Here is a 280840-nt window from a genome sequence, read left to right as displayed (position 1 = left end):
TCAGATGGTGTATGCTGCTTGTCTCGAGGAAGCGCAGCTGTCGTCACGTTACCTTAGTTTGTACTACTGTTCAAAAGTTTGGGCTCACTTTGAATTTTCCTTGTTTTTTCATGAAAACATAAACGTTTTCGGCTGTGCTAACAGAAGTTAGCCTTTTAAATGGCTGAATAGCAAACACAACAGGCCACTGGAACACAGGACAGATGTTTGCCAATAGTTGTCCATAAAACAGCATTTTTCTTATCTATTATCTACAGCAGTAACAACATTAGTGCCTACATTGTACTTCTGATCAGTTTGATATTATAAAATTAGCTAACTTTTGAACAGTAAGTGAGTTATGGATAAAAGCTTTTGGAAAATGAACAAAACTAAAAAAAAAAAAAAACTGCTATCTCCAAGATCAGGAAAAAACTCGCACACACAACCAGCTTCATTATTTTACATGGGAATTTGCATATTGTGATACACTATATTTCAATATAGGTAAAGTATTCTTGTTCATACCATTGCGTAGATTGCAGCCTTATTGCCCGGCCCCACTTCTCAATTCACAGGTTTAAAACTGAGCTCATTTAGTGACATGATGTTACAACCCATTCATGAGAATCAATGTGAAGCAGGGGGTTGACCTGGAGCTCATTGATATGTGATATGTGATGATGGTTGGGCCATTATGTGGTCATCTTTACAGTGTTGTGATAAGTTAAATATCCCAATTTAGTGCAGTAGTATGGAGGAGGCTCTTCAGTGGATCAACAAAAGCAAATGATGTGTATGTCATGTTACACATGTTACATATCCCTGATTGACTGATTAGATCTACAGTTTACGTGTTGTCAGCAGCAGCAGTGATTTTCTTACACTTCACTAAGTATTTAAATGCTTGAGCTTGGTCATGATTTCTTGGTAACTATCATGTTTGGTTTTTGAGTGGATTTTCAAAGCCAAGGTGCGTGTGGTAAGTTGCTGCAGAGAAAAGCTTCGTAAGAGGGAAAAAAAAAAAAAAGAAAGAAAGAAAGAGTCCGCACATATGTGAGCCCAAATGCAGGCACATCCTTTTAAACACACACAGACATGCGCGCACAGTATCTCGAGTCCAGATGGGAGCGGAGTGGATCAATACAAAGACAGTGGGTCTGGTTGATATCTCTGCTGAATTAGTATCTCTGCCTCGCTCTGTTCTCTGCCTTTTTTTCTCTTTTGGTCCGTCTTCCTGCGTTTTTCCCAGTTTGTTTTCTGCTGCTTCACTTTTTCTCTCTCCTTTCCCCCTTTTTTATCTTTCTCTCATTTTCTTCCTCTCTGTCTCGTCTGGATGCAAACGCATGCGCATGCACACACGCAGACACAGACAGACACACAGACGCACACACGCAGACACACACACACACACACACACACACACACGGGCAGACAGTAATGAACACTTCAAAATCCAAAGCATGATCTTCCTATGGCCTAGTTTTAAGAGCCTCCAATGTCATCCGAGCAAAAAATAGACTGACGGAAAACAATATTGAGATCTGTGGTAACAGAACTAGCCCAGAATCGGCAGAGGCGGGGATCACTTTGGCTCTTCTCAGTGTGGCAGTTTTGGCATGGATTTAGTCTGAAACCTCTAAATGAGTTAGATTTTTCTGGAGTAAAGCACAGTCCTTAGTGATGACCCAGGGGTCAGGGCACTCAAGTATAAGCGCTAACCAGATGCAGAGTCATACTACGGGCTGTCTGATCATTATTCAGAAGTTATCGTGTACGTAAGTATTCTGAGTTGTCCATGGATTTTGTTGTGTGTCTGCTCTTTGAGCTTTCTCAGTAACACTGTTAATTTGTGACAAAGTGATTATTTCTGAAAAGTATAAACAAGTTTGGTCCTGAAAAGATATTTTCAGTCATAAAGCACTGAGTTTGACCATTGGGATTTGGTTTTGGTTTATTCATGTTATATTACACATCAAACATGGAGTTTAAGAAGTGTTTGAATCAATTATATATATTTTTCTTTTCCACTGACATGTATATGTACAGCTTTGTATTAAACCTGTGTACGATATGTGAAGTGTGTGTCTGTAGCTTTGAGGATCTAAATCTAGCAAACACTGAAAGCTGGCATTAACTGCCTGGTGAGTCTTGTACCTATTTTCTCGTCAGCATGTGATGTGAAATCACAACTTTACCCATTTTAGACTGCAGCTTGTTCAGGCAAAGTTCTTGTAGGGTTTGCAGAAAGATGTGCTTATCCTAATCGATAAAGATGATTTTAAAATGCTCCATAGTCCTATATTTTGTTTTGTTTTGTTTTGTTTTGTTTTTTTCCTCTCTTTAATTTCTGAACCTGGTGAAAACATGGCAACATTTTACAATAAGTGTGCTCAAGAAACGCTGTGCATGGAGTTTTGTTTGGTTTGGATTGAACTAATTTCCTCCAGGTCAAACAGCACCGATTATGTGAAATCTAAAGCAGTAGACTGCACTCATGTTCCAGCCATACACAGCAAAGAGCAGGTTTAATAATTATCATATGTCATTTGCTTATGTGAGAGGCTAAATACAGTTGTTATTGATCCATCGGGTGGCCATCAGCCTATTGATCACTCTCTGACCTGATTGATGTGAGGTTTGGCTGCTTGGCTGATTGATTAAATGATAATTGCATGTATGTGTGTGTGTTCTCTGCAGGCGCGGCTGTGGAAGGAAAAGGAAAGGGACACCTGTGAAAGTCTTTGTTACACACACTGAGGAAGAGGCTGTGCCAGAAAACGGCTTCGGTCCAGGTGTGTATTTGTGTACATTATATCTGCCTGCCATATTCTTATAGCCATCAACTGTGTGTGTATGTGTGAATGGACGTGTGTGGTATGTGCATGTGCATCTGTCTGTGTGATTGGTATGGGGGTGGAGCGTGTGCAAGTGAGTGTGACCTACATTAGTGTGTGTATGAGTGTGTGCGTGCATGCTCTTCGCTACATATGTGCTGTGATGTGCACCTGTGTATGTGTGCAGGAGATGGGGTGATGACCTTTGTGTGGGGGGGTGTGTCCATACATACTTATATGTATGTATATATTTTATACTGACTGTTGCTGTGTTCTCAGGTGATCGTAAAGACGCAGCAGAGAATAAAGGACCCACACTGGACGGGCCTTTCTACAACACAGAGCCTGCTCCTCATCATAATTGGTGAGTGGTTCTGTTGCTTTATTGTTGTTTATTTACTGTGTTACATTTTGTGCATATATCAGTGTTGATGTAGGCTAATGCATTGTTAAACAGTTCCTGGAGGTGTGTCTAAGGCTGCGTCTTTCATTCAGCTATTGGATTTAGAAAATAATGAATGGTTACTGATCTTAACTCAACACTTGCGGACAGCTTTGTCTGAGAGCAGCACAGACTCTAAGCTCTCAAGACTCACTAACCCTTTGGGTTTTCATTTTAGCTATACAATCAAGCTGATTTATGTCACAACAATGCATTTGACTAGCTAAAATGATAGAAATTCAGCAGCAGTCTGTTAACCAGGATTAAGAATCGTTGTTTTAAAGCACTGGCACAAGCTCTGAATGGATTCTCAGTGTTTGCTTTACACTTGTTCTGCTGCAGTGGATCCTTACAGCAGAGTGAACCTCATAATTATGACAATTAGAAATTCAGTTCTGTCACTTCTGTATCTTGATTGAAAACAATCTGTGACATACACACAGCCAGTCAAAGAATTAGCATCTGTGTCAACCTTTAACCCTAAATTTGCTCTGTCCTCTTTACTCCCAGTGGTCAAATGGAGCAGGCTCATGACAAAGTTTCCATTGGATCAAAGACCAGCTCCTGCTCAGCCTCTACACCAGCTTCAGCTCCAGCTGTTTCTTCAGCTCCAACCCCAGTACCAGTCCCTGCTCCTGCTCCAGCCATGGCAGCTTCAGCCCAGGCTCCGTCTCTGACCCCTGCATCCACAGCTCCAGCTGCCCCGACACCCTCTGCTCCGGCCCCAACTGCAAGTTCCTTCCCTCCCTCCCCCAACTGCCGTATCCGAGAGGTCCACTGTGGCAGCCAGGTGCGGTTGGTCGTTATCGCCATCCGAGATATTACCAAGGGGGAGGAGATCACTGTGGACTACAGCCTGACTGAATGGGGAGAAAACCTGGTCAGTAACTTCAAAGACTTTTGCAATTTGGCTAAACCCATATTTTTACACTGTTAAACCAATTATTTGATGTGTACTGTGTTTTTTCCTTGCTTACACACTGAGAAATATAGACAACAGACAATGCTGCTCGAATGTAGTTTAGTTGGAGAAAATATTGTCAGCGGTTCAACAAATTAACAAGAAACATAAAAACTGACTCAACGGTCACTCGGGAAAATTTGAGTTGTGAAAGAGGAAAACATCTGTCTCTTCATCAACAGCAGCCTCAATAGATCAGAACTAAATGTATCCACAGGACATGATGTTTTAAGTGAGAAGAGCTTCTGACACTGGCTTTAGTTTTATGGTCTAATAAAGTTTAATTTGTGGAACCTCCCACAATCCCAGCCACAAATCCATTCGAATATGACAACATTTGAATCATATTTGGATCTTCATCAAGTCAAAATGTTTCCAAAAATTTCAAAATTGGATGTCACACCCATACATATCCATATCCAACAATATGCTGACGGGCTCTTTGATTGTAACAACTGTTCAGCGTTCTCACTAGCCCAGGGTGACAGACATCTCATAGCAATTAACATTTTAGTTGTTGTTTATGTTGCTGTCATTGCACTTTTTTTTTGTCTTTCAACCTGAACCACAACCTAATTTTAACCTTAAACCTTGTTGTTTTTCATGCCTGTTTTAGGCTACTTGGTCCTCATAAGTGTAGAACAGACTCAAACCCTGTGCATATCTCTGATGACTTCCGATAGGCAACCATATGTGTATTCACACACTGTTGATCAGCTTCACACGCTCACTGTCTGTCACGCACACACAGACATATTCACACTACCCACTGTGCATGCTACACACACACACACACAGCTAAGCAAGGCATGGGGTTACCATGGTGATGGCTGTGCTCCAGCTCTCTCTCTACCTACAGTATAGTGCTTTAGCAACAGTAACCATGGTTATCATAAGACATCTGTTGCTTAAATGGATCTCATTAGATCAGATCAATTTACTCAACAAAACTATTTAAGGAAATTAAATCCACAGCACTGAGAAACAGAGTTTTAAGTGCTAAAACTCCCCTATTTGAATAAGTTACATTTCATTACGACAAAGTATAAAAAACAACAAGTGCTGATTGATTTGCTTTGTTCTTAGTATTGATTTACAGCAGACGTCCATCTTTTCTTACTGATGAGACGTACAGTAGACAGTGTTTGGAACTATATCTTTTGTTTGGTTTGTTAGTGGGAAATTTGGCGTCCTTATCAGCCTCTGTGCTCACGATGAACTGTGGAGTCCTCCTGCTCTCTTGAGTGACGGCTTACACTGATTGTGATAGAAAACATTAATGATGAGTGTGCTGACTGTTTTAATGTGACTGCTCTGTGTCCCACAGGGTTTCCGTAGTACTGTGTCTCCAGCACAACACGAGTGCAACTCTGACACAGAGAACAACAACAATATCAAAAAGGTAAGACAAAAACACAACTTATTTCCTAAAAACATACAGTAAAACAATAGTTATATTTTACAATAAGATAAGACAATGTACTTTGACTACTACGTTTAATGTAACCTGCCACACAGCCAGTAAGGTGTGAATATTAGTTCAGATCTGGACTAGTTACTTTACTAAGATAGGTTTCATAATATTTTCTTGAATGCCAGCTGCAGTATAAATATCACCTTTTATTTTCTTTATAGCTTAAAGGTCAAAAAATGTGTAATTTAATGATATTCCACTCAGGTTTTGATACTATATATAATATTTATGTAGAATAAGATATGCAAATGTGAGTTTGCCACTGTGCTACTCTACGCCCAACAGGAGACAGATATTATACGAAGATCTACTAGTGAACATGGAGTTTTCTGCTGCCAGAGGAGGATATTCCCCACAGATGTTGGTCCAAAAAAACAAAAAACAAAAACCTAAATAAATTAAATAGAATATTCAGCAGGTGTCCAGAAACACAACTCCATGTCAAGAATGATGCTCCATTACTGTTAGACTTTAAAACCTAAAAGAAACAGAAATGTTATCTGTCGCCCTCAAGTGGCCAAAAAATATGTTATTGATGCTTTAAGATGCAATATCTCTAAATTTGATAGTTTTTGACAGCTATGAAGATGTATTCCTGTGTGAGCCTATTATGATAGTTAATTCTGCTCTGTGGTGTGCTGTTCATAACATTTATGCAGTAAAAAAGAACAACTGTAACAACTGTGTTGTTGATGTGGTTGTGATGCACCGCTGTGCCTGCAGGATGACACCTGTCTGAATGTGGGTGACTTCATTAATGTTAGAATCAACATAATCATTATCATCAAGTCTTTGTCCCCCTCGTCTGTATAAATCTTATAAATCTTATGTGTGTTTTATGATTTTCTGTATCATTCTCATTTGAAGTAAAACAGCATAAGTGACTGTAACCTTCATATGCTATGAGTCCATGTGCAGTGTGTCTGTCACACGCTAAATGGTCTAATTGTGAAATCATTGTAGTTATCAGACAATTCGCTGCAGATTTCCTTGCCAAAATTTTCTTATTGCTTTAAAATTGAATCTCTCTCCTCACTGTGAATGTAATTAGACTGACAAAAGTTAAACACACTTGCACAGTAAAGTCTACATGAAAATTTTACTGGTATAAATTGTGATGCTGCCACTAAGTGACACTGGTGACAGCTTTGAAGAACTAAAGTGAACTAAAAGCACCTCTAGGCAGCTGACAAAGAGACAGATAGATATAGAGCTTTAAGGTTTTACAATTATTACTTCCTTAAAAATTCAACTTAATAATTTCCTATAGCCATTTTATAATGAAGAAACTGTTATGACAATGAAAGTAATGAAATGTCAGTTCCAGAGAATAATTAAAGTATATACATTTGGCCACTGGTGATCAATAGGGGGTGCCAGGGGAATAAAGACTGCTCTGATTCTGGCAAGATCGTAAAGATCCAGGCAGGGAAATGATGCATAAATGACATCACTTACGACAGTGAGGCAAACAACAGATGATTGTCTTGGTGCATAACTTTCACTTTAATAAGATAAGAAAACCTTTATTTGTCTCACAATGGGGAAATTGCATTGTTGCAACAGCAAAGTGTAATTAATTGGGTATGTAAAGTATATGAAAATTGGCAATAAATAAATATAGTAGTGACTGCGGTGTATTGCACTGGTGGTTACAATACAATAGTAGTGCACATAATTACCACAGATAGATGCCAAATGTACAGTGTTAATGCACAATATTAAGTCAAAGTAGATAAAGTAAAGCAACCAAAAACTAACATATTCCCAACATCATGATATGCCTCCAACTGTTAATGGTTGATTAAAAAATTTACACTGAAATGATGAATAAGATGACAGCATGACACACAGTTTGAGTCATTGCATTTAGTTATTTGCTGCCACTTAAAACTATTTGGAAAGAACCTAACCTTCAGCACAAGAGAAAACCATTGTGTTAATACTAAAATGAAGTGATGGACGTGTTCTTTATTTTATGTCACTGTCCCTCACTTTCAGGAGGATGAGCCCCTCTCTCTGACAGCGCAGCAGCGCCAGCAACAGCAGCAGCAACAGCAGGAGTATGTCACCCCCTCTTGGTCCCTCTCCCCCTCTTCCTCCCCCATTTCCCACTCTGACGCCAGTGACTCGGATGCTGGAGATGAGGACAATGCCAGCCCTCGTGGGCGCGCACTACGTCGGCGCAAGAAACGTCGTGGAACTCCTTCAAAGAAAAAGGCCCCCCACCGGACCCCACCCAGACGCCCACCTGCAATCTCTCCTAATAGTGTTTCTCAACACAACAGCCCGCTTTCTTCATCTCACCCTCCAGCACAGTCCTCCCCTCCTTGCTCATCCTCCTCTTCTTCAGCTAAGCCTGTGTTCAAAGCTCCAGCTCCGCTAAGCTCCAACAGCACAAGCAATGTCAACACAAATGTCCCCAAAGGATCGGTGTCCATAGACTCCATGCGCCAAACCTGTGAGTACTGTGGGCGTCATTTCCGCTCACTGGGCCGCCACTTAGACAAACACCACGCCCACCAACCAGAAGTGTGTTCTGCCCTCGTCGAGCGCTACACCCAGATGCCCCGCCTGCATGCACAGAACACAAACCCCTCTCACACACACAATCAGCAGCACTTAAAGTCTTCACAGACCCGCGGTTCAGATCATCCACAGAGTGGTGCTCAGGACTTGTCGATGTCTCCACCCACTCTCACTGCAGCCAACCAGTCCCCCGCCTCCTCTGGAAGGCACGCTACCCCACCTGTGCTGACTCCTCCGAGAGGACAGAATGCTGTGCCCGTGTCTGTCTTAAAGAGAAGTCCACCCCCTGTGACTGTGACACAGTCCAAGAAGGGAACAGTGAGGAGGCCCAAGAAAGAAAGGCAGGAGGAGGAAGAGGATGAGGAGGAAGATGATGAAGAAGATGTGGAGGTTGTGGAGGTAAAGAGGTCCAAAGAGGAGCATGTGGAGATGGTTTGTCCTCAGTCTTTTAACAGCAAGCCGGCCAAAGAGATTGAACCATCAAAAGAAGAGGAAGTTGGAGAGGATGAGGAAGAAGAGGATGAGGAAGAGGAGAATGGAGTGATGGAGGTGGAAGATGAAAGTGGGACAGAGGAGAAGGACAAGGACTTGCTGAGGTAATTTGAGGACATAATTTGCTTTGGTGGCAGATTTGTTATTGGAATTAGTGTATAATATAATAAGTATAATAATAATAAGATTAGACATTTTTAAAATAATGATCACTCACTAAATAAAAAACTGACTTGCTCACACAGTGGTATCTTTTATCTAAAACGTTTGTGTGATACTGTAATAAATGAACTGACCTCTCACTGCCTCTCTCTTTTCAGTGGTTCAGGGCGTCACCACATGCTGCCCCTACTGTCGTCCTTGTCCTCTCTAGTGCTGTACCTGCGTCGCCTCCAGCACTCAGCCTTCTTGTCCCTGTCCCGGCAGCTGCAGTCAGCGGAGGCCTGGCGGCTTCTCTGCCACTCCAGTCTGGCTCTTCTAATCCTCTACAACCGACGACGTGAGTGTGAAGTCTCCAAGTTGTCCATTGCTGAATATCGTGCCCGCCTCACTCCACAGTGCCCCGTTCCTGTCCCACCTGGCGCCCCACCAGCTCTTACCCCGCTGGAGGCCTCCTTGTCACCTTTTGAGCGGCTGGTGCTTCCACATCTCCCACGAGTCGGGGTCCAGGGTAAACGTGGACGTGTGCAGCCCCTTATCCTTCCTCCTCACTGTGAGCCCTGCCTGGAGCTCCTCTTGCAGACAAGGCAGGATGTAGGAGTTGACCCTGCTAACCCGTATGTTTTTGCCAGGCCGTACCACTCCCCTGCCACACCACTGCGAGGCACTGACCTTCTCCGCAGCCTGGCCCGCTCTAGTGGTACCCGCAATCCGCGTGCCCTGACCCAGACCAGGGTCCGCCGCCAGGTAGCAATCCTAACACAGCTACTGCTTCTGGGAGAAGGAGAGGAGCCCGGGCAGCCGGGAGGCAGCGCTGTGGAGAGATTGGAGCATTTCCTCGAGAGGGAGTACCACGTGACTCAGAACTGTGCTGGAATTGGACAAGACCCAGGCCTGATGGGCAGAGTGGGCCGAGTTGTGCTGTGTGGCGAGAGGGATGGAGTGTTGTTCAGAGGAATGAGCCTGAACCACATCTGCCTGGAACTGGACGGTGAGATGGATGGTTGTACAAATGAGTGGGATTTATGTCTTATTCTGTTGTCCAAGACAGCCTGTGTCATTCCTTCTTCTATGGTGTCGAACAAATCGTTTGCGTGAATGGAGTTTTATGGGAAACCTAGAGATTCATGACAGAAGTTCTGGTTTTCTTTTCCTTTCCTATCATTTCCTTTCCTTTCCCACCTCCCTCTCCAGTTATGTCAGGAAACTCTGCGGATTCGTACTCAGAGGGAGAGTCTGAAGGTGAGCAGGTGAAGGAGAAGCCCGAGGTGCCCACCCCTGCCCCTACTCCGACACCTACACCTACCCTGCTGTACGTCAGGAAGGGCAAGAACAACGGACGTGTGGGACGACCCAAGAAGCTCAAGAACACCCATCCACCTGCTCCACCTCCTCCTCCACCTCCTCCACCTCCACCTGCTAACCGCAGGAGAGGCTCAGGTCAGGCAAAATCAGGTTTGTTTGGATATCAAATGTAAGAAACAAAAGGAAGGACAATAATGATCATTAGGTTGAAAGTGTGCGGTTAAAGAACGTTGCAGTCACGCTTTTGATTTTCCTAGAAAGAAAGATCAATAATATAATGAAGGAAAATAAAAAAGCACTACTAAGAGACTACAGAGGATAAAAACAAGAAAAAGTATGTAGAGTAAGCTTAGTTGTCTTGTCTCTCTGTGTGTCTGTGGATACAAGTTGGTATAATGAGCACAAAGAGAGAAGGGGAAAAAAAATCCTGTTGTTTGGTTTGTAAGATAGGCTGTATGAAGGTGAAGCACGAGGTGTACCAGTACATGTTTATCCCAGCAGGGAAGGTTTACTGGTTAAACACACTCTGCTGAGATCCCATTTAAAGAGGAAAAGAAGTTCTATCTGCTGCACCCAGTGCTCTCACCACCGATACTAGTTGTTGGGTGATGTACACAGATTTGTTATTGTAATGTGAGGATCATCTGCTTCTTAGAAGGTGCATTATTCTTCAGTAAGAGTTACTAGACCTGGCTTCTCTGAATAACCTGGTTACACAACTGCATGTAAATACAGTCTTACATGAGTTTTTATGTGAGCAGCATTGAGGGAATAGGCCTTTTAAAAGTTTCAGTACCCTGATGCTCAATGCGACAAGCTGTTAACACCCGACTCTGTAACTTCATTCATCTCTGGTCCCTTGCAGGGAAGCGGGGAGTCCTGAAACGCCCGTGGTCCGAGGCGGAGCGTGCAGCAGTTGAGGAGCACCTGACCCGAAACATCACAGAGCTCCGAGTGCCCGCCAAGGCTGACTGTGAGCGCTGCTTGCAGCAATGCCCCCTGCTGGTCAACAACCATCGTGACTGGCGAGCCATCAAGTTCTACTGTCACAACCGCATTCAGCTGCTGAAGAAAAACCAGCGGCGTGAAAGCCAGCCCCAACCCCTCACTGTGTGTTGAGAGGGGAGAGTGTGTGTAGAGGAATGTGGAGGTGGCACAGTTGATCAGAGCAGACTCTCAAATGGTACCCTGCTGTCCAGGAAATGCACTAGTTTTGAGAGGACGTCGTCTGGTCACATGGCGTGTGTCTGAAATGGGCTCTAATTGGACATCTTATGGCATTTTATATTTACATTGGTCATGCAAGAACAGAAGTTTCAAAAAGTATTTGTGCTGCTTTACTTTAAGGTCTTAAAATTACACTAGCGTCTTTATGGTGCTCCTGGTTTTTAGATTAACAGTCCAGTCTTTTCAAAAACAGTGCACTTGGTCGGGTGCCGTTTGAGTCATGCCATCAGAAACTATAGCACTGGCCACAGCCTGTGTTATTGTATATGGACATTTTTTCCTCTTTCCTAAAGGAATGAACTAAGCTAAAATGTAAAAAAGAGAGGCAGTTGAGCCCTACAGTGTTGTTATATGAACGTCGTGAAGTAGCAGTATTTTATGCACTTGAAGACGTTAATAGGACAAATGGCCTTCACGCGGGCTACACATTTCTTAATAGTGGCTTTATAATTAGAGTAGACCTAACTACTGCTAACCTAGAAGAATAGCCAGACCTTTCATCAAACAAGCTAGGTCTTCTTTACATATAGCTGGCTGTGCAATTCTGACTATGTTTCATTATATTTGCACCTTAATTTACATGTAGGGTACTAGTTCATAAATGAGTTACGCTTTTGAAGTTACTATGACGCTTGTTTCTTTTAACTGAAATGAAACACATTACAATGTTTTTCTAGTTGTGGGTTTCATGAGCGAGACAATTAAATGGCCTCAGAATGTTGTAAATTTACCTTTTGGATACCTAAGATGTTTAGCTGAACCATAAAGACCAGAAACAGACTATTTAGAACTGAACCTGTTACGTTAGACTCTGATTCTCTTTCCCTTAAACAGTTATACTCGGATGTCAACAGCGACCAGTTTCCCCTAAGCTGTATGTTCATGTTTCCTAAGTTTTTTTTTTTTTTTTTTCTCTGCCTGCTGCACATCGATTATTCAGAGCAGTAAAAGGTGCTACAGGCCAATAAGCTGGATATCACTTTATATGTGGAGCGAAGATTTCCCAAGGTTGTTAAAAGTTTTTAAAAAGTGGGCATTTATCAGAGAAGTGATTGTTCTGTGTTGCCACGTTTGATGCATTGTCTGTGTTGTCTTTTCCAACGGCTAGAGCTCCTCCTGTCCTGTCCTTTCCCAGCCACACTACACAGTTTGCAGCTCCACCACATACTTGGTTTCTCTCCAGTGTTGCTGGAAATCTGTGTCCGTTGGACTAAAACCTCCATGAAACCTCAAGACAGATACTTGAAGTTATTTAAACCTTTTACAAAATCTTTATGTTCTTTCTTGCTCTAGCCTTGCCAGTTACATTGTACATAACAAATATATTATCATTATGCTAACTGGTTGTTTGTGCTAGACTATATGTAGCTTTTTCCCATTTCTGAGTTATTGCTATCTGTACATAATCCTATTTGTAAATACTCCTCAGAGAAACAAAGGAAAAACAAAATGTATGACATGCCTTGGTTATTGTGTTATGTTTTTTCTTTTTTTATAAATCTTATAAAATTTTAAAGCTCCATGTTTTGTGCTGTGGTTATTCAGTTTATTCAGTTTTGCAAACACATTTCCAAAAGGGAAATGTTCTGGTGAAAAGAGTGTAGTGATTTCTAATTTTACTTACATTTTTTAAATTGATGTTCTTCAGAGTTCGTTTCAAATAATGTTCCAAGGTTTTACTTGAACAGAACTGGTTTGTAAGAAGTGTTGTCTGACCAGCTGTTAAGAGTGAAAAAATAGATTAGGTTCAATTTCAATACATTTGTTGGGACAAAGACAACTTAAAGGATTATTCTCATATCATTATTTGCCTGTAGAAGATCAGATAACACTTGTTTATCTTCCGAAGAGGAAGTTTACATGTCAGTCAGACTCACATTTAAACTTAATATCAGCACAACTCATCTAGAATAACTCTAAAATATAGAGGAAAGGAGAAAAATGTGTCTTCTGACAAGGTCTCAAAAAAGTCCTCTTACTAATGTGAGAGAACAGAAAGATCCCAGTAAATTCACCCGAGAAAAGCAAACGACACGAGTTGGGCGAAGACAATAAAAATGCAATAACGCTAACAAAAACAGTGTAGTGTAGTGTAACTGGCTGCTGGCGGCAGGCGTCATTCATTCAGACATAAGACCATAAGAGACTTCTAGTGTGTCTTGCAGGACTGTCTGGCTTTTTTTTTTTCCAAATTAAATATAAATTGCTGACACAGTTGATGACAGAATTTACACTGAAATATAGGGAAACGGAAGCGGGTGCAGCAAAGTCATACTGACAGGAAATAATATATAATGTTAATTAATAATCACAAATGTTAAACTGAATAATACAAAGAATTGATGAAAAATTAAAAATGACATCTTCAGATACAGTATAGCATATATAAATGTTGTAAAGTGCATCTTTTCCTCATGTTTTAATACCACACTTCACCCTGTCTGTGTCTTTGAGTGAGCTGCACAGTTCTGAATTCTTTGTGGTCAGAGAGGGCACTATAAAACTGGTTCTTCTCAGTCCTTCACATGCGATTTGCTGTCTAAGACACTAGATGGAGGTGTTGGTTCATAAACAGCTCGGTGAAATCAGCGGAAAGACTAGAGCTTAGAAAACCAGCTTTTCTTACAAAGTCCTCTAGATGTGCTGACAGTTCGATTCATCTTTAAACACCTGAGAAAGCAGCACGAAGTTAAGTTTCATCAGCCTCTGTCCATCATCCTGGTGGTCAGCTGGCTGCTGCATCTCCTGCTCTATAGTCACAATTAATTGTCCAACATCCCTGTCTGGATTCTTCAGGGTGAGGGCAGGTCCAAATGAAAAACAGTGTGGAACAGTGCCGTTTGTGTTCTGGTTGATAGGTTAAAGCCATATAACATTTGAACTTGAATGTTAGTTGCATATTGTGCAAACACGTGTCCTGTCTGTATCTAAACTGTTAATTAAATTAATTAATCAGGAGAAAATGCCTAAACCTCGAACCTTTAAACAACAGGGAACCAGCAGAAACTGGTTCCCCTCAGCACTTAAAGTTACTGAGGGGAATAATAGGTCAGATGACAGCTGGGAAAAGGTCAATGAACATCAAAACCTTTCTTTGAATAGCGACTTGAGTTATGGTCTCCACATCATATACAAGCTCTTGTTATTATTGGGGACGAGCAGAGACTTTGTTGGGGCACTGGGCTCAAATAGTAATAGCAGGGAGCTGTTTACCACATATTTAAACAGTTTACTTGTGATGATGAGTTGAATTGTTTCATGTGGCTCTGAAACTTGAATTCTTAGGAAATAACCTCATCAAGTTTTATTGATGCTCTGCCTTATAGACCGGGTGTTTGGACTGTGAACGACATGAGCATTTACCTTCCTGGTAAATTGGTAGGTGAATTATTAAACATTATTAAGCTGCATTGGGGCTGTGAGTAGTACCCAGCCCACTCAACAGGTTTCGTAAGAGTTAAACAGCACAAACAGGTAGATTCAGTCCTGTTAGTTTTTTTTTGTTGGGAAAAATTGTCATGTTTTTGGGTTGTACATCAACATGTAGCCAAGGAGGAACCAGGAATCAAGCGCCCCAAATATTTGCCCAGAAATGTCTTGTGAAAGATGTTTTAAGGTCATATTTTATCCTATTGCCTCTGTTAATAAAACACATCACAACAACAACCTTTTCAATCAGGATCCAGCGACAGCAGCATTATATGGTGACTGACATTTTCCACTGTGCACGCAAACTTCCCTTCTCTATGATTTATGTGCATTGCATGTTTTTATCCAAAGCTGTCAACAAAGCACTGAATGTGTTCACAATCAAACTCTCATTACTGTCAGAGCTCCAACTGGATATTTGGATCCATTTTATGTAAAAGCTTTATAAGGTGGCAACTAAATCAGTTCTCAAGGGCTTTGGCATTCCTGTGTTTTTCTTCATTAAATGTAAGACTACGAGATCGAGTTGTTTTATAATCTGAATTTCCGAGGTAATATTGGAAGTGTGTGAATAATTTAGAAAACACAAGACAAGCTGCTATTTTCCCCTTAGTTCAGAAAACATTAGCCAAGGGACTAAAGGAACAATTATATCATCAAATTGGAGTTGTTATAGTTTTATATAGGTATAATCTTTATACTGCAGTTCTGTACGTTTCCCATAACACGTTCATGCAGTGAAGAGATTCACTGCTCTCTGTCCAATAGAAAAGGAAATTGCCACAATCAGAAAAACAACCGTAACGAGACAATAACCACAATAGACACAATAAACGGAACGCAATGATCAGTGATGACACAAATAATGGCATAAATACTGGTTAAGATGCCGTCAGGGAATAAGTCAGTGATTTAAGAAAACACAAGAGTGTCTGCATGTATTTTAAATTTTTCCGCAGGCTGGTGCCAAATGCACCTGAGAAATCAAAAAGCACAATTCCCACTATACCCTCAGGCGTGTCCAGGTTGGTGTAGGTGTGATGGAGCAGGTGGATGATGGCATCATCCACTCCAGGTTGAGGCTGGTAGGCAAACTGGAGGGAAATCACAAAGGATTTCAGCCTCACAGACTTTCTGTAAAGAGAAGGAAACACGTGAGACCTTCATTAAAAATCATATAATGGCAGAGAAACACTAAATCGCGGTCATTCAATGGCTAGATGAAAAGCAGAGTGGAGAGTAGATAAAAGAGGCGGCAGGTGTGATTAACGTTCCTGTAAGGTCAAAGAAATATGAATATGAAAATATGAATTATATATTTTCACAATGTTCACATGATAACTGTGATAGATGTTGGTCTCACAGTAATTATTGTTGTGAAATGCTGCTTGAGCTTTAGACTTTTCTCTTCTTTGTGCTTTTTGGAAGTCATGTGAAAGTTATGCTCCAGAAACCTCTTCTCTCTAAAGTCTAAGTCAGGAGTTCACCTATCTATCTATCTATCTATCTATCTATCTATCTATCTATCTATCTATCTATCTATCTATCTATCTATCTATCTATCTATCTATCTATCTATCTATCTGTCTATATATGCTGTTAAATAATGTGAAACATCAGGCATCAGTTTGCACTTGGTGCATTTTCACTGCTGTTGAGCAAGCTGGTCAGAGTTTTGACAGCGAGAGGCTACTTGTGACTTATGTGTGTGTCAAATTTAACCGGTTAAGTCTACAAAACAAACCCATTCCTTTATTTAAATGTCATCTCAAACTAACACACACTGTCTCTACAGATCGCTTTTCTACTGCTGAATGAAGTCTCGCTACTGAGCGTCATCTCACAGAAGGTCCAGCTCAGAATAAGTCTTCGTGGGCTTTGGATATTCTCCCCTTGTGGATGTCAGATCTAAGCTGTCTATAGGTTAAATTATTTTGTATGCTTTGGATTTGGTCTCTCCACCTCTGAGCTGATGTATGATAGGACTACTAAAATCTTCTCTACACACTTTTAAGTAAAGAAAATTAAGGTTATTTTTATAGCACTGACATCAACGAGCTGATTAATCCTGGTCCACACATGATAAACTATACTTAAACTATTGATTTTCTTTCATGTTAGAAAATAAATCCAGTATGGATTATGAATATGTACAAAATCTACATCACACAACATGTCTTTCCTAATTACATTTCTGATTGCACAGCTACAGCTGTGACCACAAACTGAGCTGCAAAAAATTGTGAAGACTTGTAGTACTACATGGCACGCTGTGCACGCTTCAGTGACGAGGACAACATTTCCGTCTAACGTGGACTTTTTTTATTAACTGAACCACCAGGGCTGCCCCTAAGCAAAGCTTTTCATGTTTGGTCTCTCGTATCAGGAGCTTTAGAGCAGCTATGCTTCGCTGGCTGTCAATCCCGCAGGCTCTGAATATATTCTCATCACCCCCCCCCCCCACCCACTGCTTTCTATTCACGTTGAACACCAGCAGTGGATGTACAGTAAATAACATTGACATCACAGTCTTCAATCAGGCGTTTCCTCTTTTCCCCTTTTCCCCAAGTTATTTAAGATATATCATGATATTGTTTCGTTTCTCGCTCTTCTTGGAACAGGAGCAGAGACACAATTAAACCTCAGCGATTTTCTCCTGATAAGAAACTGGCGAGAAAGCCTGTTGACAAAGCCTTACATATCCTCAGACACGCATGTGAATGCACAAATATAGCGTCACACGCTGCTGAATCGTAGCTTGGTTAATTAGCTGTTCGTGTGATTTTTTTCAGTATTGCCAACAAACTTCCCTTGAGACATGCTGAGGTCAAAGGACACATTATATAATTGCTGATAACATCATTTGCTTATTGTATATATAGCTATGATTGCAATTAAAAGAAGTTGTGAAAATTACATTTTATAAAACCGGGTCTCTCTGAGGTTACATTTAAGAGGTTGTTTCCCTGTAGTCATAATTATTTGGTTCCTCTAAATAAAGCGAGAGATGAGATAAAAATTCTAATACACAAGGTTTCCTAAGTGACAGTAAAGTGTAAACTACACTTAGAGTGCACTTAATATTTAGTGACCTTTCATCACTATAAATTATCAATATCCAAACAATTTCTTTGCATGCTGACGAAAAAGTTTGTGACTGACTCCCAACTTGCTCCTCGATTTCTGAAGCTGTTTGCAATTTTCACTTGAGCTGAATGAGTCACAGCTCAGTGACTCACAGTCTGGAGGAGAGAGTTGTCTATATAAACAGAGTCTTAAAACAGAGTCAGGGCAGCATTGTGTCTAATACTTTTTCTTTCTTTACACACATCTAATGAACTCTTCACAGGCCCGAGGAAATGAATTTCTCAAATAAGAACGAGCAGGCAGCATTTCATAAAAATTAAATCAGTCTTTTCTATAATCCCGTGTCAGAAGTAGGCATATAAATAAACATAACTCTGATTTACTGTGCTTGTGGAAACATCAGTATTTATTACGTTAATAGATCGCCATGACTCACATCACATCTTACTTAGTTACTGTAGCATTTATTTTTGAATGATTTTATCTCCATAGCTGCAAGAGTGAATGAACTAATATATTACGTGGAACCTCCACCATCCAGATCAGATTTAGATATTGGACCATACTCTACTGCAGGCGCATTACCAGAGTTTGTTTAAACACAGTTCTTCTGCAGCTTTTCCTGGCACTAAGCAACCTTGATTGCACCAGTGTGGGAGTAGTTGAATGTCTCCATGTCTCCAACATTTTGCTGACTTAGTCAGTTTTTTACTTGCCTGTTTATTGTGCTTTAGACTCATGCAAGTGGCTGCTTTCACAAATGCAGAGAAGAAGACAATGGAAATTCATTTTCCTGTTTCCTAGCTGATGGCACAGTAAAAACAGCCTTCTGATATTTCAGCAGCTGCTGCACCAGAGACCTATAAAACCACATCTCACTCTCTGCTTTTAAAGGTTATGAATGGAAATGCTGCGATTGGCCATATCTGATTCCCTCCACAACTCCACTTGCTCATAAAACACTCCTCTCAGTAACTATATAGTCCGTCTGTCTTACTGTGCAGAGAGTTTAGACTTTAACATTTTGGTTGCTCCTGGTTTCAAAAAGTTTTATTAAAATTTGATTATCTCTGTTCAGTGATAAACTCCAGTCATTTTGATCCAGTAAGCTGTATTTATTTGCGGCTAAATATTGACCAAACCTATGAGTTAAACAACCTCAACAATTTGATGCAGCTGTTTTCCAATGCAAGAGCTCAGTTGTCATGGAGATGATAGAGCCCATGTCAGGCAGCTGGAAGAAAAAGCGGGTAAGTGGCCTTTAAGTGAACTACTATTTCTATATTTCTTATAGATATATACTGAACCCTAAGCTGTTCCCTAAACACATTTAGCGTTTTGCCCGCTGAGGCACAAAAGTGCTATATAGAACAGATTTAAATCATTTAGGTTAAGAACGTTATCGTGTAACATCTTGTTCTCTACCACTGTATGTGCCACCTACTGAATGACTGCAGAAAAGACACACAAACATCTGACCAATTAAAAAACAAAAAAACCTAATTACTTCCCTTTCTACCGACATGTCACCTGCTTTCCTGTGAGGCAAACGAACCCACACTGTGGCCACATCAATGCTGAGCCAGTGTCCCCTTGAGACCAGTATAAGTCCTCCTACTGTGACAACAGATCTGAATTTGAATACACAACACATCCCCTCTCTTGCTTAATCAACCGCCAGCCAGTTACATCACCTGCGATATTTATGTAATTGCTAAATTAAACATGTTCCTAACTGTGATGTTGTGAAGTCTAACCAGAGCTATTTAGCTGAAAAATCATTAACCCAGCTCTGGCACACTCGTGTAGCTGTAAATTTTATCCTGTCTCTGTTGAGCTTACACGTTCGTCTCTCTTACACCTGTGCCAGTTTGGTGAAATCTCCAGTGCCCCAGTTCATATGCTCATTAGAAAAAAACTGCCTCAGAGCTACCATTGAAATAATTTGATGCTTGCCCTTTCATTCTACAAACATCATCTAAATGCTAGATTAACGTCACCAAATTACTGCTGAAGTAATTTGTTGCTTTCTCATTATCAAAGCAAAAACAACTTTATTTTGCTTGGTGCTCATTCTTATGCTGTGTAGTGACATTGTATGATTACATTTTCACTTCAATTCAATTCAAAATTGCTTTGAAATTAGTTTTTCAAGGATTTTAAAGATAAAAGGCAGATTGATATTGGTCTATAATTGGCTAAAACCCAGAGTCCAGAGTCGGCTTTTTGAGTAGAGGTTTGACTACAGCAACTTTTAAAGCCTGTGGTACGTATACTGTTAATAAAGATAGATTAACTTGGCCAAATTCAAATTCTTTAAGGAAACTGATGTATGAGACTGCGTCTCTGCATCCTGGGTTCCACTCTGAGATGTCAGGGTTTAGTTCATCCAATAAACTCGCCATATTTCTAGACAGTGAGATGCACCACCTAAAGTGAGATGGATGCTGCTCTTCTAATCAGCCCGGTTACACTAATAAAATTAATAATAAATTAATACATTAAATAGCTAATCCATTAGTTCAAAATCACATTTCAAACAAAAGATTTGTGGAACAGTCTGTGAACATTACTGTGCATTACTATGTTTTGAAACTCAATGTATCTTCAGCTATCATGAGGGCAGCCGTGTAATTTGGAGAAAAACAAAAACAAAAACCATATAGAGCTGGAAAACCTTCAATAAAGTTGTTTAGTAAGAAACTAGCACAAAGTCCAAATCCAGGCACTGTCAAAACACAAATAAATACATAAAAAAGAAAGAAAGAAAAAGTGTGAAGTCCCTCATGTCATGCAGTTTAACATGAACAAGGACTTATAAATGATAAATAAAATAATGATGTGAGGCACCACTCTAATGATGTTGAGCAGCACTTTAACGTGACCCGCAGTGAGCCGCTGGAGTTTACACACTACAAACTAGCTCAAAGATTGAATACCAAATATAAATCAGTTTAAATTTGTCCTTCGTATGTGACAGTGTTTCTATGTGAGAAAATAGGACACTAACTCTAAACAATGACACCCCCGCACACATCGATAACAGCCGACAGTACTCTGTGAATTATTTGTCAATAGAATGAAATTCTAATATTTAATCATCTATTGGTACCTTACTTTCTTACCTTTATTGCCTGTTTTCAGATGAAACACATGTAGCCCAGGGTCAATGCGGGCTACAGTACAATGCAGACGCTTTGTTTACATAAACTCTAATGACACCTACATCCAAATCCTAACTCTATCAATCGATAATACAGCCATTGCTATTTCGATTCCTCTCACATTGGGTACAAACAACAAAGACTGCCCTGAATAATGAGAACATTCATGGCGTCACTGTTCTGCTGTTGTTGACCTAACCAAAATTGCATGCCAGGAAGAAAACCGCCTTCGAAAGAAAACCCTTTGTCTTAAATCACATAATCACATTTGCAGATGAACCGAGTGACATGGAATAAGCAGAAGAGTGATGAAAATGGTTTAGATTAGTATGTGTGGGAGTGATGAGTAAAATAATGACCTTGATTCACCACCTTCACTCAGCTTTTAATGCAAATACTTTACATGAAGTTCTCCTGCAAGTCTGGGTTCTCAAAGTTCCTCAACCTGCACGCTTCAAACCTGTTGATGGCATCACATTGGAACTAGATAGGTGGATGTTGGAAGAGTGTCTTGGCACATAATAACCTGCTGCGTCACTGATTAAATGTTAAATCATTCATCAAAGTAAATAATTACATAATTTACCTCAGCTTTGCCTCATCAAACACACACTTCACATGTGCTGCTACGTTAAGAGTGGGTACAAGTATTAATTGCGCCTTTAGAAATGATCAGAGGCTTCGAAATAGATCACCCAGTGATGTCAGGAGCTGAGTGCTTAACTGGTGTTGTAGCACTCTTAAAAACCTGCTTTTATATTTACTTATTGTTTTGAATATGCTTTTATGTTGTTGTGTTTTTACTGTGTGCACTTTTAATTTGTGTTTTTTTAGTTAGTTTTCGTTTGAGTGATGCTGAATGTGCTTTTATCGCTGCTTTAACTGTTTGCACTTTGTGTAGCACTTAACCTGCACTAATCATAATTCTGACGATAATGATGTCTTCCAGTTATTTAGCACTGCAGCTAAACCAGGACAGAGAATTCTTACCAGCTCCTTTACTGCTTTGCTCATTGTTCTGGTTTTAAGACCTACAACCTTACTGGTCTGGTTGACTCTTATTGTTGTTGCACTTTTGTACTCATAAGGACCCTCACTGACATAATGTGTATTAGGATTTATATAAACAGCCTTTATATTGCAGCCTTAATCCAAACCATTTTCTTAATCTTAACATAAACCAGCAGTAATTCCACCTCTACAACATCCAGACCTCTTAATGTTTGAGAAAGCTGCTGAAGATTCAAACTATATATGTGTTTTTGAGCTTGAACTACCGGTACTTATTCTTTAAGTAACTGTCGTCTTTTCAAAGGTCGAAAATAAAAATAAAATCAGTTTTGTGTGATCCAATCATCCATTTGCAGACTTTGTCTGCAAACCCAAAGACACTAATCAAACTAAACTAATTTTTGGAGTTCGTCTACATTGACAACAAAGTCAGAAGAAGTCTAAAAACATGATAAGATCTTCTACTAATGCTGCTATCATGCTGACTGAGTTCCTGAACCGGTTTTAGAGACAATTTTAAGTCTTCATCATTTCCTAGAATGTAATTTGGACTAATTATAGGTATTTGTCTTGTACACTTTGAGGTTGAGATACTGTCACTGTCTGTCACTCCATACTGACTACTACCAGTTAATGGAAAATATCTGAAAGTGAAGAACGCTGCTCCCTAAAGTAGCTTAGCAGAAACAAATTACCTCGTTCATTTCCAGGAAACTCTCAGAAAATGTTTACTTTTCCTGTGATATTTCAAATGATTTCCTATGAACCCGAAAGAATAACAACAACAGAAAAAGACCATGTTAGTTTGCATGAATATAATATAATATAATATAATATAATATAATATAATATAATATAATATAATATAATATAATATAATATAATATAATATAATATAATATAATATAATATAATATAATATAATATAATATAATATAATATAATATAATATAATATAATATAATATAATATAATCTGGCTTGTATTTCTGATGGAACTCAGTAATATCTGCACCTTATACCGTCACAGCAAAGTTCTGTTTTTGTGCTAACGTCTATAACATAATACAACAAAATAAAAAATAAAAGAAGCATGCAGCTGCACAGCAGGTGTTTTTCTGATAATTTGTCTTTGGCATTAACTTTGACAGAGAAGAGAGGGTGCAAGTAACTCCCCGCAGGGCCGGGACTCCCTGCAGGCAGTCTTTATTGTGCTGGATCTTTGAACCTGACCTTTGTTCCCCCCCCCCTTTTTTTTTTGTAAAAGCTTTTTATTTTCTGAAGTTATTAGTGCATAACTTTACTGACTATTAGTTGCTGGCTGATATTACTTTGGATTTAGTTGACTGAACAGGAGTCACAATAAACAAATGCTCAGAATTACCATACCTGACTTTCCCCAAAGGGATTAAAGTATCAATTATTAATATTATTATTATTATACCAGAATGACTAGTGCAAAAACATTCAGCTCCAATTACATATGTGATACTAAATGACACAAAGATAATGCTGTCAGTCAGCTGCATTCTCAATTCAGCTACAGAATTATAATTTAATGTTATAGAATTGAGTTAATTAAAGAAAAAATTAACCAGTTCTCTTTTTATCATCTTCTTTCATTCACCTGCTACTCACTAAAGAACTCATTAAATAAATAAATAAAATGCATGTATGCATACTGATGCATGTTTCAGTAAAAGCAAAGTGGGAAATGGCGTGCACAGGAAACAGTTTTTCCAACCGGTAAGTCAGGGAGAAGTCATTAAGTTTTTCTGTTAATGTTTGTTTTAAGTGCATAGGAAGCTGCAGAAGAAATTTGAGCAGATTTTCAATATTGGGAGTGAAATGCAATGCTACGGTCCGGTCACCATAATAACAGTAATTCTACAAAGCTACATTTTCCCTTTACACAGTACAATGCTGAGCTGGTGTCCTCAGATTCACACACTCTCCATTTCAGGGGGAGAAACACTTTCATTCTTGTTTAAAAGCATGAAAGGAGAAAGAAACTATCTTGTCATACTATATTAGTATATTTATGAGACCAACTAGGATAGCTGGTTGTGAATGATTTGAGCAGCTGAGAAATTAAAATATAAAATACGTATGGTATTAAGTATGGTAATATTATACACCCAATTTTCTCCACATCGAGTGCTGAGAGGTACTGCTTTCTTATGTTATTGGTCAGTGTTTGACTTCCCTTGACAAAGACAGACTGTGGTCATGTTCGTCACATCAGTGAATTATATTTTTATTTTCTGTCACATCATCTGTTTCATACTGTTGCATTATGCCAGCATCTAGATTTCATTCAGGCATTTTAGCCTTTGATAGTTTTCACTATTGAAAGACAAACAGGAAACATGGTTGGAGAAAGAGGGGGTGACATGTAACGTTTGAGTTAAGGTGGTATGTACAATAACAACTTGACTTCCAACATACTCAAACATACTCTCTGGAAGTCTGTAGAACGTGTACTTGAGACCTGTTGATGTAAAATGAATGAATGAATGAAGGAAATCAGCTTAATGTTATGATGTTTACAGGTACTGCTACAGAGCATCTGTGTTGCTATGAATTCACTAATTATCAGCATACTTCTATGTGTCTGCGGTGACCTGAAATGTAACCCCCTCTCTGGCAGAATACTGTAGGTGCTTTCCAATTACTGGGAAAGACACGATGTTCTGAAGCAGACATCACCACTTCTCTGTTGACATAAGGTTTTGTGAGTGGTGTATGAACAGGAGAAAAATATCACAATAGCCCGTTATATGGGCTTTGTATTGGAAAAGAGTAAAATCCACATGCTGCTTTTAAAGCAGAAAATTATTAATTCATTAATGTGAAACTGTTTTGTCAATTAATAGTTTAGTCATTTTTAACGGAACAATGCCAAAATTGATGATTCTAGCTTCACAATCTGCATGAGATTGAGATTTGCTGTATGTATTTACACAAATCCTACTTATGTTTGATCTTAACCATACAGCAAAGTATAGCACAGGTGCAAGTGTTACCACTTTTATCAGTTAAAACACACACACACACACACACACACACACACTGCACAAGTGACCAGGACACATTGTCGACACACTTTCTGTGAATTGGAAAACTTGTTCAATCTCAAGGACTTCTGGCACAAAAATAATATTTCGTGAGCTATAAAAAATGAGATATTCTTGAACTAGAAAAGAAACTAAAAACATTGCCATTGAACTGAGGACACTGAGCTTTTACTTTGCACATATTCTTTTTTTGTAACTCTAACATCGTCAGCAGTCTGGGGTTTTCAACTGGGTCATTAAAAAACACTGAGGTCAGTGAATCCTTTAAAACATCAGAAGGTTGCTTGAGGTTTTAGCTACATACAGTATGTTGTTCAACTAGCTGACAACATACTGTATGAATTTATTTATTCATTTATTTATCTATTTAATAAATAAATGCAAGTTCCATTCATGAATGACATCTAACACATTTCAGTATTCTGATAGTACTTATACTCTCTTTTCAAAAATGCTTGTTTTCTTTTTATTTGATAGTGCTAGTAAGGAAGTAGACAGAAAACACGGACGCGGTTATGACATACAGTAAGTCTGCGTTTTGGTTCATGACATTGGTATCACATTGACACAGTCTTCCACCATCTCAAACAGGAAGTGGTACCGGCCACTCCGTCGAGCCACTTCACTAGCCGTCTCCCCGCTGCAGCTGCGGAGCCCCGGCTTCAGGTGTCGCTGAGAGAGGAGGAGCTCTAAGGTGTGGGCAGAGTCTGCTTTTGAGGGGCTGGTGTGGGAAGCAGCCAGGTGCAGTGGTGTGAGCCCACCGTTGGTCTGAGCATTCAGTTCGGCTCCATGCTGCAGGAGAAAACTGGCCACGGCGACGTGGCTCCAGCGGCAGGCGCTGTGAAGGGGTGTCCAGCCGTCCACAGTGCGAGGATTAACTTTGGAGCCGGCGTTGAGTAAAGCAGAAATTACGTCAACATGGCCGCTGTAAGCTGCACGGTGCAGTGGAGTGTAACCGTCTGCATCACAACAGTGCACGAGTAAAGGATCAGCAGTTATCAACCTGTGTACTGTGGACAGCTGGAAGAGATACACAGACATATACACAGACAGGGTCAGGAAACAGTCACTATTTGATGTCGACATTATAGTACTGAGAAATCCACACACCACAGGCCACAATGACTAGCTGCACATTAACTTTTAAAGATACCTTAAATGAACCTCCAAAAATAAAAAGCTACCTAAAGTTCATAACTTAATAAATATATTGATGCTGTGTGTATAATTTTGACAGGAAAACAAAACTAAAATGTACCAATTTATGCACAGTTACATCCCTTTTCAAGTATTCCTGTACTTTTTCACTACTGCGTTGTCAATTTCATTTAAATTTATAAACGGACAAAATAATAATAATAAAACATAAAACATTTTGCAAATCTATTCGTTATTTATATCTCACTGTGTATAAAATGTATTGTGATTAAATTAGGTTGACTTTTACTTTGAAGTGAATCTTTGTTTAATTATCCTCAGAGTGTGTTAACAGCCTTTAAAGGTTTTCTGGTGCATTAAATTTGTTCTACTTCTGTTAGTTATTGCCTTGTGTTATGCAGCATCACACAGCTTTTCCAGTCCTCAGCCTAATTTCTGCATTAATTTACAACTAAAGTGACATCTGTGTCAGTAAATAGGCACATCACGACACACTTTGGCAAGATTCTGCTTTTTGCACTTACTTTGGTAGTTTTGGTCATCAGTCTGATTTAGTATATTACACTCATTTATTTACTGTCTTTAACACTTGTGTCCATTCTGACTTTACATTTACATTTACCAAACAGCCAAATGATACATTTTATTTGAAAAATGTTTTGAAACTAATAAAACATAAAAACTATACAACAAAAGCAACTTGTGGAGAAACTAATAAATGAATTGCGCGGACACTAACTGGCCGGACAATTTAATCAGGAAGCCTGACTCTGACTCAAACAGCAGTAATTCTAGGGCATTTTCCAGGGAGCTACTGTCCTTGATTGTGTTTCCATGCACTTAAGTAACAAGGTTACTCAGAGAAAGCAGTTTACATGCACTTTAAAAACCTGGTTATTGTAAACCTGTGTATACATGCACTCAGATCTCCTCCACCTTTTGACTATTTTGAAAGCACAGCTCACAGACTTTATCTGTATAGTGACAGAAAACGCTGCTTTCTGACTCTCTTCATCTTTTTTTTTTGCTGTGTTGGAGCAAAGTGCGTTGGTTGGAAGCAACTTATTTAGATTTCTACGAGGCACATTTGTGTTATTAGTCAGGCTTTAGGTGAACTTTGATATTACTGAAGTTGCTCCTTTTTCAGGTACTAAATTATCAATGGAAGCCGACACGCTGCTCCTGCTTTCAGACTAGAGGTTGTGATCGTTGTGCGCACTAGTGAACGTCAATGTGTCATATGCCATTGCAGTGCATCACTATATCCTTAATATCACTATTTTTAATCACATAATAATGTACAGTATATTGCTGTTATTGACAATGTTGAAATTACTCTTCATACTGGACAACACATCCCACCTGCTCCACAGTGTGTGGGAAGTTTATGCCATATTTCTGACAGCGTCTTTCAAGCTCTGTCAGAATGGATGTGAAGTACCTTCCATCTTCAGGTCTCTCCACAGATTTTCTATGGGGTAAGTCTGAGCTTTGGCTGGGCCACTCAAGAGCATAGACTTGTCCAGAAGCCACTCCAGCACCGTCTTGGATGTGTGTTTCAAGTCGCTGTCATGCTAAAATGGCAACTGTCACCTCACTGAAGTAGAGCAGGCTTTCTTTGAGAAACTCTCTGTACTCCCTGGTTGATCTGACTTATTTGACAAATGCTGCCATGATCAGAAAAGATAAAAACATAACTGACATCAAGATTTAAGTGATGACTAAATGCATTACTTTAATCATAACCTCCCAACATGGCAAACAAACATTCAGTAGAACAGGTAAAATCAGCTTAATCCACTGGTGAATGTGTTTCTGTAACATATTTTCCTAATTAGATCTTTTCTTTTTTTGCATTGCGACTTCAGTGTTTAGTTCTGTTAACAGCTGCTGTGCAGTATTGACAATGGGCTACAGACAAAAAGAAATGTATTGAGTAACTTAGTGTTTTAAAAAGAAGAATAAAAAAGAAAGGGGAAACAACACAGACACCAAAATATGCCATATATGCTAAGGAAGATGATGAAAAAAGTGCCATTATCATTTAGTGTTTGTTGCACTAAATACTTTTCAGATTCAAATACCGAAACTCAAAATCATGGGTGGTCAGCTTTTGTCAGCTGAGTTTGTTTGTAACCTTTCTTTAGGGCTACAGTAAATCATTACACAGGACATTACTAACTAAATGGAAAAGGAGATGGGTGAAAGAAATGGAGGGCAGATAAATCTTTGTGCTCTCTCTCTCTGCAGTTTCAGCTCCGATATGGAACAGCACAGAGTCTGCTAAACTACTTTTAAACTAGAAAGTGCTGTCAACCTGAAAGTCGAATATTTTGCCAATAGCTATAGCACCAAGCTCTACTTTGATATGAGCACTACTTTGAAGTCATTTTAAATGATGCCTTGCACACTGCATGATCAGTCTAGCTAAATAATAATAAAAAAAAAAACTCTATCCTTGCTATTGAGGGTTTGTACTGTACATAAATTAATGAACTTCGCTTTTCTTAGGTCCTTCCCAATGCGAGGGAAGTTACAGTAAATGCCACGAGAGCTCTTTTCCCACGAGGTGGTTGTTAGATGACAACACAAAAAATTTCCTTATTACATATTGTAAATTCAATACGTATATTACACATACATAATATATTATATATAATATGTATCTCTAACTAAATACATCTATATACTGTATCTGTAGACTAGATGGCCTGCTTGCCTTACGGTTAGTTACTAGATGGTCAAGAAAATAAGCTACTTGCTGCATGGTTTGTCTCTGCAGCAGTTTATTCTGGTGCTAGATCATCACTTACACGATTGTTTTCTGCTGCCCACAGAATTAGCTCCTTAGGTTTGTCTTTGAGGGTTTCTTCCTTTTCCAGATACCACTCTTCACTGTGCTCCACCTCCTCCTCCTCCTCCTCCACCTCCTCATCACCATCATCATCATCCTCCTTGCTTCCGCTCCACAGGCTGCTGGCTCCACGGGGTATCAGGTGTCCATGAGTATTCAGAAGTTCAAGCTGGTTGAAATCCTCAGGAAACTCCATTACAAAGTGTTTTTGTCATGAGAAGCCGAGACCTAACAAGACAGAAACACCAGATTTAGAAAGACGTGTTGTCTTTACTTACTGTCTGTTAATTGAATTTTATAAGTAGTTTTCTGTTAAATGCATCATCATTATGTACAGTGCTTATGTACAATTTTGAGCTACTCATTTCGAAGTATCTTCACTTTGATATGTTAAACATTTCAGAGATATATTTTCAAAATCCCATTTCCGGAAGTTGGAAGTTTTTCTAAAGTGCAAAAAAAAAGCTAAAATCTGTCATTTGTTAATTTGCTTGAACAACAACAAAAAAAAAAAGAGACCAACTTAACTGTATTTTTAAAGATGTAAGCAAAAAGCAAATTCAGTTTAATGTCTCAAAAACTGGGAAAGAGGCATGTTTACCACTGTGTTACATCACATTACACAATATAACACTTTTACTTAAGCAGAACTATTTTTATTTGCGGCATCATTACTTTTATTAAGTGAACTATCTGATTGCAAGGAGGTTGGAGCTGAGGTGATACACTGGTTTTTAGCTAGGTTAGTTAACAAGCTGTTTAACTTAGCTGTGTACGGAACAGTGAACTCTGAGCTGTGTGTAAAGTGCTGTAAACAAGCAAAACATCACTAGAAAAACATTTACTAGAGTTATAATAACTAACATATAATAAACTAATAGCTAATGTAGCTGCTCTTCACGTTACCGTTAAACAAAGCCGGTAACAACCTTAATGCCGGTAGCTACGACGAACTATGTCACACTTTACATATTAACATTGACATTACAACAGCTGAAACTAACATCGTAGCATTTGTTTTGCACATTTAAACACCAGATTTTACAAAATAGAGGAATGATTAAAAACTAATACACTTGTCTCACCTTCCACTTTCACTGAGTCAAAACAAACTACGATCAACTGCAGCGAGTTCACCTGGTATATGTAGTTATTTACAAGGATATCTTCATGCAGGCGCACTACTGAGAGAAACAGTTAAACATCACTACCCATAAGCACTCGCGGCTGCTTACCTCTTCTTCATCTATCAAATTAATGATAGTTCAGACGACGACGCTTCCTGTATCCACCATCTAGCGGTGATTTCGCCGCATCGCATGAATCTTGAGCGATGTCTGATAGAAAATCGCATCACAAGCGAAAATAGAGAAAGATAAATAACGAGCATGGTGATGTATTTGAGCCATAGACTTCCAAATTTAAATTTTTATACACATATCACACATATACACACACATTTATATACACATATAATTTAAAACACTCTAAAAGGCATTTAATAATAGGACACCAAATATTGCACAACCGGTAGATCTCCCTGACCCTTAATGAAATTCAAGACACTTCTGAGCATTGAGCGTTATTGTGAAGTAAAACATTTCTTTCTTTTCTCCTCTAAATTAGTCCCTAGTGATTTGTATGGAGATTAAATTCATCAAAAGGCACCACAGTAAGAAAAAAAGGCTCTAAACAGACTATATTAGCAACAAGTGCACTTAGTTGGGTTGGATGGAATTAGCCTGGCATATTTTAATTTAGAAAATTACATAATACACAGAAAAGGACAAAATTCACAAATTTACCAAATGTGAGCTTTGAAATACTGTGCAGGTGTTTTGCCTTAATAACATCTGTGTTTTCATTTAGGTATGCAGATGAAAGATATGTCCTCCAGCATGTATTTTACTTATTATTTACTTATTATTTCTTTAAGATTGTGAAGTATCTGGCCTTGTTAATTTGTGTACAGTGCTCACAGACACCATCTTCGTCTATCTCTATGAACACATACTTTATGATTATAGCCCACATTTACGTTTTTTATGTCCCTCATACCAAATACGATGCAAAAGTCTTTCAAACATCTACTTTTCAAACTTTTTATTTATTTATTTACTTTTGCGGCAGCCTCTGTAACCTTTGGGATGAATGACTTGTCCCTGTACGATCATTCGAGCTGGGTATTGGTTATTCACTTGCTGAGCATTCATGACCCTGATTCTGTAGTTCAACAGAAGCACAAAAAAAAAATCACCAAGAGAAACTAAAAGAGCTGTTTGCAGTCTGTACGCATTCCCGCCTACAGTGATGCATCACAAATTAGTTACTGCACAAACCACATGTTCGGCCCCTGGTGAATTGGAGCATTGTAATAAAGTAAACACAGTGTCTCCACGTCTATTTATCATTGTTATGAGTTAGACAAGGTGCCTGCACTGCTTGGTAATCGGGTGTTAGTTTGTACTTGAGCTGATTAAATCATAAATGAAACAGCATCTATGGAGCCAAACAATACGGACATTGTGTTGGTGCAGCTATAATGATACTCCCAATCTTTGTTAAAGTAATGTCTTATTATTTTTCTCCACACAAAGGATGGCCAGAGAAAAACCAGCATGTTATCATGTAACAAGTAGAGACTCAGAGACACTATGGAATAAGGTGTTTACAATGTTAAGCTATTAATACTCAGTCAACTAAAGGATCTATGTGAACACAATACCCATAGATCTCATCTAGTTACAAAACAACAATGCAATAGCATCCAATTTGAGAATGGAATAAATTATATTTGAGTGTTATGATTAATTGTATATTGAACTTTGTAGCCAAATGTAGAGAAATTAAGAAATTAATATGTGAAATGTGAAACTATTGGTTGAACAGCAACGAAAGACAGTAACAGGACCATTATTCAATTCTAATATGGTAAAAATAAAAACACTTGAGAACACAATTCAAATAAAAAAGACAGCATATTCTTCAAACATGGATTGATGGGATCTGTGTGTTGCTTAAGTGTTATGATATTGCATCCTCCAACCTTATTGCCTTGGGGAGGTCTTAAGGTCCAGTGTCATAGGTCTCTGGAGAGAGCTGCAAAACTTCAAAGGCTCTGGTATCTCTGGTTTGAAGATCAGATGCTTCAGGCAAAATATGTAGATGAAAATTACATCATTCATCCATGTGAGGTTATCTAAAAATTGATTCATTGCAACTGGACTCTTTTCTTCTAAGTTCAAAATGTTTCACTATTTATCCAAAAACCATCTTCAGTCTGAGGAAAGTTGATTAGGGACCTAAATGTACCCTCCTGGTTCTCACAGGATCCAAATAAGCATGTGAGGAGGACGTCAGAAAGGATGTGGGTAGGGGGGAGTTGTTAGAACATAACAATCATGCCCTTGTACCCCCTCAAATGGGTCATTAGGTGTGCCCTGGCTGGTGGATGTGTAAAGTGGTCTTAATGCTCCTGAGAATGGAAGAAAAGGCAGCATGAAAAATGGGAGACAGATTGCGCCTGAGACCTGCAGATTCTGATCCTGAGGTGTTGCTCCTTCTGTGTAGAGGATGTCTGTTCTCCCCAGTATAGAGTTTTGGACACTCTTTACTTTAATGGTCCAGAAACGCTGACCAGAATAGAATGTCTTTATTGTCCTTGTGCATGTACAAGGGCATTGAATACAGTCTTTCTCAGTGCAGTGCAAGACTAAAGAGCTTAAGAGGAACAGAAAAAAGAACTCAAAACATTTAAAAACTGAATAGAAACCTGAAAAATTACAGGTCTTGTGAGTATTATGTGTAGTTCTCTCATCAATCTCTGGTTATCTTGCATGCAGACTATCTGCCAACATGTTATTATGTTATTAAGTGTGAATTACTACAGATTTGGTATTGCATAAACAATTCTGAATTACCGATACGATTAAGGAACAAGTGGTCCCCATGTTCTTGCACTTTCCACGCTTCCTTTGTATCACCACTTATCACACTCATGACGTGATTCAGTTAACGGATATTAGCGCCAATGAATGAATGTGCGAATAAATCTCACAACATTATGTTAATTGCTTTTGTGTGAATATTTGACACAAATCCTCGTTTGTTCACGTCGGATGGTTTAAAGTTGTGACTCACGGCGAGTAGAAGTGATCATCAGCGAACAAGTCTGTCCTCTTATGTAACTGGATTGAAAACATTTGATTATCCACATCATGTCCGGGGCGCCCAGGTAAAGCACAGCACGTTTGCAGAATAATTTTCCCCAGTAATTAACAAACAGCCAGGTCTTCGACACATAATAATTCCAGTGAAAGATGTTTGAAAATAATAAAGGGGTTTGTGGTCCCTTCTCAAATGATTCTAAGATACCCTGTGGAAAAGTAAATCATTGTGGTCCTCTCCAGATGTTAATGACATTTCCATAACAGCATCACTCTACCCACCAGATTATTCATAGACAAATGTTGCAGTCACATCACCTAACAACATAAATCATTTCATGGTTCCCTCAGTGCAAAGGGAGCTCATACATTATAAGTGATAAGGAATCTGACACACGTAGATTTGACCTCAAGAGAGAAATAGCAATCAGCAATTTTCCATCTCTCCTACTTTTGGTTTTCATTTGTTATTATAAAAGCAGAACCACTGAGCTACAAGCTGCTGCTTTGAAGCTTGTTTTCATCTCCTCAAATGAGGCGACTACCATCTGTTACTAATCCACATGAAAATCAATGATACTGCACATCAAAAATAAACACTTATAGGTCAGCTACAAAACATTTTTCTAGCCCTTATCAGAACTCCCAGTGCCACTTGATGTAAGATGCCAATAGCCATGGGTCCTTTTCTTAGGGTTTCTATAAACCTGAAGTGTCTATGATGCTCTTCCTAGAGCTCTGTCTGATCATGCTGCTGGTTTTGATGCCCTCTGCTGCCTGCTGGCTGTGTTGTCACCTGTACATCTGCTGTTTTGTTGTTGTCTGCTACAAGGATTTGAGTTCAGACTCCTTGGAGTTGAGCTACTAAAGTGGCTTTTTGTAAGTCGTTGATGAACCAATCAATCAAAAATACACCATGCACGTGGGTCCACATGTCCACACAAACACACACACACACACACACACACACACACACACACACACACACACACACACACTCCTTCTTTCAGCCTATGAAGTCAACCTCTGAACATATGCAGCATCTATCGATGCAAGCTGCAGGCGAGCATCGCACCGCTGAGCTCTGGACCTGCTCCACGAATTGAGCCAAAAGTTTTAGGTGTGAAGTCGATAGGAGTGGGTTCATTTGAGCTCATATTCTGCAGGACCGAAAAAAAAATTGTAATAAAAAGAATAAAGAGAGAGAGAATTTCTTTATTGCATTTTTTGAACTCCAGTTTTCAATATTTCATATTGGATCATTAGATCCAATATGAACTGATACTAATTCTCTCTCTCTCTCTCTCTCTCTCTCTCTCTCTCTCTCTCTATCTCCATCTCTCTCTCTCACACACACGCACCTCTGTAGTTGAAAAACAGCAGCCGCGCCGCAGAAAACTCGCATCACGCAACTTGTTGCTTCGGCTTCAGCGTCTCCGCATCAGCTCAGTGACAGATGAGCAGGTGAGCAGCCGACAGGCTTAACACGGAGCAGGTGTGTTAGTCTGCACAGAGAGAGAAGGGAGGAAGAAGACAGGCACAAAGAGTGACAGCATGAGGGCTGTGCGTGTTTGCTTATTGTTGGTCATCCTCTGGATGTGCAGCTGTGACAGGGCAGCATCAGCATCAGCAGCAGCAGCAGCGGGACACGGATTTAACGACACCTCACTTTTAGTGGAGAGGATGTTTTCTTACAGGGAGCATTTACTTAACATTTCGGGACAGCTGGATAACCGCACTTCGGGCTTTTTCCTCCTGGACTTTGACGAGGGGATGCTGGAGGACTGGCGCTCTCTGGCCAGTAAGAAGCGCCGCGGCGGGGAGTGGCAGGACGGGAGCGTGAAGGCGCTGCTGGTGGCCGCCTACTCCCTCATCATCGTGATCTCCCTGTTCGGAAACACGCTGGTCTGCCATGTAGTGGTGAAAAACAAACGCACCCAGTCCGCCACCAGCTTGTTCATCATGAACCTGGCCGTGGCAGATATCTTCATCACTGTCCTCAACACCCCCTTCACCCTGGTGAGACCCCCCCCCCCAGTCTTAGTGCTTGTTTGTTTGTGCTGTTTCAAACTTTCTTTACTTTCATCATGATCTCTATAATAAAGAAACCGACTCCTTAATACCTGAATCACTCCATTCAATTACTTATTAATTTCAATCTTAATTGGCTGTTTATTAACCCAAACACGCATCACTGCTGTGAAGTCATTGATTTTCTAATTAAATATTTAATTACATGTGAGTTTCTAATCACTTGAAGCAGTGGTAGAAAGAGGTTGATGATATCAACATGTACAGGATACCTTATGCATGGCGTGAACTCTGTGTAAATGCGTTTATTCCCCTCAGGTCCGCTTTGTGCACAGCACCTGGGTGTTTGGAAAGACCATGTGTCACATCAGCCGCTTCGTCCAGTACTGCTCCCTGCACGTCTCCACTCTCACACTGACTGCCATAGCACTGGACCGACGACAGGTTTGTCTCTCAGGAGGTGAAGCAGTGATGCTCCTCACTCGTCAGAGAGGATCGCCTTTTACACTGTGTGATGGTATTTTCTTATGTGAAGTGTTAGTTTAAAGTGTTTTATGTGAATAAGGTTTAGTCCCAGTTGTTTATATAGGGAGGTAATAACAGTGTGTGGACACTCTGATCCGATTGGCGCTGATTGTGGCCAGTCATCGTGGTCATCCAGTGTGGATTCTGCTCACATTTAACCTGAACCGCTACAGCAGTTGTTTTCCCATATGAACTCCAGTCAAGGTCCAGGGACTCAAGTGCCCTTTCACATAAGCAGCACACAATAGGAGATTGGCCCTGTCAGATACTTTCTCACCTGTCACCTGGAACCACTAGTTGGTTCAGTCGAGGTGTCGTGCCTGCAGTGCAGGAAACAGGATAACAGACAATAAGTCTGGTGTGCATTGTTCTAGTCACATGAAACAAATGTCATCAACATGCCCTGTTGGTCACTATGAATTCTTTAGACAGTGACCCATACATTCAATCAAGCATTAAACAAACTTTGCACTAGAGGGAGCTGGCAATGTAAAGTCAATTTAATCTGGTTCAGCTCCTCCAGTTAAGGTCACACGCAAACGTACGACAGTTTGAAACCTTTACCTTTATTAAAATGGTACAAATAATAGAGCATCAGATAAAGGGGAGCGAATAAAAGGGTCCAAACAACAGGCTAAAAGTAACAGACAGGTATAGAAGGAAGTTCTGGGGTTGTAATGCTCAACAGACAATGTGACAAGGAGTGAGTGGACGGGATCAGGTGACTACCAAGGAGTAAATAAGGAGATAGGTTGCAGGTGAACAGGGGAGTGGGATGTGTCAGGTGGCTTTAGCAGCCGTCGTGGGATATTACTGCAGAACAGGTCTGAACCAATGAGACAGTGAGTGCATGTGCACAGGCAGACAGAGACATGAAAAACAAATTATATGACATATCATTTGTATCCACATGGACATTGCTTCAATAGACCACTTGAAAAAACAAAATAATCAAATTAGAATTGATGCGAACATATGTTTGGTGTTTCTAAACCCAGGTCACTGCTGCACTCCACGTGCTTTGTATGGATCTCAAAGGGCTAATAAATAGTTGAACATAGTAAATAGTGTGATAGGATGCTGTATATGAAGGCAAAAAATAATAATCTGCTTTTGATCTGTAGTAGACGTTTGTCCACAACTACCCCGCTGCCAAAATAATGCATCTGTTGAATAGTAACGAAAGACGTTGCACACACGGATTCCCAATTCCATGTAAATGTCAGGTTACTGGGGGTTTCACATCTTGTCTTGTGAAAGCACTAAGATGCTCGATAACGCATAACAGACATGGATGCTTTGCCAACATCTTATCGTGCATGTGAAGAAAATCAAATAAACCACATTGGCTGATCTGAGCGAGATACTTTCACCTACTGTGTTGGGGAAAGTCAGTTTTGAAGAGCGAATGGGACCGTCTGTCAGGCCAGATCTTTTCTAGTGGACCAGAAAGATCTTCAGGGACTCCCAGAAATAATAGCCACCCCTTAATCCAGATTGACAAATCCTTTTTAACTTCAGTGGGGGTTGTGGTTAAAAATCAGCAGTCTCCAACTTTTTGCCCCTAAGTGAGCTTGTTTGATTCAAATGACACGTGCACGCACACATGCACACATGCACACACGTCCCAGCCATTTGTAGCAAACACCTTGATTCTTACAGGTACTGTAATTTAAGTTGGAAGTTTGCTTTAAGTTCAGTCAAAGTTGAAAACACAATATTAGAACTGATGTAATTGTTGCAAGAACAGACTGTTCAGACAAAAGAGAAACTACCTTCAGAAGTAGAGTCCAACTGAGCACACCGACTGTGGATCTGTGGGACCAATTCATCCAAAGAATCTAAAACCATTCATTCAACACCTTTCAACTTCAGATTCAAGGATTTCAAAACGTCATCAAAATACACAGTTTCATCAGGACTTTTTTTATTTGGACCCAACTCTGGAACTTAAAATCAAGATTTCCCTTGAAACACTACTAACCCTCTCCTAAAACCTTCAGTGAGGGTTTAACATTTGTTAGTGAATTCAGAAATGACCATGACTCAGCTGGCGACATTTCATCTGTTTTAGGTATTTCACACCATCTTTAAAATAGACTCAGCTGTTTATTTATTCGTTCGCCATGACCTCATATTTATACTTTTTTTGTTAGTGTTTAATACGTGTCACTGGAGTATTAGTAAAAAATGTTCATGCACTGAAAGTGGACTTGTTAATGCTATCTTATGCTCAGTCAGCCCTTTAACCAGAGAAGATCTGTAGGTTGCAAACAATTATTAGAAGAAAAGCAATAATATGTGTTTCCATTAAATTAATTAATTAATTAAAAATAACATTTATAACAAGAAGGTCTCTTATTATCATACATACTCTAATATGGATTTATGGTGTTGGATGGATAATGTATGGGGTGTGTTAGTAAAATCTATCTTTCATAATTCCCTCTTTGAATCATGCTGTTCTAAGATGTAGTTCTGTCACATACCGTGTGATTCAGCAGTCACGGAGTCACTGAAGGTTTTAGATTAAGTGGCATCCTACAGGCAGCGTGGGGATGAAATTGAAAGAAAAATAATGTTTTTTGGATTTAAATTCTTGCCTGAATAAGAATTCTCTCACATTTCTCTCACATAAGTGTGAGAGAATAAGAGAGAAGGAGGGGAGGCTAAGAAGAGAACATTCGACTAATCTGAAACACTATTCCATAAAGTTCTCTAATGACGTCCTTGATCTGATGTCTGTACATTTATTACAGGTTAAAGTCTTTATTGTCCCTCTAAATGAAATAGTGTTAGCAACAAACAGCAGCGTACTGTAAGAGAAATGAAAAAAGACTTGACATAGACGTACAAAGTGGAAATTATACACATAAAGTAAAATGTGAAGGTAACAATGACCTTTTGACACAGACCTTACTCCTCTAATCCTGTCACCTTTGCCGTAAACATGAATCTAAAGCGCTGTTGTCGCTGTAATAAAGAGGGGACACTTCAGGGCTGTGTGCAGGTTAAAAGCTGTGATTGGCTTTTACAGCTGTGTCTGTAAATGATGCCTTTCATTGACTTTTTCCTGAAACATAACAATGTAGAATTCACACAGTGAAAGTCTTCAACGTCCAAAACCTGTTATCACTGCCAAACACCTCCCACCTGGTGACTCCTCTTAGGGCACTCTACAGCCATTTCAGACTGTCATGAATCACCAATTTGTCTCGCTGCTGCAGATGTAGTCTTGCATGCCTATTATTTATGTTACCTTGGGAGCTGAAGCAAAGTAGTGGCCTACACATACAGCACCCTGTTTTTTTATGTTTCAAAGTTTACACTTGACTTTTAGCAGATTGATTCTGTTCTTTATTCGGTATTGTAAGGACTTCACGGGCAAGTTGGTTTAGAAGTTGATGACATTTTTAGGTCCAGTGTGACTTCTGCAGACAGTTGTGAACTAGGATGGGCTTGATGGGATACAAAAACGGGCTCATTACTACTAATCACATAACTACCAATCAGAAAAGGTCAAAACACCAAAAACACCAAATGTTTAAAGCACTCTGGTTCACACAGGCTGTCGGGTAAAAGTATGAGACATGAGGTTTGTAAGTGGCACATAGGAGTGTTTGAAGGGAGCTAAAGCTTTGGCTACCATCGTGTCCAGAACCACAGAATAGATAATAATAGCAATAAAATGACATGGGTGGCCTTGAATAGATGAAGCAGATGAAAGGATGGAAAGTGCAGCACTTACAGCAACTGAGATGTTTTTCTCCAAGACTTTCAAGACATTTCATATTAGATTAGATTAGATAGATACCTTAATAATCCCAGAATTGAAATTCTGGTGTTGCAGTAGCCATTACACAGAGAAACATACACACACACACACACACACACACACACACAGAAGAGAATAGGAATAACAAAGGAAAAATACATATCTAAACACATCTAACAGCACAAGACGGAAAACAAATTGCACCTTAAGTTGCACACAGTTAAATCTACGAAACAAAACGGGCAACTAGCAAGCATTCTGTGCAGTTGTATGTTGAGATGATTGTGAAATATGGCACCAACATGCAATCTTGCATAAGTGATATCAGTAACTTCCACTGCCTCTATGTTCCTGTAGGTCCAGCAGATGCCCATCCTCTTTTTGAACGCTGGAATATATCAGGATACACTGATACATGTGCTGCATAACGCCAAATGATTTATGTCCATAATGGATACACATTATACACATCGCATGCAAATCTAATTGTGCGAGGTGATGATAATTTATAGGTTGAGAGGATTCATCTGAAAACAAAGCCAGCAAATGCAGGTTTTCATTTAGGCAGCTAATGTACCAAAGTTAAAAAGCTTCTATTTTCAGAAGTAACAAATTCACATGTCCCTCATAATGGAGACATTTGACTGTTGTGCAGGTAGCTGAGAAAAGATGCACTCTGAATTACCTGTGTAACAGTGAGGCAGAATGAATGCAAATCACATGCAGTCGTCTTTAAGTTAATGTCGTAACATGTTCGGGGGCTTGTCAGCTGCTCTCGTAACACCATTATTTGCTTTTGTACATTTGATGTAATCAGGATTTCCAGTCCATAATGTAGCAGTATATGAAAATGATTTCCACTCAAACAGCGAATGTACTTCAACTGTGGGTCAGGTTTTGATGAGAACTCTTATGACTAATATGACCTCTGCTTCTGATGGAAATCACTTTGAACCAGGGGCTTACAACCATGCTGAAATTCAACTTAATTAAAGAAGCCCCACTCCTTTCTGAATAAAAGTCAAAATTTTATTTGAATGCATCTGCATAAATATCCAACATACAACTCTCAGGAGCAGTGATTGCATTGTTTGCTTTGTTATTAAGCCATTAATCATCAACAACTCCTTCCTGAATACAAGATTTTGCTTCTATTTTTCCCCATCTGCTACAGTACATTGTACTATGTAACCAAAAAACAAGATCAAACACTGCATCATGCCCATCTAAACAAAAAGGATCATGTTGGTGACCAGAGGGTTCATTCTCGTAGAACTCAAGAGAGATCTTCTTATTCGTTTTGAGAGAATATGGGTTCACATCTATTTTCTATATCCCAACAGTATATGAAGCAATTAACATTTGCTCCACATGAACCAAGTATAATATAGTTTAATGGCTTAACAAGTACAGAGTTAATGCATCAATATTACTGATCCAGTAATTTAACACTGCTGCACAATGGGCTGTTATATAATGTGAAAATGCTACTTAAAGAAACGTATTGAACTGTACCACCGTTCTTGTCATATTGTACATGTCTACAGACTCTCCTTTCTACAGGATAGATATGAAAGCAGCTCGGAAAGAGATAAAGAAAAAACCCAACAACAGGAATAATAAGCATAACAAATGTACCTCACAGCAACTAGTCTGGATTTTGTTACCACGCGTTAAGACAAATTAATTATTATTTCTCTCTGATAGGATGAGTGTTGGTTGCTGTGTGGGTAAAATTATTCTTTGAGTGTTGGTGTTTTTGTAATTGAATACAAATCATTTTAGCATGTGTAGTGTTAGTGGAGCTGATATTAAACCCCCAAGTGAATCAGTGTATTGTATGTCTTCTTGTGCGTGTTTGCACTGACTCTGCTCACATGTGATTTGTTTTCTCAGGTGATTTTACATCCTTTGAGACCACGAATGTCCCCAGCTCAGGGTGGTGTTTGGGTTGCTGTTATCTGGATAATGGCCAGCTGCTTCTCCCTCCCACATGCAATCTACCAAAAACTCCTGACTTTTTCATACAGGTAAAATACCACACACTCACATATGTTAATGAAGTAAGCTTGTTTGTGAAGTGAATAGTGATATTTATTGAGGACAGCAACAGAGAAGGGCTTTTAGATTAGACACCTCACTTGTCTTGATGTACAGAGGCGTGTTGTAGATAAAACAGTCAAGTTGTTTATGAAATTTTTCATTAGCTGCAGAGTGATGCTGACCTGTGACCTGTGTGTTTTCTCCCCCTTGCACTACAATCCACTTCACCAGTAAGGAGAAGGAGCGAAGCCTGTGTGTCCCAGACTTCCCCGAGCCATCAGATGTATACTGGCAATATATTGATCTCCTGACCTTCATATTGCTTTACATGCTGCCCCTCCTCATCATCACTGTCTCCTACACCACAGTTGCCCGCCGACTGTGGCGCCACAATGCCATCGGGGACACCACAACAGCTCAGCATGCTACCCAGAGAAGAAAGCGTCGGCGGACCTTGGCCATGTTGCTCCTGGTGGTCGGAGTGTTCGCTGTTTGTTGGTTCCCCCTCAACTGCTACGTGGTGCTGCTGTCCAGCCAGGCCATCCACTCCTCCAACGCCCTTTACTTCTGCTTTCACTGGCTGGCTATGAGCTCCACCTGCTACAACCCTTTCATCTACTGCTGCCTGAACCCCACTTTCCGCCAGGAGCTCCGGCTTCTCTTCGACATGTGCAGAAGGAGACGAAGGGCGGCGGTCGGATTGGAACCTGAGCTCCGTCCTGCTGCCGCCGGCGCTCCTTGCCACAGGACTGCCTGGCCCGATGATAATGATTCCTCGCGTCCAAGTCACGCTTTGTCACACCCCGACCAAGCCTCATCGCAGCAGATTCGCGCCTCTTCCAATCAATCCCACGATCTGAAAGATACACACGTGCTTTTTACTGCCAAGCATGTCCTCACCGGGAGAACTGACATCCTCTCAGTGGAGCCCATTGTGGCTGTGAGCTGACTGGAAAGACTATAGGCGACACTGTCATGGGATTGACATGAGCTCCTCAAATTCTTAATCCTGCTTTATGATTTCCCCAAGCCATCCAGAGAGGACAGGAAATCTTCAAATCTCAGAGATGTATGGCCGGGCCTACACAGGAGATGATTCCAGTGATGACTTCAAGCTGGAAGATTTTCTAGCTGCAGGATTTTCAGAATCATAAAATTACTTTTTTAGCAGGTTTATCTTTCTCACGCCGCTTTTCACACTATTTCTAGCATCTTTTTTGGTGCATTGTTTGTCCAAACCTCAGTCCTCGCTCCTTTGAAGAACTGAGGACACAATCGAACAACAGGGTCCATTTAGCAGCTGTTCAGGCATCATGCGATCTTCCTTCAGTAGGAATAGTAAAAGTTACAATTTTTGTGTCTCTATGACTTCATGTTAATCTTGGAAACAGGAAACACAGTCTCACCATCAGGTCTGTTTAGCAGATGTTCTCGAGCTGGAACAATGTGCTTATGTAATGGTCACGTTGGCAAACTGGGTTGATAATTGTAAAACTTCTTCAGCTAAAGTTTATTAATATATTTGTAGAAAGAAAAAGAGTAGAAAAGTGCAGCAGACACAACAGAATCTGATGTAACTTCTACATCCAAAGGATCTTGTGAAATAACAGGCACTGCTATCGATTTTTTGATGGAACATCTGAGTCTTTTCTTTCGACAGCCTTCACAGGCCTGCATGACTGGCAGGGTGGCAATAAAGTTTATTCATCCCCCAGAATCTCTGTGAAATAGAAAAAAAAAAACACCATCTCTCAGCTGTGACAGGATCTACTCACTGAGGATTTGCCCTCACATCTTTGGTTTACTATTCTACCCATGGGGACAGAATCCCTGTGGGTATTTGAACATGTTCTGAATGAAATCACGTTCACATTAATCCAAATGCCACTTCAAACTGTTTTCTTTTGATTACACTTTGATAGGCTGCCACAGAGTTAAAGCTGGCATAAAACAAAACTGACAAAACACTTGACTGCAGATACAGCTGACCTGTTGTTATTGTATAGCTCTGTACCGCGCGCTGTATAGCATCTACTGTATGGACCTTTTGTGTTGCAGACCTTTACTGCGCTGTGAGGCACATCAACCCAGTCTAAATGTGGAGCTTTGACGAGCAAAATTTAGGACCAGCCCTGGAACACAAATAAGAGTAGGCGGCAGCAGAGCCAATTGATGTTTAATGGTGCTCTCCTATGATAGGTTTGATTAGACACCATATAAGCGATCTATGTTGTTCATGGCAGCGTTTTATTCTGTAATACAAAATATCACACAATCGCTTTTCATAGAAATTTACTTGGGATGATGAAATGTAAGTAAGCCAGCTGCAGCAGTTTGACAAAATGGCCTTGAGCCAATGTCCAACTACTAGCTTCTAACTCACTCACAGTTCTTTCCAAAGGTTTGGGGTCATACAGAAATGTTTTTATTTTTCTTTCTTTTGAAGGAAAATGCTGTTTTTGTATCATCAAATTGATCAAAAACACAATGTAGACATGTTGTAAATTGTCATTTAGTTTTGAATGGACTATCCACAGACAGACACAAGCCTGTTCTCACCAGACATTAGACCTCCGTTCACCTATTGTAGTCCAACACAGGTCACAGAGGTAATATTATCACTTTCACTGCCGATTTAATGTGTTTATGCAAACAGCATTTGATGCACCAAACTAACAATTTCAACAGGGAATGCAGAGCAGATATGATCACTGTAATTTTGGTTTACTACTGTTAAAAGCTTACAGGTGTTTTTCTGATCTGAGACTGAACAGCAGAACACGCTCGCAGAGCATTTAACATGACCTGAGTAGTTTGGAGTTTCACTTTGTGTATATTAAAAATAATAATTTGGGAAATGCTATCTCAAGATCAACAATCTAAGTTGTTCATAAAAAAAGACAGATTAGAACAAAGCAAAAAATGAATGACCTGTAAAAATAATTCAGCTCTGTTTGTTTTTTTTTTTTGACTAGATTTTCAACCACTGCATTTTATACTTTTTTTTGCCTTTTCTACATGCTGTGTGCATGCTGTCACTTTACTTGCTAACTGTGTGTGCACGCAATCAGTGCACATGTGCAGGTTCGGTGTTCATACCGTTTGGTCATCTTTGCACTTTGTAACATTCCCTTTCCTACTTTGAAAAACATAAACAAGCTGAAATGGAAATTCACATTTTACCTTTGCAAGAATTTTCAAGGCCAATTTCTTATTTAACACACTGCCCTGGGATCGTATTGCAGGTCTGAGAAACATAAAGCAGAGTGAAAAGCTGATTTGGTGTTCAACCTGTAGGCTGCAGTGCTAGAAAAAGAGAACATCTGGAGTAAAACTGGGCAGAGGAAGGCTGTTTGGTGTAATATCATCCAATAGCATATGTGTTTTATCATTTGATAATTATAAACTCGTGTTAATATTTTTTATGCACATATGGTGAGTATTTCACATAACCTAATTGATCAAAAGCGTTTCATTAATTAAACAACACAGATTCTATTCCACGTCCACATGAAAATCACAGTTGAAAACAAAAAATTGTTTTGGTTGAAATACATTTGTTGCATCTTTTCAGCCTTGCAGGGGAGGATTGAGTTTGAGGACTGCTTCATGAAATCAAAAGAGGACACTTTAGTCTTTCCTTCAGGCTGCTCTTCAACATTTACCCATTCATGTGCCTGGTACCTCTTGTGAACAAAAAGGTTTTATGTCTAAAAAAGTGAAAATAGTAAAATGTGTCTAAATGTGCAATGTAAAAAAAACTTTGTGAACATTTCTAAACATTGTTTCACTGCAACTGATGAAGCAGTTGCTTTGTTTTATTGTTTGTTTGTTTGTTGCATCCAGGGAAACAGAGGAAACCGTGTCAAAATAAAATCTTTATGTATCTCTACGTCTTTTCTTACTGTAGTTGCAGCTAATTAGACAGCTAATCAGAAATGTAAGCAACGTTTGTTTTTGTGTCCATCTGTCTTCATTGCACTTGATTCTAAACATTAGCCTTCAACATTCATTTTCTTCTCCTGCAGTAATAAAAGGCACCGATACAGTAGAAACAGCTTTGATTCTCAACATATGGTGCTGGAAAAGAAAATAGATCTGTGTCTGTGGTACAACATTTCAAACAGGATTTACCTTGAAAAACAAATATAATGAATACTTAACAATGGGCGTACTGCTGCTCTATAAGGCCTGAGATGTCTGAAGAAGAGACTACATATAATTATAACAAAACTACTGTTCTTAAAGGTATTCAGACTGAGTGACAGAGAAAGAAAAGAAAGAACAGACACTAAGAAAGGTGATGTGCAGGATCAAAAGACAATAGTCAATGATCTACATTAATAAGTGCATAAGATGTTTTTTAAGTGTATAGAAAACCACTGTAGTGCAGACAGTAGTTTACCAGAGTCAAGAAAGCCCAATGTGGACAGGAGTGCATGCAACACATTTTAAAATTTCAATGTCCCAAAAAGGCAGATATGAAATATTTGTTTCTCCGTAAACACAACTTCATGCCCTAGAGCAATGCGGGTTAGTGAGCTGATGCTGAGGAGAAATACTCTTTGCTCACCTGAATATACAAGGCCAAATTGTCTTTCAGAAAATCAGAGATGGAAAACTAAACAAAAACTAAAACTAAAATAAAAATCAACCAGCCTCCATAAAAATCAACAGGTGGACCACTCTCAGATTCAGGAGATTTGGATTTTGACATTGGAGGTAATGTTCAGTTTGTGAGGGGCGCAGAATCGAGCAAAAAGAAAAATCGGAGGCGTCTAAGACACAGGTACTCTGAAGAGTAACAGCTTGAATGCTATTATGTGACCACAAGAGGTGCACTGACTGGTAAGTCACTGAAACTGTAAATAGAGTGAAGTGTTTTGGAGGTGGTTGTGTGTGGTGTGATTTAAAATGTAGACATTCTAGTATCATTAGTCATTGGAGAGGTACTTTTATTACATTATTATTTTATTACATGTCTCCATACAATCTCAAAGTTTCTGAAAGACATTTCAGCCCTCTGTACTCTGTACAGCATTTATCTAACACTCAGAAGTCAAAGTGACTAATATGTACTGTATGCGTTGATTTAATGCTATTTTTCAGTTTTTTTCTTTAATAATCAAAAATGGGCACTATGTGTCTTCATCAAATAGTTCAAAGCAAAAGAGATTTGCACATTAGGGATACAGTGTTAAGTGGGATTGCCCAGTTTGGGTTTCTACTATTTTCTCCTAATTATTACCAGTGTAGCAAACATCAAGTTGAAGAAAAGCTCAATCTTCTTCTCCTCCTACCACATAGCTAGCAAACCCATTTGCACTGCATATCTAATCACTATTTTTAATACTTTTTCCTTTATTAATTCAAAGGAGTTTATATGTAAAAGTATGTGATTGGTACATTTACATGGTAGTGACATTAGTGTAGCTTTAAGTGTGGCAGCAGTCAGGGTTAATGTATAATGTTGGCCTGGTGTAGTCAAATAACCACCTATGGTATGACAATTTTGTTCACCTATCCATTCTTGTCCTCACTTAATTTAGCAATATTCAAATTTACCGTATCACATGTTTTAAGAATTTAAACAAACATGTTTTTTTAATTCTTAAAACATGTCAAAATGAAGCAATCACGTTTTTAAAACTGAAGCAGGAAGAAAAAGAGAGAGCAGGACAGACAAGGTGTAAGATGACTTTTTGAAAGGTTGGAAATGGAGGGAACAGTAGTAAAAAAAACAAAAACAGGATCATTTTGTCACTTTCTCTCTGAGGGCAGATGGCATGCTCTCACAACCCACCTCACATCGAACACTCCCTGCAACAGGTACATGTTCTCATTTCCACAAAACAATTAAAACCTGCTCTCACAAAAAAGAGCTGCAGGTGAATTACTGGGACTCGAGCAACATGATAACGTGCTTCACATTTTTTGCACCATTCTGTCACTGATGGAAGACCTTCACTCGAAGTGGAAATGAGGACGAGGAAGAGTTTGTGAGCCACTAAAGGTCATCCTGACCAGTAGTGATAACACGACGCGCACAGCAACATTATTACACGTGATGCATAGGAAAAGAGTCGTGTATGGACAGAAACACACTGCACTCTCAGCATCAGCCTTCGTTTGATTGTGCAAGCGCTGACCTGCAGTACATTAGGCCATTATGAAAATGCCACAGCTAAGCTTTATATCTTTGTAATGACAGGAAAAAGTGCACGAAAATGACTGTGGATGACTTGCAGTAGAATGCTAATTTAACACATTTTCTGCATTTTACCTCTTTCTTCCACTTGATAATGGCATTTCCTCTGCACGACAGTAAAGGATGCTTTGTGCTTCATGAAAGCATGGCTCATCAAATAATATAGAGCTGTTCAAGCAATAGGTCTACTACTGTATCTATCCAGGTCTACCGCTAATTTTCATGTAAACTTGGAAAAAATGGGCAAGTTTGAATTGTTAGAAACACGAAATGTTACCACAAATGACGAAGAAGTAGCACAGGGTCCGTTTTACTAACTTGAGGTGTGCCATATTTGTAACAAGCAAACAACGGCTGCAAGTGGATTTACTTGACTAAGCCCCTGATGAGCAGATTAAATCCATTTAAGTGTTAGCTCGACATGTGCCATGCTGGAAGCGATAAAACTCTTATTCTTTTGTGTCAGAAAGCCCGACAGAAATAATGGAAGTGTTGTCCTATGTTTCCTATGCTGGAAAACCTCAAAATGAAAGCTTTGCACAGTAATAATAGCGTGCTGAGAAAAGAGGGTTGAAATAAATGTATGATGAATGTATACAGTTTGTTAAAGGTGTTATAAACACTGGTAGTTGTAAAGATGGATATGTTTACTATTATTAGAACATAGGTACTAGCAGCCAAAGCCATCACTGTATGACACTGCTTTAACATTCTGTGTTTCACAAAAACAACATCACGATTTCATTTGTGTTTTGTTCTCTCCTTTTGTGAGCTTCAGGTAGACACACGTCCTTGGTCATGGCCTCTTTTAAACATGTGTCTTTGTTAGTTTTGCCTTACAATCGCATTTTCATTCTAAAGTCTCCCTACATGCTGGTTATGTGATCACACCTGTTTCTGCCTGTTCGAAACCGAAGTTACATAAAACAAGCACAACGTAGGCGACGGGCAATCTTTTCTCCTGATCCTGCTTGACCACAGCCATTGTTAAATGGCAAACTGTTTGTTTTTCTTGCTTTACCTCTTCTGCATCTGCTCGCTAAGAACTGTAAGGAGTGAAAAAGGTCTATGAAAAAACTGGTTAAAACATTAAGTGGAGGAGGACTTTGTATATTTCAACCTTACTTAGTCCCTTAGGCATGAATATTTTTCAGCAACATACAGTATATTCACTTTGGAGGATTAAGGGAGTTTAGTAACAACCAAATCAAATGTTTCAAGTCAAGCTGAATTCTGGAACTTAGCCGTCATTTCATTTCATTTTTTATGCCACTGCTGCCAAATTCATGCGTTTCCTAAAAGTGTGTGTGTCTCCTCTGGCTTCTGTTCTACCTCCTGTGCGGGCATTTGAGTTCACATGCTTCTGCTTCATCAGCACAACGGCAGCATCAAGGGCAACAGGCAAGAAGAAGACGTGCCAACATTATAATTGCACTGAGTAAATAGAGCTGAAGCAAGGAGTCAGAAAAACAAGTTGCTCAGTGAGGATAATGTGTTTTCTGTGAATGCGCCTGTTGTGCACAAATACTACATAAACTTAGTGAGGAAAGGGAGAGGCACAGAGGACACTGCTCTCTGCTTTGGCTTTTGTTTTGTTTTGAATTCATTTCTCAGGTCTTGTGTGTCTTTGCTAAACAATAAGGAGGGATCATTCTGGTTTTCTATACCTGTGTGCTAACAGTTGACCTGACAGCTCATTGTACTGAAATACATAAAACTGCACGTTTTCCATTCATCTTTCCTTTTTCACGATACTAAATTCCAGGTCTGAAAGGGTTTCTGACATTGCATTTGGTTCGATGAAACTCAGAGACGGACGACAAATCACATACACGCAAACCCACTGGACAGCCTATGATTCTTAGGCCTCTCTCACTCGGCTACCATGCTGAGGCAACATATGCAGCTAATAATGAAACAGAAAAAAGAAAGAGCAGAAGAGTGTTTTTTTCCCAATGTCAATATAAAAGCATTCAGAAAGAGCAGGCAAAAAAAGAGGCAGGTAACAGCAGGTATTGAGCATATATATTACAGAGCTGGGCTGCAGGGAGAAGTTTGTCCTGTTCTCACCTCCACAGAATCTGTTTTCCTTTCTGTTTTCATGTTTATGCCTATTGTATACAGAAACTCCATCTCTCCTGCGAGCGCTCTTTACAAATGTATCAAATGCAAACAGTAAGCTGGTAGGTGAACTGTGATGTGAACACTGTGTGCATTTTTATTGCTAGTTACCTCTGGTCAGCACAGTTAACCAGAGGTAACCAGGGTGCAGTTGAGGAAAGTAGGAGACATAAAAAAAAAACAACAACTATCTATTCAACAAAAATGTATTTAGAGTATCCAGATGAAGGTACTCGTTTGTTGTAGGATGACTCACAACTATTTCTAAGAATTATGATCCTTGCCTGACAAAAGACTACATTTCTCTGTGTCCCCCACACTGTAAGAAATGTTTGTAGAAATTACGGTAAAAAACGTAATAGCACAGAGATACGTTAAATGCAAACTTTTATAGATACCTTTTTATGTTAATCAGAAACAGTAGTAACTTTACTTACTGTGAAAGTATGTAGAAACACACACGTTTACTGTTAAACAAAATTAGCTAAATTAATGGGAAATACCGTAGTCCCAGCAGTAAATATCGTAAATAATGGTTATTTGGTTAAATACAGATTTTGACTATACATGAAATTACGGTAAACCTTTTATACTCAACAAAAACATTTTCTTTTTCTACAGAAACATGTTAAAATTGGTATTTATGTTGATTTTGAAATAAAATATATTTTTGCATATACTGTTATTATCTGTCATTTTATGTTCTACACTTGTAATGCTTTAATGTGTGATTGAAAACTAAAACATGAATAATACATTTCTTGAAGAAATTAAAGTCATTGGTGTGGAAAAATACCAAATATCTCATGTATCAAGTTTCTGGAAAAGTTTGTCTTAATTATGTTGTTATTGGTTTTGCTGTTGACCTCTGACCTCTAATGTACCTACAGCACAAACTGGAAATATAATAGATAAGATTTGAAATGCGGCCCACACTGGGATCAGCCTCCATACTGGTAATGACCAGTTCCATTTATATCACCGTAATACTTAATACTGAAAACATGGTGAGTTACCGTAACATATGGTTTACTGGTTGTAAATGTATTTTATCTTATTTTATTTTCTCAAACTAACTGTGAACCACCGTCATTTAAAGACTAACAGACGGAGCACTGACGTATTCAGAGAGCGGGAAACTGTGGTTCAAATGTTAACGGACACTGAACAGTTGGCGCCGCTTCTGTCTGAGCAGCACCGCGGAATACAGCGTCTCCTGAATGTTACCCTGGAGGAGCAACGTGTGGAGGTAAGTTTGAACTTTAAAATAACGTTTCGGTCATTTTTCTTTTTAAAAGTTACGGTTATTGTAATTGACATTAAAGTTGAGGTTAACGACGTGTTCCCAAAACGTTATTTAGTTAACGTTTTTAACGGTAGCCGCTAGCTAACCTTAATGCTAATCTTACAAGTTAACTTGCTAGCTAACATTTGTCTTACATCTAACTGTCTTAGATGTATTTGTGTTAAACATTAATGTGTTTAGCTAGCTAGCTAAGTGTACAACAAAATGTGTAGATGTAATTTCTTTGATTTCTGCTTACAACATTGAAGTACTAAGTCCTTCACGGCAGACTTCATCGTAATGAACCACATTGTTTATTCAAGTGTTGAGCTGGTAGCAACGAGACATTTTGTAGATATAGAGCTTTTAAAGCTCACATTTAGTGGAGGCACAAGGTATCTGCTCTTGTTAATGTTAGTGTTACTGTTAGGAGGCAATAGCGCAGTACCAGTGTGAAAATGAGCAGTGAACTCTCCAGTAACAGGATCTACTAATGTTTTCAAGGTCAGATCTTCCTCTACTGGCCACATGTCACGAGAACATAGAGATTTCTCTAGCAATCTCTTTTAAGTTAAGTAAACTGCATTTATATTTAATATTTTTTATTTAAAAAATAACTAATATAAAAAATTATATTATTTGTTTAGTTGAGTCTTAGTTATCTGTCTTCAGTAACTTGTCTAACAAGTTGTTTTCTGGCTGCAGAGAGGATCGTGACAGTCCAGAACGTAAACATGATGGGCAACTTAAGTCTTAAAGCCAAACTGGTGCCAACATCTGCTTACTGTTCCAGTTTCAGAACACCCTTCCATGTCTCTTTTCCATCATGTCAACCCCAGTGATGTCAAGGCAAATTAGAGGTAAGCTGTGGCATAGTTTAGCAAACAATATGTAGATGCAAGCACAATTTCAATTTCATAGAGTTTATGTTCCTCAAGAAAACAGCCTCATCTTACACAGAAGAAACGAGCAGTCTGAAATGTGACTGCGGATTTTGTGACTGCTTCAGTGAATGTATCATTGTATTGTTGTTGTTGCATTGTACTGTTGATGTCTTAGTGACAAATATGTTAGTGTCTGTGTTTCACACTGATACTGTTGATAAACATATGACCTGTAAAACTATATATCAGATATCTGTGTTTAGGCATTATGCTTAAATGCTGCATCAATGTAACATTTGCTTCTGTTTTCTGGCTGCAGAGAGGATCATGCCAGTCCACGTCATACTTGACGAACGCGAATGATGACAAGACCTGTTCAAAGTTCCAGTTCCTGAACATCATTCCACATCTGTAGAGGACTTCAGACTTCATTCAAGTGTGAACCTTATGAGTTAAACACCGCTGATGTTTAGACAAATTAGAGGTAAGCTGTATTATTGCCCCCCTCATTCATGTTAGTGTAATAAAAAATAGAAAGATGCAATCAAAATTTAAACTTGACTCAAATTGATCTTTCTCAAAGCAACAGCTTCATTATACAGAAGAAACCAGAACTCTAAAGTATAGTTGTGAATTGTCTGAGTGCCTAAGTGGAAACATCTGAGTATTTATGCTGGTAATGCTGTTGATTGCTTGGTGATTAATATGTCAGATTCTATATTTTGCCCATATACTCATAACATGCTCTGCAAAACTATACTTCAACTTTCTATCACGTAAAATTCATTGGAACTGTGTATGTAAGGCTGTATATATGTGTGTGGGTATAATGCTTTTAATTTTGCTTTGTTTCTGTTTTCTGGCTGCAGAGAATAAACTGCCAGTCCACAGTGTGCACCTTATGGACATCTTGGGAATCTTCTAGAAGAAATGATGACAACATACATCATGGGTTCTAGTTTATGGAATATCACGTTCATGAGAGATTCTAAACCATGTTGAGCACCATCTTCAGTCATGTCTGACCTATTATTCATCCTGGGCAAGTGGCCACATTTTCTTATGATGTTTATATTGTTAATTTCACTGTACATTGACCTAAAAATACATGCTGTTTTTCAAGCTCTTAAAACTACTTTGTGAGTTAAATGGGCAGTTTACTGGATCAGATCAACACAGAATGCTTAAAGGCACAACCTTTACTTTTAATGATTATAGTTTGTTGTTTTACAATGTATTTATATGTTTATTTTGGAATTTATTATAAGTAATTGTTGACTGTAAAATCTATGCCAATCAGCTGTAATGCCTTATTTGATTTACCATACTTTTTACAGTAAAATTCTGACAACCACAGCTGCCGGTATTTTACCGCAACTTTTAATCTTTGTAATAATGTGTCATACATTGTCACCCTATTTTTTACGGTGAAATTCTGGCAACCACAGCTGCCGGTATTTTACCGCAACTTTTAATCTTTGTAATAATGTGTCATACATTGTCACCCTATTTTTTACCGTGAAATTCTGGCAACCACAGCTGCCGGTATTTTACCGTAACTGTGAATCTTTGCAATAAAATGCAGTGATGTTGTATACTGTTGTACTGTGTTTATAACTAAAAAAGAACTGTATCTAGGTTTACAGTATACCTGTTATTTTACATAGTTTACCTGTCAATAGATTTAACTATTGCAGTTATTTTTATAGTAAATTACCGTAAACAGGTAACTTAATTTGTTTTTATAGTAATTTCATGTAAACCAAAAAAGTTTCCAAGTATAAAATGTACGGTTTCTTATTAAATATACCGTAATGTGTCATACATTTTCACCCTATTTTATTGCGGTGAAATTCTGGCAACCACAGCTGCCGGTATTTCACCGTTAATTACACAGATTTTTTTTTACAGTGCAGAGAGAATAAAGCTTTTAGATGTAATATATAAATGTTTTACCTGTTGTGGGCAGTGCTGGTTGGTTATTGATTACTGTACTGTAGGTGCTATGAAAAAGAAACATCTGTATACAAACTACAGATTTATTAAAATGTGACAATGGTTCATCCCCACTTGGGTATTTGTCCATATAACACAAACATTTACTGCACCTCTGGCTTAGAGTTTGTGTGCAGGCATTACTTTTTCATTGACATTATTTAAAAAACAAGTTGTCAACATGCGCAGAACATCACCTTTAAACCTGACCGGCAGCTTGTCTGAATATCCAGCAGTTTGACAGGAGGGCGGTCATGTTTGTGTTCACCTGATGAATGTAAATCGATTATTCTCTTTGTTTTAGTCCTGTTTCTGTCTTTCTGCTGTTTTTCAATGAGCTGCTATAGTCGACAGCGAGGTTTTGGTTATTAAGTGGAAACAGCTGTCTGCTTTGACCACAACAGTGAAGTTACGAGCTGCACAGTAGATTAAAGTAATTTCTGTGTTGGTTATTTCACATTATCACATTTTTTTCACATTAATAAAACATTTTGAAACAGTTCACATCTCATTTCACTGTTGTACCTGAACCTGTGGCTTTTACATAGATTTATAGGACTCGAATGCACACGTGTGTCTCACGTGATCTTCTACGTTTGTACAGATAGGACAACAATTTGAAAAGAGCTATTAAAAGCCGACACTCATACAGTACACCATGTCCCTGACTATATTTCTTCTTTATTTCTGGTCTTTCCGTTCTTGTATGAACTGCAGAAGAGTTTTCTAACTCTTTCTCATGTGGGTATCCACTTTTTAACTTTTTGTGTGATAGTTTCTGTCTCTACACTTTTTTCTGAGTAGCCTCAATGTACTTTTTATTCCTCCTGGATAATATAATGTGGCTCTTCATCTTTTGATGGGGTATTCTTTTGTGTTCATCAACTGAGACAGAATGCTACTCTGCTTTATGTTTTATGAAATAGGAATCGACCTTGGTGAAATTTCTATTCTTACTGTAAAAAATTACACTTCTGTGAAGTATTTCGACTACAATAAAAGCATGTTTCCAATTTTGCTAGGGATCAGAAAATGATCATGCTCACTTTATTCTCTCATGATTTAATGATCAAGCAAGACTTTAGTTAACAGCTTCCCAGAAGTTGCAGTCCTTCCAAGTAAAAATAGTACAGGATTTGTGTTTTCTGATTATATGTAACCATAAAAAGAGGTAACATGCTTAGAATTGTCTACTATGTCATCCTACAGTGGAAGAAGTAAATGGAAGCACTATAACAAATCCATTGCTCAAGGTGACTCGCTGGAAAAATGGATGTAGTTTACATTAAATGCAACGTACAGATATTCCAGTAAATGTGAATCATGCATCACTTGAAAAGCAAACTACTTCTGTTATTTTTGAAAAAGATGCAGATTGTTTATGAGTGTATGATGAAATAATGAAAAATTGATCATAGACATGGTCAGATCAAAGTCATTGTATTATGACTTTAGGTTAATTATTTTATTATCACCAGAAAATGGGTGATCGTGCTCATAGTTTGATTTAAGGATATGCTGTGTAGCATGATTTCTTTTAAGGACAAATGACTAACTGAAGCTATAACATTTACATTTTTATGAAACGTGACACGTTTTCTGTGCAAGGCAAGGTCAAAGACGCTGTACAGAGCTTTTGCTAATAGCATTAACAAGTGGATCTTTTAATCTGCAAAAACATACCGTGAGTGAAATATTCAAGGTATGTGTTTGCACAGCATTCACAAATAGATGCTCTCGACAAAAACCCTGCATTTGTAACCCACAGTGGCAAAAATCTGGTCAGAGTAATAATTCAAGCTGAAACATCACCTCAAGAGAGTGTGTGTAAAGTGCAAACACTTTAAATCTCATAGCATGGGACTTGAAGAGGCAGGAAAATGGTTGTCAATCTACTTGGCACTTTGGCACCCTCTGTTTTGAAGAACAAAACAACTCCTGTTGAGAATTTGAATGCACAAAGATATCCAGGATGTTACAACACAACAATTGTATGTAGACAGAGAGCAGAAAATAATCCACTGGTTGCATATGTTGCACTGAAAAATATGAATACTTGTTGTAGTCTACTTTCTAAAGCATATACATATGCATAATATACATGATGGCCATGCAATCCCTACAAATCGTAAGGTTGTTGTTAAAACACAGAGTCTCATTTTATTTTTCTAGATATACAACTGTTTAATTGTGGACAATTTAGAGCTTAGGGTTTAAAGGCATCTTAGGTGGAGATGTGTTAAATAACATAAGCACTGTAATGAAGTTATACGTAATCTGCAAAATTTCTTATTTCTTGGAAAATTGCTAATAAAGAGACACTTTCAAAATGTATAATGGCTGTTTAGATTAGATTTTATCTTGTACTTAAAGGTAAGCATATTTTTTAGAAAACCATACAGTGAGACAGTGGCAAATAAACAAGTGAGAGGAACAAACTGACCTGAGCGCATTACTCTACACTAATCACGCCTTTGCAAGCAACAAAGTGACTGTTAACCTATGAGTCACACTACCCAGCTAATTGTTTTTACTAAAACACAACAGCTCATTGTAGTTGCAGAGTTAACAGGACAATCTGGAGGTCACATCCTCTTATTTCCATGAACACACGTCAGTTGAGGAAAAACAACACACATTTTCCTGTGTTTAAACTTTAATGCAGTTGAAGTCAATTCCTGCAAAAACGTTCTTACTCCTCATATTAATTTCATAAACATACATCTTTCCATAACTGCTGTACTAAAATCAGAAATGGCTGTATGAATAACATGCATATTTAATCAAACTAACAACATTCACTGTATTTATATTAAATGAGAAATTTGTTTTTTGGCCAGATGTGGTTCTGCTCACAGAAGAAATTCAGTGTCAATCAATAACCTGCCGTGATACATTTAGAGCTGCAGTGTGGTGACAGATCGCCTCAGTGAATCGAAAAAGACTCACATTAACCTCCACTGTGAAGTCCTATTTAAATGTTTCTTTTTTTTTTATTATTGAACAGGAACATATCTGCTGACCACGTTTTCAGCAGGAGACTTTGTTAAAGCACAAAGAAGTGTGACACGAGGGCATGTTTTTAAAGAAATATTTCTAAAGGCAACTTAGAGAGTTTCATAAAGAAAGCTCTGGACTCAGCACGTAACTGTGTAATTATACACACACAACACAAACCATTATTAATCGCCTGTCATTAGCTTCCTATACATTTATCTACAATGTTTGCCTGAGTAATCAAAGCCATTATTAACCAAACCATATGCACTTCTATAATTATAATAAATTACTGTATATTGTTTATACACCACAAATTACCTACTATATAGCTGCAATATCTTGTTTCTGTTTAAACACTGTTCAACTTTCTCACATCAACAAGCAAGACCTGTGTCAAATGGTGTCTAATCCACAAATCACTGACTTCATTCACCCCCATGTTACAAAACAGTGCAATAGTGAAAAAGCTCCTTTCAGATTTTACAGCTTTGTTTCATGTCTTTTCAAAAGTTGCAATTTATGGCGTCATCTCTAAACAAAGGTAATGTTCTATTCAATTCATACAATGGTTTAGGAACTTTCCGTCTTTGATTGTTGAATGCCGTGCATCAATTATCTCAATTGAAAGTGCTGCAGAAAAGTGTCTTAAGCAAAACAAAGACACAACAAGAAACCCTTTGAAAGATAATTTAATTTGATTTTGCTTCAGTGTTCTGGTGTTGTTCATATTCACACCTCGTACAAATTGCCTGAGTTTACTAGACAAAAAGACACTGTTCTTTTTACTGTGCTTTTCAATGAAAAGTCTGATGTCTGTTGTGAAAAAGGCCTATTGCCTTAATAGCTTCTACAGTAAAGGAGAGGAGCAAATTACATAACAAACACAAATCAAGTCAAATTATATCATATTCGTATCCTCATATCCAACATAACAACAGTAGCAGAGATGCATTTTTTTCCACAAGACACTAAAATGTTCATCCCCACTCCAGAAATTACATGTGATGAAATCACTTAACTAAAAATGTGGTCGTTTTATATAAACAACAACTCAGTGAACGGACGCAGAGGGGCACAGTCTACAGGTCAACTTTTACACATTCTGAATATTTTTCTGTGAAATTAAAGTGAGTATGTAGCCTTTGCTACAATGAAGAATTAAGTGAGAGCAGTATGAATAAAGTTTGATTGATTGACAAGCTGATGGTCAGGCCACCTTACAGTTTCTCAGGTAGCTACGGTTTTGAGACTCTTGTACTTTACTTGACTATTTCCATTTTATACTACATTGCACCTTGACTGAAATCCATTTCAAAGGGAATAATTGTATTTTTTCTAATCAGTTTGTCTTCATTCATCGTCACTCAGTTCATTTCCCCCCCATCATCCAGGATGATTAAATCTACAAAGACTTTAATAACTACAGGTGGACAACAAATGGAGGCTGCTTGAGAAAACACATTGTCATTGTATTTCTAGTCACCTTCCCATTTCAGCTACTAAATAAAGGCCCCAGTCGTGGCAGAAGATACTAAACAGGGCTGATAACACGGGGGAGATCATTTTCTCAAAAACACCGTGACAAGGCACTTCCTGTTTTGACTTGAATCCTTCATCCAGGTGCATATTTACCCAGCGACTCTCACCATGTCTAAGTGAAACAAGCTTTCCCCGCGGTATCATACACTTTCTCATCAAACTTCTTCTGTTTCCTTTACTATTGATTGTCACTGATTCTAAAAATAACCAGGTGTGTTGTTCCCATTATCCTCTTAAGTACTCTGATATTATGAATAATCTGTTCTTTTCCACAATACAGCAGTACATGCAGGGAGATGTGAGTGTGTTAAAGCTGTTCCCTTGTGGATTACTGGAGTACTTTATGTTTTGCTTTCTTATCAGTTTCACAGAGAATTTCTTCCTTCTATTCAGTAACTTTCTTCAAGTGTTTTTTAGTCTTTTCTTGGTCTGCTGTTATTCAGCAAACCACCTGTTAACATAATACAAAATAACAAAACATCAGTATCAGTGAGGAGTTCTGGGACAACACATTTCATTTGTTTTCTGCCAAATCATTCAACTGCTGCAATACCTAAACATGTTTTATGGTTATGTTTAGGCGGTGACAGCACTTGGTTGAGGGTAGGGAAAGATAGTATATAGTATATTTATGCTGGTACACAAATGTGAAGAAATCAAAGTTGCCTCTGAACATAATTCATACTGCACTTCTCTTTCATGGGCTCCCACCAGATTTTCCAGTTCTCAGGGAGGAGATGTTTTTTTACTCTCATGGGGTCTTCTTGCTCTTACTTATGGAGGATCTACTCTGTAGCCTCCTGAAAGCCTTGTTTTTCAGTTTTGTTGCATTGGAACATACCTGTGTACACCAAGAACACACAGTGCCTCTATCCATCTCGCACACCTCCACAGCGCCTTTCTAGATTTTGCTTTTTCAGGAATCATTATGTTTGGTCCAGGCTCCTGCAGGGACAAATGTGTCGGACGTTTGCCCTGCTATAAGTACTGTCACTCTGTTTGGCTGGTCAGAACAGAACTCAAAAAGCCAATTTGGGAGTGCTGGAGAAAAAGTCAGAGATTGTTTTTCTTTTTTTATGTTCACTTTTTTTCCTCTTGCTGTCCGTGTGTGAAGCAAAGCTTTGCAGTTGTCCGTTACTGTGAGGGTATATGTGTGTGTGCTTTGTGCTTTTTCTGATCATCCACCGGATCTAACCGAATACAGAGAAACTCCTCCTTAAAGAGACAGAGATGAGTGATAACACAGAAGCTGATTCCTCCGAAACAGTAAGCTACCATTGCAATCTTTATCCCCCGAGACAGTGTTGCCTACAAAGAGTTTATTGAACATATGATGACCTAACTGAACAGATGAACCACGACATGTTTGCAGTATATTACTCACATTTGTGCAGTATTGTTTGACTTAAAGACACTGGATGTTTTACACCCACTGAAGCAGGTGAATGCTTTAATTAATTATACAGTATTTGATAGTATAGAACATCCACCACTACATGTATCACTCATAATGCTATGGTTCATATAATTCCACATAGAGTATATGCTATTATTGTATGGGGCCTTAATTAAAGCACCAGCTAGTACAACAGTACTGGACAAATACTGTTTACCAGGTAGAACTGTAACTATTTTCCTAGGAAACAAAGCATTTGTTCTGGCTTGTTCTTTGTTATTGTTGGTCTAGAAAATTGCAACTCTCTTTTATTAAGGCTTAGAATTATTTCTCCACTCTATACAATTGATTTAAATCAGTCAAAAATCATTCCTTACAAACTTTGGGAAACAAATGTGCAGTACTAATAATGTATTGTGTAGATGTCTGTGAGGTCCCTGCCTTGTTTTTATGTTCATGTAATATTAATGATTACGAAATTTCAAGTTATTTTTACTTTGCTGTCATTGTGACGCTTTAAAATAAGCACTCTGAAAAGTGAAATATTTTCAGAGTTATGAAGTAATTCTAACTTTTAACAGGGACACAGCTTTGAAGGCTTTTAAGCTGCTGCTCAAGGGTTGAGCCAAATATCTGCCTGTAATTTATGGAAATTGAGGCAAATGTCTGCTTAAGTATCTTTGAGCACCATGCTGAAGTAAACCATTTGCCATTTGCTCACTGCTTTGAGCTGCTTCTGTTGAAATTTCTTGAAAATGCGAGTAAAATAAAACATATTAATCATCACGCCAAAAAATATGAGGTGTGTCCTGAAGTTGCCTACAAATAAAAATCTTTCAAACAAAGAGATAATGTGAGAGAACTTGTTGTCAGTCTGACTGGTACAGGGCAAAGGATTGGATGATACACTGCCTGGCATTTTTGTAAGAAAGTGAAGGTCGCTTATTTACTGTTCAGTACTGGGGATACTGGCAAGGAACATTCTGCTCTCTCTTGCCTATTTGTGTGTGCATGTTCTTTCAGTCAAGAAATCAAATTACAAAAAAATTAAATAAAAATCTTGGTGTATATGATATTCACCCCATGGACATTAAAATCACAGCTACACTGTAAAAAATTATATATCATTTTTTTGTTTTTCTTTACCATATCAAATATGTACATTTTCAAAACAGGGACATCTTTAACATACGGTACATCTGGATTTATTCTGTAAAATTAAAGTTAAAATAAAATAATAAACAACATTACATTACAGACTCAACTGTTGTTTTACATCGTTGTTCTGTTATTATGTGGTTTTGAATGTAAAATTATTGAGCAGCCATGTAAAAAAAAAACCCTGTGTTCTACCACCAGGCTATATACTTATATATATCCTATATAAAAATACAGTATATCATGGTTTTAGAAACATGCATTTGCTGTGAATTAAAGTAATCACATAAAACCTCAAAAATACTAGTTTGTGTTAGTTAAAAATGTTCAATAAATATCCACTTAATACAGTGTTATAAAATGCAGATAAAATTGACATTGTGGTTGATTTGAACATACTTATCATGGACCTTTAAATAACAGCTTTGTGTAATTTTACATTTGTTTTCTGTGTTTTCACTAAAAGTAAACTGTTTTACAACAAGGCAGCCCTGTAGATAATCAGTGCAGTAACACTGTGTTTTAAATAATACTTGACAGTAATCTGCTGTAAATATTGTAGCATCTTGGTACTCTGGGTTCTGTAGTGGACATTAAGCGACTTCCTGATTTTTATGTCACATTCTTTAACATAGTTTCACTCCTTAATCTGTCATGTTCATGTGTTTAATTTCACATTTCATCTTGGTTATTTAACCTACTTGGTACATTTCATTCAATCAATTCAATTCTTCTTTTTCAGTCCATATAATCATTTTATTGGATTCCAACTTATGTCTGTGTGTGTTGAACTGACATAATATTGTAAATAGTTTCTATTATCTGTTCAGTCTTTTCCAGAGTTAAATTAAAAATATATTAAGATACACATAATCTTGAACATGAAATGTATTTATGTATGTATATTTTCAGTGGTTGTTACGTTAGTGACTCCTGGTGACGACAATTTAAAGAAACGTCACACGTTACTTCATCAGCCAATCACATCGATCCAAAAAAAAAAAAAAAAAGCAGACGCACGTCACTCATAGATGTACTACGCTTCGCTTCTGCGCAGACGCACACAGAGAGGAAGAGTTCTGAGTCGCGTTTAGCGGAGGATTTTGAGTCTCCTTACAAAGGTAAAATAATACTACTGTTTTTAATCGTTTGTAGTCTTCTCAATGATCACAAGTGTAGATAAGCTTTCTATCTTTCACTGTCTAGTTGTAGAATCTCAACTCTCCATTAGGACGGTTGTTCTGCCTTCTGTTTTTGTTGTTATGCTAACCGGCGAAAGCTAGCTAATCTAGCTAACGTTACCAAGTAGTGGTTAGCTTGGCACCTGGCTCTGAAGCTAACGTCAGCTTTTGTTTCATTCAGGACCTTTGGCTCCGTATGATCATGATCACATTCAGACATCGAGGCTCCGAAAAACTTTTGTATTTCCGAACATAGTTAATGTCTGGTGTAGCTAAGAGACGTGACATTTCATGGGTATGAATGAAAATTGGACACACTCTTAATGGAAATTAGTAAATTTAGTATTTTGTATACATAGTGATGGAACAACTACCCGTGTCAAAATATTCCATTACACGCAGAATTCAAACTACCGACCTAATAATTGCACATACGTATTAGTAAAAATAATCAAAAGTAGTTAAACTAGCTATTTTGTCCCCTTTGTCTTGTGTGTGTCCCATCTGATAAAACTAGGTTGTTAATAGTGACGCATCGATATGTACCCAGCCATGTGATGTTGTAGCTGGCCATAATAGGTACATAAAGCACTCCAGTGACTTCCAACCCAGGGAGTGCGTACTTCAGTGGGTCACAACCTTTAGCTGAAGGGTCATGAGGTGACTGATGGGATTACAAGCACGTTAAGCGACTTCCTGCTTTTAATGTCACATTCTTTAACATAGCTCCACTCTCTGTTCTGTCATGTTCATGTTTTTAATTTCCTTTCATTTTTGGTAATTTAGCCTAATCGGTACATTTCATTCAATCAATTCCATTCTTCTTTTTCAGAAGAGTCCATATAATCATTTTATAGGATTCCAACTTATGTCTGTGTGTGTTGAACTGACATAATATTGTAAATAGTTTCTTTCAGTAGCCACTGGCCAAACTATCTTATCCAGTGTTTACTTTGTCTCTCTTTCCAGCCTTGAGTTGAATTAAACATATAATAAGATACACATAATTTTGAACATGAAATGTATTTATGTATGTATATTTTTAGTGGTTGTTACGTTAGTGACTTCTGGTGACCACAATTTAGAGAAACGTCACATGTTACTTCATCAGCCAATCATATCGAGCCACAAGAAAAAAAAAAAGCACGTCACATATAGACTGATAGGATTAGAAGAAAGGTTTAGAGGGGAAACGTGACACTACTTTTTTAACATCCTTGAATATTGTAATCTATTCTCTTCTTCTGACCTGGAAACTAACTTGTAACTAACTTGCGTGGAAGATACTCAAAAAGACGGGCTTTTGTCTCCAAACAGATTTTCTTAGCCTATGCTAACACCTTACTCTTACCTTTTTTGAGGTAATTATTCAAAGGGTTCACATACTTTTCTCACTCACAATGTGGTCAGAATTAGTTTTTTTGTGTAATTACTTTGGACACATTATATTTCTTAATACTCTTGACTTAGATGAAGAACGGATCACATGTTATGACAAATTATTGCAGAAAACTATAAAAATTCCAAGAGGTTCACATTTTTTTTTCTTGCCACTGTATTTGATACTGTGTTATTTTTAATTGAGCATACTTCTTATGTTCTTTACATCAGCTCCTAGGAGCTCATCACCACCTGTAAAGCTGTATAAACACTGGGTTGACGGGACTGAAGGAAGTGGCGCGTCGTACAGGGAGCTGACTGCTGACATAGCCATGAGTTACAAACCCATTGCTCCTGCGCCATCTGGCTCCAACCACACTCCTCCAGGTATTCTGACACAACACAGCTCATGATTGCTCTTGCATACATTTGCCAGTTTCCTTTTTTCTATGTAATGGATCTAAAAAAATTTACACTATGGCCATGAAAAATAATTTCTATTAACAGTCTGATAACTATTACTGTTCAATGGTAGTAAACATGACCATAGCTAAACCTAAAATATTCACTATATTAACTGTGAGAACTTTAAAGAAATGGGTGGGTGCCCATGGTGTAGAAGTGATAAAGAGCTCTGAGTCATCTGAAATGTAAAAAAAGTAACTCTAGCTTATGAATGTCAAGTATCCTTAAATGAATGATTGCTTATACCTTTTTTTAAGATGAGTGTTTCAAGTGGCATCTTTCATCTCATTGTTTATCAGCTATTGAGTGTTACAGTTTATCTGTTATCTTCTGCTGTCCAGGCTCTTCTGTGCCCTCTCCATCTCTCCCCTCATCGTCCAACTTCAGGCCAGCTTTCAGTGACTTTGGTCCACCCTCCATGGGCTTCGTTCAGGTATGTCTGCATTAGTAACGTTTGACAGTTTAAGAGTATGTGTTAACAACCTTTTCTTTATTGAATAGCTGACAATGTTCATGTAAAAAAAAGTATTTCTCTGTTGAGAATGTCTTTATTGATCTCTTGGTCAGTAAAGACGGGATGAAATTAGTCAGGCAGGCACAACGTTAATGTATATGAAAATGATTTTGCTCTGATCATCTGTCCATACATCTAGTTGCCATCAGTCAGTAGCATTCTTTGCTTATGGAATGATAATTAGACAACTTAAAGTTGAGATATAAGGAAAAAAAAAAAACATTTTTTTTTTCCACTTTTTCCTTTTATTTTATAAAATACTTTATTTCACCCACTACCAGCCCAACTTGAGTCAATTTCTACCCTGTACCTGCAGGGTAGAAAGTTAATAAAACCTATACAAGTTAATTCTCCACATTAATAAGGAAATTAATATTGACTAAAACGTGAGTTCTACTGATTAAATCTTGACCAACACTAAGAATAAAATAAATGACTACAATGTGACTGCCACGAACTAGTTTTTAGGAAATTACTAACTGACCAGTAATCCTTACTAGAGCTGAAAGTGAGGCCCATGGAAAGCAAGTGATTGGAAAGACGATTGATTACTTATATTTTCAGATATATACAGATCCTGTTTTTTATTTCTGAACTCTGTGGCAGTATCAAGCCTTCTTAAATTTTGCTCATGCACCCAAAAGATCAAAATGTAGGCGTAAGTGGGTTCACTGTGTTTGTTCTGGAACATGCAACAATGAAGTTGAACTTCTGTTACTAAATTTAGACAGAACAGACAGTGCTGCCTCATTTAGTTTGTCTGAAAAATGATGAAGAAAAGTACCTGCAGTAGAAACATGTTTTTCTCTTGTAATTGCTGCTCTACATCTGCACTCAGTACAGATGTGTATTGACAGTGCTGTTATTGTGAAAGCAGATGCAGCATGAGAGCATTAAGGTAGTCAAGGGGGTTGGCTGACTCGTTGGAATGCTTATAATGTGAGGAAAACATATTTTTCTCATCTTTTTTTGGAATAATTTGAATAAAAAAGTTAGGAACAGTTAGGTAGATTAATGAATCACTTGTCATTGTTTTCCCTTTATTCCATTTTTTAGGTGGCATGGTGGTGTAGTGGTTAGCACTGTCACTTTCTGTGTGAAGTTTGCATGTTCTCCCCATGTCTGTGTGGGTTCTCTCTGTGTACTCTGCCTTCCTCTCACCATCCAAACATGTGTGTTAAGTTAGATTAATGGGTGACTCTAAATTGCCCAAGTGTAAATGGTCTGCCCCTACATGTCAGCATATATGTACCCTGCCTCTTGACCAATGACAGCTAGGTTTCAGCACCCCTGCAATCTTTAAGAAGATAATGGATGGACTTTGTTTTTGCTTCGCTTGTGATGTGAATTTTCAATTCTGACAAGTGGTCATGATTTTTTTTTTTCCTCCTCCCCAATCATTTCTTGCAGCCTGTCAAAGTGTCTCAAGGGTCCACCTACAGTGAGCTTCTCTCTGTCATTGAAGAGATGAGCCGTGAGATCAGGCCTACATACGCCGGGAGCAAGAGTGCCATGGAGCGGCTAAAGAGAGGTACATGAAGACTTGTCAAAAATAAAACCTTTTATCAGTTACCTGTTTTTCCACTTAAGATTAGAATTAATGTGAAGCTGTTATTTTTTTAACACATTTGCACCCTGCATTTGTCTTGCCTAGGTATAATCCATGCCCGTGCACTGGTCAGGGAGTGTCTTGCAGAGACGGAAAGAAGCGCCCGCACATAACCTTTTGGAAAGGTCCCTTCACCCCCCCCACCCTGTTGTCATTGTCAGTTTTACAACCATTTTTTAAATCCTCTCACCTTTTGCGGTTTGCCTGGTGGGTTTTTATAGGGGAATTATGTCCCTCACCTCCTACACCTGTTTTGTTTATGACAAACTTTCTGTGACCCGTTTGGTGGCTGCACCTTGCAGTTTTGTATCTATTTTGAAATAGGGGTGTGGCCAAACTTAACCACAACTTTTTTTAAGTACAGCTGTGGGTAAAAACCTTAGTAAAATGGACAGGAACTGTTTGTAATATTACCTGTTCAATAATGGCAACTGACCAAAATTGGCTTTTAAAAGAAATACTATGTGTTCAAACTGAACTTCACAGTACAACCACTCAATATTTTCAGATCTTGAATGCACCCCATTTCCATTAACCCTTGCTTTGTTTTCATTGTACGTAGTAGTGTAAACTGTTAGATTCTCAGTCCCCAAGAACTCTGTACATTGTCAATTTGTTAGTATGGAAATTTTGTAAACCAGATTTTTGCAGTTCGGTATGTATATCTTAATTAAATAACACAAAAAGCATTTGTTTTTTTTCCATTTGTATAACAGTCAATTTGTTTGAATGGAATTAGCAGGCAAGATTTCCTCATTTTCAAACTGTCATTTTTCAGCGATTACACATATTCTGAGCGTAAACAATTTTTATTATTGATCTTTAAAGCTGCAATTTTATAAAGTACTTGCCACAAGTTGTTTAGTACATTGAACTTGCCCTTTTATATGGTTTTCCATAGAATTGATGCAGCATTATCTATATTAAAACAATACAAGAGGGGACAGTATTTAAAACAGAGGTAAAGCCAAAGATAAACACATTTATTCAGTTACATAATCGCAACCTCAAACATCTCACTTCAGACAGCCTGGACTAATGACCCACAGCTTCATATAAGTAATGAATAGCTCTTTTTGAACAAGTGAAGGACATACTGAGGGTTTGAGTACATTTTGACTGAAACATTAGTATTACAATAGATGAAATAAGGTCATATGAGAAAGCAAAGATAAACATAGGTCCTTATGTGTTATATAATGATTGACACGGGTCGCTCAATTTCCATGTCACATTTACCAGGAGATAATGGTCTCATACTTATTCCACTGTCACCAAAATGGAAAAGATTTTCTGGTGGTTCAATGCAGAGGTGTGATGTGAGTACATGGCATCACTTATGCTGGATATCTGTCCTTGTTGGGTTTGCAATCATGAGCAATTTTAAAGATGAGTCAATGACACTGCACATATTTCAAATAAATCAAGGCCGAGCTACTTGTTTCTAATACTGGCGGTTGCTATAAAATGACTTTCCACAAACACATAAAATCATCATTAAATAAAAACAAATCTCTGCAGCAAATTATTTGAAAGCCATTGCTAAAGTTAACATATCTAGGCAGCTCATTACTGTGAACTGGTTATTTACCAAGAATGTTTCTGAAACCTTAAGCAGCTCAGCCAGAAATGGAATTGAAAGTGCCCTTAGACTGAAGACCACGATGCACTCAATTAATGATTCTGCTGGCCAGTATACCTAAGGTTTCTGCAGGATTGTGGACTTTTAATTAAAGTCAAACTGATCACGTCAGCATGTGCTCATCAAAAGCTGAATTACAATTACAGAAGGACTTTACAGGAATAAGGCAGAATACAAAATCGCACCATGCTATAGATATTTGAGATGTGTGTGTGTGGGTATGTATGACCTGACAGTGTCTAAGAATGTATCTGTGTGCACTGATATGGGCAGGACGGCATAGAGTTTGGCTTGAGAGCATCATAGATAAAACTACAACACCAGCAGTGTCTATAGTTTCTCCTCCATCTTGGAATTTATCCACATCGTCTTGATTCAGCCCTGTCGAGATGAAGAGGACACAATATACTTAAAAAATTTTACACTGCATCTTAGCAAACAAGTTTTTCATTTCAATTTAATTTGATGCCAATTAAGAGAGGAATTGAAGCAATTAACAAAATTCAAACTGGACTGACCGTAGTGGCAGTGGCTGGCGGTGTGCTGAAGAGGCCTTTGTAGCGATTTTTTTCCTCCTTCTCTTTGGCGCGGATCCTCTCCTCCATGGCCTTCAGCTCCTTGGCCACAGACGGCCCCAGAGAGGGGTCCAGCTGCAACACCTTAGCAAAGTCTGCTCGCGCCTCCGCCTCATTCCACACTGCAGCGTGAGCCTTAGCCCGCTTGTAGTAGGCTTTCACATTGTCTGTGAGGGAGAGTAAGTAAATGAGTAAATCTTAACTGGTTAATTCTTATGCTTTCTGAAATCTGAACTTTTAAAAAGAAACATCTAATTTAACTCAGCAGTGAGCGGATAAGCAGCAACAAATAGGAACCCAACACCAGCCACAGTTAAATGTTATTTGGCCACATCAGCTGCTGTGAGACTATTACTTTATTGTACTTTGACCATAACATGAATATACACTACAAAAAAAAAAAAAAAAACTGTTACCAACAATATTTTGTTGGATCACCATAAAGTCTTCTCTAGCACATCCCAAAGATTTTCAATTGGGTTAAGGTCTGGACTCTGTGGTGGCCAATCCACATGTGAAAACGATTTGTTAAAATGATGCTCCCTGAATCACTCTTTAACAATTTGAGCCAGATGAATCCTGTCTAATATCCCTTTGACATCAGAGAAGAAAAAAAAAAAAAACATTGATAATAACCTGGTCATTCAGTATATCCAGGTAGTCAGCTGACCTCCTTCTTTGGACTCACAACGTTGCTGGACTTAGACCTGACCAACTGCAGCAACCCCAGATCATAAGCACTGCCCCCACAGGCTTGTACAGTAGGCACTAGTTATGATGGGTGCATCATTTCACCTGGCTGCCCTGCCACCTCTTCTTACCCTAATTCACTCATCACTCTGGAAAAGGGTAAATCTGAACTTATCACACCACATGACGTTCTTCCACTGGACAGTTCTTAACCCAGTTTTAGTAGTTTCATCAATCTCCTCAGATGTTTTCTTTGCTTGATTCATGCCAATAATTTGACCCTTTCTGAAACAGATTAACATCTTTTCCATGACCACAGGATGTGTCTTTCAACATAGTTGTTGAAATGAGAATCTACTCTCTGCATCAGTTAGGGTTAAATAACTTGTTGGCAGTGGAAAAATAATCATCCATGCAGTAATTATGCAGTGAGAGGCTCTTACCTATTTGGTTAGTTAAATTTAGGTCGTGACTTTTTTGCAGGGGGGGCGGGCAGTGCATATTCTCTTCTCTTCCCACCTTCTCTTATGTGAAGCACTTTGTAATATATGTTAAGAAGAGTGCTTTATAAATAAAATTATTATTGTTATTTATTATATTGTCTAATAAAACTGTGAAATGAAATGTCTGAATCTAGACTCAGACATTAGCTGCTAGCAAATACAAAAAAAATCAAAAATGAATAAGAGCAGACCATCTCTCTCTTATCCACCATTAGTGCATCAATAAGCTTGAAATGGCAATGACTCCTATATCCTATAAAAAATTAAGTACTTGACAATGTCCACAAATGTTACAATCAATGTTTTACATTTAGATACAGAATATACTATTTCTCCTTCTTTGAGCATTGGCGTCACCCAAGACCCTCAAGAAATAAAACTGTGTTTAAGATGTTTTCTTCTCTAAAAAGGTTGTGGCTGTGAAATGAAATGAATTTTTTTTTAATCTTCAGTAACTAATGTTGGCATTAACAATCGCTTGGTTGACAACATTAATATTAAGAAAAAAGGTTAAGAAATCAGTTTTGACTGGACTCCTGTAAATAGGATTTTTTTTTTATCATTAAATTAAACCTCTGTGTAGCATAATGGGGACATTAAATTCTTTGCATGATGCCACTATTAGCAAAGTGGCATCATGTGCTTAAAAGCAGGGTTAAGAAGTAGTTTGTCAGACAGCCAATCTAAAGTTCAGAGTGATTTTTGTGTTCAATACTTTTACTGTCTGGATAAATCAAAACCTGCCAAAACTGTTCATTTCCAGCCACTTACATAAATGTGCTCTGGTTATGCAACAAAAATAAGTCTTCTGGCTCTAAATGTTTTCATTAATTTGAACCTGCATTGGGAAACCAGTGCACCCATGCCCCCTGCTGTCCAATGCTTTATTCTGTCTCACCACTTGTATTTTTGTCTTTGTCACCCTTCTTGCTTGACACCCGATGCCGTTAAAATGGAAGATATTTTTTCACCTTTCTTTACACAGAGAATTCACTGTTGAATAAAAAACAGCAAAACACTAGAATATTTTCCTGGTTCATAGCATTTTCCGTTAGGGTGTCATTGATCTTTTGTAAATATATTTCAACATCATACTAATACTGGCTTTCGATGGTTTAAATCTAAATAAGATTTCCTTTTTGAAATCACAAATTACTGTGGTCCTCATGTAAGAAAAACACGTTTGTTTTAACCATCACATACAAGCAGATTAAGAGAATTTGTGGAATTCTTTTTTCACTTATTAACTAAATTTGCAAGTGGTGGTGTTTTTATGCTATTTTTATTTTACTTTTTAGAGTCTAACTTTAGGTGCCATGACTAATCCATCTAATTTCTGTGACACATCATGGGCCAATTTATGCTACTTTTGTCATTTTCTAGCTGTTGTGAGTCTTCTAATATGACTAGTTGACTCTGTTGTGTTTTCATTTGCTGATTTTTCACAAGACTAGAACCTCTACAGTCTGAAATTCTTTTTTGAAATCTCACTTTACCACAGCAGCTTTATGTAGCAGGTTTAGCAGTGTTGACTGGACACAACTCCTAATGAACAAGTGGCACTGATCAGTCTGAAGTGAATGACGACAGGTTTGTGCTGTTAGTGGGGAACATTTGTGCAAACAAGACTCGCAGAGGAAAGTAGGAGAGATTTCAGACATCAACAATGCCTTACCCTCGTATTTGAAGACCAAGGATGAGCAGTGCTCAATGACTTCGTAGTATTGGCCTTGGACTAACTTGCACTGACAGTAGTTAAGGAGGAGAGGTGTGATCATAAGGTCCAACTTTACCCATGCTTGGTCTCCAGGATGCTCCTAATACAAGACACAAAGTTACACAGTAGAGTTACAGACTCTTAAATACACTATATGGCAAATGGACTAGTTACAAATTTGATATTCATGGCCCTTTAAAACTACAAATTATTACAATAAATTAAAAAGGAGTAATTTTCCCCTAACCTTCATCTGTAGATTTTTGAGGCAGGCGATGCCATTGTAGTATTTCTCTGACGCCTCTGCAATTTTTCCTTGTTTGAAGAGCATGTTGCCCTCTTCGTGAATCTGAGGTACAAGCTCAAGTTTCTCTTCATCTGTCATAGCCCACACATCCAGCTGGAACGATCCTGGAGGAAGAACCTGAGCAGATAAAGAGACTGGAGATCAGTGGCAGCTGCAGCATTCTCTGTAGGAGAGAAAAAACTGTAGGAGCGCATAGTAAAGTTTATAATTATTTTTTCATATAACACATATTGCTATTGTACTTTACTGCATTATATAACATTTATCACCCCCATGTATGTAAATACCACAAACAGCAGCAATTGTAACGTAACACAAATAGGGCTGGGTATCACACTTCCCTATTGATCTAAAATTGATTGTAGTGGTGGGGGGAAGGTCCACAATGTATGGTTTTGCAATCAAAAGGTAGTAGTTTAGTTTGGTACATTTTTAGTAAAGCAGGACACTGTTAATTTCAACATCCTTTTATTTATGTGGCAAAAAGAAACACTTTAATTAAAAGAATAGGTTCTGTTCATTCAATTTTTTGCTTTTCTGCAAGAAGATGGGTCATATTCCATATTCTTTGAGAATTGGCCATTCATAAAGATCAAGAATTGAAGCCATCAATTTTAAAATTACCTTATTGTTTTTTTTTTTTTAATGGTACATTTTCCCTAATGTAAACAAATGCTATCTATGTTCTATTGTGAATAAAATACGAGTTTAAGAGATTTAAAAAAATCACTGCATTCTGTTTTATGTAGATTTTACACAGTGTGCCAACCTTATTGGAACTTGGGTTGTAAATGCTTCAGGTGGAGCCGCTGTTTCCTATCCAACGTTTTTCTATTTGCAATGTCTATGGACACACTAGGGGGATGTTTTCTTAAAAAAAATCGTAGTAGTGCTTTGACACAGCTGCCATTTTATCCATCACTTGTTTCACCTAAATGAGAAAGTGTTCTCACACGTGTGTCTGGCTAGGGGGTCATTCTACTAAACTGGTAGTAATGGTAAATGCTGGTTCTTAGGTACAGTGTGTACATAAAAACCTTTCAGTTACCGAGAACTGATACCCAGTTTATGGTTTGATTTGTAATTTTGTGAGTGTGTTAAGTTTCTATGTAACTTAAATAGATTTATATCCAATATCAACTCACATTGTATTCAGCCAGTTCTTATACAGCTACATTTTCTTCATTAGAACCAAATGAAATGTATAAAAAGGCTCAGAGAAATAAGAACATATTTCCTCAAGGTATGCTGTCAAAACTCCCCTGCTTCCTCACCTCTAGCAGCTCAATAGCGAAGACAAGTGGCTGTGGATTGGCCTGAAGATGATCCAGGTCCTTGTGCCCCAAAGAGTGGTGAGAGTGGATCTGGGCAATGCCACAGCAGTGCCTCTGACCTTCAAGGGGGTCTTTACCAGCACTGATGTTTCTTAGGGACTGGGAAACAAGTGGGTATAGTGCTGTGTGCTAAGGAGTGAAAAGAAAGAAGAAATAATCAACACTAAGGAGAATCAGGATAGCCATTGTGTCATATCCATCATGACCAGTTCACAAACCTTAGTGTCACATGTAAATTCTGCAAGTTCGCCTTGTCTCATGGTGATGATGATCCTCTCCCACACAGCTAGTTTAAATTTCTTGCCCAGTATGAGCTCCATGGGTTTGCTGCGGCCTCCCATGGTCCTGGAGTCGTCCAGAACTGTGCCATCACACAGGCTGGTGCGGTAGTGGAAGATCACCTAGTAGATACAGAAGAGGCAAGAAGGAAATAAAAACAATAATATAAAAACAATAAATACTAGTTAAATCCTGTACCAAAAACGAAAAGGCAGTCGCCACTTAACAGACAGGCGTCTGAAGAGCGTCTACACCGTGGACTAACAGTCCGTCATAGTCTGTCCATCTACATCCGTAAACATTTGACTGACACTGTTTTTTTAACCAATCAGCGACCACATACACGTCATCCTGTCCCGCCCCTTGTTTTCCATCTAATGAAAAAGGTAAAAAATAGCCCGGATAAAAATACATAACGTTGTTAATCAAAGTAAAGCAAAGGAAAGAAAAAAACCCGGTGTCTGTTAGCGGTGTATGTTAACAGAAGCAGTACGTTTACTGTAACATTATCTGACAGTTTACGAGAGCCTATGCGTTAGCCAAGATGTAACTGGTGATAGCATTAGCTAACGTGCTTCGTCGCTTTTCTCAAACATACTCACAGGACTTAACAAAATTCACTGAATTGTGGACACAGGAGTTTTACCTTTGTGCCATTGTGAAAGGACTGCAGCTCTCCTTTACCAGGACTGACCAGTTTCTTTCTTATTCCTTCTTCGAGAAGGTTGCGTGCCTCTTCCTCCATCCTTGGCCGAGTCTCGATTTACGACAGCTGACGATGTTTGCCGAAGCCCGTCGAGTTGCCACCTCGGGCCTCAGTGCGCCCCCTATATGTTGTCTGTGCAAGTGTTCATACGGTAGAGGTCAGTCTTAGCAAGACTCATTAAATTACCATGATGATAGAAACATATATGAAACTTTCAACCACCTTGCGTAATAATGCATGACTATTGAAGTCTTAATTCATGGCACACACAAAAATATGTTAATCTTACTTAGGTACATTTCGGAGAGAAATATTGCACGTTTATGTGATTCCACTTATAGTGATTTATGTCATGCTACTGCAAAAGTGAGTGCAGGAAGTTCAAAGGTCTATTTAATTTACCCTAGTAGATAGACTAGATTAATGAGTGTGAAACTGCAATTGAAGAACAGTTATCCTGAGAAAAAGTATTTGCATTTTATGAGATTTATTAAAGTTGTGCCCTTTAAGGTGTAACAGAGTGGGATGTCACTCAGCGGCAGCCTTTACACACCTACACAGTCCAGAGAGTAGGCAAAATATCTGAAAGTGCTGCGTAGGTGGACCGGATGTGAAAGAGCTGTATGCCGTGTTCTATCTAGACTGGCAGAGTTTATTGTCACATTAAAATTGGTATTTCAGAACATGATCAGGATGTCTATAAATGGCATGTCATGAGTGGATGACATTTCTTTTCTGCTGATGCAAGAAGCTAAATGTTTGCATTCAAGCAACACCTAAAATTAATGACTCCTTTCACCAAGCCAGCCATGTTTAAAGAATTTTTGCTCATATACAAAGCTGAAACATTTAACATACCAAATTGAGCTTTCTACTTTAGAATCAAAATGCAAAAATGTTAACCTTTGCCAATTGACTGTATTCAATCAAAGTACAAGCTGAATTTCAAGTCAGTGATTTTACCTGTTTAACGATATTACAAATACAAGTAGTACACAGTGCTTTAAATCAATTATTTTGTCAAATATATTTTAGCCATTCTTGTGCCCAAGCATGGTTTCTTTTACTTTTAGATTCATAAATTCAAATCCAAATTTGATTTGTACAATCAGCAACAAAAAATAAGTAAATCTACTCCACTTTAATTAAGTAATTTTAGTGCAATCAAAACAATTACCTTCTATAGATTTTCCCTTACAGCTCAACATGCAAATTAAGAAACACGCTCACAAAAACTAATTTAACTGATAAAGATTAAAATATACAAAAGGTTTATTGTAATTTCACAGTCATTATTCACACAACATAGAAAACACAGGCACAGACCAATGTCCTTCTTTTTTGAGTACAGCAACGTCAGTTCATGTAGTGGAAACAGTCCAGGCACTGAGTGATTCAATTAGTAGTGGTCATGACAATGACAAGAAAAAAAACGTGACAATACATTTTTGTTACAAGTGACAACATAGATTTCATTTTAAAATAACAAACTGTATTGGAAATGTAGTGTCTCATAAAATTTCATTTTTCAAAATAAGGTAAGTAGAACAGTTTGAAGCCTCTTCTTCCACGAACAGCACAGCTGATGTATATCACATGGTACACTGCAGAACATATAAAGAGTGACACATAATGTAAAAAAACAAAAAAGTATTGTGTTTAGTGGTAAAGCCAAAAAAAAAAAAAAAGATTACCTCCAGGGATGAAGAGAAGAAATCCAGGAATAAAGAAAATAGCACTTGAAACACCTGTAATTACAGTTTCATTAGTTACAAGCCAGGGTACAAACACAATACTAATCAGTATAACCATACATTAAAAGAATAGTTGGATATTTTAGAACAAATGCGTATTTGCTTTCTTGTCAGGAACTAAATTAGAAGACCAATACAATTGTCAAGTTTGTACAGTCAGGCAAGGCTCTGGGAGTGATTGCTGTGCCCCTCACATAAATCTCCAACAATAATTACTACAACTTTATTTGGTTTTAGTCAAAGCTGAAGAAAGATAAAACCCATTCACTGGAATGACAGAAATTATTAACTGAACTATAAAGAAAAAAGTGTAAGAACCAAAACGTCACTAGACCCTTCAATAACAATAGCCATTATTTTATTTTTAAAATTCAAGCCAGGGGACATACTTGGTTTTCACTATTTCTCCTTTTAAAGCTCATTTTGCAGTGAGTGGGGAAAATATTAAATTATGTTGTACACTTTGTTCTTTATTATCAATGTTATTTGTCAATAACACTAAAAAAAAATCTGATCTTTCATGTTTTTATTGAGAACAACCACAAAAACCTCATAGTAATAGTGGAAAAAGTATTCTTTGTGCCCCAGTAATTCTTTGGACGTCTCGTGTGTGGCTTTCTTCAAGTCTTTCCATAGCATCTCTCTTTAGCATCTCATGTGGGTTGAGGTCTGGGCTCTGACTTGGCCACTCCAAAGGTCAGATTTTGTTTTTCTGAAGCCATTCTGTTGTGTGTTTTGAGTCATTGTCCTGATATATCTACAGAGTTTTAGCTGACGTACAGACATTCTCACATTATCCTGAAGAAATAATTTTGCCAATACTGCTGTGGAGTGTCAGTGTGCTTTGTGGCAAACTTCAGGCATGCAGCAATGTTCTTTTTAATAAGCAGCGGCTTCCTTAGTAATGTCCTGCCATAGACACGCCGCATGTTCAATGTTTTACGTACTGTAGACTCATGAACACAGATGTTAGCCAGTTCCAATGATGCCTTTAAATCTTTGGCTGTCTCTCAGGGTTGATTCTTTACCTTTTTGATGAGTGTTTGTTGTGCTCCGTAGGTCATTTTGACTGACCCCCACTTCTTGGTAGAGTAGCCACAGTCAAAGTGTCTCCATTTGTAGATTGTTTGCCTTTAACTGTCAACTGGTGAATTTCTAAAGTCTTTGACATCACTTTGTAACCCTTTCCAGCTTTATGTAAATCAACAATCTTTGATTATAGATCCTCTGAAAGTTGACCAGGTGACCAGGCATGGCTCACATAAGCACATTCTTCTTGTGCAGAGCAAACTGTGGCTTTTATGGTTGTTCTCAATAAAGACATGAAAGATCAGAATTTGCTTTGCGTTATTATTTTAGCCACATTATGTTTGCCAATACTCTTGAAGATCAGATGACATTTTATGACAAATTAATGCAGAAAACCATTAAATTCACCTACTTTTTCTTGCTACTGTATGTCCTGCACATATTTATATCAGCTGTAACCTTTTTTGCCTGTTGTAAAATAAGAGCTAGAAGACACCAGGGACAGATGGGCTTTGAGTTCCAGGTTGGCAAACACTCATCAAAAGGACTTTGACCTTGAAAGACTGGTGCTTCTTCACCAGCACTTCAGCAGAGTGTGTGCAATTGTAACACAGGAACAAGATAAAACAGCAGCTAAGTTATGTTTGTGGGTGGATTTACATTCATAGTCTCCAATAAAATGTTCAGTTCTGAATTACACCATTTAAATGCACAAAAAAAAAAAAACATTTAAAAATATCCAATGCATACACATTATATACAGGTTAATAAAGACTAAATTAGTTCTTGTTTTGACTTACAGACCTACTGTGTCACACAGGAATCAAAAACTAGTCGACATTAATGGTTTATTCTCCTTACCTGCATTTGGATTCAGCTGTATGACAACACCTGTGAAAATAAGAGCTAAAAAAACAAAGAGAAAAGTATATTAGTGATTTTATTTAAACACTTTCCCCCCCCCCCATTTACTCAGATTTTCTGGGAAATAGCTATTACAAATAGTGGCTCAACAAAGGGACAAGGTTCACTCTGTAAAGTTGCCATGTCAGTGACTGACACAACACTGATCAAAGCTGATGCGGTGAACTCGCAATTTTATCTGGAGTAGCTTGTTCATGTAAAACGCCCATGCTTAAGACTCACCGACTCCAGTAATGAGGAGAAGGAATGATGCAAAAACAACTCTTCTGTTTTTCTTCACCAGCGGATGAGACACCCACCTGAGTGACACATTTTTAAATGGAACTGTGTTTGTGGCTGTTTTTCTGTTTGTGAGTGCATGTATGTGTGTTTGAGTTGTTTGAACTTACCCGCAGCAGTGTGCAGAAAGCTGTGTGACAGAACTCAAGGTGCTGAAGGACCACTGAGAGCTGCAGTAAGATAGAGTCGCAGGGTCACTGTGAACAGAGCAGAGATAGCATAGATATTTCATCTTACATTCAAAGAACACGCTGGCAAAAACAAAAACAAAATCACATCAACAGTCCTGAATATGGCACCCACCTGATTTTGAAGATGTTATTGAAAGAGGAATTGCCATTGTTGCCCAGAGCGTCTTCATTTTCCAGATTCTAAAGAAACAGCGGAGGATAAATTGGTTTCAGTTTCGAGTAAACAACTCAGTCCTAGCTGTATTTGTGCACAGCAGGTGTATGTGTACCTGGTACTTCAGGTTACTGTGTTCAGGTGTGCCGGCAGCAGCTGGCGATGGATGAGTCTGAGGTTTAGAGAAAGTCAGAGGACCAAATGTCATCTCTCCGCCTTCCCTGTCCTTCCACCCCTCTGTCTCTCCATCTGACACAGCTCCGTCCTCATCTCCCTCCAATACAAAGGCATCATCAATACTAAACAGTGTTGCCATGGTGATCGCCTCTTACACCCTGAGGTCCTGTGGCCTGAAGTTCACTGTGAGTGAAGAGTAAAAATCAAGGTACTCACATTAACTATGTTGAGAAAAAAAAAAAAAAAAAAAACATGTCAGGATATTATTTAGGGTTGATATTTACTGTATACATTAACATTTTATCAACTCTAAACCCGGCTACAACATCCTCCCATGCAATGCAACAGGAGTGGACTTTAGGAGTAACTAAATGAAAAGCTGACTTCTTGGGATTATAAAATGACATTTTCTCTTACAATTGTTTTAAGTAACGTTACACGTAACGTACGGAGCTCATTATCTGCTACCTATAATACAGTCAACCACTCCAAAGAAAGCTAAAAGTAAGGCACAGTGTCTTATTTTGGTCGACATTAGCGAGCAGACCGAAGCTAAGTGAAGTAAAACTAGCGGCTAGCTGCCTCTGTTGTTGCTCTCTGCCATTGTTTGTGCTCTTTCCGTTAAAGACCAGATGACCACACGAAAACTTACTGTCTTAAGTAAATCTCCAGCGAGGCGAAAGGCGACTTCACATGTCACATGTTTGTATAATCTGCGGCAGATTTCTACAATTACTTCCTATAAATCTTTGTTTTGATCTCGAGTAAGTAAAAAAAAAAACCCAAAACAAATCGGTTAAGTAAAAGTTTTGAGCCTCTACTCTTCTCAACACCCGGCTCTCGATTGGACACGCCTGATTACGCCCTAAGGTCTCGTCAGGCGCCAGCCCGCTCAATCGAGGATCGGTTTATCGATCGAACCACAAACTTACATAAAGTTAAAGATTCAGTATATAGCAGGGAAATTAATGTCTGTTTGCAGTTTCCTGGGCTTTCTGCATAAATTGGTCATGAACTGTGATCTCTCTCTGATGTCCAAGATCACAAATATCAACCAGCTAATAAAACACAGTCATGATCTTTTATGTCTTTATTGAACACACCCATTAAACATACAGCATGAGGCTGGACAGAGTAGGCCTAATGGCAACACTGTTTTAATAACTGGTTGGACCACTTCTGGCAGTGAGAACCTCAAACCAGGTTTGATTAGTCCTGTACAACGTCCAACAGGAATCACAGAACTACTTCAGCTGAGCCTTTTTCTTGGGATGTCCCGTGTAAACATCTCTCTTTATGCCATTCTATAACATCTCTGTTGGGCTGAGGTGTGGGCTCTGACTGGGACACTTCAGAAGGTCATTCTGTAGTCAATGTACTATATTTACAAGACAAATGCTCCGTAAAAAGACTAATATAAATTAAATGTCATTGTTTTTATACAACTCACTTAATGGAAACATTCATATATTTGAAATAGGTGTTTATTAGTGGGTTAATCAACTAAAGTTGTTACACCTTAAATTGTAAGAATTCAATAATGATGTTAGTGTTCTTTAATCAATTTTAATTTGTTTTTTTAATCCATTAAATTCGTGATGTATTATTATACAATTTTCTACAATTATAAATTATTGAATCTCTCTTGGCATCTTTTAACATTTAACAGGAGTTTAGTTGTATAACCTTCACCCACCATTAGCCTACTTTATTAGCAAGTTACAAGATGTTGTGATTGTATTACCCACAAATGTTGCAATACAGTTTTCAGAGGGTTGTCACAGACTTGTATTTTCCTTGTACTTTGCCCATGTCTGGATATAGTAGACTATGCAACATTAAGCACATTTAAATTATGTAAAACATGCCTGGCAAAAACATTTTATTATGCCAACTGAACCTCAGCCAAAGGGAAACTGTTAACCCACCCCAACCCAGAATCTGTAAAATGAAGACGCTCTGGGCTACAACTGCTACAAGTCAAGATTAACAATACAAAAGTAAAATATATTTAGGCAAAATGCACACATCATCCCACTTAGTACCTGGTGCCAACATGTGAAATCATGTGATTTCCAGAAAGTCAGAAGACCAGTGTAGTGCAAACAAACATCTCTAAACCAACAATCATAGATTAGTCCTTGTTGGTTGCAGTTTGACGAGCAGTTAGAAGAGGTACATGAAGTAAACAGTGGTTGGATGTGGCAGAACGATTACCGATAGAAAGTGTTGCTATTAATGAATTTGGATACATCTGGATATTCGAGAGGTGTAAGTTATAAATATGTTGTTTGTTTTTTTTATTATTTTTAATCACTCAACCAAAGCAATATCACTTACAGTTTATTATGCATTAATGTTACTAAACTGTTATTAAACCTAACCTTGATTTCTTTAACTTTTTTTTTGTGGTATTAATCTCTGATTGCAGATTAAATAAATAAAACAAACAGTTTTTAAACGGTTTCATTGTAGGAGATATCAGTATATTTTACAGATTGCTTCACATATTGATTTTGTTTCCGGCTCTGTGCCATATTTATTTTGAAATCCTCCCTTGCAAAACAACAACTCCATTAACTTGATAATCTCATTTTACTCTTTGATCTGTGTGTAGATGAGTCTACTGGCCATTCTCTGCCTCTTGCTGCAGCTCATTTTTGAGGTAAACCTACCTGAAGATTTAACTATTTGAAGCCCAGAATTATTATCAGTATTTTTTTCAAAGCCAAAGAGGCCTTGAATGTCAGTTTTCTTTATTGTCCGCTCTGTATTTTTGAAATGTTGTCTCTGCTTAGCTGTCTTCATGCACACATCTTCGAGTGATACCTGGTTCCACCTTGGAGCTACCATGTCTCATGTTCCAACAGGAGGTTTCTGGAGATGCCATTACCTGGAAATTTAATGGTCTGTTATATTTAAGTCACCATCACTACTTGTCTCACTGTGTGGCAAAAGTACAATGTTATATATTTTTTTACAGTTTCATCTTTGTCTTAAATTAGGTAAAGACATAAAAGAGCCAGTTAGAGTTTCAAAGGATGGATTTCATCTCAAGATTTCCCCTGTAACTCCTGCCAACCAGGGCGAGTATATGTGTTTGGTGAAGGATGAAAATACAGAGCTGATAAATATGTACAACATCACAGTTGTTGGTAAGATACAATCCTCTCTTTATCATACATACATGCATTTTTATTTACACAAAAGCACATTGAAACATTTTGATTTTGGGTACATTTAAAACACACATTTATAATATAGGTACATTTTACATGATCTTTAAAAGTCTTTGTGTCTCTTCTTATAGCATCAGTTGGCTATACCATTAAGGCAATTCAAGGCAAAAATGTTCATCTCCCGTGCCATTTCCCAAGCACAAGTCAAGTCAATAGCAACGCACTCTGGATTAAAGAAGCAAATGAGGCACTGAATACCGAAGATGAAAATAATAAGAAAATAGAGCTTCTCTATCCATTGGACCATGATCAGACCATCCTACTTAGAGAAGTTGCTTTGGAAGATGCTGGAGTTTACCATTGCGAATCTGCTGAGAAAGAGAAGCTGAGCACCATATACCTTATTGTTGAAGGTAGGTTTGGTAATCCTTTCTACATATTATTACTATATTACTGCTATATCATTGCTGTCGCTTTTTTAACATCTGCTCAACTTTCTTTCAGTTGCTCCTACACCGGAACCTCACTCATGCAGTAACTTCACCACACCATGGGAGCCCTGCCTGGATGAGAACAGTCGCACAGCGGAACCCATACTGCAGGAATCCACGACAGAGTTTTCCATGAAGTTATTTTCTTACCTCAGAGAATCGTATCCCTTTAACAACCTGCTCTTCTCTCCCATCAGCATCAGTGCGACTCTCTCCCATTTATTATTAGGTATGCAATTTTCTCATGTCGTACAAATTTGTTATTTTTTATCTATGTTTTTGGTCTATTGAGTTTTTTTGTTATCAGTCACGTGAAAAGAACAAAAGCAAAAGTGAACTTGTGCCAAAAACCAAATGTATCTCCGATACATTATAATTTCACCTTGGCCTTTAAGATTCTAACAGAAAATATTATTCAGTTTTTCTGTTATGTACTATATGTCTGTAGAGAAGAAAACTGTAGTTATATAACTCTAGTTTCTCACTTTGAAATGTCATAGCAATTTTTCTTCCATGCCAATTTAATGTCAGAAATATCTTACATCTTTCTGTACCACTAAGTGGTCCTCTTTCTATGTAATGTCTTCTCTTTGTTGTGTTACCTTCAGGTGCAAGGGATAACACCCGCAAAAGCATTGAAAGGGCAATGTGTGTGCCTCACAACTTCCACTGTGTTCACTTCCAGATGAAGAAGCTGAGAGAGAAATTGTCCAGCTCCTTGCAGATGGCTTCTCAGATCTACTTTAACCCACGTATAAAAATCACTGTGTGGTACACACTAAATAGCCTCTACATACAGAGGAACGCATTCAAACAGAAACACTGCATGCATAGCAAACTATTGAAATCTTTGTAACTCATTGTGTTTGTCTTTTTTTCTCTTTCCTTCAGTAATGAACCTGAGTGAGTCCTTTATTGACCAGTCCATTCAGTTTTATGACGCAGAGCCTACAAGGCTGCTGGAAAACAGTGAGGAAAACACAGCAATGATCAACAGCTGGGTGGCAAATAAAACCAAAAATAAGATCACACACTTGGTTGACTCCATATCATCCAATACACAGCTGATGCTGCTCAACGCTGTCTCCTTTAGTGGTCAGTAGAGTCTATGTGTGTGCCTAAGTGTGTCTGTGAACATGTGGAAATAGTGAAAGCTAATAAATGTTATATGTGTGTATGTCAGGTCAGTGGAAAGTCAAGCTTGACCTGAAACAAAAAAAAGGACAATTCGTAAAACTGAATGGTGACATAGTAAGGGTGTCAGTCCTCTATCACTCAAAATACCTGGCGACCATGGAGCATGTTGTTGAGCTGAAGGCACAGGTAACAAAAGCACCAACACCCAGCTTAAAGCACCCATTCACATACAGCAGTGGTTTGCAGAGTGTAAAGTGCACTGCCCTTTAGAACCAAAACTCGGAGCATGTTTATACCTTAAGACAATTAATATTAATTAGTTAATAATTGTATAAACAGAATGCATTTCTATTAAATTGTGTTTTACTATTTATATTTTGTACATTATAAAATAAATAGGAATCTTGGCGAATGAAGTATCAGCCTTAGATCCAATGTCTCCAATCCAATGACTTTGATAACACCTGGATTTTTTATTTTGCAGGTGGCGAGGTTTGCTCTCTCGGGCGACAGCAGTCTTTACATCATACTGCCTCGCCACAACAAGTTAGAGGACCTCCGGTATGTGGAGCAGAGGATGACGGACACGGCTGTGCGTCAAATGATACAACTAATGAAAACAGCAAGTCCTCAGCATGTTGAGGTCACTCTGCCCCAAATCAAACTGGACGTCCAGCCAGACATGAATGTACTCATGAAAAAATTAGGTTTGCTTCATCTTTTCTTTCTGTGAAATTCTAATTCTCACCACGTTATATTTTATCAGCCGTGCTTTCAGCTTATGTAATAAGACAGCAGATTTATGAAATAACCACAAATATAATCATGATCATCGTTTTGGATTTCTCTCTCTTTTCCCCAAACAGGGCTGTCGTCACTCTATGAGGGTGCCAACCTGTGTGGCCTCTACTCCGAAGACAAGGTGTTTCTGGACGATGCCAGACACAGAGCCTTGCTTGAGCTCACAGAAAAGGGAGTGGAGGCCGGTTCTGTCACCAGTTTGACGTTCTCTCGCTCCTTCCCTTCCTTCTCTGCCCTGCGGCCTTTCATCTTGCTGCTGTGGAGTGACCAGGGCAACGTGCCGCTCTTCATCGGCAGAGTGATTGACCCATTAGAGAGAAAGTAGGGGCAGACACAAATCAAGTGTGGAAATGTAACAGAAGCGCATGATTAGGAAAGAAAATATATGCTGCCTGATACAACTGAAACTCAAATCAATTCTTTGTGTTACTCTGCTTGCTCTGAAAATACAGTTGCTACAAACTGTGACCAGTATAAGCTGAACATCAGTATTGCTTCAAGTGGTCACAAATGTGAGCACTGACACTTATACAATGACATATCCTGGCTTGGATGCGAATTGCTTTCAAAAGATGATGATAAATAAACACAAATATACACAATACATATGCGTCCTGTCTTATATGTTTGGACAAACAAGCACACAAACACGTGGAGCACACGTCATTCAAAAAAACAGACAGACGACCACTGAAACAACTTCAATTTATTTTGCGAAGTAGTCACATAAACCCACCACAGGATGGCAGCCATACTGTGTGATTGACATTGACAGCGAATACACAGGGACTGCAGTAGTGAATTCCCATCTCGTTCCCATCTCAGCCCTCCTGCATCATTACCACTGATATCAATTTAAGGAAGACAAGTGTCAAAATCTGTGACAATAAAGGTTTTTTTGTTTTTAAAGCAATGGCTTGCTTGGCAAAGCAAAGCAGCTGAGAAAAAAATTACCCTGAATCATCATATTCACAAAAAAAAAAACAAAAAAACAAACAAAAACAAAAACAAACCAAATACACACCAGTGGTAACAGACTGAACTGATGGCGTAGACGTTGAACAGCATTCAGAATGATCAGCAAAGGTTGCACTCGATTACACAAGCTGATGGTGACATGCTAAACATGCAGATGTATTGCAGTTAAAATGATTACATAAGCAAAGCAGGGTCAATAGACAAGAGTCAGAAAATTTGGTGACTGTAAACAAAACCAGCAGATCCAGAGACAGGAATAAGCAACCATCCAGCCAGAAATCGGAACTCTATTAGATCACTGTCACCCATCCTAACCCCGAAACAAACAGAGATTTCCCAGAAATGCATATTCGATGCTTGGATAACATGATAATGTTGTTTTGGTTTGATTATCTCTCTGCTGACGTGCTGGGAATTTTGATGTGCATAGAGAAAGTACAGATTAAACCCAGTCTCCTGTAAAAGTTGGTTGAACTGAAAACGTATTTAAGCTTAAATTACAACACATAGTTTAGTTCCAAGCTTTTATAATGCCCAAGCCCTTTTGGTCAAAACCTAATTCACCACTGAAGGATGTATTTTTTTGCAGTCAGCGATGAGACATTCACAAGGTTGTCAAAGGACACCAAGAATATGAGCAGCCGGATCGATTCAACAGTTAGAAAACTCCCAGAGGCCACTGACCGACTGCGCGTGTGCTATTGTCAATCGGTGTATGGCCAGAGCAGTAGTGTTACGGAAACCGAGGGAAGTACATTTAGACAATTCAGCAACAACTGAGCCCACATACACCATCAATATGCAGAGATATTCACTGAAACACATAATACACATGCAGGTAAGTTTGCAATCAAGCACAGTTTCTCAACATCGTGTTATTTTTTTATCTGCTGTCTGAATATCTGCTGTCGCCCGATGCAAAATGTGTTTGCATGCAGGGTTTAATCTCATTTTACCTCCTGAGGTTAAATCATAGGCGCACTCCCTTCTTTATGTCAGCATTTCTACTAACTGCACACAGTTTATCTGTGATTGACAGAGACGAGAACAGCAGTCTCAGTCGTCCTGTCTCCTGTCCAGGGTCAGATATGACACTACTCCTAATGTGAAAAAGTTCAGAAACGCTGGAGTAAAAGTTCTCTTGGATCCTCACCAGAGTGTCTGAGGCTGAGTTAAGGGAGAAACTGGACAATAGGACTAACTCCACAATAACATATTACTGGCATGATTTTGCCCTGCAGGAAGAAAATGTTAAATCATATAAGACTCTGTTGGACCAGAATTGGAGATAGTGAGGTAAACTCGCTGGTATCCTAAAATCTGGTTCATAGCGCTGCAATGAAAGGAAGGTCCGGGCAGTATCTCCAAAAGCAATACGCAACTTTAACCTTTCATCCAGGAAGTCTAAAGGATCAGTGAAAATATATTTTGTTCTAAAAGTTTCCAGACAGTCTATGGTGATCTAAGCCTATCTGGCAACGGGAGAGAGAGATGGTAAAGGTCTGGCACTCGTGACTGACAGCTTGCCAAATGTCCTCCTGCCAGGAACACTCACCACTGAGGTATGTGGTAGAGGAGGAGGAGGACGTCTCTTTCTCTCTCTCTCTCTCTCTCTCGTATGTTTCATTTTTTCCCCTTTGTTATTATTTCTTCACACTTCTGTGCTTTGAAGACAGTTTGGGACATTTTGAATGCGGCAGGATGTGAGTGCAGATTGAAACACACGCTGCACACACAGAAAATGTAGGCACTCATTTTCTCATAGCCCTCATGCACGCACACACACACACACGCACACACACACACACGCACACACACATGCTGACACCATTAATGTCTGATATGAAGGTGTATAGAAAGCCACTGTCACTGAAAGACAACGAAAAGACGCTAGAACAAGAACACTGAAATGGTAAAGGTACAAGTCCACCAAACGGATCGATTTGTGCTTTATAATGCGCTGTGTTGTGTTGCATCAGATCAACAACCACTAAAATAGAAACTTCTTTTCTAGTTACCCTTTTATAATATTTGTTATAATATCCGCTCTTGTAACTATCTACCACATTATGAGTCACTAGGGTGCACATTGTTCTGACCCCCTTTTCACTGAATGAATTTTGAGTATAGTATTGTCAAATTAGGTACAAATACAGAATATGAGTGACTTTCACAATACAGCTAGGTAAGTAAGCACAATTTTGTTGAGTATTGTTTGGTTACGTCAACACTTTAATGAGGACATAGTCACAATTTGGTTCAACCTTTAAAAATAACGTGTTCAGATTACACTTTATTACCATCACTAATATTAGTATGAATATCATATAATAATACTCGGTGCTGTAATTATTGGCATTATACTGTAGAACAGGTTTCATTTCCAACATTTCAACATTATTATTGCATGTTTTATCCTTTCGTCTTATTACTGCAGAACTCTCTGTTTTTGACCATTGCTCAGTGAAGAAGTGTGTGTATGTGTGTCTGTATTTGTGTGCGGGGGTTAGTGTGTTTTCATGTGTATATATGCATGAATGTCTTGGGTAATCTAGTCCGGCTTGTCACTGCTCGGGGCTCCTTGCTGTGTGAGCGTATGCCAGTACTCCACTTTCTTCCCTTTGTTTTTGAGACACTCGAACCAGTGTCTGAGTCTCTGACCACTTGCATTAATGCCCAGCTCCACTCCACCTAAAACAAGAGAGAGAGAGAGATGTGATCACCAGTTGTGCTTAAGGAGGAAAACGGCAGTGGCAGGAAGGTCGGGCCTGCTGGTACTAGGTGTGTTGTCTGAACTTTAGCTCTTTTGAACATTTATTCGAGCCTTAGTGGGAGCTATCGCTGGGGTGAATGCTGTTTATTTGTGTCTCTACGCAATCACTTTGCACTTTGTTTGAGTCAATCTCAGCCAGATTTGCAGCTAGTTGCTTCCTTGTTGAAAATATTCAGCTCCAGATTATACTAATTGTTTGCCTTCAGCATGTTGTGGAGCACATGTCCAAATAATCTAATGACATATGTGAATGCAAAAAGGCAGGACGAAGCTGCTCTTAAATGTGCATAGACAACATATTATTATGGAAGACATTAAATTAAATTAATGCTGTTGCAGCAATGTGCAATTGAACAATGTAATTGAACTTGTAATTGTAATTGAGAATAAACATTAACATTAATGCAAATAAGCACGATTATTATGTGACATGCTGTAACAGGCATGGAAGCAAACAAGCATGTAAACAAATTATTATTATTATTATTTATTAATTTCTCAAACAAAAAAGAAATAAACACACAGGTGTGGCCACTAAACATGGTGCAAATATGAGTGAGTCAGATGAAAGTGAGTAGAGATGATGGAGGTGTTGGTGGAGAGGTGAGGCAGACAGGCAGGCAGCCGTCATAACGAGGTTATTACGAAGCCATTCCGATGGCTGTGATTTCACAGTTAATGGCGCATGAAGTTTTAAACATGGTACTGTGGCAATGCTGCTTGAATAGCGCCTTGGAAAATGACAGCCGTGGGCAAACAAGGCTCGATTGTTAATCTGCGACTGATCTGAGCTCAACGCCGAACGCTGCCTGAGATGCTGCTGTTGGGAGGAGAGAAGCAGCCTTTAAGTCTTTCATAGCCTCTATTCTCCTTTTCTTTCATCTCTCACACAGACAGACAACTGAGAGAGCAGGTCTAAACCTGTTGGGTCTCAATAGGATAATCACGCACAACACTTTGTCACCTCCACCCAGTGCCCACAACACTCCCACCGCCTCTGAGCGGAGATCGATGGCGTGTTCCCTGAGCCTGCGGATTGCTCGTGACAAACGAACAGTCAGCCACCCTGACATGCATTGGGGAACAGAAGAAGAATGAGGAACCGATGTGGCAAGACATCGTATAGACGAGGCTGAGGCTGACACTCGGGCATGGCAACGCTCACACAGGTTTTGATCCTGTTGTGTGTCTGCATACAACACAAAATCCTCCTCTGCTGGATATCTGCCTCAAATCATTGAGCAGATATACCATCCCAAAGTACCCATGTTGAACCAAGTATCTAGGAGAAATGTAGCCCTGGAGGCATCAATGTGCTTCAAACAACGTTCCTGTGGGATCATCAAACAGCATCTGAAGAATACTCTCCCCCCTCCTTTCGTCGTCTCCGTCTGACATTTTTTATAACTAATAAGAAATAGCATATAACTACATCTTTGCTACCAGCAACACAAAATCGATATAACAAACCAGTAACAGAATACATAATTCATTGAAGAACTACGCATGTGCAGCTTAAACAATGAATGAACACGAATGGAACATAAAATGATATTTCTGGTAAACGCAAATGATAGCAGTCGCACTGGAAACACGATGATTACCTCAATGATAGTGTTAGGTAAGAATAAAAATGGATTTACGATATCTGAGATGAAGAAATCCAAAGCAATGAGAGATCTGGAGAACTATATGTGATCTTCAAGCCCTCAGGTAGTATTGCATGAGAAACAATGGTGCTAGAATATGCTACGGTGTAAATATAGTCACACAGGCTCAGGAGTACTGTTTACTTAGCACAGTCTACCCCTGCATTCAGAAATATAACCTGAAACTCTGCTACGCAAGGAAATGTGAGGCCCAAGCTCCTGTCAGATGGACTAAAAGACAGTGGAAACATGTTCTGTGGTCATACGATGCCACGTTTTGGCTTGTTTATGGAAAAAAACAGACCCATCATCATCATGATCAGTCCCATCATGGCTAAAACTGCATCTGTTTATTAAAGTCAATATTGGTGCTCATGTAGATCTCTGTATCAGAGTTTCCCATCTCTGCTTGTGACTTGAATTTTGCCAAAAAACATGGTGTGTGCAGGGTTTTATAGTTCTTCCTGTTTTGTATTTCACAACACAAACAATTCCAACTCCAAATCAGGTTTAGATCTGGCTGGTGTTGAAGTTGAAATCTCTCCCTTTGTATATCGATTCCTCCCTCAAATCATCCGCTTGTGTCCTTTTGTCCTCACATTTTCTTTCTCATCATTGTTCAGTTTTCTGCTCCATGTATTGCCGAGAATCTCACCTTTTACCATTTGACATCCTCTATGTCTTCTGCTAAGCCTATTAGCCCGCATGTTATTGCTCTCTCTCTCTCTCTCTCTCTCTCTCTCCATATATATATATATATATACTAGTGCAGTGGGACTGTGTTCTCTCAGCCTCTTTATCAACTTGTTCTCTCCATTCTTCTCTGTCTCTGTGTCATTTTTCTCCCAGCCCCAATTAACATAACTGGCAGGGTGCTATAGCTAAACCTGTAATGATAATGGTCAAGGGAATGGCTGTTATCTGGAGCTGTACGTTAGACAGATGGCCTTTTCTCCCAGCAGAGGTAATAACTCACTGGCCTTATCTAAACACAGAGTGTCTCATGCCAAATTAACCACCCACCGCCTCACACACACACACACACACACACACACACACACACACACACACACACACACACACACACACACACACACACACACAACAGAGTAAAATGCTTTGATCTGAAGGCCTTCAAGCTCCTAGGGAGGTAATCCATTCTCACTGTGTCTCCCCACAACTCCCATGTGCTCCATTGCCATGATATACACATCAGGCCAAGCTAAAGCTGTTTAGCAGTTTGACGAATCAGCAGCAATCTGATGTGCCAAGTCAACGAGGAACGGGGAAAATATCTCCCTCTTCGATTTCTAATGCCTCTCCATTTCCTTTTTACACAATCTTTCCTTTGCTCTCTCAACCGTTCTCCTCAAGCCTCATAGTTACTCCTCATCTCTTTGGATTTTTTTTTATTACTCCTCTCCCCACCCACGCTCGGCCTGGTTTTAATGTTTTCTGCAATTGCGTCACTTTCATTCAAAGACTCTTGTATAGTCATCTACTTTCTGCTGCTGCTGCTGCTGCTGCTACTGCGTTCCTCCCCTGCACATCACAGTTTTTCTTAGCCTACCTATGAAGTCGTTGCTCATTCCCAAGTCATAGTCCCACACGGAGATCTCCAGGGTTTTCTTTGCCAGCTGGTCCAGGGACACTTCATATGAAAACTCCTGTGCAGGTGGCACACACAAGAACATATTTAAATTAATGATTCATGAATGCTCGAGATGAAAGGAAGTGAATCTGCAATTTAGCACATTGTTAGTGGAAACATTCAGATAGATGCTGAGAGCACATTCAAGGAGATTTTGAATTTGAGATCATTTTAAAAAGGTTACGGCTAATTGCTATGCTGCACACAAGCTGAAGTCATTTGGAGTTTAAAAAGCCGTCAGGTGTATTGCAGTTATTTCTAGAACAAGCTTTACCTCATTGAATTCAGGGTTGAGAGTCTTTTTCTTCACTGAAGTCTTGCACTTTGACTTTTTCCCCATATCTGGCTGCAAGATGCTGAGAAATTAAGATTAAAATTAAGATTAAAAGTATAGAATCATCAGAATCTTTGACAATTTGGCTTGAACTTAAAGAAATGGGTTGGCAAATACACCATTTGCTTTCCTGTAAAGATTGATTCCAGCCAGGTAGCTTATTTTCTCATAAATAATTGAAACAGAAGAAAACTATTTTCTAAGGCTTCATCAGATGGGACATGTGCTAATGGGTAAACTTTAGGAGTGCTGGTAGGCTGAGGGAAAACAACATGTGCAGAGATCCTCAAATGCATGCGTTTGAAGGATCAGAATAGTATTATTACAGGACTAATAATCATTTTGCTCCGTTGTGACATTGCTGAATGGCAGAAGCAAAGGGAAAGAGAAAGTTAGCGAAATCTTCTGTTGAGATAATTGTGACACAGAAGGGTTGGGAACAAAGGCAGGGACAGTGAGATATGAAACAGAAAATGAGAGAGAGAGAGGGAGGGAGAGACAGTAGACCACAGCAAGATCATAATCAGTCTGATGTTGGAGGAGTATTTGCTTCAGCAAAGAGGCAACAGAAGGATCGCTAGAGGGCAATGGGAGTCATCATCAGCATAAATTCCAAGTCAAGATGTTCGGGTGGTGAGATATCTCACTCTTCCAGCCTCCCCACTGCCAGTGACGAATCCTGGCCTGACAGCTGATGCATGAGATGGGCTCGGGGCTGTCGCTGCAGATTCGGAATCAGAGCAAGTGAAGGATGTAGAGACGAAGGTGGAGGAGGAACCGGAGAAGGAGAAGGAAGAGGAATTGATAGAAAACAAGGTGGTGGCACAAAGACGATTTTGCTTCATCTGCTAAAGTTGAGATTATCAGGGTTGGGAACAAAGGCAGGGACAGCGAGATATGACTTTTGTTTTCCTCTTGTTATAGACAAATAATAAGAGGGAATCTAATCTGACCAATGGCAGGAAAAGAAAAATGTTTCTTTCCTAATTATGTTAAAATATTATAAGTAGTATAAGTATGACTGATGATTTTAGTTTTTGGGCTGCTTGTGGTCACACAAGTCCAAAAAGAAGCACTGCTCCTTATACATTGTATTGTCATTCTCCTCCTGTTAGTTAAACCCACAAAGTGATTTATGTTGTCACCAATCTTTAAACACTACATTGATGCATTACACACTTGTTATGTTGAACATGTTAGCAATACAGTGTTGCCTATTTACACATCTAGCAGACGTGAAACAACATTATCATTCACCTAGAGTTGTGTTTCTGGACACCTGACAAATGGAAGGCCAGCACTCAGTCTCTATGTTTTGCTCTCCATCATACCCTAAGGGAAATATCTGGTTCTTCAGCTACTAGTGCTGCATTTTTGTTTAGTTGTGTATAGTTTGTTGTTTCTGTTTTCTTTCTTTCTGAAAGAAATGGCTGCCTGCTGTGTCTGAAAATGGAGATGAGAGCAGCAACGCAGAACCAACGTTTTGCATGTCTTAAAACCAAAACAATGAGGTGAAGGACATTAAAATATTCTGCAGAGTGCAGATAATGTGCAGAGCTTGGTAAAATGCTGAGTGGAAATTGGCTGATTGGCACCACATTTATTTGGAGGAAGCTTCAAACTTTTGGTGCACTTTTGCAAATCAGATGTGGGTAGTGTGCCAACTGTCTCTAACATCCTCATGCTTGGCTTGATAAATGCTGCTGGACAAAAAGCTCTATAAAAAGTTGAGAATAAACAATCTAACTTTGCACCAACTAAAACTCAGATGACATGTTTCAGTTTAACTGTTTCCAAACCAAATGACGTTTACTGCATTTCAAAAGGTAATTTTCTCCATAACCATTTATCTGCATTTATCCCTCAAAATAGCTGGGGATTATGCGGTCATCCGCCTGCCTTCACACGAAAAGAAAAGGTAAACTGGAAGAAAAGAAGAAACCAACAGAGAGAAGCGGCCAAACAAAGCCTCTATTTGACCAGCAGCGTGTGAGAGGACAAAGTGAGAGCCTGTGGGACATCTCATTCTGAGCTGTGCCAAATCCCATTTTACATACGGCTCTGAGGCAGCTCTGACGGGGGAATTCCAATTTCCAATATAACAAAACGCTGTTTGACAGCCACATTCTTAATATTGATAGCATAAATAAAAATATATTTTGTACGGCAGCAACCAAACTATGCTCAAATTACCATAGAAAATTCTATGTGAAGAATAATTCATAATGTGGGAGGCTGGTCCGCGGAGATAGGATGGATTATCCTGCTGTTCCCTTTAAAAGTAGGTTGTTCAGTGCAGAATACAGTAAACTAACTAACCATACAGTACATTTCTGTGCTGCACCCTTTTACTATTTCAGCTCTGTGTCACCAGCCTCCACTGACTGATAAGGTTCACAAGAACTGACAGCAGTTTTTCTCTAATAACTGCAATAGTGTTTTTTTTTTTTCATGTGGGCCAATATGAGCAAGCGAGGACAACTCATGTCAAGGATGACATGTAGTGGTCAGCTTTAATTATGTAAATGACCTTGTTGTTGTCCCTTGCAGCTCTGTGCTGTCTTTACATTACCATACCTTGTTACAGTAGCTGTATATCACTGTCACTCTCTTCCTAGCTTGAGTACACTTTAAATAATGGGGATAACACATTTTGGTATAATGTTAGTTCTTTGTGCTACAATCCCTGAAACTTTAAAAAGCACAGTAAAGGGATTGTGGAAACATTACATGCCCACTGAAATGAGTTCACTTACACTGTCACTGCGGACACTGGGAATGATTATAGCAACTCTTCCATGTATACGAGTGTCAGAAATGTGTTAGATTTGAAAGCATGACAATATCTTTAAGTGGATTTCTGTTGGTGAGGCTTTAGTTTTACGATTGGACAGCTCTGTATTTGAGGAAATGTGCTTGTTCACCTTCTTGCTGAGAGGTATATGAGAAAATCAATACAGGAAGATAGATTTTGCTACCTTTAGAAAGAGCCAGGGAAACAGTTTTCCACATATTGTCAGTTTTTACGCTACAGTAACCACACTTGCTACTGTAGCTTCATATTTACCATACATACAGTCAAGATAGCGGCATTGAGCTGCATGTTTAACTCTCAGCAAAAAAAAGGGCAAATAAGTGAAATGTCAAGCCATTAGTTTTTTGTTCAGTACATGTGTAAATTATATCAAATGAAGTGTGAAGTAAGGACATGCTTAAACATGAACCTGAAACTGCTGTAACACTCAGACCATTACATCCTATGCGCTCAGCAGCACATGATGTCTTCTGTTTGTTTCCCCAAACACCCCAACAGTAAGTGAAAAGAGCCACATCGCGTTGTCACACGACGAACTGACAAACTCTCTAATGGGTCAGGTTGTGATCATTTGGTTTGTCTGAGAGCAGCACAGGTCAGAAGGAGACAAGCCGAAGAATGAGAGCACAGTGTGAATGAGAAAAAAAAAAAAAAAAAACACTGAGAAGTGACAGCTGGTGTTAAAAACAGGAGCCGAGCCAAAGAAGTTACAACACAGAGATGAAAAAAAAAGTGATAGAGAAAATAAGTGACAATTGGAAAAGAGGAGCTAAATATATGCTTGCTGCAGCGAGGAGTCATTTCACTTCACACGAATGTTCAGAGGGAAATCGAGAGAGAGAGAGAGCAAAATGTAAAGCATGGCAGTGTGCTTGGTCAGCAAGAAATATCTGACATGTTTCGCACTTTTTTTCTGCCTTCACACGTCTTTTTCCTGACAGAACAATTTCTTTTTTTTTTTTTTTTTACATAATTTAGGTAAAGTGCAAAGAGAAGAGAGAGAGAAATATAGGCACTTCTGAAGGCATGTAAACTAATTTAGTCTTAATGTGTCCTCGCAAATGAAAGACAAATTGGTTTCTGAGATAATTCTGACCTCTTGTCACTTGAACGGCTCGGAAAAGCTTATTGAGAGTCACAGAGAGAAAAGACCTAGCAGAAAAAAAGCCTTCTGGACAAATGCACATACACACACACACACACACAGCATGAATAAAGAGTGACTGGCATCAAGATCATCTTTAGTTACAGACAAAAGCGCTGCTGGTGTTCTTACAGAGAAGTAAGCCAGAAAGCTGTCCGTGCAAATGAATTCCCATGGTGCCTTAATTCATCAGTGTGCTCCAGAAATATAATTCACCTATACTAGCAATACATATTGTTTTAATAACCCATTTTATGGTTTAACGTTAACTTTACTAAAACTTCAGAGCATTCATTATGTTAGCTCTTTGCAGGAAACCACAACAGGAAGAATACTCTGCAGACCATCTTCTGTACTGAAATAAACAAACAAGCCTCTTTGTGCCGGATACGAAAGCGCTGAAGAGAACAAAAGGTAACTTTGGCAGACAGACAAAAAGTTGAAGTGCCAAAAAGTAAGAATCAGAGAAGCAGCTTAAATAAATCTGTGTGTAAACCTAAAGAGCGTCTGCACAAATAAAAACAGCTGGTGTGAGGATGACAAGGGGAGAGAGACGCAACAAAAGCGAATACAATTCAACAGTGTGGAAGTGTAGAAAGAAAAAGAGGACAGAGAGAAGAAGGAGCACATTTTTCTTGTGTTGTCTGGTTTAACAATGAATCAATAACTCGAAAGAAAGAGCAAAAATATAGTTGTGTGTTTGAGGGGCAGAAAGGTTTATGTGGTTTCTGCTTTTTGTTTCTCTTATCTCTCGCTGCAGTGGTTTTAGAAGACCTTCAAAAAATCCCAATAATATGGAGAGAGCAGTGAAAGTTCTGTTTAATATTTCTGATAATGAAATGATGTTTCAGTCTGGTGATTCTAGCTGCTTCATTCACTCAGTCCAAACTCCTCATCAACAAAACACTGTGGGAATCCGCTCTCCCTGCCAGTTTGATTTCATTTTATAAAAATACTACATCCAGATGTATATGAGGCTTACAGCTCTGCAGAAATACGTGTGAACCTCCATAGAAATGCACACGGAGGAGGGTTTTATGGGTATCTGTAGGGAGCTGAGGCTCACGGAGAAGCCACCACCTGTGTGTCCAGTTAAGAGGACGCTTTAACTTCTGTCCATACATACAGTACAAGAAAGAGTGTAACTAGGTTTGTGCAATAAAAGAAACCAGCAAAGCAAAAGTCTCTGAATGATGCCAGTGCCGGTCCAGGAACATATTCTAGCACAGCCTGGAGGATATGCAGGATAATCCCTCTCTGTTTCGGCATCCTCGGGGGAAACATCATCTTGGTCGAACAGTTAATAGGAACCAAAATTAAATTTGGAAATGTGTAATTGTTGGATTTCAGTCAGTTTTGCATCACAGTGTAAAAACAGAACAAACTAAGCTGTTTTAGAGCTTTTAACATTTCATTTTGAGGCTATTTCATTCTGCTGTTTGTGCCTCGACACCGGTCTTGGTTACAGGATTGGTTTTCCTGTGTGGGAGCCCTCACTCCTTGTACCATTGATATTTCAGTGCAGCCGGCACATCAGAGATTGAGCTGAGTGGGTTTTAGCTGTCACCACCCATGTTTTACAGACAGGCTGGCTCGGGTCTACAGTGTCAAACACCTTTCCTTTCCGTGTTTTAAGACTATGGAGACACCTGCATTAGCTGAGAAATGTATCAAACAGACCAAGTGTATCAGCAAAAGGAGTTGGTATTGACTTGTGGTGTCACTACCACTGTGGATTGAATCTCTTGGATGGCAATGACTGGCCATACATGCATCTGGCCAATCAAACACTTTCCTTGTGTCTCAGCATCCTATTCTCACTCAGAAAGGTGATTCAAATTTTGTCTATGTTGTTTTGATAATATGCTTGTCCCTAATGCAGTTAGGCTCCATGTATGTGAGTTTCCCAAGCCATTAGAAGAGGGAATGCGGTTATGCTCCCTCAAGCCTGTCTAGCTAAAAGGCCAAAAGGCAAAGCATGTGTGAACTAGAACAAGTATTACACACTGGCATCCCAGAGCCCTCTAACTTCCAAACCTCACCTGACAAAACGGATCACGCTCAAAAGAGTCTGTATGTAGATAGATAGTAACAAGTGTGAGCTTGATGCGTTACAATGCAGGAAATGAACGAGCTTCTCAAATATCATTAAGAATAAAATAATAATCATTTTGTTTTGGGGTGAGAATGATTCAAAAACATTGTTGTAATATCCAGTGGAACTGTGCATGAATTATATCTTGGCAAAAACATTTTGCTGACTCTTTGCCAAATTGAATTGCCACTGACCTTCTGAAGTTATCCTTTGATTCCACACTCGCCAGAAAACCACAAGCAACTTTTAGCATACTGTTGAACAAGGGTGAGTGGACATGTCTATAAAGATTATTAGAAGAGCTGTGGGTGTGGGATTATTGGTCAACGTGCATAAATCTAAGAAGACAGTCAGCTCAACTATATTTCAGTTAAATCCTTTATGCCTCAAGGATACTTTGTGCTTAACTCCTTTGGAGCTGGAAAGCACAATGCATGCAAAATGGGACTAGTGCAATCTAAACTAAACAAAATTAAAGTTAATGTGGTAACATGATATCACCTTGTGATTCACCCTGAAGTTAATGTTACAATATAGATTCTGGCAGCATGTCTGAAGATACAGTAAACAATCCTTTTGTTTTTGCTGAAATTAGAGCCATGAAACAAAACACAAACAAAAAATAATAATAACAGTGGTGAATTTCATGTGTTGCATTCATTGCCACAGAATGTGAATTGCTAATGTAGAAAAGCTCCATATGACCATAATTTGTAGAATAACCCATTTATTCATGAATATCTGATGCGACTTACATTTTGACAAAAGGGTCAGAATAGCCATTAGAGTCCATGGCAGCCAGATGGGCGCAGCGTATGATACCGACCAGCAGGCAGCCCTTCTCCGTGTTATAGCAGAGTGACACCAGGATGCGGCCACGCTAGGGACACGGAAAACAACAGTGTCAGACAGCGCGCCTGTTTTCAACTTCAGGGAGCGCACTCAGTGGGGGTCAACATACTTCATACATTCAAATCTCTTTTCACTCAGAGAAACAAAAATATAAAGCTCACTAGATGGTGGTCTTTACATTATATAGCTATGATATGTTAACATTCAACATTTTCACATGCTACTGTGCTTGTATGGACAAGACCGGTATTCAAATTACAGCTTGTAATTGAAAGTCCTTATTTGAGTCTGGCAAAATGACTCTGCTCTTTTCTTCTCTTAATATCATAAACCGAGTCCAATCAGAGACCAAAATCAATTACCCTCTGTCTGTAAAATCATCAGGAGAAATGTGATGGAGATCACCGGAGGATAAAACCACTGAACTAGCAGCAGCGGTGTGATTTACAATTTGTTGCCACACCGTGTCCACATGAAATATTTTTCCTTCACACTGGTCTATTAAAGTTCATGCCTCAAAGACGCATACCGATTACAAGCCGCTAACTAAACTGTTTTCTCTCTTTTGCAGTGATGGAAATAGAGGGTAGATCAGAATTAAGATAAAAAAACATCTATTAGATATAGAAGAGGAAAAGGAAATTGCAGTGAGACGTATTTTGAATGAAAATGGTAATAAAAAGATTCACGATGATAAAGCTGATCCTGGTATTACCTCTTCCTCTGCCACGAGTGCTCCCTGCTCCACCAACTGATTGTTAGTTTCTTTATTCTGAAATGAGACAGAGAGAAAGACATCATGGTTATAGCCTACAGAGCCTCCTGGTGATCATCTAATACACAATATGATGCAGCATTTGAAATTGACGCCTGATAGACCCCAGGCCAACCTGCGCATTGGAAATGGGACACAGCTTGATATATATGTCCACAGAAACCCATTTGGCATTCATGTGAACAGTCCACACACACACACACACACACACACACACACACAGACACACACACTCACCTGTGCAATTCTCTCCAGGCCCATATTGTAACGTTTGCTCTCGCCCTCTTTTAGTTTTTTCAGAGCCACTCTCACCTCTCCGATGAATTCATTTCGCCCGAGTCTGTCCATGTCACATACACACAGCCTTCACACACATAACAAAGAAACACACACACACACACACATGCACGGGGAAACAGAGGAGAAGCAGGTGAGTCAGTGAAAAGTTACAGTACAACCCTGCTCTGATCATTATCGTGAAGAAAGTGAAGACTGCGCCAAATATATCCAAAGTGCATCTGAATAATCAATCAGCTCCTCCACCTGCAACACAAGATGAGCGTCTGTGCTTTCTCATGAGCAGACTCATGAATGTTGAGAAGCTGCATGATTGAAGATGAAGTGAAAGACGTTTTTCAGAGGATTTTCAGTGACTTCTTCTTGTGCGGCCCGGCTCCTACTCCATCAGACACTAATTTGTTGTAATTGAAACATTGATGAGAAAACAGTTCGGGACAGGTATTCGCTTTTCCGTCCGCATTTCCCTGAGCTGAAAGGACATGCTGAGCTCATGCTGTGCACAGGCAGACAAAATTAGGAAACTTCTATCAAGTCATTTGTAGAAATTGAATGAAAAAAGATTGGGTTTGAATACATACTGTGATAATCAGCATTATGTCACAGTGTTATTTACAGTATGCAAATCCATCTGTTACCGCAGAAACACAGTTACAATTAATTAATTTCCAGTGATATTTGTATTAACGAAGGTTGGCAGTCGACTATCTGACAGACAGTCTATGTAGCCTGCATTAATGTGGAAGTTAATTAATCTGAAAACACTGAAACTAACTATAACTCAGGCTTTGTGAAGCAAGAATAAACATGACTTGTGTTGATTTACCAGTCTTGGACTTGGTCAGTCCAATTAGTGCAGTCAAACAAATCCTTTTAATGCTGGCACTGGCAAATTAAAACATTTTGAAACTGTTGGCACCACTGTAAAAAAAATCCAATACTTTTGGAAGCAGAGTGAATTGATCCCTGTGCACTGGATTCTTTGACTTTCTTCTAGTGAAAATGTAAATCGTACAGTCATTCTGGCTCAGAATAGATTATTGCCATGACATCCCCATCCATGATTAGTTCATGTAAACTGCTGATTGCTGTTGAGTCTGATTGTAAAGTCGGGTTTCAGTGCAGTAACGGCACACACACACACACACACACACACACACACCTTCCCCCTCTCTTCCTGTTCGCTTCCTGTCCTCCTGACGTTTGGACATTTGACATGCTGGTTCCAGCCTTTAGTCATAACTGATGAATATCTCTAGCAGAAGCTTCAAAATAACTCTGACTCACGACTACCGCTGACAGATGATTTATGAGCCTTTGCTCTGTCATACGTGCAGGGTGTCTGCGACGGTACAAAGGTTGTGCTGAAATGTGACGCCAGCTCTGCCAAGACTTTTGGCTTTTATTTGCACAAATGTTCCGTCCCTGTCCCTGCGCCCTTTCCCACAGTTCTCCTGCTTTCGGGTTCCTGTAAAAACCAAACAGGTGCTTGTGGAACCTGTTCAACCTGTGGTGCCCAATTCAGGATGTATGTGTTTGTATGCGTGTCACACATCGATAGTGCACGCACTTATTAACTAATTCAACCCGCCGTGGATTTATTTGCTTTTAATCCTATGTTACAGGGATTTGTGTGATTCCAAATTTAAATTACAGCTTTTCCACTTCATGTTCCCAAAATTGAAACTGTTCAAGTCAACAAGAATGATACAATCTATGGTATACACCAGATAAAATATTGAAAATAAGATTTTAATGCTGATAAGATTAATTACATAGCTTCTTAAAATCAAGCTGTACATACATTTAGCAAAAACATTCCAACAGCGTGTGTTTATAACGGGATCAGAAATGCAGCTCTAACCTCAATACGATTTTTTGAGAAAATTAAAGAAGCTTTCTGCTTAACATTAATTAACAAATTATTTATATTACAAGATTTTGATGCTGTGATGCTGTGCTTAGGCTCAAATGTACTTTGAGGTAAATGTCGCAGTCTGAGTGCAAACATTTGCTAATTAACGCAAAATACAAAAAACACAAAATATAGCTGATGTTGAGGAAAATGTCAGGAGGAAAACATTTAAAATATGAACCTAGTCGTGGTGTTAGGGGAAAAATCTAAGGCTCACTGAAGTCAGTACAATCCATCAGGATCATGAAAGTGTGCACAGAAGTTCAAGGCTGTCTGCCACAGAGAGCTTTTCATCTGGACCAAAGAGGTGATCTGACCAACTGATACTGCAGATTGACATACTAGCACCTGCACATAGTATGATTTCAACCTCAACATTGATTCAATACTAAATCAAGTCAGAGATTTGTTCCAGTATTTCCACAGCTGAGGACGATGTGAGTCTATTACAAACCCACACACACACACACACACACACACACACACACACACTCACTCCACCTCTACATGCTCCATCTCTTCTCCAACATCCTCATAATCAATTTAGAAGCCATGATGAGTTTTAAAGACGAGATTCTCCCGAAGGTATGCATTAATGTACAGTTCGCACATAAAGTGGCTGTCATTAAGAGAGGGCAAGCACGGAGAGGCACTACATGATCACTGACACATTGTAAATGATTTGAAATGTGCCCAAAGGTAGAAGCAGACTGCAGACGCTGAAATGTGTTCCTAATCTCCAAATCACGTTGGCTTTGCAGCAAGTAATCAATCTTCAGGGGAATTCAATCTGTCTCATATTCACACTTCAAAAGAGACAAATCTACTTGTTCCCAGTGCTGTTTTTGAGTGTGTGTGTGTGTGTGTGTTTCTGGTGTTTTCTAAAAATTAGCAACAGTTCAGAAGTTTAAGTCTGCGTATTCCACCTGAAGTAAGCAGACTTTAATATGTAATCCATGAGAAGTTTCTTTTAAATGTGCAACAGCAATTTTAAAGCTCAATAAATAAGTAAATAACTTGTGAAAATGGAGACTTTAGCAGTGGCTTCCACTTCAGTTGACTTTAACTCAAGACATGAGCACCTCCGGCAGTCTTGCACCAATTAAAGGATTAGCCGGTGTGAGGCCAACCGTGAAGTCTGGATTGAGGACATGAGTTATTAGTTTACTCAGCTGGTTCATTCTTAATAACAGACTGGACCTCTAGTGGCCCACAAAGATGAAGTCTGCATATTGAGGAGATTGTTGAATGCAGAATATTAAAAAATGAACGCTGTTGAAAACTTGGAAAAGCCCAGCTTCTATTTAGCCGTCCCCTTTCCTGTGTAAGTGCATTTTTCCTCAGCATAATGGCTTTATGTAATCACCGAACTGCAAATGAGCGAATGAATGGCCAAATAAATAAATAAATGCACAAAGCCTGTGTTCTCTCTTCACTTTGAGCCCCCCATTACTCTTTTTTACATTCGTCTTCGAGTACAAAGAGCAGTGCAGTAGAATGGGCTTGACACCAAAGAAATTTTTAATGACTCAAAGGTTTGGTGGCTGCACTCTTGCTTTTAGCGTCTTGGTCTCTAAAGCGCCACACAGTAAAAACCCTCCTTTAACTTTAGCATATTGGAATTAAAACGCTGCTCAGAAATACTCCTTCTTCTCACTTGACAACACTTTTTCACGGTTTGGCTGTATGTGGCTGAGTTTGGGCACAGTCCTCCCGTTTCAAACAGAGTGCAGGGATCAGAGAGTACAGTGCCCCCAACTCTGAACCCTGCTGGGACCAGTGGAGTGGGGATGCAGCAGAGCGCAACCCAGTGAGTAAACATTTCCCTGGGGGATCCCTCCCTGTGTTTAAATGCTCTGACTGCTCAGTTTTTTTTTTTTTTACTGTGGAGCAATGACAACAAAGTCTGTTCGTAGGCTGAGGTATCGCGCCAGCGCCTGAACACATCCACAGAGAGTTTGAGCAGATTTTCTTGCTCTCTAATTTTGCGTCTGTTGCTCGCTCACCCCCCCCCCCCGTCTCCTCCCTGCTATCAGACAGCATTTCGTTCACTCCCGCTCGTATGCTGCCTCACATATTTCTCACTGTCCTCATTCTTTCGTTTTTTTTGGCTCCCCGTCGAGTAAACTCCTCCCCATCGCTCGCCCCTTTTTCTTAGCTAAGTGAATTTCCTCATTCATCACTAGATCCATTTCACTACTCTCTCTGAGCGAGTCTCTCTCTGTCAAGTGACCCTTGGATTCGCTCCATCCCTCGATTATATCATTTTTCTCAATTTTGGCCTCCCTAGTTTCCTCTTGCAAACCCCCCCCGTCTGTCACTTGACATCATTCACGCTTTTCCTCCTGCTCTCTTTGTTGATCTTGGCAGCCACCTCTTGCTTGACACTGGTCACACGTCTCCTCCTCTTCTTCATCCTTTTGGCTCGCCAGAGCCCCCCTGCTGGTTTGTGACTGTGGACTCTGTCCTTGAATGAAGGTCAGACGGGTTTCCTCTAGTTTGTAAGGTCTCTCCTAAAGCTGCTGTTTGTGTGTGTGTGGATGTTGGTGTGCGCTTGTGGGTAATTTAATATATTTTAATGTGTTATTTCTGAACCTGTGCGTTTGTTTTAGCTCAAGGACACGTCATTTGCGTATGGGTGTATTTCCCCTACGTACAGATGAGGGGCCATGTGTGTTCTTTCCTGCCAGTGATTGCCCTTGACATATACACAAGAGGATAAGCACACACCTGACTGCCTGTATTTGTGCGTACAGGGTAGATGTGTATGTGTGTGTACATGCATACGTCTGCGTACATTTGTGCTCATGTTTCCTCAGGATAAACAATGCCATCCAGCCCTATTATGAATCCACTGAGCAAACTGACACTGATTGAATGCAGCGCACACGTTCACAAACAAAACACGCACAAAAACTCTGTCTCTGAATCAACGTACACACGCAGGATAACATGAGTGAATCAGAGTTTTTGGGCCAAGATGGCTACGCTTGACCTCAATCACTCCATGTGGAGTGCGCTGTGGGAAGGAGGGGGGGGCGGACACCAACTGCACAGCACACACCTGAGAAGTTACCGCAGTAATGGCAAGTGGAACAGTTTGGTAGTGTTGTCCAGATGTAATAATGAGTCACCTGGAAAATCCCGTTGGGAAGCATAGATGGCTGCTGGCAGTTTGGATTAGAAGCATGGATCTCCATCCTCTGCATAACAAACTGGGCATTTGGCTGGCTGGGGAGCAGAGCCAGTGGCTGTCTGAGTGAAATACAGAGCTGGGCACCTACCTGAGCGTTTTGGTGGTCATGTCGGCTGCTGTGATGCCATGATACACCAGCGTTTCATTCCACACTGGGTTCAGTGTATTCTTCAGGGTTTTTGTGCGGAGCTTGTTTGCCTGAGGTAGAAGATGAAAGGTGAAATCAGGGAACGTTTAAAAGAGTTGGGGAGCAAACTCATCAGATCAGAGCAAGGGAGTAAAAAGATCATGAAAAGGAAGCGAAATAAGTGTCACTACAGAATATGAGGAAACGAGCAGAAAGACAAAAAGAGTGGGGAGGCATCATTTATCTCTGTCCCTCAGGAAATCGCAGACATCTGCTGCCTACTTTGTAGAGGAGAGCGAGAGGACACGAGGCTTCCCTCCCCTCACCTGTCCGTCTGTCTCCTTCCCAACATGATAAGACAGTGCATTAGCACCAGTCAGACCTCTAAAACAAGCGCTGTGCCTCAAACACAACATAGCACAATTAAATGTCATAACACAGTCAGCGTGGAAAATGAAGGCTAGGAAAGAGAGAGAGAGAGAGCACCCGATAACTTCAGCACCCATAAATAAAGTTTACCGGTGATTGCTGCCTCATTCCTCACAGTTGTTCCCAGAATGTATTCATCTTGTTCTTATTTCAGATATTTTTGTATTTATTTTAATAAATATGAAGCTTACCCCCCCAAATAAAATGCATTTTTAATGACTCTCAATTGGAGGAACACAAGAGTTTTAAGGTATTGTTCTTTACCGAAGTCAATTTTCGTTGTCATTTAACCATAGTCCATTTATTTAATAGCTCTATTTAAGTTACTTGCAGATTTGACATTGAAAAACCAATAATCAACACATGGAAACTGTATTATTTTTAATTATTCTTAACTATTATCACAGCCGACAGTGACGTGATAAACTGAAGATTATTGTTTGTGCCGATCTCTATTGTTGTCCACAAACTGCACTGGCTGACATGATCCTTCCTGATAATGAACATTGGCACGTAGTTTATTTTTGAAACCAATCATAACAATTATACACTGTCCTAGAGTAGTAGAACAAGTACTTACTAGAGCACAAAATGTGTATCAATCCACCACTGAAAATAGTCTCCAACGAACGCACCATGCTGAGGCTGAGGTTCACAAACGGCTGACAGTAAGTAGAACATGAAATGGTCTCATTATTTAAACTACACAGCGATATGCAAAGCAAGTATAATTATTACCACCGTTCAGTTCAGTACATTAAATCCTGCATACCGTTCATATTCATGCATCAGTGACAATAATCAGACACAGGGACAGAAGCCCTCTATGCTGATTTCGCCAACAATAATACTGGTACTGGATAAAAATGAGTTCTTGCTGGCCGGTAGAGAAAGTGCTCAGCCTTTACTCTTCTGTGCTGCTGCTCAAGTCTGAACTTCATATCTGTGTCTTCCCTTCTCCCTATCCTCCCTGCCACAGTCTGCCTCTTGCTACAGTGCCTCAGGGCCAGATGCTGAACCCCCCCCCCTCCCTTCAGCTTCTTTCTCTTGGTTAGTTTTTGTCCCCACATCTCATTGTTCTGTCTGTGCTGCCTCTCCCCCTCTTTCCTCCCTTTTTCTCCACTGTCCCATTTTTAATTTTCCATTTTCTGCTGAAAACTTCCAGCTTATCTACAACGCTCCAGAGCTCACTCCACGAAGAGAACAAGTGTTTTTGATTCGTGTCATTTGTTTGATTCATTCATGTGCCCGAGCAGAGGTGCACAGGCAGTCATGACTTGCAGCCGTGTGGCACGGCTTTATGCGTGCTGGCACAACTAGCACAACTCAGCAGAGCAGCTACAAATTCCACAATCGTCATTCATAATTGAACATATTCAGTGTCTTAAACGTACTCTCATTTAAAACACCAGTCCCCTCTTTCTGCCCTCCATCACTCGCTGCCTTGATTTTCGCTCTACAGTTTTCTTCGTTTTATCTCCATGTCTTCCATCTGTCCATCACACTTGAGCTCCTTTTTCCCCGTCTGTCCGCATGGATCTTTCTACTTATTTCACACTCCTTCTCTTTCAATCCCAACTTCACCAGAGCTGTAAGGGAACACAGATCGTCTATGGGTGACTATTCCATGCATCTCCATTAGGAATAGACAGATGAAAATACCAACGGACATCACGGAGGCACCAACTACAGCATCTGTGCATGTTTGTGCGAGAAAGAAAGAGACAGCGATGAAGGAGCGAGAAGCGAAACGAGCATCTCGTGTGACTGTGACTAAAGTCTTATCGTGTGTCTGCATATGTGCAAGGTCATGTGCTGCATGTGTTGACATCACAAGACAGCATGCCCGACTCTATCCTGGTTAAGGAGCATGTGCTGGAGGATCTGGAAGTGAAAAAGGGGAGAGGAGAGCAGAGGCGTGCCTCTCCTCTGAATGTTTTGACAACTCAATTCTTTGCTGAATCTGAACCCTTTTGTGTTCTGGATTATGCAATTTAGCGCACACATGCAGAGCATGAATGTAGACATGAGACGACGTGTGAGTGTTTGTCCATCACCCATCATGTCCAACATGTGCACGTGCCTACTTTCCCAGTGACGTGGGCCCCGCCTGCAGGGTATTTAACAAACTGTGGTTCATGGGTACTTACCTACTCATTGACACTTTCTCTGCACACACAGCCCACCACCACCACCACCACCTCTCCCCCCATCAACACGCGCCTGTTGACGTGAGCCGTGTAACAATCCTCCCTGTTTCCATGACAACCACCTGCTGCTGTCCTCCCCTCATCTGTCTCTTGCTCCCTCCCTTCCTCAACTCCCTCCCTCCTTTTCCTCCCTCTCAGTTTTCTCCCTTCCTTCCGCACACTGTTGGTATTTCAAGGTCAAAGAGGGTCACAGCCAGATAGTGAGATAGAGACAGAGATAGGGGTGGAAAGTGGGGAAAGGAGAGCGATAGCAATGGGAGAGACAACAGACAAAGGAAGGCTGGAGGACAGAAATCCCCCAGACGTTGTCATTGTTAGCACCTTAGACCTCAGACAGTAGCCTCATTCAACCTATCTTTGCTCAGCATGCTTCCCGCGGTTATCATAACCTCATTCCGTGTCAACCTTGAGCCAAAATGGCTGACAACAGGTTGCATTCTGCTGGAGCTGGGGGTTGCTGTTGTGGCGAGCCTTATCTTTGCTGCTGCTTGAGCTGAAAACAAGACAAGAGCAGAGCAGCAGAGCAGAACATGTTTGTGCTTGATAAAGCAAAGCATTGGACAAGCCACATTAAACAGTAACCAACAGAAATGCTCCCCTAAGCAGCCTGAAACGCCACACTAATTTAGCCTGCTGCCATGTTTTGTTTTTTCCGAGAGAGTTTTGACCTTTTCATGGTGTCTGATAAACAAGATTTGACAAGGAAGTCTACTGTTAACGAAAAATAAATAATTGTTCTTGTTGGTATAGTTAAATAATGCCTGTCACTCTTTTCAATAGGTCTTCTTCTTTTGCCACCACTTCCTGTTTGATGTGTGACTTCGTGAGCCATGAGAGTCAGCGTGTGGGTCAGCCCAGTGTGGAAACATGTTACGTTTAATGCCACTGAGGTAAAGTTTGAGTAGTGACCTTGCTAGCCCCGGGGAGAAGATGAAGCTTGACGTATGGATCTGCCAGCCCATTGGAGTCCATGGCTTTCAGTCCCTGTGGACACAAACAGACAAACACACACATACTGTTGTGTCAAAAGTGACGTCATCATGCCCTCAAACACTTCACATAACTGACAGGGTCAGAAACAGACAGTGGACATGACAGACCTCCTCTACTGTAGTTACATCTCTAAATTGCTTCTGGGCGTTTCTTTCCAAGGCACAGTTTTCTACATTCTTTGACTCCTTTGTGTTGTCCTCAAGGCAACCGTACAGCCAGATTTACATAATTAACGTCATGTGACAATGCACGATATGTAACGCTAGACTCGTGTCCTTGCACGATGGCCACACCACAACATGTCTGCCACGGCAATGGACCAGCAGCATCCAACATTTTGCAGCGCAAACGCAATGATTTTGTCTCGAACGGAAAAGTTGCAGAGGGTGTGTGATGAACGAGTCGCTTCAAAAAAAAAAGTTGAGATGCGCGAAATTTGACGTCTTGTGCAAATGTAGAAAACATTGCAGGAGGATTGTTTTCATTGGGCCTTCAAGGAGGATTATGCAACAACCTTTACACACACACAGACAGCTGGGGGTCTGTTTATATGAGGAAGATATTGAAATTGTGTGTACCTTTGCCTTGTGAATAGTACAATGAAGACAGTTGTTCTCCTGATCAAAGAGCAGGCTGAACTCCAGCGTTCCCAGGTAGGCTGAAAACAACCCAAACCAAGGCAATTACTGCCAGTAAAAGAACAGACACACTCACTCACATCCACACACACTCACTCACAGGCTCTGAGTCATATTTGTAGCAGATGGCCTCTTACAAACATGACGCTGCCTAATATGAATTGATCTGTCCTGTTTGATTACTGTTTGGGAAAGAGCACAAACTTGCAGCCTGAGTCTAATAAATCATCGGAGCCACCGCGTCACACAAAGTGGGAGTGACAAACACTTCGGGAAAAATGCTTGACTCCACAATTACTCTGTAAGCAAAAGGCAGAAACTAATTTTGAGTAAAAGGAAAAAAAAAACAAAACAAAACAAAACAAAAAAAAAAAACGATGACTCGCCACTTTAAAGTTTCACTGACTGCCCGTGTTGTTTTCTCTGCTGTATTACTTACTCATTTTCACATGAATAGACACACACAAGCTCCACAACATTGTTCACCCCACACAGAACTCACTGTCATCATCATCGGAGTCAAACACCTCCTCCCTGTCTCCATCGTTGTCCCCCCTCCTCTCCCCGTCCTTGTATCCTCCACCCGTCTCCCCATTGAAAGTCTCCTCTTTCAGGATCTTCTTCTCCCGTGGAGGTGGTGGTGTGCAGGGGTAGTCGTGGAAACGTGGGAAGAAGTCTGAGATCTGTGGGATGGGGAGGATGGGGCCCGGGCACACATTGATGGCAAAGTGCTCCTGCATAGAGATCTTGACCGGCGACGGAGGGGGCAGAGCGGTGGAGTTGGGCGTTGCCAAGGGGGAGGAGGCGGATGAGGAAGGGGTGGAGGTGGAGGAAGGGGGGATGGCCAGGTGGGAGGTGGAGGGGGGCGGCGGGGCTCTGGAGACGCTCATATGGACTGTTGGAAGGAACTGTGAGGTGAAAATGCAGGGGCGAGAAAGAAGGTAGAGAGAGAAAGAAATGAACGAGGCGAGAAAAACAAAGAGAATAAACAAGGATCTCAGCAGAAGGGAGGAAACGAGAGTCTCAAAAGTAGACGAGAAAAACAAAACAACACAGTCACATCCTCCGCCTCCTCTGAGTTTCTATCTTCCAACCTTCTGAGTTCGCACAGCAGCAGCAGCGGGAGTCAATTCTCTTCAAGGCCAGTCAACAGTGGCTCTATTTTGAAATCCGCAAAACATCTGAAACATCCTGAAAAACAAAACAGCAACAACAACAACAACAACAACAAAAGAAAAAACAACCACGAAGATACGTTTGTTTTCATCCGCTGATGCAATCCTGACTCCTGAAAAGCCGAAATAGAATTTGCCAGAACCTTTGGCACTTCAAGTGTGACTCACACAATGTGTGAGCACACCAAGTCTGTGCGGCGAATTAATATTCAAATGTAGTGCTGTAAAGTATGAACAAGTGATGTCACTTGTGTATCTGCACTTCACTCTAATCCTTCCCTTATCTTCCTCTTTCACTCCGCTCGCTCTCATTTGTAAGACCCCTGAGCAACATTTACATAATACTATTGGAAGTCTTTCTCAGACCTGTGCATATTTGTCAGTAAACGACGCATGATGACAGTTAACAAACTCCCACCTTGTTAAGCCAAATGTCATCATTTCCTCTTTTATTGTTTTTTACCTCACAGCGATTAAGAGAGACTGAAGAAATGTTTTCTCCTCCATGCTGCCACACTGCTGCTGCTGCTGCTGCTGCTGCTGGGTCTTTATTATTTCAAGAGCTGGTCTGATTGTCAAACTGAGATGTGAAAATGTGCTCCTTGTTTACTGGCCCAGATAAAACTGTTAAAATTCAGTCACAGGTCATTTTAATGAGGCTCCATCGGAAACTGCCAAAAAGAACAGCTCCACTTCATAAAATGAGGAACTTCACTACAAACACTGCTACAAAGTCGGGTCATTTGAGGATGCAAATCACTTGTCATGCCTACATATATTGCATGTGCCAATCATGCCGCTGCTGGTTTGTATCATCTTGGTCCTTCTGTTTTTTTTTTGTCTGTGCAGATTTCTGTGTTTAGTAAATGCTGTCGTGCTTTTAAAAGACTACTTATTTGCCTCAGAACAAATTGTTTTGCTGTTTTTTGACTGATGCATCTGTTATATGTATGCACATAATTACAGCAGCCTATTTGGAGCTGAAGTGATGGATTTTGTGCTGCTCTGAATGCTAACTCTAGGGCTGTAAGTGAGTATTATTTTCTGGATGTGGTTAATCTTTTTATAATGAAATGGTTCATTTGTAATTGCATAAAATGTTAGAAAATAGCGGAAAAATGCCCCGACACAGGTTCCCAGAGCTCAGTGTGATGTCTTCAAATAGCTTGTTTTGTTTGACTAACAGTCAAAAAATAAGAGAAGACTTCTAAATAATAGATCATGACAGCTTTCTACTGATTAACAAACTGATGCCCTAGCTAACGTTTGGCTCTCTGCACTCTATAGAAACATGATCTGATTGCTATACTGTCAATTTGGAAAAGTAACTAGTGATGCTGCGTTCCTTTTTTTCCCCATGATGTGTTAAAATGATATGTCCACACATTTAAAGACTCTGTCTTTAAATCGAGGAGTCAGAAACAAATTGAAAACATCACAGTTACATGTAAAGCAGCCGTAGATGAAAATAGGTACCAATGCGGTTCCTCATTAGCACTGATAACACTAAGGCTGTCTTGCTATAACTTACCTTATTAATTTTTCGTATACATACTGACATGGGCCTTTAGTTTTCTTTCAACATGAATTTAGCCAGTGTACAAGCTCCATCCAAACAGAACAAGTCTTAACTCAGTTGGAAAACTTGCATTTCCTTCCTCACCACATGAAGTTATGCAGGCTCAATCTCCCACAGCCACACGTGCAAGACCCCATAAACAGATGAAGACCCCAAACTGCCTGTTCAAATTTTCACTACCTAGAGTCATGCAGTCACTCACAATGTTCTTATGTAACAACACCCAAATTCACTGCCCGGGTACCTACATATGAATGATCACTTACAGCATGTTGCCTACAAACTCATTAACTCTCAGCCCTCTGACACACAGAGGCACATACCTGGAAGCTCACATGTACACACACTCTGTCACACACATCAACACATGCACAAATATAGCCGTCCACAAATTCATACCCAGGGACAGTCTTCATCTGTGCCAGCGCTCCATCTTGCCTGCTCTCATTTCCTCCGTCTCTCACACACTGAGCATGCAGACCAGCTTTGAGTCAATATGTTCCTCTGTACTCTCTCTCTCTCTCCCTTTCTCTCCCTGTCTGTGTTCATCGTTTGCTCTCCTCCTCTCCTCTACTCCGTCCCTCCCTCCTTGAGTTGTGACGTATCTGCTTAAAATCCCCGTCAGTCGTTTGCAGACTGTGCATATAGTGCTGTCACTCACTTTCTCAGCAGTAGGGAGATTTAAGGAAACCCGGCAAAAGGGGGTGTGAGCATGTGTGTGTTTTGGTGGTGGATGAGGGTGTCTGCGAAAGAGAGACAGAGAGAGAGAGAGCGAGAGAGAGAGAGAGAGAGGCTGAGAAGCAGAACAAGACAGAGTGACAGATGAAGAGACAAATACAGGCGAAGAGACAAACACAGAGCGACACCAACAAAACAAACACACAGAGAGGCAGATATGTATACAGTAGATACAGAGGAGAAACTGGTGTGAAAACACTGAACACACACACACACACACACACACACACACACACACACACACACACACACACACACACACACACACACACACACACACACACACACACACACCAGAAAATACTGCCCTGGAAAGAAAAAGAAAAATCCACCAGCTGAAGGACAGAAAAAGCAAATTAAACTGAACAAAACAAAACACAACGCTAGCCATACAATCACAATGCCAGATTATGACTGTGGCCAATATCAGCCAAGCATATGTGTGTGTGTGTGTGTGTGTGTGTGTGTGTGTGTGTGTGTGTGTGTGTGTGTGTGTGGCTGTGTTTTGTCCAACTGTGGCAGCTCTCACAGTAAACTCTGACACCTGCTGCAGTAATAAAATGAATCAAAGACAGCTATGTCTAAATAACAATGGACCCGTGAAGAGTAAAGTGAGTCACTGATGGAAACTATCAATGAATGACTGAATGGGAAAATGAAGACATTTTATTTCAGGTTATTAGGTGAATTAAACCAACACAGGAAGTAAGACCTCTCTGTGATATAATCCCAAATGCCACACATTATAGAATAAGAGTTTCTTTTCCCTTTATTCGTGGGTCGGGAAACTTCTATTTGACATCAACAGTTGACAAATGTTCAGAGGGAAGAATTTCAAACCTTTTTAAACAAAAAGTATGAAAAGCAGAGAACAAAGCTGATAAAAACTTCAAATGGACCAAACTAAATGAAGGCTGAAATATCACACTCCCTTTGTCAGGTATAGCAGGAGAGCTTCTGTGACATTTTCAATGACATATTACTGGTTGAAAAAACATCAGAGCTTCAATTGATAACTCTACAATTTTCCAACGGATGAACAACAAGAAGCCTGGTCATTGAAATGAATCATCAGCTGGAGGGAGGAGTGGGTAAATACATGTGGATGCACGTGCTCATTCATTAGTAAACACTTTGATTTACTTTGGGCATCTCATTACTATCAGCTACCTCATCAATATTGCGCTAACAGACCGTAACACTGTATATTAATTCATTTGCAAAAAGAACATGAGGGCTAAATGAGATGAAATGAGATAAATGAATGCTCAGTCCACCAATGGCAAACCATCCATCTGAAAATAGGCGCTTCAAAAACACGGGCCACGTGCTTTAAGTGGCTTGAAATTAATTCAGAAGAGCTCCTGAAGTAAGCCTCTAGTAAATTACTAGCTGACTACTCTTTTATGTGCTTTACGTGGTCAAACAAGATGGCAGAGTCCCCTGATGGTCTTAATGGTGTTGGTTTCTACAGAGCTTCACATGTCCACAGGTGAGCTCTGCATCTACCTGCTGCCGTTATCAGACAGCTGCAGGGTGATCACAGCTGACCTGCTGACCATCAAAACTCTCAGACACTCTCCACGTCACCGGACCCCAAAGAGAGACACTGTACTCCAACAGGAGGACTCTTACAGCCGTGAGTACCAGAGCTGGTGGAGCCAAGTATCAAAGTGCAACGTCACTGAATACCATTCAACAGGCATGTCAGTATTTTATCCAGGAGTCATTATGGTGTCAGTCACTTAATGTGGGTCCTCTAATATGTGTACTGGGGCGCGCTGTGGATGTTAATGTCACATTAATAAGAGTTTAGAGCTCAGAGAAGGCTTTGATTTACAGCCACGAGGGCTGGATTGACCTTTTTCTCACGTGCTGCTCTCCAGCTCCTGGATTTATTCTGATGTTCACAGCCTCTGTTTTTTTTGTAATTAATAATAATGAATACTTTATTGATCAGAAAAACACACGGTGCCCATTGTTTTGTTTTGTCTGTCTAAGAGGCAAATATGTACAATATAGAGTTCAAAATAATGTCATTTTGAATGATATTTGTATTTTCTACTTAATGTAAAGAAACATTTTTTAGAAATTCCTAAAATATGATGCTTCATTGTGACTATGATGAATGGGATGTTTTACAGTCATAAATAAACTCATCAGTGCTCTCTAGTGTACAAACTATATAATGACAACACTGTTGGGAAATGAATTCAAACATAATGTAGATTTGGCATCTTTTCATTGGGTGTTAGTCTGAACGAGGGAGAACACTATGTAAAAATATGGATTCTTGCCTACATGCACGTTCCCACCAAAAGTTAATGATTATCACAATTTCTGCCTCATCTCTACATCTCCACCCTGCCAGGCAATATCTTAAAAGTCCCTGTGAAAGCGTCCTTTAAAAGAATCAAAATGTACTCACTATCTGAATGTGAAGGGTGACAGCATGTTGAGCCAAATAATAATACATTCGACAGGCACACGCTTCATTGACACTGTTTTCCATTTACAACCACACAAAACCACATGGATTTGCCAGGTTTGCTGTGTTCAGGGCTGTTCTCGGGAAGGAACACAATCAATTGTGCTTGAAGAATGACGTCTGGACAATGACGCTGCGGTATTGATCTTCCTCTGGGGTAAACATTAGGTTGCCTGTCAGATGGATATTTAACACAGTTGCCGGTGAGATGACAAAAGTAAATCTAAAAGGATGTAAATCCCTGATGATGAAGTAGTATATATGTAAATCAGAGTAACATATAATTTTAACATACTGCATTCTTTAAAAAAACCCTTTGATGAAATGCGTGACTGAAATCAATGGTCCACCCTTGAGTCATTCCCCAGCCTTCATGGTTAAAGCGTAGTTATGAGTATAATATAAATAATAAACCTCTGGAAAGTGAGAGAAGGAGACTGGTGCAAAGGAGGGAGAGGGTGCAAGCAATTTGTGGAGGAGCATTCATACAGTCCTTCTGCATGGCAAGATAATCTCCTCCCATTACTAGCACAAAGCAGTGCAGGTTTTCCATTAAGAGCAAAACCACAGCCTCCCCTGCCTCTCAACCAGCCATTAGTTCGGAGATTAAGTAAACCTCTATTTACATGCTGTTGCACAGACACATCCTGAATCTTTCAATATTTGCAGGATGTGGAAATTGCGCGAATGTTCAGATAAAGATCAAATGAACTGCTCAGCATGTTCCACTCTCGTCCTTCAAACTATGTGCATACATGTTTTGAAGTCTTGAATTACTTAGGTTTTTTTTTTCCCCCAAATGCAACGATGTGATGTAAAAGCCTTGAGCTTTACTGAAATTCAAACTTTTATTTTCTTGAGAAATCAATATTCTTGCTGTTTTAGTGTGATGGTCTGTGTTCATAACTGGAGGAAGGCAGCAGTTTATTCAACCAATCATATTACAGCCAGGGACAAACATGAATCACTTATGAATTTTCAAACCTAATGATCAACCACAGCACTTCTTAATATGTCTGTACAATATATGCAATTTTTTATTTATTCCTTGGCTGATATGTAAGTTTACAAACAAGATGCCACAAAGTGGTAATGACTCAGCAGTTGTTGAAATCACCTGACCGAAAACTACGAGTCACCATAACAGGCTTGACTTCTACATTTAGCTGGTTCTGTGCGAATGTTCAGTGTTGTAACAGGACCAACAACAGGAACGCTAACAGTAGATAACCAACACAATATGTGCTTGCTGAAAACAGGGGAAACGCTTTCATGTATCGTTGTTCGTAGTCCACACAGAATGACGTGCTCCAGTTAGTAGTGCACCACAGAAGATGACAGCGTGTCCTCTGGCAACGCCAGCGCTCAAGCATCAGTCAGTCGCTTCCATGGGAAACGTGCCTGCCCAGAGGCTCGACGCTTAGATGCAAATGTGTTCCAAAACGGATCCAACCTCCTTAGAAAAATGGAAAAATATGCAGAGTGGCTGCAGTATCATTAATCTGTAGTTTACATTTCCTACCAGGAGAATGTGACAAGAATTTCAGTTCAGCTTTATGCAGCGAGGTGTCAAAGCAGCGTTAATTGTTTTTTGTTCTCTTGAGCCAGCTGCTTTAAAGACCTTATCGTTAGCTTAGGGCTTATAGGAAGCTCTGACTTCTGCCACGAGGGCTGGATTTACTCTGCTGCTCTCTAGCTCCTGGACTCGCACTGAGTCTGACTGTCACAGTCACTATTTATGTAGTAAAAAGAAACACATGGTACGCAATCTTCTGTTTGTTTCGTTTTGGGGACAATTAGACTGATTACGTTCATGTACGATAAATAAAAAATGTGAAGTGAAGAACTGAATGTGTTCAAGCTTCTCTAAGAGCCAGGGGAACAGGCCAAAAGCAGGAGCGTGGCAAACACCCCTCTGGTTTGAATGACAAGTTTATGGCATGTTTTTTCTGCGGCAGGTCTAAGTATAGTGTAGAAGTTGCACAAGAGTAGAAGTGCTACAAAGTCACTGAAGCCACAGCACTTCAGCTGCCTAGCTGAGGTTTAACATTAACTAACATTAGTCACCAGCGTGTGGTCACATCACACCGAGGAAGACTGTAGCGTGCAGAGTGCAGTGAGGCATTTTATTGCTTGGGAAAAAAGTTCCATAGTCTCCCTTTAAGTGAAGTCCTGTTCACGCATCGTTATGAGCTGCAGCCGTCTTTTGATGGGGGGCTGGATGTGATCGCCCACGATTTTTCTCCAAATGTTTGACGGACATTTGAACTCGGCTCAAGAATTCATTACGTGATGATTTTTTTTTAACAGGTGGCTATAGTTGTTGATGTTCCCTCGGGGTGGCAGTTGGTGTCACAGGTGCTGTTCGCGCTCCACATCACTCTGCTTCGGGGTGGGGTGGGGGGGGGGGATCATTGGTCGTGTTGGCAGAGAGTGCTGTTCTGTCAAGGTGCATTATTCTTTTCACCATGTGTCCCATCCCCAACTTTAGTCCCACGTGGCTCCTGGTCTCGCACAAGAAACAGCTCCTTCTGTCCTTTTCCTTTTCTGTTGTCCACCTCCCGTCGCTGCTATCGCCATCCACTTTCACCTTTCCCTCATTTTATCAGCCTTTCTTCCTCCCTTGTTTTCTCTCTCTCTCTCTCTCTCTGTAGACTGTTCTGACACAGACGGATCCCATTAACCCTACCTCTGATTTGTCCTTGTGCACAGAGGCACACAGGAAAAAGAGCAGATGCATGTATGTGTGTGTATGTGTGTGTGTGTGTGTGTGTGTGTGTGTGTGTTTTATCTATTTTCATACACAATGTCACTGAACTGAAGTTTTCATTTTTCTAATATCTTGTGACAGGCCCAGTCTGCAATGCAAAGGAAAGAATGACCCCTGTCTAATAAAATGACAGATTGACAGAATGACATTCCCTCAGGTTAAATGCTTTTTTTATTATTGTTTTTTAGATTATTATTCTTTACTTTTAGCTTGTTCTTTTCTCAGTTTATGTTAACTCCTGCAGATAAAACACAACAGGTCCATCTGGCTTATATATTTACATATATACATGTATACATGTGGGTGACATTATGGTTATGACTCCTTGCTTTGCAACTCATCGCCTGGTTTTGGAGTCACACACATGATAGTGGATTTTAAGCATACAGAGTCATGTTGCTCTGGAGGTTCGAGTTTACCTTATTTCTTTTTTTATCTCTCATGAAATTGAATTACTCCCCTGCTGATGCTGATATTCAACCAGCCTGCTGTTCCAACCACGAATCAAAGCTCAGCACTAACATAGCTACATTATTTGCCACTGACCCAATTACTGTAGATCCTGTGCATTGTAGATACGTAACGTATTTCTCTCTCCTGTTTCTCCCTCGCTTGGTCACCCTTTCCTTATTTTCCTCTGTTCCTTTTGATGAATGGCTTTGCTTTTTAGGACAAATGACAGCTTACTGATTAATTGCGTGTGTTTTTTTTACCATTCCACCTTCTCACTTCTTTTTTTATTTCGATTTCTGTTTTTCACACTGTAAGTAGAAAAAGAAAATCTATCTTTACCTGGGTTTGCCCCATCAGCATATTCCCATAAATAAAAGAGGGGGAGAGGCTGAAGTGGAAGGGAGATGGAGGGGAGGGAAGTGTGGCCCAGAGGCAGGGCAGTGGGCATGTGGGAAATAGAGGGGTGAATGCTTGGAGAGGAAAGTGGGAGAGGAAAGTGGGAGAGATGAGCCAACTGCTCAGGATCAGGAGTGTGAAGGTGACTGCAGTGAATAAGACAGAAAGGTGGAGACAGAATGTAAGTGAAACACAAACGAGCAGGAAATAGATGCAGATGTAATATTAAAAAACTGCCTAGAAATGAGCAGGAAAAGACATGAATTAAAATGCCAGAGAAACAGGCAGGATTTGACAGGGCCGATGAATAAAAAGGTGGATTGCATGAGGATGTCAGAACAATTACCACAGCAAGAAATGAAATCCATAAAAAAAAAAAAAAAACCTTCAGCTCTCCAAGTCTTTTCATCATCTGAAAGAAAATGGTCCCCCTCTATCAAACAATAAAAGGACTGTAAATGGAGTACATGACAGGAGAATGAACAGCGAAGCAGTGGATGGAGTAAAAACGGGGACGTGTTGAGATAGCGGTGATTGTGGCGAGGTGTGCCGCCGGTGCCCTAAAGCAGGACGTCACGCTGTGCTTAATGAGGCAACACTGCAAGCAATTAGTTCCTGATATGACATTATCAGTCACCAATAAGTGAACACATCATTAACCACGCGACCACTCCGCTAGCCTTGTTCTCCGGCTTTTTCACAAAGAGAAACAAGTTAGAGTCCTGGAAATTACATTTAAATTTCTGGAAACTGTATTTTTGAATTAATTTGTATGTTTGCATGCAGTTTGTTAGCGTGGTGTTTTATTTACCCATCATAACTTTATTTACACACTTGAGTTCCTTAACACAATAATACAAAGTATAATGAATCTTCTTTTCAAACTCTTGCTGTTGCAAATCAGTTGTACATACTATACTTTAAGGAAATTGTTTTCTGACAAATGAGCTGCAACTGCATTTGGTAAATGGTTGCATTTGTACCGTGTAGCACTTTTAACTAAAGCGCTTTACAAGCTTTTTCACCTGTTCACACACTGATAGACGTGAGCTCCTGTGCAAAGTGCCGGACTGATCACCAAAGAGATTTGTAGTTCAGTGTCTTGCCCAAGGACACTGAAAATCTTGGGGTCCAAATACCAACCTTGCAATTATGATGAACGATATATAAAATATTTTCCATCCACCATGGAGCATGGCTATTTGTGATATGACATAAAGTATGTATGTGTTAAGTCTTGACAAACTTGGAAATGTCACTTCTATGCAGTCTATTATCTCATAAGCAGCATTTTCATGGTTCTTGCAGCTTCATAGCGCTTAAAACTGCACCAGTGCCCCCTTCCAATTCAAGCCAGCTACAGAAGTTTGATTTCCACCTAAGTCAACAATTCAAAGGTCTGCAGTCTATTGGGAGCTGACTGGTGCATGAAATGTGGCAACATTATTGCACTCCCTTGTCTTTTTCTGTGAAGGCAAGAGGTGAAATAAGTTTTCCACGTCTTCAAAGAAGCAAAGCGCTAGATAAGGGTTTTGGTTGGACGCACTAAGCATATTTGAGCGTGGAGAGGATCTGGACGCTTAGGGGAATAGGTTCCTTAACAGTTCCCCACTGCAGCGCTACCTCGCTGGGCAAAGAACACAAAGTGAAAGAAACAGAAACAGAGCGAGAAAGCAGAAAAATACGATTACGCCACATGTTCAGCTTGTGTCTCCTCATGCAAACAAAACCTCCAATAAGGGTTCTGCTCTTCAAACTGGGCTATCATCAACCTGTTTAAAATAAAAGCGCTTAAGTAAATGCAGCAGTCATCCTTCTGTAAGAGCTCAGCATATTTTTCACTGAAATGACCAGGCAGGAAAACCAGTTTTGCATCATTGTGCATTTTAAAGTCTGGTGTGACATTTACAAGAGGTACGGGTCGTGCAAGAGGTTTGTCCAGTGAAGTGAAACAAAGTTCAGCTACTGGCCACAGCAGACAAAAGAAAAATGTCAAGGAGAGGAAGAGTGGCGAGTTTGCAGGTACACCTCGCCTTCTTCATGTTCAAAGTGACTTTGGTCGGGGGTCCACACTGAGGCCTGTCGAGATAACGTACACTTGATACCACAAACCGTTCCGACCCTGTTCACAAGTTAAACGTAGAGTGTCCTTTCAGCAGGAATACTGAGCGTGTTCGGGGCCAAGTTGGCACACAGTTGACAGCAGAGTAGCTTTCAATAAGAAGTGGCCCCTGGGAACCTGAAATCCCTCTAAATCCTTTGCCTGACTTAACTAACAAGCAGCAGTCGCTCACAGCGAACTCTCAGTGAGGAAACGCTCTGCGACGAAAGGACGGACAGGACAAAGTGGAAAGGAAACAGTTGAATTTCTGCGACGTCGTTCTACATCCCGTGGAAATCTACAGGTCGAGTGTTTCATTTTCACACACACACAAAAAAACATCGAGCTTCCCTGACTACGTACGTCACCTTCATCTCACAGATTTTCGACTAGAGGATGTGCTCCACATTTTACTGCAGTTGTTGTAGAGTCTGTTTGAAAGTCATCAGTTCGCAATGATATAAGCTTTAATCCACCAAATAACATTAATAAAGTGTAATATGGCAGCTGATTTAGCAAGTTCACTCTAAAGTGGCCATGTTGTTCTGTGTCTGCTTCTATTATTATTAGTATAATTTTGTGTAAATAGAAAGACACTTTTTGCTTAACTTGAAACTTGTGTCTTTATTCTTATCCTGTACATGACTAGATTCATGTACAAATTCAACCCAGACACACAGTTTACTTTGTCTTGCTGACTTTGTTTTTTTTTTTTTTTGTAAGCTGTGATCTTCCTGCTGCTTTAGTTTCTGTCCTGTTCGTTACCTGGCTGTGGATGTGAAATTCCTCCAGCAGAAGTAAGATCCCAGGCCTTGGGTAGCTCCCAACTCATTTATTTGATCATTCGTCATGTAATGTTTTTGCTCTCTCTCTCTCTCTCTGAGGCGTGTGTTTGGATTTGTCAGTCTAATGGTGACATGCTTCACTGGCAGCAACAGCTCTTTGAACTCCATATTGATGTTTAACAGAATTCCAAATGCAAATGCCAAATCTAGACTTTTATCTGCTTATTTGTTAATGAACTAATGAGGGAATAGCACAAATGCTCATCAAGTAACTGGCCAGACCTAGTATTTGAGGACTGTGGATGGAAATATTGAATTCCAACATGGTTTATGCTATATTATTTATTTTAGAAACGCAGAAATGTGTTTTTATCCTTGTCAAAAGTTTTGGGAAATGAACTGACAATGCATTTGTCAGTACTTGTTGTGATAAATATAACAGGTTTGAACAGTATTGCAAATGTGGAATGATTTTGCACCTGCAACCTACTGTAAAGTCAATCAAACCAAAATAGATGGAAATAAAGTATCAGTTGAGTCAGCTGCCTCTGTTGCAATAAGACAGGATCACTGCCTGCTCGGTTGTTGAGGACAGAGGCGGCCAGTTACATCTCTAATCCAGCCATATTTAGCTGGATAATCACCTGTCATCATATAATCCTCAGGTGAGCTAAGGCTTCATACAAATACATCTCTTGTGCACCTCTCATCCAAGACAAACAAGCAGAACAATCAGATCAAACAAGTCCAATTTTCTATTTTTTTGCGGGCTGGAGAAGGTAAGCTTGTGTATTTTTTTGTAATAATAATTTGTAGTGAAGTGTCAACTTATTTTCTTTGCAATGTTTAATTAATCTCAACAACTGGAATCAGATATGGGTTATTTGTAGAGGTGTAGTGTGGTGTAGTCTTGTAGAGCACATTTGAATCCCTGCTCTATAAAATGTAATATCTGGATTTTGAGTAGGCGATGTTTTGCTGTACGAACCAACAGATGGCCAACCTACATTTGTTTTGAATAAATATTTGTGCCCATGTCGCTTGTTACAGTTTATTTAGTCATGTATTTGGATATATTTTATAGAGGCCGTGCAGATACCAAATAAGCAGGTCAGCAGACGTACGTACAGATGCACCTCAACAAAGTGAAAAATGTGGATTTTCTTCGTTATTACATTAAAAAGTGGAACTTATTCTACAATAGACAGTACAATACAAATTAATAGGGACTTCTATGTAAGTATTTATTGAAATTGATGATTACAGCTTTCATTTAATAGTTTCTAGTAGCTCTAAATATTAACATGTTTCTTAAGACCAGTCAAAATACATTTAAAATACAGAAAAATACATCTTTTCAAAACCATGTTAATTTATGCTCTCAGCCAACTACAGTGATATCATGATCAGCAAACCAGCTAATGATAGTTGTGACACTGGGGGCAGGAAACTTTCCTCTCCATAAAGCCTGTCAGCAGACAGCAGCATCAAGTGTTTTAATATGTTGACATGATGAGATGGCACCCGAATCATCACCGACTGTGGAAACTTTACACTGGACTTCAAGCCACTGGGATTCTGTGTAATCTGTAACCTTGATTTCCAAATGAAATGAAAAAATTCACTTTGATTTGAAGAGAGCTTTGAACTTTGGATCACTGAGCAGCAGTCCAGTTCTTTTTCTCCTTGGTCCAGGTTAGACGCTCTGATGTTGTTTCTGATTCTGCGGTGGACTGATGCTCTGAAGACGGCTCTCTGAGTGGTGGTTCATGATGCAATGACTCCAGCTTCACTCTTCCCCCGACTTCCTGAATCGAGTTTTCTTCTTAAGGCTGCTTGTGTTTTTTTTCCAACAACACTTTTTCCTTTCATTGTTCATCAACCTCCCATAAAAATGCTTCAATACACTTTGCAAACAGTCAGCCCTTTCAGCTAAGGCCTCCTGTGGCTTCCCCTCATGGTGTGGGGTGTCAGTGATCATCTTCTGGACAACTATCAAGTCAGCAGTCTTCCACTTGGTTGTGGTTGTGTGTACTGAACGAGACAGAGAGAGATATAACGCATTTATACGGTATGAATGCTAATTTAATCCAACTCAAATGAAATATTCTATAATTACAGACTAATACTTCAGTGTTAAGCAGTTATCCTGCAGCCACAGAACGACGCCGAGCAGCTGACTAACAGTTAACAGCTCTGCAGCCTCTGCAGTTTGTGCTGCTTACGTTTCCACACACACTTGAAAGATTAGATCATTTAATTACAGTATGGACAAGCAAAGACTGCAAAAATAAATCTCGCCTGATATTAACCAGCTCAAAGCCTGCTACAAAAAAGTTGCTGTTTCATTAATTTCGAGTGTTTCATGGTTCAGATAGCTCAAATGCTTTTGTAAAATCTAAAAAATACACTTTACCTTTATCCAAACTAGTTTTTATGGTTTATGTGAAAATTGCATGTAACAAATTTTAAATTATTTGGTTTAAAAGTGCATACTTTTGCAGAGAGGTCAAACATTTTTTCAGGCACTAGATCACAGTTTCTAATGAAACTGTCACTTTTATACATAGAAATGCTATTGGCCTTGTTGAAGTATTTAGCTTTCGAGCTATTTAGTGAATTTTATATTTTTACTGTGTTGTGTAAAACATAAGTTTTAATAACAAAAGTTTGAAAATAGTTGTAAGTTTTCAAACACTTTAATGTAATAAAAATTCGAATTTTAACCTCTGTTAATGTCCTCAAACTTATATCCGTGATCTGTTTCTAACGTCACAAACGAGATGAGCCAAGACATTTTGTCCTCAGAGACACTGAATAACGTCCGTCATATGATTTTTGTATATGAGAAAAATAAGACAGAGTTTAATTGAATTTGAACCTGACATGCATGCTAACTGGATGTGTGATTGCTTCGTCTGCTCATACTGTGTATTTAATATACAGTATGATTAGATCAACACTATGTGATAATCAGGTTCATCTCCACAAAGACAAGGACGGAGACGATGCACAAAGCAACACAAGTGATATTCACAAATGAGCAGACAGGAAAAGATGACAGTGAATGCGAAAAATATTTCATTCTCACTCTCTGTTCCTGTGTCTGGACCAATACCGAAGGCGACAGTCTCATTTCAGAGCCGTGACACAAAATCAGTGCAACAGGGGGTGGGTGGGGAGGTGCTGGACGTTCAGGAAGTGGTGGAGAGGTGTTAGGATAGGTGAAGATAAGATGGAGTGCCAGAGCAGATTGCATTGTTTATGGATCAGACACAGGCTGGTCTGGCTTTCTGGGACTGATCGTCCTCTGACTGGACACGAGTCGAATGGATAGATAATATGAAAACAACTGCCACTGCCTACTCACATGTTTGTTAACTGCAAAAGTATCTTAAACCCCACTCCACAGATTTCACATTTCAAGTTATTTTGAAGCATGTGCCAAAGAACAAAGTGTGAACAACATAAAATACTTTCCACATACTTTCTTCAGTTTCCACAGTAGGTACAGACTGTGGTCCACTCTGAGCAGTTCTGCATTATTATTATTATTATCAGCACGACTATGTTACTTATTTTTAAAAAAACAACTGAATCCTGAATCCTTGGTGGATAAACTATCTCCATGAGTGCTTCGTATTTGTCTGTGTGTGATTGTGTCTTGTTTGTATGACAGGATTTCAACGCCTCCAATGGCTCTTGTGAAATATATTTAGAATTCCCATTTAATGTTTAACCCGTGACGCTCCGGTCGGGCCCCCGCTCATCTCTTGCATCACAGCCCTCCAGTGCAGCCCGCTCCCCATCATCAACAGCGTTTGCTTGTGTTTGTTTTAGCCCAGTCCACCTGGTCCTCCATTTCATTACCTCAATTAGCGTGATTAGGATCTAAAATTGCCTGTGTTCGCTTGGTGATTGACAGCAATTGGCCACTTAGGGAGGAGAGTTGCAAACACAAAGTGCTGCTCAGTGACGTGTGCAGTGAAACGCGCATGTGTTCAGCGTGTGCGTGTGTGTGTGTGTGTGTGTGTGCGCGTGTTTATTTACTCTGATGGGAGTTGTGCTCACTGAAGATGAGAGCGGTTCTTCAAGGCAGAGTGAAAACCGACACTATGGAAAGTGCAGATACAGTATGTTGCTTTGCTCATGTGTGCAATGTGAATGTTTAAGAGGGTGGAATAGATGTGTGTGTGTGTGTGTGTGTGTGTGTGTGTTTATGTGAGTGTTTACTTTGATATACAGGACACTGATACACAAAGCCTGCGTGTGCTGCATATATTTCCATATATAAACTTTTGCTGTACTATAAAATGTCCATGTAGCACAGACAGATTCTATGAATGTCGTGCATTATTTAATGAATTCCACAGCTGTGATCACGTGTGGGCATGAGAATTCCTGTCTGTGTAGAGCTTAACATGTTGTAATCATCATGTATCACATTGCACACAGACTGTGTGACAGACAGGTAATCACCGCTCAGTCATGGCGGGTTTTGTTCAACCCGGTGGGAGATGGAACTGCAGCTCGTTTGGCGGAGCCACATTAAACAGTCAAGTGTAATTGAGAGGACTGGCTGGTTTTCACGTCTGTTCCCATTACCGGCCATCGAGGCCTACGTGGCACTAAACAGCAACCGCTGGAGCAGATCTGCAGTGTCTGTCTGTACAAGCCCTTCGTCGCATACAAGCGCCGGAGTGAGGTGTTGTGTTCATTGCACGTCCGTGCCAAGTTTATCATCAGGAGCCGACAGACAGAATCACAGGGGGTTCACGACAGATCATTAATGTGCCTCTCAACCAGTCCCACTTCTTTATCTCTCCTCTGCAAACCGTAGACGTGATTGTCATCTGCGCCCCTTATCTCCATCTCTCTCCATCTCACATTCTCATGTTTTCATTTTTCACACCCTTCTTCTCGGCACCTTAAATTCCATTCATCTCAGATGTCCCGAGCTCGACACCCACTCACATTCTTTGTGAATCATTTTGATTGCATTGATTGGGTGTGTGTCTGTCACTGGCACAGGATGATTCCTCCGCCCTGAAGTCATAATTTAAACTGTATCATAGATCCACGTCTCCTGTTTTACAAGCTACAGTACAAATGCATGAAAAAGGACAGTTTACTTTGCCTTAATATTTTTTTTATAGAAATAATGCATTTTTGAAAGAAACTAAAACAAAATAAGAGTGAATATTTGACATTAATTGATCATGTTGATAAAAATATGACTCCAGCTGAAATCTAGCAGTGTTCAGCATCTGTTGTGTGTCTAGCATGCCACTGTCTACTCACATGTTTGCTATTACAACTTTGATATCCTTATTATTACAAATGCATTATAAACTAGCCGTCACCAATGCTGGACTTTAGTTTCTTTTTATCCAAAACCCCATTTGGCTCTTTGGAAGACTCTTTGTTTGCCTCCTCTATTCCCTGCACTCACATTCCTCTCCACATGTATCTGTTTATTCCAGCAAAAATGTCAGTGAAAAGCGCAAAGGGAGGACTGGAGAGTAGACCACCCTCTGCTGCCAGGTCTGTGAGAGCAAACTAAAAATGGTAGAGAAAAATAGCAGGGAATGTGTACACTCATAAAGTTGTAACTAAAAGTTTGGGCTGAAACTAAATGAGTGAGATCCATTCATATCTTTATATTGTGTGACAATCTACAGAGTTTAGTGTTGATGAATTTTATCATTGGCCCTAAAATTTAGTGCACTTTATGTTGATTAAATCTTCTTTCTCCCCTAGTATGTCTCCACGCGGGGGAAAGGGTGCACCAGCTGGCAGGTCACCCGCTGCTGGGAGATTCAAGAACAAGGCCCTTCAGCTCAGCCTCTCCAAGAAATTCTGGTTATTATCATTCTGTTTCTAATCAACGCTGATTGGGACAAGAGAAGTGTGGGTGTGTAGATATATGCACCAAATTAGTGTCATCAATTGGTACATTAGCTGCAAAACAAGACGTTCAGAATTGCAAACTTCAGTTCCTGTGAGAAACACGTGTTTCTTTTTTCTGCTGACTGATGTAACCGCTGACGTCAGCTGATTGGACGGCTGACATTTTTCATTCGTTTCACTCGAACTGCGTAATTATTTCAAGGGGGGCTAGATGGAATAACACCTTTCTAAGAATATCACCCAAAAGGCACTTAGGTGTGTTTTTTAGAGTAAGTTAGGAGAGGAAATTATAGGGCTGGCTATGATGATGACAGCTCTCAACACTTGGCATGCAAATGCACACTTCACTTCACAGCACTAAGTCCCCCACGGCACAGGAGAAGAGCTCTGCTGTGGAGCAGCCTCGGCGACGCAGCAAAAGGAGCCTGAGCAACAGCTCAGCGGTGGCCGCTGCCTACGTCTCCTACCTCAATAAACTCTTTGGTCAGGTCAGTTCAAAAAGCCCTGTTACTCCAACATACAGTCTTGACACACTTACCAGTAGACTGACTCCAAAAAGGACAGAGTAGAGACATTCTAGCTTTTAGTTTTATATAAAAAAAACAGGCAAACAACATCTATTAAATAGCAGAAGATCAGTTAAGTCGAGGATGTCAAAGACTTTAACTGAGCTAAAATCAATACATGTCAACACCCATTGCTGTCAACATCAGATAATTGTTTCTTGACATCTGTAGCTGTTCCTGTGAGCCGGTCCTTCCAAATAACATCAGGAGGAGTTGTTTTAGTGCATCTTTAATAAGATCCGAGAAACTTTGAGTGACTGTTTAACCCTGGATTTTGAAACTGGTAGATGTTTTTCACTTCCTGTTTCCTATCACTCATTGCTTCAAACAATGACAATTCTTTCATAAAATAAAACGTACTATTAAAATATCATATAACTCTACAACTGACGTTGTCCTGCCGATAGGGGCATCAGTTTAGAAAACACTAATTAAATACACCAAACACTATTTTTTTCATATTATTCACTGAACATACTGGATCCTGATCCTGGTTATAAAGGAAAAATCAAGAGCTTGTATCTGCACCAGTGTCTCTGTTCTCAGTTAATACAATTCAGTTTAAATTTATTTGTCTAACGTCAAATCACAACAGAAGTCATCTCAAGGTACTTTGCAGTGTTTAAGGTGTTTGTGCAAATTACTGAGCTTTACTGACGCTAGTTGATGCAGAATAAGAACCAATCCAAACTCTGAAACTACTGTAAAAACGACCTATGATTCACACTACTTAGCGTGATGACGTTCATACCACGTACGTACAGAGAATAAAGTGAGAAAGCTGCAGGTCTACCAGTCTATCATTTGACAAATAACAAATAAAGTGCCTTTCGTGACTAACTGGAGTGTTGCTTTTTTTTCTATCTTTCCAGGATAATTAAAAATCACTAATAGCACTTACAGAGACATCAGATATTTAATTAATTATTAATTAGACACTAGATACTTTTTACTGCTGATTCTAAATTGTAGGTACGATGATAAAAATAGAAGAAATGATTTTTTGGAAGGGAACTGTGGGTAATGGTCTGTTTGCAAACCAGTAATTGCTGCTAGAAAAGGTACGTTGTCTATGGAAAGTGAATATCATTACCCAACTTCATTCAAACACAAAACCATTTGATCAGGAATGTGAGGGGGGGTTAGTTCATCCTCTAAATCCTTTCAAAGAAGTCTCTCCAATAAGTCCTCTTCACAAATGCTTTACTGCCTGGACACTGGGCTGGCTTCCATTAATGCTCGGCTTGGCTGAAGTTAGGCGTTGGCTGTGTCCTTGCCCAGATTCCTGTAGGGCGACTGGATATGATCCAACATACGATCCAGCCCAATGGCACCTTCCTCATTTCTCTTGAAATCACTGGTCGATTTACATATCAAGCACCACTACAGTAAATGTTTAATACAAAAGTGTAAGGTCGTGGATGACAGAGAGGGCTGCATGTTCGAGTGTCTGCCTAGAGAAAAAGACTTTTTTTGAACTGGACTTGACAGAAATGGTGGAGAGGAAATACGTTTGGTCACTATGTAGGATGTTACTACTAATATTATTAGTATTATTGAGGAAAACTCATTGAAAATCCCTTTAACCATGAAACCTTGTGAAACGCTGCTGAGACCTTATTACATGGCAGAGCCAAAGGCTTTTCCATAAATGGCTTTTTCATAAAAGAGCGATTTACTGTGAAATATAACAGAAATCTACATCAAGGGGAGCTGGGAGATTTTTAATGATGTGTCATAAGTAATGGGACCATTTCATTGTTTTAAAGCAATTCGTGGGAAATGAAAAAGCCATTTTAGTGACCTTGGGCTGTAGTGGACTCCTCTTCCCCTTTCCTTCCCTGAGTTACTGCCCCACGTGACCTTATTTTACGGGGACAGCCCCTGGTTTGTATGTACTGGCAGTGAGGTAGAGACTCTGGTATCATTTCCATCGGATAGAGGACACGCTGTTGTGGTTGCTGCCCTGACACTGAGGCAGAGAGACCATCCATCCTGCAGTCATTCCTCATCCCTGCCTCAACACAAGTATTAATAACCCCCTCAGCAAGGTTCACTGTCAGCCCTCATTAGATCCCACTGAAGAAGGAGCTGGAGGAGACAAAACAGCTAAAGAAAAACAATTGATGTATTTACACGTCATGCTGAGCCACAGGAGGAAACGGATGGACATGTAGCAAAACAGACATTAATCACCAACGTGTATTTAATATGTTGTATAGTTATTGATAAGAGTGGTTTCATTCTCTGAAGCTCGTATGTTGTTGAGTGAAGTATCCACATACGTCTCATATGTGCCCATGCACCATGTTTACAAAGCAGTAGGCTGCTCAATGGGCCATGCAAAGACAGGCAGAATGAAATTAACTCGGTCTAAAGGATGAATTGAGAGTCTGCATGGTATGCTGTCTAATCGTTTCAGTGTGAAAAAAAAAAAAAATCCAATTAATGTGTTGACCTTGCTATCTAAATTTGCCCTTGTAGGCTGGAGGCTCCTGTGCAGGGTGCAGCGTTCTAGACAAGAGTTGTTTTTTTTTTTTCTTAGCCTGCAGCATCAGAAATCGTATTTAAACTTAAACGGTTTCTATAAATCATGCTTCTTTGGGGCAGAGTATGCTTACACATACAGTATGGTGAGATAACTCTTCATGCAGTTGCAACTTGGCGTTGCATTCGTGTTTTGACTCTGTTGGCAATATTAGACGTGAATAATCATTTGAACACCTGCCATGTGGAGAATCTCCCAAATAAACTGTGGGCGCCTCTGCTTTTCCTGAAGCTATTGTGCACTTAAACAGGATGACCTTGTATGATTTATGTATTAGCCACCCTGAGTGCCAACATGTATTAGGATGAAAATATTGCACCTCTCTTTATATTTCAGTTCTCTGATAAAGCCTTTTTATCGCTCGCTGTTTCATAAGTAAAAAAGAGCAAGTGAAGGTTGAAATAGTATTCATCTTAATAAAAGTAGAAATAAAGTAATGGACATACATCAGACATTAAATAAAAGTAGTAAGGTGAGCATCTAACAGATTTGAGGATCAAAGAAAAAAGCAGCTGAAGCTGATACGGTCATAGTCACATTTGTCTAGTTCATAAAAATGCTAAATATGCTTCATACTTTGTTCAACGTTGTTTCATGTAAAAGCTCTGAGAGAGTTTTGCAACCATAGAAATGTGATGAGGTGAAAAGTGCAGCATTTTCCTCTGAAATAAAGTGGATTAAAAGTGAAGTCTGACTAAATAGAACTACCCCAGGAAAATACCGTAGATAGATATAATTGTTACTTCCACCTAAGTCTTTATCTCAGCGTTCAAACTTTATTGAGCCTCAGTATTTTTCCTTACTGCATGAAATTGACCAAAGATAAGCCAGGAGCAAAATTCAGCACATTTGTGCTCACAGCAATCAGAGCTTTTACGAGCCTGTATGTCACTGCTGTTCCTTTGAACTTACACATGTCCTCAGGCTTGTGGTGTCTTCGTGCCAAATGATATCTCCATGTGTCAGGCTCACTTGCCATATAGAAAAACTACTGCTGAGTTTGCATGTTTCTTGTGTCCCCACTGGATGTGATCATGTTCCTCCACATCGTTGTCAGGCCCAAAAGTCAAGAGGCTGCAGGATTGACAATTTGAACGAGAGAACACAGGTTGCATTGATTTTAAAGGACAATTAATAAGGTCTTAATATGATCTTTCCATATTCAAGCTTTGTGTATGAAAGTTTAAGTCAGCACATGTTTACAGATAAAGTATTTTAGCACATTGTTATTGTTGTTATTGCCAGCACACACAGACAACATAGGGAATGATGGATTTACGTGAAGCTCTCAAACCTCTAAGCGCACTCCTATTGTGGATTTCTTGCCAGAACATATGCATTTATACAATATCGGAGCTAACATTATAACGTGTTTTACCAAAATCATAAGCGTACAACCTATGGAATGTATTAAGATGTTTTTATTTTAACACACCTGAATTTTACTTCCACTCTCTGTGTTTAATGACTGTGTGGAGATTCTGTTCCTAGCTTCTAGGTTTGCCTCACCTCTTTGAAAAAATATGAAAAGGAGAGGGAAAGAGCTGCTGAGACCACCCTGAGCAAATGTCAAAACAAGGCAGCGAATACTGAACAGTTCACACATAAGACTCTATGCAAAATACATGTCTCGTATCTGTACAGGTGGATTTGTGCCTCGCTTTTGTGTGTGTGTGTGTGTGTGTGTGTGTGTGTGTGTGTGTGTGTGTGTGTGTGTGTGTGTGTGTGTGTGTGTGTTTCTCTGCAACAGTGCAAGGTTCGTGAAACCCGCTGTCACATGCTTGTGTGTGGGTGTTTTATTTGTACTTGTGCACACACAAACTGTGCTTATGCTGCGTTTCCCTCAGGATGCAGATGAAGTGTGTGTGTAAGAGGGAGAGAGAGGGAGACATGTAGGAGTGTGTGGCGTTATGTCATTTTACAAATTAGAAAGACATGTCGCTGGGTGAAATCCCATTAGAGTTTACTGTCAGCATGCAGCAGTGTTGACATGATATGCATGTTATTCTAATTTGGTAGTAGAAAAACAGATTATCACTGGGGCATTTCTCAGGAGAATTTGCAGTTTTGAAGCCGCCCTGATTTTACATCTCTTCCTCCACTGCTGTCTTGTAATTATTTCCACTGTCTTTCCTACTAGGAGAGAGAGCTGATGCCAGAGGAGTTAGATGGTAAGAAACGAGTCTAATTGCACCTCTAGTGCATTTACAGTACTGTATGACTAGTCAATAACACAACCTAATCAATCATATTGATATTTTCCCCTGTTAAAGGGATTGAAGGATTCTTTGATTTACCTTATCACCTGTGATTCACACATAATTTTAAACAGCTGTTCTCCGAGGCTGGATGCCTCCAGCAACCTAAAACAAGTCACTAACTTTGCTGCGAAGTGCTGCCATCACTCTCTGTATATGTGTATATGTTTACCATACTTTACAGTTTGCCGTAATTGCTGTAATCTGTCTGTGTGCCTGTCAGAGTTACAGGAGGCCTTTAAGGAATTCGACTACGATGCAGACGGCTTCATCCATTACAAAGACATTGCAGACTGTATGAGGACCATGGGTTACATGCCAACAGAGATGGAGCTGATCGAAATCATCCAGCAAATCAAAACTAAATGTGTGTATTTACCTGTCTGGTTGTATGTGTGTGTGTGTGTGTGTGTGTGTTTATTTCTTCGTCAGTGGTGAAAGCATGTGTGCATGATTGATGAGAATGAAAATGAGCAGGTGTGAGGGCCTCAGTAATGTATGTGTGTGTGTGTGTGTGTGTGTGTGTGTGTGTTGCACATGTGCTGGTATTTGTGCTTTTTCGTCCCTGTGAGGAACTGATGTTTGTCTTTGAAGTTGGGGACATTTGAGACATTTTAGGAGACTGATTAATGGCCCCCACACTGCAGGTGCAGGGTATATTAGTGTTTAGTTGCAACTCTATACAGAATAGTTTGAGACTTAACTTTTTTCGCTCTGCTTTTACCGAGGCGTGCTTGCCTTTGCTTTCTTCTCTGAATGATGCAGTATAGATCTGTGTGTGGTTAGTATTTCAACTTTAAGGTGAATCATCAGCACATTGATTGCTGGATTACTGCCACAGGGTTAGAGAACGTGTGCCTGTAACACCTACACAGTGTAGAGTCAGACTTGAAAATCTACCTGTTTCTGCCTTCGTGCAAACTTTCAATGGGCACCTGGGATGCAGACGTATGAAGCGTGCTGTAGGTGTGATGTTTTGAAATTCCCAAGCTCATCATCTTGGAGGGGGTGGCCATGAATCAGGAGGAATAACAGTTACCAAACTAATCACATGGTTGGCAGTCGGAGCCCCCGCGCCTGCTGTTCACGTGTCAAAGTCTCCTCGGGCAAGACGGTGAACCCCGAGCCGCTCCAGTGGTCGGGCTAGCGCCTTGCATGGCTGTGTGGGAATGGGAAAGTGCTAGAGTAATGCAGCCAAACTCTTATTAAAGACATCTTTCCTATTTTGACTATCATGAAGTTCTGTCCTTTTTCTATAACTAGCATCAATTAAAAATAATACTAATCCCAGGTCTTTGGGGGTAATATTTCTTCTCTCTGAGTACAAAGTGACCCACATAAGCAACAGAAATTCACCTCCACAATTCTGCTCCACAAGGGTAATGCCAGTCAGAAAAAAGAAGCATATACCATACAGTCCAGTACCTTAAGGCAAATATGAAAACGCTCTGCTTACTCAAAATGATAGGATTAATTGTCAGATGCGGTCTTTCATTTCCTGAATCCTTCAGCTGTTGTTGTGACTGCGTAGGGGCCGTTCGTTTCAAGGTTAACACTAGAAGCGATTTCAATGCAAGCAGAGTTTCATTTCTTCCTTTAGATTCACATTCACAGCAGTCCTGAAACTCAGAGCACTAATTACATTTTTGAGACACAAAATGACCACATGGCTTTGACGGAATAGTCTTTCATATCCACCAAGACCCAGATAATGAAAACAGACCGAGGCTGCTGGTCTAAGCTATCAAATGAGCCTGTCTTTTGTCAAACTAATAAAGCAAATCTTTTCACTTCCTGTTGTATCAGTCTGTTTTGATAATTACCGCAGGAAGCAAACAAAACTACATGTAGTTATAACTGGAGTAATGAAACATAATGAACACACAGCTGCATGCACTGTTATAGCCTCCATGCACTGAAGACATTCACATACTTCGACAGACAGGTTTGATGTTAAGTCAAGAGCTGCTGAAATGTTGTAACTTTTATACCCACTACAATAAAAGTGTTCTTACGGTACATGTTAAACACACAAACATGTAATTTAATACACATTTAATACAATGCTAATATAAGCATTATGATCATGAATAGCAATTATAGGATCTGAGCACTTCTGTCATCACTATTACTATATATAGATAACTAGGCTACGTATACTCTATATGCCTCTGAGCCCTTGATGCTTAATTCATGTGTTGTATATACACTCCACTCTAGGGAGGCAAGGAAGTTATTACTTGGTCACCAACCTGTGTATTTGTGTGTTTGTGTGTGTGTGTGTGTGTGTGTTTCTGCAGGGGGTGGTCACGTAGACTTTGATGATTTCTGCGAGCTAATGGGGCCGAGGATGCTGGCTGAGACAGCTCACATGGTTGGGCTGAAGGAGCTCCGCTGCGCCTTCAAACAGGTAAGCGGTCTCTAGCCTGAAACCCTGAAGAGGTCTGTCTTCAAGAGCGTGAATGGAGGCTGGTGCTGTACTTTGAAGTGTACAGCAAGACTTTACTTTGGAGTATACGGATCATACTTTTAAACAAGTATGAAGGAAGAGGGCTGGTTGACTGTGAATGCAGAAGAAAAGACTTTAGTGAGACTGAGAGAATATTCAACTATTTGTGCTCCATAACCACTTCAGCTGAAAGTTTGTGATGCCTCATCGGTCTGCAGGAAATCTCCATTTGATTAGATCACTCATGTCTACAGTAATCCAAGTTATATATGTCACTGTCAATATTCAAATCATGTATTTATTAGTTTTAGCATGTAGTATGTTTTCTGAGTGGAAATACCACAGATCAACAGTAACTCCAGCTATTTCTTAGTGTTTGATAGACTGAGCTTTTATCAAAGCCTGTAGGCAGGACGCCAAAAGAACCATTAAACGGAGCTGCTGCCCAAGCAGATATGCATTACAGCTTTTAACTGTGACGTGTGTTGTGGGAACGCACGGTTCAATGGTCGTTGCCATTGTGTTCGATTCCATTTGTGTGAGATTAATGAAATAGTTCTCAAATCCACTTCTAAACAGAAGCTCGTGCATCTTTAGCTCTTCCAGTCGTCCACTCTCTGGACAAATGAGCACACATTTTCAGCTGCCTCAGAGTCACTTTAGAAGTATTTCTCACTTCACTACTAACACTTCATGAGTCAGCATTGCCCCATCTGGAGACTCAAGCTGTTTTCACACTTCCAGAGGCCTTATGCAGCCGTGTCGGAACTAAGCAGAGACTTCTTTGTTTCTATAGCTTTGTCATGGTTTCATCTACAATGTTAAGCTTTTGTTTGGTTTTATTTATATTTATTGATAACCTATTCACTCCACAAACATGAAGCTTGTTGTTCCCACCCTGTTCCTCTGCAGTTTGACTGTGATGGTGATGGAAAAATCTCACTGGACGAGCTGAAAGAGGGCACGAAGACCCTACTGGGCGAGAAGCTAAAGAAAGGCGAGCTGGAGGAGATCCTGGGTGACATTGACCTCAACAAAGATGGCAACATTGACTTTGATGGTAAGAAACAACAAATGAACAGTTGGAATAGATGGCTATAGACAACTATTATTATATAATTAAGAAATGTAAGTAATTAATAAGCTTATAGTGCTGATTAAAAATGCTCAGGTTAGTTGAAATAAACAGATAAACTGGTAAAATAATCAGCTTGAAGTTTGGATAAAGAATTTGCTAAGGGCACAAATGAGCTAGAAGTGGCACTGAAATGGCTCCACTAACTCAAAATAACAGGTAAGGGGTTGAAATAGCCCGTGATTAACAATTGAAATAGTGACAAAATGTTGGTGGCATTATAAGATGTAATGAAATTACCTCATAATCACAGTATCATGATAGTAGCCCATTGGATGAAACCCACACTGTGTGGTGTGATCCCCACAGGTCTTTCCACTAATGTAGCAGTAAGTAACCTAATTGAATTGTATGAAAAAATATTGTAACAAGAACACTTGATAGGATAGTTAAAAGCATTCAGTTCATTACAGTAACATCAGGTTTATATTCTATTTATTAGAAGAAGAACAGGCAGGAAGGGCAAACTATAGAGAAATGACACAGAGAGTTGAGGTTGATGGAAAGAAGCAGAAATGAAGAAAAAAGGAAATTAGGAAGGGAAAGGAATGGATGATAAAAGAAGGAGGTTAAGTCAATTAAGGGCCAAACCGGGTGAGTCAGTAGTGCATTAAGCCAGTTGATACCCATGCCTGCACAACTGTCACATTACACACAAACAATAAAACACTAAAGGCTCGAGGAGTCAGCAGGGTTTCTATTACCGTGTATTACCTTGCAAGGCCATGAACAATACACTGGTGCACAGTCACACAGTCACACAAATGCAAATGGGCCAGAGTCCACATGCGCCGGCGGTGTCATCAACACCACATGCATGTTAGTGCAATTATAGTCTGCAGCACACGCAGAGCTTAGAGGTGTGATCCTGTTTGTCCCGTCTCAGCAGTCCAATCAATTACAATTATTGGGAACATATGAACAGGCAATGTCAGTCAGAAGGGATCAATAAGCAGGTGCTCCTCATTATCATCAATTAGCCTCAAGGCCAGTGTTTGAGTGAGCAGTTCAGCCACATGTGCAAAGCCACCTGGCTGGCAAACCTCCACGGCAGCTACACTGAAGCCGGAGAAATATCCCAGCGGCAGCTCACACTCAATGTTAGGATGACTAGGACAGGGCTACTACTCCGCCTGCTTCACTTCCTTTTATAGGAAATGGTTAGAGCAGTACAACAAGAGATAATGTTAGTGGGTTAATCTGGAATTAAGCTTCAGTGCTCAGTCAGTCAATAGATTCACACCTACAATCAGAAGTCTGTAAGAGCGAAGTGCTTCACGAAGACAATGGGGAATAAGAGACATGATTGAGTGGATGGATTTAGCGAGGAGTGCCTCCAGCACTAGCTGCAGCTGGGTTTCATTGACAGGATACATCAATAGGAGCCTTGATTGACAAATGAATCCATAATAATGGATAGAGCACGCCGAAACAAGTCGTAATCAAAGGAGGAAATGAACAGAGCCAGGAAAACTGGCAGTTGGCATATTGGAGTTTGTTAACCTCTTAAATCCAGGACAGACTTTAGTCCTAGTCCAGGAAAACAGTTCCATTCTGTCTTTTTTCAGCACCAGGAAAAATTAAACCGCTATATTTAAATTTGCAAATGAAATGATCCTGTACGCTTTCTTCCAATGTTTGTTCCACATACCACCTCATCATCATTGCTTCGGTTTTTCATTAACTTGGTGATAATGGAAACATTTTTGCCATTACATCACACCATGGGCTGTATTAGTTTCCAGGAGAAATTCATGTGGGCTGATAATGATGCGGCTGCATCTCATGCTGTCCTTTTTATGATATTAGAGTGTCATTAGTCCTTATCGGTGGATCTGCTGCTGTCTCTGTCTCTCTCTCTCTCTGCAGAGTTTGTTATGATGCTTTCTGCACGATGACCCCTGATGGAAGAAGACGGAGCATAACAACACTAGATTTATGAGCTTTGTCTCCACTCTGCTATAACTTTACCTGTGACATTATGTACTGTAAATGTCTGATGGTAAAGTCTTGAAAAGCTGTTTATATTTGCACATTAAAACTGGAGGTTGAGTTAGTACAGCGGCTAAAGGCTGAGTTATGAAACACTTAACTGTATGTAAAAATTATGCTGCACTGTTGCCTCCTTGTGGCTCACAAGTATACAGACCTTAGACATATTTCCAAATGAAGTCTATGGAAACCTGATGTCTCATTGATTTCTAACTCAGGTATTTATTAGGGTCACTCTGTAAATGTAGTATGTCTAAACTTAATTGAATCCAAATCTGATGTTAATTAATGTGTAAATAATTTATAATGGTAAAGTTGTTTTCATTTGCCATAGATTGTTATAGCTTATTTAAGCAGGAAAATCCAATGTTACAGAGAAATACTGAAAATATTTTGGAGTGTGACGGGACTTTTCAGTCTTATTTGCCTTTCTCTTTTATTAGATTTGTGGATCAATAAACACTGGCCACTTAATTGAAAAACAAGCGTTTATTACTGACAGTTGATAACTTAAACCATCAGATCTGTTCAAAAAGCCTTTTTTACAAATGCTTCACATAAAATTGCATTCACTTAACCCTTTTTTTCATTTTTTTTTTTAAACACATTGTGAACACATGGTGCCTCAAACCGAGAGGGGCAAAATAAAATTAAATCATACTTCATGGAAAAAAGGAATGGTAGCCATGCCAACACACTGTGTTGTTCAAATCACAATGCAAAATGGTGTAAGGCAATGCAGTTCCCCAACTTCAGCACTGCAGGCACTGTTCCCTCTACTCCAAGCAGACAGAGCAGCTGTGAACAAACAATGCAAACCCACTTACAGTATATATGCTGTTTTTCTCTTGGCATGAATTGTAATACTATTGCAAGATCCCCTTTGAATTTCTCATACAAATGCTTTGTCAAATATATTTAACCTTATAAATTAAATTTAAGTTAATTTAATAAGACACTGCATCCTTTGGTTTGGAGGAGAGACAAATAATAGAAGAGCTGAGACACTAAATCTTTCACTGCAAAATCCTCACACTCCAGTAGGACGTCTAAAGGTACATGACAAACAACAAAACCTGACAGATGACTTAAGGTCAACTGTGAGAGGAAGAATCACATTTGAAAATCGAATAATCAAGATGAAATTTCACGGCCATGAAAGTGGAAAAGCATCACTCTTAAACAAATAAGTGCCTTTGCCACTATTTAAAGGCAGCGGTGGAAGCTGTGGATGTTAAGGATGTGAGAAAAAGTCACTAGAAGAAAACCTGATATCTGGAAGAGACGATTAATACTTTCATCACTGGTACTAATGCCAGCCTGCAGCTGCACCTGTTTTTGCACAAATCTCTTCACAACGATTCCTTCCTAAACCACATTGGATCACATCCAATCTATCATCGACATATCACCTTTGAGGATTGTGCTCCACATAGTCACTCCATATTATAAACAAAAATATTACTATGAGGGGAAAGAAAAACAAAAAATCTTGCACCAGTCTCACCAGACAAGATACAACACAAACCCCAACAGACTCTTCTCGCCAGTCTTAAAGGAGGTCAACACAAAGCTGATACTACTCTCTGCCATCGTCTTGAACAGCATCAACAAAATATTAATCAGGAGTAGTTGTAGCTAATCTCAATTCAAAGAGATCATTTGGGAAGTTATGTCTTATATATATGTCAATCACAAACAATGTGTGTCCTTGAAACTATTCCTGAGAAGGTTTGACCAAATCTCTAGTAATATTAATCCAAAGCACTGCTCTGATCTTGTGTAGGGTTAATAATAAACAGTGTTGTTGCTGTGGAAATAAACATTTAAAGGATTTAATGGCAGTAGAAACAAAAGTTGGCATGATGTTGACAAGAGGTTGCTTCAGTGATGTTTAATAGTTCAAAGTGAGTTGGTGGTGGTGAGAAGATGAAGCTCTAGTTGTTGGGGATGCTCTGCAGATATGTGAGGATGTGCTGGATTTTCACCAAGCGCTCTCTGAGGCTGGACATGGAGAGGACAGAGAGTTGGTACCGAGGGTCAATAGGCAAGACAGCCAGGAGCCACCAGCAGCAAGCTGGACCATTGGGAGTTGCCTAGAGGAAAGAAAGAAAGAAGAGTATGAGACCACTGCTTGGATGACAGAAAAACATGTTGAGGCTCATAATGTCTTAACTGTGACGTTGTTCCAACACCCTAAAAACAAATGTGGTCACATTTAAAAGCTGAATCAGTGAGAATCATCCAGCAAAACGCTCTGTTCTTTCACTGAGTGAATCAAAAACAACAAGCAGGTCAGCAGTCCACACCTACGATAAACTCTCTGGTCCCTGTTGAGTTATTGAAAATATTCCTTATTCTGGCTCCAGAGAAGCGAGACTTGGACCCACAAAGGTTTATAGGTATATCTAGAAAACCTTGAAGTCCTACACTGGGTACAGACAATTCGTGTCATTTAAAAACAGTGATAAAGTGAAGCATGTCTTTAACTTACATAAAGATTTATTAAGTTGCTTAAAGCGTCCTTGAGATATACAAGACTTGCAGCACACCTTGAGCCAAACTAATCTGCTGACATTAAATTTAAATATAGATTTAAATGCACTTTGATTAAGCACCAAATTAGCCGCGGCGACCTAGATTTCTGAAGCCGCAGCTTTCGGGAATGAATAACATTTCAGCACTTCAGTTGCATGATTGATAATTAAATGACATGCTCGCTCTGTACAGACAGTATTTGAAAAGTACTAGTATTTCAATTATACTCAGCCCCACAATCCTGGAATGAGTTAAAACGTAATTAAGCTAATTTACCAGAGGTATGCATGTCTGCATCAGAGTTACATTGACAGTCTGAGCTTCAAGTTACAAAATGTGCTTAAGATTCTTTCAAGACTTTGAACAAATTATGTCTGCACTACATTTTACTCAAGTACAATGCTCTTAGTCATTACTGCATTACTTCCTGGAACAAAGCACCAAAAATAATGGCTCCATGCTTTCCTTTTTTAGCATGTATGTTCATGATAAGACTTGGGGATTCTCTTCATGACGCTCTCTGACGTAACAGGAATGGTGGGATTAGGCATGAAACACCCATAAAGCTCTTTAGCCTATATTATCAATTGACTCCGCCTGGTCCATGGTTGTTCTAAGAGCAGAGCTGTAATCCCTCTCAGCGCTGCAGGCTGCGAGCTGGAGCCACAGCTGAGCGCACACAACAGTGTTGGAGTAATAAGACCTCTGTGGCAGGTGAATCCATGGGAATTTGGGTCTCCCCTAAAGGCACTTGCGTCATGAGATGAGAATTTTGTACTCTCTGCAGCCATTTCTAATTAATTAATTATGCTGTTTAGTCAAAGCTCCTTTAGATAACAATAAAATAATAATAATGTATGAATTGTTGTACCTATTTATAGGCACAAATGGTTATTTCTAAAGTTAGGACACTCACATGTCTTGGAAGCAGAAAGTTAAACAAGATCTTGTTCCTAGACAGAAGTAGATGCGTACCTGGATGTCAGCTTCTCGTTCTGGCATTGGTCCAAAGTGCTGCAGGATTTGATTGTGGAAGCGAATCTTCAGGTTCTGAAACCAGACACGGGCCTGCTCATACACTCCATCGTGCAGTTCTTGTAGTCTCTGCAGCTCATCACTGTCCTCCACCTGAAAGGAGACAATAAATCAATGCATGTACAGGTCGCTGTTACACTGTCTGAACTTCAAATGAAAAGCTTTTGTTTAACATTTACAATGACGTAACTCATCAACTTGTTCACATTTAAAATATAGATTTCAGGTGGAGAACGATTGTAAAAGCCACTGTGCTACTAACTATGTTAGTGTGTCATTTTGGATTTTACCTTGTTGTCCTCCAAGTGTTCGATGTCAGCAGTACTATAACCATCCTTCATTCCTCGGGACAGAACTCGAAAGCGTTTCCCGCCAACTGTGTCCACTACTGATCGCCCATCAGGGAGGAAATGAACACTCCTGATAATTAGCATGCAGCCATAATCTGCAAACCTGGAGGGAGTGACAAAATGGTTCCATTATACATTATAGCTTCCGTACTTTTAGCCAGCAGTGATCCATTTGAGACAACCCATGAATTGATGCATGTAAGGAAAACTAACTCATGAACAAAAATCCCCAACGCCAGCATAAATAGCTGGTTGATAAAAACACGCTGGAAGTTGGCAACGTGAATTTTGTTATGTTTAGTGTTCTAAGAAACCCCTTATCTGGTTATGAGAATATTTATTGTTTTGTCCTTGCTTTCTTACCCTTTCTGGGGATCATTAATACACATCCCAAACTGCCGTGTGCCTGTGTCCATGCAGCGGCGAATCATGAGGCGGTAACGTGGTTCAAAGACATGCAGAGGGCAAGGCACGGTGGGGTAAGCCATGGTACACACAAAGATAGGCACATTCTTCGTCAGACTGTACAGAAGAAGAGAAGGACAAAATGAACACTAAATATTTTAGGCTCTTTGAATCTTCTGCACACAGAAACATCTGATGGCAAACACTGGAATCAACCAGGCCAGAGAAAAGAATTACTTACTCAGAAAGCTCTTTAGTCTCCTCTAGATGGGTTTTAGTCCTCTCTGCACATTCCTTACTCAAATACTGTTTGATCACCATGTCCAATACTGTTGTCACCATGTACCTCCTACATGCTAGATACTGGAGAGCACAGGAAGTGATAATTAAAGATTAAGACACAAGTAAATTGGGTTGAGGATGTGAAAATTGAATTTGCACAACACTAGCCAAATATGAATTATTCTCTCACCTCTTTAAGGCTCTCTTTACAGAGGGGACACTGGGGTGTGTGGTCCAAGCAGCGTTCCAGACAGTTTTTACAGAAGGTGTGGCCACACGGTGTAGTCACAGGTTCATAAAACAACCTGTATTCATCAGAGAGACGCTTGTTATGAATGTCCAGTTTTTACAAGTGTCATCAGAGAGACGCTTGTTATGAATGTCCAGTTTTTACAAGTGTACAATGTGAGCTGATATGGAAGAAACATCCTGCATCCTTACCTCATGCAGAGTGAGCACTCCAAGTCACTGGGATCCAGCAGATCTTCTGGAACACTTCTGCAGATTTTTGTTTTGGCAGTCTGCTGTCTGAAGCCCTTCGTCACACCTAACGTGACAGGACAAAGTTAAATTTACAGTAAATTTTTATTAACAAAAAACTTTACTCTAAAGTAGAAATGGTTTTGATTAAGTCAAATATATTACTGGGACATAAAAAATGTTTATTTATAACTTATGAATCAGTAACAGAGTAGTGAAAATGCAGCAGAACGTGATAAGATTTGATTTCCAAGTTAAAACCTAATAAATTAAGAAGAACAGGAAGCATCACAATGAGGATTGACCTTTTTTATGTTTGCTGTTTCCACGGTCCACAACACAGGGTTCTGTGTCTGACACAGACAACTTCCTCTTCAGAAGGCTCCCCTTGTCCTGGTCCCCCAGCTGAGGAGCAGAGTAAACTCTTTTCAGACCCTCCTCCACACAGTTATAGCCATGGACCCGCAGCGAATGAGCTCGGCTCAGTCCAGGGCGCTCCAGACTTTCCCACCGTTTCTGGAAAATGACAACAGACCATGGGTATAAACAGTGCGACAATTTCTTACATGATGTGACAACTGCACTGAAACAGTAATTCCATTCATAAACGTGTAAGATACAAGTTGTTACCTCCTCGTTGTCCAGATGGTGGTGGGCAGAGGTGGCACGAACCTGGTGTTGGTGTTGTCTTTGGACTGGACTCTGTGGTTGAGCCTGAGCGTGAGCCACGAGGGCTTTACTGCGCAAGTGAGGTGATGTGTTCTGTGTCGTTTCCCTCAGGCCAACCTTGACGTTCTCATGATCCGGAGAGAGCAGGTCGCACAAGATCTGAAAAAAGCACTCAGGCTGTCAATGGAGCAGAGCTGATGATGATGACATTAGTGTTATTAAAGACAATTAGCAATTGTCTGTAGAAGACATTAAACCAAAATTGAAGCAAGTGTGAATATAATCTTCTACTTAAAGTCTTGTTGTTTGTTGTTGTTGCTTTTTTCACCACCACTGTGATTGTGAAGATTATTATTGTCTGTTCTTCATTTAGCACATTATGTTTCTTAATACATGCGACTCAGATGAAGATCAGATCACATTTTATGACCAAATCATTCAGAAAACCATTTCACTTAAAAGGGTTCATACACTTTTTCTTCCCATGGTATGTTTGGAACAATTATCAGCATGATCTCAGTTTGACCTCGGTATGGATGGCATAGTATCAAACAACATCAACCTTTCTTCCCAGTTCCCCTTCAGGGTCTAAACTCAACTGGTGTCTGAACTACAGATCATTTTAAACATATGCATAGCTTGTGCTGTTGTGAATCATTAGACAGACTCATTCATTCATCCTCACACAACTCTTTCCTTAATCACTCAAGTGCATAATTTCCCTGAGTCCTACTGACTCTTGCGTAAGAATGATCAAGTTACTGTTGATATACTGATAAAAAAACTGAAATGAGAGCTTTTAAATTTTACTTCTAATAATCTGATTCTTGTGTTTGCCTTACTCCGATGAAGGCGTTACGGATGAAGGCTGTCATTTTCATGGTTTAGCTGTTTTTATTACATGGGTATTTGGGTATTGGGAAGGCCTTTGAGACAGAAAGTGTGATTATAGGCTGCACAAACTTAATTTGACATCTGTCTGGCTCCCACACTTCTCTTAGAACGTTGTGAGGTCTACTGTGGGCAGCGTCTCTCTCTGGACTGGAATTCAGACAAGATGCCAATACAAACAGCAGCTCTTTAAACAGCTGGTTAAATCAATTTCACACACTTTGTACTAAGTGAAAACTTCATACAACTCATGTGATTATATGTGGTTCCTCATACCATGATGATTAACATGAACATAATGCTTTGTTCTGTCTATTAATGACAGTAAAGAGAGTAAAGAGTCACAGCATTTTACTTGAGGCATTTTCTATGTGTATTAATGTGCACAATGTAAAGTCTATGAAAACAGGGGGTACTTTCAGGATTCCACGAAACACAGCAACTCTATCTTGTTTCCAGTTAGACTGTTTATTTAGCCATAAAGTTTGAGGGGCATTTTAAAATCCATGCCATGAAAAAGTCAGGTACCACTGAGTGGATGTAGTATAACAGCAGATGTAAGCTATAAAACAAAACGAATGGCCATTGTAGAAGAGCTTCACACTAGCACAGGGACACCTAGAATTCTTTATGTGACGTTATAGTAGTACGGTGGTAGTTTACTATCAAATTTTCTTACAGTGTATTGAAGGTTTGTTCCTGCTGGCCACTAGCATTAAAATTGTGTAACCCTGTCCCAACTCCACCGACTACCAGATTTCAGAATGAGAACAGCAATCAATATTTATTTCTCCTCCTGCACCAGCAGATCAATCATAACTTCGTCATGCTCTCACCTTTTCCACTTGTCTCTTTGCACAGGGGAAGTCCTCATCCACTGCCAAGCACTGGAGGAAGACTTGAAGAGACTCATCCACTTGGCCCATTTCATGCAGCACCATAGCTTTCCTAAACAAAGCCTGAAAAGGCACAAAGAGACAGAAAGATTAGCTGTGTATGTCAACATTTATGTTATGAAATGAGCTGTAATAAATAAAACTAGGTACGTAGTGCACGTGACCAAAGTATAATGGCAGCATGCACATTTCATAACAATAAATGAACGGCCTTATACAGAGATATAATAAATAAAACAAGGTACAAGATACAATAAACCAAACAAATGACAGAGTGCAAGCTCACTGCTTACCCTCTACACTTGTCCTGTTGTGTGCAAGGAAGATTAGCTTGTGCACATTCACTGGTAAAAGAATAATGTAGCAGCCTTTAAAAGTAATGAGCTCTGACGAGGTTTAAGTCGGCAGGTTACACAGGTGCACAAAGGCAGTGTTGAGGGTCGCAGGGCTGTTTTGCTTCCAGCATGCAAGTGGACAAGAGCTGACTTTAGTTATGTCTCTTGAAAAAGCTGTTGCTCAGTTTTCATTCACACCAGTTGTGCCAGCGTGGCAAGTGTGAAATGACATATTTGACACTCAGTTTTTCTCTTATCATTCCTACATTTACTCTGGTGAGTGAGAGGGATGTCAGGCTCCCCGGATCAGATAAAGCCTTCATATTTCCACATTAATAGTACAATTACAGTTGAATTGTTACCAATATCATTAATCTGTATTAATTCAACAATCAAATGCTTTTGCACTCTTAGTAATGCAACAGTCATTACAGTTACATTTAGTTATTTGGCAGACATTTTCATCCAAAGGCGGTGACTTGTGGAACAAAAAAAAAAAATGATGGAATCAGATTTGGTGTAATCACACCTGACAAAGATTTTCCTTACATCATAGATTAAAATCACAATGAAATGCCTGCACAAAAGACATTTTCATGTCAATCTTGATTTTATGTAATATTTGGCTGGTCTAATTGCTGCAGCATCAGAGAGTGACCTACTTCCGCAGAACAGTTGGACCCATGACAAAATTCAGTGTCCTCCAAAGCCAGACAGTACTGCTTGAGAGCCATGTATGCTTCAGCTCGAGACAGTCGAACGGCAGCTGTCGTTTCTGAATCTGCAAGAAACATGAAATAGATGGAAAATCTAAATTAGCCATTTTGTTAGCAGATTAACTTTAACTGGATTTCATAAAAGGTTCAGTTTAACTTCCTTCATGGATAGAGTGGCAATTTTTTAACATATGGGATGCTGTTAATTCCAGTAATTTATCACTTTCACTGCGACACATGGGATTTGGCTCATTTTGCTGATATATGGCAGATGCTAATGTAAAGATGACAGGTTGTTTGTCAAGTCATCTTGACACCGAAGCACCCCAAACTATTTGGCAGTTTCTGTCGTCCTCCTTGGGTTACCTTCATCACTGAGGGTCAGTGTTGTCAAAAGCCAGTGGTATAACTGCATCACCCCCTCAGTAATAACAGACCACATCCTCAACCCAATGTCAAGTGTCTTTCTTGACAGACAGTAATAGACCAGTTATCCTCAAATGCCCTCTACATTACACAGTTCACTGCTTTTCTGAGTGCACCTCATACATACAAGGTGAGCACACAGTAGTTGTCCCTCTATATTTGTTAATCTGTCAACAATTAATCTGTCAGGATAATATGTTAAGAAGCAAAAGATAATGTAATGCAGACACAATTAATTCCAGATAAATATCTAAATTTGACAGGGCAGTGATTTTAGGGGATGAAGGCAGTAGGGGTGCAACAGTAGGCCGATGTGTTTCATGGTATACCATGGTATGAAAGCTGATGGTTACCGTATCATGTGCATTTGCTTATTTCTGTTAATGAAAACAAAATGCCGCATCTAACCTGCACGTGTCTGTCAAACTCAGCATTGGAAATTAGGCCTGTAGTGATCTGATGTTAATATCCGATATCTAGCCCAATTTTGCAGGATGTCTCCCATTTTCAACCTAATCAGTAATCAAACTCAACTTAATTAGTAAATTACAAAAATGGTTGGTTGCAATTACTTTTCTGTCTATTAATGAACTAATTGTTTCAGGGCATCTGGGCCACTAAACTTTCTTTACTAGTACTTCACTCACTATCCTGGGAGCAGTGTTGGAGTAACTGAGGTCAACAGGGATACAGCAAAGTTGCACGTGGCTTGACCTAAATACCGTGGAGGTTTCTCCATAAGCTCTCAAAACCCAGGTGAAGGTCCAGATGGACAACTTACCAGACTGCAGGCCACTGTTCAGCAGCAACCTACTGTAAACTGCTGCATACAGAGAATCCCAATCACCACAATATGACATCTGAGGCCTGAACATCCTAACTCATTTGTCATGTTGTTGTTCTGAAGTGAAATGCTTTTAACTACGAATTGCTCATTGGACATGTAGGCAGCTTCTAACCTCCACTGGAGCGTTAAGGGGCGGAGTGCATTGAGCTTTAAGCAAGACCACTATTACTACTTGGGTTTCAACCAACACCTCTTTCCATTACTGATTAATCTTAGTTGCTTATTCCAAAAATATTCAATTAATGTTTCATAAACGAAACTTTAAAACATATTGCTGAGCTGAAAGTGGCATCTTGAAATGTCTTGCTTTGTTTAAAAAAAAAAGCACACAATTGACCAAAAAAAAAAAAAAAGCTGGAATACTATTAAAATCAGCTAATAGTAAATCATGAGAAGCTGAAACAATCATATATAATGAAGCTATAATGATGATAGGTATTGCCCACCTCTACTCAAAGATGTGTTGTGCTTCATTTGATTGTATTATCTTCTGGTCACATGTGATGTGTGTGCAGAGTTCTGACACTACAAGGTATATTTCTTTCTCTTTCAACAACTTGAAGACATCTATGTAAGAGAGGTGACTGCGGGGGGGGGGGGTCTTCAACTACAAATCACCTTTCACAAAGGCTTCACAGCGTTTCCCTTTGCATAATAACAGGATCTGTTACAAAAGCCTTACTCAGCGTTGACCCACAAACTGTCTATTCCCCCTTTTGAAGCATTTATGAAACACTGGCTACTAGCAGCCATAACGCTTACAAAATACAAACGCCCCCCCCCCCTCCTTGATAAGTTACAAAACCTGTCCAAGCGTGTGTCACGACCTGCCTTATGCAACTCGCACCCAGCGCGCATGCCCAGCTCGTGAAATTTCGTAAGCAGGACCCAGCAGATTAGCGGCAACGCAACACATGGCACCGGGTTTTTAAGATGTTGGTCAGTATAACTCAGTCTACTAACCCCCGAGACGCCTGTGAACACAAACAGAGGCGACAGCGGCCTGATGATCAGCTGTGTCCCCGTCACTTTCGCACAGAGTTGCTTCGCTAATACACATTTCGCACATGCTCAGTGGGAGTGCGCAGCAGACGCGCCACCAGGAAACGCCTCTGGGCTCGTCAACGAAAATGTGCAGCTATGTTAACGACACTCACCTGACTGGATCACCTTCGTTGCTAACGACACGGCCTCCTTGAAGTGTTTTATTCTACACAGCTCGTCCACTTCGCGTAGTGTTTTGGACTTTTTCAGCTCCTCGGGGAACCATTTGTCCAAGAGTCCGCACAGAACGACGTTAGTCTTCTCGTCGCCCCGCACTGCTTCACCGCAAATCCTGCACTTGGAGAACAGCCGGCGTTGTGAACACCTTTTACAGTACGTGTGTCCACAGCCTACGGTCACAGGTTCACCTAAAAAACTAGCGCAGTTGGGGCAGTCGAGGTCCGCGTCCCCGGAGCTGGCTCGGCTCTGGGCCGACGGTGCGGCCGCGCTGCTCTTAAAGTTGCGCAGGATACAGTCCACAAAGGTGCTCAGCTGCTCCGGTCGGACAGGACCGTAGCTCCCGGCCACAGAGAACCAGTGAATGGCTTCTCTGAGCCGGTTCTCCGACGCCAGCCCGTTGGCTCTGTGCAGTATAAGTTGGTGATGGTCCTCCTCGTCCGAGTCAGCGGCTCCGATGAAGAAGCCGCTCCTCTCCTCCGCGGCGGCCTCCACATGTCCGTGGAGCGACATTACTGGCGTAAAAAGCAAATGTTATGTAGTGGTAGGAGTTCTGAGAGTGTGTTGATCCATTTCTCCGAGCGTCGGACTCCTTCACACTTTACTGAAGCGACTTTTCCACAAGAGCTTACATAAAAAAAAACAGAGTCATGTGACCAGCAGGCTCGGGCTGTGATTGGTCGGAGCGGCTCCGTTACAAAACCTGTGTTGGAAAGTTTCATAACTCGAGCAGGAGCTGCTGAATTAGACGCGTTCGTCTTCACGTTTCTGCAGACTGGGAGTTAAAGCAGTGCAAAAAAAAAAACAAAAAAACAACAACAATATGTTATTAAAGGTTCCTGTGGATGTGTCCGTCGTCATGTCGGAGTCTTTAAACGCTGCTAGAAAAGTCCATCTGAAGTGGTTGTGTAATATCATTTTGTAACACCTGTCTTCAGCCACTTGAAAGTGAGAGAGTGATGTGGGAAAAGCTTCTGGAAGTAGTGGTTGATTTATTTAAGTACTTTACATAAGTACAATTTTAAGGTATTTCAACTTTACTTGAGCAATGCCCTACTATAACTTTGCTATATTTCAGATTCACATTTGAACCTAAAGTAATTCAAAATAATCATTATTATCAGAACCTACAGGTCTAAATTCATGATCATCAAATCACCAGTTAATGGTCTGTAAGGTTTTAATACAAGCTGCAACATTCAACATTTGATGCTAAAAATCAATAAATATAATTCAGTAATGTAAAAAAAAAGTATCCACTGAAATGCAACAAGTCATTAATAGGAACATCTACTTTTTCTTCATTTGTTAAAGTTAATGCCTTTACTTTATTAATCGCTGTTATGAAAGTGACATTTTTAATAAAGTCATTATTTCTAAACGGTGGTACTGACACTTTTACTGCTTCTTAACCCTCTGTCTGGAGGTCTGCACATCACAGTGCTCAACCTTTCCACATTTTGTTATTATCTTATACTTGAAAGAAGTTTTGTATGAAATCTTTAAAAATGTATTTAAAAAAAAATCACATGTACAGAAGTATTCACAGTCTTTGCTCAATACTTTGTTGAAGCACCAATTACAGCCTCAAGTCTTTTTGAGTATGATGCTAAAAGCTTGGCACACCTATTATCACGCAGTTTCTCCCATTCGTCTTTGCAGTACCTCTCAAGCTCCATCAGTTTGGATGGGGAGCGTCTCTCTCTCGAGTTGCCTAATGGGGTTTAGGTCTGGGCTCTGGCTGGACCTCTTAATAACATTCACAGAGTTCTCCTATAGCCACTCTTTTGTTATCTCGGCTGTGTGCTTAGGGTCGTTGTCCTGTTGAAAGATGAACCCTCGCCCCAGTCTGAGGTCTAGAGCGCTATGGAACAGGTTTTTATCTCTGTACGTTGCTGCCTTAATCTTTCCCTCAATCCTGAATAGTCTCCCAGTTCCTGTCGCTGAAAATCATCCCCCACAGCATGATGCTAATATATGTTTACATAGACAGATGTATGCCTTTCTAAATCCTGTCCATTCAACTGAATTTCGCACAGGTGGACTCAAGTTGTAGAAACATCTCAAGGATGATGGATGGAAACAGGATGAACCAGAGCTCAATTTTAAGCCTGATGGCAAAGACTGTGGATGCTTATTTAATTAATTTGCAAAGATTTTAAACAAACTTCTTTTACTTCGACTTTATGGGGTATTTGTTGTAGGAGGGAAAATAATGAATGTAATCCATTTTGGAATGAGGCTGTAACATAACAAAATGTGGAAAACGTACTGTGAAAAGCACGTCCTTTTCAGATATGCAAATGTGTACTCACAGTACTAAGAAATGAAACAAACAAATAAATTTGACTTCTTTCAATGCAGTCTCGAATTTTTGTTTCTGGACTCGGTACTGCACTGGAGGATAAAACCAGCGTGCCCGTTGCTGTCTCGCTTTTGTCTTTTCTGTCTCACCTTCTGATTGTGTCTTATCTCCTCTTTGATTCCACATATTCATTTCTTCTTCTCCTTCTTCATTTCCTCATATCTTTATCTCTTCCTTCTGTTATTTTTATCTTCTCTTCCCACTTTCCTGCCCACTTTTGGCCCCATTTCCGTTCTCTTCATATAATCATTGTTTCCAGCGTTCAGTGTTGCTGAAAGAGTTGGAAATATCATCAGTTTTAAATATGGTTTAGAGTTTTGGCTTGCACTACAGGCCAGTCCAAGTCAGAATGTAATGGTTAAATCCATGTGGTACATTTCAGTGCACTGTAGGATCATGTGGTAGATGAGTTATCATATAACTGCGAGACCATTTAACAGCAACAGAGTTGATATTGTTGATATCCTTCCATGAAGAGAAGAATCCACAATTAACTTGTGAAATAACTAGAAACTGACAAAAATAATCACTGAACAGGGATTAAAGAAAGCAAAAGAGACATTTGTCTGAGGAGAAAGTTAATAGGACGCATGTTAAAGATAAAGGCACATACTCTCTGAGCAGCTTGAGGTTCCTGTCACTGCAGCTGCAAATATTATTAGGTTGTTTAACACCCGAGAGACTGTAGCCAACCTCCTTGGATATGAGAGGAGGAAAAGTGACAGATTCAACACTGATTACCTCTAATAGGTTGTGAAACAAACCATTAAGCTAAGAGTATACCATAAGTTTTGTCCAAGCCTTTTTAATTTGTTGTATTATTTTAAAGATTAAGCTGAAGCATAGTTTGTAGTTCCATCTCCTTCTTGCCCAGTGACGGCTGGGACATGCTCCAGGTCTCCTACGATCCCTAAACATTAAACCACCTGCACACATTTAGTTGATACATATATATGATATATATATATATATATATATACCGTATATATATATATATATATATATATATATATATATATATATATATACATACACAAATTATTCATATTTGTCAATAAATGTTGATCTAACAAGTCAAATGGCCTTTTGCCTATAAGGAATACCTAGACAGAGGCTGAGTTTGTTTGGCATTCTTTGTTTGCTTTGTTGCAAGGCAGCACTTTAAATAATGTCCCAGCAACTAAAAAACAATGAAAAATGATCAATATTTCTAATATTGTTGATGCTCATGAATGTAATTATTAATGTTTGCTGTGCTATAATGGTTTGAGAAACATGGAAAGCCATTGTAAAGTTTAGTGGAGGTTTGACAGTGTACTATGGCAAGAAAAAGTATGTGAATCTTTGGGAATTTCATGGTTTTCTGCATTACATGGTTCATGCATCGTCACAGCATACAATGTGCTCATACATTCTGGCTGGTTACAATGGTAAAAAGTCAAGTATGATATAAGCAGTGCTAATACTGAAGTGTGTTAATACTAAAAGAACGACACAAGAACAAAAAACATTTAAACTTTTGTTTGTTCAGCACAAGAAGAAGATGCTTATGTGAGTCATGCCTGGCCAAAATTAGTTTTCAGAGGATCTTCGTTCAATAATTGATGATTTACGTAAAGCTGAAAAGGGCTACAAAGTGGTGTCAAAGTCTTAATAAAAATAAAAATGTGCTTATTAAAAAGAACATTACTGCACGTCTGACGTTTGCCACAGAGCACATTGACACTCCACAGCAGTACTGTCAAAATGTTTTTGTGAACTGATGAAACTATATTGAACTACTTGTACAGAACACACAGCACTACATCTGGCGTAAAAAGGGCACTGCATATGAAAACATCATCCAAATCGCCTGGCCAACTTACAGTGATTGGGTGGAAGGGGAAATTCTAAGTGTATCAAAAAATTATTCAGGATATTGTGAGATTGTTTGTACGTCAGCTGAAACTCTGGAGAACTTGAGTGATGCAACAGGACAATGACTCAAAACACACAACAGAATGACTGGTGGGGGTCAACTAGGAATTAATTCCAAGACTTCACATACTTTTTCCACTAACTATGAGGTTTTATGGTTGTTCTCATTAAAGACATGAAAGATCAGACTTTTTTGTAGTATTATTTTAGGCACATTATATTTGTTAAGATCACATTTTTATGACAAATTACTGCAGAAAACCATGAAATTCACATGGGATCACACTTTTTCTTGCCACTGTATACTGATGGAGCTTTGTAAATTGTGGAGTAAAGCTGCCCCTTAGTGGTCAAAGTACACCATTTTGCCAACTTTAAAAAATATTTCAGGGAAAATGTTGCTGTCTGAAGAAATGCTTTATGGACAAGTGAAAAAACAAAGGTCAAAGGTTGTGTAGTGCAAGTGCAGCTTTGGGTTTCTGTGTTTTAAAACAACCAAGTGGAAAAATTATAAAAATCACTGAAGGAACAGATAACAAAGAGGTATTTTATATCAGTGTTGTCCTATAATCATTAAGTCATGGTTTTAAGCCTTTAAATGATGGACTATGATTATGAAGTGTGATCAATTTGAAAAGGTTTGATTTAATTTCGCCACTAGAGGATAGTGTTGAGCTGTTAATCGGACACACAGCAGCTGTCACCCAGCCAGTTCAGGGACCCCTTGTGCCTGACCAGGGATAACAACATCAATAAATTCTTCCAGTTCTCAGTCATTCCCAGTCTTGCCGGTTTTTGCTCTGTTTTCACCTTTACCTGCGTCAATTGTCTTCAGGTGTGAACGCTGTTTGTGTGTCTCCTGAAATACAAATCTCTCTTTTGCTTTCGTTCTTTGTCACACACGCATTCACATGTGCGCACAAACAAGATCTTTCATACCAAGACTGTGACACCTTCTTCTGTGGGATGTGAATTTGACCCTGCTACATCTGGGAAACAAATGATTGGGTCTTTAAAACAACCATAACATGTGTGAGAATGACTGTGTAGGTGTATTGATGCAGGAACATTCTGTTCACGCTTTAGTATACACCAGCCTATTTGTTGGCAGACAGGGGCAGATCTGTGTTTCCCTGCACAAAACCTTTTCTCGCAATCTTCGAAATGTCTGGAATACTGAGATAACTTGAGGAATGATGTGAGGTCAACTGTAGAAACATTGTGTGACTCAATTCTGTCACTGTCAATGTTGACTCTTAAAATACAGCGTTATCGTTATGACATACCATTTGTGTTGCCACAACAATTCCACAAGTGATCCATCAGAGACTTCCTGTCCTCATGGAGATCTGTGACCCACAGCTCCTGTCACATGTTTGCCACGCCTGTGGCATCTCTTGTGACCCAAACATGACTGGTCTCTGATCATGTGGGCGCCAAAGTTGGGGAGAAACTCTTTATTTTTACTACCTGATGTGATGTCATAACAAGTATATGTACATGTATATGTCATGTTAGTTTGTGTGATGTTGGATGTTTTGTGCATGTGGTGAGTCTGTCAAATGTTTGATCACTAATTGAGTCCACGTAGTTGGTTAGAACCTGCTGTCATTTACAATGTTGCTGCCTTTTTGGATGTATTTGAAAAAGCAGGACTAGTGGGGGTGATATTAACTAGTTCAAGAGGAAGGAAGAATGTCAAATAAAAATCAGATCTCTTATGGCCCAGCAATAACCTTTCACACTGTTCCCCTGCAAAGTGAGGACAGCATTTTGTGATAAATGCTAAACAAAGTGGAAAAAGAAATGCACACATGTGAGCGTGCACTCGCACGTTTATTTATCAATGTGGGAAACCTTCTGCGCTTGATTCTCAAACAACGGTACAGGAATGCAGTGCTGGTGCCTGACTCTTGGTCAGCCTTATCTGGCTCTGCATAATCTCCCAGAGGTGTTTGGGTTCCCAGCAAGAAAATTCATACACATGTACATAGAAAAACATTCCAGCATTTTGAAGTAATGCACACACACACACACACACACACACACACACACACACACACATCAGGAGAGACAGAACATAAGACAGAAAGACATGATATGTTGTCGAAGGTACGTGATGAGTTCAAAGGCAGCTACATGTGTCCTTTGGAGACTCTGGTTAAGCTTTAGTTCCTGAGTTTCACTCAAGAGGAGAGTACATGAGGTGTTCATGGTCCACCATAAAAAAAAAGTGACATTCCAGCACCAAATGTAAATACATCATCTTAGCCACGGGCTTTCACAGTCAAGTTAACACTTGTTTGTGCACGTGTGGAAAATACTTGGCCCCAAGCTATGTAAAAAACACAGACAAGGTTATGGTACATAAACGTTTGTGATATGTTCACAGGATAGAATTTCCTTCTACAGTTACACACTTCTCACTTTTTAAAGTGATTGAAAACATAAAGGGGTGCATGAGCCCCCCGCTCTAATCCTTGGACCCCTCGCCCCCTTTATTTGCTGCATGACTGCCCCTCCTCATTGACTCTGCAGGGTCTTATCCAGGACAGCTGTGTTACAACGGACCCCTTTGTCTCCCGCTATATGAACTGTTACGTAAGAAACAAGACAAGAAGTGAGATCCTCATCTACCGAGCCAGTTCATACCCGCCTGCACACAGCTCACTCCTCTGTGGCCTAATCACAGATTTACTGGTGTGGAATGAAGACAAAAAGGGGAGGTGGATGTGTCGGCGAGGGGACACGGGGACAGAAATCCAGAGCGGGTCTGGATCTGAGAAGGTGTAAGCACTCGGAACAAGCTATAGTGTAAACAAATGACTGGAGAGATTATGAGGGATTTCAAGATCAAAATCAGAGAATAGTTTTTGCCTTAAAGGTCGACTGTGGTGCAGCTCATTGTTACATAACTCACAAGACACAGTTATTATTTTTAATACATTTAATAGTGCACTTTGATTAACCTGTACAGAAATAATATTAATAAAAAAGATAAAACATTTGTTCATTTCAGTAACACGAAGCTTAACATTTACAATAAAATAAAATAAATGATACAAAACAAACATATATCTGTGGTATAAATATATTTGTTTTAAATTAACTGTCGTTGCCATGCGTTATTATGCAGCAGAGACACCGTTATAGGTACAAACATTTATGATATGAACAATGGCTTAGTGAATTAATCATACAACTCAACACGAACATGAATGCAAGCCCTCAGACTGAAGCATGTGTTATGGATGAAGATCAACTTTGTAACGAGGACCTTCCATGTTTTTATGTTATTTCTTTTTAAAACACTGAGTTGAAAGTACAGACACAGAAGCTTACACAAAGATATTTTTCCTTCCATTAAAATCACACATCAACAACACAACATTCAATCCGCCCTCTTCTTTACAGTAAAACCTGTAAAATGTCCACCTTTATAAAAGGACCTTTTTTCTGTTTACTTCTCATCTTTGCTCATACGACTTCTTACAGAACACTGCGTTGTCTTTTATTTTTATTTTCTCGTGTACATGAAAGCAATTGCGAAACCTTTCTTCTTTTATATTTATAAAAGTGAAGTCTAGTCGACGACTATTGTAAAAGCTGAACTGTGCTGTGCTCTTAACAAAAGTAGCTCTAACGCTTTTGATAGTAAGGAGCTTAATATGGGGAAACTACTTCTTTTCTATGTCTTAATTTGGTCCTTATGATCGGTTTTGCTTTTCCAGCATGATTTTCAGTCTCTAACACTAAACCTTAATCACACATGATTTCTCTATGGGCACCTCGGGTGCTTTAAAGTCACTGAATAATGAATTTATCTCCGAGAATAAAAACTACTTACATATCCCATTTATGACACACTGAGACTAGCCAAATTAAATTCTCCTTGGGGATGTGAGTAGACATTTTGAGGAGATTATTTGTATGTTAATAATCGTCTTTCTTTTTGGTGAGCCAGCCACCGTGCTCATCTGTCTCTGGCTTCATCTACTGCTACACTAAAACCCTCTGCAGCTACCTCCTATCTCATAATATCCTGTCTATTGTCTCCACTCAGTCTGCAAACTACCAGCACGTCATCACATCTTTCTTCACCCATGGATTCATCAGTCAACCAACCATAATATTGTTTGTGCTTTGCTGTAACAGAAAAGGGGACAAAGGTAACACAAGAAAGACACCGGCGGGCAGCGGTAGCTCAGGTGGTACAGCAGTCGTCTATGAACCCCAGGGTTAGTGGTTGGATTCCCGGTCTCTCCTAGCTACTTGTGGAGGTGTCCTCAGACATAACCCAAACCCCAAACCCTTGGTGCCTCGAAGGGCCTGTTGACGATGCAATTTCCCCACTGTGGGACTAATAAAGGGTTATATACACACTTTGCTGTGACAGGAAACCAGTGTAGGGAATTTAGCATTTTTTAACTGTTTGTTGCTTTGCACACTCTGACGCACACATACCCACACGCACACGCGCACAATGAATGAATTCCCCTTGCTTCTCAGAAGCAGTAGTGCCCTTTGGATAAAGTTTAAACCTCACATCCTGTATCAGCAACATCATGTCCTTTGGCCCAGATAAATGTTTGTGTGACATGAGTCCTCTTGGCAGCACACTCAGAAAAAAGGTCCTTCAATCCGGGACCCTGGGTTTATTTTTTGGATGTGTGTATAAAGAGACTTTGATGTCTTCTACCTCTCTGAGGGAATGGGTGGAATGACTCATTTCAGGTCCTCAGCAGGATCCAAATTATGGTTTAACAGTCCTGGGTTCAAAGAAGCTGTTGAGAACGCACACCGCTTTCTCATTTGTCCATGGGCACGGTGAATGAGTCATGTATCCGTGCCACCTCAGCAGCACACAAGTGTCCATACAGTTTATTGTACCACTCTGGAAAACGACCCCTGAAAAAAACAAAAGAAACGCAGCGTTAGCTCACTGTGACATCAGCCTAACACGACTGACTGACCTCAACACTAGTGCTTAATCTGATTCCAAATTAGTTTTTGCTCCTGTCGATCATCCACTGACCTGCAGTCGATTCTGGAAATATGCGTGAGTCGAGATTTGTTGGCTCCACAGGGCTCAATGAAGTAGCGTGAGGTGAGGACATTGGCCCTAACTCCTACTACGGGTGCCCCTTCATGGTCTACAGATGTACACACAAGTGCGCATGCTCCCTTTGGCAGGTCTGTTATCCAAGTTCTGGTAGAAAGAGCAGAGAGAGTTGTAAAAATAAAGCATTAAACCACAGCTGAGCAGTCAAAAATATGAAGGAAAAGCAAGTCTGAACTGAAGTTAAACAGACTGAAAAGAAGAGAAGGGCAGACGTCTACCTGAGCACCACGTGGTCTCTGGTAGGATGTGGGGCCATGGTATTCCTGACGTACTGGTACACCTCAGTCCTCTCATCCAGGGTCTCGATCACTCGGCTCTCGAGCAGGTCTTCATCCCAGTGGGCCTGCTCCCGTAGAACCCGCGTCAGAATGTCCTCAGGACTCGCAGGCACCTCTGCGGTGACCTTCCACAGCCGCAGTGGAAAGCCGTCATGGACCTGGAGAAAACATGTGGAAAAGGCTGCGTTAGTTTATATGTAGCTGAAACTGTGTAGACAGTCTCAAAAGTAACTGAGCTGAACCTTTTTCCACTGAAATCTAGGAAATTACAGACACATCGTTTTTATTTATATTAGAACAACAGATAATGATCAAATCTTGGGACATACTGAAAAAAATTAGACATGGTTATCTAGTTAGAATTTTATGGCAACAGTCAGGCTATGTTCAAAACCTCCGCTGCTCTTTGGTCAGCTGATTCATTCTGCCAGAAGATAAAGAAAACACACTGTTTGCCTTGTGACTCCTAAACTGGAGACCAGATAACCTCATAGAGAGCCCTTGCACACTGGATACAGGAAATGTAAGCCTGAGATAATCGTGAGGTTGTGTATGTTTTTGTGTGTGTCTCTGTCAAGCTGATGTCATTCTGGGATGGAGTCCAGTATTGGGATGGGAATGAGAAGCCAGAGGCCAGGCCAGTTTCACACGGCTGTGTCTCTATACAGGAAACTCTAACTGCTGGTTTTCCACTAGATATTTAGAGAAGCAGGAGACAGGGAGCGGCGAGCAACGGAGAGGGAGAGCGAATGCAGGAAACGGAGATAATTTATAAGACACTGTGCGCTTCATGAATGATGGCTTGTTTACACGCCAGTAACAGACTGACTGATGATCTGCTTTTTCTCTCCTTCATTAAAAGTTTATGAATCCCTTTACTTTCAATTTGCAGCAAATTTATCACTGTGTTCAGCTTGTAGCATCAAATAAGACGCTGACAGCCTCGGTTAAGAAAAGGGCTGGTGAGTAAAAACCGGGTTTACCTTCCTACAGGCCAGCTCGACGTGCTCGGGTGTGGAGCAGCTGTCATAACCTTTGAATTTCTCCTTGGCCTCTTTGAAGAGGGCATCTAGACTCTCCTGCAGGTACGTTCTGTAGCTTCCTTGTCCAGCTTCTTCACCTGCAAGCTCCTCCAGGCGTCGTGGCAGCAGCGCCTGCTCCATATAAGAGTTTCTGCAGCGATTCATCTCCTCTGGTATCTGGTGGGAAGGAGGAGAAAGTTAGACGATGTGGGTCAAGACAGTTACTCACACTGGAAATGAGAAAATGTGTAGGTTCAAAATGTCCTATTAACAAAAAAACAAGTCTCTAGACTTCATGTATCAAGGATCTTCCTCCTAGTTAGCTAGTTTTTCCTTTTGAATAATGAGAAACATAACACATCCTATTTTCATCTCCTGGTTTGCAGAGCTCATTCTTATTATCTTAATCTGTCCTGTTTGGTTCAGGTTTAATTGAATCCAAACAATATTACCAGCTAAGAAAAAGTAATTAAATAAAAAAGGCTAAAAGGTTAATTACAGCCCATTATTTCATGGGTCATCATTCATGTATTAATGTCCACAAGGAGATAGAAATCTATTTAAAGGAAAATAATTTGAGGAGTAACTGAGTTTTGTGACGTCGACATGACAAGAAGCTAGGAAGCTCTCCCACAATCTAATAAAACATTAAACGGTACGAATACACAATAAGCAGCATTTCAGTAATCACTGTAACATGCCAGATAAAACTGTGCTGGAAAAAGCCTGCTTTAGGCTGAATGGAAATAAATTGGATTATGAATAGTGCTGTTTGCTGATTATTTCCTGTTTATCCGTCAACTGGAACTGGAATCACATGTCACATTTATTTTATGTAATCATAACACTGCTTGAGCAAATTACAACATTGGATAAATGAATTATATAACTGAGACTATGTTTGTTTGCAGGACAAACACTGTGTGACAAGGTGTTTGACAAAAACACAGTAGAGTAGGCCAGAGATAACCTTCAGTATATCAGCAAGAAGTCAGATCAATAAAGTAGTCACAATCAATAATCAATTCTGAATGTATGTTTGTGTGTGATGTTTTTTACTTTTACTGACCCGGAAGAGTTTCCTGCACTCCTGGATCATGTGTGCCAGACCATGAGTGGCAGCCAGGTTTTCATTCAGGTCCCTCTGGTCCGGCTTTCCCAGTGTCGGCTTCCTGTTCATCACCCTTTGACCAAGGAAAAAGAAAGATGGCTAGATTAGTAGTGGCATTCATAAAGAGAAAGAAGGAATGTAGAGAAAAAGTAGAGGACGCGCCAGGTGGGAAGGTGGAAAGAAAGAGTTTGGCTGTATCCAACTCCAGAATCCAAATTTTAAATGTGAACCAAAATATATTTCTTAGCTAAAGATGTTTATGCAACCTTTCTACTTCCTCTGTCTCTCTCCCTTCCTCCCTCTATTAAGCGTTGCCTTCTGCCTTTTTCCGCATCCTGCTCCTGTGTTTTTTTTAGTGACCTTTTCCTGTTTTCATAGTCTACAGTGTCAGGGACAGTGACTGTAACACTCTCAGACACACCTTGGCGACGAGCTCTCCTTCCGACGCAGGGTGTTAAGGTGGAAGAGGGATGGGGCCAAGCAGACAGCCAGGTTGGTGGGAGTCATCTGGTTCTCGGCCACACTGGCCGTCACGTCGCTCAGCAGGCACAGCAGCGTACGCAGCGCCTCTCGGTTCTCGTCGGGCAGCAGCAGCACTGCAGCACGGGCTGCCTGCAGACGGAGCTCTTTAGGCATGTCTGCAGAGGAAGAGGGAGGATGTTATTGCTCCGTTTTAATCGTATTACATGGAGCAAAACGCTAATACCATTATCGTGCTGCTTCATCATGCTCTTGCATCCGTTGGTTAACTAAGGAAGGAACTTGTGAGTGGAGCCCATTCATCTGCCTAGAACGAGCTATGATGGGATCTATGTCAAGCTTAGTGGTTTATAGAGGTTTGTATGTTTGAGCTTCATCCTTCAAATTTCATGTACGACACTACTTTTCTGCTTCACTCATAAGGTCCTGCTCTGCTATTCCAAACATTAATGAACAGGACTTGAGAAGATGCTCATGGCAACAGTGAGCCAGTGAAGGATGAGTCAACACTGTAGTCGTGTGGATTTACTGTACATACATAACCTCATGCCACAGGTATTTCCTGTACTTATCTTGTTTGTTTTCCTTTTAAGGTTTCACAACTTCTTTCAACACAGCAGGCAAGCATCTACAGCTCTAAATCAATACGCTCATGTACTCTTGCCCCCCATCTTACAGATTTATGGCGCTATATGTCGGGTGAAGGCATGTGAGACTGCATGTGGAACACAGTACAAGATTTAGTTCATACTTTTTATGTACAGTACGTGTATGTATTCTTACATTGATAGATCTGGAGGAAGGTCTCAGATAGTTTGCTAGTAAGCAGGGGCTCTGGCAAATCTCTGAAGTACTGCTTCAGCATGTCCGCGACATCATAAGCTGACTGGCCCTCGTAGTTGACGCCTCCCCCGTCTGCACCGCTCGCCTCGTTCATCTGGCGAAGAGCTTGGATTCGAGATTTAACTCCTGATTTCCTGAAAAGGCCCACCTGGACAGAGACGTGAAGACAAAGAGAGAAAGAGTTACATCACACAGAGACACTCACACATATAGAAGCCTGATTAAGTCAGCTTTGATTTGCTTAACGGCAACTGTATCACCATGAGCGCAATATTTAATCTTATCATTAGAACGCATTAAAAATGATTAATGGGTCTGTCTTCGAAAGCCCCAGGCTGTTGTTGCTGAAAAATATTATTCTTTGATGAGTCCCTAAATCTAGAGATTATCGTTAATATGGTTACATCACAACAGATCCTGTTGCCTGTATTTACAAAAGGCTCTCATGACACCCAGTAGGCATTCTTGACGACCTCATCGACTAGAAAAAATTGCAGTGTTGAGGAGAAAAAGAGTAAAAAGGGCCATTGGCTTGTACAGCCTGAATATTTTCCACAAGCTTTCACCACTTCCAAACAGAGGTGCCTTGTACTGCATTGAAAAGAACGCCAACACTCTTTTTTTTCTCTTTTGCCCTCCATTAAAGGCCATGTTCCCCTCATTCCCCCCTTTTTTCTTTATGAATGTACATGAACACGATGAGATTAATCTTTCATTCTGTCTGTAGATTAAACAGACAGACACAGGTGACGTAACAGCTGGACTCTCTGAGTCTGTACAGGCCTCCCCACTTCAGTCACACGTAAAAGACAGGAAAGGGGGGGAAAGACAGGCACTGTAAATACACACTGACGGCTTTTTCTCATTCACTGCTCCATTTTTTCCAACAACCATAGAAAAAAATCATGGATCAATATTTGACAGATGGAAGATGCCCTGAAATACAGATACTATGTAACTTCAGCATCTTCAGGAACATTATTTCTCCTGTTAAAACTAAAATCAATACAGATACAGGCTTATGTATACATCTGTTCATACATGTTTGTTTATTTGTGTGCTATTTGTCACCTGGTCGAGACAATTATTGCGCAAGTAGCGCATGGCCTGCTGGATTCCCTGGGGGAGGGGCTGGCCTGTCCGCTGCACGATGACTTGTAGTGGCACACCGAACACATTCCTGTCTTTGTAGTCGCGCACTTTGATCCGCTTCATAAACTTTGGCACCGCCCTGAAACATCCACAAACAGGAAAATATCTCATCAATATCTGCAACACAGGGTGGTGATGTGAATCTTTATACTAACATGAGCTTCAGCTTCACAAGGACTTAATTAAGGACTGAATTACCACATGTTGGTCTGACTGTGTGTTTATGTTCAAGGAGGAAACCAAACAGCTGCAGAAGCCTGTCTCCAGGTTTGTAAGAGAGGTGGATCGACAGTGTAAAGGCAGAGGGGAGTGGGATGTAAGTTGGGGTGTCAAAGGGGAGGATCTCCTGCTTTATACATCTGCACAAATAATGGGTCTCACTATTTGTTGCTCTGCATCTGTGAGTGTGTGTCCACACAAATGTATAACCACAGATCTGCACATGCAATTCAACAGTTTCACAAGAATGCGCCCACAGATTTATGGCCGTGTGTCGATCTGCATGGGTGTGAGTGTGTTTAGCAGAGACACCATGCGTGTCTCGGGACAGGCTGGTCTTTATAAGAGGCCTTCACAAGACCCAGAGTGCTTCTAAGAACGACATTTGGGGAAAAATGAAGAAGGGGCATGTTATAGTGTTGGCACAGAATTCTAAATATGTGTGGGCCTCCAGTGGCCAACAAGCAGCCTCTGTCTTTCAGTGAGCCACAGCCAGTCATAAGACTGTCCTGATGCCTGCTATTCCTGTCTGCAGCAGGCCTCGGGGTAGAAGAAAGCAAAAATCTTATAAAACACAAGACAAAAATTTGGTTTTTCACTATTAATTACTGTTAAGTTTCTTATCTGAACTTATGGAGCAGTATAAAATTCCAGATGTTCAAAAACAGCAGTTTTAGCACAAAGTAGTTTTACTTTACTACACTGAGGTTTTGAGTGTGAAGAATGCCCAGTAACTTCTCCCAAGAGTTAAGTATCATATTTCACTTGCATTTTTGGGCTGCTTTTAATCCAGGGTTTCCCCCTCAGAAAAATGCAGCTGTTGTAAACCAGGCAGAGAACTCCAGGAGCGAACACGCTACAGCGACAATAATGAATATAGGTTGCTATTGGTTGATTATAAGCAGCATATGAAGAGAGGTCAGACCAACAGTGTGGAAGTGGTAGAGAAGGTAGTGGTCGAGGGATAATTGTGGAGTGCAGATTTTTCCAGCCTCCAGCTCTTGTAACACCATGCGTGTGAACTGCCATGATTGCCCCGTTGAGAAAAAGACAATGTACGCCCCTTCCCAGCAATTACAGGCCTGGGAAAAGAATGTGAAACCCAACCTCTGTGGACAGACATCACCACACTATACAACAACCTGCAGATGGAAGGGATTGAGTGGGATGGAGGGTTGTAGCAGTAGTTGGCTGTCGGAACGGATAACAATTACCCAGACGCAGAAGGCATTTCACATAAAAAATAACAAGCTTAACACACGTTTGTATCAAAAAAATCACTGTACAAAGTCACCTTCTCCCCAGCACTTCTGCATTTCTCTTACATAAGCACTCCACTCTCCTCTAGTCCACTCACCAGCTGAAGCCATGTTTGTTTGTAGGGGTGTGCTTCTCCAGCAGAGCAGTGAGCTGCAGAAGTGAGAGCTTCTGGAGTAGATTCATCTGTAGCACAGACTGGCAGCTAATCTGCAGCTGGGCGGAGGCCAAGCTGGGCCGATGGGAATTCTGGAAGCTCGGCCAGCGGAGTTTCTGCGGCCTGGAGTGCAGAGAAGAAGGAGAGGGCATAATGTGAAATTGTGAGAAGAACAATTTTGTTAACTCTTGGGATCTGTGTCATGCTTTTGTGTACACATAAACACAGCCACACACAGTATTTGTGGATGTATGTGCCAGGTGATCAGTTCAGGGATTACGGGGATTTATGTACACATCAATCAAGAGATTGTCCAAAAGACTAAAAACCCACACCTCCCCCAAATGTAATTCAGCCTTTGGATTCCTGAAGAAACAGAAACAAACTCCATGGCAACGAAGCAGGATTCCCGAGTATGCAGCATTACATAAGGAGAGAAGTCTCAGCGTGTCCCCATGTTTATCCTTTGCTGTCACTTTCGATTGAAAGCTTTTTTTTTTTTGTTGGTACCTCCTTATTTGTTTTTCTATTGTTCTGTTGTTCCTGAGCTTTTTGTGCAGCAAGGTAATGTTTGGCTGAGACTGAGCATGAGCTTGTTTGGTTCAGCCAAATAAAAGAGTTAAGTAAAGAAGAATTCGCCCATTCATTAGCTATACCTGCTTATCTGTTTGCAGAGGAGATACATACATTTTAAGTCACTGGAACTACTATCTGCAAAAGCAGTAGCGTGAGAGTGAGATATGTGGATTTTTCCGGAGTAAGACTGTTTCTGCAAAGAGATTTTGTTGAGATTTTGCTCACTGACCTGCTGGTTCGGGTTAGAGATGCTCCAACACCAGAATCTCTTCTCTCTCTCATCACTTCCTCTCCTTCACCCAGCGGGTTTCCTGTGCTGTCTTGGTCACTTCCATTTTCAGTCTCCTCTAAACGGTTCTGCAGAGGAGAGGACGGACACGGGGAGGCTGAGTCCAGTGCTGAGTCTGAGTCGCCCTCTTCCTCTTCGTCCTCCTCCTCTTCCTCTTCACCAGCCACAGCCTCTGACCAGGCGTTAACAAAACGCTGCAGGCCGCTAACATGTTGTAACACTTCCTCCAGTTTACGTTCGTCCCCTTCTTCCTCCTCTCCTTCCTCCTCTCTCTCAGTGTACGGGACATTGTCATAAAAACTTAGTCGGCTTTCAACAGACCCCGAGGAGCTGCGGCGCTGGCGTCTACTTTGCCGCCCTCTAAGGATCACAGAGTTTCCATTATCGTTGCCATTATTGCGAGAACCATCTCGCAGTGCTTTGGGAAAGGTTCCAGGCTTGTGACCCTCTGGTAAGTAGAAGAAGATCATACCATCCTCTTCCTCCTCCTCTTCTTCTCCCACTTGTCTACTATTGTCTCGAACACTGCAGTTGTTCCTGTGGTTCTTCTCATCCACTGTCATCCCACTACTAGCATGGCAGGAGATGGGTGGGGCAGATTTGGGTGGAGGTGTTGGCTGGCGATCTGAAGCTTGCTGGAGAATGCTGAAAGGATCAAAACCCTCCAAATACATACCCCCTCTCTTACTAGAGCCTGCTGCTGTGCTGTGGCTGCGGGCGCGAGTCACGGGACTCGGGGTGCTCACTGCACTTCCACTGCTGGCTTCTGAGTGGCTGCTCCCAGTGCTCCCAGTGCTGCCGTTGCTGGTCTGAGTGGAGTAGGATACAGAGCGATTGCGGTTAAGTGTCATAGTCTGAGTGGGATTGCGGTGGTGATTGAGGTTATGGTTGAAGTTGATACTGGAGATGTCCACACAGTTGAGCCTTCTCAACTTGTCATCATCTAGACCCTCTTTGATGACAGGGCCACTGATTTCTATCTTCCCGCCACTGGTGCTCCCTTTCTTCTTCCTCTTGGAGGAGCTACCACTGCGAAGTCGAAGACTCTCCATCCTCTTCAAGAAGCTTTTAGCTCGTGAGCGTGTGCTTTTGCCACTGCCACCTCCCAGGTCCAGACTTCCACCTAGTCCTACCATCCCTGTTTTCACATCAAATGTGAACTGTCCAAGTGTCTCCAGTGGAGATGGAGGCAAACCATCAGACAAAGAGTCTTCATTAGCACATCCTGATCCACCTGTGCCTGAGGAGGAACACATGCTTGCCACAGAGCTGGCACGAGTAGCACCGGTGGGCACAGCCTCATTTACCAGAGCAGCACCATGACTCTTCTCTTCTCCTCTTCCTCCACTCCCACTGCTATGGATGGAGCCCACCTCAGGCTGTTCACTGAGATCAGTCAACACACTTTCTGAACTGTTTCCTTCACGTAGGGCATGCTTTCCTTTCTGGGATACATGTTCCTTTGGGAAAAGCTGCTGTGCAGCATCTGTAGGTAATACGGAGAAAACCTCCAGCTCCTCCATACGAGACCAGCGCTTGCTGTCCCTCTGGAAGGTCCAGCGGCCGCTGATGGCACATGGTTCATCCTCATCAGAGTCCTCACTCTGGAAAGGCAAGAAGAGAAGGAACAGAGAGATAGAGAACATTATGCACTGAAGTTTTCTATTTCTTTTCTGACATGTCCTTTGTCTAGATGATTTGACATAGCGAGTGACAGAATTTGTTTAATCAATCATTTTAAACTTTTTAAAGGATACATATGCCTTTATAAAACAAAAAGACAAAAGTGGCCTCTACTGAGTCACAAAAAGCACATATGCAACTTCCAAAAATGTACACACCTCCCCCCAGTTTAGTTAATCTAACTCAGACCCTGGAGGGAAATCAGGAAATTCCATTAAGACCTCCATAGCTCATAATGCAGCCGGCCAGACTAAGGTCACCCCCCGCCCCTCAATGTCTTTATCCCCTCTGTCTGTACGTATGCCCAAACACACTGAGTGTGAGACAGTGTCACTACTACTGTCAATACTTCCTTCTTCTCCATTACAGAGATAACTGACTTCTGTCAAACACACACCAACACATACACAAACTGTGCTGTGAGATTCCAGAGGACACTTCTTTACAGTTTTTCTGTAAAGAAAACTACAAACTGAACTTACCAAAACAGACAAATGTTTTATGTGTCAAAACAATGAGTATGCAACAATTAACTTAGGGGTTGTTAAATTGATCAGAAACATCTTACATCTAACATCTAAAATCCACGTCTACTACTTGAATGCCAGTATTCTGTAATCACTGCTCACATGGGCTCCACACTAAGGCATCATGAGTTACATGCTTTGTGGTGGAAACGCTGTAATTTTAGATATGATATGAACAGAATGTGATCTATAGTATCCCTGCTACATACAGGGCTTTTATTAGAGTCAATGATTTAAAGGGGGTAACTGTAATTCTTTGGATTCTTGTAAAATTGTCATGTTCCACTGTGGCTTGTTTCTAAAGTTATGCTGGTTGGAATGTGAGATAACTGTGCTATTTGATGTGCATAGAGTGAAATTACTAGCCAACAGCGCTGCAACCATTTGCCGAGATTCTGGAGATATCTTATCCTCAAGCCATCAAACCACCAAAGCATACACTGCAGCAGTGGGCCCATTGAATGCTACAAGAAGTCTGCAGAATTAAACTTTTATTACAACATTACAGAAAGCAAAATGAACACCAGACAGGGAGGTGGACATTCAAAAGAGAGGGAATGTTAAGACACGAGAAGATCAATGCATTCCTGAGCTGTCTACAGGGGGGGTTGTCATCCGACAAAAATGGCAAATAACCTCTTTGACTCCTCTACTCTTCTCTGCTGACTTCTGAAATGAAAGGTGACACAGAAAGGGTCATCCTAATGAATACCACCACACAGAGAACAAGGATGTCACTATGTAGCAGTTCGGGCCATTAGTGAACTACGGTTGATTGGTATAAAAAGAAGTGATTATTGTCAAAGTGGCATTATATATCAGTCTCCAAAAGATGGATTATTGACAGAATTATCTCACTTGAGGAAGAAACACACTAAAAAAAATATGAGAAAAATATGTTTTCTTGCAAGAGAAATCAAGAAAGTGATGCTGGATGTAGTAGTTAAGATTTTTTTTATGTGTAAGACATCGTACATCCTCAAAGACCCTTATGAGCATGATCATACACAACAGATATATGTTCTGCAATGAACGGAAAATATATATGTTGTTTAACATATATCTGTTGCCACAAAAGCTATTTTAATTACTTTATTTAGCATAACTGTGAACCAAAAGTATAAGGAAGAGTATGTCTTGAGTAGGGGGACTTCCTGGTGAATCCAACCCCTTCATTTAGACATTAAAGCTACCCTCCTTCCCCCTAGGGTCCTCACAGCTCACTTGATATAAAAATAAGCCCACCAGGTGCCTTCTCATTAAACTAGATAAGAGAAAACACAATTTTGCCCTATGGCCAACTGATGGTTGAGGTGAGGGAATGCAATTGTGGTTGAGAAGATTGCAAAGGGGCTTTTCTGGAAGGAGTGGAGTTCATGCGAGTGCATATGCACTTACTCGTTTTCTTTGCGGTGATATCTCCAGTCTCATTAGAGCACACTTGTTGAGGGTGTTCAGTCTCCTGCAAGCACATACACATAAGACTGGTTACATTTCTAATAAGCTTTAACATGTCGTAGGTCCCTGATTTTACTCTGCCATCCAAAGAAGATGTATGATGGAAGAAAGGATAAAGCATGATGAAAAACAGAAGAGGTGAAGAGAAGGACAGAGGCAGCATATTGGTGCACTCAGGCTTGCTAATGAGCTGCTGAAGGATAATTCCAGCGTGAGCAGGAAGAGAATGAGAGGGAGACAGAAGTGCGGAGAGCAAGGAGATTGGAGTCTGGTGGAGTGGCGACAAAAACTTGGGGAGGGGGTCGAAAGCTTATCCCCCCAGCCACCTGGAGAAGTGGAGCTGGGGTGGTGGTGGGGTCCACCCTCTGGAGAGCTCTTAGAGCAGATCATGTAACAATGGAGAGATGAAGGGATGGGAACTGGGGGATAGTTGGGGTTGTGGGGAGGGGGTTAAAGGCTGCCAAGAGGAGACACTGAGATGATAGCTTCCAGATGTATGGAGGGACACCTGCTGTGGTTTATTAGTGAGAGTTGAAATTTGATGAAGGAGTCGACTCCATTAAAGAGCCATTAACATCCTCCTTATATGCTAATTAATAAGGGGCAGTGGCACTGATTACAATGCAAGCCAGTCTTCTTCTATGCTACTTTCTTTAGCCATATAACCATTGTTTCACACACAAACCAATGCAAGAGACTTACGGATATAAAAGTGTTTATTCCACATCTGTGGGGAGAAAATGACGCAGAATGTCTACTACAACACAAAAAAAAAAGACTGGATCTAAAGACCACTGTGTGACAGAATCTGACAGTGAAAGGCAGAAGTGAGACATGTCAGGACTCTAATGACTGAGGTAAACACTATCAGCCCCAGAGAAAGAACAAAATGAAAAGAGACGGTATGGATATAGAGACCTAAATGGGAAGAGGGAAAGGTACAGTACATGGCTCCAAGGTGCTTATCGTGTCATTCTTTCATCTCATCTGCAGCTTTCCATAGCATGCCTCCTTTTGAAGTCATGCCCTCATGGTTTCACTTCGGGGGAAAACGAGATATAGAACGGAAAATAAAGAGGGGAAGGAAAAAGAAGAATAGCATCAAAAGAAGGAGAAAATAAGCACAGAAAGGATCAGTATGACTTGTAATCTCACCTGCAGAGAGCCTCAATAGCGTCTCGATCGAGGAAGTCATGGTCTCTGGTGACTGAAGAGATGTCAATGGGGAACTGGGAATCTAAAGAGAGTGGAGTCAGATTAGTGTGGTTATGTCCCTGCCACCAATTGGATCAGCATGTTCAGATAAAACTGAAGATACAACCCTTAGCCCCGCAAAAAAACACCCACCCACTCAAACACCCACCAGGGCCTTCCGTCCCACCTTCTCCCCCATACAGCCTTGATGAAAAGCTAAAAGAGGAAGTAGCGTCTTAGCCGACCAAACAAACACAGCTGCAGCTTTCAGACCCAGCAGGCAGGGGGGATGTGGAGCACAGAGGGAGAAAACAGGGGATTGACTGAAGAATGACAATAGGTACTCCACCGCGGCTCAGAGGCCCCACTTCCTTTTCTGCTTCTCTTTCTTTCTCTCTATTCTGCCTCATTAACAGGATCACTTATTCACCAAGTCACAGCACTGGTCAAGGCTCACAGTTAAAGTGTATCATATCTGCCCCGGATGGATGGGCCCTGGGATGTTTTCTGGAATGTGTTGACCCAACCCGAAATGGGAATCTTGCATCTAAACCCTCGGGGATGATCCTATTCAGCAGAAGCCAGCACCTTCAGCCCACAGTATTGAAAACAGGCCTATCAGTATGCTTATCTTTAGTGGGGCAATAATCTTGACAGCACAGACAATTGAAATTGTCCCTCGGATACAAAGGAAGGAATAAATGTGTCATGCACCAGAACAAATTCCCACTTGTGCGGCAAAGCCTGCAAATGAGTAATAGTTCAAGCAAAAATCTGAACAGGGAGTGATTGTGGTTTGCACTCTTGTGTTGTTGCTTATGCATGTATGAAAACGGTGGCAACACATGTGCAAGAACACAATGAGCTTTCCGCCCAAAAAGGGAAACATTATATGGTCAAATGACAATAAGCAATGACTTGTTGACAAGGACAGGTTAGCTCTGCTGTCATCATCCTGCGATTACATAAGGGCAACTTTCTTTGTTTGTTTCGTGGTATTATTTAGTATAGTTTAAGTAGTTACATGGAGTGTAGAAAATGTTAAATTAGGCAAAGCTTGTCACTGTTAACTTGAAAAGTGAAGTTAAGATTTTTTTCAGGCTTTTCTGTGGGGAGGTACTGATTTACAGTGAGCACTCATGAGAAAATCTATTTTTCTTGTCTCATAATTGTCCTTACCTTCATAAAGCTGGGCGTACTGTGGAAACCCTGCTGCTCGTAGCCAGGTACAGGCCTCTTTGGCTTCAATCTCTATGGATAAGAAAGAGAGGAACAATAGAAAGGCATGTTAGGAAAGGCATGCATACACTGACAGAAAGGCTTTTTATTATCATTACAGAAAGAGAAAACTGTGAAGTTAATCACTTGAACATCCTAACAGCTTATAAACTGTGAACCGTTGACAAGTTTTTTAAACTCCTCCGCTCTCCTCTCATGCTTCTACTGCAGAATACAGAGCATATTGTATTGACCCTCTTAAATGCCAAGGGTGTGCTAACTAATCTCCTTACCCAGGTGAGGCAATGTTTTTCGATGTTCACACAGATATATCCAATGAAAAGGTTTTGCCCTGCATGACATGTTCCTTAAAACTATGAATAGGCTATTGTGTGACTTATTATTTAAAGCAATGCTTTTGTTTTTTTCATGGATCAAAATATTTTTTTTAATAATATAACATGTTTTGTGAATCTGGCAGGGCTGTTCCTTCATGGTGCCAATATACAAAATGTAATATAACTGCAACTTGGTTTAACATAGGACCACTATGTGTCAGAGGGGCCACAAGGACATCTCCCAGTAATCTGTGAAAGCCCTTTAGATGACATATGCCAAATGGCTGCCCACATCCTGGACTCCTCAATTGTACCATCACCACAATAGTCAGCAGTTTGAAAACAGACCGACATATGTCTCCAGGCCTTCACGAGCTGACTTTACAATGTCCTCTTTAGCAGAATAACAGCAAGTACAAATCTAGCACAACCTTGAGAAAAACTTGCAAACAAAACCAGTATAACAAAGGCAGGAAATACTGTATGAATGAAAGTCACAACTAATGCAAGTCTAAAACTCAGGCATGATAGTTAAAAGTTAAACAATTACATTCATTACACTTTTCGTATGGGTGTTATGTTTGGCTAAGCGTTACTGAGTAACTATTGTTTATGAAATGCAGTGTAGTTGATTTGATCTTTGATACACCAGTCCAGCAGTTCCATACATCATTTCAATGCTAAATTACACCAAGCAGTTTTTTGCTCAAGTTCAAGAACAGGAGTATGAAAGGCAAAAAGAAGTTTCCTCCAAAGAGGCTGAAGACAGTATGCGGTATTTTTGAGAACTACTGAGACAGAATGATGCTGAATGTGCAATAAATAATGTCAAACAAGTGAGACATTTTTGACTTGACTTGATGAGGACAAAAGAAAGTTAACTGTAAAACACGGTGAGACAGACAGAGAAGTCAACAGGAGACTACCGCTGTAAAGAGTCTGGGCTCAACCATATACGAGCATTTACATACCAACAACAAGCCTAGACGGCAGACAATCGCAGTAACAACAAGGTGTGACACAAACTAACAGGGTCTCCCCTCTGTCACTATAGAGGACAGCAATTCATAAAGCAGCCACGAGACACCAGCGTGCACTCGTGTATCAAATAACAAATTAACAACTTTGAATCAACTCCATTTTATGTGACAAATAGGCACTATCTTCCTTAGGTATATAAAATAATATATAGAGAGAATAAAGATTCACACTTTAAAGAACATTATTAATGTGAGAGGAAACTGGTTGTGAAATGTGGTTGTGAACTAGCATGTCTGTATGATGTGTGTGTGTGTGTGTGTGTGTGTGTGTGTGTGTGTGTGTTGGGTTTAGTATTTTTGGAGGGTAGTGAACCCAGAGGAGCATAAAAACCAAGGGGTAATTACACCAACATTCTTGAAAGCAAGTGTGGGACTAGAGATTCTTGTGTTTTCTTGTGTGGCTATGTGTGTGTGTGTGTGTGTGTGTCTGTGAGTGAGTGTGTGCACAGTGTGTGTTTGCAAAGGCCAACCTCATGTTTAAAGACAAACCACTCAAAAGACAGTAAAGCTATTGAAATGCAAATTAGACACATGGTTAGCTTTCCACCCAAACCCCCCAAAAAAAGCTTGGGGATCCAATAAGTGCCTTTGGAGGGAAGATATCCAGTGACACACCCCATTGGGCTAGAATGTGTGTCAAATCTTCTTTACAATGACATAATACGGACTGCCTAGGAAACAAAATAACGACAGCAGCATTGTGCAGGTGGATCAGACTGATTGATATTTGTCACTGCACTGCATTGTGCCTCCATTCATTCACAGAGTGAAGAAAGAATATTTTTCTACCTTTTGTTTGGCTGCAGGAAGTGGACGGGGCATGGGGCATCTAGCACAAACAACCTAACAATACAGCTGCGCACATGTAGGCTCCTAGATGAATCTGGAGTAATAAAAAACAAAACAAAATGTTGCTCTGAAAAAGCCATGAAAGAGATTTACAAGACTTTACCACTTAAAAGTGACAGCGCTTCATCTCGTCCACCACCTTTTTCTCTGCATCGATTACTCAAGATTTGCGAATCTGTTTTATTTTTGTCTTCCCCACTGTCCCTTCCTAATTCCTAAGGCCTCGCCAGGGAACTACCTCACTTCCTCTTCCTGCTTCCCTCACAGGAAGAGAGCCAAGCGGCGCTGCAGTGGTCGCCGACAACCCGGCTATAAGGCCCTACCTTCGTTTGTTCCTGGCCAGATAATAGGCAGAGAACCAGCCAAGACAAACACGGGCTCCGGTGATTGTGTGTGTACTTACCAGACGTCCTCATGGTTAAAGACAGATACAAGCCAGAAATGTCTTACAGCAAGCACTTAGCATTTAAATATGACAGCAAGAGAGGTCAGTCACCACTGAGTAACCCTCAAGCTGAAAAGTGAAGCTCACCACCTTGATAATGATGTTGATATCTGCTCTACATGTGCCAAGTTGGCTGAAGCACAGCAGATTAGATGAAAGCAGTCGGGCAAGCACGATGCTTTCAAGGCCAACCACAGAACTGAAAATACTACGTCCTTCAAACATGGCAAGCTAAGTATGCAGAACACAGTATACAGTTGACCGCATGGTTCCTCATGTGTTGCGGCACATTTCTCTTCATGTTTAGTTTCCCTGTATCAATAGTTGTTTAAGAAGAATTACATGCAGTTAAACACAATTTATCACAAACAGATATATACACACACTGGTTCACTAGAACTTTATCAGCCTTTTTGTCTTTTTGACCTTGGTGACTACATGCAGGCTACATGATACTATATATGACCAACATTAGGCAAAAGCAGCACATAGTAACATGAACCAAACCTGTTTGACGTCTTATTACTATCACTGGTTTGTCTGGTTGACAGAGAGACAGACAAGTCAACAGACAGATGGATAAATATACTGTTTAATCTGAACAGATAAGACCAGAACATCTGCTCCTGCTAAGAGGGTGTATGAAACATGTAGATGAATATGTGGCTATAACTTAAGTTGCCCCTCAACAGTTGTATAGAAAAAATGTTCATATTGTAATATATTTAGACACATTTCCTTTTAAACCTGACGATATCAAAAGAATTACAGAGAAATCAGCTGGAATAAAAAAGTCACACATTTGCGATGGCTGGTATAGAGATAAGATAAGAAGGTTAATGGGAGCCAAGCTAATTGTAATAGAGATTTTAAATGGGTCATAAAATAGTTTTTCTCCTGGAACCCGGTCAAAGCTTTACTGGTGACTGGACAGTTAAAGTCAAGCTTTGCCGACTGCCTGGCAGGATTGACTTCTAAAATTATCCATTATGGTCTTTTCTTTGCTTTCTTTTCCCTGCTCTTGCTCTTGCTCTCATCTCCTCTCCTCGTTCTGCTTATTTCAACTCTGCTCACCACTTCTCTCTTTTCCTGTGGCAGGAAATTCTCACAATTGCGGGCCAAAGTTCCCCTCCAGCTGAGGAGGCAGTGAGGTCTGCCTTGGCCAAGAGTGAATGCTCAGCTCCAAAAACAAAGGATGCTGCTCCCCACCTCAAAGGCTCTGCTACACACTGTACACTGGATGCTGGTTTTCTGAATACTAGGGGAAGATATTTGAAGTAGGAAGATAGAGGAATTCTTGACTAACAGCTAAGGTGGTTTATTTGGAATTACTGTATGTGATCACTGCTGGGTCTGACTGTAAAACAACACAAAACCAGGCCAGACTATGTGGTACAGTAGAAATAAACAAGTAAAACCAGGTGCTAGAAACTTCCCAGCATTTGTTCTTCACCTGTTCATGAACTTAAGTACACCTTTCTCATTGCTTCATGATTGAATGCTTGGTGAAACTATTTCATGAATGAAGACAATGTCCTTCGACAACAACTGGACATAACATTGATTTTACTTTTACCAGCGTGAACTCATTACAGTACTCTACTGGAATGCAGTAAATGACCAATAACACATTTTCTTCGTCATGGGTATTAGATTTTGTGACTCTATGGCTGAGACAGCTGGTGTTAACTGAGATGTCCTGGCTGTTAGCTAAGTGAGATGGTGCCAGGAATATCACCATCTGGCCGGCCTCAAGCTATGCCCCATCGACACACACGCACACTACAGAATAATGAGGTTACTACCATGGTCCATTCCAGTTATCTGCCACCAGCAGGCACAGGCACGCATGCACAGATACATACACATGCAAAACTCACAGCCGGTCCAGATGGATCATTGTAGAGCTAACCCCAAAGGCCCCCGTGCACCCCGATGACAGATTTATGCTTGCATGGAGCACCCTAGCTGTGGATCAGATGACCAGGCATATTCGAAGCCTCTGAGAACTTTTCCACAGCAAGATGACAGCCTACCTGCTGGGACCCCCACCGACAGCTATGCATTCAGAAACAGATCTCAGAACAGACCTGTACCTTCAGCACAGGGAACGCAAAAGTCAAGATGACCATATGTGTCTCCTCACAGAACATGTAGAAACCCTGTGCCAGATGGTTGTAAATCTTTCAGATAAGCCCCCAGCTCACTTCCTGTTTCACAAAGAGTGTAGATGAAGCACGTTTTCTTCATTTGCTCATCTCACATATGAACCATCAACTATATGTACTCCTCACTAAAGTAGAGAGATGAATGGAGATGAAGTGAGTAAAAAATGTGATATCTGTAGGAGGGGGGATACTTAATCCTCCTGGAAGAGCATGTGGAAGACACTGTGCCAGATTAATTCGGCCTCCACGTTAGTAGTTACTCTAACTAATGTTCATTCACCTTGCAACATGATGGCTGGATGTCTGAGTGTCTTTAAGCACGTTTCTAATGGTTATATGGCTCATATCTGTTCCAGACCAGAGGTAGCTGATAAGGAGCCCTGTGTTGGAACAAACTGTTAAAACCGTTGAGACAAAGGGCCAAAGCGCACAAATCAAAGTAAAGTACAGCAGCACAGGACTGAAAGCAGGATTTTATCCAGCCACAAAACATCCCCTGGCCCCCCCCCCCCCCCCCCCCCATTGGCAAAAGGTCGACAGTCAGGCAAAAGGCACAGGCAGTTAGACAAACTGCAGGCACTGAGATTGCAGAGGGGTAACAGACTGGTACTTGTGGGTAACTTAAAAACAAAACATAAGACTTATGATGAACAGGTGACCAGACTGCAATCCAAATTAATTAATACAAATCACACCGTGGAGTAGGAGGCAGTCTAATAGGTTCAAGAAGCCGTGTGCGTAAAAAGAGGACATTTAAGATAAAGCCTTTTGTGAACATGTTAAAACCTCTCCTCTAGGATGAGTAAGTGGTGAACAGAACATCTCCCGAGCAAGGAGCAGGGATATTTGGAGACGCGCAGATATCCGCAAAAGAAGAGCGAGATTTCTTATCTGACAGCCCGCAGGGTTGATCCTTAAAGAAGACTCTGAGTGTCTCACTGATTGGTAAAATTCAACGTTTTCAATATAGAAAAGCAAGTTTAAACATCACATCATATCACACAGGCTACTAGTTATTCCGATTACCGAGTTATGTTGTTGATGGGTAAACAGGAAACCGCTTAAAACGCAGGACGCAGCGTTAATTTAAATACAAAACAAATCCAAATATAACAAATAACACAAACGTAAACACTTAATTTGATGACTTACGTGTTAATATCATTTTTTTTTTAAATATCTCAGCATAAAAACCCCAGCGGGTTACGACTGTCCAGTCAGATGTCCTCCACTGTTAGGACGAAGCCCGCATGATAAATCCAGAGTGGAGAGAAGCGCAGCTACACCCTCAGGTCCACATGTCCTCTGGACGCTGCGCACGCCAGTAAATCCATGGGTAGAGTTTGATTTCAGATTTCCACAACCCTTTCAAAATCCTCCCCACACAAGTCCTCGAGTGAAGCGGTCCCCAGCAGGAATGTGAATGGCAGTAGAGTGATTCAAGCTTTAGGAATGGGCAACTCTTCCATTGGCTCCACCTCCACACACACACACACACACACACACACACACACACAGACGCGCGCACTCCGCTGCTCCACCTGATAAGGAGCCACAGGCGCACAGATCCTGAGCTTCAGCAGCTCATCGTGCGCAGGGGAGAGGTTATTAATGACATTTTAGTTACTTAATTGTGTATATGAAAAGACACTGGCTGCTACACTAAATTTGAATTTGTGGTCCACACTCGATCCAGTAACTTTAAAAAAAAAAAAAATTAATGAATGTCTTTGTTTCTTTCTTTCAGCTGATTCACAGATTTCACTGGTCCTTTTATGTTTAAGTCATATCACCCATATAAAACGAAAGTGGTTCACTGGCTCCCCTAGTTAATTACTGTGAGCTCCTGCCTCGTCCGAGCCTCTGAACACCTCCCCTAGCAGGCAGTAATTACCTCGGAAGGTTGGTACCCAGTTTGCATATCACTGGCAAATAGTGCAGGCGACTGGGAGACACTCTTTTGTGACGCGAGGTCGGTCTGAAAAGCGCAAGTGGCGCAGTGAAAGACAGAGAACTGCTGCAGACGTGCTGACTGCTCCTGCCCCTGCTCATGGCGTCCCGTGACGCTCAGGTTGACTGTGTAAAAACAGCCACCCCACCCCCCCCCGCCCTCAGAATTAAAGATAGTGACTACTGATCCATGTCTCCATTAGACTGGGAACATGTTAATGCCATGTAATGGAGATATGCGGGTGTAATGAGGGGCTAGGGGTGTTTCAGAACAACCTGTTTCAACTCTTTTCCTCAATCCTACGGGACTTGATTCACACTTTCCAAGAACTGCTCCAGTGTCAATATTTGGCATTGGCCTTCAATTTAGCATCTGTGTTGCTACTATGGCAACACACGGGCACTGAGGTGGTGCAAAAAAAGGGAAAGCCAGGCGAGTCAGCAAGTGGCAAGGAAACACAAGTAATCCAAAGCTTGGACTGTGAGAGGGGGGAAAGGATGAGGCACAAAATCCTGGCTAACTCTGCCGTCTGTTGTTGGCCAGCCGAGAGAGGAGTCACCAGTGATTCACCCAAAAGACATTCTGCCAGATATTAAAGTGAGCAAACTCACGAGTCCATATAGTATGGGCACTGACAAGATGGACTTGGCACGTTTGAACTTCTAGCACGTTCATACTTCATGATTTTTTCCAAACACATGGGCATTGTTTATACGCACAATTTTCAGATGATGACGTGTTTCAAAAAAACTTCTAGTTCTGTTTGGGGTCTCAGAGACTACAAACAGGAGTTTCCCTCTACATGTGTAATTGGTGTTTACAGTACTTTTTACACATCGGCACCCAAACAACCAAAGTAAATCTATTTGGATTTCTGTAGTTCTATAACAATTTGGTTATAAGAGGTATAACAGGGAATTAAACTTGTCAGGCATCTGACACAAAAAGGAAGTCATACTTGTGTACAAGTCTACATGAAATATCAACAAAATAAATTAGATATATGTATATTTGCTCATGTATAACCTGTGAATTGCATAAAGCATGAAATCTTTGCTTATTTGGTGTCAGAAGTCTTTGTGATTTCTATCCTAAATCTGTAACCTGCAGGCAGGGAGAAAGATAATTAGGCACTGTTAGTGTGTGTGTTTGAATGAGAGAGCGAGAGAGAGAGAGAGAGAAAGCAAAGAGTGGAAGGAGAGATGAGGCCAGATTACCAAACAAGGCCAAATCCCTGAGCTACAAACCTCGACCACCCAGAGGCTGCACCCAAAAACCCAACCCAAAGCTACCCTTAGCTGAAACGGGTCAACAACCCTGAGCAGGGATGGGGGGCTTCACGCTCTCAACTTGTTTTGTGGTGATAAATACGCAATAATACCAGCAAATGTTGATGAATGTGTGTGGTAAAGTATAAGAGATCAGACAAGCTGACTGCCGCTGCTGCCAGTGGCTCAGGGGCAAATGAGTGTGTCTCTTTAGAGTGTCTGCAATTTTCATTCATCAAAAGCTTGTTAAGAGTCAGACGCTTGTTTGGCTTATGATTCAGATACAGATTAAATACACACAAGCATAATAAGGGCTTTGGACAAAGGGGAGGAAATGGAGAGATGGAGGAGTGTTACAACAGATAGACACAAGAGATTAGAGATGCCAATAAATGTACATTTCCCTTGAAAAAGAGGTGAAAATAACTTTTCCCTCTGAGCGATTATCACATGATTCATAGTAAAGTTTATTCATAAGTGTAGCTGTTCTAATTGATCACTTCTATTTGGAAATAACAAGCCCACCTATAAAAACATACCAGAAGAAAACTAGCCTGGTTTCCCCCATTAGCTTGTTGCTGCTGCATTGTTGGTTAATGCTACTTTTGTAGGTTATAAACTTTACAGTGTCACCTCTGACCCTGGCACACGGAGGGAGGGGCTAGAAGAGGAAAAGAGAAAGTGAGACTGAAAAAGATATATATAAAAGACTTAACAGTGACTGAGATGTCCACAAATAATGATGAGACTGAAAACATGTATTAGAATCAGAAAAGACGGGGAATGGTGCAGAAAAAAGATGAAAGCTTTTACCCCAACTTTAGGGAGACCACTGCAGTCCATGCCTTGGGGTTTATGTTCCCCTGTTCCACCATTCCTAACCTCACCATGCAGGGCCAGATGAAGGTCAGTGGTTGAATGTGTGAGTCCAACACACACACACAAACACCCAAGGCCGTGTCAACAAAGACTCACAAAAGAGATAACCGAATGATAGGCCTGCAAAGGTCATCGCAGCCTCTCCTGGAACACAGATGATCATAATAAATGTGCTTGTAAATGTATTTACTGCCTATTATCACCTGTAAATAGGTGGTATGTATAGGCTGGAACCATACCACTGCCAGTGACAACTGTGTCATCCTGCCTTTCACTGATGCAGTTTGAGATAATGTGTTTCACTGCTGTGTGTATGAGAGGGAGTGAGAGGGTGTGTGTGTGTGTGTGTGTGTGTGTGTGTGTGTGTGTGTGTCGGGAGGAGGGGCATTTTCATAACAGGAATCTCCAGAAATAGCTCATCCCCAGTCCTGGGGATCAGCCCAATAAGACATTGGCTATAGAGAAAGAAAGAAAAAAAAAGAAAGAACACACACAATGGTGAAGAGGAAGTATAGGGAGACAGAGCCTTGGACCAGCATACACACAAACACACACACAAACAAAGGAAGTGTGAAGCAGACAGCGGACCAAATGCTTCGCCGACACCCTCTCCGGGCTTTGATGGACTGACCACGATCACAATAGAGGCAGGAGGCTGACACACACACTTAAGACAAACAATGGATTGGTGTTGTACTACCATGTATTTTTCATCATTCTGTGGTTCCTTCTGTTGGATCATCCATGGATCACTGAAGTTTTACTTCAAAACAAAGTAAAGCAGGAGAAATACACTACTGAAGGAAGGCTGCAATTGGTAGCCATAGTTTTAGGCCTGTTTACAAAAATATGGAAAAGAAAAATAACTGAAATGTGTTTCCCGGATGGGCCAGCTCCAAATTATATCCAGTCTAGGGTGACAGGTTGTATTATAATAGGTGTCAAATCAGCATATTTTACCCTACTTGGCTCTATCATATCTAAAAGCTCTAATACAAAATCAATGAAAGACTGAAGGACAACACTACATGAAACATTGTTTTGAATCTTTTAGAAATGTAAACCAATGCAAACTACAGTATATTATCCTTTTTCATAATATGCAGTTACATCCAGTTAATCTCAGACCAGAACTGTCGGGCCATGATTAATAACACATTACACACTGTACCAACACAGCAATGTCATATTCATTTTGCAGATTCTAACAACAGACGGACCTAGACCTAATCATTAGCCCCACTCAGTTGACTGTAAATCTTGCACTTTGAGCACCACTGACATCTTAAATGAGGTAAATCACAGTTTCCCCGTAAAGTACTATCATATGCGGCTTCTGCTCTGCTATGGCTTTCAGACAGCGGCGGAGAGAATTATGGACCAACACTAATGTGTAAATGCCAACGGAGACAGTGTCTAAGTTTACATATACACAAGTGCTGTATATGTGCACTTATACACACAAGTGCAGGCACTTTTTACTCGTTGGTCAAAGTCAGTGGAGTATGTTCTTTCTTCAGATATTATTTGCTGCATCAACGCAGGCAGGCTTTATCACAAACCTAATCTAACAATGTGTGATTTTAAAGGCAGTTGTCAAATGCAACCTACAATAAAAGCTCTTTATTCCAAAGATTACACAGAGTGCAGGGTTCGTGTTTTTTTCTGTTTCAAAATTGAGAATAACTACATGGGGACAGTGAAGACATTGTCTGATTGTCATTCCCCCCTGTAAATTGAATTAACAGTTTTTATTATGAGAAGTTGATCCAGTTCTTGCTATATCTCCACTGCTGTAACTATATTTTAGCTTATGGTGAGTAGCCTGTTAATGCTCTTGTACACTCTTCCATCCTTATGTATTTCATTTTGCTGTATGCTGTATATAACTTATCACATTCATTTTAATCTATTCTCTTACAAATACTTAAATAGCTCTAGCATTTTATTATATGTTCTTCACAAAGGAAGATGTAGATATTTAGGAAATCCATTCATTTCATCAGCCCTCTCTAATGCTGATCAAGGTAGAGAAGTGTTGATGTGTCAAATAAGCGGAAAGCTCAACTTACACATGTAAAAAAATGCTGTTTTTTCTGTGAAGGCTGGTTGATTATTGACGCTAATCTCACCGCTAAGACTGAAAAATGTTTTATGGTGAAATGTGGTCGTTATGAATGAATAAAGCTGGTCCTGATTTATTTCTACAGGGAGAAATAACATTTCAACACATAAAGAGTCACTGTGCACGGCCACATTTTCTGAGAATTACAAGAGGTCTGCTTGGGAAAGGCAACAAGAATACTTACGGAGTGGTTAATGATGCCAACCATATGGCTGTGAAATGTGCACATGGCAGCATTTTGAGGTGTGCTGTAATGCCTGGAAATTTCCAGAATTCTTTGTCCAAACAAAGGTATACTATTTTTTCTAATAATGTGTCCTGTACAAATTAGTTCATCAACTACTTAAATACAGTTAAATAAAAAAGGATTAACCTATTGATCCTTCTAAAATATGGCTGTAATTGTTCTGCCCTTTACCACAAAACATTTGCTTTCCAAATTAGTGCTTCCTCTCTTGCCTCGTAGATTCAAATTGAAGCTATTTGCAGTGACTCAAATACAAATCTTTCCCATTACAGAGGGAAGGTTCAGATTTCTTGTACTTTGTCATGTGTTATATCTAAAAATGCTATCTGAAGGCCATTTCCTCTTTTTTTGTAAACAACATCTTTCCTGCTTTGATGACTACCATGTGTGTGTACCATCAGTTCTTGAGTTGAGTGGAGTTTGCCTGATTTAACCGGTGACAAAAAAATGCCCAAAGGATCTGTAAGAATGTAAAGTCTGAACTGTCCTGCATGAGAGAAGAGTTGACATGAACGTTGAATGTATGTTGGCCAACTAACTTTCAGCAGCAGTAATTCATATGGATTTGGTTGCAATGAGATCACGTGCCCTGTGCTGTATTCACGGATGAAGAATAAGGTAGGAATTGATGGACGTTCAGTGTGTCAGGGAGACATGATAGATGATGGAAAATAGATAAATTGATGCATGTCTGTGCACAAGAAAGTGCACAATCCTCCTCCCTTTTCTATTTTCTTTCCTGTTTTTGACTTTTTTTGTCATGGACACGTGGAGCAAAGACCAAATTCCAAAGTACCATATGTCCATTCCTGCTTTCTGTGCAGAATCATCCAATGAGTAACTCAGGAAGTTCATGCTTTAGTCTTCAATGCCCTGACCCATGACCTCCTTTGAACCCTGACCTCATGCAAACCACGTGACAATCCATGCAGACATCTAGGCTGTCGTGAAAAACACAAACCAGGTTTAGCAGAGAGATTATCACTGATCCAGAGGCTCCTTCCCAAATTTGCATTCAGCAGGTTTGAATTTCTAGGTGATTTCTATCAGCTCCCAACTTCTTGCAGCTCTTGAGATTTGTGCCATTTTTAAGAAGATAAGATGAAAGAGAGTCTACTGCAGATCAAAAGGAGCTGGACTAAAGGCCAGACACACCATGACAAATCCTATACCAGAACTCAAATATGACTAGAGCCTGAAATCAATCATCTCTTCTTGACTGAAACAAATGTTTTGATACTAAGCTAAATAAAAAATCATGTATTATTTAGTTATGTGATTGTTTAGTCACTTGAAATATGTGTGTATGTGATTTAAATAAAAAATGTAACACCTATATGTGATACACTGAAACAGCTGATATACCAGTGTGAATGTGTTAATGCTATATACAATTATTAATTTATGAATAACAGTATGGTGTTGAACAAAGATACTGTTGTGTCTATCATAGCATAGAGAGACACGAGACGATTGCTGATCTTCTTCTCCTCCGGGTGAAGCACTTCTGTGCTTTTTCATTTTGCTTTGTGTGCAAGTAATTTTCAGCCCTTCAGCTCTAGCCAGACAAATCACAGCGGGAAGGAGGCTGTCAGACAGTAGATATTAACTCATTAGTCATGTGACGACCTTGACCTACTAAACTATAGATGGACATGAGACTCAAGATAAATGTCTCACACATGCAGGTATTAAGGAGACTCGGGCAGAAATATTTTCTTATTTGTGCCTGTGTATGTGCACAAGTGTATCTGCATGCTTGACATATTTTTAAAGTAGTCTTCTGTAAACACTGACCAACAAAGAAGGTTTCTGATATGACTGTGAGGGACCTTAGTTCAGTTACAAAATCTAAATGTTTGTCTTTATGCATAGCTGTCCCAGGTCCAGTGCGCAGGAATCTAAGGCATCTGGTGCACTGAGCTAAACACAAATAAACAGAAGGAAGTTAGTGTATGTGTTTAGCTGTGTATTGAAAAGGCCATATTCACTATATGTGCATGTAGGTGGATATATAGACTAACAGACTGGTTTTCTTCTAAAGGTGTGCAAAGTATGATGCAAGGAAACTGGAAAATAAGTGTCTAGTTTTGGCGCAATGTCTTCAGTTTTCTATTCTTTTTTTAATTTCCTATAAAGCTAATAATGATAACACTTATCCCTACATGCCGGGTGCCCCGACACATTTACATGAACACATATGCTACACTTAAATAGATCTCAAAGTGAGTTTATTTACTTTAAGAGCTAATGGAGAGTATTGATTTGTTTAAGGGCACAAACTTGGGTAATGAACACAAACCGCAGGCAGAGCTGTGACTCCCCGCCTCATACCCGTGCTCCTCATCGTTCCCCAGGGGATGATAGCTCAACAGCTCAGTATGGAGGGGGACTAATACCATCCAGCTGGAGCTTGGCAGCAGGGATATAACCTCCATATGCCCAACAGATTGAGCTTTGGCTCTTACTGCCATCTCTATTTACATGTTCCCCTCATCCTGAATGAATCAAGGAATGCACAGGCCACTTAGAACAGGGAGAAAGGAGCAGAAGTGCAGGGATATTGGCGTGATAATGGGTGACGTTGTCCTCAAAGATTTGATAGTCAAAGTCAACATGGCATGTGAATAAAATATTATGTTTGCAGTAGGTGTAGGTGCTAATATTATGCTCACAGAAATAATGTCATGTTGGTATTATGTCTCTCATATTTATGTGAGAGACTTTGTGAATGCGATTCATCAGCTTTGATTGTCTTGGTCAATTTTTGTATCAATCCAATAAGTGGACAGGATAAGTTACTATGTTGACCTGCTAGTGACATTAGATGGGGCCCAAATGATTCACCCTTGGGCCCCATGAACATCTGTGCTGAATGTCATAGCAAAAGTGTAAACATCAGTGAATCATTACAAAGCATTTCTGCACAAACCTCCATCACAATCAATCCAGTGGTTGTTAGCACGTCTGAAAATGAGTTTATTTTTAAAATGAAACCAGCAACTAGGAGTTTTCTTTCTCTTTCTGGTAAGTAGAGTTGGACGAACAGTATTTCATTCAAAGGAAAATCACATGATGCTAGTGTGAGACACAAACAACTGTTGTTTTCCCAAACAAATGACTCCTGTTTTCTCAGTAGACAACACAGTCCTTGTGATACTCGTGTTGAGACAGTAGCTACGGGCACGGAGAGATCAAACCCCTTTATTATCTGGAGAAAAAATGTTTTAGGCCTTAAGAACCATGGAAGACAAAACCCCATTTTGCTTCCCCCCTTTTCAGTGCAACTGGCTTTAAGGCGGTCAGTGATGGAAAGCACGAGCAAATGAAGAAAACAAGCTGCTGGATTCCTGTGTTCTTGCTTTTATGCACCAGAAGGTTTTTTTAAACTTGATCCTCCAAACTGTCACGCTCATGAGGCTTTTGACAGACAGGTTTTTCTAGCTCACATTTCAGTGGATGCGTATAGATGAGAGCCGTTCAAGTGGTTCATATGACAGTTTTTACAGACCCTGCAGAAGGACGGGCAAGGGGAATAAAAGACCTGACATGCTCAACTTAAATTATGTTTTGAAAGAAGTAGGTAAGGGACAGATACAGGAATCTAGAGGTCCAACATCACCTTAAGGAAAATTACACTAACCATTATTTTCATACCATTCCCAGAAAGCTTTGCTCAAGTGTGACATCTCAGAGCATTTAGGCCAAGAAATGCTGGACACACATTGTGTTCACTGACCCTGACCTCAACCACACACACACAAAAAAAGACATTAAGTTGTCAAAGTGTCACTTAGACAACAAGCTAATGCTAAGCGCTCCAGTGCTTGTATTATTACCAGCTGTAAGGATTTAAAGTGGAGCTTGGCCTGGACACAGAGGGTGACAACACTCAGCCAGTGGCCTTGTGTTCACCCATTTAGGCTGGCAAAAGGGGTTATGATCCCTGAGGCTGCAAGGTGAAAGGTCACCGGCAACACCTCTTGATCAGAAGGAGAAGGGGACATTAAGTGGTCGGCCAGTCTGAAGAGAGATCATGTCAAAAACATTCTGGAGGTTGGTGGGATGAGCAAAAAACAGGACACAAAGAAAAGTTTGGTCATGTCAGCACTGGATAAATCAATTATCTCAGGACTCTTAAAATATGAAATAAAAACCTCAGTGGTCTCAGAGTTACAGAAACAGATGAACTTGATGTCAATTGGTGATAGTCACAATGTTGCCTTTATACAAACCACTGTTTTGAGTTTCCTAGAAAAGTAATGCTATGAGCCAAAAGGCATCTGTCATTTCTTTCTCAGAAGCTCAGTCGAGACATTTTTCTCGGCGCGGTTCGGTGCCAGATTTCTAACCAAATTCCAGTTCAGAAGGAAACGACAAATTCTCACAATTAGGCAACTATCTTGTCTAACTGCCAGTGATGGCTTTGTCATGTTGAAGTCAGACATTTTACAACATCCTCTATCAGATCTAACAAACTGCCTGGGGGACAGTGTAAGTTAAGGCGTTCACTTTGAAAATGGTCCTAGCCGTGTGTGTGATATAGTCTCAACTGTGGGGGATAATCAAGTCTTCCCTAATCACAAATTTACAATGAAAATTACGAGCGGGAAAAGGGGAATGTCTCAGCAAGACCTCACAGTGATTGTCAACGTCCTCATAAATAAACATAATAGTTACTGGCTTGGAAAAGACAAGTAGTCAAGAACCAGGTCACACACGAGACGCTCATGGTATGTCAATCAATCAGTAAATCCATCTTCAATTCCCTTCCCAATATCTATGGTACATCCACTCTCTCTTCACATCTCAATGACCCTCAGCCTAATTTTCATTTGCATACAGTCAGTGATTGGGATCATATTTGCTTTATTATTGGCCCCACAGAAATTCACACCAACACAATGCTGGGGACAATGTGTAAGGACAGGTCAAGGTATGCAACTAAATCCTGGAGACTGCTGCTTTGATACTGCTAAATATTAAATTGTTTAAGGTTTGTGACATTGAGTGGTTAAAGACATAATACTGGTAGCATGCATTGTTCTGTGAAAGTACAGTGGCTTCAGGCTACATGTTTTTTTAAACACTTTATTTTTCCTGGTATTCTCATATTTTGACAGTTGAGCTTATTGTTCTCTCGCCAGTAGGCAAACCCACACAGAGGGACACCTGTCTGTGTTTACGAAATCACATGGCACTATCTAAAATTGATAGGTATCCAGGGTATTTGTGTTTTACTTGCTGTTATTATGGGATCTGTGTTGAGACTTATCCTCACAACAGAAACATGTATTAAAACCTCTTTGTCTATTCTCTTATTGGGGAAAACTTAAATTCCACTTTAGGATTGGCTATTTCCAATTAACTCTCTGGGTCTTTAGAATAACAGTCCAATCATTGGTATTTGAAAGGTCAAAATTACCTGCAGGACTAAACGTATTAACTCCAAATCTCCTGTGGACTGAGTGAGCAAATTAAAGATGGCTAACCCACTGAGACCCGCTAGAAACACAAAAAACAGCAGAGACACAGGAAATGAAGGCCCACAGGAGAGTAAACAAACAACATACCACAAGATCAGGCACCCTGAGAGGCAGTTAAGTCACCAGAGATGAGACAATTTTAATGTGGCACTAAAACTTGTTCTAAGTACCCATCTGGAGTAGATTTGTCCGGAATGTGGCTGTTTTACATCAAATGACCAGTGACGAACCCTCACGCCATCATCTTCCTCTCGTTTCACGTCACTCGTCAGACACAGCATCACTAATATGGACAAGCAATTAATCTAAAAAAAGACATCCTGTTGGATTTGACCGTGCTAGATACTGTTTATATAACCATCCATCTAGTACAATTATTATGCAATCCATAGGTACCTTTAAGTCACTACTCATAGTTCATGTTCTGTGTCTGCTTTTTTCTTCATACCTCACAGGTGAAGATGGATAGTTCTGCATGAAGGTGCCCTCCTTCACACACATAATCTCTGGCTTTTAGCTTTCAGCAAATACATCATAGTCAGTTATTCTCAACACTTCCACTTAAGAATAGACATGATTGTATAGATATTAGCTGCACAAATCATTTTATCACTACCCACAGTATTAATTAAAAGTCCTTAACTGCCTTATGCAACCCCCAGTGTGATTTTTTTCCTGACTTCTTGAGTTACTATAATTAATTCAGTCTCAAGCAATCAACAAACCACAGTCACATGCCAAACCATAATTTGTATACACGGCAACCTCAGACAATGTCTTCATAATGAAATTCCTGTCTATAATAGACTCTACACAATCATGTTTATAGATTTTCTTTTTAGGTGAAAGCCCTCATTGTTTTTTAGACATATAATACCAGCATGTTTCATCTAATTGAACCTCTTGACACATTTTCTCTCACTCCACTCTGTCATCTGCCTTCTCACTCCCCAGCTCTCTTATTGACAGTACATGACCACCTAACCCAGCACTGCCTCACACAGTGACTCAAGCTAATAAAAAGAGCTCTGTCTCTGCCAAAAAAGCAGCACTGCTCGCAGCATTTACAGTATTTCTGCTGACGAGAGGAAGAAAGGTGTAGGAATGAACTGACCTGAGACTCTGCAGTGTGAAATCAGACATTCTCGGGTGCAGAGGAAGTAGAAAATTCTACAGTGTATGCAAATATTTGTGCACACATTTTGGGAATCCAAAGCTTTGCCAAATCAGAGATTTCTGTGACTGCTGGCTCTACAACCGTCTGCTCCCTATTGCCACACAATGTCAATGGGCCCTTGCATTAGCAAGCTCATTGTTCCAGCTTACTTTGATGAGTGTTGACCCAAGTTTTGTGCTGAACAATCACATCACCTTCCAGCTGCAGAAGTAAAGCAAGGGCACAAAACGGGACAATGAGAAGTCAAGAGTATGCATCAAGTGGGCTACTTTCAGGTCCTGCAGAAAAGTGCCAGGCATCCCACTTGAGTGATGATTAGGGCGAAGAAAAACAGAAATGGGCTGATTAGGACTCTTCTCAAATCAGCAGTTTGAAGCTGGAGCAACATGCTCAGATCACTGGTCTTACCAGCTGCAGCAAAACACTAAGAAGAATTTTTAATCTAAAAGGTAGTCAACCTGGCATTAATAGTGCAAGCTCCAGATCTGTGCTCAATATCCAACATCTCTTCAGGATTTAGACTTCTACTGAAGACAGAACACATCAGAGATTGTTGCATCAATAAAACAGAGAGGGGTCTTTTAATGAGGGAATAAAAAGATGCATTGAGTTAGCTCATGTGTTAAAAAGAGGAAGTGAAAAAAGTCTGAAGGAGAAAATAAACAAGTTTGGCGTGAGCTTGCTGGAGTCACTGGGTTTAGCAAAACATTCCAGAGTCTTCGAAACAAGCGGCCTTGTGAGTGCACAAGGGCAGAAACAAGGGGGGCTTTTAAATTACTGAACAGGAACAGCGCTGAAGGACTCAAATCCAGTCATAAATATCTCAAGAGTGTTTACTGTCACAATCCATGTCAAGTTAAGTGACTACCAGTTACATATATAACAGCAGGATAATCAGCCAGATCTACCAGGACAAACCTAAAACAGTGAGAGAGGTTCACTGACACCTCTGAAATCAAGTCTAAAGCCTCATTTGGGTTTTTATATTAAAATTATACAAACACACACAATCGTACTGAAGAAATACAAAGACAAAGAAAATCAGTGAAATGTAGTCCTAGTAGTCATATATCATTCTTTATTGTTTTGCTATAGGCTGTGGTTCACTGCATTTTAGTGACGATAAAACAGCCATTAAAGCAATTAATACATTATAACTCACATAAATCATACAGTGACTGAGCCAAACAGAGGTCTCAGAAACTGTGAAATAATAGCTGTTTGCTTTTACATGCTCAAAAATGAAACTGAATATAGTGTGGAAATCAGAGGAACAGTTTGCTAATGTTTTAAGATTTCACCAGGATGTATCAGAAAGGTACGATCAAACAAAAGAACCTCATCAAAACTGTGGTTAGTGCTTACAGCTCACATCAGTGTCCTGTTTTGTTTGCCAGTCAATTGCTATGCACACTAAAGAACTTACATATGCAGAGTCAGTGAAGCGTTTTCCATAATTACAGCACTTAAATGAATGTTAAGATAAAGATCAGCACTACACACATCAAAAGACTGAGAAAAACTGAAACTGAGAAATTTATATAGGATAAAGGGCCTAGAACATTCTCATCACACAACTCTCATTGGAAATAGAAAAAGCTAGTAAGTGGACAGTGTCCATCAAGACTGACATAATTTTAGTCTCTCTCTTGCTTCAAACAGAGAAACATACAGATAGGAAACTACAGACAATGAGGAAGCCAGAGAAAATACAGTATTTCCCTGGCACATGTCCCACAGTCATGTCTTGACTGTAATGTTATAGTGCACTAGTATACATGCTAACACAAGAGTCTGTGCATGCTTTTAGGTATGCCCTGAATTACTCACACACTAACACACCCACACACACACACACACACACACACACTGTGTTTTTATAACTCTTTCAGCATTCGAGTGCAGCACGCTCCTCTCAGGAGACACACAACTTCTAACAGGCACACACAGAGATGACAGGAAACACTGTTCTTGGCCTACTTTTCTCATATCCTCCTCACCAGGAGGGAATGCAGGCATAAAAGCAGAAAAGACAGTGGAGCAGTTCATCTGCCTTGATAAATAATTAAGATGTACTATTTATAGATACACCAATTGAATAGTTTGACCTACATATGAAAGCGAACTGAAATGGGATGTGCTAATCGTGAATTAGTGCCTAGAAGGAACATTACAAGCTGCTTTACAGAATGATTGACATAAGGAGCTTATACTAAACTACCAGAATGACCATGAGATAAAAGCATCACGAGCATATCTCTTGTGGGAAATGAAAGATACCAAGAAAAGATTCAAGTTGGGTGTTGTTGTCTCAAGCGATTTTAACATCAAGACAGAGTTGGAAAAAATCTGTTTTTAACAGATAAATGCTGTGAGAACTCAGACGATCTAACCAGGCTTGAAACACATGGTTACGGAAAAACCACAAACACTTTAATTGTTGCTAAGACCATAAATGTATGAGCCGCAACCCAACAAATAGTTAGAAATAATGGGTCAACAGCAAAGCAGCCATGGGTGTTAAATGTTGAGTGACACAAAATAAGTGCTGTTTTACTGTATGTATTATTATTACTGCAGCTGAAATTGTCTTTGTCTTGAAAAACATGCACATATTTCATGTTGTGTTATTTGTTATTTGTTTTAAAGCTTAATCACTGATTACATTTTAAAAGGGTCTGTCCACTGGGGTGAAAGTATCTTGTTGAAGCTAATTTGTTACATGGCAGCCCGCTGCGTTTTCATTGAAAGAAATCTCTGCTGATGTCACACTGGTGTGTCCCTTCTGACTTCCTCTTTGGGCGTCCATGAGGCATGAAATGGCCCTGCTGGGTTCCTGTAGAGTCTTGCAGGAATACAATAGGCCCAGGACATCTATGTGGTTTAACAGTGGGCAAGGCCTGAGTACACCGGAACATGTCTATGGACCTCCCACTGGCCCACCCTTCAGTCTGAAACAAAAGCCCGGCTGCTACTTAAATAACAAATTCATTCAAAAATAGCAGCACAAATAAAAGCTCACACTGGCACCAAGGTATTACAAGTATAGTTTTGCAAATCCACACGTTGTACTGTACTCATTTGTGTTCAGGTAAAAGGACATTTTATGACCTTCATATCTCTCCCAGCTGCAGTACAGTGCTGATAATAATGTCTTCAGTATTTGTTGAAAAACCTTGACCAAACCAGTCTATGAACTTAAACACCTTACTGGCAGTACACAAGGCTGCATAGATGGGGGTCATTTGCTCCAAATCACTTAGGTCTAGTAGGGCACACACTGACATGCTGCCAGTTTTATCTGGTACAAGGCAGGTTGTTGTTTGCCTTTGCTTGTGCAGTCATAATGTCTTTTTAAAAGGACCCACCTATGCCAGTCAAGATTGATGCAGTGGCGCAGCTGAGGGTGCGGTATTGCAGATTTGGTAGTGCAGAGCAATTCTGGTTTTCACTTTGGCATTAAATTGTAGCTCCACCAAGACACAAAACAGGTACTCTGTTCTCTTTTTTGGATTTATTTGGTAAAGGTACACTGAAACCTCTATAAAGTCAAACAAACCTCTTTTATAAAAGTTGACTTCTGACAAATGAGTTCAACTACACATTAAAATATATTTTTGTTATGGAATAAATACCTGACTACATTTGAACTGGGGACGCTGTAGTAGTCATGCAGTCACTTGGTAATGCTTGACTGGGATGCACGTAAAACATCTGTTAAAATTCACTACATGTCCATGCTCAGCAAACAACAACTAGGACTTATAGTATGCCAGATATATTTTGAGAGAAAAGGAAAAGCAAATTTAACCAACAAGGCTGTCTGCAAACAAAAAGGCAAACTTTAAAGCAATGAAACTTCACTTTCCACACGTCAGTTCATCTTAAAAGAAGCAAACTTAATTTACACTTCACTACAGAAGTGTTAGGGAGTCATAACAGGAACAGAAAACTCTGTTTAAAAGGTGTGAAAAGAGCTGCTATATTTGTGTGCTTGAGCACAGGTTCACAATAATACAGCCAGGACTCCTGTTTTAGCTTAAGAACAAAACTCATAATATCAATAAATGCAAATATTAGTGCAGTGTTTTATAAATGCAGTAGCTGTGTACATGTTTACACTCATTTGACCCTCCTTACACTTGAACCATGAAATGTTAACCACATATTATGCAATATGTATTTGCTGAAATGTTCTAAGCCAAGGTGGACTAATCCAAATAGTCCTATTACCTCCTTTCACATGACTTTGGCAAACGGCTTGATTGACAAAGCTCTGGTGATTGTGGAATAGTATTATGGTGGCAGCTGGTAGCAATATGAAGCCAAAAGTGTTTGGTCCAAAAGTACAGCAGAAATAACCTTCACCTTCACAACACTAAACATTTAACTAACAATCAAAATAACTCGTACACAACACTCGCATTACATAAAAAGTGCAAGCAAGGACGGTAGGTGTCCACAGAGACTACAGGCAATTACCTGAAGGGTTGAGTGATGTGAAACATATGTGATACACTGACCAAAAGAAAAGCGTACGATTGAATCCAAGTTACGTAATAGCCATAACTTACTTTATGCAAAAGAAACACTGCTTTCAAATGTGTATCACAGTAAACTTTACGACTTGATTTAAATCCTTAAGGGACTCAAGGAACCATTTGACCAGATTCTGTCATCACTGTGTTTCTCTTAAACTATCTGCCCTGATTCCAGATGCCCCTTGACCCCTTTAAAGCTTATCAAAACCATTTAAAACAAAGCAGAAGGAATGCCACTCATTCTGGGCTCTGTTCTTTTATTTAGTGTCGTCTCTAGGTCACAATATTTTCTTATACAAACATGTGCAGATCAAAAAGTCATAATATTAATCATTTTTTTAGAAGAAGGCCGGGAAGCATTAATAGTGAGCACAAAGACTCACTAAGACTGGAGTAACAGCTGTTTTTTGTCGATTAATCCAGTGTTTTCTGCCACAGGTTTTGTCCTTAAGATGTAAACATGCTTAAATATGTGACATGACTGCATATTCCCTCAAGGGAGGGAAATGTCAACAAGGCCATAAAGTTTCAGGATGTGTGATGCTGCACAGAACCGACAAGCAAATCCTTGAGAGCATCCCGCAAGTGTTATTATTTAATGTACGGGCTTCATGGAGGATCAAATGCCCAGATCATGTCTTCACATTGTAGTAAATGTTTACATTTTTAAAACCTTTTGCCATTAAATAGTTTGAGGTGTTTCTTTCACTATAATGTGTCATATTTAATTTGCAGAGCATTGCATGGCATGTAATACATGAGATATAAATCATATATAAAGTACAGAGAATTTAAATAAAGCTATTTATATGCTGCAAGTTAGTACTCGATGGCCAGGAAACACAGGCATATTTTCACATGCAGTTCCTGGTAAAAAGCCTCTGCTTTCTGCTTACTTCTTGAAGCAACTGAGAAAGTGGCAAAACGTGGCATATTAGGAGAGCTGTAAATAGATCCTGTCATAATTCTTTGACCCACTTTCCACTCTTCCCTCTTTCACTGTGGGACAGTGAGGTATGTGGCAACAGCCTGCAACATCTTGGACAGTGTTTGTCGGTGGATATTTATCACCTGGTGCTTTCTACTTCAATAGAGAGGTTAGGCCACAGGTCACTGACCTTTGGATTCAGTGGGACAATTTCAAACACAATGCAGCCAAACTCATGTCAATCGTAACCCCTGAGGATCATCGCACCTCTTTTGAGGTGGATGAACCTCAAACCTCAAACCTTTAGATGATATCAGACAGCTACGGCCACAATTCCTCAAGAGCAGCTCTGATACATTTTTTTGCTGCTGATACCAGCACGTAGAGGAGTATCTGTATTATTTAGAGAAAAGCTGCTCGAGAAGCTCATTGATTATACATGGGTCAAACCAGCACTGTATTAACAGTGCCATCACTGCTATCTTCCACAGAAGAACACACATGAATCCAATGATGTTCACCTCCATCAACAGAAATAGACCTGCTGTCACATAAAGCTCAAGAAAAATTAGAAAAAGATAAATCCAACCAGACAATGAGCAGCTTAAAAAAAAGACAGCTATGCTATTCAAGCCCTGTTTTACTGAGCTACAGTATTCCCACACATCCATTAAATGTTCTCTATTGATCTGTCAGTCAGAAATACTGTTCACTTTGCAGAAGCCTGGCAGCGTATCCTGTCTCTAAGACAATGACAATGCAGTTTTCCCATCCTACTGTGCATCTTGAATCTGAAACCTGACATGCTTAGAGTAAATTACAGCTGTATGTTCTGAAGCAAAAACAGTAAACTTTGTATACTGCTATGTCAGTATACAAAGTCACATACAAAACACAGGCAAACAAAACTTACAGGGACCTACACATGTACAGCTGCTGTGTCAGTCACTGCCTTCAACACTCACCTGCCAGTCGACTCTCTCGAGCAGTCTTGCTGATCAAATCTATGGCTTTGGATGTAGAGGACCTGATGTGGTCACTGAAGGACCGCTGCAGTAGCAGTAGCCTCATGGAGCGAGACATCCCAATTAGCATCCACCAAAACGTAGCTACGTCAAACTTCTACCTTGTCCCCTCACCTGTTCCTGTTCTTGCTCAGATTTATTATTGTACTCTTGTCTCTTGCCAATCCTGCACCTTTCCACTGCTCCTTTTGTTTTTACCTTGAATGATAGGTATGTTCAAGGATTTCATCTTTATCTGACCAGTTTCTGCATCTATCTGGCTCTGTTATATCCTCTGTACTGGTCTGGTTCCTGCCTCTCTCTCTTTCTCACTCTGTTCAGCTCCCGTTTGGGCAGTACACTCCCATCTGCTGCAGCAAGCATCAGTGCGGTAACTGCTGGGACACATCCAGCCAGTGCTGCACTGCTCATATTATATTCTGCTAGTGTGTGTATATATATATATATATATATATGTGTGTGGAAGTGTGAGTAAGTGCTTTCTGACACACGCTCTCTGTGAATTTGTGAGTGGTTCAGAGTCACGACTTGCATCTCTCCCTCCCTAAGTTTTTTTTATTTTTTTATCTCACATCGTTCTTTTTTTTTCTGCATCTCCTCTCTGTCACCTTCCTCCTCTCACCCACTCTGTTTACACCAGCCTTACCTTTGTCTAGACAAAGACAGCATCAATGCCAGTTACATAACCCTATGACCAGGCAGCCTGCTTGTTATGAAGTTCCACCTGTCCTTGTTCACTAGTAGCTAAAGACATGGCAGAGGCAAAACAAAAAGACAGGAAGTGAGATCATCCAAAATTCAGATAAAGCTGCAGGAAAACGTAGTGGTTCTTATAAATGGTTTAATGAGGGGAATTTCCTGAAAGTACAGCAATATGTCAAAAGATGTATGATTTATAACTGTCCTCTCACTCGTCATGTACCACAGAAACCTCTGTTATTCCCCACATCCAATAATCACTTTCAGTGTTATAACTTTACTGGAAATACAGTATATTATGGTAGGAAAAGAACATACAGTGCACACACACACACACACACAAACAAACACTAAAGAAATGACCCAAGAAAATGCCTTTAGTTGGTGAGAAACTTATGTATGGTAATCCTTATGTAACAAAAGTTAAGCTACTGAAAGGGACACAAACAACACAATGGAAACCATTAGGTAGACTGCTGCTGAGTTGATCGGATCATGCAGATTTGGCTTCTATTAAGCAAGAACAAATCTCTGGAAAGAAGCTTAGTCACTGACAGCTTGCTAGGAAATTCACAGTAACTCTACACTAATATTCATAGGTGATCAAATCAACATGTTAAAAAAGATAAATTAATTAAGTATGAACATTTAAAAAGACAAATGCATCCTGCAATGAGGTGTAGGATATTAAATATTATTACATTTTTTTTAATATAAACTTTTGTGAATTTTGCACTAACTTAAAATAATGTCAAAGACATGTCCTGTCATATATTTTCAAGTCTTATATATTGTCAAAGCTCAATAACACAACTCAATATTTTTTTATTAACAATGAAACAACAACAATGAAATAGTAACATAACTAAGATAAACATTTCTGGGTGATCAAAAAGACTGCTCCAAATGACATTGCCCAAAAAGTTAAATTTGTATTCATAGTTAAATGCAAGTTACATGGAGACATTAGGAGCACGTCTTGCTCCTAGCTGACCCTGACTACCTGATTTATATCGTGAACAGTGTAAATGACTAAATGTACTAAATGCCAGATGAGTAAAAAGACCTAATGGTCGGCCAACACACATTTACTTTCTGATGTTAACTTGATCTACAGCATCTACGTAACCCAGACAAAGTCTCATTACCAGAAAATCGGACTGTATTTGACGCTGTCCTCCATCACATTCCACACTAAGCTCACACTTGAGGAAAAACAATCAACTGTGCTGATTACTCCAGCAAGAGAAGGCAACATACCCAACACTGGCTTATTGCTGTCTGCTGATAGCACTGTGCTCATCACAGACAATTGACTTTATGGTGTTGAGAGGTTTGCTGAGACTGATAAGGCTGGATTCGCATGTCTTTGCTTTTTCACGACCTTTTAGTTGGTGCTTCTGCAATTCTGGAACGACCTCTTTAACAACATTGTAAATGAGGATTTGGCTGAGATACTGAAAAACAAACAGCCTATAAAAGTAACACATTTTTTTTTATTCTCCCTCACACACCTATCCAACTCACATGACATCTGAATCAAATTATTGTTTTCATGCATGCATTTGAGAGTGTCTACCATCTGGGTCATTTGTATCACAACAACATATCAGTGTACTTTCCCTCTCTGTGTCTCTGGTATACCTGTGATAAGGGGGCAATACACAGACTGTAACCTGGATATGACGGAAAATGCCCTAAAGGGGGGTAGGAGAGGGGCTGAACAAGCGAAAACAATGGAATCTTCAGAACTCAGGAAGGAAAGTCTTGTAAAATGCCCTCTCCTTCAAACATGAGTGCAGCATGCCAGTAATGTCTACCTACATCTACATCTAAAGAGACAGAACAGAGGGAGAGAGGGATGCCTGCCAACGTTCTAACCCAGAAATTTAGACGTGAAGGTGAAACATTAGGGCCGGCATATTTCTGGAAGGCTTTAAACAGTGTATATAAACATATGTGAGTCTGTCATCAAACGACTGTGAAAAACAATGCACCATACTCTATTCTTTACAGCACGGCCAAAAATGTGTCGGTATGTTGAAGCATGTGTGTGTGTGGGTGTGCCCAATGATGTTTAAATCCCTTTGATGTGACCATTTGCTGAAGTCTTACTCTGCTATCAGACATACACTCTCCCACTCATACTGTGTGCCCCACTTTCATATAACTCCATTCTGATCTATCTGATATGTCACACCAGGTAATCCAAGGGATCAAAAATATGTTTACACTGATATATTAGGTGACCAGATTAAGACCTTAAGATATCAAAACACAATATATTCCATATATAGTATATCCAAACAGTCCATTGCATGCTCTAGACAATCTCTCCCCCAGACATCCAGACGAGGGGAATAAACCAGCCAGGGAGTGACAGAGCCTACTGAGCTAGGACTCATTCATTACCCTGGGGACAGAGTGGGCATCACACACCATCAGCACTGGGAGATTTACAGTCTCCTGGTAATGCAAGGTCAGTCTTGTTGGCTCATTTCACATGAAGCAGAAAGGTTTGGGCTGTTAACTAATAATCACAAGAGCAAGGAAGGGCTTATGGAGGCAAACACTTCTTGTTTACCTAGCTACCTCTTGTAGCGTGTAGCAGGCCTGTAAGCAAAGTTTGCCTTTTTAACCCTAACCACAGCTCAAAGATCTCACCATGATAAAAAGACTTCTATAGATGAGCACCTTGATCTGGATATGTTGCATAAAATAAACACATGAATACATTTCATTGATAATTACTTATATTCTAGTTTCCACACAATCTACATACATATAATTGTCCAACGTATACTGCTGTCATAAAATAACCACAGATACCACCAGTTTCTCAGCATCCACCTATCCATGAAAAATAACACCTCAGATAATGAACACATAAAACACACACAAGTTATACTAAAGAAAAAGAAGGACATAAGCCCTTTTAAGGTTTCTTTAATTTGTATAGAAGAAACACTCGTTGTTTTAGCTCTAGGAGTTCAGCAAGCTGACTTCCTGTTGTAAATTCCCTCTTCATGCAATGGTTTCCTGTTCACAGTCTGTGAACTTCAACACATGAAAATCAGACGTACAAAACAGTTCAGAACGATGTCTTCTTCATCCAAGCCTTCCTGTGAAGGTCATTCATAATAAAGCCTGATTATACCTTAGCCCTTAACCACTAACACAACAAATTCCAAAGTGTCAAATGTTTCCATTACTAAATGTATTCACTCAAGTTGAAGTGTGAGATATATATGGAACCATTTCCAGTACAGTACCAGTCTCCACACAGGAAGACATGGAGAAAGAGTGTGTCAAACGGAAGGAGAGAGGAGGCTAGCGCAGACTGATGGGCAGGCTAGGAATGTGACCTTGCACTAACACAGTGACTCCTGTACTGTGGGTGGAGGCGTGGCAAAAAAAAAAACAGACTGAACAAATCTAATAAATGATACACTTTATCTTTACTAGAAACCTTCAGCTGATGTTGTTAGTCATTATAATCCTTCCCGCAGACCCTGACACATAAGTTCTTGAATGAAGACCAGCAAAGAGTTGGTGCCACTCTGGACACTGTTTTTCTGGATGAGAGTCGGTTATTAAGTTGTTGAAATGTGAAGAAGTGGTTCAAAATTCAGCATCTGCTCCTGTCAGGGTTATCAGTAATGTGTCAATTTAACAGAATAATCACGATATGAACTATCAATTAGTAAAGTTAAGAGGTATTAGAAGGGGATTTTTATTTTTTGAGAAAGAGGGGAGTTTTTAGTTTGTAACAATACGATGATTAATAGTGGGATCTCCAGAGGTCAGCCCTGAAGTCTGAGGAAATTTTGTGAACTAGGATAAAAACAGCTGCATTTTCAATTAGTTTTGAATACCAGTGAGATGAATTTACAATTCTAAAAAGGGAAGAAGCTGACTAGAGCGGAAACAAAGAGCGTGAAACACAAAGAAGAGTCAGACAGACAGGAATGACGAGTCAAGTTATTCACCAGAATTTTCGAGTCCACAATCTTAGAGGTCTTCTCATACAGGGCCCCTCAGAGTGTGCTAAACCACTTCCTCTTTCCTCGGTTTTAATTTCCTCTACCTACAACAGAGGCGAGTGCTACAGAGCTTATAAATCCAAGTAAAAGGTCAGAATTTAACCCTGTTGTTGGTTGGATGCCCGTCATTGTGCTCTGTTTATATTACACTTTTCCCACAAATTTATATTTAGATCAGGAAAGAACAGTGGTGGAAAGTAACAAAGTGTATTTATTTAATTAAAAGTACATTAGAAGTATTTCCATTTCCTGCTGCTTCATACTTCAACATTGCTACAGTTCAGATGTAATCAGCAACTTTGTAGAAAATATTGTTCTTCTGCTCCACTGCATTTATTTTATAACTCAATTTACTAGCTAATTATTGAAATGCCAGAGCTTGCTCAAGGGGAATTAGCAGTTTGCTTTTTCACAGGACAGGACATCACAGGACCCCCATAAAGAACACACCTTAACAACAGGTTGTCCTTTGTAACTCTGCAACATGACACATCCTCTTCATGCACAGGAGAGCTGTGACACTGACCACACGCTAAGGTATATCCAACGCTGTAGGGAGGCCATCAACTGTGCCGTTATAGAACATTGGCCATGTGTTGATCACCAGTGTGCTTCACAGAGAGACTGGAAATTAACCATGAATGAGTTGTCTTCTTTGCAGGATGGCAGGAGCCTTTAGGCTATGGTGTGTGATGTAACGCTGTCACAAATGTGTCATTCCCAGGGGCTTAAATGGTGGAGACACAGAGGGGGCTTTGAAGTGTCACAATGAACACTGGGCTTTGTGCTCCATCAAGTTCCCCAAAAAAGCTCATCATACCCCCACCTCCTCCACAGAGTCCTGGGTTCCATCACACAGACCCAGAGATGTAGGTTACATAACTAGCTTACAGGAAGTCAGATTGATTTAAATGAGGAAAAAAAAAAAGCTTAAGCCAATGTGCATTCTTGCAATAGACTACTTGTGGAAAAAAAAAACATTTGAAAAAAAAAAAAAAGACGGTGCTCACAATCTGTATGATCATACACACACAAGTACAAACGTAGTGACAGCTTCTGTGCATTTTCCATAAAGGGTTTTCAGCAAGTGGCAGTAATTAGAGGGAGAGAGAGACAGCGAGAGTAAATGAGGACTCCCAGCAGGTTTAGAGACAGCAGGGAGCAATATGAAAGCCTCCTCCCCATGTCGAACCACCTCTCTGGTATTGTTTACCAGCGGACTGAGGACACAGGGGGGTGTTTAATGAACACTGCTCCCCTGCTGGCTGTCTGAAAGTAGGTCTGTCCATCCATAGTTTCCTGATGACCCTGTGCATTATGGGCAGACTGCTGACAGAGAGTTTGGAGCCAGAATGGAGGGAGCAGTCACTACGGATTGAGGTTGTTCTCAAGATCGAGTGATAATAAAGTGTGCAAAGAGGATGAGAGAAAGCACTGCCAAGTGATGACATAACATGTCAATACATCGTAGGTGATTCAAATTGATAACTGTGGGCCTATAGCTAAATAAATACTACAGTCAAACAATGTTTGAGTGTTAAGCTGTGTATTTAGACAGAGTTATATATTTCATAGAGAAATTTTAACTAAAAACTAAAATTTTTTTTAGATTGTTGTAAAAAATAATAAAGGCATAAAGAAAGATGAGAGGAAAAGGTAAATAAATACAGGTCAAAAGATTCGATAACAGACAGACTCGACATCCAGTCTGGCTCTTATCTTGGAAAGGCGACAAGCTTGATGGTTTAGTAGATGAGTCCATATCTTATCTAGACTTGCATCCAGAGTCTCAGAAGCAGAGCCTGTCCTCCTCCACTCAACCATCCCCTCCCACCTTCCCGTCTGTTGTGATTGCTAGACAAAACTATAAATCAGAAATTGCACTGTAGAACTGTTTCACATGACACCAGACCACTAGACCCAGTCCAGGTCAACTGCAGTCAAATGCTTTTTCCCAAATCCACAACTGACCAAATATGAAGGGAAACTATCACTTCAAGGGTCAAAATGCTCATCTAACCACTGATAATTTACTGAAAATGAAAATGAAAGAAGAGCATACTCACCGGCTTTTTCTTTCTCTGGAATTGTACAGCTGGTCTGGAAGTGAGAGGAGAAAAAAAAACATTTTGAGTTTTTTCAGTTTGAGATAACTTTATTATGATTCATTATCATGTCATCATATCATCACATAAATGTGATGCCATCAACTATTCAAACTCAAAAAAGCATGTTATATCCTACTCTACTGCACACTAAAAACATTTTTAAATAAACATTTAACAATATTTGCACCATGTAAAACGTTGAATATACTCCCTGTTAGACATCGTCCACTTTAAGATGTTTTTGGCTGCCATCTACAACATTATCAAAATATATTTTTCTTTGCCCTTTTGGTTGTTAAAACCCCATATGCACTGTTTTTCGATGTGCACACAATAGATCATACCATATCATTAAAAATCAATTCAATTCATTCAATGTTGATTCAACCCTCACACAGGCAGCCCGGAGAGATGATGGTGATAAAATCATAGCGGATTCTGCTTATTCTGCACTTTCTGTAATATTTCTTGCTTTGGTTTTGTTTTGGGTTATAAAAATACTACTGCATCAGCACTGAGTTTAGTAAAAATAGAGCAGTCTTGTGTCATTTCAGTGGTAAAATATCTGTGTGTGTGTTTCTGTGTGTGAGGGCAGCAGTCAGCTGGAATGTAGAGGTCTCTCTTGCTTCTGACTTTTGACCTCAGGTTCCTTGGTTGACCTCCACACCCTGACATGCTTTAATCCACACTCCCCTGGAACGCATCAGACAGAGCAAGGAGGACAACATGCATTCTCAAACAATTCATCCTTAGTGACTTCTGTGTGTAGAAAAGAGCAAGTATCAACTTCTTCTTGTATTTCTTTTGAGATAAATGCTCTCCTCCTCCATGTTTATTTTTTCACTTCAGGCCAAATAAACTGGTTTAGCTCAGTGTCCTGCTGTGAATACTTTAAAGCCTGTTTACCCTTTGGCATCTATTTACAAAGCAGATTCAGCACAGACAAAAACACATCAGTATGACATATGGAAAGATACACCACTTCACTTTTATTGTTAAGAGTTAGATGAGAAGATTAACACCACTCTAACGACTCTTAACATGAAGCTACAGTGAGCTTAGCAGACAGACTGGAGCGCTGTCCTTTTCCTCTGTCTACAAGCACCTCTGAATTGCTTTAATTGAAACCACAAGACTCTGGGAAATTGGGCAAAGGACATGTCTAGGCCACAGTGACTTGCATCACCGCAACACATCACTTTTTCCCTTTAACTTCACATGTTGGAATTTATTGATATTACCGCTCTCTTTTCAGTCTTTGTCTGTGACAATACACATTTACACTTTAACTTGAAACATCAGTATTATATTGTTTGCAACATATCCAATTCAATTAACATAAGCATAGTCTAGAATTTAACTGACAGACTAACAATATATTTTTTGTGCAAATAATAAAATAATAAAAGTAAAGTAACAAGTATCTTATTAACAAGACAGTATTGACTATGTAAGGTTGAAATAGCTTATTCCTGTGCCATAGATGAATGCAGCAATATTGCAGCAAGATTATTTTTTCGGCAGTACACCCATACACCATCCTTATGCCATTATTCAATAAATAACTAAATATGAATCAAATGTTACATTTTCCAAAAACTGCAAACATTTGTTTTTGGAAATGACCTCTAAAAAAATAATTAAATACAACTAGATGTATGGGAGACATATATGTCCTTAGCTGAAATGCTTCTTAAAATGTATATCAATGTGAAACAATGGCCGTGTATAATAGAATCAATATGGGAGGTCTCTGTGACTTCTCTGCTTAGCACTAACAAGACACTTGAGTTCACCAGTGTGCGCCCTTCCTATTGTGTAAACACCGCACCACGGGTTCCTGTCAGTGACCCATGAAGTCACTTACACACCATGTAAATCTTCTTTCTCACACAATGCTGTGTTTTCCCTCATAATAGCAATTACAGTAGAATAAATGTAGGTGGGAAAAAAAAGAGCGTAGCAAGAATGTCAATGAGAGGGTAAGGTACCGATGTTTTCATAACACCTCGACAGCATATTTAGTTTCCCCCTTGCATGCCACAGTGCAGGTTATCCCAGTGTGGGGTTGTCCAGACCCTGTCAGGTGTCCACTGGGAGCTGTAGGGTACAGAGCTACAAGCATCAGCTGCCTCATTTACTGCCACTAATTTACTGGAAGTGGGTGTGTGGGACCACATGGGCAATGGTATGTGTTTGCTTTACAGGAGGTGAGTGTGTGTAGTGGTCTACAAGCATGTGTGGCTGCATGATTAACCTCTGTAGGGTCATTACTGTAGTCCCAAGCTGAGTATAGTAGCATTCCCACAAATCATTTCAATTTAAAAGAATTTACAGTTATCAACAGGAAGACGTGTTACTTGTTTTAGAAATCTTAAACATTAATAATACCTCTTTTTGTATGGTATAAATACTATAATTTTACTGTACTACTTATACAATATAGTACCAGTTTTGGAATAAGCATGAAATATATTTGTTTAAGTTAAGAAACAGCAACATGTTTTAAACAAAACCATTTAACTCATTTCCTGCACCTGCAGCTGTCAAATAAAGGCAAGAACGCCAAAACAAGTCTTAATAATAATGTTAAACTAAGCAGCTGTACAGGAAGTATGCTGACAACAATGACAGCAATCCCCTTTTTATTCCCCCTTAAGTACCTATAAAGTTGTAAAAACATTCTTTGTCTGACAATACAGAATAAACAATATTGTGTATCATGATTTTCCAGCATTGAAGCAATATGATAATTAAACTGAGTGAAACATTCAAATCTAACACTCTATGTTGTTCAATATTCTACATTTTACACCCAATTCAACCCATCATGTTTCATTACTTTTGAAGCTTTGGTGTCTTTAAAAGTATCCAATATAATCTTAAGGGAACAAAGTTTCATCATATTCAGTATGAGTTGGTTATGACTAAGTCAACAGTGGGCTGAGGCTCAAAGAATACGCACAGAAGAACACAAAAGAATATGATTATGCAACCATTCAATGGCAGCTTTTAATACTTGACATTTTTTGCAAAAAAACAAAGCAAAACAAACCATTCAACCCCCAGCACTGGCAATAAATAATGTTTTGTTTTCCAGTTAAGGACTTTGGTATTGTGTGTGACTGTATGCACATGCTTTTCTGTGTGAATTACTGAGATGTTAAGCAAACCAATGGCATGTGGCTCAACAAACCCAGGCAGTCCACCATCATGCCACTGCCACTCTCAACTCCAGCCCCCCTCCTGCACCACAGCTGCATCATGTGTGTGAATGTGTGTGTGACCACCCATGGTCTGTGCTGGCTAAGGATTATGGGGCTAAGGCTAAACCAAACCTTTTCCTCCACCACTTAACGCAAATGGCTAAATTGATGCAGATGGCTTATGGTCAGGTAAGCTGGCGGCTCCAGCCCTAGACGTATAGGGTAACTGTGTGTAATAGATGGGAGAGACATGATGTGTGTATGTGAGAGTGCACGCATCCATGTCCAGGGACTTTGGAGATGTTATCTGGAGCTCATTCTGCTTTTTGACTGGCATGAATGTTCTCTTTCTGCACTGCTCTCATAAAGGAATTTATTCTCCATGCTTTGTTGACCCTCAAGTGCACGTGTGCAGAGGAACGTGGGAACCAATTTCATTTTAGTCTTCTCCTTGAGTAAAAGTGTTACCCCCTCAACCCCCTCAATCCCTCATACTTTGTCCCCCACATCCCCATTCTACATTTTAACAGGTTCCATATGTCAAACTTGGAGTGCGTCAACAGGAAGTGATGTGATGACTTGGTGTAATGATGCATTGGAACATTTCCTGCATAAAAACTATATTAGTGTCCAGATGTTAGACTAATTGAAAAGAAAACAACTCTGGATGAAATTGTGTGATGTCTCAGTAACAAGTATTGACATCTGGTTTAAGGCTAAAAACCCAGGCGAAATCTGCAGCATGGATGAGTGCACTTCCAGTCTGTAGTGTTAACAGATAATGATTTCACCAAATGTACTGGGAACTCACTCAAACATATATGCACACTAACCGCCAGCTAAGGAGTCAGTCTCTCACTCAACCGTAAGTCATGAGATATGTTCTGTATGGGGTGATGCAGACTGAGAGGGAGTGAGAAAAGTGGATATTCACACACACAAACAGACACACAAACATTGCCTTTGTTTACAAGAGTAAACTGGCTTCTGGTTTCAGGCAGTGTCTGGTGGGATTTAGTGCTGATCCCCCGAAGCACAAAAACTTTGAACTGTTGACTGGCCCTGGAAATTCATGACGCCATAATTCTTAACTTTTCTAATCACAAGACTCTTCCTTCTTACAGACAAACTAACTGAGCATCCTGGAGCAATAATTCTGCGTTTGTATGGAAGCTATGACCTGAAAAATGCCTTAAAAGCCTGCACCAACTGGTCATTTACTTTGTCCCCTTGAGATGTGGTTTAGAGACTGATATACATCCTATAGGACGAATGGACAGCTTCCTTTTAATAAGAAGACAGGTTTCTATTTTGCTCATTGGAGTCTTCCTTTCTTTACTTTGCTAATTTAATTGCTGGGGTGTACAAAGCTTAGTGTTTTGAACTTCTGAAACTTCTGATCTGCCTGATTATTAAGATACATATGATTGATTTCGAAACCTTTTTTCAGGTTTACATGAATATATATAAAAAATTTTCCCACTGACCATACAGAAAGCCTTTTTCACAAACAATGCGGGGATGACTAACCCTGGTGCTCGAGAGCCACAGTCCTGCTTGTTTTCCAACTATCCCTACACTTACAGCTTCTTATTGGGTGAATACACCTGATCCTGGTTAGCAGTAGGTAAGGCAGGAATAGATGGAAAACAAGCAGGACAGTGGCTCTCGAGCACCAGGGTTAGTCATCCTGTGGAAAGTTGGTTGTGATTCTGTTTGGTATTATAAGAATTAGAACTAGGATGTATATTATAATATATTGTTTCAACAAGGTGATTGTAATTTCACATTTGCCTGCACATAACAGAGATAGTTTATCCTGGCATGCATTTTGGTTTCTGATTTCAAATGAACATTACTCTACACATTGAATCAGTTACAGTGAATCCTAGCAGACTTGTTCATTTAGAAAACAATAACTAACGTTAAAAAGAACATGCATCATCTGCTGTTTTGATAGAACTGTCTTGGTTTCACAATAGATTTACAGACACAGCCTGTCTAAAAGTGTTTAAAAAGACTTCAACAATAGCCAAAGGCATGCATTATAACAAACAAGGAATATATTGATATTCTTCTTTTAACCTCCACTTTTGGTTCAAGCATGCAAACAATTACAAACAAAGGACACTGACATTAACCTACGGACTATTCCTTTTTACTAGACATTATTCTGACAAAAGCAATTACAAGCAAGTCTACAAGCAGTTTTAAGAGTGGTGTAATAAAACATTTCAAAACATATGACAAAAGCACATGAGAATGTTTTTGTTCACATTATTCTAACGCCCTCTCTTTACACTGATTAAGAGACAAAGTGAGTCACCTGTACCCGCTTGCTATGTTGAATTTGTAGCTTATGGGCCAGAACTAATGGGGATAACGCTGTTAGCCTGTGGATTAGACACTGACATTTTTGGGAGAAAGCAGAGAGTGTTAGCAAAAGAGAGGGATTAGTCTGTTAATCTCCAGGAGACTGTGGTGTCCCTATAGTAGCACTACGGCAGACACGCAGCTTATTGAATTAAGAGTAGAACCAAGTAGGGGCACCTCACTGGGTCGCAGTTTTAGAATATCTGATGAAGAATAACTTATCGACTGTATTGAACACTGGGTACACTAAATGTAAAACTAAAGGCGAAGAAGACTGAGTGTGACATTAATCTGAGGTTATGTAACTTCAAGGCAGACAATAAAGGAAACACAAACATTCAAAACAAAAATGTGTACACATGCTCTAGCTGAATGTCCCAATTAAAATCCCAAACCACAAGTCTGAATAAGTTTTTGTCTAAATTGCACCTGGATTTACCATGCATTCCTGTGTACATGTTGCAGCATCGGTGTGTGTGTGTGTTCTCAGAGTGCATTCAGTTTGTTTGTTCCTTCGGTGATTTATAGTGCTTCATTATCAGTGGGCTGCAGGGATGTTTCCAGATGCCTGCATTTTCCAGTCATCTTTAAGATTTACAAGTACCATCATCCTGCAAATATTCCCTGCATGTTTTACTGTCTCCTTTCTGTAACAGATGCACGTTTCGCTTCACTGACTCGGTGCATGCCTTTAACACTACCAACTAGTACTTGTCAGCAACATGGAGGAATGATGTTTTTATGTAATTTATTAAAGTAAGAAAGTCCAAAAACAATATGCAGTCAATAAATCACATTACTGATCATATTGATGATAAATCTGATGTGATTTACGCCACCTGCCAAAGTATAAAACTGTCAAAAACAAACAGAAAGAGCTGCCATTAAGCACACAGTTTAAACAAGGAGATTTTATGTGATACAATGCTTTGATAAAGATACTAAAATTGCATCAGAGCTGAAATCCATTTTGACAATATGTTCAGTACGCAGACTGAGTCAGGCTGATGCACGCTGGCGTTTTCAATAAATGTTATGATGACATCTTTTGGCTGTGTGCTTTGTTTTGGATGTTGTTTTCCAGTGATACTGCAACAAAAAAAGATAAATATATTTATACAGTATATGATCATCCTCTCTTTTTCTTAGAGTGCTTAATGAAACGCCTATAGCCTTAAATTGACAGGAAAAACAAGATTTCCTTATGGGGGTTGAGGAAGAGTTCATTTTCCACATCCTGTTCCAAACACAGGCCTTCTTCTTTTTTCTTGCCTTCTTTTTTAAACCACAGCACATCTGTTTTTGTCCCCTTGTTACAGCTGTGCTCAGCAGAGGAGTGACCTTGGTGACAATGACACAACACAAAGCAGCTAGCATGGCCATGACCAGAGCCACTACTGGCATCCCTTGTCAGACTGAATGGCGGTTGGTTTTATAGCTCGCTGACTCATTATGGCCTACTACGGTCTTTAAGCCAAATATGTGGGTGGTAAAAAGGAAAAAATAATTATGCCTACTGCACATTGTGTTAACTATTGACCAGGAACATGAATGAAAGAGAGTGGGAGCAAATGTAGAGATAAATAAAAGTCAGTGAAAGTTGCAAAATATGAAGTGAATATTGAGAAGGTGTGGTTTGGATAGAGGATGTTTGGGGACTGCGAGGCTGCCAAACCGGAACATGGAGGAAGGACAGAGCAGAGATCTGCTAGTGACCTTAGCACGCAAACCACAGCACTTCTATTGTCTGCCAAACCACAGGCAGATAAAGAGCTATGTAAATACTGTACATAACCAACTGACAGTGAATAAAGTCCTTCCGTCGTTCTAAAATTATATTATGTGTCAATCAATCATCTCACAAAACATTCCTTGAATCCAGACATGGAAACTTCAGAGATTACTGTCAGAATTTAAAGTCAAACAGCTGTAAACTTATTAAAAACAGAAGTTGTGTTTGGAGTTATGTTGCCATGGGGACAGAATTCATCTGAACAAAGGGTTAAAGGTTGCCCTGTTGCGGTATATTTACCAAAGATGGCAACTAAGGGTTGGTACAGGGCAACGCCTTCCCATCTCACTATATGCATGACATGTAAAACACCCCTTTGCTAAATTTAACAAGCACACAATGGCTGTGGTCTCTAAGTGATTCTGGGTATAAAGTACTGTATGTCTTGCTTGTGCAAATACTCAGAAGGTGACTGATATGTTGTTTCCGACTGTAACATTTAGAGGAAGGTGGTCAGGGGTCAGCTGCCTCCACCCACCTCTGTGGCTTGGCACATCCTCTGCAGCCACAGAACTCTAAAAATAGTCACATAACAAATGGTTCTCCCACCATGCATAGCTTTCGTTTGTCACTAAACATTATACATATTACACCAGATTTATGTCTGTTATTACTCCAGTGAAAAATCATCATATAAAATTCTTTAAATATCTAGTTACAAAATGATAAAAGCTGGAATTAATTAATTATTACAACACACAACACAAGAAAATCCTTCGGTGAGAAAATATAATTTGAACTGAAACAATTCATAGATAAATTGCTAATTGCCAAATACTGTATTTGGGTAATCAATAAATTGCTCAATCATGTTTTCTTTACATGTTTGTATATTATTCAGTATTCAATGGTTTCGGATTCTCAATATTCAGCACTTTTCCTAATTTGCCAAAATGAGGCATTTGGGAATCTGCCACAGTTTTCTCTACTGCAAAATAATCAGTAGATTAATCTATAATGAATAAATACATTGGTTGCCGAACTAAATACATTATACAAATCAACAGACAAATAAAACCCACCTGTTGCAACACAACAATGCAAGCTAAACAACATTCAAGACACCTGCTCCACTAAGCAAGAAATAGAAACCTGCCAACAACAACATACTGGGCAAAGAATAGCAGTTCCACAATGAGAATAAAACACCTGCTGTGGCACAACATCCGCTACATGTTAGCCCCACATTCGATGCAAGAATAACAGCCTCCTGCTGAAAGCTAACAATAGCTACCAGCTAAGTTAGTGAGGAGCCAGGAATATGTTCACTTGCACCCACTGTCTTATTGTAAATGCCAAATGAGTGCACTCTCATCAACAACGTTCACTGCCACATACCAACACTTCACATTTATCACGGTTACATAAGATAGAGTACAGTACGAGCATGTGCTCGATATATAATCACACCGAAGTGTTAAGCTGAGTGTCAGGAGGTGTCAGAGGGACAGTAAACACAGTTGACTCTTTCATAATGCAGTAGATGGAAGAATTACAAATGTTCAATTATCACTGGTCATGTTCAATATCAATACACACAATAAGAACCTAGGGCTCAGTCATATGCAAGAAATGACTTGAGACAATCATATTTCTTTTCCATGACTTTCTATACCAACATGCTGTTACAAAGCCTGGTTTAACATCTGATGGGCATGTAGAATTCATCTAATTGTAGTAACAGCTATATGAGCCTGTAACCACTTGTCTTTTACTCACAGTTTTTTTTTGCAGCTCAAAATGTTGACTTCAGTCACCATTAATTCCTCACATTCATTCATGGTCGGGATGGTATTTTGAAGCCATACTTACCATATATACTTGAAGCCATTAATTACTATATTGTGAACTGTAGCAGTACCTGCATTCAAGATACTCACTACTCGCTTGCCAAAACATATATGTTGCACGTTAGCCTGTTGAAACTTGCAGATACTTTTTTTGGAAAGACTGATGTCAAGACATTCTCAAGGCAACACTTCCAAATGTTATTAAAATACTACACAGCAGAGTCAGTGATTACATACAGTGTTGACTTTGTAAGCAAATTGGCAAAGGCTGTAAAAGGTACCACATAATTGCCATAATAATATTAATAATAGGCAAAAGAATGAGATTATGTCCCATTATATTATGACATTACACGCATATAATATATTACAAGCAAACCAAGGCTAAACATTTCCCTCTGGGAACATTTTATAGTAAAATGCCGATACTACGCACTGCCTTGCCTGTAATTTAGAACAGAGTAATACACTGCGCATTCAAAAAAAAAAAAGTCACCATCCGGATTTAACTAAGCAAATAGGTAAGAGCCTCCCATTGGATAATTACTGCCTGGCAACAAGTTATTTAACCCTAACTAATGCAGTGAGTAGCTCCTCATTTCCTAGACAACCATGTGTGAAGACAAGTCCTGTGGTAGTAGAAAAGATGTTAATCTGTTTCAGAAAGGGTCAAATTATGGATATGCATCAAGCAAAGAAAACATCAACAGAAGATTGATGATGAGTCCAGATTTACCCTGTTCCAGATAGAATAAAAGAGGCAGGTGAAGTGCATCCATCATGCCTTGGGACTACCATACAACATTGTGGGGGCAGCACTATGATCTGGGGTTGCTGCAGTTGGTCAGGTCTAGGTTCAGCAATATTATGTGCCCAAAGAACGAGGCGATTACCTGAATACTGAATGACCAGGTTTTTTCATTAATGGATTTTTTTTTTTCCTGATGGCACGGGCATATTATGAGATGCCGATTCCAGGATTCATCTGGCTCAAATTGTTAAAGAGTGGTTCAGGGAGCATGACACATCATCTTCACACATGGATTGGCCACCATACAATCACCATCACCAATACAAGATCTTGGTGAAATGTTAATGCAACTCTGGATGAGAATAAATGTTCTGACATTGCAGAAGCTTATCAAAATGATGCCACGATGAATGCATGCTGTAATAAAAGCTAAAGGTGGTTCAACAAAATATTAGTGTGTGACTTTTTTTTGGACAGGCAGTTTATCAGTTTATAACAACAAATAGTAGTAGTAAATATAACAAGTAGTAGAGTAATTCAGTGCATAAATAATCTATTAAAGAATGTTTTTGTATTTCATACAAACACATAATATTCCAGAACACTACTGTGGTCTGGTCTGGTTAAAATAAAGCTTTAATCTCAACCTTGTTTCTTCTTTACATTTGCCTTGTGTTTACATCATTTAAAGGATTTGTATTGTCTAGCTAAAAAGATTAAGTGGGCGGTACAACACTTTAAGTTTGAAAGGACTCATCAGTCCCCTACAACTATTAACCACTGAGAATCTCATTCATGAAGTCATCATCTCTTTGGCCTCAATCAATCACCCTACAGGGCCTCCACTGTAAAAAGCCTCCCATTAGGCGCAGTGAAAGCACTGTTTACCCAAGCTTAGTGAGTTACCTTGGGTTACTGCAGGAATGGAGGTTGTGGAAACAGTTGGTCATAGACACAATACATCACACATCATAAAATATGTTGAGCTGTGCCTCTAAAAGCAAGACACATTCATATTGACAGATAAGTTGTGACGTGCAACAAGACAAAGCTATGTCAAGAAGGAGGAGATAATTCAGGAATGTGAGATGTCCTTTTTGTCAGGGAATTCTGACATTTCCACAGGTTAGTGTTTTGTTCTAGCAAGATAAGAGATAAGAGATGTTTCGTAACAGAAATATTCAGTTTGACGTTTAAGTCTATCCTATTGTCCATCACTACACCATGAGATAAAGTGTCTTAAAGTACTTTTGCCTTTCCACTCAAAGAATTATTTGTAAGAGCTTGCTTAAGTGCTCAGGCAATGACTGTTGGCCTTGTTCACTTTGTCCTTATTCTGAAGGCAACGGCAAGGTTTGCTTTTCAAACCCTGTGCTTGCTCTTAAGTGAGCAAGCACGTTTGAAAGTACACATCACATCTCACTTGAAGCGTGTCCCCCCTCGCTCCCCCATGCCCTGGCTTTTCACCTTGTAGACCCCCTTCTGACCCCTATTGTTGGGGCGAAGGGGTCTAGATGTTTGGGACCAGCTAATTATAGAGTTTTAACGTCTGCTTGGCTAAGCCCTAAGTGCTGGGGGACATTCCTACAACTGGGAGATTCACTCCTAAGTATGTGTGTGCATGTGTGTGTGTACCTGCCCTCTGTATTTGCGTTTTTTATTATAATGTTTGTACAACCTATATAAGGCACATTAAAGCTTTTATTTAAAATCTATTTTAAATGTTCAATAACAGACACAAGAAAAAAAAAACACTAAAACAGGCACAATTATGCATGGTTGATGCTTTAAGATATTTGAGCGCCATCATCATTTGGACATCTAGTTTGGCACAGTTATTAATTTCTCTGTTTCTGTCTATCCATATTTTCAAAATGAATGAGTATATAATATATAGATACACAGGCCAGGTCATTTTAGTTCATGAAATGTTAAAAACTGAAATGTGAATCTGTATGTCAGAGAGAAAGACAGAAAGAGAGAGCTGTTGATATTACAGTAAATAGGAAAAGCCAGGTACTGACTTTCTCAGGCTGAGTAACCTTTAACCACAGTGAGAATGACTCTGATTCTACCAGTGCAATCTTTTCATATGTTAATGTTCCACCTCATGTCCTACTGATTATCATGCTGATGTTCTGTGGTATATCAACAACAGATCTTGACTTACTCCACTTTTAGGTTTAGCTCCAAGGGCTGGTGCATGTCCTAAAGGAGATGCAGCAGGAACAAGCTGGGGGTGTGGAGGGTTTTGTAATGCTGCTGGCAGTGATGCTAAATCCTTCTCCTGCATTAAAGACACATAGAAGACAGTGCAGTCAATACATAGGAACGTTTTTCTCTACCATATAAGTTGAATTATAATAATCATAAATAACTAAATGAGAAACACCAAATCAGTGTTGATGCAAGTGGGCAGGTGAATAATGCCCCTTTCATTGTTTTTAGGCTTTTACTGACCTACAGATTCACTGTAATTGATGTAAAAAATGGATGAATGAACTAATACATCTCTCTAATACTATGCAATGCAATTTATTAAAAACACATATCTATAAGTGCAGGTCAAGTTATTTTCTGCATGAGAAATTGCAACTAAATCCTGCAAAGTAATACACAGGCATGTACCTGGAGTTGTCGTCGATGGAGGACGGGGGTGCTGTCCATTGAAGATGTGGCACTGAGGGCATTCTCAATTTCCTGGTCCAACTGATCCAGCTTCATCAGCAGCAGCACCATTGAGTCCAGTCGAGCATGCTCCCGCTGAGCAAAGTGAAAATCAGAGAAAAAGAATTATCATAATTATAAATGTTTGCTATAGTATTATATAACCACTACCATTCCTATGTGGTGAATGTTGCCAATAAATACAGTGTGTATGTGATATAGACAGCTTGAAAGAAATAGGGTTATAAGATATGAGATGTTCTTGGCATACACAGGATGATAACACTTGTTTACCTGTCTGTCTACTGTACTGCACTGTTAAGTGTGCAGGATAGGGACAGGATATACTAAAAACAACTTTACAGTTTCCTACTGTATCTGTATTTGTACTGTTTCCCTTTATCTGAGCAAAGGGCAAGTACATCCGTTAATATGTTTTCTGAGGTGCGGTTATCTAACCACTAATAACCCAGACAAATTAAGAAATAAGATAACATGCATTTGCAGCATTCATGTGCAGGCTACATTTGAAACAAACATTAGGAATAGTCTGTTTTATTTATTTATACAATATACATGTTATGTAAGGTTACTATAGTTTCTTCCTACAATCTTTATCATTTAGATACATGATAGAGTATCTAAATGATAAAGATGTAAGGTTATACATCAGCAATAATTCATCAATGCCACCTGAGTTGCAGGTGTTTTTTGTAGTTCCCAATAGTATAAAGTCTACAATCAATGCTTGTGTATGATGTCTTTAAACAATTAATATGAAACTGACATTGTAATGTGAACCAAACGATGGTTCTTGGCCCAATGAATAAAAAAGAAAAAACTCAGTTCTATTATATAAACTGTGTTTATGCTTCTGTCACTTCTCCTTACTTCACTTTTCTTCTCTGTTCCAGCCTCTGCTTATAACTCTCCAGAGACTTTATCCTTCTCCTTTCTGCTCTTCAATACTTTTCTTTTTTCACACATCCTACATTATGTCATTTGGCAGACGCTTTTGTCCAAAGTCACTTACAAGGTACAAGGCCAAGGTATGGTAAGCTTACGCAACGCTTGCCTAAGGACCCCACAGATGGGATTCAAACCCCAGTCTCATACATGGAGGGAAGCAATGTTACCACTACACTATCTCAGGCCAATTTCTATTATGACATTAAGATTTAAAATATTTTCACTTTAGTCCTCTAATCCACACTGTTTAAAAGTCAATGCAGTGTTGTAACAAGTCTCACACTGACCTCAGGTGGTGCCTCTCCAGTAAGACAAGCTAAATGGCATACAGTCTAGCCCACCTACACACTCCACACATCATATGCTGTACATGTTTTATCAGTCCGGTTTTGTTTTAAGCAATGCTAGAAGTTCACTTTTTTATAGCAGCTCTTAACATAGTATATGTTTTTATTTAGTGACTGTGTTTCATCCTGGCTCCGGGTGTGGCTCTCTATCTGAGCTTTTCTCCTGAGAAGAAATTACATCACACAACTGGCTCATTAGTCCCAAACAAACCTTATTACAATGTTCTATAACAAACCCTGTTAAACACTTTATGAGGGTGAGCTCATGGGACACAGTGACTGTAAGTTAGTGCAAAGCTACGGAGGTTGGTTTATACTTTTTATGTGCTGTGTCTCTTCCTAGGTCTGATATCTTTAATAGATTCTCATCTTATTAGATTATGTGGGAGGAATTCAGTGCTTTGTACATATCATAAACATGTCCCGTGAAGTGGGACTTGATCTTAATTTTACAATCAGTGAGTACAGATGACAAAATTCATATGAGCTACATTGTGACTAATGCATGTGGCGTTGACAGGCTTATAGATCTGCATCACAATAAACAGGCTACAGCCTCGGCCCTGTGCCTGGCTCCAAGTTAGGAGCCATCCATCCCTAATAATGTCTTATGACTTGAGCTTACATTTATTTTCCAGTTAGTGCCCAAATAGCCTGTCAAAGTCGGTCCCTACTGGGTTTGCTGAGAGAGCAAATAGACAGTGAGGGCCATGTGTGTCATGGAAATGTGTCTCACATTGATGCATTCATTGGCATTCCTCGCTAGTGGCAGTGCACATCACTACATTCTGTCTTCTTGGCATCACAATGAAACATTGTAGCACGGTGAAACAATGACATCTTTACGAGGCTGCGCTGAATGAACAAAAGCATCTGGCTTTAGATGGCAATAACAACCACAAAACAGCAGAGTAAAAAACAAGTGCAGCGCAATATCAGGCGCCCGAGAGAGGCAACGTTTTTAGGGGGCATTCTGGTGGTTTGGTTGCTCTCAGAAGGTTTCTTTTCTCTCTTTCCTGTCTTTTGAGGTTTGTGTTACATTCCTCTCGACTTCCTGTTTTTTGAGATGGGAGACAGTTCCCACACTGTTTGAACTCTTAGACCCCTCCTTCCCCTTTCCTTGCTCTCTTTTTCAACCCCCTTCTTACATTTGGTTGCCTGCGAACCGTTTTTCAAACCTGTCCACTAAAGTAAGGGACTCTATCTATCTGCTGATGTACTGTGCAAAACAATTATGCACTGAAATATTATGAATACATTGTTTAATGTAGATATTCATATTGAAGTCAAGTATTTAATGGACACAGGACAGAGAGATAAAAAAAATAGAGACAGTGATGTTGCCAAGTTGTCTAAGGTCTGATAAGTGACACTTGAGCCAGCTCCTCCCTGAGGTCTTGTTGCTAACACAAATAAACACAGCAACAAAGACTGATATCAGGTAAATCTCAAGTCATTATGCAAACCAGATGGAATCGTTTTACATGCTGAATTTGCAACAACTCCCTAGAAAATATCATCATTAGTTCATACAATATTTCCAGATTGCTGTTGCCATTGTCCAGTAAGATTCTGGTATAGAATCAGTTGAGATATTTAAGATATGATATGCAAAGTGTTTCTTCTTCTTTTTATATATAAATAAAATATTTAACGTTTCCTCACTTGGTAGATTTAATAACAATAATAACCTTTCCTAAATCACATTTTTAGTAAAGGGGCTTCATATGTATGTAAAACCCTGGGGACCTGTCAAAGAGTATGCAAGCCATTACCACCTGGTAGATGAATTGCATTGGCGCCTTCCACTTTTATGGCTGGACTCCTCTTTTTGAGTTCCAGGAACCAGGTTTAAATCCAAATGTTTGTCATCCTAAGATTGAAACTGGAGCCAGTGGTAATAAATGCAGCACAAATTTTCTATGTCCCTAAACTGGACTGTGGTCAATTTTGGCAGCCGATGGAGCACCGTCACCACTTGTCATGACTAAGAGGACCTCCAACACACCAGTTATGTTGTACCAATAACACAAGAATATCTCCAGGAGTATGTAACATATACATGTTTTAGCAACATACTGTAGACACAACCAGAATGTCAGTGTATGCATCATGCACACGCTGTGACTGGGTGACCCGTTACTTACTCAGCATGCAGGTCTTGCATTTAATGTATTTTAGGGAGTTGTGGTAGTAGGTATGTAAAATATTAGAGCAAGTGAAAAAACACTGTATGCAACTGGACATGATCAAAAATACCACAAGTCATCATGATGACTATGAGTATATTGTTACACTATATAAACCATGGGCATTAAAACATCCCACCCAGGGAACAAAAAGCCACTATTAACAATCAAGTTGCACAATCCAGTGTAGCACAATTTTACTGTCATGCAAAACTAACATACAAATTTTTATTATTTTATTAAGAGTTTTTAAATTATGTTTACAGCTACACAATTTTAAGGTAATAGTTTTTCTTGTTAGAGTTTCACCAACATATATTTAGCATTTGTAAGCATTATTTAAACACTTAAAGTGTTTGTAACACATTTTAATTTTATTGCAGATAGAAGCATTAATGTATTTGTAACTCCTCCCGTGGACACCAAAAAAAAGGAGACTCATGTATAAACAGACGACCGATATATAAAATATTTAATGATAGGATTTAATTTATACTGTTCACAATATTAATAATAAAACACTTCAGTAACACTTACATCTCACTGACATCTGCACAAACGCACAACTCTGAAAACGACTCAAGCATAGGCTTTTCATATTAACCTTTGTAACAGTTGCTTTTCACAAGCCGGTGATCATCTTTAACTAGAACATATCACAAGAAATGAACACCAGCCAAAATATGGTGCTTGTCTAAACAACACGCCTGCTTAATGTTTACTGCGCAGTAAATAATAGATTTCTTCTTGTCATTCCAAAAGCAAAATAATATGTCAGATGTCACTTATCTTGGCTTTTTATTTGTTTCAATCAGTCAAAATTCATGAACTAGGCGTTAGGTTTTTATTATTTTACTGAACCTAACAAGCACAATGGCTAGGAGCATATAAATAGTTTAGCATACGGTATTTACTCGAGGAAACAGTTTGAGCCTTTCCTCCTCCAGTATTACTTGAGCTTCCAACCCCCTCTACGTTAGTCTCCATGCCCTTATACAGTAGAACCTTGTTTTGCAATGAGCGGTTGAGAAAGAGAAAAACATTTCACAGATCCCCCCACTCACAGATCTGTAAGCATGTGAGAGTGAAGTCACTGTTTTCCGAGACGCTTGCCAGAATGTGGGACAAAAATTATTTTTGAGTCATTTATGCCCAGTAAGTGTCAGTTCATTTACAAAAAAACAATAATTTCAAGTGCCGAAATGCCAGAAGCACAACAAGTACATATAACAACAACAAAACAAATTGCATGTAAAATAAATTGTCACACTGAATCCTTTTTAAATCGTAGAGTCTTACCTTTCTCAGGCGCACTTTGACCAAGTTGTCCTCTTTCAGATCCCCAGGGTCATTTGATCCATCTAAAATTGCCTCATCTGTATCCTCCATTCTAGAGACACTGGTTCGTGGCCTGTGGTGTTCCCTCTGACCATCTGCCACCTCAGAGACAGGTGACTCATTGAAGTAATGACCAGAGGGTTGGTTGCTATGGTGTTCCTCTGGTGAGAGCTCATCGTTCGCCTCTGCAGAGCATGGTGGCAGGTTTTGCGTGTGTTGTTCAGAAAATACATGTTTATCATTCATACTGGAGTGTTGAACAGCTGGATTTTTGGTGACATCTGAGGCAATGATCTTTTCGGGATCCAATACTTGGTCGTCAGATGTCTTAATGTAGCTACCCTCAAGGATAGTATCCAGTTTTAAAGAGCTATTTTCCAACTGTTGATCTATGTTTTGATCCTCACGAGAAACCAACTCTTTGGACAGTGAGCTTACATTCATGTCTTCCATCGGTTGTTTTAAAGAAGACACTTTTTCTGCACACTTGTCTGCACTCACAATGTTTGTCTGTACGTCGTCTTTTTCTGAATATCCAGTATCCTCTTGCACAGATACCACATTGTCTGTAATAACTGTCATAGAGCAACACTGACCTTTGCAACAAATGTCAGATGATGTGACTGGCCCACACCTGACATCTGCTGTTTTCTCGTTACTTTCTCCTTGTGCACTTTCCTCTCCCTGAGGCTCCATCATTGCTGTCATTTGAAAATTATGTTGTTCCAACAAAGTCTGGCACGGTATTTCACAACCATGAGCCTGGCCCAATATCCACGTGCAGTCGTGCTGATCTTGCATGCCTCCTTGAATGTGTCTCGAGTGATGTTCAAATCCTATATTTTCATTAAGAATTGTTAGATCATTTAATCCATCCAGCTTGTCAGCAGACTCTGTACTCCCGCTTTCACTTACTCCTTTGTCGTGTCCTTCATCTACCACTAAAGTCATCACCACTGGCTCCACACTTTTGCTAGCTAGTGACATCATATCACCACCCTCCAATACTGGACTATGCAGCACTCCAACATGTAAGGGTACACTTGCACCAGTATGGTAAGAAGTGGAAATTTTCTCTTCCTCGTCTTCTATGAGGTCAGTTTGAGGTTCCAATTCAATAGCAGAGGACGAGTTTAGTTTGGCCTCAGAGATTTCAGGAGGCCTGTTGTAACCCTCTGTATGGCTCTCTTTTGTTTCCTGATGATCTGGAAGTTTGCCAGGCTGTTTACCAGCGGATTCGGACAGTGGAAGCCCATTGTTTGCAGAGATAGTGATGCATTGTTGCACTTCATGAGAGATATGTGGACTTTTAAAGACATTACTATCATTGCAGATGTCGTGACTACTAGTTTCTGTGCCAACTTCACCTTCACAGTTAAAAGTTTTCCCACTGTGGGTGCTGCTATCAGTTGCATAGGAAATATTTGTGCTAGACATCACACTGTTTAAGTGACAGTGAAAAAAATTCCCCATAGTTGCAGTTTGGAGATGCTCTGACTCAGAGGCCCTCTGGGATATGTCAACATCCACCATCTTATGAAGGCCAGAAACGGACTCCTCCTGCAAATCCGGTGGTACTTTTTTACTGTTTATCATGAATTTCAACTGTTCTGATTCAGTGTCACCATTCCCAACAGAAGCTGTCACCTCAAGTGTTTGAGCCAAATCCTCTGTGGGCAGTTGATGGCAGCCTTCTGGCATAGAGGCACACCTCGTCCGTTGACCTTGTTTGGAAGCCCCAGCTCCCATCCAAGGGCCTTCACTGTCAACCCCATGACAGCAGACCAAGTCCAGATCATCATAGCTATACTGTAATCCTGAAGGGTGAGTCACATGCTCCTCCCAACTTCTTTTCCGTATGGCTACCGGCATGGTGGACAGCCAGTGCTATCCCATAGAGCCGGTTCCCGAAACAGATGGGAAATCAGATCCGCTGCAATGGAGAAGAAAAATGAGGATTAAAGAGTTCCAAAGTTCAGAGTTTACTTAAAGCAAATGTGCAGATGACAATGTGGTAAATAATGTCTCACTTCTAAGTAAACAGCTAGGGAGTAGTGAGTGGAAGTTCAAGAAGTGCATAATTATATTGCATTCACAGTTCTTTGGAAAGTATAAACTCAGCTGGGTCTGTATAAGATGACAGGAACTTCTGTTATGTTAATCTAACAGATATCCTTTCAAGCAAAGCTGTTCTAAATTTCACAATACAGCAAGCCAACTGTAACTAAGTGTTAATAAACTCACAGAAGTAAAGCAAATAAATATGCCTGTGATCTAAAATACTATAATACTGATCATGATTAATGTAGATGTACCGTGTTAAGTTTATACATCTGTACCCAGTGAACCACTTTCAAATTTACACCACAAACCTTAAATACAAATTACTTGTTGTGCAAATCTGGTCTGAAAACCTGGATGGTTGAGTGCCATTCTGCACCCAACCATACACCCACAAAAATGAGGTTGATATAACTACACAAAATTGCTAAGTCAGTTAGTGTCCCTAAACAGCTGGTTCTCTGAAATCCAACATTACCATAATACTGATGGTCCACATGATCAAATCACATGAATCAAACCAAGCACTATACGGGCTGTTTATTTCTACAGAAGTAAATCAGCAATAACTCAACAGTTGTTGGTTACATTAACAAAGACATCATGATATAAGTATAACAATAAGGACATACAGTTAATGTCCTGGATATGTCAAGTGTATTTTACCTTTACTAAAAACAGCAATTTAATTAAAGTATTTTGCACAATAAATCAATGTGTTACACATAAATTAATATTATTTTTTTAAGATTTGGAGGTGTTTTTCACCTTTTGTTTTCTCAGTCGTTGAGCCGAATGCTATCATCCGCCATCTGAACCCTCTGGCAAATGTCCTAAAGCTGTTGCTCCTTTAACTTGTCCTTAACGAACAGCAATTTGACACTTCAAAACATTTTAAATATTTCACCCAGAAGCTGTACATGAAATGAAAGCCCAGTGATAATCCAGCAGATAGGTTGCTGATCTTGCATTTGCTTTGCATACAGTTTCCAAGGGATGTTTTGCTTGTTGCCTTTTCATTCAAATGCCAAAAGCGATCTGTCCATGTTTGAAAAATGTAAATCCATCTCTTCCCAAATGACCTGACATCCAGTTCATTTCGAGAGCAGCCCTTAGTTTCTACAAGTCATATTCTAGACCTGAGTCAGTGTCTTCTCTGTAAAGCTGTTAGAAAAGCAGCGAAGCCCCCAAAGACAAGCAGAAAGCCGGGGAGCAGGGAAAAGTCCATAGACAACTTCCATCTTGATCACATTAGGGTTTTTGCTGACGCTGAAAGCCGAAGAGTCAGGGTGGTGTAAGAGGGGCCGGGTTTCTTTCTACCACTCCACCCCTGCTCTCCTCCGTTCTATCCCTTTTCTCATCACGTCCCCTCCCCATTTTTGACAGGGAGTCTGAGTCACATCCTAAGTGTCCCATCCCCCGTCTCACAACTTACCCAGCACACTATACGAATTTAGTCACTCCACCCTCCCCAACTGTACTTTCTTTCTTTACTATTTTAGAACCTTCCTCTTAATATCTCCTCTAAAAACTGGTCTCTTTCCTTTTCTCAGTGAACTCTGTCTTCATTCTTCCTTTGCTTGCTATTTCGCTAAGCTGGGCAAGGCTCCCACCAGTTGATTTTGATTAGTAACAGGCTGCCTTGTAAGACCTCTGGCGGTGGGCCAAGAGAGATTGCTCTAATGTTTTGGCAGTTATATCTGAGGTATGTTTTTTTTTTATTTGTCATCTTGTCTACAAGAATTCTTAGCCAAACACATTGGCAAAAAAAAACAACAAAAAAAAAAAATAAATAAACAAGGCAAAAGATATTTACAGACATGTTTTTTAGAATGTATTCATCTGAATGTTCTTTAAGAATATGTGACAAACATAAATATGACCTTTGAAAAAGTTTGTATCACAACAGGAACAATTTTCAAGGTGCTGTCAACCTGATATCTTTGTTTTAATAGAGACAAAAAGGAATAAAAGCATTAGCCACACAAATGCCAGCAATTCATTTCCTAATATAGTCATTTGCCAGCGACGCTTAGTAAAAAGAAAAGGCAAAGCCAGAGATATTTATACTTGAAGTCACTGAGACCATTTAAGACAATGTTAATCAGTACTTTTTCTTTATTGAGTCTTAGTCTAAAAATAAGCTAAATATTCCCATTTGCAAGGCCTGCCAGTGAAAAAAGCCTCCCCAAGTCAGACAAGATGCACTTAATAAATGGATTTAGACCTCTTACTATACTGTTGTCTCTTATGTGATCTAAGAAAGTAAACTTTGTTCACAAAAGCTGAAGCTCCATTCGAATTAATCAAAGCAACAAGGGACAACGTAAGCTCAAGAGAGAACTGGAATTAAGGCCCCTCCAACTGTCCCTGCAACCCTGGCCTCTAACTTCTGGGTCGTCCAGATGTGAGGTGAGGCTCTGGATGAGTCTTTTCTTAGGGGCCTTGCTGGGAAACTGTGCACTGCTGTCACTGCTGGCTCTCCAGGGACACAGATGGTCATACTGAAGGGGAAGGATCCAAGTTCAACAAGACTCCTCTCTGGTATGTCACATGATGTACTCTGTGGTTATCCCGAATGCAGTGTAACGAAATACAGATCTTTTTGGTCACAGTAGCCTCCATGTGGATACGGCTGATGATTGAAGTGCAGAGGCCGACACAGAGCATGACTCAGGCTATCCACTCATTACCTCCTGTAGACATCCAATGCAAGCCTATAATTTAAAAGACTAGGTCTCCCCCCACCAATCGCATAATTTTGCACGGCCACAGGGCAACTGGTCTGCATCACAATTAGATTTATCAGTGACACATGCTCAATCAACAACATGTGAGACACAGCAATGTCTCTTCAGGTGCACATGCATGTGATCTGCAAGAGCACTGAACCATTAAAATTATAGCATTAAAACAAAATGCAGCCTTTACAGCCATGCTGGCAGCTCTGTCAGGTGGTGCAACCTAGCAAGCATTCTGATATGCAAACAATGAAAATACTAACACGTTCTTTCTCAAGAAGTAAAATGTTTACCAAATTCTCTATATAAGCCTAAATTTGCTAATTCGCCTTGAAAAGTAGAGTTAAGGTCAATATAACAATGTATCACTATAGAATTTGCTTATAAACCATAGGATGAAATAAGAATTAGAGGGTAACACTTAAAGTTAAAGTTATTACAATTTTACAATTCAAAATTTCATAGAAACCCTTCCAAATCACAAAAATAATTAGATTAGAATTATTATCTGTGGAGCACATCTCTGTACAAATTTCATGAAAATCCACTAGCTGTTGAGATATTTCAGCCTGGTCCTGAAGTGGTGGACCACCTGGCTGCTGGAGCAACGTGTCCATCTCCAGAGTCATGCTGTGAGCATGACTAAAAACAATTCAATTAACTTTCACTTAGTTTCCCTTTACTGTATAAATACAAAATTATCAAAGAAAATCTTCAGTGCTTAGTCATAATTTCATAGTATATAAACAGTTATTTGTTCTAAAGAGTCATCATTACAAGCTGGACTCTAAGTCCCACATCACAGAGGACAAGCATGAGCATTCTCTAAGGCATGCAGCATCATCGGTCACATGTCTAGAGCCGTCAAATACATAGTTAAGAAAGACCTATTCATGATTCACCTCATAATCCCCCACTGTTCAGCCCCTTGGCTTCTTAAGTGGAGCACTGAGGACCCAAAGGAAACAACCTCACATTCCGCACTGATATAGTTTATTATTGGAAAAATTAAAGCCTACTTCATGGGCATCGAAGAACACAGTGTTTGCCCGTGTAGGAAAATGTAGGTAACTTATGGGCCTCTCCCTTAACTGAGTCAGTTTTACTCCTTGCATAAACAAAGATTGCTTTCAGGAAATTTTGTTATACCCTTTTTAAGGCTTAGACTTTAAATAACTGTCTTCTGTGATACTTGCCTACTACTTGTGTGAAGCTATAAAATGGCTCTTGGGTTCATTGAAACTAGAAAAAAATAAACATAATACCAGAGTCTCAGCTAAATAGTTAAAAATAACATTGACAAACAGCAACAAGATCTGTGCAATCTTTTCCTGTTATTTGCTATTCCCTCTGGTTAACAACTGCTTCACAAAATTTAAATAGCAGTATTTGAGGGCTGGGTTTAGGAACTTGAGCAATGCCAATATTTTTGACTGGAACTTCCCAATGTAGATGATGCAACTTAAGAGTATTTAAGAAAAAGTTGAGGGTTGCAACTGGCTCTTAAATTGAAAAAATGGCTTTTATCATTTGTAAATTTTGACTTGCTTTGCTGTACAAGAAGTCGTTGTGGGAGAGACTTGGGGGGAGGGCTTGCCCACTGATCATGGGTTATAGTGTCACTGCTACCGTGGGAACAGGAAGTACGTGTTATTGAGGATACAGACCCTAACAGGCTAAAATAATCTATCTAATCTTCTTGTGAGAGGGTTTGTGTGTGCATAATACAAGGGAGGACACAATGTATGTGTGAATCTGTTCATGCATGGGTCTGTGTCTCTATTGATTTAAAATAGTTTAATAAAATGTTTTATTCAAGATGTACACTATTATGTCTATACTGAGTTCTGCAGATGCATTTGCTGCCAGCTACGCGTCCCCAAGGTCTTTGGAGCCTACTATATAGTGCTCCAGAATTAAATTAAGTGAAAAAGCAGGTTTATAATAAAATGTGTACAAGCTTAAGTATTTCAGGTAATGCCCCTGTTTTTGTATTTAATACTGCACTTTCAGGGAATGTGCACATTAGTTGATTGTACTGAAAATGCAACATGCAACTCATCATTAGTCTGTCATCAATCTTTTTATTTGAACATACAGAGTGACTGACATGAAAAAACGAATAATATAGTTAATACTTGTGCATATTGTGGTCTGAAATAAACTGTTTAAATATTTAATCTTGTCTTTTTTATGTGTTCTGAAACACAGATTATAAAACAAATGTTTCATGAAGTTTAGTGTTGAAATGTTACATTTCAGCTCTGTGATAGACTGGCGACCTGTCCAGGCTGCACCCTGCCTCTTGGCCAATGACAGCTGGGATGGGCTCACAGCCCTTAAGTGGATAAGAGGTTAAAATGATGGATGGATGCATGTTACATGTAGCATTTGCATTATTTTTCACAACACCCAGGTCATTGACAACTTTTATCTCTTAGTACTTTAGGTACTTTACTATGTTTGGTTTGGGAAATTAAATTAAATATATGTGTCTCACTCAAAGCCTCATTGTCATTAACCCAGTGTACCATCTGTTTTTTGTTTTCTGTACTCTTACATTGTTTCTCAACATGCTGGATGACCAATAGTGTCTCATTGCCATTTTTGAAGTCATTAGAAGTAATGACTCACAGCCATTTCATTTGTGTTGGACAGCGTTTGGTCAAACCTATTAGATATGTCTATATAAAGACACAACGACCAGAACCATTCACTGAAATGCACTTCACTGTTCAGCGAGGCTTCAATTATTTGATAGAAAGACAAATTATTTGCCTTTCTTGTGTAATCAAAAATGGAATATGCAATTTTTGTGTTGCTTGTAAATATAATATGGCCTTTATAAATATTTGGATAAGCCTTGGCTGCTTCCTGCTTTCCAGAAACCCAATTCAGTGTACCTAATTCATGCAGTAGTTTCTTTTTTATAAAAAAATAGGATAACAGTTTACTTCTAACAGTCTATTCCAAACAAGACCCTGATGATGCCACGAAATGGAGATTTGAATTTTCTAGAACAGTGAATTAATGGTGATGTCATCTTGGACAAGCAGGAATGAACAAAAGTTCAATTCAAGAAACTCATCAGAAACTCTCGCCTCTTTGCCTCTCACTTGCTCACTTTGGTCCTATTCGAGATATTCTGGATCTGGACTTTAGTCCTCCAGGAGTCTCAAGTCTCACCTCGTCTTTCTCCCCATCAAATGAATCCAGTCTATGTTCTGCTCAGACAATCTACCAACGCCATTTCCGATAAGCTGGAACTTTTCTAAAATGCAACAAAATAAAATCGTTAATTTGTTTGAATTTACTGTTTGCAAAGACTGAGTCTTTGGTGCATGCTTTTCTACCCACTCTCTAGTGTCTTACGTTGCCCCTGTCCCAACTTTTTTGAGTGTTGCAGGCATCAAACTAAATTATTTCAATTAAGCTCTATTAGGTCACAGATTTTAGTTTTTATTGCATTTTAAGGAAAGTACCAACTTTTCTGGAAACTGGATTTGTACCTGCATCGCAAACACACAGTTCATGGGTAGGTGGCAACAACAGCTGGATTTCATTTGTGTGCTCTCCGCTTTTAAACACATGCCCCATAACCCTATAACCACTCACACCTGAACACATTCTCACACTCCTGTAGCCTTGAAGTATGTGCACAAATGCACACGCGGACATCTACTATGCTAGAATAGGAAGATGTCTAACTTTGCTTTTGACCTTTTTTATTATTTCAAATCTCATATTCTTATTTGTTTTGAACACAAAACTACAGAACATTTCATGAGCAATGCCACATGAATGAGAAAGCAGATGTCCATATTTGATTTTACTGGCTCACCTTAAAAAATACAATGCTTTAGCAAAGGTGCAGTGGTTCACAGAGAATCTCTCTCATTTTCATCACTTTTGACAAAAAACATATGGGTGCAGCGAAGAGGCTCCAAAATATTAACCTTATGAAATTCATTACATCTTCCAAAGAGCTTGAAACTTGAGGACAAGGACACATAATATTTATCATATTGTCGTGTTGTTTATGAGGAATGATTCTTGAGCTTGGACCAGACCCTGTGAGAGCCACAAAAGTGACGTACTACATCCACCCACCCAGGATTCTGTAGAACATATGCTGTGCTGGCATTGACTTTTCCAGTAGAGATCCAGAAAAACGTGTTGTCCTAAGACACCGTTGCCACAGCAGCATCAGCAGGAAATGCTTGAGTCCAAAAGTCAGGAGATTAGGGGCCAGGGGTTGTTTCATCAATTGATGAGAAGCGTCTGAGCAGCTATGTTTCTGCACCATGATCGCTTGCTTTTTGGTTCCAAATGTAACCACCCAACATCTGTGCCTTGTTCTCTCATACACACACGCACACAGTCATGGTCAGCTGCTCTGAGGTCCTGCAAAATCTATGTATATTGCTTTACTTTTATTTTTAATCCCTACTGACACAAAATAAGTATGATCAGGTATGAGAAATACATGGGACTGGTATTTGAAAAAGGATGCATGAACTCAGACAGAGAACTGCACAGGTACAGTACATAGAACAGTGGATAAAACTGCCTCGGTTAAATATTTACCTTTTCTTCTGGTCTTCTATGCAGAGCAGTTGAAAAAAAGCAATAAGAATATAAGAAAAACAAGATCTTCTGCAGGAAACTGTTTGACATTCCAGCCACTCAGGAAGTGTACAGGTCAGAAAACCGCCATGATAAGGAGAAGGAACCTCAGGAAAAACAGGAGGCAGAGAATGATACCCTAATGAGAAGGATGTTACTTCAAACAACTGATAGATCAAAGGTAACATGGCAAAAAAAATGTTATTCCTAACGTACACATAATGATGCACAAGATGGTAGCTTCTCAGAAATATAAAGCTGCAACACAGAAACCATATTTGCATGAGAATCAATCAACAATTACTCATTACTTGAACTTGCGCATAATGTGCACTGGGAAGCTCTTACCACATGCTGTTGGACTGCACAGTGGGTGAGGAGGATGCAGCAGTCTCTGTGTAGGTAACACAACCCAAGTGACTGTGAGTAAGAACTGCAGTCCCCCAGCAGCAGGGCTACACGGGTCTCACTGTAATTAAATAACGAATGAGCATTTAATGGAACCAGCAGTTTACAATAACATGACACAGACTGCAGGGGGCGACAAAACCATATCTTTATTAATAAAGGGAGTTTTACTGTTACACATTTACATAATATCTGGTCTTTATACTTGTTTAGATTTAATTCAGTGCTTGAAAACCATTTAACACGATATGTAGCAGGAGAGCCAACAGTGTGTAACGTTTATACCGTGTATTTCCCATGAAGAATTGGAAACTGTTAATAAATAGTAGCTTACAGTAAGCAGCTGTTACAACAGCACAATGACAATGAAGGTGAAACCTACTCACCTGTGCGGGTTAAATGCTCCTCGCAAGATGGTACAACACCAAGCGGTCAAGTAGTGCCAGGTATAGTTTAATGTTTTTTTTTATTTTTAGTAGGAGTTCGCTCGTTAGAAGTTGAATCATTACTCGACAGCTTCTTCAATCCTCCAGCAAACGGCGCCAAATTCAACACGTGCGGTCAGCAGAGAGCGGTGCTGCGTTCACGGTCAACGGACTTGACATGATAATGAGGGACGATGGTAAAATAAATAATAAACGATACTGCTAACTATAAAGATGCTACACTTTTCTTACTTTTCTTTATGTAGAGCCCTTTATGTACAGTATAGTTTGGCTATTGTGAAAAAAAGTATCAGCCACATGCTTTTAAGAAAGATAAGACTTTTAATATTGTATACAAAGCACATTTTATTTCATATTGCAGCAAACAGAGAGGAAAAAAAGCTAAATAAATCAATCAATATCAATACTTTGATCTTTATATATGAATTGGGCCTATTTTTTGGAGTATCATGTTGCAGATACAGACACTTCATACGTGACTTCAGGTCAACTACTACCCCACTACTTAAAAACAGTAAAAATGCACGCCAGCTGCTCCACAATAGTAAAACAAAAGGTGCAGAGCAACTCAGTCGGTGTGAAAGTGAAAATACACATGAAGGCATTGACGATAATTGTGATTTTATTCTTATTTTTAACACTGCTGTTCGTTGTTTGCATCTTTGCGCGACAATGTGTAATTTTCCTGACAGCAGGTGAAGGCAGCACAACACTTCTTCCACTTCTTCCGCGTTTTACCTGCGACTGGAAACATGGACATGGGCGTTTGCCAATAAACTAAAGAGGGTTTAAAAAGGCTAGTTAGACATCTGTGTCGTTAGATAGATTATAGAAAGAAAGGGAACAGAAAAAGAAAGTCAAATAAGCTTAAAAAAAAAAAAAAAAGTTTCACCAAAGAAGAGGAACTTAAAGCTTTGTTTTTATTCAGCTGAAGTTGGCGTGTTGTCGTTGTTCGCAATGGGATGTTGTGTTAGCACGGAGGTAAGTTAGCTCAAATATAATGGAAGTTTCACGCCAGCTTGGCAAAACGTCACTTCTCCACCACCACCACCACCACCACCAACAACAACAACAACACCACCACAGTCGCTTGTTTGTCAGCTGGTTGTGGAGCAGAGTAGCTGCTGCACCGCAGTCTGAGCACTGACTGAACCGAGGAGCGTCGCCTCCATTGGGAATAACGCTGTTATTTATGCCTTGGCAGAAGAAACGTGACTGGAAGCCGCTGGAGGAGCGCAGCTGTACCGACATCCCATGGCTCATTATATACTCACTATTTTGTATTGGAATGGTAAGTCTTTAGCTGGAATAGATATGCACTCTTATGTCTCAACGCTGTTGGGATTTTTATTTATTGCTGAAGAGAGAGATGATGGTGGTTGAACTTTATGGTGCATGCTGTGTAGTGGTGTTACACAGAGAGAGTGCTTTTAATAGTAGGTTGTGCACCACATTTATCACTGTACAGTAGAGTTTAACAACAACACCACGAGCTGCAGCTTTTTCAAGATGCACAGGTGAATCATCAAATCATATGACAGAAACTGAATGTGGTGGCTTTGCTGCACAGTTCGGCAGCACCACAAATCTACAGCCTCTAAATGTTTATAAAGCTCAATCAACACATTTTTCTTTCAGTTTTAAACCTACAGTGAGCATTATAGCCATTCAAGACCCTGTATTATTTATGAATGTCATCCTACATTTAGTCGAAAGCAGCCTGTTAAAGGTGGCTGCGTGGTCCTATTTGCTAGTAATGGGTTTTATGTGTAAACAATAAACGTTATGTGTAATGCAAACAGTTAACGTCATCTAACCTGTGGTGTTTGCAGCTGTGTATTTGTGGCTACCCCATCGCCACAGGAGGTGCCTCCAGGCTTATCTCAGGATATGACAGCTATGGCAACACCTGCGGTCAGAAGAACACCGAGATTGAGGGAGTACCCCTCAGTGGCAAGGACATGTCTGAAAACAAGTTAGTGTGATTTGTTGTCCTCTAAATGCTTTCATTTGCATCTGTTTTGCAGAACATGTAGTAACTTATCCAGTTCATCATCCCAGCAGACATGTTGACTTATCTTTTACTCTCTGTCCTTGAGTGTTGGTGGCACAGACAAAGCCATTCAGAATTGCATGTATGCATGTAAGGATTGCATCATGTTATCCTAATATCAATCTAATTTGCAACAAACAACTGGTTTCTGCATTTGTAAACACTTCAGTTAGCTCTCTTCCCTCTGCCATAGCTGTCAGAGATGTACTAACAGTGGCCTACTTACAGTATGTTTACAGTAATTTGTTCTTGCACAAAAGTTATAGGCATGTGACACAGCAGAATAAGATGTCATCAGTGTGAAGGGTAATCTAGATCAATGACAGAACAGAGCTACACTGACCCATGGTTGCACTGTCTTGTGCATCTTCGGTGTACTTAAATCTGAATAAATAGCAGTTTTATCTGACTATCCAAGAAAGTCAGTGGTAATGTGATTGTTATCATCAGCAAGCAGCTGCAGACCCAGTTTCACTGAAACAATGGGTCATGCTTTATTGATGGGCTGATTTCCCGTAAAGACGTTGAATAAAAGGCGTTTTGGATACAAAGAAGGATCTGTGTGACAGGGGAGCAAATGTTGTTGTCTTTCATATTCTGCCCAGACAGAGCAGTCCCAAGTGACCCAGTAACACCCAAACTTATATTTTCATTTATGGAAAATTGATTCTTATTTTTGAGATAAGGGTGTGGCAACACTTCATATTGAACAGTTAATAAGTTATTTTTTTGTTGTTTTTTCCAGATATGTTTTCTTTCTAGAGCCTTGCAACATTGACCTCATTAAGAGGAAGGTCAAGTCCATCGCACTGTGTGTCTCCAAATGTCCTGCTACTGAGCTGGCTACATACGAGGATTTAAAGAAGTTTGCTCTGAACAATGGTGAGTTAACTGCACAAGGTGTGTAACACAGTGTCAGTTTTATATGTACATGTAAGTATAACAAATGTTGGACAGAAATGGGATACACTACACCATATGAGTCAAACTCACGGCCCGCGGGCCACATCCGGCCCGGCGTGTAACTCTATCCGGCGAGATCACTTCTATATTATTGTTAATAATGACCCCGCGATATGAAGCGCTGGTAACACAATAAACTACAGATCCCATAATGCAGTGCTTCAGCTGCCTTGCCGAACACATTCCGCGTTAATCAAGTCTAGTTTATGATGCTGCAGGTTATGAAGCTGGTCCTCAGGATGCCAAGTAATGTTGAACCATATCGTTACAACAGTGTTCAGAAATACGCACTTAGCTGATAAACTGAGTTCTCACGGCGCTTTGGTGACTTTGATGAACAAGCAAATAATTTTGAGTTGCTTTGCAACCCATTTGCCGTCTATGTGGAAATTGCACCTGTGCAGATTCAGATGGAGCTGATTGAGCTGCAGTGTAATGACTGAAGGTAAAGTAGGACACTGCAGGACCCGCACAGTTTATTCACTCCATTCCCGCAGAAATGTCCCAGCTCCGTCCACATGAGGCTCGAACCTTGTTTATGTTTGGTAGAACAAATCTTAGAGAGAAGCTGTTCTCAGTGATGAAGACTAACAAAACAGCACACAGGAGTCGTCTCACTGGTGAGAACCTACAGTCCATCCTGAGAATCTCCACAACACAGAACCTTACAACAAATATAAATGAACTTGTTGACAAAAACAGATGCAGCTCTGATAAAATGACTGAAGAGCAAAGACTGAATGATTTCATTTGTTATTGCTGAAAAGCACAAATGTTATTTATATTATTTGTTATGCAGCATGTTCATATTTTGAATTTGTATAATATGACAGGATATATTTTTATGGAGAGCGAAATCTTTTGGGATATTTAAAATTTAAGTTTATTTTTTAGATAAAATGACATAAGATTAAAGAAATTTGAATGTTTGTTCTTTTAATGTTTACTTTATTTCTAACTTGTATAATTTAGACAGGATATATTTTTAGAGAGAGCAAAATATTATAAGTTATTTAAGGTTTATGTTAAAAAAAAAAAAAGTTACGTTTTAAAAGTTTTAGTGTGTTCAATAAATGTTTATCCTGTTCGGCCCGTGACCTAAAGTGTGTTTTGGATTTTGCCACCCTGTGCAATTGAGTTTGACACCCCTGCACTACACTATACATTAAATGCCAATATAAGAGTCAGCTTTGAAAATATTTTACTGAAACTGAATATGTAATCTATGTTTTTGTTTTTCTGTTAGGCTCTTATCTCTGCTCTTATGATATCCCATTCACAAAATACACAAGCCACTCAGAGATATCCACTAAATGTCCCAAACTCCCTGTTCCAGCAAGGTAATCCAACATTTATTTTGTCTTTAAATATAATATTACCTCATAAACAACTCAAAGGTGCTTTCACTGAAGGGGTTCTTAAAAGTTTAGTGCAGTTCATAGAGGTACAGTATCTTTAAACCAGGACAGCAAATGACAGATGTGAATGTATTTCTGTGTTTTTATCATTGCTGTATGTTCCATTTTTGCAATTATGTCATTTTTAATATTTTTTAGAATAATTTTACTTTCAAGTCTACATTTCATTCAGGTATTAAATGAAGTAGTTTTGTCCAAAATAAATAATACTGTAGTACTGTACACTTAGTAGTACTTGTATACTTATAGTTTGCCACAGTCAATAATCTACTGCTTCAAAGACTGTTCACTAAAAGTAATTGAGCCCAGTGGTCTCTTGTTTGCAGTAAGGCTTTCCCGCTGTTCCACCGCTGTATTCCTGTGGATGTCGGGTGCTATGCTGAATTCGCCCAGGCATTTGTCACATTTGTCAGTGACAACTCTGTGCTGCGCCGGGTCATCGCTGGTGTGACAGCCAGCAAGGAGATCATCATGGGCCTTTGTGTTTTGGCCTTAGGTATAACACGTGGTTACATTTTGCCGGCCATATGCATGTGGATATCTTTGGTGATTCATGAGTTGTCTTAATTCAGTGAGAAAGAAGTTACTCACAGCTGTAATTGCTCAAGAGGTTTCAGTAGGAACTGTCGGAGGGGAAGCTATTTTTGTTGTAATAACAGGAAATGTTTGAGTGCTTACAGTCATTGTATCCACTGAAGTCTATCCCACAGGCACTAATTTAAGATCTGCTCTAACAAACTTCATCCTGTGTCAGTTTTAGTTCCTTTAATCTCTCAATTTCTGATTTTGATCACCCTGGTTTGGGTGTGTTAGTTGTGAGGGCTTCATTATTTATAACAGACAGTTTTTCCTTCTTATGATTTCTGGGCATTTTTTTTATTCACAGCTTCCTGCTTTGTTGTTTAAATGAAGCAAAACTACTCATAACTTAAATAAATTATGTAGTTTTGGTGTGTTTTTAATAAACGTTGCAATGAGCAGCTAATGCATTCAGCACTTTCACGCAGCTTCAAATGTTAGCATGGTTTGATTTACTTTCATGATGCTTTTTTTAATACAGTTTTGTCCCTGATCATGATGGTCGTCATTCGGTACATCTCCAGAGTACTGGTGTGGATTCTAACGATTCTGGTAATCATCGGCTCTATAGGTAAATTTCAAAATCAATGTACTTTACTTCACTCCCATCCACTCCCCAAAGTCATTTTGCCTGTTTTATTTTGGTGCTTTCGTTTATGTTTCAATGACGCAAAACAGCCGTAGAGGATGATTCTGCAGTTGTACTCTTTTCTTTTCTGCTCTTGTCTTTTGCAGGTGGGACAGCTGTCCTCTGGTGGCTGTACGTTGACAGCAAGAATGCACTTAATAATCAAACCATGTCAGTATTTGGGAAGGAAGTGGCCTCAGACAATGTTAAGGCTCTGCTTGTGTATTCAATTGGTGCTACAATTTTCACGGTATGTCTGAGTGCACAGCTCCTGTGTGCATGCATTTTGTGATAGTGTATGCTATTTATATCAAGGATACTAAGAGATGTGGAATGCATAGTAAATAAAATATACAGTGGCTAGAAAAGGTATTTGACTGGTGGAAAGCTCCTACCTATGTGCATAGTTAAATCCACGTTGCGACTTTTCTTTGGCCAGCCAGTATATTTCATTAGATCACTAGTCTTTGTGTAACCCCACAGGTGGTTCTCCTGCTGATAATGTTTTTCATGAGGAAACGAGTGGCCCTCACCATCTCCCTGTTTCATGTGGCTGGTAAAGTGTTCATCCATCTTCCCTTGCTGGCCCTGCAGCCTTTCTGGACCTTCCTCTGCCTCATGCTCTTCTGGGTCTACTGGATCGCTGTGCTTCTCTTTCTTGGGACTGCAGGTTAGGACAATGGCTGGTGGAAAGCCCCCGAACATTTCCTTTATGTTGATTAGATCAATACTTGTCACGTTTGAAACTGCTATAACAATTCAAAATTATGTATAGTTGCTTATGAGTGTTGTATACAGACTGGTTTCTAGCATCTAATGCATCAATGAAAACATTTCCCAGAGAAATAGAATATCATGTTTGTTTCTTGTGACATTTTGACTTGGTTTTGTGGCATGACTCCCAACTCCCACATTTGAAATCTTGCGCCAGTCTCGTGATGTAGGAGGACGGACTCAAAGAACCACTTATGTCTTCAGCTCCCACTTCTCTTTTCCACAGTTAGTTTTCAGTTCCACTAAAGAAGCATTTAAAGCAGCAGATCACTGTTTTTTAGATGATATTGTAGCATATTTATTTCACATAAAATCAGTCTTGTAGAGTCTGTTGCACTTGTTTTCAAGTAGAATGCTTAAACATTTCAACTTAGTGTAGAGGGATGTATAGTGGAGGTAAAAAAGAATACCCATTCCACGTTTACACGCTTATTCTCTTCACAGGAACGCCAGTAAAGAATAACTCTACAAATGTGGTTGAATATCAGATGCAAGGGCCTCTTCAGTACTTAGTGTGGTATCACGCTGTGGGTCTCATCTGGATCAATGAGTTCATTCTCGCCTTCCAGCAGATGACCATCGCTGGGGCTGTGGTCACGTACTACTTCACAAGGTACAAAAAAGTAACCATGTATTCTGTTTTTTATGACATGGAGGTGTCCTTACTGCCACATTTTCTTTATATTTTAGTTTTTTCATATATATTTTTAATTCTGTCTTCTCCCTCTATGTGATTAACTTAAGAGATAAGTCGCAGTTGCCAGCAACTCCCATCCTTTCTTCCATGGCACGCACCATCCGCTACCACCTGGGTACTCTGGCCAAAGGCTCCTTCATCATCACACTTGTGAAAATCCCTCGTCTCATCCTAACATACATCCACAGTCAGCTCAAAGGAAAGGTGATTTAAAAGTCCATTGAGGACTCTTGTCAAGCTGTAATCATCCATCAGTGGGATTTTCACACATGTTTAGTTTAGATATTTAACCTGTAAATTTCTCACAGGAAAACGCCTGCGCTCGTTGCATGCTGAAGGCGTGTGTCTGCTGTTTGTGGTGTCTTGAGAAGTGTCTAGCATACTTAAATCAAGTAAGTAATCTTGTATTTGTGAAGAAAATATAGTGTACAAGGAATGCAGAATCTCAAGTATTTATTCAATGTGTCAAATGGTTTCAGAATGCTTACACTGCGACAGCCATCAACAGCACCAGTTTCTGCACCTCTGCCCGTGATGCTTTCATCATCCTCGTGGAAAATGCTCTCAGAGTGGCCGCCATTAACACTGTGGGCGATTTTGTCCTCTTTTTGGGAAAGGTACTGAACCACACACCACTGCTGTCTGATTCTAGTGTCCACTCAAACAGTTTTGGAATTTTCCATGTGAGATTTTACTTTAAATGTTTTCTAACAAGCCCTAAACTTCCACTCTCAGGTACTCATAGTCTCCTGTACAGCTTTTGCTGGCATCCTGGCCCTAAACTACCAGAGGGACTACACCGTGTGGGTGCTGCCTCTTCTCATCGTCTGTCTGTTTGCCTTCTTGGTGGCCCACTGCTTCCTTTCTGTGTTTGAGAATGTGGTCGATGTCCTCTTCCTCTGCTTTGCTGTCGACACAAAGTATAATGATGGCAGCCCGGGACGACAATACTACATGGACAAGGCCTTAATGGTGAGAAAAAAAAACTGACCTCATTCTTTGGACACATAATGTTGTGGAGCAACTGCAGCAACCGCAGATCATAGCACTGCCCCCACAGGCTTGTACAGTAGACACTAGGCATGATGAGTGCATCACTTCACCCACCTCCCTTCTTATCCTGATGCACCCATCACTCTGGAACAGGGTAAATCTGGACTCATCAGACCACATGACCTTCTTCCATTGGACAATTCGTAACTCAGTTTAAGTAGTTTCATCAATCTCCTTAGATGTTTTCTTTGCTTGATGACAATAATTTGACCCTTCTGAAACAGATTAACATCTTGTCTACGATCGCAGGATGTGTCTTCTTGGTTGTTTAAGAAATGAGAAGCTACTCACTGCATCAGTTAGGGTTAAATAACATCCATTTGAGTGGGAGGCTCTTACCTATCTGCTTAGTTAAATCCAGGAGGTGACTTTTTTTTTTAGACAGGCACTGTGTTATTTCGTAGTATATAAAAACTCTTACACAATTTATACAAAAACTATTATTTTGTTTTGTTTGTTTTGCTTTTATTGACATTTATGAGCTTCAATATAATTTTTTTTAACCCATTTCTGGTTCTTTGATTGTAGAAGACGAGATTACTATTAAATATTAAGTAACATTTCTGTATCTCTGTATCATTTCTTTTCAGGAATTTGTGGAGGACAGTAAGAAAATGGCAGGCGATGGGAGGGGACAGGAGATGAGATCCATGGTGCGTTAAAAATCTTGATGTAAGCTGGCTCATTCCAGCTGAAAAGCAAATACAGAAAAAACCTGTTAGCTAATGCAGATTAAGACTCTATCACTATGTTCTGTGCAGTTATAATACTGTGCTTTGTATGGGTGTGAATGACCATCTGATGACAGTCTGACTAAATTCTTTTGTCTTTCTTACAGACACGTGGAGGGACTTCAACTTAACTAAGTATCTGGGAAACTGCCAAAATGATTAAAAACACTGTAAGGCTTTACTCAGAGTTTACCAGCATTTCACTCCAGGGACGTAAACACAATAACATTAACTTTTATATGGAAACTACTTCACTGGACGTTGCTTTGACTTTTATTGTTATTTCTAAAACCAAGGTTGCTATTTTAAAGTTTAACACTAATGTGTGTTGTATAGCAACATCTTATTTGTCTTTGTGTGTTTTTATTAACAAGATGCCATTAAGTTTAATCTTTTTGTTTTTGGGTTTTTTTGTGTTCACGCAGGTTTAACATCCATGGTTTTTTTGTTTTTAGTAGTGCTAGCTACAATTTAAATGACTTGGTGTATATTATCAAATGAATAGCTAACTATGTTTTGTCAAAGGTTGTTCAAATTGTTTATTACTTATTAAATTTTATACTTGAATAAACAAATTTGTATTGGTTTAGACATATGTCACATTAAGTCAAAATGCTATCTTAACCTAGTTGTACAAAAATGCGTATAAATAAAACTTTTTGAGTTTCTCCAAAGTTCTGGTTCCTAAATCCATCTGAGTGCTGGCAAGAAAACTAAAGTACAATGTAAACAGAAAAACAAGCAGGCAATGATGCAAAAAGAGGAAAAGTTTGTCCCAAACATTCAGCTGTCATTTCTAACTAGGACCACCAGAGGGCAGCACATCCTGTCAAATGAATGACATTTCCATTTTATAGCCACTGTGGATGTTATGCCCTTTAAAAGTAATGAGAACAAAATGACATTATAACCTGATATCAGAGCTAATAGTTTTATAGTTTTCTGAATCCACTTGTGGAAAATAAATGATGTTGACATTTAGATTTTTCATCTTTTGCTGGATGTCTTTGCATATTTCACCACCAAATTTTGATTTGATTTAGAAAGATGAAACGTGAGTGTAAGTCCAGGAAAATATTTAGAAATATACATGTATTGTGACAACTTAACTAAATAGCTGTGTATACTGTGCATTCTCTGCAGTGTTGGCAATAGCTGTAATTTGTATATACAGGATTTTAAATGGATGGTATTCGTATAGAGGTATTCAGCAGTTAATATAACATGCACAGTGTGGTTTCTTTTCCTTCACAACATGTGCAGGTGAAACTACCTTTTAGATTAGAAATGTGTAAAGTTACCATGGAGGTAGACTGGCCTGCCATTATCTGTCCTCCCATGAGTGTATCCACAGTCTGCTAATGTGCAGATTACTGCCTCATCCTCTCCTGTTTTTTTTTTTTTTTCCAATCCAGCATTAGATTGACAATAGGCAAGAATCAAGCCACTAAGCAGTTAGAAGTTATTGATGGAAAAGCTCTCTCTGCGCTCTGCTGCCCACCTCCATAAAACAGGAATTCAGAGGAACCGCTCAGTGGCTGGTGAGTCACACCCAAGTGATTTCTGGAGTACTTAAAGAACACTAACTGTTTCTGGAAACCCTTTGTCACTGGGCTAAAAGGCAGGAAAACCTGTTCTTTCTCAGCAGGAAGTAGCGAAATTTGACAGCTGGAATGGATAATAATTCATCATTATTATTATTGTTTTATAATCTATTGACTTTAATAATTACCATTCTGATAATGTCATTTATTACAGCGAACAAAGCAGACAGGCAGGTCATGGATAGTTTAGATAGAGTTTCTGACCCCAATCCCAAGCTGCACTCTTTCAAACACAGCTTACACACACAACATTTTACATTTTAATTATTAGAGATGACATCTTCAACAAATAAACAGTTCACAAAACCTGAGCCGTCCCGCCGCTATATGGACGTCTGTTGTTCATGCTGACTCAGACGCAGTAACATGAGCTTTCTAAGTGTGTGAGTGTGTATTGACCAACAGTGACTAAACCATTAAGATACTGCCTCCTCAGCAGCCTGTTCTGAAAATGTGCAAGTGGAACAAGCTTTTTACAAAAAACTAAAAAGCACTGATGGGGGATTATGATTCTATAACTCACATAGGTCATGTTTAATTCAGTTCTGTGATTTTTGAAAAGCCACTGAACATTGTTTAATACACCAGTGTAGTGTATCATGAGATGGCAAATGTATACATAAATAGAAAACACATCAAATATTTAGACTGTCGCTGAAGTTCAAAGATCATTTAGAACTCAAAGTGGAGACAACAATCTGCACAAGCTCAGCAAAACTCTCTGTATTAATAAACAGGATATATTGGCAACATCATATAACATACTACTAGTTTGATACCAGGATTATTATAGATTATAGGTTAAATGTGTTTATTATTAATAACATTAATAATAATCTTATACAATGTATTGTATAAGAATTGAGATTTTTGATAGTTTGCTTACATTTTTAAATGTGCTATTCATCAATTACACACATGAAGTTTTGTTTACTCATCACTCTCCCTGTGAATGGTCTAATCTCCTTTGTTCCTCTAGAATGCACTTTGCAAAGTCTGACAGAATAATTCTTATTAGGAACCTTATGGTAAACGTAAATGATCCACTTATAGAGGGACCTACAAGTCCGGGTGAAAACAAAAAATTGAAATGTCGGTGGTAAATGTAAATGGTATTTATGCTAATTATTGACACATAGTAAAGATGATTTATTCCTTTATTGTGATATTATCATGTCATTTTCTAACATACTGGAGACGTTTAAGTGTGATATTTAGAGCCCCTGCAGTCTGAGTACATTGCTAATTCAAGAAACCTGATTTCCAAAAATCAAAAGTGGTTCCTGCAACTTGAGGCGTTTCCCGTCAGCACTCAGTCATCATGTCTTCCCATATGCTGGGAGATCACTTTTAATTTTTGGACTGTCTCCAACCACAGCCTCCACTGTGCGGACATTAGGCAATGAGATGGTATCTCAGCTCATTTCTATGGTCGGCGTGCACAGGTTGAGGAAAAGTATGTGAGAATGAGCGTTTGATATTTATCCAGTGACTTCCCTATCTGGAGCTGCTGCTGACATGTCCTGTTGCCAACACACACACACACACACTCACACTTACACTTAACTGTTCTCACGGTGTACAAAGGGAAACAAAGCTGTTTCCATTCAGGTCAGTGAATGTACCCTTTTCCTGCCCTAATTCAGTTAGTGTAAGTGTTGTTCGTGTGTACTTGCATGTATGCATGCATGTATGATGTGGGTGTGATGGTGACTCATAAATTATTCGCCTGTGCCTCTCCTACACGGTGCAGTAATGTTCTTGCGGTGAACATATTACCTACAAACAAGCAGCTTGTCACTTCTCACCATTTTCTTTCTTTTCTAAATTTAAGTCAATGCATAAATTTCCTCCTGTGACAGATTTCAGTTCAATTTTATATAGCTCCACAACAGCTGTACACCTCAAAAACACCCGCAACTTGTCTGTCTTTATCTAAATATAAGGCAGAAATAAAGAACAGAAACAACAGCTATGGCCCTGAAAGAAGTGTGGTCACATGTTCCGCATGTGCTCTGTCATCCAAATAACACGTGTAACAATGCAGTCAGGTCAACGTTGGTCAATATAGCTTTTATTTCAGCAAATCATACATACACTGTAAAAAAATGCATCTGTATCATAACCTTTAAACACTATCAGAGCTGTGATGACAGTGTGTGATTGGTTCAGAGTGGCTACAGTGTCTGAGGTCATCAAAATGATTTGCATGTCATCACACTCATGAAACAGCACTTTAGCACTGAAAAGTTTTCAGTTCATAAAGTGAATTGAAATTCCAAGTTAAAAGTTAAGCTGCAAAAAGGGGGAAAAGAAAGGACTGCTGGACACTCGGATGGCACTTTTCAGGTCTTAACGTGGAATTTCAACAACAGTTTGACTCGAAACGAAGCCAGATGGCAGATTAATAATTGAAAATTAACATAGTACAACTCATCCCAAGTCTGCATAAACAGTCACAGAACTTCTGAGGAATATACAAATGTGGGATCAGCGTCAGTTTTTCCAAACCTGACAGATACGCACTAGACGTAGTTACAGCAGATCAGGTACAAATCAAGCTTCTGAAACAAAGTAAAAGCAAAATACTGATATTCATCTTTTTTCATATAAAGCTGCCTCTAGCCAGTGTACTGTACTAATATATAAAACATTTTTAAATCCAGCAGAGTCTAAGTGTTTGTATGCCTTAACTGTATCTCTGTGCTTATCTACATTCTAGCTATCAGAACTCAAACCATCTGAAATATGGCCATCATAAGAGAAACCCCCCAACGCACAGGCCATACTGCTGTGAACCCAAACCGGTGTCTGAGCCTGACAGTAAAAAAAACAAAAAAAAAACGGGCAAGCTCGGTCCAGTAAGGATGCTTCTCTCACAATTACTGCCATCGGTCTTTACCAGTAGAAGGCACACCTCACGCTTCCTCCCCTTCCAGACGTTTTTCAACAGGTTCTGCATGGTTCTATGGTTTCATTACTGTGTGCAAGAGATTCGCCCTGTTACGCTGTGTGCTCACTCGTGCGTGAAGATTTAAACCCATAAGACGACCACTTCTTCTTCTTCTTCTTTTGAACCCTGATGAGGTTTTGACTTTGAGCTCGCTGACATATTAAAGGTCAGTAAACATTTTTTTTTTTTTTTTTTTTTAAATCACACAGATTTTGTGCAGTTTATGACTTAAAAGTGTACTTTCATCTGTACACGCTCGGGGGGGTATTTTAACCTCAAGCTCTATTATGTTTTGAGTTCCACAAAGGTTTAGCCTCCGGTTCTTCAGACTGAAACATCACGCAATATTAGACATGCTACAACAAATCTGTTTCATCTCCTCTGTTCATCCAATAACGGATTAGAAAAATAGATATTTTCCCCCAACACCGCTGGCCGGGCAGTAATTTGTCTCTTCTTGTCGCTGAGCCTGTGAGATGATTTGACTTGATTTGTGTCTCGGTGAAAACAGCTAGCATGTCGGTTCTGATTGTTATCCAGCTCGCACTGTGTTTTTCTTTTCTTTTTTTTTTTTTTTTGCCTTAATTCTCCTAATGAAGCATGTCTAATTCTTATCTTGTTTTTCCACACAGTTACACTCACAGTTACAAATCAAGATCAAAAGAAACCTAAAAAGTGCAATAATCTCTTATCTACATCATCAACATCCCACCTATACACGGGAACATTTGATAAGGAGTAAGACGATGGGAGGAGGATGAGGGAATGATGAACGGGGAAGTCTCTTTTACATTGCGCCTCAGGCACCAACATACTCAGGCATCAGAGTGCTGCACAAGGACAGGACACACTAAGACATGGTCCAATGAAGGGAGCACGTGATCAAATCCAAAGCACTGGACTGGTTGTCAATTAGTCCTTGTTATGTTCTCTGATTGGCTGACACACAAGTGAACAAGTGCCATTAACCAATCTTTTTTTTTTATATTTAGACACAAAATAATAAATCATGAACATTTCTGGATTTTTTTTTTTAAACATATGAACAAACAATACACAGAGAGTAGTCCATAGGCTGTTAGTATGATTAAGTATCTGTCTGGGGAGTCACCTAGAAACGTGCAGTTTGATGAAAGGAACAGTTTCTGTGTATGCGTTTTCTTTTCTTTTCTTTCTTTTTTTTTTTGTTTTGTTTTTTTTAATTACGACAAATATTCGTCGTTGTCGTCGTCGTCGTCCTCATCTTCGTCGTCCTCATCGTCCATCCCGGCCTGGTCGTTGAGGGCGAATGAATCCTCGTCGTCGTCAGCGAAGAGCGAGTCTCCGCTTCCAAGGTCTCCAGAAGACTCCAAAATCACACCTAGAGCCGGAGATGAAGCCAAAACTCGCAGTTAAAGGAAGCTCGTGAGATACAGCTGGAGCTTTTGCACATATCCGACACAAGCTTTGTGAGCTCTGCCTACCGCAGTCTGCAGGACCATGGGTGCGTGACCCAGCCACCTCGTTGCCATAGCGATCCACACACCAGCACTGCCCGCTGCTGCTGTGACACTGGTGGGATCTGTAGTAACCTTCGTCATCACAGGACGGCAGATACTGACCTACACATACCAGCAAATACAAAGGTGCACACAGTGAGGAAAGGTAATGCACGTGTGTGTGTGTGTGTGTGTGTGTGTGTGTGTGGTGTGTGTGTGTGTGTCTTACCGAGCAACTTCTTCCCCGCTTGCTTTTTGTTGATACTGGACAGCTCTGCTTTACAAGGGGAATCTGAAAGACAGAGACAAGAGATTCTGGTAACAAACTGCAGAAGTCTGCTGTTCTGGGAAAACATCTATTTATGTGAACCTTTCCTCTTTTGTGTACTTTTTGCTTTCGTCAGGATATTTGTTATCCTGCTGTCTTTGTGCAGCTCCGGCGACTGATCTGTAAATACTTTATTTAAATCTTTATTACCGAAAAAAACAAACAAATTCTTCATTGCTGAGCCCGGGTTTTAATCCCAATGTATTGTACTGCATTGTGCTGCATCTTATTCTATTTTACAGTGTGCAGTAATATCCTGTATACGTCAAGGAGGAATATGGAATTGCTAGATTGAAGTCTGACAGGACAAAAAACTCTGATACTGTACCTGTGTACCTCTGGAAGCATGTGCACCACTCAGTGCTGGTTATAACTTTGTTTGAGTGTGTATCGCAGGATTTGAAAAATGCGTCAGAGCACGGCTCGTTCCTGTCCAGGTAGAGGCTCTTGATCTCTGATTGGTCGAGCTGGAGGTCAAAGTTTGTGTCCAAGCGGGAGAACATCCAGCCCAGAGGGTCCTTACAAATAGGAGAAACCCCGATCTCAAACTCTGCAGGAAAAAAAGGTCAAAGAGTGCGTAGTTAGTGATGATGCAAGAAGAAATATGGTTGTTATGTATATGTCTCCTTCTCAACTTTGCTAATTATGTGTGACTCACTGTTCTTCTCAGGCTTCTGGATCTTGACTCTCTTGTGGTTGCCGTTCTCATGCAGCACTCGAAACCAGTCTCGGAGACGGCTTACGACCTCCTTCAGGTCCGACTCGCTGCACACTGAGGAGTAACAACACCAATGAACAATGACGATAAAGTGATGCTTTAAACCTCTTTATGGAAATGACAAGAGCAGGGATTCTGTGCCAACAAAGAGGAGCCTGCATGTGGACGAAGCTTTGCCTCGGACACAATGGAAGACGTTTTAATTAAGTCAAATCTACTGATTCTTCTGCAAAGTGTACCTTTCTTCTCTGCAGAGCTGTGTTCGGGCTGAGAGGGGCAAGGACACATGCCAGAGCATTTCACAGCAACCTTCTTCCCCGTGATGCATGCCTGGTAGTCTAACTTACACTGAACAAAGAAGACAGAGACAGGAGGGATGAGACAGAAGAGGAAGTGAAATCAGTTTGTGTCTCTCGTCAAGAGGAAATGAAAAATGTCATTTGTGTGCTCAGACGTTTCTGTGTTTGATGAGCGATGAAGCGATTGTGTGCGGGTACCTTGGTGGAGTAGGTGTGTCCGTCTGTTCCGCAAACGGGGGAAGGGTGAACCACGGGGCAGGGTTTGCACTTTGACCCTGAACTTCGGTACGGATTAGCATCTTTTAAGCTAGAGAGGAGACGCAAGGCTTATTTTATACACACTCTGAACATGTGACTGTATCCATATAAAAAGATTTGACATGATGGGCCTTACAGCCATTTCAGAATCGAGACAAGGATTTAGGATTTGTGATTATTATCTGATTTACTTGCACTGTGTAGTCGTAAATGTGTCGCTGCTAAGAATGGGAAACAAGGTCAGTGTGGCGTTACTGTCCTCTGTTCATTCTGCAGCCTCCCAGACCAAAACACACACACATACAAAGCCCATTCATATCATTTGGCAGGACTTTGGGTCCGTTGTAAGGCAGTGCCAGTGCTGGGGTAATTGGACTAAACAGTAATGTCACAACAACAGTCACAAGAGAGCTGGGCAACCGGTAGACCAGCTGGGAAAAGAGAAAAACAGCCAGCCCTCCTGAGTTGTTGCCTGTCATGCTGCAAGAATAAGGGAGCAGAAAAAAAAAACACAAGGGGCTGGAAGTGATTTGCTCCTAATCCACTATAATTCGTGTTTCATTTGTGGCTTTGTGACAGAAAAATCTCAATGCAAATTTTGAGGGACAGCTTTGAAACACAGGGCCTGGTTTGAAAAAGAGCAAGTGCATGTATGTGTGTGTGTGTGTGAGTGTGTGTGTCCTTACCTAACTCTCCTTTGGCTGACACAAGTGGCAGTCTTATAATCCTCAGTCACACACACCTTGTGACGGCTGCACTTGACCTTCAGACATGGGTCTTTGGCTGGATCAAGACCTGCAAACATCAACCGAAGAGGAATATGGAAGGATAAATAGAAGGATACACAGGTGTGTGTGTGTGTGTGTGTGTGTGTGTGTGTGTGTGTGTGTGTGTGTGGCTCCAGCTAAATAGGAGAGATAAGTATTAGAGATGTGTGTGAATGTGTGTGTTTCTTCTACACAGTCTCTTCTCTTACAGTATATCGACTCTGTCTCTCCCACGCTGAACTCGGAGCCTTAATACTGTTAAGTGCTGTAACAGCTAAAAACAGATGGAGCTGCCGATGGAGGCTTCTTCTGACCTCACGTCGGCCTGCACCAGGTGTTAGCCTCTTGTGTGCTCCTGCTAAAAATCCTCAAACTGATCCAGCATCGGCGGCGGTGCTGATTCAGATCTGAATCTAAAGGCGGAGGGAGGGTGTAGTGTGTTTGTTGGTAAAGACAAGCGCGCCGTGCTCTGACCACAGGATCTAAGACCCTGAGCTGATCTCAGAATAGTGTGTGAATGACCTCTGCTCTAAAGAACCTTACTGTAATCCCCGAGCAGCTTTGGCAGATTATCCTGCCTCCATCCTCCAACGCATTATCTAATGCTATTGTTTCCCCCGACATGTCTGTCCGTGGATGAATGCGAGCGAATGTGTTCGAGGAACCGGTGATAACTGGAGAGTGAAAGTGTTCTTGTCTTGGTGTGCCTGGATTTGTGCATGAGCTTATCGCTGCCTGTGACACGAGAGGAGACGACAATGATTGAAGAATAGACAGTCAACCAGTTCTTTGCGTGGTGGTTGTTGTTAGCCACAAAAGAACTTGTTGGTGTCTGGATCGCTTCTCTGAGATATCTTGTAACTGTATCAGTACAGCAACAGCCAGCTAAACATCTTTCTATGTTCTCACCACTGCTTCTGTTTCATCTGTACTAAAGTCACACTGTGCTCTTTTATGGTTGTCAACATCTTGCTGGCATTACCTACAGTAACCTTTATAAATTGCCATACTTTTGGATCATTTTGCTAATAAATATAGACGTGATGCACATTGACACTGAGCTTGTGTCCTCTTTTGGCCTATCCCACAAGGAGTAGCCATGGCGGATAATGGTTTGCACATATCTTTGGCAAAGGTATCACACTGGATTGCCCTCTTCATGCAAGAGTGTTTTGTCCAGGGATGCGAACCGCTGACCTAGAGTCAGTGGGCAACCCGGTGCACATTGAATTTAATTGGTCATAGCTCAGTGGCTCTAGAAGTGAATCACTAACTTTATGCACGCTCACGCTCATTTAGCTCTAATAGATTCCTACTTATCCATATAACCATGTTTTTAGATAAGTGGGCATGTCCTGTAAAATGACATTAAAACATAATGACCTGATTGGCAAATCATTTAAAACCTGAACTGTACGAATGCACATGCTGTTTTGGAAACTGAGCTGTAACTCTTATAGATATTCTTCAAAAATAATGACCACTATCAGCATTTCTGTTTCTCATGCTTTCACTGGAGACACACGTTCTCAGCTGAACATTTTCTCTAAATAAAATACTGCATTTAAAGGAGCTGAGCATGAGTTCTCTTCGTCCACTCTGCTGTTTTTTGGTTTTATCACAAAGCCAGCAGCTCCATCACTCCAGGCTCTCTCACTCACACCCACCTTGATCGAAGGGCTTGGATGGAGTCCACGTTCCAGGCTCCTGAAACAGGGTTAACCAATAAACAAAATCATGAAAATATGGTTCCAATCAAAGCTGGAGTAAATAATACATGGCTGATACAAGACTATTAAACGGCCATACAAACCTCCACTTCCTTTGGCAGAAAGCAACACAGAGACAGAAAATAAGACATTTGTTTTGATTAGGTTTTTTACTTTTTGAGTGGAAACTTTGCAAAATGAAATAAATGGAAGGAAATGTAGGAAACACACCAACACACTAATCACATACAAATGGAGCATGCATATACAGTACTATTTGTGTTGCACATACATAAGGCAGGGAAACTATAACAATACAAAGTAAACAGAAGGATATTTCTTGCATGTTTACAAGGTAGGTTGAAATTTGAAACAGATTTCAATATAATTCAAGGATCTCAAAGAAAAAATTATGTGTTTAACTGTTTAAAATAACAGTCATGGGGTGAGAAATAAAGTAAAGTGGGGTTTAATATCAGGCTTATGCTTGGAAAATGTTTTTTTTATTCATATTTAAATTATAATCAGCCATTAGAATCACAGATGTACAAAACTGCACATTTCTGAAATCGAATTTACTTTAATAAAACATGAAGCTCAAAGACTAGATACCTATACAACGCTGCCATACACACATTTAATCAGCAGCTAATTCATATCCTGGCTAAAGCTCTTAAGTCTTTCCCCAAATGGAATCACGTTCATTGTTTTTCAAGTGTTCCTAGTCAAATGGCTCAATCAGCTGTGCATGCATGTGTCTTCGCAGTCTAAATAAGGCGTGTGTACACTAGAGGTGAGTGATTTGCCTGCTTTTAATAAACACAGCAGGGGAGACACACCCAGTGGGTGCTGGCTTATGATGCAAATGCAAAGAAATAGTCTTTTCACTCAGTCAAAGACACGGCATCTCTGATTCTGTCATAATGATAGTCTGCTCTTGTTATCTCATCTGTCTTCTTACTTTGTATTTTTCATTCACTCACTCACTCACACACACCTACACACACCTGTTTTTGCCACTTTGAACGACAAACTGCTGAATTACATTTATTCTCGGAAGACTAAACGTGACCATAACCAGTAACCACAACATGCTAACTGAAACCTCCTGTGTTATCGCAGTCGTGGTCAGCTTTGTGGGTATGATCTGAGTATTTTTTTGTTCACAGCTGAAAGGCGGGTGACACATTAGACCATTTGCTACTAAGCCGTGAGACACAACCACCTTTGCCTGCAAAGACTGAGCCTTTGGCGGAGACTCGCTTATGCCCAGTCATGATACCTATAATCAATCAACCTGCTAATTTCGGAATCATCCAGAATAGTGTTACTTGAATATTTTATAAACTTTTTCAGTCTTATTTTTCCCCCGTTCCAACTTTATTGAGTGTGTTTTGCAGGCTTCAAACTCTAATATGCTTAAATTTATAATAAACTCACAAATGTCAGGTTTCAGTTTTATTGCTTTTTATTGCATTAACCTTTCTTGATATCTGGCTTTTAAATGACAAAATAAAGTTACCCCAGATCAATAAATAACCAACTAAAAACAATGCATTTAATTCATTTATTATTAACTACAGTGCTTTGGTTTGGTATAAATGTTGGAGTGAATTTTTGGGCATTGTTTTTATCTCTAAAGTGGTTTCAGGATTGACAAATTTGCAGTTACAGAAAGGTTGAGTGCTGGTAGAAACGTGGTGGTATAGGTTAGTTATCTTCCTGCGTTTCCCCACTTCTGCAAAGTGGAGTTTTTTTTAACAAGCCGTCTATTTTTCCTCAGGAAACTAAAGCGCATTAACACCTCATCTAGACTTGCAGATGCTGTATGTGTATGTTTCCGGTTTTGTCATACAGTAGGTGGAGGAAATACACACACAGTGGTGTATTTTCAATTTCTTCTTCTTCTTTTTTTTTTTATAATATGGTTTAACTCAGACATTTCATACAGAATTAACTGTTGCTGAATCCAAAGCCACGAGTTCAGTTTTACTGGAGCATATCATTACAATACAATGTGCTTGATATCTCCTCATTAATGTGATTAATAAATCGTTAGAGCTCAATCAGTGCCCTTGCAGCATGTTGCTAAATGTTAGGCCTAACTTTTACCATGGAAACCTTTTGAAGCAGACTCTGTACTGTGTATTATATACCCGAAGGTACCACAAAATGAGGTATTCATTCCTTTATACTGGTAGACCTCATTTAGACTAGTGTTTTTCTCTGCATGCACTACTGTATATGTCTCAAACCACACAGGATCCTATTTATTTTTCTAAAAGCCAGACTTTAACCATCAATGCGTACTCCACTCTCTTACTTCCTCATGTGCTATAAGGTTAACAAGGACAACTCTTGCTTCTTCTTAGCTAATTAATTTCTTCTCGCCCTTCATTACTGATCCTCATGTGACCTTCGCTGCAGACTCACTGGAGCTCCTCTCGCTCTACCTTCCAAAAGTGGCTCAGACTGTGGCGTTACATTTTACAGACCCAGAAAAGAACCTGTACTTTCAAATCTTAGCAAAATAGAGAGATAATCGTGTTACCATCCCACATGATTCCATTCTAGTGCTGAAGCCTTTGGATACTGAATAATGAGAACATCGCATTACTGGGGCCGGGCCCTCTAGACCCGTCAAGACAACAAAAGTGCTTGCGGTCTGATTCTTTAATGGAATCGACAGACATAGACAAACACAGTGTCAACACACACACAAACACACAGCAAACAAACAACAAAAGCACAACAACACAACCAAAACACCACATATCTGGATGAATGCACTTCACTGCACATGCAACCAGCCACCCACTTTTTCCAAAAGCCACTGACAACCTAAAATTCAACAATAGGTCTAATAGCCTACAGAGTGTACACTAAAAATAGCAACTCTCTCCTTTACAGTTATAACAGCCTTTATTCCTCCTGTGCAGAAATAAATGTGTGCATTCGGCTGAGTTGGCTAAGATCCTAATTTGACACTGTGCATATGGGTTTTTGTGTTTTACCTGCATCGCCATAGAAGCAGGCCCTCGTGAATATGCTGTTTCTCCCTGCCACTTTTCCCACCTATACTTTTCGCAGCTTTTCAGAGATCAGATTTTATGCCTCCAAATTGTGCTCTAATGGCTTCCTTCCCCTTTCCCAGGCTTCTTGCTGCCTTCCCGCTAACGTCCAACAGGAGAAAATATGCGCATGCTTTCACTGTACTAACTCTGCTTGTCTTGCACAAGCTTGTTGCATGCATGCACGCACAAACACACACACACACACAAATTCACACTGAGGTGCTTTGAAGTGGAAAAGGCCTCAAGCTCTGTACCTTCTCTACATCATTCACCCTCCACAACACAAACAGCGCAGGACAGACGTGCACGGTAAAAGTACACAAGGAGGACAGAGAATAGGAAATCGCGAAAAGGTGTATTCCGCTCTAACAAGGCCGCTCTCATTTCCTCATACAATACACAATTAAGCATCATGTATGTCATCGCACATCATTCACTGTTTTCCTCCTTCAGCTTATCTCTTCACTCTGTGCCAGTGCTGTAAGCTAGCCAAGGTCCAGCAAGCAGAGCAGAATGTCTAAAAACACTGAGATGGCACCAGTGCAGCAAACACAGCCTCGGGCCTCTCCAGCCATCCTAACAGCACGTACCGCAAAACAGTAGCCAAGATCCTATCTAGTGCTCTTAACAGGAGACCCACTGACAACTCTTGCTGAAGGATGAAAGTGACAACACATGCCTAAAATACGAACTTGAAATCAGAGTAAATATGAATTTGGCATAGAATACCAAACCCAGTTGGCATGATTACCTTATAATACTTTGATTGTGGCCCCTGTGACACGGGGAACACGGGGTTGATACGAGTCAAAACTGGCAACAAACAAGCCAGCAGTCTGTTACTGCTTTGTTGAAAACCTTCATACATTGTTCTGATATACGTCTGTGTGAAACTACGCAAAAGCCACACACTCACACACACAATCTAGGACACAGGACTAAAACAGGAAATGGAAAGCACGAACAGAGATACAGCGCACACAATGCTTCTGCACTCCGTCCAGCTCCGTCTCTAATGCCTGCGCCTCAAGGTTAAAACACAGACGTGAAAGCACACAGAGCCTTTAGCTCACCGCCAATCACTGCACTCTCTAAAGCTCCACCATCTATCTATCTCTCTCTCTATCTATCTATCTATAACTTTCTTTGTACTGTATTGATATAGTCACAATAATCTCTCAACCATTACTCCCCCATATGCCACACTCTCCCTCTCGCTCTCTCTCTCCTTATTTCACCCTATGTGGATAATCCAAATCCTGTTGGACCTGTGATGTATCACATGGGTCCACCTGAGGTGTTGGGTTCACATGTTTGCACTCCATCCCTGTCTCTAAGTGTGACAGGCAGGGAAAGTGGGAGGTTTAAAAAGCCTGGCTACAAGTAGCATACCATATATATATTTAAAAAAAACACCTCTTGTCCTATATTTACATTTTTAAATGAATGTCCCTCTTTGACACCAAGTTTATCAAAGTCTCTGACTCAGAAAAAACAATGATGATGGTAAACCACACACATTAAAGCTAGTGTGAGTGAAATGTACATTTTCTCCGGGGTATTATGATAACCACGTTGTTTTTGCAAAACCAGCTTTCCATAATTGATGTGTGCCGACATGCTTATTTGTGTGTATCTGCATCTGTGCAAGTACAACCTTGTACAAATCAGTTCTGGTTGTGTGGATCCATTTTAATCTGTGGTTAGAGGCAAGACGTGGTTCAAACACCACTTCAAAGCGGCACAACATCAACCATTGGCGACAATGAAGCTCTCCAAAACAATAATAGTGATTTCCACTGATATATATTTTATTAGCTGAAGCCTGTGTGTAAATCCAAATTCTTTATCCTCAACATTAACTTTGAATTAATAAATACACTGGGCAGCATGACAAGCCTATGATAGTCCGTGGTGCTTTGGGGGTCCTATGGTTTATATAATGATGTCAGGGTGATGGTGACTGATTGGCACCTGTTGAAATCCACCAGTGAAGACACTCACTAGCATAATCAGCCAGCTCTGCTCCGTTCAAGACAACCACCACTACACTGATTGAGCGAGAAGACCACTGGGAGCTCCAGAGGGATGAACTCTTGGACACCTTCCTTTATTTGGTACCACAGGGACCCCCCACTGTGCCACTGAGTTTACACTGGACCCTGCTGCTTAGTGGTCTTATATTATACTGATGCATTCCCAAATTGGACTTGAGCTTTTGTCATAATATTAAAGGCTAAAAATAATCATCTAGCTTGAATATATCATAGTTTAAATTCCAATACCATGTGGCAGGTGTTCATTTCTCACCACAAGGCACGCGCAGGCCTGCTGCGGACTCCTTTCCTATAAGCCTGTCCATAATTAGGCCCATTAAGGAGACTCGGTGCTGCTGTTGGACAGCTTTCTCCGAGGCCTTAGCTTCCTCTGTTGAGCACGGACTGCTATCGTTAGTGTTTCGGTGATGAACGTGAGGCAAACACCACAGCGGGTCCCCCCCCCCCGTGACGCGTCGCTCGGACACAACAAGAAAACGAGGAGCGCATGATCACAACCCAGTGAAGGTGTCTACAGGGGGAAAACGGGGGTGGCTGTGAATGAGATGATAAGGAGGTAACAAAAAAATAATAATAATATAAGCCAGAAACATGACTTACATCCCGGAATTTATCCCACCTCCCTGCGAGCCACTTATCGTCCAAAAAATTGCCGCTGTCGGAGCGAGCGGAGACGTGTCCAAAGGCGACGGCGCACACACACAGGAAGGCGACGCTCAGCATCTGCGGACACACAACAACACGGAGAGGACATCGGATCAGACTGTAGGACTGTAGGACTGTAGGACAACCAAATCGCGGCTCTCAGACGACATCACATGAGCGAACACCGATCATCAGCAGCACTGGTTATTCTGATGCTGAGGTGTTTTTTTTTTTTTTTTTCCTACCTTGTCGCATCAGCTGCTCTCCAGAGTGTTTGTGCTCGCTGCCGTTTTCTGTCACTAGTAATAGCAGCCCTCTCCTCCCTCTCTCTCTCTCTCTCTCTCTCTCTCTCTCCGCACCGGCTGTCTGTGCGCAGCAGAATACGGGAGCGCGCATGACACCGTGCGCGGGCCCTGCGCTCTGTTTCCTTTTTATTTATTTATTTTTTTGTGCCTCTCCTCTCCTCAGCTCCTCAGTGCAGAGGAAACGGTCATGATGTCTCGCTGGGGGCTGTTATCAGGCCACCGCGACGTGTTTCCATCTGATTTCCTCTTGTGAAAAAGAAATTGGGCATAACTGGGATTCTCTTTTAGATTGTAGCATGCAGCACACTGATGGATGCAAAGCAACACAAACCAAAACAGGTCACCAACACCATGGAGTGTTGCTGAGACATTGTACATTAAAAATAAAAACAATATTATTTTTCCAAATCAATATTGTTGACCAGACGTCCATGCGTGTTTATTTCTCCGGGTTTCTGCTCTATAACAACCATCTCATGGGAGCTCCCCCATGCTTGTTTGTACATTATCGACTCCGCTGTGCTGCCAGAGGTGAGGTCAGGGTTTCAAAAGGATGCTGCAACATGGTTTAGTAGGAATTGCACATAAACTCTGGGTAATTTGTGGAGGTTAGCCCTTTTTGGGACATGCAAAGTCAAAGCTAAAAGATTCCTCCTCAGAGTAGGTGTGCGTGTGTGTGTGTGTGTGTGTGTGTTTGAAGGCTTTTCAAGATGGGGAATTTGTACTTGGTGCTCTTGGCTTCAGCAGGACACCACAGGGGCTTTTTTTTTTTTGTGGCTCTGGCCCACATACAGCACAGTGTCATGAATATTCTTCTCGCATGCTTGAGAGTTGCTGGTTCTTCATGGGTGAAAATTAAAGGGGAAAGTCACAAACTGATAGTGAGGTGTGAGTCACTTTGAAGCTCCAGAACAGAACTACATCACATGTTTTTATTGCCATTTATCCAATCCAATCCTTTATCGAAAACATCTGCATTTGTTCTGTTCCTTGGTTCAGTGATTCCGGTTCTGTAGTTGAACACGATGAAGACGTGGCCAGAAATGTAGATGATGTGAGTATATTAAATCAAAAACCATCTGTAGGAAACACTGACGGGGTGAGCACACAAGTGATAAGAGTGTTACTTTTAACAGTGTCTTCACAGAAACACCTGGTTCTCGGGCAGGTCAAGGCCTCATGCAGAGTGTCTGCAGAAACCAACTTTAACCTCTGCCTCACATCTTCATAAGATGCTGTGGAGAAGCTAAGTGTGTGTGTGTGTGTGGGCATGTGGAAGTGATGACACGGAGCAGATATTTGAAAGTCAAATTAGAACTATAAAGCATGCATGACTGCATCACGGAGACACACAGAAGTGCACAGCAGAGGTGCTAAATGGTCACCGGCAGGTAACACAATGTTTGATGTGAGTTTTTGTGTTCACTCCAGCAGGAAGTGTGCAGAATGTAAACAGGAAACTAGTAGTAGAGAAGCCGTGGTGGTTGACAGAACAGGATGTGTCGGTCTACTTTGAACAGTGCTTTCATCTCGCAGATCAGCACAAGGTTATAATTCACTTCATGACGGGTTAGGTGGTGTTTGGGGGGTGTTAGGGTGGAGGGGGGGTGCTGGACTGCGGAAGACACAGCCATTCCTTTATGGTTTACTGTTCACTCGTGCTTTATGACATTTGTGCAAATGGAAATAGTGAAAGAGGTGTTTTGTGTGTGTGTGTGTGTGTCTTCCAGCCCCGGGAGTTCATACATTATTCAGTCCCAGATATTAAAGATGTAGATGTGGTCAGAGACATATGCAGCAGAGACACACCGAGCAGTCACACAGGCACACGCGCATGTCCACATGTACAGAGCTCTCTTGTTTTTCAATGACTCTGTGTAGGTTTTTCATTCCACTCTAGTTTGATTTCCCTTTTGTTCTTATCTAAGTAAATTCAGGAAGATCACACATTGTTGACTCAATCTCTACACGAGCTGAGAGAAAAGAGGAGAGAGAGGAGAGATGGAGGAAGGAAGAAGAAAATAGGACAGAAACAATGTGATGTGAGAGTGGGAGCTTGTGTGTGTGTGTGTGTGTGTGTGGACGGGAGAAGTATGAAACGTGTCTCAAGGAGCGGAGATTTCACAGCTCAGTGACTCTGTCACTGTGCACCTGCTCACTGAGACGGTGGGGGGGGGGGAATGAGAAGTGATGAAGATGAGGTGAGGGTGTTTAGGATAAAAGAAAGTACAAAATCCACCAGGAGAGAATGAGGGTGAGTGAACGCATTCAGCAGACGAAGGTGTGTAGACTACACGGTATGTGGACATCCCGGCATGACGAACACACTAACGCCCTCCTCTATTTTTTGCGGGATGGTTTTTTCCACAGGATTTTAGAAGCTGGCTGCAGAGAGTTCCCATTGAGTTACCAAAGCTTGAGCGAGGTCAGGGCTCTGCGTACGCAAGTCATGCAGCAAACCAGATTTCTTTACGAGCCACAGTTTTTGCACGGGGGAACTGTCTCACACACAGAAACAGGAAGGCAAAGTTAAAATGGGGCTGTAGTCCAAAATATCATAAACCATTTTCAAGCCTAATTTTATTGACCCTCTTAGTTTCAGGTTCCTGATTTGTGCCGGCTCACCGTGACACTGTCACAGCTTATTGGAACCCTCTATTGTTAACAGAGGCCTAGTTGTTGATTATTCTACTTTATCTTGTATCTTTCAAATTTCTCTTAATAATGGGTTCGTGATGCCTCAACCCCAAGACCGAGTACACGGACAAGGTTGTCCACATTCATGCTCTCTCTTCTTTTCCTTCACTGCAACTCAATACAGCTGCACTTTAACAGGATGAGTCACTGAAACAGTTTTGAGAATACTTAAATTACAATGCTGGATATGATGGACTATTATAATAACAGGCACTGTATCTTTCTGTCTCTAGCCTCTTCTGTCTCTTTCTATCAAGATGGGAGAAAAAAAAAAAAACTAGAGAGACTCTCAGGTTTGTATAAATCATCATCATCCACATTTGGTAATGTTGTGTATGTGTAGATGGTTTTTAAGATTGTTCATGCATGAACTTGTGTGCACACATGGAAATCTATGTGAATTCATGTTTTCCAAACATGGTTTGGTGAGTGAGTAGGTGCCCGAGACAAGAAAAGATGGAGAGCGAAGGAGGGAGTAGGGGGGTGGGTGAGTGTGTTATCTCGCAAAGCAGACGTTTTGAGCATAGCTGTGACTATAAGGTCAGTGTGAGTCCTGTGTTTTAGCCCCGGGATGAAAAGCTAATAGCACAGTAATGACAGAGAGGGAAACTGCAATCAGGAGATAAGGCAGACAGAAACAAAATGGCCATCGCGGAGAGGGCTGATTACAGAGCCTGTGAACAAGCATAAGAGAGGAAAAGAAGCTGAAAAGAGACAGAGCAGGGTGCGAAAATGATTGGACTCAAAACGCACAAAATGACGGCTCTATGACAAGTATGATTTTTTCTAAATGATAGAATTATAGCTCCCTTTCTCAAGCGGCCTGTTCCTGAATGATATGCACACTCCAGAACTGCTGTATCTACAGGCAACCCGCTGCACTATTTCATTTCAAGTTAGCATTCACGTGTTATTTTCTCCAAAAATGGCTCAACAGTCCTGGGTTTCGCCTCTCAGCAGGAGGTATGGAGAGACAGAGTGACAGGAAACATGTTAAAGTTAGTGCATCATTGAGGTTGATTTGAGGGATTGAGGGAATTAACAAAGAAATAAGGAAAGACTGATGGATAGAGGGGTGAAAGGCATCATTACACCGTTAATCAGGAGCTCTCTGCAATATTATGAATCAACTACTGGGGAAATACTGCAGACCTTTTCTGGTTATGGTCTTTGTGCTCCCCTCTGTGGTGGTTAGTACACGTTACACTCCACATGAGAACGAGACTGAACGTTTCAGGATCTGAAATGTTAATACTGTGGACACTCAGCCACTTTATTAAGCACAGCTTTGTATTCTAATGCAACAGCAGTCCAGGAATAAATTATATGTTCAGGCAGGACAAGCTGCAGAAGAGTTCAGTTCAACGATGACGTAGTGAACTAACAAACTGATTTCCATACACTGACTGTGTAGTTTTTTTTAAGGTCCACTTGCAATAATACTACCATTCTGAAGCTTAGTGATTTTTGTTTCGTTCATTCTGTGTCAAAGAAATGTTGTTGGTGCTGCTGTGATGGACAACACCGTGTAATGTTAAGAGGTGTTTCTAACATTTGGTCAGGCCACATGTACTGTATATACTGTAAACATTTGGATATAGTAATTTAACTGAACCAAAACATCTCACTGACAGTGTCAACAAAAATGGAAGTTTGAATTGATTACAGTGATTTTATTACAAGAGAGAAACTGACAGCAAACTCTGTGCACCGAAAGCATCTTTATGACTTCTACAACACTGTACATTTCTGCCTTTAGTTGTTCATGCACAGCAGAGTGCGGTGTGGTCCTCCATGTCGCCTCTAAAGCGCGTACCTTCATCTCTTTTTGCTGTCATTTTAAGTAAGAGGTGTTCTGCATAAAGCCACAAAAGGTCTTCAAGAGACAAAGTCCTGTTCTGCCCTAGAAGGCAAACAGTTAGAATAACTACTAAAAAGATCCCAGTGATGTAAATCTAGACAACAGATAATCTGATAAGACCCGCATTGTAACTGGATCCTGCATGTTTACACACCACATCCCACGGATCAGATGAGGGATTTAGTCCGGCCCCTTGTTAAGACTGTAACAATTTCTTTTGTGTGTAAATGCACCATTGTCATTACTGAGCTCTTTAAAACAAGTCACCCAGTTGCTCTTTTCACAAACCACAAAGGGTGTGCATGCTTTCTAATACATGCATAGCCGTGAGAGCATCTGGCCTCAGAAAGCTCAATTCATTCATAGTCTGCCACTAGCAGAGACGTGGCTGCTCTTTCTGACCGGGTCATAGACTCACACAGTCCTGACTACGGACTCATGGCTCCCCAACTGAGAAATGACCTTCCTTCTCCAGGCAGAGCAGAAAATCCATCCCTCACACTCCGTTAGATAAAACTCCTCATCTAACTGAATGTGTCCTCCTCTCTGCAGCTCTATGTCTAGAAAAAAACACAAGTCATTATGTGCTAAAGTGGGTCTAAGTGAGTCTATATGTATAATCCGCTTCTGTTTTATGTGTTTTCTTTTGTCTATTTCCTAGTTCTATTTGTTTGAAAAATGTAACTATCAGCCCGCATGTGCTCCCAGACTAGAGGGCATCTTGACCTTCTCAGCCACCAGGGCAAAACAGATGTTACCCTTATACAGAACAGTGCTTTGTTTACCCTTTTAGGGTCATATCCTTCAGTGAACTGTGAGCAGTGAGTAAGGTGTTCAAATACTGTGCTATATTACTGGTGTATGTTTATATTGAACAAGGCTTATTGTGGTTCATGGGAACAAATTGATCTACAATAATCCAGAATGTAAAATGATAACTTTGATTAAAAGGCATTTTAATTGTATCCCTCATTTTATCCGAGTCCTCTAACCTCAAAAATAACATTCAGAAACATTTGTGTTTTGTGCAATGTCCATGTTTAATAAAGCATTCTGCTGGAGACTGTAATGCTATTCTTTGTCCACTAGGGAGCAGAACAGAGCATTTGTGGAAGTGGCGCCTTCCTCAATTGGTCAGTTCAGTAAACTGGTTCCGTTTGAGCTACATAATAAAGTACTGTCCATCTATTTTATAACACAGCCATGTGGCTTCAATTGCTTTTGATTCCCTATTAAATTCTATTTATTTGAATGTATTAATTAACTTGATGTTTCATGCAGTAGTATCTCCAAATGTAGGCATACATCAAATAGTTGCCTTGTTGGGCGGTTTTATTGCCCAGCGTGCACGATCCAGACTCTGTGCTTCCTCATCACCATATGTCACCTCTCTGTTTGCAGCCTCCTTGCTCATTTCACACTCCCAGCTCAGCAGCTTTTGACTTGGGCTCCACTCTCCCCCCCGTCTCTCCTCTCTCTTTCTTTACTCACTTGCTCACACAGACACACACAATGTCCACCGCAATCCCCCATGGGAGAGTTCTGTCATGCTCCGTAGATTGGGTGTCCCAGGGTGATTAACTATTGATATGAAGCTCAGGTACCACACCTGATATGTGGGAAGACGGGAGTCAGTGAGGTAGGGGGGCAGGGAGGAAGAGGACAGCATAGGAAATGCAGAGAGAAGTCGTTTACAGTGGCAAAGAGGCTGAAAATGAGTGAAAGTGAAGGGGAGAGCGAGTTAACAAACAGATAAGCAGCTGCGTATGCTCCACAACTACACACTAACCTTTTTGGACTGGAGGGAGGAAGATGCTCAAGACCAGGAACCAATAGCAGACTGGTACATTGTGATGACTCAGGGCATAGCTGAGGAAATGGGATGGCGAGGGCAGTGAATGGATTGAAAGAAATGAACCGTGTGCGTGCGCGTGTGTGTGTGTGTGTGTGTGTGTGTGTGTGTGTGTGTGCGCTGGGTATTGCATAAACAAATGGATCACTGTTAGAGAAGAAACATCCATTTGTCTGTAACTACACACATCATAGCTGTGCTCACCAGCGCTCACCAGCCCCCAAATCACGTTGCATTCCCCTCAGTCTGACTGTGTGTTCATGTGTGTGTTTACCATGTAAACACATCTACTCCTCAGTGTATTCTTCAGTTACAACGAACTCACCTTCTCCAAGCTTTATCCCCACCTCCTCTCTACCTGATAAGCATCAATCATTTCTTGACTGTGTACAGGTGGAGAGTTAACCAACCCCCCCCCCCCCCCTCCCCAAACTCCCAATATAGGGTGTGTTTAATGTATGGATGGTGCAAATGGTGCAATAATGTGGCTCAGCACAACAGTTTGCATTGAATATTTCATTCATGCTAACCCTAACCACTATTACATAAAGTATTGTAGATGATTCATTTAAATTATTTATAAACCTTTTTGTAGAGATGAATCAATGAATTGAACATCTAATTTGGATACTGGATAAATCATTCAAACTACTTATTTCACTGATGCCGTGTGTGTGTGTGTGAACATTTACTTCTTTTCTTTTTAACCATTTAAAATGAAATAACTCTTCAAACACTTCAGCTTTAACACTGCCATTGAGTAAATAGTGAATAATTCACTGAAAAAGTACCTTTTATGACCTTTGAGTTACTTATTCAACGAGTGCGCTATTAAAAAACAGTAGATGGTTAATATGAATCATATTAAAACGTACTCATTAGCTCCTATGTCAACATTTGTGAACATTCACCTTTGCGGATGAGGCTTCACTTCATCACTCTGAATCCTAAACTTGATCCCACGACAGTGGGAGGCGCCTGCTTCTTTCACCACCCCGCACTCACACCTTTTTTTTTTTTTTTTTTTGCGCGTACTGTGCGCTCATCCCAAATGTTGACAGAATCAACAGGGAGGAAGTCACCTCTAACAGGGGCGAACTACCTGTATGGGCCGATCCTTCCCCCACCTTTGCTCCACCGCCTCTTCTGTCAGCTTCCCCCCTTTCCCTGCCACTCCCTGTCGTCATCGCGTCGTCCAGCCTCTGCGCCGTGCGACTCCGAGTTTCGTGCGCTCTTTGGCCGTCTTTATTAGCGGGGGGACTCGTTTTTACCGACAGACGCCTTTCAGCTCTTTTTGTGTGTGTGTGTATGTGTGTGTATATATGTGTGTGTGTTTCATCTCCCCGACACTTTAATTTCACTGGAGGAGAATTAGACGCGCTGCAGTTTCGCTCCTTACTTCACCTGAGCGACTTTTAAGTCACAAGGTAAGGAAAACACCGGCGAGCTCGATGCGTGTTGCAACAGGTGTATCGCAACTAATGTTCCATATTTAATCCCTTTTTTTTTTATTTGATCAGGGTGGTAGTTTCACACAGTAACACCTGATAATTGAATGTAATTGAGGGGAACTCTTCCGAGCTGTTTTGACCATTTTTACGCAGGGCGCAGTTACGACACTCGAAACCTGATACGCAGGTGTAGCCAGGATTGCTGTGTTCAATTCATGTCCTTTATTACTTCACCAGGACACATACTGTTTTTTTTTTGTGCTATTTCTTGCATCACATAGCGGTTTGAAACATATTTTGTTAGGCTCCAGTTTTGTCTCAGTGGACGCCAAATTGTCCCAACGGCGTCTTTGAAGCAGGTTTGGCTTCTCTGGCTCGTCCCAGGGATTTCAGAGCTCTCTCTCTCTCTCTCTCTCTCTCTCTCTCTCTCTGTGTGTGTGTGTGTGGAGCCTGGGCACTTTTCACTCTTGTCACATGAACTGGGTAATTCTCCCAGGAAGCAAACACTGCCATAAAGCCCAGTTACCTTGGTGATGTACTGGCATGACATTTTACAAGTTATTATCAGAGTTTGACTTGTGATATGAAAATTGTATGCTTTATGATTCAATTACAGCTTCTGGGAGGTCACTTTATCACGTGAAAGCTGCGGTGAATTATACTCCAAGGCCTGATTACAGTGTCTCTTCTTCTTCTTCTTCTTTTTTTTTTTCTTCCTTGTTCCATAAGTATAATAAGATCAGCGCACCTGTTTGACCAATCCTGATGCAGCAACGCAAAACAATCACCTGGTGTTTAAAAAAACAAATATATATATATATTAAAAAAAAAAAAAATCTGTAGCCTTGAATCTGCAGGCTAGAGCTGTCCTAGTCATTCTTACACAGGCCTAGCCAACAACAGTTTGACTTGATCGTGACTGAGGTTACCTTCATCCCCCAAAATATTTTTGTGGTATTTCTCTTATGTAAGAGTTTTCAGTCTTAACTATATAATAATTGTCGTCCCAGAAGTCTTTGCTGTGCACATATTATTTTGTGTAAGGTTATTTTGAAGTAACTATGCTTTGATTTCCCTTTACCACACCTGCTTTTTCTAACCAGTTGTCACACTGATAACTCCGTCTTCATTCAGAATATAATAAGTTGATGAGATATTGCTTGTGGTCAGCAGAAATATTGCTGCTTTGTCTCAGGCCTTTTGTTTAATTAGATTATTTGTGTAACAGCTATTCACTCCGAGACCGATGGAGCCTGTCTGACCTGTTTTTGTGTGTTGTTGGTTGTGACCTGACGGGAGTAGTATCAGAGTAAACAGCGCGTTTGCAGTGACATTCAAAGCAGTCACATGTGGGGAACAAAGAAGCTACAGAAAAAAAGGCCTGTAGAGTGACACTGGAATGAAAGTGGACCGACTGCTTAATTTGGATGAGCTGGTTCTTCATATGATTTACATTTAGTACTGTAGCGTATTTTCCATGCGTGCTGTCAATGTTTCCATGTAACTTTGTGTAACATTTGATCTGACTGTTAAAAATTCTACATCAACTTTACATCAGACATATGTGGAGAGATGAGTAAGTTGTGTTTTCTCCCCTTTTTATCTGAAGGCATATGCAGGCTTGAATATACAGTATATCTTTATGTCAAATGCCGATGAAGCTGGAACAGATAAGGGCATACAGAGATCATGTTGCCATTATACTGTAAACACCTTCTAAGATGCCTTGGCATGGGGAAGTCAGGTGTTTTATTTCCCAGCTTCATTTTTATTTAGACTCTTATTGAACCTTTCGACATGACTGATACTGCATGTGTCCAAGTCATGTGGTCTGTTTGTCTTTCGCTTTTTAAAATCAAAGTCTTGGTGACCTAGTCGAGCCAGTTTTGCCCTTCAACGCACCCTAGTTAGATTCTTTTGCAGCAAACAAATCTAAGTTATCTTGCTCTGTTTGAGAGATATGGGGCAAAATAAACATCTTGTACTGACTTATCACAGTTTCACTCAATATCAGTTCTTGGAGGTCACATCTCCTCTTGCAATAGGTTGCAATGAGCTAATGAACCTCTACTGTGTTAGTGGCAAGGCCGCTCCTCTCGCTATGCTAAATCAAGACAATCGTGGGCTAGATTATGGTACCAGAGGCTGCTAATCACTGTATACTTACCATCGTGTGTAATGGATGGCAATTTTTCTGCAGAAGCTATAATTGGTTTGATTGAAAATGAAAACGGAAAGCTGTAATATAAGCCAATTAATTTGAGATGATGAAAGAGTCGTGGTCAGAGTTGCCTGTTGAAGCCAAAGTGGTAGTTGCACAAACGTTGTGAGTATATATAATTATTTTATTATACTGTCTAAATATGCATAGATTTCTTAGCTCTGACCGGCGTTCCTTCCGCTTTTTTTTTTTCACTAATAAAATTTTGTGTGATTTAGTTTTCATCTCTTCTTTGTCTTCATACAGCTCAGCTCATCATCTGATGTCCTTTAATTCTCTTAATCCAGATAATTTGCTCTGGCCTCCCTGCGTGCAGCGTAACCAGACTCCATTGTTAGTAACTTAAGTCATGACACAGTCCACAGTAGACAGTGGCTGGTTCCTATAGTTACCGTCAACAGTCTGGGCTCAGAAGTGTTTGTAACAATATCCTCAGGACAATTCGCAACAAAATGGTGGCTTCGTTGATTCCTCTTCCTACCAGGCCCCAGCTGTTTGCAAAGAGTCCATGTTGTGGACAAGCAGGTGGCTGATACACTATATAATCCTGTTGAGATCCTATCAGGAGATATTCAGCAGGAACAAGACGGGCCATGCCATGCCTAACGATTCAGATATAATGATAATGACACAAATATATATCACCCCCCTGACGATAGGATCATGCAAGAGATGTCCTGTGGGGCCAACAGGAGGAACTAATAGCTTCTGCTGTTGAGGGTGGAGGAGTTCTGCAGCACGTTGGTTAAGACACAGGGATATATCTGGACTCGTTTCCAGTGATTGAATCCCATTCACACTCACATCCACCCTACATATCCTCTAGTTTACAGCTCTTTGTACTAAGGAATAAAGCTCCACACAGTGAACAATTAATGTGATGCTTAAATAGCTGGAGAAAGAACGTAAGCTTTGTGCTCCAGTGCCCTTAAAGAGAGCTTTCTACAGAGATTGTCTTCTTCTTCTTCTTTCGGCTTTTCCCATCAGGGGTCGCCACAGCGAATCATCCTTTTCCACCTAAATCTATCATGAACACCTTCTACCCTAACATTTCTACAGAGATTGTATGATACACATATTCTGTAGAGTAATTGGGTTGAGAATTCCTGCAACACTGTGATATGTTGTTAGCATCACATTACATTTTTTGACTGCTCAGTTCCCAGGAGACGTCCTTGTTTTAGTTATTGCTTGCTTTAGGTGCTGTGTGTCCCAATCCAAAGCCACACTTTCGCTAATGGAGTGTAATTGTGACATTGTTCTCCAAAGGTCACTGCATTCCTTATAGTGTAGTTAAGCACCCTGTGGAAGGAGAGTATGGGTTAGTCATTGTAGATTAGAAGAAACTGGATAATTGGTAGTGTCTTTAAAGAGGTTTCCAGCGTTGATGATTAATCCAAGTGAGAGGGAGAATGAGTGTAGGCATACAGGTCACAGACTGTGACATGGTGCCTCGATAATCGTTCTTTGTCTTTGTGTGTGTGTGTGAATAGAGCGTCTGAATGTTTAAAATGACGTTGGTGCTACCCACACAATGTCAGTGACGACTGTACACAGAGCGAAGAGGCGTCAAGTGATGGAATCGAAATATGAAGGAGAAATAAAGGCAAAGGTTAATTAGGACAGGTGAGAATAAAAGGTGTATTCTCTCAGTGCTTCTTAGTATGAATTGAAACTCAGCCGAAGACACAGGCATACAGCGTGACAGAGGATTTTCAGCTTTGTAGGACTGTTGACTTCTTGCGTTATGAGTGAGTGATATGAGGCAGGTCAGAGTGAGGTTTATAGACCAGTTCAGGAGTCATGGTTGAAAACCCTCTGATGTTGCTTTTTTTTCTGGTTCATCTCTGAAGATGCACGCCATACTGTATTTGACCCCACTGATCCAAATAAATCTTAGCACTCGACTTATAATGTGCGTGTGATTTGTGATACATTCCTCTAATTCCATAATAACAGGATGTTTCTTTGTTTCAGCCATGATACTGCCCTCGTCACTGCTACTTCTCCTTGGCCTCCTCACTTGGAGTCCCAGTGCCTCATGGGCCGCTAAAGTGATTGTTGTCCCGCCTATCATGTTTGAATCACACCTCTACATCTTCAAGACTCTGGCCACAGCTCTGCACCAGGAGGGCCACGAGAGCCATTTTCTAGTTTCGGAGGGCCGTGAGGTGCCGCCCTCTCCCCACTACCACTTACAGCGCTACCCAGGGATCTTTAACAGCAGCACGGCTGACAGCTTTCTTCAGTCCAAGGTCAGCAACATCTTCTCAGGCCGCTTGACATTTTTGGAACTGTTTGACATTCTCGACCACTACTCTCAAAACTGTGATGCTGTTGTTGGCAATGCTGAGGTAATGACCCGCCTCAAGGAGGCCAAGTTTGACCTGCTGCTGGTGGACCCTAATGAGATGTGCGGTTTTGTGATCGCTCATATCCTGGGTGTGCAATATGCTGTGTTCAGCACAGGCCTGTGGTATCCTGCTGAAGTTGGTGCCCCCGCACCATTATCATATGTACCTGAATTTAACTCACTGCTGACAGACCACATGTCTCTGGTCCAGAGGATCACAAACACTGTTGTTTACCTGGTGCAACGCTTTGGAGTCCACTATATTGCATTACCTAAGTATGACCGGATTATGAAGAAACATGGAGTGAAGCCTCAAGCAGCCATGGCCGACTTGGTGCAAGGCAGTCGGCTGTGGATGCTATGCACTGACATGGCTCTGGAATTCCCCAGGCCCACCCTGCCGCATGTGGTGTACATAGGAGGCATCCTCACCCAGCCGCCCAACCCACTGCCACAGGTCAGTACACAGACAGCACATCATTCTCTGATAACTTTTAATGGGTTCCATTGATACATTTATATCATGTCATAAAAAATGATGTACTGCAGGCTACATCACTTCTATGGTGCCAGATATCTTGTGTCTTATCAGTAAACATTACTCATTGGATGCTTAAATTAAATATTTCACATTGTGTCCACATGATGCTTTCAGGGTGCACTGTGAGTCCAGGAACAAAAACAGTGCTGTGTGCCACTGGTAACAAAAGTACAGCAATACAATGGTTAATTCATAATAACAGAGCTTAAACATGACATTTATTTAAATGGCTAACTCGGGTATTACATATAAACATAGGGTAAACATTTTTCTTACCATCTGCATTTACTTTTATTACAGTTACTGTAAAGACACCTGGTTAAACCCATTCCTTACTTGCTATATTGATTTGCATACATTAAGTGGTGGTAACTCTTATTCTTTATGTCCCATTCAAGAGAAAATTGTTGTTGATGCATGTCTCATCTATCACTGGGTGTCTCTTATTATCACATCCTGCCACAAAGTGAGCCTCTGTAGACGGTTCTGAGTTGAGGATGGGTTCAGTTGAATTGACATTGTAGAACAGAGAGGGAGGGGAGTCATGTTGAGCAGAGGCGGGTGGTGACGGGGGTTAGTCCAGCGTTCATATGTCGAGAGTGCGGACCGTCGGCATCTGCTGCGGGGAGCTCTGGAATGCCACTCCAGCCAATAGGGAGCATTGTGCCCTGTTGTGTGGGGGGAGTTATAATGGAAGTGGAGGTAGAAGGAGCCCATTGTTCTAGGAAGAGCTCTGGGGGCACTGAGACTCTTTTATGGGGTCACTGAGGCTGTGTTGTTTATGGACAGTAGGGTCTTACTTCAGGGACACAGAGCCTAGTGTGCCCCTGAGGTTGCTTCGTGCCAGGGCCGGCCTTGGCTGCTGCAGCTGGACCATTAGCCTCCCTCCCTCTAGTTGTCTTCAGCTTCTATCACTCCACCACGTCTGCTCTCTGACCAGTCCCCACCCACTTACCATTCTCAAATCAGTATTTTACTATACAAAGCACTGCTGCCATCCCAAATACACACACCCAAATGCAAAAAACCCTGCTCTGGACTGTAAACCACTGTTTTGACGTGACATCATCTGCTAAGTAATCATCATTTTTGTTCAGCTGGCTGTCCTACGATTGAGTGGTATATGGCCTGTTCTGTTTACTAGGCAATGTGCAGTAGATAATTCATTTCAGTAAAACCCAGAACAGGTTTCTTGTTTCCAGGAACAAGGCCTTTAAGAGGAAGATACTTTTATTTCTCTAAAGGAATGTTGTGTCTCCATTTTTATTTCATTAAAAATGACAGCAGCAGGATCGTAGTACTAACATTTAATCATCTCAGCCGCTTTTTACTGATAGACAAGCAGATGCTGATGACATTTAGGATAGTTGGCAGATGTTAAAGGATGTATAGTTGGAATATTCCTCACCTCAACCATGTGACTCAGTTTTATTAAAGAGTTGATACCCTACAATACAATTAGCTCACCACCACCTCACAGAGAGCTCATATATTTACCAGTTAAAAGTGTGTAAATGCAAGCAAACAATAACACCTCCGCTTAAATCCATCATTAAAGGTAACTGGACTCTGATGCTCATTTAGTGTGTGCTCAGGATTTCATAAACATGGCCTGGTTGGCATAGGTTTCAGGAACAAAAGGTTCAAATGGAAACTGATGTTTTCAAAATCAGAGCTGATGAGGCCTGTTGATAATCCAAAGTAGGACGTTGTTTGTAAAGGGACATAATGCTGTGAAGTTTTCTCAGAGCGTCACAAAATCCATTTCTTTCACCTGCATAGAACTGAGGTGACACCAGAAACCTGGAACATAAAACTGGAACCGTCTGCACCACCTTGGATACAAAAGGTGTTATTGTTTCTCTTTATCAGTGAGCTGACCCACTAAAGATGTTGGGATTAGATGAGAAAGTTTTAGATTGTTAAACGTTATTTATTGTCAGCGTGTACGAGTCTGTTTCATATCTGTGATTTGTAAGTCATTGTTAATCAGCAGTGGTGTGATTTTAAAACTAGTTTTTCCTCAAGCGTTTGTCGTTTCGCCTGGTTTAGTGAGGTATACACAGTTTTCATTTTGTACAACATACCCTATCGAGAAATGCTGACCTCTTTGGGGAAACTCTTTCTGACCTTATGTCCAGTCATAAATTACAAGGCAAATTGCAGTAGGCAGCACATTCATAATCATTCATGTCACATTAACTAGAGAATACATTCTGGGTTCTAGTAGATTTCAAAGTTCTCAGTATTTCTCAGAAATGACAGCAAATGAAGGTAGTGTGGTTTATCACTATCACATTATTGTTCATGTATAATGCAATATTTGGTACCAGACAGGTTTTTATTTTTAGCTCTCATTGATTTTTCTACAGGATTTTGAGGCATGGGTGAATGACACAGCGGAGCATGGCTTTGTGGTTGTATCGTTCGGAGCTGGGGTCAAGTACCTTTCCCAAGACATTGCACACAAACTGGCAGGAGCCCTCGCCAGGCTGCCCCAGCGAGTCATCTGGAGGTAAAGTTCTCTCACTTTCACTCATACGCAGCTGTCACAGCGACAGATGTGAACAGGACTTTTTCAGATAGTGAACTTCAAGTGACTTGGTGGTTTTCTTTGGCTCACAGGCTCTCGAAGTCAGAGAACTCGGTATGTGTATTGAATATTTTCTGTGTACGCAGTACTTCTTAGGGTTCAGTGATGCATCATAAACTAAAGTGAGGGTAAAGTCCATCTGAGATCACCCAGTTGATTAATCAGCACTGAGGAGTGGATCCTGAACTTTGAGAGCTCATGTTATCTCCTAATGAAAACTTACTATGATGGCTTTACATTTTTAGCGTGTGGAATTGCTCTTCACATTGAATTCATTTTGTCTGAGTAACAATTAAGAAGTGCTCAATCCAGAACATTATCTTCTGTCTTTGTGTCTCACTCATAAACATGAAGATGAAGATACATGCATGTCAGTTCTGTGTAATAGTTATTACTGTCGGACATTATGACAGTGTGGATCATTTGCTGCCAACTTGTTAAGAGAAAAGAAGGGAAATAAAGTCTCATTAAACCAATATATTAATCAGGCACATGCAGTGTTAGCTTATAGTTATATTTATATACTGTTTATTTAATTTCTATATATCCATATCAGTAACAGTCAGTAAAAGTCTAATGTTAGTTATGAAGCTGTTGCAGCATCTCTATCTGTATCTTTCTTTGCTGTTTAAACACTGGATGAATGTGTATGTTTAGGAGTGACAGTGCTTTCCCAGTATGGGAGATGATGATGTATGATTGAAACCTTATCTCTAATAATAATTTACACACATCAGTGATTCATTGACTATGATTTTAGTAGGAGAATGCTAAAAATAAATATTGCATCCGTTTACCTGAATGCGTATTTAGCTCATGATATTTAAGAATGTGTAATCGTATCCTATTCATGACTAAAGGACAATAAATTAACCCTCCAAATAGACTTAGGTTACATAATTAGACAATAGTGTTTAAAAAGGTGTCTGTGTTCTTGTGTGACCATTTGAGTAATGTTGACTGCAGGAACAGGTACCTGAACGTTCTGTTTGCTATAGGGTGTAGCCGAGTTAATGTTTGAACATGTCGCTGAGTGCAGAGGTTGGCGGCTGCCGTAAAAAGCCTACGCTTGTACACACACATACACACAACACAATTTACAATGATGTCATAACTGACAAATGGTCAGTAACCTTTCATGAGCGGCGCCTGTGCCATAATCAATAAATTTTTTATAACCATTTTGCTTTGTTAGATTTTTTTTATATTATGTTTTACATAACGGTCTTCATTTTGTTTTTATAAATAGATTTGTCGTAACCATTAACTATCAGTAGTGGTACCACACAGCACCATTGTTTTTCCTTCTGGCGCCATGTGTGCCATGCAAACATAGCCCTTTAACTATTTAGAGATGTTAAATATACTTAAGCTAAACTATTGCAGTGCTGGTGTTTTAACTTAGTAACGTGTTTTAAGAAACCGCACATGACAAATAAGTAACAATAAAAAGCATGAGAATAAAGTTCAAAGTGACGATAATTGTGATGATATGAGATAAGAAGGGAAATAAGCCAAGTTCAGGTGATAGAGGATTTATTGCATGCCCATCATTGCCACTATTCATCAATATTTATTTAATAAAGCCTCATACAAACATTTTCACTCTCTGTGTGATCATCCACATGGGAGTGGTTTCTGTGTGTGAATACTTTGCTGGAGTGCAGTATTTGAAGTTTCATCACATGGAAAGAATTATGAAACATCAGGTAGGACGGATGAGGTGCAGTGTCTTTTTCACTATGTTACAGACTTTGATGAACTAGAAAACTAATTGATTTTGTTAGCTACAGTATAGTACGGACAAAGAGCTGGTTAGAGTCCCAACCTATGTAGGAGTATGTGATAAATTAGGCAAATGAAACGAGTCCCTCTGTTCTCAACACTGACCTTTTATGGCGAGATAAGAGACAGTGGTATTTCACATGTGACAAGGTCTACAGGTGAAGTCTTTTACATACTCTTTGTATGTGGCATTGAATGGTAATCTGGTTTTCAGTTGTCCTCTCAAAATGAAAGGACGGAAAAGGAAGAGCACGGATGAGTGGGACAGAGCCCAAGCCAAAAGAATCGTGTCATTGATAATTGGCTGCATGAATGTAGGCTTTGATTTGCAGACAATGAATTGCTGCCTTGTTGAACAGGGAAAGTGAGATTAAAGAGTTAGGGAGGAAAAGAGACAGAGATGGACAGATGGGGGTCGCAGTGTAGCATGCATATTCATTGTGCACTGCATTTGTTGCAAAATGCTTCCGCACACACGACCACAAACACGCCCCCAAAACTGTGCATGTTCGCCACCATCAGTAAAGGGCAAAATGTTGAAATCTAAATAGTCGAGGGTAAACAAGCAAAGTCCTTCTGCTTGTTCCTGTTTGTTTGAGGAACAAAAACAGTTGAGCCTTTATTCCCCCTCTGCATATGCAGTACCTCTTATACACATTATAACAACTGTACAGTACGTTGCCCGACCTCACAGTGCATATACTTAAGCCTACATTTACACACACATCAAGTATTATGTACATACTGTATAAATAAATAGAAATAAATAAAAATTAATAAATAAATGTGCAATACCGTGACAGCCACTCTGAATATAAATGAAGTAATAGTAATGTTAAATATCAAGGTTTTTGTGTTTGGACAATGTGAGACAAACTGTATCTGCATTGCATTTAACCTGTCTTCTTTGCTGGTTTATTTTTTTACCTTTTTTAGATTCTCTGGAGTTCCACCCAGTAACCTTGGAAGCAACACCAAACTTGTCGATTGGATGCCTCAAAATGACTTATTAGGTGAGCACATTAAAGAAGCCACCACATAATATGCATTGCACCCAAGATTGAAGTATCTCAAAGTGCAAGGTCAGCGGCCGCTGGATTTAGTTGGGACTCTCTAGTGGCATACCAGTGATCATTTTGCATGTTGTTGTTCAATAAAATGTTTTTAAAGTTTATAGAAGATTGACATGTGGACACTGATTGACAGTACACTCACCCGATGCCCCATTCCCCTGGGCTTGCACCCACATTTGCCAACCTTCATGATTTTCCAGGGACTCACCCTTTTTTCATTGCCCTCTCTCGACCTTCAGTATTCTCCCTTGTGTCACCCAATTTATGACAAAAGTTCTCACCTTTCCCCCATTTCATTTTCACAAAATGTTCCTGGTATTGTTTTTCACCCAGACAACAATACAGCTACTCATCATTGGCATACACACGAGTGCTGTTTGTAAGTTGGCATGTAAAATGTCTTTGCGTTATACTGTCCAGTCCATCAACAAACTGTTTAGAAGATTCCATGTTTGGAGCCCAGGAGGGCTCGTTAATATTTTTAATTATATATATAATATATACATATTTATGTAGGGTGTAGTTTAATTGCTATTATTAGACACACCCTGCATTGTAACATTCTAAAAGATCTGGCAGTGTGTGCTGTCAGTAATGAAGAATGTCCAATATTTAGTATTATATATTGTAATGTAACACCTTAGCTGGCCAGAGCTGCAAATACTGAAACATTATCCTTGTCTAAAATGTGAGATGGATTGTGTTTTTTTTTAAACTGTTAAAATATGTATAGAGAAAGTCATTTACTTTGTAACTCGTTTTAGATTCCCTCCTTTACTGAAGTACAGACAGGCATTTAATTTCTAATGAACATAACACATAGCAAACACATTAACATCCCTCATGCTTTCTATCTTCTAGGCCATCCCAATACCCGGGCCTTCCTTAGCCATGGTGGTTTGAACAGCATTTATGAGGCCATGTATCATGGGGTGCCCGTGGTAGGTGTGCCCCTGTTTGGAGACCACTATGACACCATGACTCGTGTGGCAGCCAAAGGTATGGGTGTCATGCTGCACTGGAAGTACATGAACGAGGAAGACCTCTATGAGGCCCTGACCAGCGTCATTAATGACTCCAGGTACGGCTTCTGCGCACACTCTCATATTTTATTGTTTATCAGTGCCATCTGGTGACTATATATGGCATCACAATCCTAAGGTAAAGGCTCCTTATAACCTCTGTCTATCCCTATTTAGGTACCGCCAGCAAGCACGCCTTCTCTCCAACATTCACAAAGATCAACCAGGCCACCCTGTCACCAGGGCCGTCTACTGGATCAATTACATCCTCCGTCATCATGGTGCCAACCATCTACGCTCTGCTGTATACAAAGTGTCCCTCTATCAGTACTTCCTGCTGGATGTGATTGTCAGCGTAGGGGCTGTCTTGGCTCTCACTGGCTTCGCCTTGTACCGGTTGGTGCAGTTGCTGAGAGGGAAAGTTGGGGAGCAGAGCAGCGGAGATGGAAGCACCAGGGATGACGGTAACATGGCCAATGGACATTGCCATACCGAGAGCATGGCCAATGGAAAACACAAACGCAATGGCTCCTTGAAAAGTGAGAAGAAGGTTAATTAATGTTTTGAATGGCCAAGAAGGATGAGGAAAAAGTTGACCCAAGGACTCGGCTCTAGGTTTGGTTTAGTGGTTTTTTGAAATATGCGATAGGAAGCTGTTTTTAGATCTGCATTGATGCGCAACTGCTGCTCAATGCAAGCAAGAGGCTGTAGGAAGATACATACTGGGGACAGAGCAAGGTACTGGGTGCTCAGAATCTGTGTGTGAGTGTATGTGTGTGTGTGTGTGTGTGTGTGTGTGTGTGTGTGTGTGTGTGTGTGCGTGGGTATATGTATGTGTATGTGTGCACTGAGGCAAAATTTAACGAAAACTCTTAACATCAGCAGCTAGAGCAATACGACACCAAATTGGAAAGTCACTGATGAAACACAGGAAGACATATTGGGGAACATTGTTTCCACATGTGCATCTTCTGTCCTGCATGTTCTCTGATGTCTTCCTGACCTCTTTACCAGTGGAAGGGTGGTGAAGAGTGGAAATCCTGAGCGCCAACCTCTCATCCTCCACACAAAACACAAGGAACACCAATAATATTTTTTGAAATATTTAGGATTTAATGTTTTTAACTGCACAGCCTGCTTCAACAAGTGTAGTAAATAAAGGACTGTAAATAGAGGACAAATCTATTTATTACTGTACAAATACACTGCAATGACGGACCTTTATAACCTTATTTTTAATTTATTTCTTGTATCGGTGGTGTGATAGCATGATGGTGATGAATTACACTCCCTTTAAGCTAATATCTGGTTGTCACGTGTCCTTCATATTGGTGAAACAAGCAAAATAAAAACAGCAGAAGTCATTTTAAGCTTGCACGGGAGTATGCTTTGTTCTGTTGCATAATCCACAATATTCACGGTGGTTTTGTTTTTAAACTAAAATGAAACAAAATGTTGAAATGATTTAGAAATTCTCCGTTTTCACATGGTTGTGCCAACTCGTGACTGCACTTCGTTCGTTTCCATTCTCTCTTGAATGACAGCTTGTTCTGGAAGAGAATAACTTCACCAACATTGGTTTGGCTTCACATTGTGAAAAGGGCAATAGCATTATTGTTAAATGATGAAACGAGGAATAAAAACTGCTGCGGACACTGTGGATGTGCAAAGCAGGATAAGAAATGTACTCTTGTTCATTTAGATCACTGTATAGTCAGAATGGATGTATTAAACACAGCAGATGAGGAGGACTGTAGCCCAGTGGGTTTTACCAATGGTAGGCTATGTGAAAACCGTTACTGGCTTTTTTAGTTATTCCTTGACTCCTTTCCTGCTTGACTACAATATCTTCCTTCCAGTTTAGTTTATACAAAAGCTCTTGCGTAAATATTCAGCAACTCTGAAACGCCCTCATCCATCCATTCACTCCCATATTTGTTGTTGCTCTCCTGCGTGTTTCTTTTTAACTCTGAGGACCTGAAACTGGCTGACGACAAGCAAAAGCGGGCATGCACACAGAGGTGACGAGAGAGACATCGAAAAATGAAGCTGATATAGGACCACATGCGAAGGTTGCCTAGATGTGATTTGACAAAAAAGGAAAATATCTGATTGGCTTCGTTCACGCTTCCATGAAAAAAAAAAAAAAAAAATCTGATGAACAGAAACCTGGGGTAAACCTGTGAAATTTAGTTTTCTTCAAATTGAGCTTTTACCTGGAGGAGGTAAACAGATAAGAGAGCTGTTAAGGTAACTTTGGGTATCTGGCTATTGGGCATGTAAGCATGAGAGCCGTCGATGGGTCAGTCCACCTCAGTCTCATGCACAGACAAACTTAGAAATAGCAATGTAGAGGAAATCTGAGCAAATTGTATCACTTAACTAGTGGAAAGCGTTGATGGCTTAAAACCCGGTTGAGAAAAAGCTTCATGATCCTCCTTTCTCTGTGAGCCTTGGTTACACTTGCACAGCCCCGCCCCGCCCCGCCCTGCTGAGAACACAGACTTTTATACTTGAATAATCATCATCATGGTAAATAATAACTTCAGCTGCTGGCTGTGGTAGGTGAGCGTGCAAGTGCCTCTCCAGCTATGAACAGAGTCAGGAGAGGAAAAAACATTTGTGAAGATCTATCTTTATTATTAGCCCAGTATTAACGTTGTTGTAGCCCACTTCGTTAGACGACACACCCATGCCCCGTCATTTAATTGCCTGTCTGTGTACTTATTCTGCCGTCTGACATTTTTTCTTGTTTTTGTGATGTTTGTATTTCGTCATCTTGAAGATTTTTCTTTGTTCTGTCTTCATATGCTCACTTGCTTGTTCCATTTTTCACGGTGTATTCTGCAGTCTCTGTATGCTTTGTCTTCACTTACAAATTTTTTTTAAATTTCATTTTACTGTGATTTTACAATGACAAAGTCCTCAATTTCCTTGTCACGTGTGCCCATGTTGTAAATAGAACAATGTAAACAAAATACTAATGCTGAATAAAAATGACATATTTTGTTTGCAGAGATCGAAAACTTTTTTTTTTTTCTCAGCTAGTGGCCATGCTATACATTGTCGATTAGTAAGATACATCTAACAAACATCATTTACTCCTGTAAATTAATTGCTGCATGCTCTCACAGTACGACAACTGAAAAGACGAGCACATACAGGCTGATGCTGATTGCAGCAGTTGACGCTGTGTTAGTTTGATAGGGGATGTATAGGTTTTCTGTCTGGAACTGTTACCAAGCAGCATGAGGTTTTGTAGGTATCAGATGGTAGAATCATCTAAAGTAGCCAACTGCACACACACACACACACACACACATGAACACAAGCTGGGTGGATAGATAGGGTTATCTAATGCTGCATGCTCATGCTGAGTGAGGCTAGGGTAACAAAACACCCAGCCTGCTTCTCAGCCTCGCTCACTGGCCCTCTTAATTATTCACATAGCCTGCAGGGACCTGCAGACCTCACACACACACATACACACAGTCAAAAGCATCTGCAGGTATGTTTAATTTACGTTCCTGAAGTTGTTTTCTTTTGTTGTTGCGAATGGCCAAACCGTGCACAGTTCTGTTCACTGAGACGGGAAGAAGGGATGGAAATTGGAGGGAAGGCCTCCTCTGACGAGGAATCGGATCTCACAGAAAGCACAGCTGACATCATTGATGATATTGTCCATTCATTCTCACCCCTCCCTCCTCAGACCTTGTAAGTGCCTATTATCTACCTTTCCTCTCCTTCTGAAAGGACAATCATCAGGACCAATTAACCACTTTGTGCTGGACTAAGTGAGCTTACTGTATGGAGTAAGAGTACTTCATTGTTTGATTTAAGTGATGGATCTGCCAACAGTTTGACAACAGGGTGTACTCTAATCTTAGAATATGACTGGATGGAGTTTGCGTGTCTATATGTGCACTTTACCACTGATGTTGGACAGCTTTTGTATGGTTGTGTGCCAAAATTTAAACTGTTGACTTAGCTTGTATATACAAATTTGAATGAATGATGATCCTTCCTCAGTGTTTATTCATTCATGCCATAGCACATATTGTATGTTCCAGGAGCTCTACATATGGAACTGCCTAGAAGAATATCAGATTCACATTTAGTTATTTGGCAGATGCTTTTAAGTGAGTCACAAGGTACAAAAGAAGGCAGGGTAAGAGTAAGGAGGCGCCCATCTTACCACCACTCCATCCAACCATAGATTTCTTTGTAACTCGTTTTAGAGGACTCGAAAACTTTCCCACTAAATCAGCTGAGAGCTAAACTGACCTTGATGGTAAACATAATGGAAAAAAAAAAAATCAATTATTATTATTACTTTCAAAGGGGATCAGCGGGACGCTGTGTTTGTTTCTTCTCACGCTCCAACGTTTACGCTTTTACATTTGAATTGTATTGCTGTGAGAGCCTTGTTCTCTTAAACAGAAATAGCACAAATCCTAACGTGTATTTTGGGATCTGGCTCGTCTTATTACAGCACAGCGAGGCGCTACAGTTTGTGCAATATGTGCTTTGCTCTTAAAGCTGAGAGAATGTGCTTCTTGTGAGCTTACGTTTGCGTTGGGTGTTGAATTGTCACCATCAAGATAAAGACACAAGGAACAAGTCAGTAATTAGTCTTTGTTCTTGTAACAATGATCAGCATCATTAAAATACTCAGCTTAGATCCAAAAGGACAAAATGAAAAGCTAAAGAGTAAAATACATATTAAAAAAAGAATATGTATTTTAGTCTTTAGCTTTCATTTTGTCATTTTTTAGTCC

General features: G+C 40.1%; 14 protein-coding genes and 1 long non-coding RNA gene across 21 annotated transcripts in view; 8 read left to right on the top strand and 7 right to left on the bottom strand.

Moving 5' to 3' along the window:
• si:dkey-117m1.4 (serine/arginine repetitive matrix protein 1) overlaps positions 1 to 12916 on the top strand; it is a 17254-nt gene extending 4338 nt beyond the window's left edge. The window contains exons 2-9 of one of the 2 annotated variants that reach the window (XM_026359992.1): positions 2680 to 2774; positions 3096 to 3180; positions 3769 to 4138; positions 5547 to 5621; positions 7695 to 8818; positions 9035 to 9864; positions 10068 to 10313; positions 11044 to 12916. In XM_026359992.1, coding sequence (XP_026215777.1) covers positions 2680 to 2774; positions 3096 to 3180; positions 3769 to 4138; positions 5547 to 5621; positions 7695 to 8818; positions 9035 to 9864; positions 10068 to 10313; positions 11044 to 11297 — 3079 coding nt within the window. In that variant the 3' untranslated portion in view covers positions 11298 to 12916. Of the gene's footprint in view, positions 1 to 2679; positions 2775 to 3095; positions 3181 to 3768; positions 4139 to 5546; positions 5622 to 7694; positions 8819 to 9034; positions 9865 to 10067; positions 10329 to 11043 lie in introns of both variants that reach the window. The other variant, XM_026359991.1, reaches the window with a different exon arrangement.
• Positions 12917 to 25698: 12782 nt separating this feature from the next.
• Positions 25699 to 30316, bottom strand: ankrd49 (ankyrin repeat domain 49). The gene is made up of 3 exons (XM_026358708.1): positions 30270 to 30316; positions 29144 to 29412; positions 25699 to 26192 (listed from the first exon to the last, which is right to left on the bottom strand). The coding sequence occupies exons 2-3, from the start codon at positions 29378 to 29380 to the stop codon at positions 25716 to 25718; spliced, it is 714 nt and encodes a 237-aa protein (XP_026214493.1). The 5' UTR covers positions 29381 to 29412; positions 30270 to 30316; the 3' UTR covers positions 25699 to 25715.
• Positions 30317 to 34991: 4675 nt separating this feature from the next.
• gpr83 (G protein-coupled receptor 83) lies at positions 34992 to 42673 on the top strand. The gene is made up of 4 exons (XM_026360487.1): positions 34992 to 35369; positions 35700 to 35825; positions 41578 to 41711; positions 41956 to 42673. Exons 1-4 carry the CDS (start codon positions 35034 to 35036, stop codon positions 42671 to 42673), a joined length of 1314 nt encoding a protein of 437 aa, XP_026216272.1. The 5' UTR covers positions 34992 to 35033.
• Positions 42674 to 50969: 8296 nt separating this feature from the next.
• LOC113162199 lies at positions 50970 to 54709 on the top strand. The gene is made up of 5 exons (XR_003298806.2): positions 50970 to 51060; positions 51153 to 51302; positions 51843 to 52198; positions 52542 to 52706; positions 53092 to 54709. It is a non-coding gene; the product is annotated as an uncharacterized LOC113162199 (long non-coding RNA).
• A 7654-nt stretch (positions 54710 to 62363) lies between these two features.
• Positions 62364 to 67148, top strand: cdk2ap2 (cyclin-dependent kinase 2 associated protein 2). Its single transcript, XM_026360003.1, has 5 exons — positions 62364 to 62431; positions 64103 to 64258; positions 64678 to 64769; positions 66261 to 66381; positions 66505 to 67148. Exons 2-5 carry the CDS (start codon positions 64204 to 64206, stop codon positions 66570 to 66572), a joined length of 336 nt encoding a protein of 111 aa, XP_026215788.1. The 5' UTR covers positions 62364 to 62431; positions 64103 to 64203; the 3' UTR covers positions 66573 to 67148.
• Positions 67149 to 67421: 273 nt separating this feature from the next.
• aip (aryl hydrocarbon receptor interacting protein) lies at positions 67422 to 74292 on the bottom strand. The gene is made up of 7 exons (XM_026360002.1): positions 74153 to 74292; positions 73446 to 73628; positions 73168 to 73356; positions 71834 to 72010; positions 71545 to 71686; positions 68620 to 68843; positions 67422 to 68482 (listed from the first exon to the last, which is right to left on the bottom strand). Exons 1-7 carry the CDS (start codon positions 74249 to 74251, stop codon positions 68477 to 68479), a joined length of 1020 nt encoding a protein of 339 aa, XP_026215787.1. The 5' UTR covers positions 74252 to 74292; the 3' UTR covers positions 67422 to 68476.
• A 401-nt stretch (positions 74293 to 74693) lies between these two features.
• On the bottom strand, positions 74694 to 80711 carry tmem134 (transmembrane protein 134). 3 transcript variants are annotated; one of them, XM_026360936.1, is made up of 8 exons: positions 80649 to 80711; positions 78659 to 78903; positions 78502 to 78569; positions 78309 to 78395; positions 78142 to 78218; positions 77857 to 77901; positions 75907 to 75960; positions 74694 to 75816 (listed from the first exon to the last, which is right to left on the bottom strand). In XM_026360936.1, the coding sequence occupies exons 2-8, from the start codon at positions 78857 to 78859 to the stop codon at positions 75734 to 75736; spliced, it is 615 nt and encodes a 204-aa protein (XP_026216721.1). In that variant the 5' UTR covers positions 78860 to 78903; positions 80649 to 80711; the 3' UTR covers positions 74694 to 75733. The 3 variants fall into 3 exon arrangements, with proteins under 3 accessions (XP_026216721.1, XP_026216722.1, XP_026216720.1); XM_026360937.1 differs by lacking the exon at positions 80649 to 80711 and adding an exon at positions 79373 to 79564 and having other exon boundaries at positions 78659 to 78941; XM_026360935.1 differs by lacking the exon at positions 80649 to 80711 and adding an exon at positions 79373 to 79564.
• A 136-nt stretch (positions 80712 to 80847) lies between these two features.
• serping1 (serpin peptidase inhibitor, clade G (C1 inhibitor), member 1) lies at positions 80848 to 84932 on the top strand. Its single transcript, XM_026360912.1, has 11 exons — positions 80848 to 80991; positions 81338 to 81385; positions 81519 to 81627; positions 81726 to 81875; positions 82031 to 82312; positions 82404 to 82619; positions 82999 to 83142; positions 83282 to 83485; positions 83574 to 83713; positions 84012 to 84234; positions 84394 to 84932. The coding sequence occupies exons 1-11, from the start codon at positions 80959 to 80961 to the stop codon at positions 84651 to 84653; spliced, it is 1809 nt and encodes a 602-aa protein (XP_026216697.1). The 5' UTR covers positions 80848 to 80958; the 3' UTR covers positions 84654 to 84932.
• A 2583-nt stretch (positions 84933 to 87515) lies between these two features.
• On the bottom strand, positions 87516 to 112589 carry doc2d (double C2-like domains, delta). 2 transcript variants are annotated; one of them, XM_026359167.1, is made up of 11 exons: positions 110294 to 112589; positions 109702 to 110107; positions 109140 to 109219; positions 108478 to 108552; positions 104891 to 105000; positions 99632 to 99758; positions 99335 to 99391; positions 98523 to 98647; positions 91654 to 91735; positions 91299 to 91395; positions 87516 to 87997 (listed from the first exon to the last, which is right to left on the bottom strand). In XM_026359167.1, exons 2-11 carry the CDS (start codon positions 110087 to 110089, stop codon positions 87858 to 87860), a joined length of 1281 nt encoding a protein of 426 aa, XP_026214952.1. In that variant the 5' UTR covers positions 110090 to 110107; positions 110294 to 112589; the 3' UTR covers positions 87516 to 87857. The 2 variants fall into 2 exon arrangements, with proteins under 2 accessions (XP_026214952.1, XP_026214953.1); XM_026359168.1 differs by having other exon boundaries at positions 112353 to 112589.
• Positions 112590 to 127172: 14583 nt separating this feature from the next.
• Positions 127173 to 138492, top strand: cabp4 (calcium binding protein 4). The gene is made up of 8 exons (XM_026360188.1): positions 127173 to 127228; positions 127445 to 127546; positions 127950 to 128082; positions 132849 to 132879; positions 133190 to 133333; positions 135267 to 135376; positions 136328 to 136475; positions 138420 to 138492. Exons 1-8 carry the CDS (start codon positions 127173 to 127175, stop codon positions 138446 to 138448), a joined length of 753 nt encoding a protein of 250 aa, XP_026215973.1. The 3' UTR covers positions 138449 to 138492.
• Positions 138493 to 139012: 520 nt separating this feature from the next.
• Positions 139013 to 151899, bottom strand: lonrf1l (LON peptidase N-terminal domain and ring finger 1, like). Its single transcript, XM_026359972.1, has 12 exons — positions 149570 to 151899; positions 147086 to 147204; positions 146029 to 146151; positions 144263 to 144460; positions 143938 to 144148; positions 143594 to 143699; positions 143343 to 143457; positions 143112 to 143233; positions 142829 to 142987; positions 142406 to 142568; positions 142056 to 142208; positions 139013 to 140638 (listed from the first exon to the last, which is right to left on the bottom strand). Exons 1-12 carry the CDS (start codon positions 150144 to 150146, stop codon positions 140480 to 140482), a joined length of 2205 nt encoding a protein of 734 aa, XP_026215757.1. The 5' UTR covers positions 150147 to 151899; the 3' UTR covers positions 139013 to 140479.
• Positions 151900 to 156992: 5093 nt separating this feature from the next.
• On the bottom strand, positions 156993 to 230709 carry dlc1 (DLC1 Rho GTPase activating protein). Of its 3 annotated transcripts, none has more exons than XM_026359525.1 (18): positions 230630 to 230709; positions 221202 to 223173; positions 216359 to 216493; positions 215901 to 216017; positions 203777 to 203810; positions 172463 to 172534; positions 171245 to 171326; positions 170030 to 170093; positions 166362 to 168025; positions 165500 to 165679; positions 163843 to 164002; positions 162712 to 162919; positions 161870 to 162086; positions 161407 to 161521; positions 160299 to 160514; positions 159256 to 159473; positions 158951 to 159124; positions 156993 to 158823 (listed from the first exon to the last, which is right to left on the bottom strand). In XM_026359525.1, exons 2-18 carry the CDS (start codon positions 223110 to 223112, stop codon positions 158724 to 158726), a joined length of 5667 nt encoding a protein of 1888 aa, XP_026215310.1. In that variant the 5' UTR covers positions 223113 to 223173; positions 230630 to 230709; the 3' UTR covers positions 156993 to 158723. The 3 variants fall into 3 exon arrangements, with proteins under 3 accessions (XP_026215310.1, XP_026215309.1, XP_026215311.1); XM_026359524.1 differs by lacking the exon at positions 230630 to 230709 and adding an exon at positions 224070 to 224564; XM_026359526.1 differs by lacking the exons at positions 203777 to 203810; positions 215901 to 216017; positions 216359 to 216493; positions 221202 to 223173; positions 230630 to 230709 and adding an exon at positions 178494 to 178774.
• A 1546-nt stretch (positions 230710 to 232255) lies between these two features.
• LOC113162408 (choline transporter-like protein 1) lies at positions 232256 to 241092 on the top strand. Its single transcript, XM_026360502.1, has 16 exons — positions 232256 to 232503; positions 232727 to 232813; positions 233355 to 233497; positions 234321 to 234457; positions 235785 to 235878; positions 236283 to 236452; positions 237017 to 237106; positions 237271 to 237413; positions 237647 to 237833; positions 238382 to 238550; positions 238682 to 238838; positions 238943 to 239026; positions 239114 to 239251; positions 239370 to 239606; positions 240278 to 240340; positions 240526 to 241092. Exons 1-16 carry the CDS (start codon positions 232480 to 232482, stop codon positions 240547 to 240549), a joined length of 1947 nt encoding a protein of 648 aa, XP_026216287.1. The 5' UTR covers positions 232256 to 232479; the 3' UTR covers positions 240550 to 241092.
• Positions 241093 to 244074: 2982 nt separating this feature from the next.
• Positions 244075 to 256692, bottom strand: spock3 (SPARC (osteonectin), cwcv and kazal like domains proteoglycan 3). Its single transcript, XM_026359390.1, has 11 exons — positions 256554 to 256692; positions 256264 to 256386; positions 250491 to 250530; positions 248743 to 248851; positions 247997 to 248105; positions 247739 to 247847; positions 247440 to 247553; positions 247110 to 247331; positions 246683 to 246745; positions 246439 to 246576; positions 244075 to 246335 (listed from the first exon to the last, which is right to left on the bottom strand). The coding sequence occupies exons 2-11, from the start codon at positions 256384 to 256386 to the stop codon at positions 246178 to 246180; spliced, it is 1185 nt and encodes a 394-aa protein (XP_026215175.1). The 5' UTR covers positions 256554 to 256692; the 3' UTR covers positions 244075 to 246177.
• Positions 256693 to 264110: 7418 nt separating this feature from the next.
• Positions 264111 to 277437, top strand: ugt8 (UDP glycosyltransferase 8). The gene is made up of 6 exons (XM_026359846.1): positions 264111 to 264450; positions 268673 to 269505; positions 271962 to 272104; positions 274904 to 274980; positions 275902 to 276121; positions 276240 to 277437. Exons 2-6 carry the CDS (start codon positions 268675 to 268677, stop codon positions 276619 to 276621), a joined length of 1653 nt encoding a protein of 550 aa, XP_026215631.1. The 5' UTR covers positions 264111 to 264450; positions 268673 to 268674; the 3' UTR covers positions 276622 to 277437.
• Positions 277438 to 280840: the final 3403 nt, after the last annotated feature.

This window comes from Anabas testudineus, chromosome 1 (genome assembly GCF_900324465.2).
Source record: "Anabas testudineus chromosome 1, fAnaTes1.2, whole genome shotgun sequence".
NCBI classification, from domain to species: Eukaryota; Metazoa; Chordata; class Actinopteri; order Anabantiformes; family Anabantidae; genus Anabas; species Anabas testudineus.
Note: the sequence above shows the minus strand (reverse complement) of the source record. Positions and strands in the feature narration are given on the sequence as shown.

Coding starts and splice junctions, on each gene's coding strand:
- LOC113162408 (XM_026360502.1), top strand. CDS start 232,480: ATGGGATGTTGTGTTAGCACGGAG. Junction 237,414..237,646: donor TTGGTGCTACAATTTTCACG/GTATGTCTGAGT, acceptor GTAACCCCACAG/GTGGTTCTCCTGCTGATAAT. Junction 239,027..239,113: donor GTCTAGCATACTTAAATCAA/GTAAGTAATCTT, acceptor AAATGGTTTCAG/AATGCTTACACTGCGACAGC.
- serping1 (XM_026360912.1), top strand. CDS start 80,959: ATGAATTTGGATACATCTGGATATTCGAGAGGT. Junction 82,313..82,403: donor CATATACCTTATTGTTGAAG/GTAGGTTTGGTA, acceptor ACTTTCTTTCAG/TTGCTCCTACACCGGAACCT. Junction 83,143..83,281: donor TCAGATCTACTTTAACCCAC/GTATAAAAATCA, acceptor TCTTTCCTTCAG/TAATGAACCTGAGTGAGTCC.
- doc2d (XM_026359167.1), bottom strand. CDS start 110,089: ATGAGCGTCTCCAGAGCCCCGCCGCCCCCCTCCACCTCCCACCTGGCC. Junction 105,001..108,477: donor TTCTCCCCGGGGCTAGCAAG/GTCACTACTCAA, acceptor CTTCTACCTCAG/GCAAACAAGCTCCGCACAAA. Junction 99,392..99,631: donor GCCTGGAGAGAATTGCACAG/GTGAGTGTGTGT, acceptor GTCTCATTTCAG/AATAAAGAAACTAACAATCA.
- cabp4 (XM_026360188.1), top strand. CDS start 127,173: ATGTCAGTGAAAAGCGCAAAGGGAGGACTGGAGAGTAGACCACCCTCT. Junction 128,083..132,848: donor TCAATAAACTCTTTGGTCAG/GTCAGTTCAAAA, acceptor CTTTCCTACTAG/GAGAGAGAGCTGATGCCAGA. Junction 132,880..133,189: donor GATGCCAGAGGAGTTAGATG/GTAAGAAACGAG, acceptor TGTGCCTGTCAG/AGTTACAGGAGGCCTTTAAG.
- aip (XM_026360002.1), bottom strand. CDS start 74,251: ATGGAGGAAGAGGCACGCAACCTTCTCGAAGAAGGAATAAGAAAGAAA. Junction 72,011..73,167: donor TCGCTATTGAGCTGCTAGAG/GTGAGGAAGCAG, acceptor TTATCTGCTCAG/GTTCTTCCTCCAGGATCGTT. Junction 68,844..71,544: donor CTTGGTCTTCAAATACGAGG/GTAAGGCATTGT, acceptor TCTCCCTCACAG/ACAATGTGAAAGCCTACTAC.
- spock3 (XM_026359390.1), bottom strand. CDS start 256,386: ATGCTGAGCGTCGCCTTCCTGTGTGTGTGCGCCGTCGCCTTTGGACAC. Junction 247,848..247,996: donor GACACACCTACTCCACCAAG/GTACCCGCACAC, acceptor TTCTTTGTTCAG/TGTAAGTTAGACTACCAGGC. Junction 247,554..247,738: donor CAGCTCTGCAGAGAAGAAAG/GTACACTTTGCA, acceptor GTTACTCCTCAG/TGTGCAGCGAGTCGGACCTG.
- gpr83 (XM_026360487.1), top strand. CDS start 35,034: ATGTTTTCTTACAGGGAGCATTTACTTAACATTTCGGGACAGCTGGAT. Junction 35,826..41,577: donor TAGCACTGGACCGACGACAG/GTTTGTCTCTCA, acceptor TTGTTTTCTCAG/GTGATTTTACATCCTTTGAG. Junction 41,712..41,955: donor CTCCTGACTTTTTCATACAG/GTAAAATACCAC, acceptor CCACTTCACCAG/TAAGGAGAAGGAGCGAAGCC.
- ankrd49 (XM_026358708.1), bottom strand. CDS start 29,380: ATGGAGTTTCCTGAGGATTTCAACCAGCTTGAACTTCTGAATACTCAT. Junction 26,193..29,143: donor GGGCAGCAGAAAACAATCGT/GTAAGTGATGAT, acceptor TATCTCTTCCAG/CTGTCCACAGTACACAGGTT.
- lonrf1l (XM_026359972.1), bottom strand. CDS start 150,146: ATGTCGCTCCACGGACATGTGGAGGCCGCCGCGGAGGAGAGGAGCGGC. Junction 144,461..146,028: donor CAAAGAGACAAGTGGAAAAG/GTGAGAGCATGA, acceptor TGCTTTTTTCAG/ATCTTGTGCGACCTGCTCTC. Junction 140,639..142,055: donor AACGAGAAGCTGACATCCAG/GTACGCATCTAC, acceptor TCTTTCCTCTAG/GCAACTCCCAATGGTCCAGC.
- dlc1 (XM_026359525.1), bottom strand. CDS start 223,112: ATGCCGGTAGCCATACGGAAAAGAAGTTGGGAGGAGCATGTGACTCAC. Junction 164,003..165,499: donor AACAAACATGGCTTCAGCTG/GTGAGTGGACTA, acceptor TGGATGTTTCAG/GGCGGTGCCAAAGTTTATGA. Junction 158,824..158,950: donor ATTTCCAGAATCGACTGCAG/GTCAGTGGATGA, acceptor TGTTTTTTTCAG/GGGTCGTTTTCCAGAGTGGT.
- cdk2ap2 (XM_026360003.1), top strand. CDS start 64,204: ATGAGTTACAAACCCATTGCTCCTGCGCCATCTGGCTCCAACCACACT. Junction 64,259..64,677: donor CTCCAACCACACTCCTCCAG/GTATTCTGACAC, acceptor TCTGCTGTCCAG/GCTCTTCTGTGCCCTCTCCA. Junction 66,382..66,504: donor CATGGAGCGGCTAAAGAGAG/GTACATGAAGAC, acceptor TGTCTTGCCTAG/GTATAATCCATGCCCGTGCA.
- tmem134 (XM_026360936.1), bottom strand. CDS start 78,859: ATGGCAACACTGTTTAGTATTGATGATGCCTTTGTATTGGAGGGAGAT. Junction 75,961..77,856: donor ACAGCTGAATCCAAATGCAG/GTAAGGAGAATA, acceptor CTGTAATTACAG/GTGTTTCAAGTGCTATTTTC. Junction 75,817..75,906: donor TCTTCTCTTCATCCCTGGAG/GTAATCTTTTTT, acceptor TATGTTCTGCAG/TGTACCATGTGATATACATC.
- ugt8 (XM_026359846.1), top strand. CDS start 268,675: ATGATACTGCCCTCGTCACTGCTACTTCTCCTTGGCCTCCTCACTTGG. Junction 269,506..271,961: donor CGCCCAACCCACTGCCACAG/GTCAGTACACAG, acceptor ATTTTTCTACAG/GATTTTGAGGCATGGGTGAA. Junction 276,122..276,239: donor AGCGTCATTAATGACTCCAG/GTACGGCTTCTG, acceptor ATCCCTATTTAG/GTACCGCCAGCAAGCACGCC.